The 266,529-nt window shown below is 40.0% G+C and overlaps 1 protein-coding gene across 4 annotated transcripts; it reads right to left on the bottom strand.

Annotated features, from left to right (window-relative positions):
• Positions 1–35,593: 35,593 nt before the first annotated feature.
• Positions 35,594–251,046, bottom strand: MPP7 (membrane palmitoylated protein 7). 4 transcript variants are annotated; one of them, XM_043479644.1, is made up of 21 exons: positions 250,838–251,046; positions 230,229–230,333; positions 195,955–196,110; positions 160,490–160,608; positions 115,437–115,514; positions 113,039–113,119; positions 101,368–101,499; positions 98,253–98,334; positions 97,268–97,353; positions 93,335–93,409; positions 92,945–93,141; positions 92,408–92,472; positions 85,477–85,497; positions 85,351–85,362; positions 84,335–84,376; positions 65,687–65,857; positions 49,242–49,322; positions 42,837–42,930; positions 41,093–41,201; positions 39,931–40,074; positions 35,594–38,474 (listed from the first exon to the last, which is right to left on the bottom strand). In XM_043479644.1, exons 3-21 carry the CDS (start codon positions 195,989–195,991, stop codon positions 38,295–38,297), a joined length of 1,806 nt encoding a protein of 601 aa, XP_043335579.1. In that variant the 5' UTR covers positions 195,992–196,110; positions 230,229–230,333; positions 250,838–251,046; the 3' UTR covers positions 35,594–38,294. The 4 variants fall into 4 exon arrangements, with proteins under 4 accessions (XP_043335579.1, XP_043335578.1, XP_043335580.1 ...); XM_043479643.1 differs by lacking the exon at positions 230,229–230,333; XM_043479645.1 differs by lacking the exon at positions 230,229–230,333 and having other exon boundaries at positions 84,335–84,373.
• Between the last annotated feature and the right edge of the window lie 15,483 nt (positions 251,047–266,529).

Raw genomic sequence — 266,529 nt, 5'->3', positions numbered from 1 at the left:
ATAGTGAAGGACAGGGAAGCCTAGTGTGCTGCAGTTAATGGGGTCACAAGGAGCCAGACACGATTTAGCAACTGAACAGACCAACAATTTATCCTTCAACTGTTTACTTTTTAGGAGATATCACTAAAAACTTGTATCTTTATATACATAACTTTACATGCTTGCATAATCATCTCTAATTTTTATATACATATAAAATATATATACCCTCTAATCATATACATTCATTATTCAATAACATATATTGAATGTATTCATTTACACATTCAAATATATGTAATACATACATTATGATATATACATATATACATCCAGAAAGTTGGACTGCTATGGCCACAGAAAATGTGTACTTCAAAAATGTTTAAAACATGCTACACATGACCTTCTAGAAAGATTCTGTCAATTTGCAGCCCACCAGTGTATACCCATGCCCTTGACAATGGTAGATATTATCAGTCTTTGAATTTTGCTGATCTGCTGAGAATATTATTATTTTAATCTGCTGATATCTCACTATTAATGAGGCTGAACATATTTGCTTACATATTTGACTGCTTTTCTCTTCTATATGATTGCTGTTTATTTATTTTGCCCTCTTTATAGTTTTTTCTGAATCAATTCTTATAGATAGTCCTTGAACCTTACAAATTTTAACATCTTTCTTTTAAACATTTGATCCAGAAATAGCTTTTACAATGTAAATATGAACTAGTATGAATTAGGATTGAAATGCTTTCATAATAGATACTGTTCTTGGACAAAGCTGTGCAGTGAATAATTGTAAATGGTGTATATGGTGATAGTCTGCTCCATCAGCTCTTTGGTAGTCTCTGGTTTTACACCATGAATATTATAGTGCTCTTTGTGACTACTTTTAGAATCTGTATTTTCTCATTTCCTGTTTCTGATCATTACCTAAAGTTGAGTGCTTTACTTGAATAAATGGATATTTGAATTGAGGCAAAAGAACCTACCAGTAGTGATTGTATATTTTATTGTTGAGAAAATTAAGCCTAATTGTTTCCTGAATCTTTGAAAAAGGTATTAGGCATTCATGTACTAATAGTCATACTTAGAGAGCTATTTCTGGTCAGATTTCTGATGGTTTACTAGAGATAAACTTATTTTCAGACACCTTAATTTTTTTTTAATTTTAAGTGTTTTAACATGTAGCCAGTTTTCACCAGATGTTTCCATCATCATTATTTATCTAAAGCAGTAATATTTATATTTAACAACTATTGTTGGGGGGAGATTAGGGCATTATTGTAATTTGAAGTTTTATTAATGCATATTTTACTGTTTTGGAAAATGTCTAGTATTTCTAATGACTGTTCAAATCTGCGTTTCTTATGAAATTCTTGCTTGGTTTCTATAGTGAATTCTTTTGAGCTATGAATTTTTTGTAAAGTTATTGGAAAAGCCATTTTCTGACAATTATAAGGCATTGGCTGTAGCCATTGATGATTTTTATAAGTGTTTCTAGTGTGAGAGAAATTTGACTTTGCATAGTGAAATAAACTGAAAATTATGGAAAGTTTCTTAATTTTTCCATAGGAGTGCATTCCTTAGTCATAGAATCATACAAAATGATATAATGCCAAAGATTTTTTTAAATTTCTTTGATTTCATAGCTTATATAGTTTCTATAACTAGGAGCATTTAGGACATCTTCAACTCAAATTGGATAAGGAATGTGTAAATTGTCTTAAAAATAAAATCTATATTTTAAGAAGTAAAATTGGTTAAGAATCATCAGGGCTTAGAAATTATATTTTTCAGAATTTTCCCAAGAAACTTACAAATAAGCATGCTAAACATACAAATTCATCTGATTCGAGACTGATCCAAAATTTAAAAAGATTACAAAGTCTTAGAAAATTTTGTATTTCACTGAATATCTGATTAAAACAGTTTAAACATTTTTGGCATTTAAATAAAGTCAGATATTCTTTCTTATTTATTATTTTCAGAACATATAATTTAAGGTTACAGAAGTTTAAATTATGTTTTTTTTAAATATCAGATCCATTTGACCATTTAAAATTATTAAAAGCAGACAGGATAGAAGGCTGATACTGAATTCATGATTCAGTATGAATTTGGCCTGAGAGAATGAATGACTACACATAACTGGCTTTCTCAAAAGAAGCTACTGAGAGATAAGAACTATAAACCTTGCACTTCATCAGTTAAATGAAAGCATTTTTATCTGCTATGTTGTAAGAGATGCTGGTCCTTATAAACACGATAATCAGATTATTTGGAACCTGATGCAGCCAAGTAAAAGTTACCTTGTCAAGTTATCAAGCAACTTCTGAAATTCTCTGGATTTAGGTATCAGCCAGGGCCAAAAGAGATCAAGACCGAAAGGGAGCCAACATAGCAAACAGAAGAAGAATTCAGAAATACTGGGGAAATGAAATCAAGTCAAAAGTAAGAACTTGAGCCTCTAGAGATACACCAGTACAACCAAGTTTACAGAGCAGGTGGGTAGGCAGAACTCAGTGGGTTACAGTTTTAACCCCAGTGTTAAAACCCAGTGGGGTTACACCCCCGCCCACTATCAGAGAGACACTATCACAGAAAAAAAAAAAAGAGTAAAGAAAGACTTACCTTGTAACCTTCCCCAAGGTAAAAACTTAAGCTACCCTAAGGAGTCTTCAAATATGTTCTAGTCTTAGTAAATCTGGAAAGTTAGCTTGTATAACTGACCCTAAACTTTGTAACAATAAATGTGTAAGTCACATTAAGTATTGTGTGTGTCATATGTAACTATTTACTATTATTTCAACAATCAGATAATTTTCTTTTTAAAATCTTTTCATCATCTATGCTAAATATTTATTAGTAGCAACTTCTATGACTATTTACAAACTAAATATTTAACACAATTCATGTATTACTTGGCAATGTGTAAGCAAAGAATCTAGTCAATGCTGTATTTTGCTTTGCAGAAGGGTTAATTAACTTACCTCTGTACTTATATCAGTACATACAAAGTTCAACAAGGCATGAAAATCAGTAAGTAAAACTACATGTGGGGAAAATACTTCCCTGGGGAGAAAATGTTGTAGTCTTCATTTTCAAGCTGGCAGACACCATTGACTTCATTAACTTTCAGCTGTCTATTAAAATTAATTCAATCTCATCAAAAACCAAAATACTAACAAAATGTTTATGTTTGTGAAAGTTTAAGTAGTAGGTGTTTCACTCAATACCATTTTCTATATTTAGAACCAGAAAGTGACATCAACAGCCCTCAACAACTTATTTATTGTCTTATTTTTGGTCTCCAAACACGTCCATACACCATGTGCTCTGAACTTTGAGTCCCAAAAAGAGAATCCCAAACATTCACTATATACATATGTCTGTGATTACTTCTGACCACAACAAAACTTTCAAATGAGAGTGGAAAATAAGAATGTATGAGTTTATTTCTCCATCTTGCAACTTTGTTATAAGTACACACAAACACATTAATATCAACTTCACCAAGCAGGATACAAAAATTATATGTAAATGATGATTATAACTATGTAAAAACTGTAAATGAAAAATAGATGGGAGGCTGGGAATCCACTAAAATTGTAACAGTGGTTATATTAGGGTTACAGAGCCAGGGGTCTCTTGCTTGCCTTTTTGTTGACTTTCCAGATGCCCTGCAGTGTGGGGATACTGAAGAGTCTGCTGCTCTCTTGTCTTCTTTACTGAACACCCCCAAAAGACTACTCGAAAAATACATAGTGATCAACATACAGTTTACTGGCAGTTTGGTAGGAGAGGATTTGCATCAGAATTTGCAAATCCCTACACAGGCTGTTGTCCAGCATCCCTTTTGTGCTTTAGTATCAGGAAAGCTCTTCTTCCTCCCCGTTGCCACCTTCTTGCAGCATCACCTTCTTGCAGCCTTACTGCTCTCGTCTTTAGCCTCCAAAATGCCATGTGTCTCCCATCAACTTTCTTCCTCTTAAAATTATCTAGGATGGTTTAACTATGCCTTACATTCTTCCTCTAAGTTTGCTTATCAAACCCATCCCATAAGGACACAAATGGATTTTGGAGTCACCAGTAGCCACCCTCATTATGTTTCTGAGTGTAAACTGGCCTGATATTCCAAGAAGAAAATACATCAGTCTCTCTCAGAATTTAAAATATACATACATTTTGGCCTAAAATCTCACAGTTAGAAATTCATCCTATGGAATTAGATCACCAAAGATCACCAAAGGAAAATGTACATGGATATTTATTGCAACAGCATTTGTCATAGCAAAAACTGGAAATGTATGAAGTATCCAGCAGTATGTGTGCACGTGGTCAGTCGTGTCAGACTCTTTGCAACCCCATGGACTGTAGCCCACCAGGCTCCTCTGTCCATGGGACTCTCCAGACAAGAATACTGGACTGGGTTGCCATTCCCTTCTCCAGGGGATGTTCCTGACCCAGGGATCAAACCCGAGTCTCTGCATCTCCTGTATTGACAGGTGGATTCTTTACTACTGCACCACTTGAGAAGCTTCATCCACCAATATAGCACTGGTTTAAACAGTGTATCAGTGGGAAGGACTATTACACAGCTGCTTGAAAAGAGTGAGTGAGAACATGCTAATCCAGAATGCGCTTGAGATATGTATATCTATGTATATATAATAAATAAATATCCATGTGTGTATATATATATATTAAAGTCAAGATATTAAACAATCTTTAAGGATTTTTTAGAGGGTGAAATGCAAACTAAACCAGAGGTCCCCAACCTCTGGGATCTAATGCCTGACAATCCAAGGTGGAGCTGATGAAATAATAATCAAAATAAAGTGTACAATAAACATAATACACTTGAATCATCCCAAAACCATCCCCCACCCCACCCCCAGGTCCATGGAAAAATTGTCTTCCACGAAACCAGTCCCTAGTGCCTAAAAGCTTGGGGACCTCTGCATTAAACCAGACCCTAAAAAGAAAAAGCAAGTCTGTAGAGGAGTACAGTGGGTCCTGCCATGAAGTCGCTGGGCCTTTATCAGCTGCAGACTGCAGTCGGGGAAGTGAGGCTAACCTTTCCCGCCCAACTACTGGGCCGGCCATGTGATCTTTGGGGAGATGCCTTAGCAGTGCAAGTAGCTGATGTGGCCAGCACAGCAGGTAGTCACAAAAGATAGGAGATCATTTCTGCACAGCTGCCCTCAGGTTGCCCTATTGTGACCCCCATGGGGCAGCACCGTGGCCAGGACGGGGGCAGGCTGAGACTTGCCACACGGAGAGGGTCTGGTGAGTTCTCGCACGCTGTGCACTTTTCATTGTTTTGGCCTTGTATGTTCCTGTTTCTTGGCGAGAAGCCAGATGGACCTGATTTGTCTGGTGAGTTACCGTCACACATGACCTGTGTTCTTTAGTTTCTTTCATTATATCGCTTTGAGATGCTGAAACATCACCCCTGCCCTTTAACAAATAGCACCTGGATGATCTCATCTTGTTTCTTTGTGAAGCAATCGCAAAACACTTTAGTAAAAAAAAGATTTATGACAGCTCTTCTATTTTTTTCCATTTTATATGTCTGCTAAATTCCATTTTTTAAAAACATTATAGAGAAAGCCACTGGTGGAATTGCAATGTCTAGAAACGTTAACGTCTCCGTAAAAATAAGGCCACTCGAATCTTGTTAAACTGATATTGTATTCGTTGTGCTTCTTAATGCCCACGTTCATTCCAAAGGACTTATAAAGTGAAATCATCAAAAAGTTCCCAGCTGCACAAGTCTTTTGAAACTTTTCTGTTGTAACAGAGTCTGCGTTACCCATTACAAAAACATGCAAGGGAGCTTAAAGATAGTTTAACAAAAAGACTAGAAACGGAGAATATCCAGGTGGCTTTTTAAGTGTGGAACATAATAAAACAGTGTTTGGAAAGTACGATGCCAAGATATAATAACTAGAAAACAAAAAAGCCCATTTATAAGCTGAAGTGTAACTTTCAATCATAAATAGAAGAAATGTCGAACATGCAAGGAGGGGAAATAACATGAGCACTTAATAAATATGTAACTAAAAGCCTTCAGATGTAGAAGAGCAGTAGGACAGTATGTGCTGGGCCCATCCTTCTGAAGCTCTGATCTAAGGCTTTGAGTTACACACTCTGTCAGTCAGGGCCTCCTCAAGGAAGAGAAGTCACTTGAATATTTAAAACAGAGGGCCTGATGCAGAAAACTGGTCACCCAGGGGAAAGCAGAGCTGAAATGCCCAATAGCAAGACAGGGAGGCAATCCAGAGGTTAACACACCATCCCTGGGCCAGACTGAAGATGCAAAAGGTGAAGGTAATCTCAGAGGAACCAGAAGTGTCCCACTGTTGATAAGATGTTCCCAGGGACAGAAAGGGAGCAGGAGAAATAGCCTGGCTTCTCCCTCCTTCCTCCCCCTATCTCCTGCTAATATCTGCCTGGCCACTCCCAGCTTGGGAACTGGTTCGCCAGGCTCACTGCTGCCACAGTACAGAGGAATACATCCCAGGACAGATGGATCCAGGACCAGCACAAATATTGCTGCATTAGCGGATGCACGCCCTTCCCCCCCGTATGTTCAGGGGAGAACTTCCCTTGAAGGGACATGTACCACACCAGGATGACCAGGGACTCTGTCCCGCCCATGATACTCCACTCAAAGCAAGTAGATTCGCCCTTGACTGCTCCCTGTGTCTTGACAGAGTTGCTCTGCTGTGTTACTTACAGTAATATTTCAGTTTGGTCATACACATTTCTAAAGGGCTCATTTGGCTTGTGGTCTGGATGTCCTGCTATAATTCATCCACTGGCCTTTGGGCAGAGCACACTTCGTGACACCAGGGCCAGGTGAAGTGGAAGCCCAGCTGGACAGTTATCCATGACACCAACCAACGAGAAATGCTAAGACATCAATGGGACGTTAAAACATCTCTGGAAATGTCACTAGCTGGGGAGAAAAAACAAACAAATCCTTGCATTCCCCCAAATCCCTCCAAAGGAGATAGAACTTACTTTATCTGGTTAAATGTTGGAACCCACTTTCAGACACTGCCTCATCCACAGCTTCAGCCTCAAACTGCTCTTGAGAACAATCAGGAAGCCAAATCCAAACAGTAAAGGAAATCTGTTGGCTCATATAATTTTTAAAAAGATGAGTCAAGGTGACCTTCAGGAAAGTCTTGATCTGCAGCCCAATGATATCCCCAGGCCCATGCCTTTCTCATTATTAGCTGATGGTTGTAGGAGGACTCACAGTGGCCTGTCCACGAGGTGAGAAAAGCCCTCTTCTCTCAACACGAGATCTTCAGGGTCACCAACAATTATTTGGCCAGGCTTGGGCTTCTTGGGAAATAACAGTTTCCTTAAAAATTAGTGTTTCCTCCCCATTCGTCTGGTCTCTAATGCATAACTTAAGGTGTTTGAAATGAAAACAGGGAGTGAGAGGACTCAGGACTAAGCTTACTCACATTTATGAGAAATTCCCACCTTCCTGCTTTCTCTGGCACCTACCTCAGCTTGTGAGGGAGAATTAGCTTTTCCAGCCTTGAGAGGCTTCAGATGTCTGGGCCCCCAGACACCATGGATGGCCGGTTCGCTTAAGTATCTCTTAGCAAAATCAAACAGTAGAAACCTCTTAAACATAGTGGTAAGGACTGCTTATAGCTCAATTTAAATTCAAAAGGAAACATAAAGAATAAAAATAGATTATAAACATTTTATTTTCACTCATCCATTCATCAGTGTTTTGGCATGAGGCCAAGGCCTTTTCTTCAAATGTGAGTCTTTTCTCACATTAAACCTTAGATGTAATGCATTGAGGCATAAGATATAGTTGCTTCTATTCTTGTTTTTTTTAATGTGTAGTGAGAATTTAAAGGAACATGTGATGTGAGGAGAGAGAAATCCTTTTAAATTTTTACAATTTCCTCCATTTTTTATAGTTTGAGAGCAATTTTTAAGCTCTTGACTTTTATCAAGTCTTTCCAAGCATTTAATCTAGCTTTCCTAGGGCGGAAAAAAAAAAAAATTCCCTCTGTTGTCATACTCATGGCTCATTGGTTTCTGTAATTCTTTATTTCTTACTAACTTATAAAATTAAAATAAACATAACTGGCATAAATATGTTTGGGAGAAGATACAAATAAATTGGGAGCTGTAAAACTCAGTGGTGGAAACAAGTGTGCTTCGTGGGGTAAGGGCAACACCTAAACCCATGAGCATTTGGAGGACTGTGGGCTTATGTTAAGATGTTTTACAGAAGAACAGAACATATTAAATGGCCAAGTATTCAGTTCAGCAGACATTGGTTGAGACAGCAACTACTGAATTTGTTCCCTTTCTGCTCTCAGAAAGACCACCTGCCCCCTAAGCTTGTATCACTCACCTAAGACCTACCTCAAGGTCACAATACATATTTAAAATCTCCAAAATCCTGATTTTTTATACCAGATGTCAGTGCCACCACCTTGTTAGAAATGTACTCCGAGTCTGAAAACACAATAGGAAATATTTTAACCCACTCTTTGCTGCAATATACAAAGGTGTCCAACTTGCCTGTTTGAGATCTGTGAGATCATCCTCTTACCCTCCAGCCCACCTTGTCAGCTCACACAGTTCCATGTTTTTTAATCTATTCTTTGTAACACCTCATTTTATGGTAACAAATTCTGCATGAGTTGTGAAAATAATAGAAAACATTTACACTGGCTTAATCAACAAAGGAAATATATTGGCTCATTTAAAAACTTCAGAGGAAGAGCAGGTTTCAGGCAATGTTCAGAGATCCAGTGTATAGTTGCACAGTCTATGCACTGCTCAAAGGTGCCTGGGCAAGGAAGCAAGTGGGAGCTGGATCCAGCTCACAGTCCACATGCCCGGGCATGGAGCTGGATCTGCCTGGAGGAAGGGGTGCTGTTTTATTCACACAAAGGAGCCTCTGTTAGCAAAGCCTTGCTCCTACAGACAGAGCTTTTCCAATTCATCCATCCAGAAGTCCTTTAAGTCCAAACAGTGGGAACCCTACAAACCCAGCAATATCAGCCAAAGGTCCATTTCTTTTGCCCTGTCTTTTCTACGTTTTCCTTATGTTAGCAACACCCATAGGTTGATTCTACCCGTGCTCACCAGGTAAAGACCAGCATTAACTTAGTCATCCTTTTTCTTTCCCAGTGGGAGACTGATTCCCTGATTACTGACTAGGCTAACTTTATATTGGGTCAACCTGGGTCCTGTATCCATTGCTAAACCAATCACTGCGGCAGGGGACTGAAATACACTAGTTGGCTAAGGTAGGATTTACGTCTGCCATTTTGCTATTTTTCTTTCATAAGTCTTTTCATTTCTCTGTTTCTCTAGCAGTACCTTCTCTTGTGTTAAACAAACATTCGCTAGTATATCATTTTAATTTCCTTCTTCTTTCTTTGAAAGTATTTTGTTTTTGTCTTTTTAGGGTATTTCTTTTAGTGGAATTGTTTGTTTATTCATTCACCTACTGAAAGATATCTCACTGTTACTTTAATTTCCATTCCCCTAATGACATATGGTGTTGAGCATCCTTTCATATAATTATTTGCCATCTGTAATCTTCTCTGGTGAGGTGTCCAGGTCTTTTGCCTATTTTTCAATGAGTTGATTCATCCTCTTACTAATTTTAGAGTTCTTTACATATGTTGGATAACAGTCCATTACCAGATGTCTTTTATATATATTTTCTCTTAGGCTATGGTTTGTCTTTTAATTCTCTTGACATTATCTTTTGCAGAGGAGAATTTTTTTAATGAATTCTTCCTAATGAATTGTCTTTTTCATAGATTGTACCTTTGGTGTTAAAGGTTGGTTTTTTACTGTAGGAGTTTGAAAATTCTTTATATATTCAAGACTACTCTTTTGTCATATATGTGGTTTGCAAATATCTTCTCCCACTTTGTAACTTAAAAAAATCTTAATATGGTCTTATATAGAGCAAAGACTTTACAAATTTTGATGGAGCTCAGTTTGTCCATTTTTTCTTTCAGAGATCAAGGTTTGGTTTCAAATTTAAGAACTCTTCAGGGATGCAAACGGTCATCTTTTTTTCTAAAAGTATTTGTAGTTCCATATTTTATATTAGAGACTATTTTAGTGATCTATTTTGAATCAGTTTTTGTTTTAGGTGTAAGACTTAGATTGAGATTTTTTTTTTTTCTCCTGATCTCCGGATGTCCTATTGCTCAAATAGCAGCTGTTGAAATGCTATCTCTCCTCAATGGAATTGCTTTTGCAACTTCTCCAAAAATCATTTGAGCATATCTTTTTTCTCTTTTTGGAAAGGACAATTCATTTTTTATAAGCTTTGATTTATAGCATTATCTAAGTTTCATGTGTATGATATTATATTTCTGTTTCTGTATGCCCTACAATTGGAGAAGGAAATGGCAACCCACTCCAGTACTCTTGCCTGGGAAATCCCATGGATGGAGAAGCCTGGTAGGCTACAATCCATGGGGTCGCAAAGAGTCGGACATGACCGAGCGACTTCACTTCACTCACTTTGTAATTTATCACTGGAGAAGGAAATGGCAACCCACTCCAGTATTCTTGCCTGGAGAATCCCACAGACAGGGCAGCCTGGCGGGCCATGGTCCATGGGGTCGCAGAGAGTCGGACATGACTGAAGTGACTGAGCAAGAGAGAGATACCCTACAATACAACATGCTCACCACCAAAAATTTAGTTTCCATCTATATGGAAACTGACCACACAGTTGATCCCCTTTATCTGTTTCACTCACCTCTTCATCTACACTGTTCTCTCTATCTACTGTATCTATGTCAAATTTCTTTTAATACATTAAACCCAACTGGTGCCATTGGCAGTATCAAGGGAGCATTTAAAATAATTATTTTGAAATTGCTCAGTTTAGATTGGAATCAGTTGAATCTGATGATAATATGTCACCCAAGAAGAAATGACCTATATGCAACTGGAATAATGGAATTAGGGCTCATTTGTGAAGTTGAATATCAAGCTTACTAATCTTACCACTTTTTAAAAGAGAATTTGCTTTCTTTCTTTTTGCTCATAGTGTTTTACCTAGATTGAGTGTAGTTTTATTATGGTGAAACAGAAATCAAAATTAATACCTGGCTTACTCCTCTCTAGGTTGTGTGTGCAATCATACATAGGAAGGAAAATTAATTTTCTCTGTACAGTTCAGAAAGTCCTTTTTATCCTGCTGTTACTTACTTAGGCTATGAATACAAGGATGGGTTTCAGAGAGAAGCCAAAGCTGAAATACTTTGTTTTTTCATTAAGGTATAGTTGATTTACAATGTTGTGTTGGTTTCAGGTGTCCAGCAGAATGATATACATGTTCTTTTTCAGATTCTTTTCCATATTACATTAAGTATAATTCCCTGTGCAATACAGTTGGGACTTGCTGTTTATCTGTGTTGTATTTAATAGCTTATATCTCTTAATCTCATATAGTAAGTCCCCTCCATACAGATGAGTCCATTCTGACAGTGCGTTCATAAGTCCAATTTATTCGTAAGTCTGACAAAGTTAACCTAGGTACCCAACTAACACAATCAGCTATATAGTAGTATACTGTAATATGTTTATAATACTTTTCACTCGAGTAACACATAAAAAAATATAACATTTAAAATCTTACAGCACCTTGACAAGTACAATGAAAAGTACAATAGTACAGGACAACAGCTGGCATCCAAGGGCTGATATTGAGTGAACAGGCAAGAAGAGTTACTGACCAGAAGAGGGAGAGGAAGTGGGAGATGGTAGAGCTGATGTATCAGAAGTGGTAGATGGAGGGCGAGCAGCAGTTTTGCTCACACCTGATGTTGGTGCCACAGGTTCTGGTTCCTTGCAGCATTCAACTACAGCTGCCCTCTTGAAAAAATGCTCCAGTGATGGCTGGGTTAAGTAGCTTTCTTTTTCTTACCATAGGTGACATGGTAGCACTGGATTCTATTCCGAACAGCTGCTACAACCTTTTGTACCACTTTACATTTGGGTTCTGTGCCTCAAAATTGAACAGTGCCTCCTCAAATAAAGACAATCCCTTCGCCATTTCCTGCTCATAGATCTGTTAGGTTCTTCGGTTACTGCTTCTTACTCTTGTCTTTCTCCATCCTTTGTCCGAGTCTTCAGTTCCTTAGGTCTTCATTAGTAAGTCCTCATGTTGCCCAGCAAAGAGTTCAGTGAAGTTGTCCTCTAGCAGATCTAGTCCCAGCTTCTTGCTGAGGGTTACTCAGTTGCTGAAGACCTCTTCGGACCCCTCATCCCCCTTCTCAAGTCCACGAAAATTGTAGATAAGCTGTGGGCAAAGATTATTCCAAGCCCCATTTCGTGGTGATGGCCATAACTTCACACCAAGCAAACTCAGTGTTTTTATGGACTTGTAGGTGTAGAGTCCTTCCAAAACTGTTGCAAGGTTGTTCCTGATTCATCAGTTGCCTTCACTGCCTGATGAAAAGTGTGACATGTATAATATATCTTGAAAGTCTCTGCAGTATAACTCCCTGGTCCATAGGTTGGATGAGCAACATAGTACTTGATAGCAGATGCACTACTTTGACATTGGGATGAAAGTCATCCCTGAATGGGGGTGGCCTGGATCATTGTCAAGCAGCAAAAGAATGTTAAATAGGATGTTCTACTCCAAGCAATATTTCTCTACCTGCGAGATTAAGTGGTGGAAAAACCAGTCCTGGAAAATGGCCTGTGTCACCCGGGATGTGGGGTTACTCTTCCACACAACAGGAAGAGAGCCCGTGGCTATATTTTTAAGAGCTCTTGGATTCTCTGAATGATGAACTAAGAGAGGCTTCAACTTCATTTTGCTGGAAGCATTGCCACCAAACAAGAGACTTTGACTGTCCTTTGCCACTTTATAACCTGGCATCAACTTTTCCTCCTTACTGATGTAACCTTGGTCTGGCATCCTATTCCAGTACAGTCCTGTCTCATCCACCTTAAAAACCTGCTTGGTTAAATACGCACCTTCATCAGTAATTTCTCAAAGGTTTTCAGGAAATTCTCGGGCAGCTACCATATCTGCACTCACTGGCTCGCCGCTTACTTTTACGTCATGAAGGTTGGCTCCTGCCTTGAACCATCTAAAACCAGCCATGGTTGGGCATTAGAAGATGAGCCTTCTGATTCTTTGCTGTGTTTCATCTTCAAGTCTTCATAAAGGCTTTTAGTTTCCTCTTGAATCAGCATTAAGCTGAGCAGGACTCGACATTGATGGTGATTCTGCCTCTGCACCCTGAGAAGTTTCTCCATCTCCTCCATCGCTGTTCCACACTTCTTCAATATAATTGTTGACATCATCAGCATAGCAGACTTCACGTGTTCCATGATCTCGCCCTTGACCTTTAGAATCGTGCTGATGGTTGAACAATCCATATTTTAAAAATGCGTGACTCCTCCTATCTTTTCCCCTTGCTCCACTCTCTCATTTTCACTTTTGTTTCCATTGTTACTGCTTTGCTTCAGGATGTGCTGGGCTTGGAAAAAAAGATACTGTACTACTGTACTTTATACGGTCTGTACAATAAAGTACACAAAAGCATAACCACTGTAGAGGACGCACTCACATGACGATGTATGTCAGACACATGAACTGATTTACGTGATTGGACATGGGAACACGCATTCACATCTTTGAAAGTTTACAACATAAAGGTTCAGATGTAGGGGACCACTGTGTTCCTAATGGATCCTTTCCTCCACTTTCCCCTTGGAAAACCATAAGTTTATTTTCTATGTCTGTGAGTCTGTTTTGTAAATAAGTTCATTAATATCATTGTTTTAGATTCTACATATAAGTGATATTATGTGATATTTGTTTTTCTTTGACTTTACTTAGTGTGATTAGGTCCATCCATGTTGCTGTAAATGACAGTATTTCATTCTTTTTTATGAAAGCAGTATTCCATTGTGCATGTGTATGTGTATATGTATTATGTGTGCATATTTTATGTGCTGTGCTTAGTCGCTCAGTTGTGTCGGGCTTGGACTGTAGCCCGCCACCCCGTGGACTGTAGCCTGCCATGCTTCTCTGTCCATGGGGATTCTCCAGGCAAGAGCACTGGAGTGGGTAACCTATCCCTTTTCAAGGGGATCTTCCCGACCCAGGAATCAGACCAGGGTCTCCTGCATTGCAGGTGGATTCTTTACCAGCTGAGCTACCAGAGAAGCCCCATATGTGTATGTATGTGTGTATATATATAGAGATATACATGCATAATCTTCTTTATCTATTTATATGTCACTGTACACTTATATTGTTTCCTTGTCTTGGCCATTGTAAATAGTGCTACTGTGAACTTTGGAGTGCATATCTATTTTTGAATTATAGTTTTTGTATTTTCCAGATATATGCCCAGGAGTTGGATTGCTGGATCATATAATAACACTTTTTAGTTTTTTAAGGAAACTCCATACTGTTCTCCATAGTGACTGCAACAGTTTATGTTCCCACCAACAGTGTAGGAGGATTCCCTTTTCTCCACACCCTCTCTAGCATTTATTATTTGTAGATTTTTTGATGACCATTCTGAGTTGTGTGAGATGATACTTGATTATAGTTTTGATTTGCATTTCTCTAATAATTAGCAATGTTGAGCATCTTTTCATGTACCTGTTGGCTGCCTGTATGTCTTCTTTGGAGAAATGTCTATGTTCTGCCCATTTCTTGATTGAATATTTTGTTTTTCTGACATTGAGTTGTATGAGCTATTTGTATATTTTGGAAATTAAGCCCTTGTCAGTCTCATCATTTGTAAATATTTTCTCCCATTCTGTATGTTGTCTTTTTTTTGTTTGTTTTTGGTTTCCTTGGCTGTGCAAAAAGCTTATAAGTTTGATTAGGTCCCATTTGTTTATTTTTGCTTATATTTCTTTTGCCTTGGGAGATTGACCTAAAAAAACATTGCTACAGTTTCCCAGTCAGGGAATGTTTTGCCTATGTTCTCATCTAGGAGTTTTATGGTGTCATGTCTTACACATGAGTCTTTAAGCCATTTTGAGTTTATTTTTGTATATAGTGTGAGGGAGTTTTCTGACTTCATTAATTTACATACAGCTGTCCAACTTACCCAACACCACTTGCTGAAGAGCCTGTCTTTTCTCCATTGTATATTCTTGCCTCCTTTGTTGACTGTAAGTGTGTGGGTTTATTTTTGGGCTTTCTGTTCTGTTCCATTGATCCATATGTCTGTTTTATTGTGTCGGTAGCATGACATTTTGATTATTGTAGCTTCATAGTATTTTCTGAAGTCTGGGAAGAGTTATGCCTAAAGCTTTGTTCTTTTCCCCTCAGAATTGCTTTGTCAACTCTGGGTCTTTTGTGGTTCCATATACATTTTAAGAGTATTTCTTTTATTAATTGTTCTGTGAAAAATGTCATGGGTAATTTGATAGGGATCACACTAAATATTTAGACTGCCTTTGGGTAGTATGACCATTTTTAACAACATCAATCCTTCTAAAACAGCGGTATGAGATATCTTTCCATTTCTTTGCATCATCTTCAGTTTCCTTTATCAATATTTTATAGTTCTCAGTGTATTAAGTCTTTTAGCTTCTTGGTCAGGTTTATTTCTTGATATATATATGTTTTTATTTTCAAAGCCCTTTTAAAGGGGATTTTTTTTTTAAACTTTCTCTTTCTGATACTTCATTGTTAGTGTAAAGAAATGCAACTGATTTCTGTATGTTAATCTTGTATCCTGCTACCTTGCTGAGTTTGTTTATCACTTCTAATAGTTTTTGTATGAAGTCTTTCGGGTTTTCTATATATAGTATCATGTCATCTGCATATAATGAAAATTTTACCTCTTCCCTTCCAATCTGAATACTTTTTATTTTTTCCTTCTCTGATTGTTGTGGCTAGGACTTCCAATATTATGCTGAATAAAAGTGGTGAGAGTGGGCATCCTTGTCTCTTTCCAGATTTTAGGGGAAAAGCTTTCAGCTTTTCACTGTTGAGTATTCTTGACTGTGGGTTTGTCATAAATAGCTTTTATTGTGCTGAGTTATGTTCCCTCTACACTCACTTTGGTGAGGTTTTTATCATGAATGAGTGTTGAATTTTATCAAATGATTTTTCTACATCTATTGAGATGATCATGTGGTTTTTTAGTTTTCTTTTGTTGATGTGGTATATCACATTGGTTGATTTGTGTATGTTGAACCATCTTTGTGACCCTGGGGGAAAACCAACTTGATCCTCTTTATGCCTTGTTGGATTTGGTTTACTAATGTTTTATTGAGGGTTTTTGCATCTATATCCATCAAAGATACTGGCCTGTAACTTATTTTTTTTTTTTGGTAGTATATTTGTCTGGTTTTAGTATCCGGGTGATGGTGGCTTCATAGAATGATTTTGGGATCGTTCCTTCCTCTTCAGTCTTTTGGAAGAGTTGAAAAGGATCAGTACAAGTTCTTTGTATGTTTGTTTGAATTCCTCCGTGAAGGCATCTGGTCCTGGGCTATTGTTTACAAGGTGTTTTTGTTTGTTTGTTTGTTTAGTTAGAGTCTGTTTCACTTCTAGTCATCAGTCTGTTCAAATTCTATATTTCTTCTCGATTCAGTTTTGGTGGGCTATATGTTTCTAGAATCATGTATGTATTCTGTATGCTTCTAGAATCAGTTGTTATTTCTCCTGTTTTATTTCTTCTTTTTTCTTCTTGGTGAGTCTGGCCAGAGGCTTGTTGATTTTATCCTTTTAAAACACGAGCTCTTGGTTCTACTGATTTTTTCCCCCTAATCTCTGCTTTACTTATTTCCTTCTTGATCTTTATTATTTCCTTCTTTCTACTGACTTTGGGTTTATAATTCTTTTGGATGGTAGGTTAAGTTGTTTATTTGAGTTTTTTTCTTGTTTTTTTGAGGAAAGTCTATACTGGTGTGAACTTCCCTTTTAGGACTGCTTTTCTCCATCTCGTAGATTTTATATGGTTTTGTTTTCATTGTCGTTTGTCTCAAGGTATTTTTAAATTTCCTCTCTGACTTCATCACTGACCCATTGGCTTTTTTAGTAGCATGTTGTTTAGTCTCCATATAATCTTTTTTTCCCTCTTGTTTCTGTTTGTGTGGTTGATGAGTTAAGCATGTTTTTTGTGAGTCTATTTCTGAGTTCTTCATTCTGTACCATGGATCTGTGTGTCAACTCTTCCATCAGTACTACACAATCTTGATTGCTATAGCAATAAAGTAAGTTTTGAAATCAAGTAGAATAATTCCTCATTCTTCTTTTTTTTTTTTAAAAAAAAAATAGTCATTTAATTTCCTTGACCTTCAATATAAATTTTGCAATAATTTTGTCTATACCTCAAAAAGTCTTGCTGGGATTTTGAAAGGAATTTCATTAAACCTACATATCAATTTGTGGATGACTGATGTCTTTACTGGGTTGAGTCTTGTAGTCAATGAACACAGTATGTTTTTCCATTTATTGAGGTCATCTTTGATTTCTTTCATCAGTATTGTGCAGTTTTTGGCATACAAGTGCTGCACTTGTTTTGACAGATTTACACACTAATATAAGTGATTATAACAGCATTAGATTTTAATTTTAGTGTTCATGTGTTTATTGCTGGTCTACAGAAATTATATTTAATCTTTCTCTTATAATCTGTGACTTTCTTGAATTTCCTTAGTTGTTCTAGTTCTTTTGTAGAATCTTTGCAATTTTCTATGTGGACAATCATTTCATCTGCACATAGGGACAGCTGTATGTCTTCATTTTCTATCTCTATGTCTTTTATTTCCTTTTCTTGCCTTATTGCTCTGAACAGAACTGCCAGCACTATGAGAGTTGTCAGAACAGACATCCTTACCTTGTTCCAGGTCTTAAAAGGAAAGCATATCATTTATCATTAACTAGGTCTTTTATCATTAACTAGGATGTTAACTGTAGTTTTTAATACATATTCTTTATCAAGTTGTGGAAATTTTCCGCTCTTCCTTTTTGTCTGAGAGATTTTTTTTAAAATCATGAATAGTTGTGGAATTTTATCAAATAATGTTTCTCTATTAGTTGATATGATCATTTGATTTTTCTACATTAGCCTATTAAAGTGCTGGCCCATTGATTGATTTTTGAAGATTCTACCAACCTTGTATCCCTGAAGTAAATCCCACTTGATTTTGTGTATATTCTTTTTAGGTTCCTAATATTTTGTTAAAGGCTTTTGTAACTATGTTTATTTTGTAACTATGTTTAACATACTTTTTGTAACTATGTTTATGTTGTAACTATGAAAGCTGTAGCTTCCAGTAGTCATGTATGGATGTGAGAGTTGGACCATAAAGAAAGCTGAGCACCGAAGAATTGATGCTTTTGAACTGTGGTGTTGGAGAAGACTCTTGAGAGTCCCTTGGACTGCAAGGAGATCCAACCAGTCCATCCTAAAGGAAATCAGTCCTGAATATTCATTGGAAGGACTGATGCTGAAGCTGAACCTCCAATACTTTGGCCACCTGATGCGAAGAACTGACACACTGGAAAAGACCCTGATGCTGGGAAAAATTGAAGGTGGGAGAAGAAGGGGGCGAGAGGGGATGAGATGGTTGGATGGTGTCACCAACTCAATGGACATGAGTTTGAGCGAGCTCCAGGAGTTGGTGATGGACAGGGAAGCCTGGAGTGCTGCAGTCCATGGGGTCACAAAGAGTCGGACATGACTGAATGACTGAACTGACAAGAGATATTGGTCTGAAGTTTTTAAAATTGCATTTCTCTGATTTTGGTGTCAAGGTAATAATAGCTTAATAAGATGAATTGACAGGTACTCTTCTCTCTTCTGTTTTTTGAATGAAATTGTGTAGAACTGGTGTCAGTGTTTTACAGCTTTTTCCAGTGAAATGATCTGAATCTGGAGATTTCTTCTTGCTCGTTTTAAATTTTTGAATTCCATTCTCTGTTATAGGAGGTGTATCAAAAAAGATCTTGCTGTGATTTATGTGAGAGAGTGTTCTGCCTGTGTTTTCCTCTGAGAGTTTTATAATACCTGGTCTTACATGTAAGTCTTTAATCCATCTTTTTGAGTTTTGGTGTTAGAGAATGTTCTAATTTCATTCTTTCACATGTAGCTGTCCAGTTTGGTTTATTAGGAAGTATGTTATTTAATTTCAAGTTTTTAAAGATGTTCTTTTTTTAAACATTTTGTTACTGATTTCTAGTTTGATTCTATTGTGGTTAGGGAGCATATTCTTATGATTTCCAATCTTTTAAAATTTGTTGAGGTTTCTTTGATAGCTCAGGATGGCATATGTTGCATGGATGCTTAAGAAGAGTATGTATTCTAACACTGTTGGGTAGGCAGATCTGTAGATATGGGTTATATCTTGTTGGTTGATAGAGTTTTCAGTTCTAGTCATTCTGTCAGTTTCTGAGGTAGGGATTTTGAAGTCTCCAGCTGTAACAAGGGAGTTATCTACTTGTACTTTCAGTTGTCTGTTTTAGTTTCACATAACTGGAATCCTGTTTTTTGGTTCAGGCACATTTTGGATTGCTAGATCTTGGTGGATCAATCCTTTTATCATTATATAATGCCCTCCTTTGTCTCTGGTAATTTTCTTTGCCCTGAGATCTATTTTATCTGTTATTAATTAACCCATCCTGCTGGTATTTAATTAATATTTACATATCTTTTTTCATGCTTTCAGTTTTACTCTGTCTATATCATTATATTTTCTTCTTGAGCCACAGTCCTTAAAAGCTATGATCCAATCATGTGATGCTTCTCCCATATTCCTACCCCTGCACCTTCAGCAGCCACCCCTCTGCTCTGGATAACTCTGCTGACTGTCTTCAAGTGTTGGCTAGGATGCCTTCTTCTAAGAACACTTCCCAACTCCACACGTCTAGATTATGTGCCTGTGTCATGTGCCATACTATTATGCAGGAGTATACCTAGTGAGAAATTGACCTCAGCCCACTCATGGAAGGCACTCTGACCATCATGGACTGGAGGGCTGGCTTATAGTCATTCATCCTCCACTGGTGATAACCCCACTTAAAGATGACCTTAACTTCACTTATATTTGAAGATTAGAAATTAACACTTGTTATTAAGATGGAAGAAAATCTATTTAAATATGAGTAAGAAACCTGGAATTTAAATTTTTATTAATTCACCTGAGGGGTGTGTGTGTGTGTGTGTGTGTGTGTGTGTGTGTGTGTGTGTGTAGGGGAGGGAGCTTGAAAATACACACAAATAAGACATTAGCTTCTGATATCTTATTTGTCTGTATTCCCCCAACCAGTACATTTTACTTTATGCTGTTAAATTAACTTGATGAAAATGTAAGTTTCGGTCAAATTGAGAGAGGGTTTTATTTGCTTTATTTTTTGCCTGCCCTGGGTCTTCATTGTGACGTGAAGGCTTTCTCTATTTGTGGTATGCAAGGGCTTCTCTGTCGTGGTGCATGGGCTTGGTTGCCCTGTGGCATGTGGGATCTTAGTTCCCTGAATAGGGATCAAACCTGCATCCCCTGCATTGGAAGTTGGATTTTTAACCACTGGACCACCAGGAAAGTCCCAAGAGTAGAGGGTATTATTTATAGGAGTGTCAAAATTCACTATCTAGACAGACTTTTTTTATTTGACTTAAGAGCAGAAATCCACACATCGGGAGTATAACGAAAAAAAAAAAATTTTTTTTTTCATTGTGCTCCTGGCAACAGCCTGGAATAATTCTGCAAAAACTCCAGCTGTAAAGACAGTCACTCCAACTACGTCACGTCATCTGAGCCCCTGCCACTGCTTTGTGCTTGGGCGTTTTTCACCCACCTGGTTCTGATTGCCTGAGCAGGGCTTCCATTCTATGTTGGAGAAGTGAGGCTTCCCTAGCCTCATTTTACAGGACACACCAGATGTATGGTAGATATAGGCTCTGGAGGGTAGAGAATGGGTGTGGCAAGCCCTTCCTCTTCTTGGGTAACTATGGCCCACCGTCCTATATGCAGATCAGTGCTTCTCTCGGTGTGGTCCCTGGACTGGCAGCATCAGCCTCACCCAGGCACGAGTGAGAAATGCAAATTCCCAGGCTCCCCCGCAGACCTCCTGAATCAGACATTCCAGTGCAGGGCCCAGAAATCCATGTTTTAACAGACTCTCTAGGTAATTCTGCTGCTACTACCATGGGGAATGGGGAGCCCCCCTCCTTCCCTAATCCCAGGCACCCCAGATCAGGAGTGGAACACAGGTCCTGTGCTTGCCTAGTTAAAGTAAATGTCAAGACTTCATCCGAGGCTCCCAGAAGACTCCTGTTCTTCCAACTGCCTTGGACTCAGTTCCTTGTACAGCTGGTTTGTAATCCCAAATGGAGAACCTGTCTGAGAATGAAGCCAGTGAGTGGAAGAAAGCCTCGTGAGCTGGGCCAAGCCCTGCGCCTTGGGCAGAGAGAACTAGCTCCTGATAATGCTGCTGGAGCCCGACATCCAGTACACTCAAGCCAGCTCTGCCGTGGGCTATCCAGATAGATACGCAGATTACCTTTTTACTGAAGCCAGTTTGGCCCGCATATCTTGACACTTAAGACTGAAGGAATTCTAAGGAATACAACATGCAAACACTATTCTAAGCCAGTCAGTGAAGATAAGTGTTTTTTTTAAAAAAAACAAACCACTAATGAGAACTCACTCATAGCAGAGAACCTTCTCTCCTGATTTATGGATAAAATTAAGGACACTTGGACACTCTTATCAAATTGGCCCGTTTCTTCCTCCTTTCCCAGATACAGTGATAACTCCTGGGGAGGGCTTCCTCACCCCCGTACCTATGACCCTCTGCCTTCCTACGCCTCCCAGGACCTTGCCTTTTTTTTTTTTTTTCTAGGACCTTGCTTCTTAGGTCACTCTTCTCCCTGTTGTATGCCCACCTCTCCATCTCTGAAGCCTCCTTGCCATAAATATACTCAGAATTCCCCTTCTTGGAGTATGGTCCAGCTTAACCACCACTTCTCACTCAAACCTTACAAGTAAAGTAGCATCAGTTTACTATTTTCATTGTCTCACTTCCTAATGTACTTTAGTTTGACTTCTCTCACCACCACTTACTTGAAAATGTTTCCATTAGGATTACCAGTGGAATCCTAACTAGTGGATTACCAGTGCCCAACCCATGCTGGATCTAGTGGATAATCTCTTAAGTTCTTGCTTGTATTTGACATCATTGGTCATTCCTTTCTTGATATCTTCTAATTCTTTGACTTCTATGATACCACTCTTCTAATTCTCTCCACAGTTTTGGCTTTTCCATCACTGCCTCCCTTATTACTCCCTCTTCCATGTACCTGGCAATAGTTTGCATTATCTAGGATTCTGTTTTTAGCACATTGTTCCTTTCCTCTTACATGTTCTCCATGGATGCTTTTATCCATTCTTCTCTCTCGACTAGTACTGTGTTCCATGGATTCTAGAATCTGGATACCTATCCCAGACTTCCCCCTAAGCTTCCACCTCTGATAGCTAACTGTCCACTTTTCTCACATTCAACAGGTCCAAAATGGACCCAGTAATACTCCCCCAGCCCCATCAGATCTTCCTTCTATTACACATTTTCTAGTTCAGTTGGCAACACACTACCACCCAGTCACTCAGGTTAGAAACCTGGACCCTCCCTCTTCTTGACCTCGCACTTCTAATCCAGCGTGCTTCCTACAGATTTTGCCTACCAAAGACTTCCAGAATGTTACTTACCTCCATCTTCACCACTTCTCCAACTTCACCGCTTCTCCACATCCAAGTCATAGTTTGGATTATTGTCATTTTCCTTGTGGAGTAGGTCTTTCTTTTTCTGTTCAAATTAAGCATCTTACAAGCCTCCAGAATGCTTAGTTTGGAAACATACCCCAGCAAAACTCCACTTCCTCCTAGCCTATGCAGTTTCCTTCATTGCCTCCTCATTGCCAACAGTGTTTCTCAGATTGTCAACCAGATAGTATCCTCATCAAGCTGACCTGAGCTGCTTATGACAGTGCTGACTCCTGAACCATAGAACAGTCCTGCCAAATCATACTCTCCAGCGGCTGCCTAGAAATTTTGAGTTTCCCCACATGTACCTTAGTGATGCACACACTATAATGTTGGAACCTTTGGCCCAATGATACACAGGACCCTCCTGATCCTGGCTCTTGCTTCTCCCATCTACTTCTTTCTCACTGTTCACTGACTTTAGCTCCACGTTTTTATGGTCCTAGATGCCCATATTTTGCTACACTGTGTCGCATTTGATGATTTTCTTCATGCCTCTACTGAAACACCCAGATCCTGCCCCTCACTCCACACCCGCCTTGCTTGGTTATCTCGTATTTAGTCACTGAGATTTTTAGCTCATGTCTCCTTTCTTGCAGCAAGCCTTAATGTCTTATCCTCCCAATCTTCTTCTCTCCCTCAGCTTTTCCCCTTCTGTTCAGCAGGCCAGATCTTCTTTTAAGCTTCCCTGTGTATATCTCCATTATTGCTCTTATGATGGTTCTCAAAATGCCCCTTTCACCCTCTACAATGTGAGCACCTTAAAGACAGGGGCTGTGTGCCATTCAACTCACTAGTCCTCACCCCAAGCACAGGCTGGTAGGCAGCAGGCACTCAAATGTTTCTTCCATAAACAAAGTGAGCATACTTGTTCTCCCTACCCTTGCTAGCTGTTTCTCTGCTACAGAAATGGGAAATTTGTTAATAGTATAAACAGACAGAGGGGCAGATGGTAAGAGAGCAACGAGGAGGTGGAAGGTGGGAGTAATAGTTACAGTGTTAAGAATGAACCAAAAGGGAAGATGCTCATGGAAAAAGGGACCATTAAGGCCATTGTAATGGTGAAGAAAGGAGATCATGAGCTTCTGAACACAGAAGGTAGCGGAGAAGGTAGAGGTAATTTTCCTCTTTTCCTAGTTTATTGAGAGTTTTTGTTATGAAAGGGTGTTGAATTTCATCAGGTACTTTATTTGCATTTATTGAGATGTCCATGTGATTTTTATCCTTCATTCTGTACTATGGTATATCACATTAATTTTCATATGTTAAACCATCCTTGTATTCCATTGATAAATCCCATGTGATTATGGTGTATGAGCTTCTTCACCTGCTGCTGAATTCATTTTGCTAATATCCTGTTGAGGCTTTTTATATCTATATTCATTAGGGATATTGGTCTGTAATTTTCTTGTAGCATCCTTGTCTGACATTGATATTGGAGTAATGCTGTTCTTACAAAATGAGTTTGGAAGTGTTTCCTCCTCTTCAGTTTTCTGGGAAGAGTTTGAGAAGGATTGGCATTAATTCTGCTCTAAATGTTTGGTGGAATTCACCAAGTTAAACCATCTGGTCTTGGGCTTTTCTCTGTTGGAAGACTTTTGATTATTGATTCAGTCACCTTGCTAGTTATACATCTGTTCACACTTTCTATTCTTTGTGATTCTGTCTTGGTAGGTTGCAAGTTTCTAGGAATATTTGCATTTCTTATAGGTTATGTAGTTTGTTGGTATATGTAAAGGCCATATAAGAAAAATCCATTGCTAATCTAATCAATGGTTAAAAAGGGAAAGTTTTTCCATTAAGATTAGAAACAGGATAAGGATGCCCACTCTCACCACTTATATTAAACCTAGCACTGGAAGTCCTAGCTGGAATATTTAGGCAACAAACAAACAAAAGCAGAAATACAAAGGTGTTAGCCTATTTCAGGCTGCTCTAACAAACTAGCACAGACTGGGGTGATTTATAAACAGCAGAAATGTTTTGCTCATAGTTCTAGGGCTGTAAGTCCAAGATCAGGGTGACAACATGATCAGCTAAGGGCCCTCTCTGGTGCTGTGGACTTCTCATTATTATTCCCACATGATGGAAGAGGCTAGGAAACTGTGGGATTTCTTTTGAAGAGCCCTAATACCACTCATGATTTTCCATCCATACTTAGGACCTAATCACCTCCCAAAGGGCCCACTTTGCGGGTTAGGATTTCATGTGAATTTTGAGGAGACCCAGACATTCAGACCATAGCAAAAAGGCATCCAAATTGAAATAAGTAAAATTGGCCCTGTATGTGGTGACATGAACTTATATATAGAAACCTAAAGACTCCACACAGAAAAACTGGGAGAGCTAGTAAATGAATTCAGTTAAGTTTCAGGATATAGTATCAATCTACAAAAATCAGTTGAATTTTTGTACACTAATAGCAAACTGAAACGGAAATTAGGAAAACAATTTCATTTACAGTAACATCAAAAAGAATTAAATAGTTAGAAATAAACTTAAGACATTGAAAGACTTGTACACTGTAAACTATAAAGCACTGATGGAAGAATTAATGACACAAACAAATGGAAAGAGATCTTGTGTTCATGGACTGAAAGACAATATTGTTAAAATGTTCATACTACACAAAGAAATCTATAGATGAAATGCAATTGCTATTAAAATCCCAATAGTATTTTTTACATAAAAAATTCTAAAATTCATATAGAACTGAAAAAGACCCAAAGAGGCAAAATGGTCTTAGAAGAACAAAGCTAGAGACATCACAACTCCTGATTTCAAAATGTATTACAAAATTTTAGTAATTAAAACAGCATAAATACTATATATATGTATATACACACACACACACACACACACACACATATATATATATATATATATATCAGTGGAACAGAATAGAGGGCCCAGAAATAAATCCACACACATATCTTGTTAACTGATCTTTAATACATGTGCCAAAAATACACAAAAGGTTAGTCGCTAAGTCATGTCCAACTCTTGCAACCCCATGGACTGTAGCCTTCCAAATTCCTCTGTCCATGGGATTCTCCAGGCAAGAATACTGGTATGCGTTGCCATTTCCTTCTCCAAAAAAATACACAATAGAGAAAGAATAATCCTTTCAACAAATGGTGTTGGGAAAACTGGATATCCACATGTAAAATAGTGATATTGGACCTTTATCTGACACCATACATAAAAATCAACTCAAAATGGATTAAAGGTTTAAGTGTAAAACCTGAAACAATAAAACTCCTAAAACAAAACATAGGGGGAAAGCTTCATGACATTGGTCTTTACAGTGATTTCTTAGATGACACCAAAAGCACAGATAAGTGGAACCACATCAAACTTCAAAGCAGAACAAAGGAAATCCAACAGAGTGAAAAGGCCACCAGTGTAATGGAGGAAAATATTTGCAAATCATATATCTGATAAGGGATTAGGTTCCAAAATATGTAAGGCACTCTTACAACTCAATAAAAAAAAATCTTGATTAAAAAATGGTCTCAGGACTTGCACAGACATTTCACCAAAGATTTACAAATGACCAAAAGTATATGAAAAGATATTCAGTGTCACTAATTATCAGGGAAATGCGAATCAGAACAAAAGAGATAAGAATTGTGGAGAATCAACTCTTGTACTCTGTTGCTGGGAATGCAAATGGTGCAAACCACTATGGAAAACAGTATAGAGATTCCTCAAAAAATTAAATGTAGAACTACTATGTGACTCAGCAATCCACTGCTAGCTACTTATCCAAAAGAATTGAAATCAGGATCTCAAAGAGATATCTTAATTTCCATGTTCATAGCAGCACTATTCACAATAGCTAAGATGAGAAACAAATGTCCACTGATGGAAGAATGGATTTTTAAAAATGTGATGTATACATAAAAGGCTTCCCTGATGGCTCAGATGGTAAAGAATCTGGCTGCAATGAAGGAGACCTGGGTTCAATCCCTGGGTTGGGAAGATCCCCTGGAGAAGGGAATGGCAACCCACTCCAGTATTCTTGCCTGGAGAAGTCCATGGACAGAAGAGCCAGGTGGGCTACAATCCACGGGGTTGCATAAAACAGCATGTTATTCAGCCTTGAAAAGAAAGAAATCCTGCAATATAAGATAACAAGGGTGAACTTTAAGGAAGCTATGCTAAGTTAAATAAGCTAGTCACAGAAGGATATATATTGCATGATTCCAATCCTTTGAGGTATCTAACATAATCAATCTCCTAGAAGCAAAGAATAGAACAGTGGTTGTCAGAGGTTGGGGAGAGGTGGAAATGGGGGATTACTAATCAACAAGTATATTTTAGTTTTACAAGATGAGTATTAATAATATTGGAGATCTGTTTATAACATTGTGCCTAGAGATGACAATAGTGTATTGTGAACTTTAAAATTTGTTCAGTTTAGTTGCAGTTGTGCCTGACTCTTTGCGACTCCATGGACTCCAGGCCTCCCAGTCCATCACCAACTCCTGGAGCTTGCTCAAACTCATGTCCATCGAGTTGGTGATGCCATCCAACCATCTCATCCTCTGTCATCCCTTTCTCCTCCTGCCTTCAATCATTCCAGCATCAGGGTGTTTTCCAATAAGTCAGTTCTTCGCGTCAGATGGCCAAAATATTGAAGCTTCAGCTTTAGCATCAGTCGGTAGGTTTTAAGTGTTCTTACCACAATAAAATAAGAGAAAAAGAGAGAGAATGTAGGATGGAGTTAAAGAGATTGCTGATAGGATTCAATGGCCGAACATCCTAGTTTTCTATTCCTCAGGAACACTACAAACTTAGTAGTTTAAAACAATACTCATTTTGAGCTCACAATTCTGTAGGTCAGAAGTCAACGCAGAGTCTCAAGTCTAAACTCAAGGCTTCAGCAGGATTCACTGCTCATCTCCCTTGGAGCTTAAGGTTCATTTCCAAGCTCAGTGGGTTGCAGGCAGCATTCAATTCTTAGTTTGAAGACTGAGGTGCTAGCTTTCTTGCTGTCAGCCAGGGGCTGCTCTCAGGTCTTAGAGACTAATTGAATTTACTGTCTTGTGGTCCTCCCCATTGTCAAAACCACTAACAGGGAATCTCCTTAAGTCAAATCCTTCTCACACTTCAAATCTTTCTTTGTTGTTCAGGAAAAGCCGAGTTACTTTTTAAGGGCATACTTGATTAGACCAGGGTAAATCCCCCCCCCCCTACTTTTTTTTCAAAGGCAACTGATTTGAAACCTTAATTGCATCTGCCACATGCCTTTCTAGGAGCGCCTAAATTAGGGTTTGGTTGGACAACTGAAAGTGTAGGTACACCAAAGGGTGGGGGTTCTGGGGGTCAGCTCCACATTTTGCCTAACACAGTGGAGAGGTGAGGGTAACTGGGAGAGTTCTGGCTGGAGACACTGGGGGGAGCCTACCCTAAAAGAAATGTTAAAGGTTCTAATGAACTCTCATAGTTTTTGCTTATCTGAGTTTGGTTTTTTTTAAAAAATCTCTCCTATTCTAAATGATTATCTTGTTCAGTAGATAATACTAGGTTGCAGATTTTTCCCTTTCAGCATTTTATGTCTGGCCACTCCCTTTTGGCCTGCAGTTTCTACAGAAAAAGCTAATAGTCTTATGGGGAGTCCCTTGTATGTAACTCATTTTCTCTTGGTGATTTCAGAATCTCTCTGTAACTTTTGCCATTTTAATTATGTCTTGGTGTGAATGAACTTGCATTCACCTTGTTTGGGACCCTCTGTGCTTCCTGTACCTGGATATCTGTTTCCTTCTTTGATGTTTTCAACCTAATTTCATCAAATACATTTTTGACCCCTTTCTCTCCTTCTGGGATCCCTATAATGTGAATGTTGGCATACCTGATAGTGTCCCAGAGGTCCCTTAAATTCTCTTTTTTTTTTAATTTGCTTTTCTTTTTGTTCTTCTGACTGGATTGTTTCCAGTCTTCCAGATCACTTACACATTCTTCACTGTCACCTTTTTGTTGCTGTTCAGTTGCTCAGTCCGACTCTTTGCGACCCCATGGACTATAGCACGCCAGGTTTCCACGTCCTTCACCATCTCCTGGAGCTTGCTCAAACTCATGTCTGTTGAGTCGGTGATGCCATCCAACCATTCCGTCCTTTATCGTCCCCTTCTCCTCCTGCCTTCAGTCTTTCCCAGCATCAGGGTCTTTTCACCTAGTCTACTGTCTATCAGGATCTCTATCACCTAGTCTACAATTAATTCCTTCTATTGTAGTCTTCCTGTATGACTGGTCCTTTTTTACATTTTCTAGTTCCTTGCTAAAGGTTTCACCATGTTCATCTATTCTTTTCCTTAATTGAGTTAGCCACCTTATTGCTGATGCTTTGAACTCTGTATCTGGTAAATTATGTATTTGTTTCATTAGGTTTTCCTTACTGTTTCAATTGAAACAAATCCTTCTGTCTTCTCATTTTGCTCATCTTTCTCTGTATGAATTGAAGTGAGATAGTTACCTCTTCCAGCCTTGAAGGGATGTGCCCATAGGGGAGTGTCCCCGTACAGTCCGCATGTGCCCTGTAGCTTTGGTGGGTGAGCTGGAAGAGGTGAGTACCATTCACGCTTCCTCCCGGGTGTGCTGGCACCTATTACCTTGGTAAGAGGTGGGACTTGACATGGATGGGCCAGAGCCATACTAGCCAGGCATTTGTGCCAGGGCTTCTCCTCTGGTCAGTGACCAACCTTGCCCACTGTGGAGTTGCTTAGGTCCTCAGTTGCTAGAATGGAAGTCCTGAGGGTCTGGTGAGAGATGACTCTGTTCCATCCAAGTGCATATCCTCCTGCCTCCTAGCATCAGCACCTTTGTCCCAGACGAGTAGTGCTGGAGCAAGCAGGGGCTGGAGTGAGCACTTGGTGTATGGACAGTGCCCGTCCTGGCCCCAGAGTCCTGGGCCTCTCTCTGAACACGAGTATTGGCTGTCCCTGCCCCATTCAGATGCAATCCCAGGCATTCAGATGCAACTCCAATTCTGATGCATCTCCCCTCCCTGAGCACCCCCTCAGCCATGCCAGCTCTCATGCTAGTGTGGAGCCGTGCCTCAGGGCAAATGGGGCCTGAATGGGCGCTTGGCTCAGGCTGGGGCATGCTGCGGGGTGGTTGGGGGAAACTGGCTAGAGTCCTGTGCAGTTGCAGTCTTTCTCCACTTTGTTTCAGTAGGCAAGTCTCTTCACAGGTGGCTTCTCTTCACAGGTGGACTCCAGGTTTCTTACAGCCCTCCTGTTAGTCCCACTGATTTTCAAGCCAGCTGAGGCGACTCGTCTTTCCAGTGTCAGACCTCAGGGCTGAGGTGCAGAATATGTGGCTCGAAGCCCTCATTTCAGGGAGACTCTCCACCCACGTAACCCCCATCTTCTGTGTCCCCTCCCAGGAACACAAAGTCTCAGTCTGATCACTTCCCTTCCTACCTAATTCCGTGTGGATTTTCTGACAGCCTTGGTTGTACAGGAGTGTTTCTGCCAGTCTCCAGTTAGTTTTCAGTGAGAAATGCTCCACATGTACATGTACTTTGGGGGTGTTCATGGGGGGAGGCGAGTCTGTCCTCCCACTCTGCCACCTTGATCTCCTTCTTTTTGGATTTACCTGCCATGTCTCAAGATTTTTCTGAATTTTCATCCTTGTGCTGTTAAAATCAGAGAAGGCAATGGCACCCCACTCCAGTACTCTGCCTGGAAAATCCCGTGGACGGAGGAGCCTGGTGGGCTGCAGCCCATGGGGTTGCTAGGAGTCAGACACAACCGAGCGACTTCACTTTCACTTTTCACTTTTTGCATTGGAGAAGGAAATGGCAACCCAGTCCAAGTGTTCTTGCTTGGAGAATCCCAGGGATGGGGGAGCCTGGTGGGCTGCCGTCTATGGGATCGCACAGAGTCAGACATGACTGAGGCAACTTAACAGTACCAGCATCAGCTGTTAAAATTGTGTTCTGGGAGAGTCTATGATCTTTTAGTATTTAGGTATGCAATAACGTCTCTTCTCTTAGTTAATTCCATTACCTAGTTTTGGAAAATATTTTAAACTGTAAAGCTATTTTCTTCTGCAGGAGCCTATTCGTAGCAACAGTATACTCAAGGATACTACTTGATGCTCAAAGTATGTGCGTGTATTTGTCCGTGCGCACTCAGTTGTGTCCGACTGTTTGAGACCCATGGACCATAGCCCTCCTCTATCCATGGGATTCTTCAGGCAAGAGTACTAGAGTGGGTTGCCATTTCCTCCTCCAGGGGATCTTCCTGACCCAGGAGAACCCACGTCTCCCAAGTCTTCTGCACTGCAGGCAGTCTTTACCACTGAGCCACCAGGGAAGCCAAGTGCAAATAATAGATACCTTCTAATATTGTAGCCAAATTTCAATGTAACTTGATGCTCAGTCATGTATTAATCATATCAAAACATAATATTTTTAAAATAGCATGAGCTATAAAGCTCAAAGTGTGCAACATAAATGGGATCTATGTGGTCATCTGTCTGAAGCAGCAGTAATCACTCCCTGTCATACTTAAGTGTTCCTTGTCTATAAGAGATTTTGTCCCAGGAACTTCCCTGGTGATCCAGTGGTTAAGAATCTCTGCTTCCACTGCAGGGGGCACGGGTTCAATCCCTGGTCAGGGAACTAAGACCCCACATGGCACATGGTGCAGTAAAATAATACAATGGAACCCCATTATAATAAAAGGGAGAAGGAAAAGGAAAGCAATGGAGAATAAAGTAGATCATATTATGAGATATAAATGCTCAAACAGCAGTCCTCCAAAGACAGCAGTGATCCATGCATAGGGTAGGTTCACACACTGGGTGTGTCCAGACATGCCGTGCAGGAGACTCTGACACCACGAGTGCTATTGCCATTAGTGACATGATGTTCCAAAATAGTGAAGAAAACTTGGTAAAGTTCTGAAAAACTGAAGTACAGTCTTCCTTTGATTTACATGGTAGCGCATTCCTGGAAAAGTCAGTGTATATTATAACCTAGCCAAAATACCACTCATGTTATTCTTTCCCGAGTTGCTTGAGCCAGTGTTTATTTTTTTCCCCTTGAAAAGCTTTTAAGGCAACAAGTTTTCCTGAGCTCATTTTTCAGTCCTAGTCCATAGATTCTGATAGTTATGTTGTTATTCTCTGAATAATCTACAATTTTATTTTTAATTCCTCCCATCATCAGGATGTTCTGTTTTCTTGTTTAATTTTGAATTTTCCTGAGAGGTCTGTTTAGGTGTCTACTGGTTATTTGCTTTTAGTTCTATTGGACTGTGGTCATTAGATGTGATCTGAAGTACTTAAATATTTTGAAATTTAATGAGGCCTTTCTTGCAGCTTGCTTTAGGATTGGGTTTTGTAAATTCTCAGTGTGGCTCTTGAACCAAAGGTGTAATCTGTTTGCAGGAAAAAGCATTCTTTCCATGGTTATGAGATCAGCTGAGGAGTTGTGATACATGGAATTTTTGCAGGGGACTGCACTGGGTTTTCATTGTGGCATGTGGGCCTAGTTGCCCTGTAGCATGTGGTATCTTAGTTCCCCAACAGGGATCAAACCCACATCCCCTGCATTGGAAGGTGGATTCTTAACCACTAGGCCACCAGGGAAGTCACTATATGCACCTTCTATAACCACTTCTTTTCGAGGTCTAAGAGAAGTATTTTAAAGATGATCAAATAATGTGGTCTTATTGACTGCACTCCTCAAGGTTTTACTCTATGTCTTTAACGCTCTCCCTTTTTTGGCTTATACCACTGATTACTAAAGAGTGACTTTTGGCCCCAGCTAATAAGCATTGACCTCAATTTTGATATTATTATCGTGTCTTCTGCTCTCCTTTTGTTTCCATCTGTCTTGCATTTGCATATTTTTGCCAATCCTCTTACTTTCAATCTTTCTCTTCTTAAAGAATATGGTTGATGTCCATTTTTGATGTAGTTGAAAAATGGTCTCTTACTACATGAGTTTATGCCATTTAAATCTGTAATAAGAGACCCATTTGACCTTTTTTTGTCTTCTCATTTAATAGAGTCTCTGATTCCTCTTTGCATTTACTTTCAATTCCACAAATAATTGCCTTCAAATACCTAAAATATTTTAACTAATATTTAAGCATGTTTGTTTTTGTCCTTCTTTCTTCCATCCTTAGCTGTTTTGGTATCATCTAGGTTCCTAAGAGCAATATATTTTACTCAGTTATTACTTTATGCTATATAGCTTTCATTAGCATGTACAGTAATTTTATTGTTTTGTAGCCATTATTATTTAAACATATTTCTATTTAGGTCTTTTATCTGTTTAAGTGGAGCTGATGATCACAAACAGGTCACCTACTACTAACAAGCAGAGTGCCTGGCACAGGGCAGGGGCCTGACAAATGGAACTTTCAGGTATTACTAGTGCCCAGGTCAAATTTAAAAGTCACAGAGATATCACTTTACCAAAATTGTAGACTCACAACCATGATCAATTTGTTGTTGGCAGAAGCCAACACAACATTATAAAGAAATTATCCTTCAATTAAAAATACATTTTAAAAAAAGAACATTGTTTAGAGAAAGAGGATTTTTCCAACAGCTCAGTGATGTTATGGATTTAGGATCTTTTCTTTTTTCTACTCACTCATCTAAGATTGGCCTTTATCATCCATTGATTTAGGGTTAGGACTCTGGCTGTCATCTTGTTAAGCACCACAATGTAATAGAAGCATCTCAAACAGGAGGAATGGGGGCAGGAGCATAGAGGATTTTCATCTCATGCAGCTGTCTGTTTAAACCAGGGAAACAACTCAACTCACAGCTCTTCTGACAGACATTACCTGGAATCGAGTGGCTGGACCAACTCAGATCAATCCTGGCAGAGATGAGATTATCACAACTGATTAGACAAATCATGCTCCATCATTAAGGACTAGGACTCAGACAAAACAGAAAAATTGCATATTATGCTAACTTTTTTGTATGCTTTTAATAATCATCATTGTTTGAAGTTCAGTTCAGTTGCCCAGTCATGTCTGACTCTTTGTGACCCCATGAACTGCAGCACACCAGGCTGTTTGAAGATTAGCCCACAATAGAGGCATAGAGAAATCAAGAGCTATCTGACTAAAGCAACAGTGTTCTGAGAAAACTCTTTGTAAATTGCCTATGCATAAAAAGGATGAATCATCACTCCTAATGACCAAATCTCACCTATTTCCAGAATTGGCTCAGGTTATAGCAACACTAGCAAGCACAGTGCAGTGAAAACATCCTGGTGTTGGAGGAGTTTGACCACAATTGAACTCTGATCCTTACTCATCACCCGTTACCTTGGGCAAGGCACATAAGCCCACACTTCTATATAAGGTACTATATTTCCATATAAGGTACTACTTCCATACAACGTAGTTATGAGGATTAAATGAATCTGTATACAAATCCTGCAGATGTCTGATGATTAATACGGCTATTTTATCTGGCAGTGTGTAGCCCATGTAGGTATATGTGAATAAGAGCTGTTACAAAAGTACAATATTCCTTGCCCTCTAGATAACTAAGTGCAAGTGAGCAAGCATCTGGAAAGGAGGTGTGGCAGCCTAGGAAAGGGCATGAATACAGCTAAGGGACACTTCTTTCAGTTGATATCAATTATATTCCCTATCAGTGGCTGAACATAAAACTTTGTTCACTTTCCTGTTGAGGACCACCTAATTAATTTTGGGTTTATCATTTGAAAGTAATGGAATTAAAAAAAAAAAAAAAAAACAAGAAAACTGGTCATAGAAATTATTTAGGAAGCTCCCTGTGAATTTACTAATATGAGGAACTATTTGTGGGGTAATTAAGAATATTTACACAGCTACTTTTAAGTTGTGTGATATGAGGCTGATCACTGTGTAAACAAGCTCATGATCAGTTAAGTACTCATAGCCCAGGCTTGTTCCAGCACATGGCATGGATCCGTTTGTTCATTTTATGCCCTTAACAGTCCTGTGTCAGTTCAGTCACTCGGTCGTGTCTGATCCTTTGTGACCCCATGGACTGCAGCATCCCAGGGTCAACAGCATTCAACAGGTCTATGAGGTAAGCACTATTATTACCGCTATGATTTTTTGATCAGAAAATGAGTGACTGGTAAGATTAAACGAGACCATAAAACTAATAATAGGCAAAGCCAAACTTAAAATCGCTCCAGATCCCATGGTCCTAACAGGTGATGTTCTCAGTGAAAGCAGGGCTGGGCTAATGGGCTCAACCACTGAAGCAAGGCCAAAGTTAATTAGTTTGTCTGTAAGAGGTGGCAGTTTGTCTTCAATAGGCTCAGATGATGGTAAAAAAAAAAAAAAAAAGTCTGCCTCCAATGTAGGAGACAACCGGCTCAACCCCTGGGTCAGGAAGATCCCTTGCAGGAGGAAATGGCAACCCATTCCAGTATTCTTGCCTGGAGAATCCCATGGACAGAGAAGCCTGGCAGGCTACAGTCCATGGGGTCACAAAAGTTGGACATGACTGAGTGACTAACACTTTCACTTCAACCTCCAACTCAGGCAGAGGACATGGGTAATGAATGCTCCATGGGGTGTTTCCACCGTGGACAGGCTGAGATCAACCATCCCATTTTTTCCTCCACAACTTTGAATGGCTGGACTGGGTAAGATTGAGGCTAGTGGATTTCATCTCTCCAACAACTTTGATGAAGCCAATTAAGGTCTGAAACAAATATGAAATTTTGTTTTTGACAGAGGCAGTTCAAATCACATGGTGTCAGTAAGAAAACTTGTTCTACCATCAGAAACAGTGAAGTATATACCAAGTGCAAGAGCAATCTTCAAGAAAGTATACATATAATTTGAAGAAACTTTATTATGCTCAAAAGTTTTCCATTCCTTTTATTTATAAACTCTTACTAGTCAAAAAGAAAATAAATAATAAAAATCTGTATCTTCAGGAAACGTTTAACAACATAGTTTTTCTTTATATGCTTGTCAATTTTAAATTATTACAATTTAGATACATTCAGTCATTACATGATACCAGGAAGGTCAGCCTTAAAGATATCAATAATGTCTATACTGGTAAGTAAAATAATGGTAAAAATGGTATTTCAATTTCACCTAAAAAAAAAAAACAAAACAGATTCCAGTTTGTTATTGATGGGAATACAGACTTATCTTCTTAATCTTGGATATTAAATATTTGGACTTAAAAAAATAAATATTCCTGTTCTCTCAAATAGTGTCTGACATTGTCTTGGGAGCAGGCTGCCTAAAGAACCAGTTTCTCCTCCCTCAAGAGGGAGCCAGGGGTACACCAATACAGGATCAAGGGCCCTTTGCAACATTTATCCCCAAGCCCATGGAGCTACTAGCCTTACTAAATTAGAGAGAACTGAATCTCTTTCTAAGCATCAAGGTGGCTATGTAGACGTCACTAGCAAGACCACATATGTGTACTATTGAGGAAAGATTGTTTAAATTGCTGAATTGCCCCTTTTCCATTATTTTAAAAAATACTTTTCAGCTCTAGTGTAAAAAGGGAGAGAGATTGGACAGTTATACTTTTATAACACCTCCATCACCATCCCCACCACCAAAAGGGACTCCATTTTTATCACACGATCTCTACCTCCACAGTAAAAAATTGAGGCAAAAAACAAAAACAAACCATGTTCTATTTCTGAACAAAGAATTCGGCCTACCTAAATTATAATTCATTTCCTAGAAAGTCAACTTACTGGAAATTTCAATCAGTGTTCAAAAAGAATATTACCCAAACCATCCAAGGAAGACTTGTACTTTTCTTAGACCAGCCACACAACCATGACGTATGGCTTCAGTATTAGACTTGGCAACCCCAAACCTCTTTTTAAGCTGAATTGGTTGCTGTTTACTTAATTAACTTAGAATTTGCTGTTTGGATTAGGCTGTCAGGTAACACTGGTTATCTAACTGTTTAGCTGCGAGTGTGTATCAGGCATGAAATCTCACATGTATGAAGAAAGCTGGTGAGCCATGCTATCAGATATGCACAGAGCACACATGTGGATCTGAGTACAAACAAAGGTCAAAATATTTACATGGAATGTTGACCCCGATTTAAAAAACTATTTTAAATTAATGACATCTTTACATACAATTTGTTTTATGAATAGCCTCATTTGATAATTAAAAAAATATGCCTTTCAAATATTTCATAAATATATAAAATTTCACTACACTATTTTTCTTTAAACAGGACATCTAAACTCTCTTTAGAAATCAACAAAAATATTTTTTTTTTTCTGTTTAAAAGTCACAGATACGATGATGCTCTGATGGGCAGGGTCTTACTGCAGGCAAGAATGGGACGCATATTCTTTTATACAACTATGCACATTTCTAGTATTTTGAGCTGTATAATTTACTCGCTGAAGATCAGTAGTATCAAAGAAAGATGAGAGATCCCATCTATATATTTACAATATGAGAGTCTTTCTTAAACTTCTTAAAAAACAGCAAGATTAGGATGGTATCTGGCCAATGTAAAGAAATATTTTGATGACAAAGAAATAAGTTAACATTACATGAACAGTTTTCTAAAATACAATTTATAGTGAAATTTAAATATAGTGATCAACTGCACATATTTGAGAAAATGGTCACATTTTCTTTAACTGTATCAGCAACATGTAAAACCTACATTTAGAATAGGATTCATTCTTGTAATCTACTGGGGAAATGCAAAGTCAGAAAACTGGCTCCAGAATTTATGGTGACTCCAGAAAGAAATGTCTGAGAATTTATAAATAAAATTGTCCTCTGTAATCAGTGCTTTTGGGTATGTAATCACCATTCTAACAAGGAAAGGTTTTTAGTTTCATATGTAATAATTTTCAAAGCCTACCTTCCCTTATTAAACATTCATTGAGTCACTGGTATGTACTCACAAAGCCTTCTCAAGCTAGAACACGAAGGCCACTGGTTGAGACAGATTTTCAGTAATTCCTCTAAAGAGAGATTCTTGAGAGTGCACACTGTGACTACATGTGTCTATGTAAGAGAAAATGTTGCACTTTTGGGATAGTGAGAGGACTCCACCTTACTGCCGGTCCAGGTGCATCTATGATGATCCACCCAAAGTACACCTAAGCTGTCTTGTCTGGAGCTGCTTAAGGCTGTTAACTTAGCATCTTCAATGGCTAACATGCAAATGGCAAAGGCAGTGACCACGTCTGAGACCAGCAGAAGCACTGGACGCCCATGTATATACTCTAGCTAAGACTTTCTATAAAAAGTTCAACCTCCTCTTGGAGGTAGAGCTTTGTATTCAGCCAGACAGCTCAAAGCTCTGCTCAGAATACAGTACTGTGCACATTTTAATTCTGGATCTTATACTCAAACATGTGTTTGAAATAAGACTATAAAAAGATACAAAACCAACATTCAATTTTAACCAAGATTGCACATCTCTAACAGTGATATAGATTAAAAAAAAAAACCCTACCACCAAAATGGTAACTGATTTAATCATGCACTCTACAAAAAAAAGATAAAAACTTCCCATAGTTATGAATGTAACCAGCTCACTGGAACCCAATGAGTATCTGTCTCTAATTTGTCAAAAGTTGTTTTCAGCTCATTGAAGGCCACAGCAAGATCATCATTTACTATAGTTTTGTCAAAAAGATGACCATACTGACTCTCCATTATCTGGGCAGATTTAATCATTTCTTGAAAGTCGTCTTCCTACAAAAGTATTAAATAGAACTGGTTAACCAGGCAGTTTCATCACATCAGTGCAGTTATTACACAACTGGTTTATCTAATGCTGTTCTGTGTTCACTATTTCACCTCAGCCATGAAAGAAAATTACACTCTTTAATTGTAAATTCTTCAGAAGCCGTAATTTCTAATACTCTCTATTTGCTTGTAACTAAAACTGCTCTGACAAGAGTCAAAACTCCCACCTTTCAGGATAATTAGTCACTTATCATTACAGGGATGTTCCAGTATTAAAGTAGAAGCGTTTATCCTGCTTTGCCTGCATTGTCCACATTTATTCATAGCAAGGAATGTATAAGAAAAACTACTTTTTCAGAGTTGGATACATTTATGAAAGGACACGTATACCATGTCTTTCTATGTTTCAGTGCAAGTGGATGAGTGTCCTTTATACATTTTTGAAACCAGGAAGAATTTTAGTTGGTTATATAGCAAGACCACATACATATATGTGAGTTAAATCTTTGGACGATGTTATCGTTTATTATCTTCATTGAGAAACCTTTACATTGTAAAAGACTGTAATAAATAATACAGTAATTCTTTATACTGTGACATCCTGAAGTCATTTCAGAGTCGATATCTCAAGGTCACAGAAGATTCTCACAACAGAGATTTTAATTTTAGTGTTAATCCAGAGCCCTGAGTAATTAACATCATGTAACAGTACCTATTTAGTATGGTTGTATACTGTCAGTAGTTTAGAAAAAAAAAGATATTTAAAAAATACTGGGAATAAAAAACATCATATGTATTTGATACCCACAATTAATAGTTTACAGATTATGGACTAAGGTTAAAGATGAGTTACTTAAAAGAGGGAGGGGAAAAATGCTTCTGCCATTCTCTTGATCCTAAAGTATGATACACTGTCTTAAGGTTAAAAACAAAAAACGATCAGAGACCCTGCCAGTCATTCTAATCATTAACCCACCACAGCTGTGATTTCTTTTTTAAACCTTTTATTTTGGAGTATAGCCCATCAACAATGTTGTGAAAGTTTCCGGTGCCATTTCTAACAGCAGTCAAAGGAAATACAAATTGAACAATACGAGTCTATTTGTCCTATACCCCAAATGATGCTTTTTCTTTTATTATGCTATATATGATGTTGGTACAAAAGGCAAATTATTAAATCTTCATCTAGACTATTAATGAGTAATAGTAACCAACCAGTATTTTCCCCTTTAAAAATAAGGCTAGTTGAAAACTCAGTGGTTTTTTTTACACGTGCCCTCAGAAATTTTATAAGTATGCATAAAATACCTGCATAAAATGCACAAAATAGTCTTTGAGTCAATGTAATATGTGTAAAATGCACAAAATAGTCTTTGAGTCAATGTAATATGAAGATTCATTCACAACATATATGACTTTAATTCCTGCTTATGTATTTTCAGTGAGGCATCTTCATACTCACCGTAAAGGGCTTTGCAGCACCTTGGTCGTCTCTGCTTGAGATAATCTTTGCATTTTTTCTTGTTTCCCTCAAACGCTCTATTGATGGAGGCTTTATAAATATCACAAACGGCTTAAATTCTAGTGTCCTTAAGTGCTTCACTGTCTGCAAGGAAGGAAATACATTTTCTTTCATTTCTTCATAATATCAGGAGTAAGTTTTGTAGTAAAACTGAATTTTCTAAGGAGGAAATTCCTTAAAATTATTTCCTAATTAAGGTTAGCAGGCCTTTCACTATATTATTGTTCAATCATTTGTTGACAATTAAATGTTACTAGATAGATACCTCTGGACAAATGGAGAATGCAACCTGTCTTTAAAATGCTTTGAAATATGCCATCATTCAATCTTGAGGAGAAGCAGCTAAAAATACCGGAAAGCTAGTTCTTAGATCTAATACCCCAAAGACGCTATCAGTTAATTTTCTTTACATGCAAGTCTTCCAGCCGTGCCATCTAAGCCTTCTGCTCTCAGAATGAGGTGTCCCTTCTCTTTCATCCTGCCTTCAAAGTCCCCTTCAGGGGCAAGTCTCCTGCTTTTAAGTCAGCACTGCTCCCGGGTAGTGAGGAGCATGGGGTGGGGGGCGGTGATGGAGGTGGTCTGTGGTGAGACAGCAAAGTGAGCTGCTTCACCCACCGTCTCTCAATCCACCTGTACCGAATCCCCAGGGTGCCAGGTGAGCTCTGCCCGGCAGCCGTACAACTCCTGTGAGCCGCCCACAGATCTTGCCAGGATTTTACATTTCTAGGCTAATTATAGATCCAAAATCCATGAAAGAGGATGGAGAACCAAAATGTCCATTGCCAACAATTATGAACACTTATAATGCATACAAGAGAATACATTTTACATACAATGTAATATATTTTTATTTATAAAATACATAGAATAAGTAAGTCATTATACTTGGCAAACACTGAATCTAACAAACACACATCTCCAGGCTTTCTTCTAACAACATTGGCTTTTATTTTTTTCAGCAGAGCCTTCTCAAATTACATTTAAATGCTTTTGTCACCTTAGGAAAGGCACCTAAATGCCAAATGTGAGTAGATTTCAGATTTACCCCATAATGAAATGCTCAGATGGGCTAGAAGTGTGTTGACTAGGTCACTTCACTTACATGAGGCTGAACATCCAACAAACAAACTTTGTTTTTAGCCAGGACAGACCGAACTGAGTCTATACTTGTGCCATAATAGTTGTTTTTATATTCACCATATTCAATAAACCTGTAGAAATTAGAATCATTTGTGAATTACATGTATATATACACATATATATAGCAGACATAATTCATATATATAAAAGATGTTTTGCTGAACATGTAATTTTCAAACTGTTTTTAATAAAATAACTAGGTCCAAGTACTTCAGAATGTCAATTTCTAAAAAAAATCTTCTATTTTACTTTTTCAAATCAGTAACACTTGCTTGTATTACACTTAAGCAGAAAGAAGTACTTTAGTCCAGCAGTACTCTAATGTTTTCCATCACCTCTTTTTCAGAGCTAATGCAATGCAATAAAACAGTGAATAAACCAAACAATAGAAACTACTGAAATTTCACTACACACGAAAGAATAACCAAGCTCAGCTTTAGCATAAGAGGAGGGACTGGCTGGTGGCTAATGGAACCAGGGCGGCTGATCACGTGCTATAAAAACTCAAAATCACTGTGCTGAACATGAAAAAAGCATTTTGATGTTTCAATAAAATCCCACAATCTTGCATTAATACACACACTGCTCTCTGATAGCCTAAAATATTATCCTTAAGCAAATGGAAAACCTGGGGGTAGGAGACTTAGGGCTTGCTAGAAGATATGGTACAAGCAAGATGATTAACATTATTTTTTATTTAACTTTTGAAAAGCCAGTGAGAGACAGAGGTATGTGGCAAATGCTGGAACTGAGGCAGGAGGTAGATGGGCCCTACCCACACTCCCCATCCCCCCCACCCCCCCCATCAGCATAAAGAGATTGGGAGATTCATTCCCTATTGACTGTAACTCCAGGAGGAGAATAGCAGGGCAATTAAGGGAGGAGTCTGGGCCCTGCCCAGGTGACATATTTCTCAAAGTCAGGAGACCTCCCTGACCATACACATGCAAAAAAGGCTCCTTGGAGGCCAAAGGGGAGTTATGTTAAAGGATGTTCTCTACCCATATGCCTTTGTGTAGGATCCATCTTGGCTAAGACATGCATGTGCACACATGGAAGGATCCTGAGATATACCAAATATGGACTGTGAACCAGGCAAATCTAAATGACTGGTCAAAGGAAACCCAGAAGAAAACCCCATAAAAGTAATTCAGACTGCCACGAGGGTGCAGCTCAGCGACTCATTCTCTCAGGCCACTCGTGTCTGTCCACACATCATACTATACTCTTTTTCCTCTTAATAAATACTTCAGTTGCTTCACTACTTTCTGTCTTTGTGGAAATTCTTTTCCTCAAAGTCGAAGGGCCAGGGCTCTTGTCACTGACCATTGGTCTAGTGGCTATAGATCGTATCTAGGGATCTATTACACAGTTACTAGTTTTTAAAATAAAGTTCTATCCAAATTCTACGTTAAGATTCAGTGAGTGGGGTGGGAAGACATGACAGGAATACACTAACAACATTCCCTTACTCTTCAAAATAATCCCTACACATTCAACTTAACCAGATACACAACAGCTCTAGGTTATTGAAAAGTTAAAGGCAAAGATTAGTAATAACCACTAATTGAATTATATTTTATCAGTTTCAAATATTATTATAAAAGTGAAAATTCACTTCAAATGGAATTGCTTATAACTGCATATATGGCCACATGCTTAAAAACAGTAGTTTCATGAAAATTCTTAAAAAAACTTCCACATACTTGTTATTTTGTACATCTGTCTCAAACAAATGCTTGGAAATGAAAATATATTCAACACCATCACTCTCCTGGCTTCTTCTTGGTCTGGTGGTATCTGTGATTTAATTAAAAAGAGTTCAGAAAAGTATCTACATCAGCCACCCTAAGAGAAATACTAAAAAAGAAATTATGTATTTGATTAAAGGATTTTTCTTAAATAAGATTTAAAACTTAAAAAAGCACATTAGCTAATAAAATATAGGAATCCCATTAATTCCGTTTTTCCACTGATACTAAAGTTATATTGACTTGAAGGTGGATTAAAAATTGAATTGCATTGTGTTTATGCCATTAATCATTCTGAAGGGGCATTAATATGTTAATTAAATAAAATGGTATTTAAACTCAAGGAAAAATTCCCTTTTTGCAAATAATACACTTATTATCATCTTTTATTGATTCTTTATTCATTGAAGCAAGTTTACTGCTCACTAGGTTGAAAGGTAAACTCTGAAATTATTTTATTTTGCACATGGTACATGGGGAATGCCATTAATGTTTGCTTTACTAATCAAAGAACTCTATTCATTTCTCCTTTGCAAAATTCTAAACATCTTCTTGAAATACAAGTGAACTTCTAAACTTTTTAGCGATTTTGCCTAATTATTTGCTACTGAATTATAATGGAGCAGAAAATACAGTATTAACTTTAAAAAACAAAAAGTAAAACCCTCAGGAATTGCAGTGCTGAGGTGGCAAGTATAAAACTGACTGCAGTCCATCCCTCCTGATTACAGCTAAAAACTCTGAACCCAAAACATCTACTTTTGTTTCAAACACTTTGAAAACAAATAAAGCAGGCAGACTGTGGAAGAGAGTCAGCCTCAGTAAGGGAGAGTTTAACTTTTATTTCCCTTTAGCTTTACCCTATGGGGGACTTCCCTGGTGGCTCAGATGGTAAAGCATCTGCATGCAATGAGGGAGACCAGGGTTCGATCCCTGGGTTGGGAAGATCCCCTGGAGAAGGAAATGGCAACCCACTCCAGTACTCTTCTCTGGAAAATTCCATGGATAGAGGACCCTGGTAGGCTACAGTCCATGGGGTTGCAAAGAGTTGGACACAACTGAGTGACTTCACTTTCTTTCCCTTTGCCCTATGGGTGGGCTCGTTCACAGAGTAGTATGGAGGAATGTGTGTCTAATTCCAACGAAGCCCTGACTTTCTGGTGAAAAGAACCAGGAAGAAAACTCCCCTGTGCATTGAAGAGTGTGCAAGGAATCCAGGAAGGGAGAAAGCTAGAGAAGGAAATACTCCAATTCTGTGAAGAAGTCAACACTAATCTAAGAATAACCCCTAAGCGGTGCACATGAAGCCCAGACTCCAACCAGCCAAGTTTCAAGACGTGAACTAAGATTAGAATGGCTTCCCAGGGGACTTGGTGATAGTGAATCTGCCCACCAACCAGGAGACCCAGGTTCGATCCCTGGTCAGGAAGATCCCCTGGAGGAGGAAATAGCAACTCATTCCAGCATTCTTGCCTGGGAAATCCCATAGACAGAGGAGCCTGGTGGGCTACCGTCCATGCAGTTGCAAAAGTCTGACACGACTTACCAACAAACAACAACAAAGATTAGAATACACAAGCTTCAGCCTAGCCCACAAGTAGTAGAAGCACAGAACATGCCCAAACCAATGTACAGAAGGCATAGAGAGTGGAGCTGAGACCTGCACTATTCACACAAATTGCAGACTGATCCCTTAACTGCACAAGACAGGGCAGACTCAAACCAACATAGCAAAGCTTAGAGAACTGAAGTGAGATTTAAACCATAATTTATAGAAAATGAGATAAAACTTATGGTCTAAACATAAACTAGTTGGTTACTTCCTTAATAGAAACATTACCACTTTTCAGAATATTATTGACCTGGAGTCAATACAACATAGCATTCATAATATCCAGAATGCAGTTTTCTATTATTCAGCATTCAAGAACTGAAAAAATATGGGCATTTATTTCTCAGAGGGAAAGATAATAGAAGGCAGCCCTAAATGACTGAGAAGTTAGAACTGTCAAAGACTTTAAAGCAACTATTGCAATTATGCTTCATAAGGTAAAGGAAAACACACCTGAAATGAATGAAAACATGAATTCTTAGCAAAGAAATAGAAACTATAAAGAAGAAAACAATGGAAATTTTAGAACTGAAATATATTTTACAAAAACCAACCACTAGATAGGCTCAATAGCAGAATGGAGATGACAGGGGAAATAGCCAGTGAACTTGAAGACAGATCAATAGGAATTATAAAATCTGGGCAACCAAGAGAAAGAAAATTGAAAAAAAAAAATAAATGGAGCCCTAGAGACCTGTATGAAAATGTTGACTGAAATGTCTAACAGATGTGTAGTGGAGATGCCAGAAAGACTGAAAAAGACTGAGGCTTAAAAAAGTATTTGAAGAAATAACAGTCCCAAACTGCTAACATCTGATTAAAGACATACATTTTGCAAATTTCAGAAATCAACAAATCCCAAACAGGAAAAATTCAATGACAATAATGCTTGGACATAGCACATCCAAACCAGTCAAAGTGAAAGAAAAGTAAAGACAAAATCTTGAAAGCATCTAGAAAACAACAACAAAAACAAAATCACAGTACATACACGGGAAATATATATGTGAGTTCAATGACTACAGATTTCTTATCATATGCATAAAACATCAATGAAATCATATCTTTAAGATACTAAAAGAAAAAAACCTTTGGCCAAAATACCTTTCAGGATTAAAGGCAAAATAAAGACTTTCTTGAATGAAGGAAAACTAGTAGAATTCATCAGCAGATCTGTGCTAAAGGAAATATTCAAGGAAGTTTTTCAGACTGAAAGGAAACGTTAAGAAGGAAGCATATCTTCAGAAATGAAGAAAGAACAGGAAGAATACATAGTTGAGTAAATACAGAAGTCTACTTTTTTCTGCTTAAGTTCTTTAAAATACATAAAACAGATTTAAAGAGAAAGTTATCTGTTGGAGTTTTCAATGTATGCAAATATAATAGATTTGACAACTACACAAAAAGAAGTGGAGGCATAGGGACTTACATAATTGCAAGGTTTCTATATTTTACGTGAAATGTCACAAAGTTACTTAAACTGTGAATGGTCAGATATATGCATAGAGAGCAACCAGCAAAAAAGCAATGCAAAGAGATATAAGCAGAGAGCCACTAGGTAAATTAAAATGGAATACTAAAGAACATTCAAATACCACCCTCACAAAGTAGACAAGGAATAAAGAAACAAAAGGAATAAACAGAAAACAATAAAAGTGTGGCTTAAATCATTTTGTCAATTCAAAAAATGTTAATTGTCCATATATTTCTCTTAAAAGGCAGAGAGCCATAGAATGGGTGAAAAAGCAAGATCCCAGTACATACTGTCTACAAGTCTACAGGGAAGACACATTAAATATAAAGACACGGATATGTTGAGAATAAACAGAAGATGATACACCATGTAAACAGTAAGCATAAGAAGGCTGATGTGGCTACTTAGATAAGATACCTCAAGGAAAAAAAGAATATTTTAAAATGATAAAAGATAAATGTATAACAGTTGTAAGTTTGTACATACATAGTAACAAAGCAAAATTGGACTGAGTTAAATGGAGAAGTGGACAATCTCACAATCAGAGTAAGAGATTTCAATGCCCCTCTTGCAACAGTTGATAGGACTAGACAAAATGTCAGCAAGACACAGGTGATCTGACCACCACTACCAACTTCCTGGGTCTGGTTAATGTCTACGTAGTATCACGTCCAGTAACAGCAGAATACACATTCTTTTCACATGTAAAATAGTAAAGAACAGAAACTAACAAAATATTTTTAGAAAACAATAAAGGAAAACAAAATTTAAAAGCCGAGTCACACTGAGAAAAAAAAAAAGAGAAAATCACCAATATTAAGGATGAAAAAGGGGTTGTGGGAATGGAGATTATGGAGCTAAAGATCAAACACAACACTGGTGGTATAATCAAAGCAATTTTTCTCCAAATAATCATAACTCTGCCTAATAAAGTCTTTTATGTGCTGCATGCTAAGTCGCTTCAGTTGTGTCCGACTCTCCGAGACTCCATGGACTGTAGCCCGCAAGGCTCCTTTGTCCATGGGATTTTCCAGGCAAGAATACTGGAGTGGGTTGCCATTTCCTCCTCCAGGGGAGCTTCCCAACCATCAGCTGGCAGATTGTTTACCACTAGTGCCACCAAGGGAGCCCAAACCTATCTAAAATTCTAAAACTGCTCTTAAAAATACCTTAATTAATTAAATCATCCACACTTGATACAATGGCTGTATTTCCCACACATGTCTAATACAGTGAATCACCTGGGATGCTGGCTGTGAACACAGATTTTCAGGAATTCTGTCAGATCTCCAAAACGAGAATCACTCTGGAACCTCAAGGGATTCTTATTATCAGGCAAGTATGAAAAATATTGTTCTGGGGATCTTTTGACATTAGACCTGTTTAAGAAGGATAATTACTCCTTTAGGGATTTCTTTGGGGAGTCTCATCCCTAGAACATTTCTGGATGATGTTCATTTTTGTAACAACTTTAGATGTAGATAATAATTTAATAGATGAATACACTGAGTCCAAGGTGCTGTGACCCAATGAACTGTAGCCCACCAGGCTCCTCTGGCCATGGAATACTCCAGGCAAGAATACTGGAGTGGGTTGCCATTTCCTTCTCCAGGGAATCTTCCCTACCCAGGGATTGAACCTGGGTCTCCTGCATTGCAGGCAGATTATTTACCATCTGAACCACCGGGAAAGTCCAAGGTGCCTTGAATAATACCAAAACTACTGGGGAGGGTTACATTTGACAGACACTCTTATTAAGATTTATCCTCTTCAAAATAAGTTAGTTTTTACTCCAGGTGGTGCTAGTGGTAAAGAACCCACCTGCTGATGCAGGAGACATAAGAAACGTGGGTTCAATCCCCGGGTCAGGAAGATCCCCTGGAGGAGGGCATGGCAACCCATTCTAGTGTTCTTGCCTGGAGAAGCCCATGGACAGAGGAGCCCGGCGGGCTACAGTTCACAGGGTGGCAAACAGTTGGACATGACTGAAGTGACTTAGCACACACACACTCTCATTGGGCTACAGTAAAGAGGATCTGGAGCTGGAAAGGCTTGTGCAGTGTTATGTGGGAGGAAGAACATGAAACCTGGTTTCAAATCAAGTGCAACTATTGCCTACAGAACTTCTGGGTAAGTCAAAGTATCCTTTTTATCTGTTTCCTCCTCTGTGAAATGGGGATATTGACCATCTTATACCACTGTTGGGAGGACAAAATAAGACAAAGGCAATGAAGAAACTAGTAAATTATTAAATTTGTTTTTTCCTTTGTAATCTGTTTTTCTCTAGGATTTATCTGTACTCACTCACCTGTAAGCTTATTAATTGCTTTTCAAGATTTTCTAATGACTTGCATATTACAATTCAGCTTTTGTGAGAGTAGTGCATAATTAAAGGGGAAAAAAAAAGAAACTGTTTAATTCCATATTTCCATTTTTCCTTTACTTTCATCTCTGTTGGTAGAAATCAGCAACCCTATAACTTATGGCTGAAAATGATTATAAACAATAACTTGGAAAAATGTAGTAATGAGGTAACTGAAAACTATAAAGTCAAACTCGTCCAAAACTGGAGAACACTGCTAAGGGCAATATACAAACAACTTTATTTTTTAACATTACTAAAAGCCAACATTTCAGTCTAGTCTTTTAGATGGCTCCCTAATATCAACAAATTATTAAGTAATTAAATGACATTTATTCTGAATATCAAAATGCTTCCAGGATCATGTTTGATTTGTAAGCATGCCTTGTGAAAACCAGGTTTATAAAAACAGACCTTATTCTCTATACTGAAAAGAAGCCTACCACATTCAGATTATATGGCCATGAAAAGCTCATTTTACTATTTGTCAATGACTACAATATGAAAAGTAATTAAGAAACACTTATTTACAAGAAGCCTCCTTTAGCTCTCTGTAGTTTGGTCCTTCTGGTCTTAAAGCTTGTTGAAAACTCTGGAAATTAAAGAAGTAGAATACACTTCTATTTAGAAGAAAACTTGTAAGTAAGAATTTAATGTCATACATGTACTAAAATTCACCATAAAAACTCAGTAGGGAAGCGGAAATCAACAAATACCTTGCCTGTGTACTCTGGGGCTTTCCCCTGAACTTTCAGGCCTCAGTTTCCTCCTCTGTAAAATGTGGATAAGGTCACTCTGTCCCCCCCAGGGCTGGGGTGGAGACCAGCTGTGAATGCTGGCAGTCAGCCCGCAGCACGCATGCTGTCTGAGTGCTGGGCCAGCACGCGTAGCAGCAAACAGAACAGAACTTACGGGGCACTGTGACGCCATAGTGCTGCGTGTCACTGATCAGCAGCTTTCGTTTCAGTTCATTCAAACCTACTCCAACAGGACCTGAAAGACAGGATAACAGAAATTCATCCCTCAACAAAACACCAGAGAAACATTCCTACAACGGACCTGAATCCATGAGATGGACTGAAAAATGTGTATCCAACTTCATATGCATCCCAAGTAGAGAGATTATCTCTAGTCAAGTCGTACATAAGAAAAAGCTAGGGAGTTACCTGTACATAAGAAAAAGCTAGGAGTTATCTGGTGGTTTTTCTACTTTTTATTTTTTAATTATTATTTTTTTGTATTTTGCCTTTCTACTTTTCAAATTTAAATTCCCACCTTGCCATTAAAAAGATCAGAAATCTTTGTTTTCAGTGAAACATACTCAAGAGTGTTTGAGTACATTAACAGGTAACAGTATCCAGAAGAGCTTAAAAATAGGTTCACCTTTAAAAAAGTGGAATTACACAGTCTGGATAGGGATCCCTTCAATTTTAAACATTTTTTGATCTTAATAAAAGAAAATCTCTGAACCTTGATTTTAGGTGCAAACCTAGTTATCCATTTTAAATTTGCACAACTGTCAGCACCACGTCAAGACCCCCTGCAACCCTGTATATTCTCAGTTGGTCCTTAAGTCTTTGAAAACTTGCATAGACCTTGTGCTGTGTGCTGAGTCGCTCAGTGGTGTCTGACTCTTTGCGACCCCGTGGACTGTAGCCCACCAAGTGGAGTGGGTTGCCATGTCCTCCTCCAGGGGATCTTCCCAACCCAGGGATCGTACGCAGGTCTCCCACATTGCGGGCGGATTCTTTACTGTCTGAGCCACCGGGGAAGCATAGACCTTACATATTCAAATCAGTGAGGACATACTGAACCACCTGCAGTGAACAAGGCATATGTAAAAGCTGTGAAGAATAAGAGATGACGCGTGAAGTCTGCCTTCAAAGAAAAATAACTAGGTTGGGAGAGTGACACGCAATGATTAGGAGACAGTGGCCAGAAAACAAAAAGCAGTTTCAAACACAAGTCTGAAATTGGAAGTCAGAAGGACACAAGCCCTGGACAGCGCTGCCATCCGGGTCTGTTTAGTGATGGTGTCACCCTTGAGCGGTGACACCTGCCTCCACTCTTCCCTTCAGCTGAAGCCCCAGGTGGCTTCCCCAGTGTCTCTGTGGGTGAGGAACTGGCCTGCAGTGCAGAAGCCCCAGGTGGTTCTGATGCGTCCTTCAGAGCTCTGCTCAAACAACCCTTTCTCAGGTCCTGCCCCCGTGTCTCATCCTTGAGTCATCAGAGTATCCCACATCTCCCTCATAATACTGAAAAATCGTAACAAACAACTAGAGGATGCCTTGCTTAATGGCCCATCTCTACCACCAAACAGAGGCACCGTGAGAGCAGGAGTCATATTCTGTTGTTTCCCTTCCCCATGAGGTCAGCCCTCCAGATTGTCACTGAATGAACCTAACCTCTAGGGCTCCCATCACCACCTCAGGCTCAGGAGACCTCAGCAACACGGAGAACAGAGATGCCCACACACGCATTCCTCAGAGTCCTCTCCGCAAACACGCACATCTAGATCTGGCCACACACCCCCCAACAGCCTTCTCTCCAGGCGCATGACCGACACCTTCTCTTAAGAACATCTCTTCTTGTGTCTTCACTGCTGTTGCTTTCTGTTTCAAGCTCCTTCCCAACAGTACTCAAAAAGCTAATATTGTCACATACCTTAGAACAATAAGAATGACCAGGAAAACTCAAAAACACCTCCCCCTAAGCTTGTATTTTCCTCCAAGTCACTGCACACTCCTGTCCCAGCATCTCTAGGCTTTAGTCACTTCCCACCAGCATCACCCATTCTTCCTCCACTGGGAAGAGAGTCAAATGCGAACCCTTTGACAGGTCTGCACAGATCGCATGTTGGGAGCCACGTGTTTCTCCATAACCTTCATTTTCGCCTCTCTCCGCACACTCCAGCTGCATGAGACCCCCCACGTCCTGGAATGTGGCGAATTCTCCTTTGTGCTGCTGGGTCCTCATCACATGCCTCTCACTTTTGCAGAAACAGTCCTGTCCTTCCCTGGCCTGCTAAGTCACACCTGTTGTTCGGGATTCAGCTTAGCTGCGGGGCTTTTCCCTAACACTTTAAATGTGGGTCGAACACCATGTTCTTGTGCACATCAATAGATCACACTCTGTCGCAGCTGTCTACTTGTCTTTATCCTCTAACAGACTCAGCGATGTCATCTGTTTGTTCACCAATTGCTTCCTTTGGCAAAATGTAGGCACTCATTGGTTTGCTTTATTTATTTCAGTTACATTCAGTAATTACTGAGCACCTAATGGCTCAGATGGTCAAGAATTTGCCCATTACATAATAGGCATATACAAGGGGTTTTACGATGCTTTGAGGATGATGCAAACCTGATTGTATATGCTCCAAAATAACCTGGGAGACCCAGGTTCGATCCCTGGGTCAGGAAGATCCCCTGGAGAAGGGGGTGACAACCCACTCCAGTATTCTTGCCTGGAGAATTCCATGGACAGTGGAACCTGGTGGGCTGCAGTCCATGGGGTTGCAAAGAGTTGCAAAGACTGAGCAATTAACCCTTCACTTTAGTCATTATGCTGTGACAGAAGTAAAACTATTTGCCAAATGAACCCAAGGCGTGGGAGTTAAAGGAAGAAGTGTTTGCACCTAGAATGTCTGGATGTGCTGGTTAGATAACGTGCTCAAAGTCTTAACAGAGGTTGGTGGAGCTCACATTTGAGCGTGGCTCCTGAATCTTAAGCAGAAGGGAGCGTGATGGATTTGCCTCTGCAACAGTGAGTTTGAGGGACAGAAATCCGTCCCCCTAAGTTCAGGAAAGGAGTACAGTGTGATAGGAGGTGCAGGGTGGGGGTCTCCCTGTGAGGGAAGCAGAAGGGAGAAAAAATGATGAGCACTGATCGATTGTCTCCAAAACCCAGGCACCATGCAGGAGCTGATGCATTTTATCTCCTCTGAAGGGACCAACAACATTTTGAGTAAATGCTCAAACTTCCTCCTTTAAATAAAAACAGAAAACAAACAAGAAAAGCAAGGGGTTTTATGATGCTTTGAAGGTGATGCAAACCTGATTGTATATGCTCCAAAAAAATAAAAAAGCAGCAAAGAAAACACTAAAACTTAACTAGTGGGTGGGCCCTGGCCTGCCTGCTGCCCACCAAGGCACCAAGAACTAAAGGAGGACATGAATTCACTGCTCCTTCAGCAGGTCTCAGTTCTGGAGTACTTCCCAGAGTGTGAGCTAATTTGCTGAGTGAAAGTCTAGCATTTTTTTCTTTTTTTTTCTTTCTTCTACCCATGCCAAAAAACCACAGTGATTTATTTTAACTCTGGAGGAAAAAACTAGGTATGTTTGAATTAGTGGGGGGAAAGTATGCTGCTTTTTAACGTGATACCCTTAAATTTGGACTACTTTCAATTCCAGCCCTTATAACCTAACTCTTACTAGGGACTTTGCTTTATTGCATACCCACAGACCATGCCAAGAATGTGCAGTGGCAAATAATTTAAAAAATTTCCCCTAGATTAGGTTATTTGAAGACATTATCTTCATGGTGGGATACTGTGTGGGATACTCTCACAAAATAACTAAAATAGGGACATAAGTTAAATCATTCTTACTACAAAATTGCCTGGCAGACCAATAAACAGCATTCTCCCTGCCACGTCCTTGAATCAATTCTGTTATCCATACTGGTGAAGTTCTAGATGTTTTCCTCCTTTAGACCCTGACCCTAAGATCACATCTTACATCTACACTCCTGTCCTGTTCTTCTGTTGTAGGGCATGTGCTCAGTCACATCCAACTCTTTGTAACCCTTGGACTGCAGCCCACTGGGCTCCTCTGTCCATGGGATGCTCCAGGCAGGAATACTGGAGTGGGCTGTCATTTCCTTCTCCAGGGATCGAAGGGCATACACTCACATTTTTAGCTGACTGGTTTGTATTTAGACTACTTACACCACAGCTGGCTTAGGGATGCACACAGAGTTAGGTTCATTCATAAGCCTGTAACGAGACACATTCATCTGCTTTTCCGTGTACAAACTTTTTATCACAATTGGTGAAATGCACTGACACATGTATACAAATAAGTTACTCTATAGAGTTTGTGTCCAGCTGTGGTGGTTCAGGGCTTCTCTTGTGGCTCAGCTGGTAAAGAATCCGCCTGCAATGTGGGAGACCTGGGTTTGATCCCTGGGTTGGGAAGATCTCCTGGAGAAGGGAATGGCTACCCACTCCAGTATTCTGGCCTGGAGAATTTCAGACTGTATAGCCCATGGGGTTGCAAAGAGTCAGACACGACTGAGCAAGTAGGCGTTCACGCTAAAGAGAAGCAGAGAAGACAGTCTAAATAGCGCATGTTTAAGTCACAGACAGCAGGCCTTGGAAAGGCAAAGATGAGACGATACAGTGTCAGGCTTGTGTCACGTGGTTCACATACACCATGACTAATCTTCAAAACATCCCTGCAAGAAAGGTATTACCCTTGCTTTACAGATGAGAAAACCGAGATGATGAAAGGGCAAGTAATTTTCCCAAGATCGCACATCTGGAGTGTGGCTTAGCTGGTATTCAGAAGCCTGTGTGTCTGCTTGAGAGCTCACATTCTTTCCACTCAATCCATCATCTTATCGAAAGAATGCTGACAGGACACAGGCTCAGGTAACGAGGTGCTCAGCTGTTTGTAGCTGTGACCCATAACTTCACAGAGTCTTTCACCCCATTCCAAGTTGCCTCGCACTTTAAACAGTGATGAAAAGTTATACTTGTGGAATACAAGACTCAGGCTACAAAAAATGGCAGAAGTCAAATCCAGTGAACTCAAAACTTACCCTGTGCAGAACTTCTGAAAATTCTAAACTAAGCTTAATGAAGATGACAAGCATACCGGGTCTGGACAACATACACAGGGCATGTCTATTCAGATTATTGATTCAGGACTAAGGAAAATCAAAAGGACTGATAATATCAAAGGAGAAGCCAAAAAAGTACATTAAAAAATAATTTTGGAGTTCACTAATTTGGAATGCATGCAGTAAATGTTATTCATACAGTGGATGGGCTTGCTAGCTTTAAAAACAAAGGAATGATTCTATTCAAAGCAGAAACGTAAATAAGTATGTTTTTTTTTTAATATAAGAATTTAGAAAATCATTTTGCATGAAAATTCTAGAAAGAATAAAGCCATGAGTCATCTGTATTAGTTGAAATTCTTGTAAAAAATACATCAAATGGAGAAGTAAGATAATTAGAAAGGTATATAACTTTTTCTTTTTTGGTTGTAGATTATGATTATGTATTTTCACCCAGAATACCACAGCAGTGATAATATGTCTTGTGTTCTTCAGAAAGGCATATTACTTTCAATACTTGAATGCATTTAATTAGTAACTCCTTTCTGAGAGTAGGCGAATGTGTTGTGTGTGGTTTTATATAAAGGCTCATTCATTTCAGCCACAGAAATACAGCCCATTTGGGGGTTAATAAAATCATGCTAGTAAAATTTCTATTTAAAGCTTTACATTTAGGAAAATATGCCCATTTACTAATGCAAAAATGCCTTTATTTTTATCTTATAAAGAAAGATTTTGGAGGGTGGGGTCAAGATGATGGAGTAGGAAGACTGAGCTCACCTCCCACCATGAGCACACCAACATAAACAAATATCTATAGAGCAACTATCAATGAGAACAACCTGAAGAAGGGCAGAAAAGATCTTACACAACTAAAGATATAACAAGTCCACAACAAGATGGCTAGGAGCGGTGGAGACAAGGTATAGTCAAGACCCACCCCCAGGTAGGTGACCCACTAACAGGAGGAAATTTACAATTGCAGAGGTTCTCCCCAAAGAGCAACGCATCCGGGTCCCACATCCAGCTCCCTAGCCTGGGGGTCCTACATAAGAAGATGAGTCCCCAGAACTTCTGGCTTTAAAGGCCAGAGAGGCTTACTTTCAGGAGAGCCAGAGAGCTGTGGGGGAATAGAGACCCCACTCTTAAAGGACAACTACAGAACCCTACACACTCTGAATCTCAGCATGGGGCAGAAATTTGAAAGGAAATCTGACGTCTTTCCCATTCTATTGTTTTCCTCTATTTCTTCGCATTGTTCATTTCAGAAGGCCTTGTTTATTTAGTTGTGTATATCTTTCCCTTTCTCCTTTGCTTTTTGCTTCTCTTCTTTCCTCAGGTTTTTGTAAAGTCTCCTCAGACAACCACTTTACCTTCTTGCATTTCTTTTTCTTGGGGATGGTTTTGGTCACTGTCTTCTGTACAATGTTACGAATCTCTATCCATAGTTCTTCAGGCACTTTGTCTACCAGATCTAATCCCCTGAATGTATGTGTCACTTCCACTGTTTAAAATCATAAGGTATTTGACTTAGGTCTTAGTTGAATGGCCTAGTGATTTTCCCCTACTTTCTTCAATTTAAGCCTGAATTTTGCAATAAGGAGCTGATGATCTGAGCCACAGTCAGCTCCAGGTCTTGTTTTTGCTGACTATATAGAGTTTCTCCATCTTGGGCTGTAAAGAATATAATAATAATAATAATAAAAAGGATATAATCAATCTGATTTCAGTATTGACCATCTGCTGATGTCCATGTGTAGAGTCATCTCTCGTGTTGTTGGATGAGGGTATTCTTACACTCTATGTAAGAAGCTATGATGTTTTTACATCAAAAAAATAAAAAAAGCCACGCTCTCTGACTGTACTGTGAAACTTCAACCATCTACTTATTTGTTATAAATATACCACAAAGCCTGAGTCACTGAATAATTATTTACTAGAACAATAATGTATTACTATTGTGAAAATCATGTTTACAGAGACCAATGAAACATGGTATTTTTTTCAAATGACACTCGTGTAGTCCTACAAAGAGTTAGCATAAAGTAATTTCTAATTTGTAAACATCCAGCACAGAATTTTAGTTGTAGTTTTTCTTAAGGCTGATGAATTTAATAATGTACGTCGGGATGGGTGGTACCTTACACATAAAAGGTCAATATGCTAAAAATCATAGCATTAATCTGTTAGGAAATAAACTTCTCAGAAAGAGATTCAGGTAGGTAGAGATGAGCCCAATTAGTCTTAACATACCGTATACTCATCTAAAAGCCACAGTGTATGAAGAAGATAATTTTTATTTACGTCTAACAGTAAATTGCATATTGGAAAGAAATCTGTTGCTCTGACCAAGTACTGTTCACGTCTGTTACTGATCTCTGAACAGGTTGGCACAACATGAAGGTGGTATATTATGTGGGAAGCAGCGGACACAGTGCAGCTTTTTCTGCGTGTTCACCTCCAGTGTACCTGTACTGCTCAACATGACAGTCCTTCTGCATTTTCTCCCAGCCGTGTTATGGTATTGGCCAGACTCGTCACTCTTACTATCCAATGAAACACCAGAATTACTGAAGACTGCAATAAATATCCGAACTGTTTTTTGTGACCTAAAAGAAGCCACACTTACTCATTTGATTTATTGCAAAACAAATCAAATGAAATCTCTAGGTATCCCTTGGATCAGATCCATATTATCAAAAGTCTACTTATCATATTGTAGCACTACTATATTTGCTGCTTAAGGCATAAAATGAAAACAATCAAGCTGTTTGACTCACAATCTTACAATGATCACAGTAGTGGGTGGCTGGATTTTTGTGTTGGGGAGTGACAGATCTGTTTATAAAACTCAATTTAAAGTTCCCTGGGAATCAAACTATATAGAAAACATAGCAACTTAGCAGTTCATAACGAGCCTTGAGAGAAATTGATTTTCTTTCCTCTGTTGCTTTCATAGTGAGAGAAAAATGCAATTAATGAAGCATCAATTTTTATGTTGCTGTCAGGAGGAGGAGGAGAAGAAAAAGAGGAGGGCAATGAAAAGAAAAAGGAAGTAGAAAGCTTGTTGAAACAGCATTATTTTTTCCAAAGCAGCTATTACACCAGACTTAGATAAGAATGACTTTTAAGTATTTGTCTCACCCTTGACTCAGGGTTATGACAAGAGTGCAATAAAACTAAAAGGCAAGATAAAACCATCCTTGAGTCTGCCTTAGCTGAGTAGGACAGAGCATGGATAATTTCTTTACTCAACAGTTTGTTTGAAAATGCAACTTTTTCAATGAGGCTACCATGATCTTTATTTAAAATGGCCAGTGTGCAAGTCCCCTGATTCTACTCTGCTTTTATGTTCTACATCATTTGTCAGCCTCTAAGTACAATATGATTGACTTTATTATTTATTAATAATTTATTATGAATATGTTTTGTCTATATGTCCTTCCCAGGGAAACAATGTTTGTGCTCTTCAGTGATGGACTCACGCATCTAGAACAGTGCCAGGCACCGTCTGTTCCTTCCCACACAAATCCACTGAACGAACATCAGTGTGATTTATGCCCAGAAAGGCTGCCAGAGTATAAACATATAAGACAGACCAACAGCATAAAAAGCCAACTGTGGTTCTAATAAAGATCATATTTACATCTTATATACAAGGATTATAATTTTAAATCCATCACACACTCATAGACTTCAATTATAACTTTGGCGTTTACAGTTGTCCATATAAAACCCTGCAGAACAGACTCTTAATTCCCACTAACATTCAATCAACCTTCAACAAAAGTTATAGGAATTCTGATAAACATATTAACATTTATAGTTAGTCTTGACTGCTTACTTTCCTCTCTGCTTTATGTGGAAGACTTTTTGTTCTGCCAGTTTTATGGGAAAATGGTGACAGTCTTATAAAGGTCAATTTATTCAAACTACTTCCCCAAGGCAGACTTTAGGCGACATACAAGACTCCGCAGAATGGAGAAGGAATAGTACTTCATGCTCAAGCTAGAAACGTGAAATATAAAGAAAGATTTATTGTCAGTTTCCTCCTATGTCTCATAACCAGACAGAACAAGTCACAAATTGTCTGACTATCCACAAGATGAATTTGTGCTCTTTACTGCCTTAAGCTGTGAAATGTTTTAGTAGCTTTTTAACACCAAAGCTTTCTCCCTGATCCCTTCTCCCTGCAAACACACACTTAGTATTTGGCTTTTTTACTTTACTCTTTAAAAAGTCAGGTTTTGCTAAAGATAACACTTATATAGAAAATGCACTAAATTTAGTATACTTAGTTTTAACATACTTTTGAAAAATACTTTTAAATGCAGAGGGGAATATAACAGAAACTGTCACAGAGATGTTTTTGTGGCTTGGAATAGCATCTTTTCAAAATGAAGAGAAAATTAAATACTTCTGATCAAGGTTCAAAGTCCCCTGTCATATTTTTGCCATGTGAACAACTTGGATAATTTTAACTTCCTGAACATTAAGTCCAAGAATTAAAATCACACAATATTATGGTAAAAAAAAATGTAGAGATTCTGAACAGCCTTTTAATGAGACAGTTTCAGGGCAAACACCATTATTCCCAGTGGCTCTGCAAATACTGGGAGGAAACAAATGAAGCTGGAGGAATATGCTTATATTCTTTCCATCTCTGTACATTATGGGCTTCCCAGGTGGCACCAGTGGTAAAGAATCCGCCTGCCAGTGCAGGAAACATAAGAGATGTGGGATCGATCACTGGGTCAGGAAGATCCCCTGGAGGAGGGCATGGCAACCCACTCCAGTATTCTTGTCTGGAGAATCCCATGGACAGAGGAACCAGGCTGGCTAGAGTCCATGGAGTCACAAAGAGTTGGACACAACTGAAAACTTTTTACAGCATCCGAGAACTATTTTTTAAATATAATTTTTACAATCAGGAAAGGCAAACAGTTAATGCAGGAATGAGAATTTCCAAAATTTTAATCCACTGCTGGACACTCTTTTAGATGATGATAAATGGCTAAATAATCTAATTTATTAAGTATTTTGAACACTGAGCTTTCAAATTAGCAGAGGCCTATTCATATTTGAACATTTCAATAGTATTTTTAGCTAAGATACAAGAACTCCATTTTATTGAAACATTAGTAGGGCCAGGTATTGGTCTAAACCCGTTGTAAATATTTCCTTTAGCTCTCAAACAAACTTAGGAAGCAGGTGATCTTGCTATTTTCATTTTTTAGATGAAGAAACTGCAGCCAGAGGAAATGTGAAATGTGCAGGTGTTGTGTCCCCATATACTGAATTACAGAACTGAACAGGGAACTGTCCTGCCCAGAAGTCTGCTTGTCACCGTCCACACTGTCCTGCACTATACCATCATGGGACCTAACAGGTGGAGATTTCTCGAGACAATAAATGGATACCTTCAACAGTACCATATGGGACAAGCTGGAAGATTTTCTAGTGGTGAGCACATAGAAGAAAGTGAATAATGGGAAATTCTTAGAAGCCCAGTCTATAGAGACCACAGCGCAGGAGAAGACAAAAGACACAGCTGAACCACTTCCACACCCCCACCTGTGCAAGCATTCCTGATTTTAAAAGGTTTTCAAACAAATCCTTCCTTTAGTAGAAACAAGAGAAGTAGTTTGTGTGAATTTAGTATTTTAACGTGATTTTCTTTCTCTATTTCACATAGAGATACAGGATATTCTATTTGCCTGGGTATAATATGTACTTTAACATCACAAAAAAATAAGACCAGTATTCTCCATTAAGTCTGTTCTGCTATAATATGGACTTTAAAAGTTCTGCATTATTAAAAACTATTTTTTACCAGCCCTTGTTCCCAAATAGAGAAATGAAGTGTAAGGAGCTAGAGTTTCATATAAACTTATTTTTCCAATAAAAATTTCAGAAGACTAAAAACAATAATAAACCAGTTGCTTTAAATAGATAAATATCACTGAGCAAATTCAGAATATATTAAGACAGTAGATTGTCTATTAAGACAAAATCAGTAGTTTTAAAACCATCATTATAAGATATGCATGACAAAGAACAAAATGGAAGTGTGATGCTAAGAAAAGTAGAAAATAAAAATACTGGGTTGGCCAAAAGGTTCGTTTAGGTTTTCTCATAAGATGTTATAGAAAAACTCAAATGAACTTTCTGGTCAACTCAATAAATTGCAGCCTGTTGGCAACAACCAACAAAGAACGCAATGGCAACTGAACCCAACCAAACAGAGCAAGGGGCTTTCCTAGGCTGTATGGGCCAAGCACTTCAGTGTCACAAGGAGCAACAGGTAAAAAGCAAAATGCAGAATCTCTGGACTCGCCTGGGACTCCCAGATCAGAATTTTAACAAGATTCACAAGTGACTCAAATGTCTTTTGAAGTTTGAGAAGCACTGGAGTCCAGGCTGGCTGAGTCAGGGTTGGTGGCCTCAGGGATAGTGGGGGTCTCTGTCTACACCATCATGACAGGACCAGGGGACTGAAGGCTGTAGACAAAGCAGATGGTAAAAGCAAGCCCAGGAATCCTCCCCGGTGGCCGAGAGGGCGGCGGGGTGGGGGGCCGCCGAATGTGTGAACAGATTGGAGGAGAGAGCAGGCAAACCTGCTAGGATGCTTTAGCGAACTGCTGGCAAACTCAAGGATCAGGAAAGTAGACCAGTCATGCCATGTGCAATATGGTGCCCCATGTGGCCAGCGCCGGGAAGGCAGAGCTGACCAGACCCTGGCCCACCCTGCCTCCAGAGAAAATGTGACAGGCTGGGGATCTGGTGCACAGAGAGGCTCTCAAGAGACTCGGAACTGACCTATCACAGAACGTTAAGGCGTCTGTTAGGAAAATGAATGGAGGGCCCCAAACCAAAGGAAAAAAGAGAAAAGTAGGGTATTCAGGACTGGCACACAGTGTCAACACAGCCCTGAATTTGCAGATCAGAAGCAGTATTCCACAGGGAGATGAGGAACAGGCTCTGGTCTTGAACTGTCTGGGACCGAATGGGCTCCACAGCTTAGAAGCTTGATCCAGGGCCAGTGACCGACTTCTCTCATCTGTGTGCTTGAGTTTCTTCTGTAAAACGGGGACATGAAAAGTATTTACCTAATAGTCACAGTGAGGGCTGATGAAATGATAACAGCATAGCCCTGAGCACAGTGCCTGGACTCAATACAGATCAGCCCCTGTTATGACACAGGGCTCAGGAAGGGCAGGACCTGCCTAAGAAACAAGTTAAAACTGAAAAAACAGTTGGGACAGTTGAAAGCAGTTGGGAGCAGCAGAGAGTAAGAAAACATTACAGTTAGATCTCAGTTTGTAATAGAGAAACCTAAGTCACAAAAAGGAGTGTTTTAGTTGATGATGAAGAAATGCAAAGAATTATTTACTCAAGGCCTGGAAAACTCCAGAGGAAGGACTCGTTTGTGGGGAGAAATGCATAGCAAAGGAAATAAGACTCTTCACTGACGACACCACTTTGAAGCATCAACACTGAACATCCCCAGTGTGGGAGTATCTTGGAGTTAATACCCCTTTGGGGAGATGAAAGGAAAATTTCCCCTGAGAATCAGGTCTCAGAAACCTAAGGAATTCCAAGAAGGGGACAGTTAAGAGCAGTCACTGCAGGCTGAGTGACGTCAGAGGCTGAACAACTAAAATTAAAGTGAAGAAAGCCCTAGGATCTTGCCTAGAGTATAAACATACAGTGACAAGAGCACACAGTATGTGGTTAGAAACTAAGGCACCTGGCTCACTAGACAGATCCACATTCAACTTAGAGGTCAGGTGCCAGGAAACCAAAGATCAAGGGACAAAGGGGATTTAGGGCAAGATAAGTGCCCACAATTAAATTAGCCTCAGGACTCCCCTCCAACGTGGGGGTTGCAGGTTTGATCCCTGGTCGGGGAACTAAGATCCCACATGCCGTGGAGTAACTACTACTGAGCTCACGTGCTGCACCTAAGACTCAACATAGCCAAATAAATTTTAAAAATAAAATTAACTTCTTCATTAAAGATTTTATCTAGATATATTTTAGTTCAATGGCCGTGGATCTAGACAATCAGTGCTCATGTAAAGCAGCATCCAAACACTGCAGACCACTGTGATTTGGAGCTGATAATGGAATGCTGTGATACAGATTTCTGGGAGCATTAATTTACCTGAAAAGGTAGTTGGGGTGATGCTGTGTTTTTATTCTGTCCCAACGCCCTTTGAAACTGGGTAGGAGATATGTCAGTGAGGGCTGTGTTGTCCAGTTCTGAGAAGGCTGATTGGGAATGCCTGTCTCCACAGAGGCAAGCTGTGTATGATGGGAGTTCCAGCTTCACGCTGGTGGGGGAAGCCTAACACAGTCTGTCTGACCCACTGATTACAATTGAAACCTCTGGACAGCACACAAAAAGCAATGATCTGGGGGTTCTGGAGAAGCAAACAAAAGCAGGCAGAGTGTAAAAGGAAGTCAGGTCCAGACAGAGAGGTGAGCCCCAAGGAGGTGTGGTGGTGGTTTAATCGCAAAGTCGTGTCCAACTCTTGCAACCCCATGGACTGTGGCCTGCCAGGCTCCTCTGTCCATGGAATTCTCCAGGCAAGAATACTGAAGTGGGTTGCCATTTCCTTCTCCAGGGGGATCTTCCCGACCCAGGGATTAAACCCGGGTCTCCTGCATTGCAGGCAAATTCTTAACCAACTAAGCTATGAAAGGAAGCCTCCAAGGGGTGAAGTTTCCCATTTTATTTTTCTTCTCTTTGTTGGCTTTGCCCAGAGGATGAGGCTCTGTCTCAGAGCTGCACCCTGGAGCAGCAGGCTGTGCAGCTGAGATCCCACAAAAGTTGTGATGACTGAGATGAACCCGAAGAAGCACAACAGAGGCTCTGAGAAACAAACTAAGATGTAAACCAATGTCTAAGTCTCTGTTGCCCCAAGGGTCATATGCATGGCACAGACCAAAAGCAGTGAAGAGCCTGGCCTAACCTGGGAGCCTAGCCAGGTTAATAGCCTGCTAAAAACAGCATAATCCAGAGGAATTTAGTAAGACCCAAATTCTATATGAAATAATGTTCAGAACATCCAAGATATGAAACAAATGATTTGACAAACAGAACAAGGTAAAGGTGAACAATTCTCAAGGAGAAATACAATCAACAGATGCCAACCCTAAGATAACCCTGATGCTGGAATCATCTGAGATGAGAGAGTGACTAAGCTTCAGGAGGTAAAAATAAACACACCTGAAATGACTGGAAACATACAGTTCTTACAAAATAAGCAAAAACTATGAAAAAGAACTAGTAATCTCCCAAATGAAGAAAATACCAGAAAGAAAAAAAATTGCTCAGTGGGCTAAACAGCAAAACAGATAATGAGGAAAAGAGTCAGAGATCTTGAGGAAAAAAAAAAACCAACAACAACAAGAAATCATCAAATTTGAACAACAGAGAAGCTCTGGGAAAAAAGTTGTAAGAACTTGTGAGACCACCTTAAAGGGTCTAACATATGTGCTACTGGAGTCTCAGTAGAGGGGAAGGAGGTTGGGTCAAAAAAAAAAAAAAACTTGGAAAAAAAAATGGCCAAAAGTTTGATGAATGTCATAAATTTTCAGATTTGAGAAGTCTGGGAAATGCAGTCAGGTTAAATTCAAAAGACACACAGTAATCAGTGCTAAAAATCAAAGATAAGGAAAAAACTTGAAAACAACTAGAGAATAATTACACATAGAGATAAAGCCAAAAAGTCATCAATATATTAATATCAAATAAGAAAAAAAATAGTCACATAACCCAAAAGAAGGCAGGAAAGGGGAACAAAGAAAAATTTTGAAAAGTACAAGAAGTCAAACAGAAAACAAGTCATAAAATATCAATAGTAGGCTTAAATCCAACCATATCAATAGTTAAATATAAATTTAATATGAACATACATGTGTGTGCTTAGTCGCTCAGTTGTGTCAGACTCTTTGCGACCCCATGGAATGTAGCCCGCCAGGCTCCTCTGTCCATGGGGATTCTCTAGACAAGAATTCTGGAGTGGATTGCCATGCCCTCATCCAGGGGATCTTCCCAACCCAGGGATCAAACCCAGGTCTCCTACATTGCAGGTGGAGTCTTTACTGTCTGAGCCACCACAGAAGCCCTATATTAAACTTTAAACATATCAGTAAAAGACACTGATTATTAAATTGGATAACTAAAACAAAACCCAATACTATCCTGTCTAAAAGACACAGATGGGTTAAAGTAAAAGAAAGTGATGTACCAGGCAAATAATAAGCAAAAGAAAGCTTGAGTGGCTATGTTATATATCACATAAAGTGACTTCAGGATAATGAATATTACCAGGGATAAACAAAGAACATTACACAATAAAAGTGACTTCACTAAGAAAACATAATACTCCTAAATGTGTATCCACCCAGCAACAGAGCTTCTAAATCTATTAAGTAAAGGTGGACTAATGTGAAAAGAGAAATAGACATATCTACAGTTAGAGAATTTAACAGTCTTCTCCCGACAATTAACAGAGCAAGTGGACAAATAATTAATAAAAATACAGAAGACCTGAATAATAATATCAACCTACTTGACTTACATAATATGTATAAAACACTCTATTCAACAACAACAGAACACATTCTTTTTAAGTACACACAGAACATTCAACAACACAGTCTGTATTCTGGGCTAAAAAAAAAAAACAAGTTCTGACAAACTTAAAAACATAATTGAAATAATACAAAGCATATTCTGTGACTATAATGGAATTAGACAAGAAATCAATAGCCAAAAGATACCTGGATAATCCCTAAGTATCTGAAAATTAAATAGCACATATGTAAACAACTCACTGATCAAAGAAGTTACAACAGAAATTAGAAAATATTCTGACCTTAATGATATGTTATAAAAACACAATAAATCAAAAGTTGTAGGATTCAGTGCTTAGAGGCAAATTTAAATTTATGCCCAGTTAATACTTAAACATTTTTAAAGGGGTTTTGGTTCAGTGATCAAAAATTCAACTTGATAAAACTGGAAAAAGAAAAAGAAATCCAAAGAAGGCAGAGCAAGGGGCTTCCCAAGTGGCGCTAGTGGTGAAGAACCCACTTACTGATGCAGGAGACACAAGAGACACAGGTTTGATTGCTGGGTCAGAAAGATTCCCTAGAGGAAGGCATGGCAACCCATTGCAGTATTCTTGCTTGGAGAATCCCATGGACAGAGGAGCCTGGTGGGCCACAGTCCATGGGGTCACAGAGAGTCGGACACGACTGAGCTTACTTAGTACGCGCACACTGCTACAGACAGAAGGCCCTTTAAAACGCCAATCCCATGACACAGGTATCTTGAAAGTCTCAATGTCATAAGTACAAAACGACTACAAAGATTTCATTTTAGAGGCCAAAACGTGTTTGAGATTTTTTTTTTTTTTCACGTGAAAACTTCCAGCATTGTGCCCTCTGAAGTTAAAGTCTCACTGTCTCACTTCCTCAGCATCACACACGCCATCACTTACCAACCAAGACAACGAGTCTGTACTTCTCATTCGTCTGCCGTCGGTAGGGTGTGACTTCCTCATACGTGGGCACATCGGCTGTGTCGTACTGGTCACTCCTCTTGCACTCATACATGGATTTATTTGTTTTCTTATCTTTTCTACTAAGACGGAAACTTCTTCTAAAACCAGCTGCAAATACAAAAAAACTATTTTTAGCAGTTAGAACTAAAAAAAGACACCCCCTCTAAAAAAAAAAATTAAAAAAAAAAAAACCCTTAAAGTTGGGCTGGATTTTATTTACCATAATATCATTACCAGTGCACTGAGTAATAAAAGGGAAATAGATCCTCCAAGATTTCATTAAAACAACTGATAAAAGAATCATCTAACATTTAATGATATAGTTATAATATTTTAAGTTTTATTTGCTTCTCAAACATAACAAGTTCTTTTCAAAAATCAGGAAACAAAATAAAGAGGTCAGATATCATAAAGAACATTTTTTCACAGACTGATGAACACAACTGTAAGAAAAAGTTAAAAGCACTGCAAAAACCTTTTAAATATAAATGATGAATTCTCCCATTCATAAATACTAGAATCTTTTACACTGTGTTCTAAGCACAGCCTAACAACATCCCTGTGGCACAGACAGCATCTACTGTTAAACAGAAAGAAAACTAAAGTTAGGGAGAGCAGTGTCCAAAAGGCCTCTGCCTGGGATCAGGCAGACAGAACCAGACTATCACTGACATCAAGTTACTTCACTGTTCTGAGACCCCAGTGGGTGGAGTAAATGACCAAGCCTCAGGTTCTTTTCTCCCATAGAAATTCTATGCTAATATTGAAGTGAATAGCCATTCCCTTCTCCAGGGCATCTTCCTAACTCAGGGATCGAACCTGGGCCTCCTGCATTGCAGGCAGATTCCTTACTATCTGAGTCATTAGGGAAGCCCTTTATGATGTGAAGCTGACTGAAATTTGAAAATAAGTTTCCGAGCCATGATTGTGTCCTCTTATTAATACTGTGTCATCTTTTACTAAAACACCTTTTCAAGTATGTAAGTAAGTTTCTTGTCTGCTTAAACAGCTCCCTCCAGCACACTGCTGTCATGTGAAATGTTGGCTTAGAAAAGCGAAGGCAAAAGTTCCTTGTCTCAGGCAAACCCTATTTCATTCCGCTTGTTCTTCACACAGTTATATCATTCTGGTTTAATATCTTTTCCTGAAGAGTGGTATTTACCATACACATCATTTAAGGATTCTTGGCCTAACCAACACTCTCAAAATCCAGACTTTAAAGGGAGGCAACAGTCTGCTTATTACAATATGGTAAATATTCTATTATCAGTTCCATAACATAAAACAAATGCAAGCATATTTTTAAATGTATAAAAACAGATTCTCTTTAAAAAGAATACTAATCGAATCTGGTAAACAGGAAAAAATCTTTAATAAAGGTATTTTATAATAAAATGCAATAATGTGAATTTTAGAGAACACAAAGAAAAATAAATATTACTATTGGATTTAAAAATTAATATTCAAAATAAAGGCAATATTAAATAATTAATGAATGTCCATGGAGTTCTATCACTCACCTTATAGATTCACAGTTTAATAAAAATCAAAATATTAAGAATGGAGTGATAAATGATAATACGTTCTGATAATATGTTCCTGGAACCCACTAAGAGTCGGTCTGATCTTGAGATACTTGGGATTCTTTGAAGGAGAAGATTTACAAAGAATTTGAAACAAGGAAGACAGCTGCTCTAATAATCTCTTATTAAAGACAAAAGGAAAAAGCAAACAGAATAAATGATGAAACATATCATCTTACAAAGAAAGGTGAGATTTCAGGAACAAAGAAGAGGAAATGTAACAACCTGGTCCTAGGATGAAGAAAAGATGGGTGAATTCTAAGAATCTCAGCTGCACAGAGAAGTCAAACTTCTATGGTGAGGGTCAGAGGACAAACTGTAATTATGTTTTGTAGTTTTGGGGGAAAGACTCATGAGATGTCCTGTAGGATTAGCAGGTAGAACTAAAAATTCCTTCACAATTATTCCTCATATGGAGGGAGGGGTTTCCTCAAGTCACTACAAACATCTGGCACAGAAATGGATCGAAGACATACATGCCTCATCCACCATGAATCCAAAAGTGAAAACTGGAAAAATTCCTAATCGACGAATCCCAGCTAAATCCTGAATTTCAGTGAAAATGCTTACCTAATGGAGTCTTTATGATTACCTGAAGTTTTCACCTGTGTCATAAACAATAAGAAGATAGTGGGGGAAAGAGAAAAGGGAACCAGATTTCTAACATGAGATCCCCATGGACATGCAGAGTGAGGAGCTGGGGGTGACGGGGATGTGAGCTATACAGCACTTGGTACAGAAAAGGTACTTAATTAAAGTAAAAGGTAAATCTCTGGTGGCTCAGTGGTAAAGAATCTGCCTGCCAACGCAGGAGATGCGGGTTCATTTCCTGGATCAGAAAGATCCCTTGGAGAAGGAAATGGCAACCCACTCCAGTACTCTTGCCTTGGAAATCCCATGGACAGAGGAGCCTGGCGGGCTATATATTATATAGTCCATGGGGTTGCAAAAGATTCGGACATGACCTAACAACTAAAACCACGACAACAGATTTTCTAAACAGGATTTTAAAAAGGCAACCCCTCAAATTCTACTATCGTTCCTGTTTCATTTCCTTAATGTAAATTTTGACAAAGAAAGCTGGACACATTTGGGATTTTCACAAAGGTAACCATACAAAGCCGACAAAAAGGACAAAGCACCGCGTCCAGGAAGGCTCAAGGCTGGAGCAGCCGGGGAGAGGAGAGCGTCAGGTTGCTGGGACCCCGCCTGGCCAGCGCATCAGGGACATTCCTGCCCTGGCCCACGCACCACGACACGGCCCTCACCTCGCTCACATGTTTTCCATGACCACGCATGCAGAATTCCCACAGGTTCTGAGGCCTGAGTGTCTTGGCCCAGCGCCTCGTTTAGAAAACAAAAGGGAAAAAGTCAGCCAGGTCCACTGGGATCCCATGGGTGCAGGGGCTCCTCGCTGAGTGTTAAAGGCTCAGACCTGGGTCACTGGCTTCCTTACCAACTTGGGTGACTTGCCAGTGTTTTAAAAACTTTCTGAAGCCTCATTTCTCAGCTTTAAAATGAGGATAATACTATTGACCTCTCACAGGATATTAAGGATTAAACAATTTATGTGAAGCATTTGCCCAGGACCTGGTGTATGGTAAACACTTTACACAGTTGACAGATACTAGCACTGGTGGAACTGGGTCCCACCTAACCTGAAAGTGTCTCCAAAGCAGGAACACACTGTGTTCCCTGTTATTCCCAGAGCACACGTCTAGCAGGACCGGGAAAAGCAAATGAAGGGGCTTCGTGTTTGAGTGATGTCATAAAAGACACAAAATATTAAATCCAGATTTAAATATGTTAACTTTTAAAAGTAGCAAGGCATTTTTAAAGAGAGAAAGATTCAGTGTATGTTACCTATCCTTTCATTTTTTTTAAGATACTCTTTGTAGGACTGTGCTATCTCTGCTATTACAGTTACATTTAGAGAGCATCTCTTTTTTTTTTGGTCCTTACTTATGGTCCCTCACTCCCTCAACACACACATGTATACATGTCACATATTTACACCACACAATAAATATATACACTCACATGCTCATACATATGGAAACACATATACATACATACAAATATATGTTGTTTTACCGTTTATGTCACTCATTCGTGTCTGACTCTTTGTGACCTCCGCCCATGGACTGTAGCCCTCCAGGCTCTTCTGCCCATGAAATTCTCCAGAGAAGAATACTGGAGTGAGCTGCCATTTCCTCCTCCAGGGGATCTTTCCAATCCAGGGATCGAACCCACATCTCCTGTGTCTCCCACATTGTAGGCGATTCTTTCCCCACTGAGCCATCGGGAAAGCCACACATGCATATGCACACGCACGCGTGCGCCCACACACACACACACACACACACACACACAAAAACAGAGTCAGAAAACAAGAAAAAACCCCAACTCAGAACAACTAATAAAACAGCCAGAACAGAGGATATAAAAAAGGTATGAAATCCAGAGTAGTTACTTGTTTCTCAGATAAGAACAAAGCCAAACCAGGTAACACAGAAGCCTGCCACTCAAGGCAGCACAGAGACCATCATTTTCAAATTCCAGTGACACAGTGCGGGCACATCAGCACAGCTTGGTTAAGTCTAAGCTTAAAGGAGAGTGAGCTCTACATCAGGAAAAGGGGTTAATCATTTCTGGCCTTTGGGTCTTAGGTGGTTCTCTTATTAAAAGGAAGCTCAAGAATGTGTACTTAAATTGAAAGCAAGCAGAAGGTTCTTTCCAGTAAATGGGAATAAATCACCTAGAACGTATTTCATTCTAGTTCGTTTTCGGTGCACAAGTCTTAGCAAGAGCTGGCTTTTAGACACCAGGAGCGGCAAAGCAGCACTAACAAGGAATTTGGAGTAAGGAAACGGTTTCATGCAAAATATATTTTTCCTTATATTTCACATTTTTGTAATTTATAATTGGCTCAACATTTTTATGGACAAGCTTTTTCCATGGCTCTTACCCACAGCTGCTAGAGATTTGTGTTTTTTTAAGAGAACAGCACGTCAGCTTTATTACAATAGGAAAGTGGCTTCACAGAGAAACCGCAGGTGCGGGTCAGCCCTTCATCACTCGGAGACACTTCTTATCTAATATTTTCCAGCAGGAATAATTTACGATAACTCGCTAACTTACTTAGTTGCGTGGTTCTGCTTAAAGTAAATTTTATTTTTTTATTATAAAAGATGACACAAGTTGCAATAAACATTCCTGTACATTCCTGTTACTCTCTGTCACTGATGACTTCATTAGGGCAAATTGCAAGAAGCTTGATGGATCCTGTCCAAATGCTTCTCAGATGGGTTAATAACAACATACATCTCCACTGGCAGCAAGCATAACTGCCTGTTTTACCATTCTCTCATCAAAGGACTTCTAATCATTTAAAAATCTTTAGTGATCTTACAAGTGAAAAATTGTATAGCATTTCATTTTAACTGTTAAGTTGAACCTGTTTTTCACATTTTTAACTCATTTGCATTTATTTCTTCTGTGAATTGTTGGTTAATACTTGTTGATCACTTTTTTTGGGGTCTACATAAATAGCATACACATACATGTATCTTTTAAGGTCATAACCCTTGGCCCTATTTATTGCAAAGACGTTAAGATTTTCAGTTTTCCTTTTCAGAGAAATTTTAAAGGTTTATTTATTTGAATCTGTGAATTTCTTTACTTTGTAATTTCTTCCACTATTTTTAGGACTTTCCTACCCTTAAGTCTGATAAACACCCAAATTTTCTTAAATTAAAAAAATAGGTTACATAGCTTTACACTTAATTTTTTAAATCTATCTGGAATTACTCAGGCATGATTATGAGATCAAGTTTGTGAGAGGAGGCTGTAACTTTATAGTTTTCTAAATAATTAGCCAATGTTCCCAGAAATCCTTACTGAACAACCCTTTTCCAACTTTATGTTGATACACACATTGTACTGAAACACCAGATAGTGGGTTATGATGTTTTGACCAAAAGGAAAAAAAAGGTGATTCTTGGTCTGAGTTTAGATCAGTCCCTTATTATTAATTTCAATATCAAAACAACAGAAGCAGTGGGGGTGGTGGTAGTGGGTGTTTGTTGAGAACTTACAGATGACAGACACCATCTGAAGCACTTACATGGATCGGTTCATTTAATTCTCACAACAACAAATGGGGCAGGCATAACAATCTAACAGGTTTAAGTCACTCTTCTCTTGGTGCCATAAAAAGAAAACAATCCTTGGTTCAAATATAAAACAATGAAAGTCCAGAAGAAAGCTTGAAATGTTATTCTACACACACAGACGTTTAAGAGAAAAACTGGTAAGCCTTCAGTGACTTTTATTACTAAACTTTTTATTTTGTACCTGAGTATGCCTATTAACAATGTTGTGATAGTTTCAGATGGGCAGCAGAGGGACTCAACCATACATATACATGTATCCATTCTCCCCCAAACTCCCCTCCCATCCAGACTGCCACATAACATTGAGCAGAGTTACCTATGATGTACAGTAGGACCATCAGTGGTTTTATGAAATAACTTACTAGGAAAAGTTTATCAAAGATAAGCAGCAGTTTAATTTAGGGAGTAAAAATCATAAGCTCTTTTTCTGTTAGAAGATATTTTCAAATATAATTAAATATATATATATATATATTTGATATTCCTCTGTATTTAAGATGATGTGTAAAATAGAAAAATATATGCAACAGTATCATTGCCCTCAAAGTACTCCTGATTTACTAGGGCAATAGAGATTATTCCAAATACTTGCAGTTTAAATGTTTTCACAACATAGGCTCAGGACAGAAACTAAAATTTTTTAGCATGTACTTCTAATCTGATTTGACTTGACATTTCTCTTAAGAAGAAAAAAAAATTAAACTCAGGCAGTTGTTATTTGGTTATTTTCAGAACTACTTCACTATATTTGATATAATAGTATTTATATAACATCACTGATATAACACCATGGATAGAGCACCATTCATCAAAAAGGGTATTAAATTTAATGCTTACATATGTAAATTAAGAATCATTTGGTATTAAAATTAACTTCAAATAATTATAGATAAGTATTATATCTATCCATCCTATAATTTCAGGCTGCCCTGTGGCTCAGCTGGTAAAGAATCCGCCCACAATGCAGGAGACCTGGGTTCGATTCCTGGTTTGGGAAGATCCCCTGGAGAAGAGAAAGGCTACCCACTCCAGTATTCTGGCCTGGAGAATTCCATGGAGTGTATAGTGCATGGGGTCGCAAAGAGCTGGACACGACTGAGCAACTTTCACATCCTATAATTTCAAATGTTAGTGATATTTTTAATAGTAAAAAAACAACTTGAAGCATTCAAAATATATAGAAGTATGGGAATGATTAACTATGAAACACCTTTTCAAAGAAAGGGGGCTTAAGACACTGCTATATTTAAAATACATAACCAACAAGGACCTATCATATAGCACAGGAAATGCTGCTCAATATTCTATAATAACCTAAGCGGGAAAAGAACTTGAAAAGGGATACATGTATATATATAACTGGATCACTTTGCTAGACACCTAAAACTAATACAACACTGCTAATCAACTATACTTCAATGTAAAATAAAAATTTAAAAAGAACTATACAACACCATTAAGAAATGCATTTGCTATAGCAATAAATGGAAAAAACTGGACATATATAATAGTCATAATTATACTGAGTTTTACTAATATAAAAAGTGGTATGAACACAGAAAAAAGTATAAAAGCAGACAATATACTAGGGGGAGAGGGCTATGGGCAACTATTTTCTCCTATTTTTAAAAGACTTTCCATAATGTTACATAATTTTACAATTTAAAAAATACACAAAAACACCAAACAAATGAAATCCAGTATTGGTGGATGTATCTGTGAGGTTACATCAATATATAACAGGAAATACATTTTGCCTGTGTCTCAGAGGCAGGTTCCAGTTTCCTGTATTTTGAAATGATTATGAAAATAGATCAAAGTTTTATATTCTTAAAGGCTAGGAATAGCCAATAGATTAAAACACTTAAATACTTAAAAAGCAATGAAAGCAAAAACAATGGCAAAAATTTTTTAGTGAGAATATAGTAAAAAACGAAAGATCAAAGATCAAGGAAGGTAAAGAGAGAACCAGCGGACTCACCTAAGAAGTGAAGAGGGTAAAAGAAAAGCAGCCTGGGTGTCGGAAACAGAACTAAACTAATAAAGCTGAATGTGATTTTTTAAAATCACAAATTGTTATCAGTTTCTTTGGCTCCCATAAATAAGTAGTTTCAGTGAAGATTTTTACAATGTAAATATTTATCATTTTAATGATCTTACTTTCATAAAATTTTGACATTTATGACATTTTGTTAAAAAAAAAAATACATGATCATTTTATGGGCAGTATCTGCAGTAACAAAAAAGGCCTTACCCTCCAACAGAGTCGTGGTAACTCACCACCAACACTAACAGCCTTAAAAATCACATGTGTGAACGAGAGTGTGACCTGCCTCTCTGTTAACCGTAAGAGAATACATACTAGTATGTGTCCACTTGGACTTTTCAAATGGTACAGGTTCCATCTTTGGTGATATTTCTGTAACCAGCCTGGTAATAACATTAGAAACTATGCATCCTCAGTGTTTCTAAGAATATAAGCTTTTAATATATTAAATGTTACAGATGCCTGCAGATTGGGAAAGAAGAGTTTCAGTGAAACCTGCTTGAATTAATAACAGAGCAATATCAGTCATAAGCATCTCAAAAATTAAGAGATTTATAGAAGTTCCTAATTTTTTGAAGAAACACATTTATTTTATGCAAACACAGTGAAGAAAAGGGCTTAGTTTCTTAAAATAAAAATAAGCATTTTAATTCTTTCTTCTCACCTTTAACATACTAAAATGTGCTACTTTTCAAAATTGGGAGAACAGCCAAAAACACTGTATGAAAGTTATTTGGTTAAAACAATGAATTAATTTGACCAAGCAAATATTTAATGAGTTCAGTAGGTACCTTAATTACAAGGAAAAGAAAATACTACGATGAATGAACTTTTTAAGACTATTAAAAAATTCATGTACACATTAATAAAAACTAAGTGGCTGGAAGTGATTATATAATGATAGGCTTCTGACAACAAAATGTTGAAAATTTCCATTAAAATAAACATTTTGAATATAATGCCAATCTTGTTATGATGATGTAAATCACAACAGACATGTAAAAACTATGTAGTAACATGATCCTACAACAAAGTTATTGTTGAAGTGATGCTCCCAGAGTATGCCAGCCGTAAAATTATCCCAAAGACAAAGAGGGATAATTAAGAATACCGTAAAACAACAAACAAGTAAAAATCTTGGGACGAAGTTTAAACTGAAAAGCAATGCCAGCAGAAAACTGTAAAAGTCACAGAGATCTGGAGATAGACTGAATTAGTCACCTTCTATATCCACCTTATAAAACAGGATCACGGAGGGGGAAAAAAAAGAAAACTGAACGTCATCATGGATTATATTAACTGGCCATACAATGCTAATTTTGTATAAAAAGGAAGAAAAGGCTTTTGAACAGGGAAAATTCACTTCTGGAATGTTACAAGTACAAAGTTGCTCTGAGTATAAAAGAAATGTTCAAATGCCATAAATACCCTTGAATTTTTCAGCTCATCTCCAGCTAAAAGTAAAAACAGAAACTCAAAGTATCTAATGAAATCATGGAAGCTAATATAAAATATCAACCTGCAATTTCCAAGAAAAAAAAAATCACCTAGGTCTTAAAAAGTTTTCCTGATACCATCAACAATTTTTTTTAAGTATAGCACAGCATTACCATTTAAGAAAAAGAAAAACCATATGAGAATTTAATCTTCTTCCAGCCAGCTAATAAAGAAATGAGTCTTACTTACTCTTTCAAAATTATAAGAAAATACAGTATGCACACATAAAAATGAATATAAAAATATAATTCTGAAAAGGGGAAAATTGGATTTGAAATTTTAATGTTATTTTTTTAAGTTGAGTCTATGCAACCTAAAATTCTCCAAGCAGGAATGGTTTCTGTCAGAGAGAATATTTCCAAGTAGTATTCCAGACATGTTGAGATTATGCAGAGTTCTTTCTTACTCAAGAAAGAACCTGTACCACGTTTGAAAGAATACTTCTAAATGTTCTCTTTGTATAAATTTTATTTTTTGGAAAAATATTAAAGCAGTATATTTTGACACAGCTGTACTTACCTACATAACATTCTTTAATAAAATGACTGAATATTGGAACAAATGGAATCTTATGCTAGATTTATAAAATAGGCAATGTAACTAGAGATTCACTGGTGCTTAAACATGAGACAAATAAGAAACAGGATTAGGAAGAAATACAGGATTAGAGATGGGTAAATAAGTTTTAAAAGAAATAACAAATGAATGGATTTGTTTTTATTGAATTTTATGGTAAACACTTTCGTTAAATAGAAAGAACAGTCTTAACTTACAGAAGTCCCAAAACTGATCTTGTTTTAAAAGAATGCATGAAGTGCTCCAGCAGGAGCAGAAATGGAGAAAAACTGATGATTTTTCAGGAGATCATTTGCAAGAAATTGTGTTGGAAGACAGATGCGTGATAAGCAGTGCTTTGTGAATTGTTTATAACACAATTTCTATAATGAATTAAACAGAGCGAAAACATTCTGTAATTCTTACCAGTTAAAGAAAAGGCCAGTTATTCTTCATAAGAACTATTTTGTATTGTAGTAGGAAAAAGGAGACAGAATCTTTAAAGCTTGCATTTCTACCACTGAGAAGCAATCACCCTTTGGAAGTCAGCATATGCACATGTACACACACACACCAAAGACACACTAACTCTAACACCAACCATCAAAACTAAAGGAAATTGTTTAGAGTTTATAGGAGGAAGTGAATTATTAATAATTCACGTATGTGTACATGTGTGTATACTTTAAGTATTTATATACACACACACACTTTCAAAGGTGTAATTTTCTACAATTCATGTTTATAGCATACTATCAATTTAACCTCAGTTTATTAATTTTATGCAAACAATGCACAACTTACACTGCCTAGTTAGCTTTTTCCTTCCCTCCATTAATAACAAAACATCTTTTATCGATAAATACAGTGACCTTTAAGAAATCCAGTATTACACATCAATAAGAATCCTACGACCCAGTGTACGTTCATATCAGTGATGGCTCACTAAATACGGTTTCAAGATATAATTCTCATACAAAGAGACATTCAATGCTTGGAGCATTACAGTGCTACTGCTTTCAAGAGTCAACTTAGCTCAATTTGACATGGAATGTATTTTTCAAAAATGTAACCAGTCATCAGGGAAAGGGTTACTTATACTGTTTTGTGCTTGACTTTATGCACATCAGAGAAAGTGAAAAATAATCGAATGTATTCACTAAATGATTATCGGCCTCACTTGGATCAGTAGCGACCCTGGGCATTTCCACTTGGGGTCCATGAATATTCTGTCTGCAGCGTAATCACTCTCGCTTTCCTTCTGCATCTGTGGACTCAGGAAATAACAGTGTGGAGGCAGATAAGGAGTGAGGGGAAGAAATTCTTCTAAGTAGTCCTTGGAAATGACCTCATGAGAAGGCAGAATTTCTAGGAACTCCCTTGGCCGTGTTCCAGAGGGGTCCTAGAGCTGGAGAAGGTGTCCTGTGCAAAGGCTGCTCTTTAGAACCAGGCATGTCTGAGAAAGCAGCGGTAGTGGCTGAGCTCTGGAGCCACCAGAGTACTATATGACTTGTAGTAATCGCCTGAAATGTCACAGACCCACTCCCTGTTGTTGACTTGGATGGTTTAAATTAATTCTTTTAGTGAGAGAAACATCTGATGTGCAAGACATATCAACTCTCCGAAGGGTAAATTTTTCCTCACCACAGTAATTACCATAGATATATTTAACATAGAGTAAGAGAATGGAGAATGTGATGCCTAATCTTACGTGTCAACTTGGCTGGGTCACGGTGCCCAGATGGTCAGACATTATTCTGGATGCCTCTGGTAAAGGTGTTTCTTGGATAAAGGCTAACATTCAGATCAGTAGACTTGGAATAAAGCAGGTTACTTTTTCTTTCTTTTCTTCTGTTTTATTTTTTTATTGGAGTATAATTGCTTTACAGTGTTGTGTTAGTTTCTGCTATATAACAGTGTAAATCAGCTATAAGTTTACATATATATCCCCTCCCACCATTCCCCATCTCAACCATCTAGGTCTTCACAGAGACCAAGCTGAGCTCCCTGTACTGGATACAGCAGCTTCCCACTAGCTATATTTCACATGTGGCAGTATATATATGTCAGTGCTACTCTCTCAATCCATCTCACCCTCTCAAAGCAGATTACTTTCTATAATGTGGGTGGGCCTCATCCAATCAGTCGAAGATCTTAATGGAAAAGAGACTAACCTCTCCCTGAGCAAGAAGGATTTCCAGCAGCAGACAGCCTTTGGCTCAAACTGCAGCTCTTCCCTGGTCTCCAGTCTGCTACCTAGCCTGTAGATTTTGACTTATTAAGCCTCCACAGTCACATGATCCAATTCCTTAAAATCTCTGAGTGTGCGTATAGGTATGAGTGAGTAATAGTCACTCAGTCGTGTCCAACTCTTTGCGATGTCATGGACTGTAGCCCACCAGGCTCTTCTGTCCATGGGATTCTCTCTAGGCAGGAATACTGGAGTGGGTTGCCATTCCCTTCTCCAGGGGATCTTGCCAACTCAGGGATCAAACCTGGGTCTCCTGCATTGCAGGCAGATTCTGTACTGACTGAGCCACCAGGGCCACCTCTACTAATGACATTTTGGATCCAGCTACAGTCACTTTTTGTTTGGATGACACACAGCTGCCCTCCTCTGCCCTGGCTCTCTTACAGCCCTTTCTCAGCAAATCAGCTAGAGTGACCCTGAAGCTCACAGCCAGGCAGGTCACTCTGCTCCAAACCCCTGCCTGACTTCCCATCCCACACAAGTAAGAGCCAAAGGGGTTGGCTCAGTGTCCCTCACACCAGCATCCTGTTATCCCACCAGCCTCAGAGCCTGTCGCTCTTTCCTTTGTTCATTCTGCTCCGGTCACACTGGTCTCCCTGCTCCGCAGATGCCCCAGGGCCTGTCTCAGGGCCTTTGCACATGATTGCCCCACTATTCCTTTCCACAAGGCCCCCTCAGGGGTTTTCTCCACCATGGCCTCAAGGAGGCCTTCAGTGACCACCCTGGGGAAAACTGAAGCTGTGTGTCCTTACCTCTCCCAGTGGCTATTCCAGCTTCACTTTTCTTCGTGGCATGTCTCACCACTGACTGTATTATGTAATTTATTTAGTGCAATTTATTTAGTTATGTCTTCACCCCATTCCCTTACTCTATGAAAGGGGGTCTGCTTTTGATCTCTGGAAATGCTGAGTGTCCAGAACATAACAGGTGCTCAATAAATATCAGGAAACCAATCCAGAAATACCATTACAAGAAAGTTATATTCTTCAAATATCATAAGAATCTGCTAATCAGAGCTAAAGTGGGGTCTTTTGAAGGAGGACATGACACCAAGGAGGAAGAGGGGAAATGGTTCCTGCTTTTGCCTGCAAGAACTTACAATGCCATTTCACTTTTCAAACAATTTACTAAATAGAGTTGTGTGAAACTGCTGACATCCTGATGACTTTTGACCTACAAAAAAAAAACCCACAACAATTTCGCATGTTTCAACCTAATATACACATTACTTTTAAAAGATATAAGTTAAAAATTTTGGTGTGGGGAATACAAAACTCTGAAAACAGAGGAAAGAATTCATAGATTTGACTATGTAAAAATTAAAATGTCTATATGATATTAAACTTGACATTTAAAAAAAAGGTAAAATGCAACCAAAGGACCAGAAGAAAATGCACACAGCAGAGACAGAACTAATGTGCATGACAAGGAAAGGGCTCATAACATTAACAGGAAACTGACAAAGAACCCTATAGAGGGGGAAAAAAAAAAAAAGGTAGCGACATGATTATTCAACAGGAGAAAAGAAGAAAAGCTAATAAAACATCACACTATTGCATTAAGTCACTATATTTAAAGTGAAAGTGAAAACTTAATTACTCAGTCATATCCAACTCTTTGTGACCCCATGGACTATATATATGGCCCACTAGGCTCCTCTGTCCATGGGATTCTCCAGGCAAGAATACTGGAGTGGGTAGGCATTCTCTTCTCCAGAGGATCTTCCTGACCCAGGGATCGAACCTGGGTCTCCTACACTGCAGGCAGATTCTTTATAATTAAAGGTGTTTACCAAATAATATTTATACCAAAAAATAGCTTTGCCATAAATGTTAGCCTGCTGCTTATGAGACTGCTTTTAAAAATGTATAAAAATCTGTAGTATTTTGAGGGTTAGGTTTTTGGTGGGAGCCAAAACAGCATGCCACCAAACAGTCCATTTGCTTAGTCTGTTTGTAACAAAGTAACTCTTTAATACTACTAAAACTAACCAGAGAAGTACCATCAAACTTGTGTATCCCGCAAAAAGACACAATTTCCACTCAGTAGTCATTCATTGAAGGGCTTCCTTAAAAGAAAAACCTTCTATCAGAAACACTAATAATTTCTGTATCCTACTATGTCATAGCCTTTATTTAAACACAACATTGTCTTACTGTACACTTCTCAGATACCTGACCCCACCTGCAGCTACATGAACCTCTAGGTGCCTCGAATCTGTGGCTCTCTTGCTGCTATTATATCAGAACAAGCATTTAGACCAGAAAGAAGAAAGATGTCATGACGCACATCTATGAAAACATGTCGACCTTGCTCTCCTGTTGGCCGGTCAGGTATGGAAAGGAAAGCTCGTCTCCATGACCAGGAGTTGAACGGAGTTGAGAGTTAGGCTCTGTAATCAGCGCTTGCAAAATCCAAAAGCCAACAGAAGCTAGACAGGCAGAAAAATCTTAAATTGCATTCTGTCAACACTAACACGATTTGTACAGTATTCACTCCTCGAAGAACTAGGTGGTCCCATTTTCCCTTAACTGCTCTTTGGTTACTTTTATTTCCCCACGTTTGAGAACTGGGACATAAAGAAAGACTTCACTGTTATATAGCACAAGCATCAACACGACTGTTAGAAGAGTGTCGCGGGATCCCGTCTCCGGGCTGGCTCAGCCACAGCACAGCGATGCTGGGCTGAACTGGAGAGCTTGTGTTCATTTAAGGGGCCACTTGTAACTCAGCCTCGGCTAATTCCTAACACTGGAAAATGAAGGCCTACTTTGGTCAAATCTGTTTTGTCAAAGGAGCCAGGAAACATGAAATTTCTCATGTTTGTGGGTCTAATAAAAATGCATCTGTTGCCTAAACACAGCCTGACAACTGTCTGTGAACCCCTTGATACAAGTTACTAAATGACTCATGATATTCCCCTTTCACCTGGATTGTGCCCTATTTTTATCCATAATTGGGGGTGGGGGGGCGGGTTGCAAAGCGGGCCTTCCCAGGTGGTGCTAGTGGTAAGGAACCTACCTGCCAATGCAAAAGACATGAGAGACATGGGTTTGATCCCCGGGTTGAGAAGATCCCCTGGAGAGGGGCATGGCACCCACTCCAGTATTCTTGTCTGGAGAATCCCATGGATAGAGGAGCCTGGCGGGCTACAGTCCATAGGGTCACAAAGAGTCGGACACAAGTGAAGCAAGTGGAACAACCACAGAGTGGTCTCTTGGAAGGACTAAGCCCTCTGCACTTTCTAAAAAATGTTTTCCTGGGACCTGTGGTATCTGCAGACTTCACTTGATCTAAGTGATGAAGATGCTGTGGTCTTAATTTCACCCAATCTCATCTGCTTTGGAATTTTGATCAGGGAACTACTTTCTATCTCAGAATTTAACCATCAATCCTTTTATCTCTGCCTATAGATATGAACCAATTATCCTCTCCCACTAAAATACTCCTATCCTCAGCTACACAAACCACCTTGACCTCAGCTGACCTCTCCCTTCACTGTCCACCCTCACTTGCAAGGCTCTGGCTTCCAGTAAAGTCATTTCTCAGGCGTCAGCAGTGATTCCGAGTTGCCAGATGCAGTGGCATTTTATCAGAACTCATGCCCTTTGAGCTCTTGAAAGCAACCGATTGTGCTGATCACCTTTGCTTTTGAGTTTCAAGTCATATCTACTAAATATTAACTTTATAAAACCCTACATTCTATCAGAGAGATGTAGAATAAAACCTGTATTTCATTCTTGGGATAAAATTTTATACAAAGAATTATGTGAGTCCAAAAACCAGGCAAAATGCTAAGAAAATGTGTAAGTTACTTGGCCTGCCATTGAAGACCTCACATCATCGAGCACTATGGTAAGTTTTCAGTGCTGCTGTCTACCTGTCACCTGTGCTCTGCAACAGTCACCTCTGTCCACACTGCTGCTCCTGCCCTCATCCTCTGGCACTAACTGTGACTCCGCCTAAACCACGGAGCCTGTTCCAGTGTCAGCTCTCACGGGACTGAGTCCCTCACTGCCCCAGACTCAGATGATCATCACGTCCTCTGAATTACCGTATTTTATGTGACGTGAAAGTGTTAGTCACTCAGTCGTGTCCGACTCTTTGTGACCCCACAGACTTGTAGCCCACTAGGCTCCTCTGTCTACAAGATTCTCCAGGCAAGAATACTGGAAAGGTTTGTCAGTCCCTTCTCCAGGGGATCTTCCCCACCTAGGGATGGAACGCAGGTCACCTGCATGGCAGGCAGATTCTTTACCATCTGAGCCACCAGGGAAGCCGACATTCATCCAATAATGCTTTATGCCATAGTTGTTCAGTTCAGTTAGTTCAGTCAGTTCAGTCACTCAGTCATGTTTGACTCTTTGTGACCCCATGGACTGCAGCACACCAGGCTTCCCTGTCCATGACCAACTCCCGTAGCTGACTCAAACTCATGTGCATCAAGTCAGTGATGCCATCCAACCATCTCATTTACTGAGCACGGCCCCGCCCATCAGAACAAGACCCAGTTTTCCCCTCAGTCAGTCTCTCCCATCAGGAAGCTTCCATAAGCTTCTTATCCTTCTCCATCAAAGGGCAGACAGGATGAAAACCACAATCACAGAAAATTAATCAAACTGATCACATGGACCACACCCTTGTCTAACTCAATGAAACTATGAGCCATGCAGTGTAGGGCCACCCAAGATGGATGGGTCATGGTGGAGAGTTCTGACAAAATGTGGTCCACTGGAGAAGCCAATGGCAAACCACCTCAGTATTCTTGCCTTGAGAACCCCTTGCACAGTATGCCACAGTTCTTCACTGGATAGATATACACAGACCAAGGATAGGTGCCCCTCTTTCTAGTTTGGAGACAGGCAGAAGTTTGCAGTCACGGCTTCTCCCTGTCCCCCAACTTCCAGGGCAGTCCACCCCCAACCCCCGACAGACTCTGGCATGGCCACAAGACTTATTCTGGCCAATGGGCCATCAGTGGATGTGATATAAGCAGAGGCTTCATCACACTTACATACCAGAGATGGTTCTCTCTGTGGCTCTGCAGAGCCCTGAGACCTCTACATGGTCAGCTTACTGGAGGGTGAAAAACTATGTGGGATAGTAACAAGTTTGCCCAACTGAACACTCCTGACCCCCAGACCAGACAGACCCCAGCCAAACAACCAGCCTGCAGCCATCTGCCAGGCTGACACAGACCAGAACTGCCCAGCTGACCACAGAATCAGGAGACTAATCAATGCTTCTGGTTTGAAGCCATTAAGGCTTCTACGATTATGAGAGAGAATCGATTATTATACAGAGTATCTGGCACATTGTATTGTTCTGAATGGAGTGAAGAATTGAGGAAATTTTAACCTCTCTCTGATCATTCAGTTCTCTCTCTGTAAATTATAATTTTCCCAGCATATAAATTAAAATACCCTATGTTCTGCAATTTTTGTTTGTTTTGTAGAAAGAAAAGCTAGAGGGCAGCATACTGTAAAAGACACAATAGGTATTATACCTACATAGCTGTGGATTTGAAACCAGGATGCAACATTTATTGTCTCTGGTAAATCCTGTAAGATTTCTGTGTCTCAGTTTCCTTTTTTTCTTTTTTAAAGTGGATAAAATACCACCAATCTCACCATATAAGAGATAAGAGTAAAAAAAAAAATTTAAAAAGGGAAGTAAGATATATGTTAAATAACAAATACAGTATCTGGCACCGTTCTTCAATAACCAAGAGATATTATCATCATGTACATAAATATTGCTAAATATTAATCTGAAAATAAGGAGGTTGAAAGAGTTCTCTCTCAAACTGAGTTTCCATAACCACTACCCATCACTACTGCAGGTGAAGAATTTGTCAGTGTTTCGACACACAGCAGAGTGAGGAAACGTCTGAATTGAGATGAAGATAACTCTGAAGGCTTTAACAATCTCTGGATATCCTGACTTTTGTTTACAACATCCCTTGGCATCTCCAAGTTGGAAAATTTTCCATCCAAAACAGAGGAGCAAGTTAATCATAAACTTTAATCGTACAGGGAGCTGATCAATGGGTATTTTGAGGGGGGTTATGGGAATAATAAATCATTAGAAAATGGAACCAAAGTTATTTAGGAAGATGCAAGTTATTTAGAAGTTTTGAATAATTTACAGCTAGCTAGATAATTTAGAGAAATCCAGATACAACTAATTCAGTAAACTTACTTAGCACAAATAGATGATTTGTCATCCTCTATCAAAAAATTACCATGGTTTTCAAAAATAGAGCATCTGGGAAGTTTCCTGAATAATAAACCAAAGCACATTTTTAATTCCTTTGTGTCCAACCAACTGAGCCAGTTTAAAATAAAGGTTCATGCTACCCCCCACTGATAACAGAGCATGCTAATGTAAATATGCTAATTTAAGACAAAAACAGTATAATGGCTTTGAAGAAAGCAACAGAAAGAAAGAACTCCTCTTCCATGACTAATTGCTCACCTAGATAGGTTCCACTGCTGATACCACCATATTCAGCATCTTCTGGATGGAGTGTAAGAGCAGACAGAACGAAAGCCAAGAAACAAAGCAGAACAGTTAGAAGCCCAGCCACAGATGCAAAAAAATAAATCACTTCAAACAATCATAAAGCACAGCAAAGAACAGCCCTCACAATGCTACTCTTAAACATAAAACATTCTGTTTTATATTTAAGTTTACAGTAACATTTTGAAACATCATGCAATTCTTTTTTCACGTTGCTTCGGAAGTGCCTTAACTGCAGTTCCAAGAACATTTTAACAGACTTGTCTGATACATTTATAGTTTGTCAATCAAGAAAATTATACCATTTGATTCCCAAAGTTAATTTATTTTTGTAAATCAGGCTCTTTGAGAATATGTAAAATATAGCACTTATTCTGGCTCACTGGAGTAGACAGAAAGGTTAAAATGAAGACACAGCCCTTATTTTGGTTTAAAAAAAAAATAAACAGATGAAAACATTTTAAAATAAACAATATGCTATTAATTATTTCCAAGAATTAAACAAATACTGGGTTATGCATATCTTAAATTTTTAATTTAAGTAGTGGGGTCTAATTATTTTAGGCTTTTCATCTTTATACAAATATACTTCTAAAACTAATAGCACAGACTGTGCAGAAATCAAATAGTTAAGAAGACGCTACCCACATCCTTAGTTAATAATGAGTCTGTCAGTAGATATGAATAGCACTGCTTTCTTCATTTATCTTTGAGACTACTGCAGATAAAAGTAATGTACTACATTAAATACTGTGTATACTGCTGCTTTATGAAGCAAAAAAAAAAAGAAGTGTACATTTCTTTCTAAAACAAAGTCCAACCATGACTGCGGGTACTATAATGTCAAGATGAAAGATAGGATGTACAATGATCTTTTAAATATAAACTGCTTACTATGATCAATTTAATCCTCTACATATGTGCACTAAACAAAATTACTAGACTATGCAGGGAAACTTGTATACATGTACCTTTAATTTCCTCTGAGAAGCACAAAAAAAGAAAGAGGAAATGATTAAATGTGCAGAAAATACAATTAAAGTAGGAAGATGCTGCACCCAAGGGAGAAAAAGAAAAAAAAAAAAAAATCCACCTACCACTCTCAACTGTCTCCTCATCTTAGAAAAGCCAAAGGGAAAAAACAAATGTATTTTAAATATTTCAAAATAATTAGTCAATGAATAAATAGAATCTGAAAAACTAAATTTTAGACTATACTGTAGTTATGGTCTAAAAATAATGTATACACTTAAGCAGTAAAAACACAAAAGTCTTCATATAGTTTATTATGGGTACACAAGGGGAAATAACCAGAAAAAAAAATCGGCATTTCTTAAAAATAATACCTTCTATAAGGGGATTATATTAATTTTCATGGCACAGTTCTGTTTCTAAACTATTTAGAACTGAGGATATTTCATGATGAAAATAGTAAAAAGAAGTAAACATTTTAGAAGCAACAAATTTTGCCCTTAAAGTGTCTATATATCCTGTAAATGTAACAATATCCTGACAACTGTCATCAACTTATTATACATATGAAATGAGTCAGACAGAACCCTTTATTTTTATGCTGTCTATGTTACATGATGAAAAGTATTTTAAGAAGTAATCTGAAATAATTCTTAAGTTACTAATAAGAAGGCATTATGAGTTAGGTTTGACCTAGGAGACTCCTCTTCAGTTAACGGAGGAGAGAGAAAACTGGATATTTAACAGAAGAACATTGTAACTACAAGTCAAGGCAGGAGATGTTTTGCTACCTGACCTTACTGAGTGAACAGGACCAATCAGAATAGCTCTCTGCTCACTTCTCTCTTCACAGGACAGCACAGAAGCCAAAGAAAACACTTAGGAGAAAGTGTGCACAACATCTTATTTTTACTTTTCAAATACCCATGGGCCTTCAAACTGCATTAGTTTTATTGGGACAGTCATTTGCCAAGATGACAAGCAAATTATTACTATTCAGGTTTATAGTATGAGTCACTCAAGTTGTGAGTTTATTTATCCTCATTTCTTAGGAGCTCTGAAATGCCACGTGCATCTAAAACAAATGATTAGAAAACAAACAATGAAGGGATGTGACACAGGAGAGCCAAGCCCAACATCTAAGTAGACATAAAAACAGGTCATGTTAAAGATTGATCAACCTGTGATCTCAGACATTTCTGCTGTAAAGCGTAACAGACTGTTAAACAGAGTGTGCTTTTGTGATAATACACAATAAGATAGACTGAATATTGCACTCTTGATTAAAGACTCCACATCACATAAATTAGATGATAAAAAGCCACGTCTCTCTCTCACACACACACAAATTAAAACACCAAAGTCCATCCACATAAAAATAAAATCTGTAACTTAAAATATATGCAGCATATGTACATTTCATATTCTAATAAGAGGTCCTAAATATGCTGCATAAATTCTCAAAAGAACATTTCCTCCATGCAGTTCTAAAGTAGGAAGAGATGGTATTTTTAGCATGACACAACATACACATAAATATCCAATAGCATGTATCATGCTTAACAGAACCCAGTAGAAAAAGCAAAGAGGAAAAATATATAAAAGGTGGATCTCAGAAGAGAGCTGGGGTAAGCTGCAGGACTCTTGCTTCAGTTAGGCACTGCGGAATGCACGTCAAACGCATAAAGTTACATAATTTTCCAACAACCCTATGAGGCTGGAAGTATTATCCCCATTTTACAGATGGGAAATCAGACGTAGAGAGGGATAAGGCACTCCTAAGTGGCACAGCTGGGATGTGGACCCACGCAGTCCAGTTCCAGAGTCTGAGTTTTGAATTACCATGCAATCACACCGAAAGTCACTTTTTAAAACCTGGAGCTTCGAATTAGGAAACATAAGTCAAGGGAAAGGTCCCTGGAAATAACAGATTTCTGTCGTTTCCTGACTACCTCTCTCCACCCTCCATGGCTACAGCCTCCTGCCCGCCCAGAATCCTCAGCCTCTTAGGTGTTTCCCTGCCAGGGGAGCCAGGGAAGGGCGGTCTCCTCTCCCAGCCGCAGCAAGAGTCCACTCTACATCACTGAGCACCAACATGCAGGATGCAACAATTATAAAAAGCCCAGAGGAGAGACAGACCAAGGTCACAATGAGAGAGAGCAACGTTGTCCTCAGAGGAAGGAAAAGCACTGCATCCCCGGCAGGATGGACTTGTTGCTGGAGGTTACCAGAGTGGGACCCACCAGATGCTCCCGACAAGTGGAGAAACTGTGTCTGTATTGGTGGGATATTCTCTGGGGCAGAGTTAGGCCTCCACTCTAGAAACTACTTTCTCAGACCACTCACCCCTCACTGCAATCTCCCCTAAAGGCTGCAGTGATCCATGACCACAGACCAGACCTCTAACCGCTGGTCACCTCTCTTACCTGTATGAACCAGGGTCCCAGGACGAAAGGCAGGAGATAGTATGGCTGAGAATCTCTCACGTGGAAAAGCTAAACACATACACCCTGACAGTCTTATCTTTATGTGTGTAAGGAGATCACAATTTATTGAGATGAAAACTAAGCAACAAGAAAGGTCTTCACCTCAACCATCTCATGATCAGGTGTGCAATTTACAACTTAATTCATCTACACCTCTTTCTACACAAACTGATCTTTGATATCTCCCAAAAGGTGTCGGGGCAAAAAAGTATTTCACATATTTTTAAAACCTCATATGTTGCTCTTACACACAATCCCACCAATATTCAGAAAATGTGTGACAAAGTATTAGACACACAAACTTAATTTAAGAACATAATCTATTTGTTAATTTCTGAATTAAATGTATGTGTGAAAACAGTAAATAAACATTATCTAAGATGCCAGGAAGAAGGGGCTTACTCAACTTGGAAAGTACTGTTACAACAACCTGTAGAGTAATGATATATACATATATATCTTATTCTCAAATGTTTGGCCTTCCAGAACACTGGTACCATGTGAATGAATTCACTCTTTTCCTCAATGTTTAAATTTTATTGCTAGTAGACTGTGATCTTCAGTTCACAAAATATTTGTCTTTGAATGAACCTGGTGACACTCTAAATGGACACCCTTTGACTGCAGTTAAATGTTTTCTTTTTTACCCACATGATAACAATCAAAATTGGTTAAAACAAATTCTAAAATATTTTGTGTCTCTACCTTATAATTTTTAAAAAGTCAGTAAGTTGTACAATTTTGTTTTTTTATAACCAGAGTTCTATTAGAGCTATTTTGTAAAAGAAAATATTTTCGTTAATATTCAATCATCATTATTAGAAATATTCAGGTATTTATATTTTGATAACTAAAAACAGGAAATTAAGCACTGTAAATAAATATCATACTTGAACATTCTGCAGTAAAATAGACTCCATGAATAAGAGTCTTTTCCGAATCCCACACAGACTCGATTTAAATATAAATTACATTGAATTGAAGTTAAAGTTTATGCTACTAAGAAGCTAATTCCTAACTTATATACTTATGTTTCAATAGAGAGGGAACAAACAATATTTCAAGTAATCAAAGAAATTCATATTTCTTCTTAGAAGTTAGGTGACATCATATGGCTTTACATACGCAACTGAACTATAAAAATCAGCTTTGACAGAAGAAACATAGTTCCTTTAAATTATATCGACACAAGTATCACAAGCTGCCAAGTTGTCTGTCAGGGTATCTATCCCTATGTACCACTTGAGACATAAAATGTGCTCGTACTCAGCCCCAAACACCCTGTGTCCTTCTGGTAACTATCTAAACCCTCATCACAGCAAAGAACACCTGTCAGCTTCCCAGCCCTGCTGTCCTGTCTGTTATTAACATTCATTATGTGACAGCCTAGCATTAGATGAGCAGGGAAGGCAGGCAGATGAAATTCTGTATAAACGTCTTTGTTGGAAAGACCTACTATACAGCTCAGGGAACTCTGCTCAATGTTACGCGGCAGCCTGGATGGCAGGGGAGTCTGGGGGGAGAATGGATACATGTAGTGTATGGATGGCTGAATCCCTCTGCTCTCCACCTGAAACTATCACAACATTGTTAATCAGCTACATTCCAATATAAAATAAAAAGTTAAAAAAATGGCTTTGCTGGATAGGAGGAGGAGGAATAAGAAGAGGATGAGATGAGTTGCTACATCAAGCTTCTAAGATTCAGGAATGTTTTAGTTTTAAGAGTTCATGTTTTAGTTTTTAAGAATGTGTAAGAAGCAAATTATTTTGTTTGAGGAGCCCATTTTTCTGGATATGTATTAGATATACATGGATTCTTAAGGAGAGGAGCTATAACTAAGCATCAAGATTGAATACCACACACACTCAGAATTTTGCATATAAGGATGGCAGTTGTAAAGCCTGAGGAAGTCTTCCGATTGTATTCAGAATAAAATTGATTTACTTTATTCTGGGTCTAATGGAGCCAGGACCCAGAGTTCTAGCACAAACACAAAGGCAGAGATAACACAGCCCTGGGATGCTCCAACCCTTCTTGACTTCTACATTCACCCTAACTGAACCCCTATAGTACCAGGGCCATTACCCACGAAGTTTTCCTCCAAGCAGACTTCAGTTATAAAGTTTATTCTTTATTTAAAATAAAGAGTAAAACACTAGTAATGCAAAAGCAATCACTTTATGAAAAAGTTAACTGGCTAATTTGACATTTTCAGATTAGTCATTTTTCTAAATTCCATGTCTTACCCATTATCTTCCTAGGTTTTAAGTGCCCTTGTGAAATTTAGTGAAGAAAATTTTTATAAACATGAGTTTTTTCCATAAATTTATAAACACCAAGGTGGATTATTCTTATTTTAGAAATTTTGTTAAATCAGAAACTTTAAAATCTATTATATGTTACTCAATGTAATTAAATGGAATGATTATAAAATATATATAGACTTTTTCAATAAAATGAAATATAAAAATAAAAGACTTTATATTAGCATTCTGCTTTTCTTCATAGTATTATTCTACAATTCAGCAAAGAGCATGAAAACATGAATGTCCTACTCCAACAATCTAAGTACCAAAAGTTAAAGTCCAGGAAGTGTTGAGTCAGACGGCTTTTATGAGATTCAGTTACATTAAAAAAAAAAATCATTTTCAAATACACAGGCTACAAAACAAAGTGCTTTTAAATGCTTTAAAAAATGTTCAGATCCAGTGCAATGATTTTTGCATAACTTTTGAGTTCAGGGGTTTATGAGACAACATTCAAAGAAATTTCAAATGGAATTTCAATTCTTTTTGAGAATAAAGACACTGGCTTTCTATTTAATTTTCACAGAAATATATAATGCTTCTCTGAACAAGGCTGTATTTACTATATGCTAGTGATTTACTTCAGCTAATATTGACCAGATTTATTTTTATTTAAAAATAAGAAACACCTAAATATGAGAACAATGCATCTATCAGTGAATCAAAATCTAGGTTAAAAATAAAGAGAGAGAGAAAGAAAAGGAAATAAGGGTGAAAGGACCTTCACATTCCATAAAGACAAGTCCTCGGGCTCAGATACTAGAGTATTAACAAAGAAAAGAAATTATGTACATTCAAAGACAAAAAGTCTCCATTATAATTAGTGCTTCTATACACACACCCGCACACAAACACACACACCCCCTCACATTCACAAACATTTATACTGAAACCAGTGGAGAGAGCTATTAAAAAGACAACCTCTCTACTTCGTACAGTTTAAAAACAAAAATCTATCAAAAATTTTACATAAGTGAACATTCATAATTATAACCAATGGTACATGTCTACATTGTCTAAAACTCAAGCCAATTTGAGTATGCATTCAGATTTGAGTAGAATCACATCTACTTTTCAGGTTACACATATTTTGTCCCACATATATAAGAAGTGTGCAGGCCCTCAAATTCAAAAGTCCCTGAGAGAGCAAGTTGGGTAGGGGCCTCAAAGCCCCTTTCCTCTGGATGTGCTCCCAGTGAAAGTTCATCGCATTGAGCAACGCAACACTCTGGTTAAACGTGAAGCCTCAGTGTCACAGTCCATGTGGCAGTCTACGATAAGGGTTTCTTCCTCCGGCCCAGACTGAACAGAGCAAGAACAAGCAGGCTTTCGCATCAGCGCTCTGCTTGAAGCCTGCTGGTGAGATTTATACGCGACTGCAGTTTGGCTCCCTTCTAATGTGATTCCTGGGCTCTATGCTCCTACTAACTGACAGAAATAACAGGAGATGTGAAAAACGCAGCGATACCAAAAACAGATGTTGGTGTATAATTCCAGGACCGTTTATTTGCTCATTTCACCTTTTAATGTACAATTTCTATGCTGAAAACAAAGGGCTTTTTTAAAACTCTTAAAATACCTAGAACCATGAAACAAAGAAGATAAAGGAGGACATTTAAAGATAAGCTGGGGACTTATAAGAGGTGGGAGGTGGGAAGTCAAGAGTGGCTGAGAGAAGGGTAGGTTGAAAGAAAAACCACACTATTTCTTCCAGCAATCCTACATCCTTGTTTTTCTTACTCTTATTTTCTTTTAATCTAGTCTGGTAATAACTCTGAACAGACAGGGTGAAGGTCAGAGCTACTATGATGTCCAAACAAATAAGGAACAAAATAGAACAAGAACAACTGTTTTAGGCACAATTGCTTTTGTGCCCAAGAAAATGATGGATTTTTTTTTCCCCTCTAATCTTTACCAAGAATCATCTTAACCAAACCTCTTAGCTTTAGAGAAATAAGGGATGCGTTTTATGTTACAATATAAAATACCTCAATTCAAAAAACAAAAAGAGTAGCAATCTTTTTTTTTTCCCTTAAAGAGTGAGTCATGGGTTTATTATAAACAACCCCAAAGACCCCTTTCTTCAAAAGATTCACTTTGCCATTCCCACTATGAATTTCTTACTTGTTGGTTCTTATGAAAAGATGATCCAAAAGTTACCACACGTAATAGGACCTCTTATTCTACCACAAACACCTGCTATAATAGTCAAAAATAAACAGCGAGGTTTAGGTTTTCTGCATTCTTATTAACAAACTTACATGATTTCCTACTGGAAACTTTCAGGGGCTGGACTAATATTTCTGGTCGTCTCAGAGCCAGTCTCCTGGGGAAAAGAAGGTCAATATGCCTATCAATTTTCAGGACAGATCCAAGACTAATATATCACTAAAATACTAAAAGTCTTAAGAAAAAATGGAAAGTTGGAGGAAAAAATGAATACAATGCAATCTACTCAAATTAAGAAATAAATCCTCTAACTTCCAAATTTTTATAAATTCTCCTGACTCTGAAATCACTTTTTTTTTCTTCTAGCTTTCACATCAATGCAGTTTCAGATATTAATGTGCTTTTTTCCATTTGCTTCATAACAAAAAGTGAATATGACCTGAGACTGTCATGTTATTTTTGGTCATTATTCATACTTCATTAGACAAAACAGAAATCCAAACCTGAGGGATAAAGGCTTCGAAGGCAAGGTTTCAGGGCTTATTTTATCACAACTATGCTGAAATGGTATTTTGCAGGGAACAAAAGGTCAGCTGCAGACAGGCCATGATTCTGCGCCAGGAACTCACCTTTCCTGGAAATGCTTAGAGGGAATCAGTCCTGCTCTGGGGTTGGCATCTCCTTCATGCTTTGCTTGCCACCACGTTGCATCATCTTGGCTCATAATCTGAAGAATATCTCCCTTTTTGAAAGAAAGCCCGGCTTCCTTACATGGAATTGCTTTATCCTCATTAGGGTCATAGTCAAAGAGGGCTTTGATAAACATCTAGAAGAGAGTTCCATTTACGATGAATAAATATAAAGAGTAAATGTGAAATGGCCAGTATTCTTCTAACTCTGATTTATTTAAAAAACAGAATATTAAGGTCAGCTTGCTGAGACAAAGAAGATATGTATTAAATGGAAAAACATTAGTTCCTCCTAGGGGGAAATAAAAAGGATTTTTAAGGAATGATTACCTTGCCCTCCTTCGACGGTGTCTCTTCTTTGATGCTGGGTATAATCTTAAACGTTATTGCACCCTGAGACTGAGCCTATTATCAGAGGAAAGAAAGTGTTATAAGAAAACCTTGGGAACCAAAGAGAAAGGAACTAAAATAGGTAGAAAATGAAATGATTCTGAAAATTTACAAGCTTGGGATTTTCTACTCTTAGATAAAACAAACCAAGGAAACTATTTTTGTAGAAATTCCTGTAACGGGAGAAAGTGCTAAAGTTTGTCAAATAAGTTAAAAAACATTAACCACTAAATCCACTTTTACCTCCTGTGCACTTTAAAAACACCAGTGAATATATTACCATCCATGTTACTTCAAAACAGACACAGAGAATATGCACAGTGCCTTACAGAGACAGGATTAAATGCAAAGAACAGACTGTGTGTGAGGCTCAGACCTTCACATCCAAGGATCTCATTTTCAGGGACAAAATACCTACAACTGTCAGTAACGTGGTTATAAATACATGACTCAAGCAGTTACAGGGTTCATCAGAAAAATAATGAAGAACACTCATCTCTCTAGATTCTCGTTAGTAAGTAAAGTACCAAATGATGTAGATTAATTAAAAAATGAAAAGATTATCTAATTTAGTGAAAACAAGCAACAATACCCACAATTCTTTGCTGACTACCTCACACAACAGTAGGTAACAAGGACCTACTGTCTAACAAGGGTCTACTGTCAGAGTTGCTACAGGGAACTCTGCTCAATGTTCTGTAATAACCTAAACAGAAAAGAATCTGAAAAAGAGTATGTGTGTGTGCTACTGAATCACTTTGCTGTACATCTGTAACTAGCATGGCATTGTAAATCAACTATACTTCAGAAAAAAAACTTAAGAGTAGGTCTTCCTTTAACACACTCTTATACTATTCTTTCTCTTCTTTTAGCATTTGTCATAACCCGATCTATATAATTACTTATACAATTATTTCTTAATGTCTGTTGAAGAAATCACTTCCTATACAATTATTTCTTCATGTCTGTTGAAGAAATCGCTTCCAAGTTTTACTGATCGAACTAGTTCTGTTTCGAGTGAACATGAAAGGTACTGGAAGCGTTAGTCACTCAGTCGTGTCCAACTCTTCTCGACCCCAGGCTCCTCTGTCTATGGAACTCTTCAGGCAAGAATACTGGACAGAGTTGCCATTCCCTTCTCCAGGGGATCAAACCTGGGTCTCCTGCATTGTAGGTGGATTCATTACCTTCTGAGTCATCAGGAAAGCCCTAATGTCTGTTACCCCCACTAAATTGTAAGCTCTGTGAAAGCTCTAAATATCTGGTACATATTTAAGAGGAATGAAGGATGGAAGAAAAGAGGAAAAGGTGGAGACAGCAAGGGAGGGAGAGAAGGAGAAGGTGAAGCTCACCATCAGCAAGTGCTGGAACCAGGACACCCGTTTGGTTACAAAGGCCCCGACTGCTACTATCTGTCAATTTCCATGGTGTGAATACTCCCACCAGAGCCAATTTTAATGTATCAGCATAAAGTCACTGAAAGCCAAGATGGGGAAAGCTGCATAGAGTCAGCCTTTTTTTACTTTCTAAAATTTTTATTAGAGTATAGGTGATTTACAATATTGTCAGTTTCTGCTGTATGGCAAAGCGAATCAGTTATACATGTACCTGTTCTGTTTTTAGATTCTTTCCCCATATAGGTCATTGCAGAGTATTGAGTAGAGTTTCCCATGCTCTACGGGAGGCCCTTATTAGTTATCTATTTCATACATAGCAGTGTGTATATATGCCAATCTCAACCTCCCAATTTATCCCTCCCCCCATCGCCCCCTGGGAACCATAAATCTGTTTTTCACATCTGTGACTCTGTTTCTGTTTTGTAAAGAAGTTCATTTTTTTAGAGCGTAGAATCAGTTTTTGTCAGCATATGGAAGCAACTCTAGTGCAGCACAGACACTCACGTAAAATGGGAGTTTAACAGCATAAATATCAGAATTTCACAAAGGAGCGATTTCAAAATGATAATATTGTTGCTACTGCTTATGATAAAAGTAACTCACTAATCTTACTAAGAATATTGAAAGAAAGTAGAAAGCAAGTCTTCTCAATAATCCCTTCCCATTCTTCTAGTTTGTGCATGTGTTTTAATTTATGTACAGCCCTTACTACAGTATCACTAAAGGCTAAATCAGTGTAAGCACTCACTAGTACTAATGTTATTACTAAATCACAAGGTCTATAAGCCAGTGTGACCATTTCACAATAATCCATCACTTGGATGAACAATTGTTCAATCAGTGCAACCTTCTTAATAGTTTCTAGATAATTTTAAACTATCTTATTTATACACACTTGCCAAATTATTTCCTTGAGGGTTAATTTGCAACAGTTGAATTTCTTATAAATACTTTTCTGTTTGTGTGTGTGTATGTATGTGAGAGCGTGCTGCATGGCATGTGGGATCTTTGTTTCCTGACCATGGATTGAACGCATGCTCCCTGCAGTGGAAGTGCAGGGTCTTAATCACTGAACTGCCAGGGAAGTCAATAGTTGAATTTCTTATTAAAGAGTACACAAATTTAGAGTGGATAGTTTCAGATAGCCATCTCAAAAGATTCTATTAGTTTATTCTACCAACAAAAGCATATAAACATTATTTCCTTATAAACTGGCTAACTCTAGGCATTATCAAGCTTTTAAATAACCACCAGTCCAATATTTTTCAGACATCATGTTTTTTGGTCATTTTTGTCTGTGCATATGCTTTGCTGTTCTATAACTGCTTTTTTCTTAATGATTGTTAAGAACTCTCATATACATTAAAATATGAGCCTTCAATCACATAAATTGAAAATATTTTGCCTATAACTTCATCTGTCTTTTGAATTTTATGTACAGTATCTTTTCCTGTAGAAAAAGTTTTCAGTTCTAGTCATTACATATATTTGAATTTCACATCAAGGTTAGAAATTCTTTCTTGGCCTTTTAAGATCAAGTGTAGTATGGGGGCTTCTCAGGTGGCAGAGTGGTAAAAAAAAAAAAAAAATAGTAAAGAACCTGCCTGCCAATACAGGAAACACAAGATGCAGGTTCAATCCCTGGGTTGGGAAGATTCCCCTGGAGTAGAGGGCAACCTGTTCCAGTATTCTTGCCTGAAAAATTCCATGGACAGAGGAGCCTGGTGGGCTATAGGTCATGGGGTCACAAAGAGTCAGACATGATGGAGCACAATGATTTTTTTAAAAACTTAATTTGGGGGAATTTAGTTTTGTGTGAGTTGTACAATAAGGACTACTTTTCTAACTGAATCACTTAATCCAATACCATTTATGAAACAATCTCACTGCTTTCACACTCATTTAAAATGCTATCTTAATCACTTACTAAATTTTCATATATACTGAGGTCCGTTTTGAGATACCAAGACTCTTCACAGGTTAATAATATGTTTTTATATGTAACAGGGACAATCTCTCTTTATTTTGTCCTTATAAATAAACAAATGAATTTGAGAATTTATATTGCCAAGGCCTATAGTAGTTTGATTCCATTTTAGACTTAAGACATCTAAGTTAGTTTCACTACTTTATATACCTGGAAGATATAGGCCCCAGAGATAAATGTATCACTGGCAATGTGTATTAAGGACCTAATTTGGGACAGGCCCTGTCAAACTCCTGACCTACAGGAGCTTGTTGAATCTTCGAACGCTCCAGTGAGAGATTTACCACTTCTTATTCTCATTTTGTAGATGAATACAGGGAAGCAATAAAAAGATGAAGGTATTTTCCAAGGACATACAGGGATTAAGTTAATAGAGTCAGGATCCAAATCCTGGATTGCTGAATCCAAATCCTGTGTTCATTACCAAGTCTGAAACACAGCGATTCAGTTTCCTTTTCATGGCAATTTTAAAATAAATTTTCAGCTTACCAAGATCTGGATTATTTCCTCAGGCCTTTTATCCTCAACCGGTATCCCATTCACTTCCCTAAGTTCATCGCCAACATGAATAAGACCTGAGAAAAAGCAAATTCAGAAAACCAGCAGCATTACCTACAAAAGAAACCATGGTTTGTGACTGTGTCCACACTGAACGCTCCGTGTGGTCCCCCAGTGCCTGTGAGGGCAACATACCTCATGCCTCTCAGGTTTCGGAGGCTGAGCCCCCTGAGAACGACTCCAAGACCACAACCTCACTACACTGCCAAAGGAACAGCAGCAGCATCTCAGTCTTTTTCTAAAAATGCACATTACTTTCATCTTCAAAATAGTATTTGTAAAGGCTGCACACTTTTAGCAGTACTTTTGAAATCAGAAACATTGAAGTAAGTCTTATAACCTTGGAAGCCCATATACGCGAAGACTATAAAGCAATATGAGATTTATCATTTATTTAAATAGGTTCATTTGAACTATGATGCTGGAGAAGACTCTTGAGAGTCCCCTGGACAACAAGGAGGTCAAGCTAGTTAATCCTAAAGGAAATCAACCCTGAATACTCATCAGAAGAACCAATGCTGAAGCTGAAGTTCCAATAATTTGGCCACCAGATGCGAAGAGATGACTCACTGAAAGAGACCCTGACGCTGGGAAAGATTGAAGGCAGGAGGAGAAGGGGGCAACAGAGGATGAGATAGTTGGATGGCATCACTGACTCAATGGACATCAGTTTGAACAAGCTCCAGGAGTTGGTGATGGACAGGGAAGCCTGGATGCTGTAGTCCATGCGGTCGCAAATAATCAAGACATGACTTAGCAACTGAACAATAACCACATTTGAACATAGAGAAAAATACCTTATTACTGTTTTGTTGTACTGTCTAAATCCTGCTATCCTCTCAGTTATATACTGGAAATGTGACACATAAAACCCACATGACTTGTCCACACCTGCCAAACATGTGTACACTCTCACCACTTCTGTCTGCAGCTCCTCCTCTCATGATCCTGGCCACCACGATGGCCCCAGTCTGCTCATCCTTTTTAATAGTGGCTCCCTTTAAAGAAAAAAAAAAATAGTATTTGTGGGTAAATGCACATACCGGGTGGTAAGAAAGAGGGCAGAAATAAGGACCTTATCTGGAAAATGTAAAAACAGCTACAAAAAAATTAAAAGGAGGCAGAAGGAACAGATATCATGTCAGGCATCTCACAAATACTCATCACTAACACACAGTCTTCTACAGCATATACCATCTAAGGTTTTCAGCACAGTCCAAAAATTTTTGAATCTTTATTCCCTTCAATACTATGGAGTATACAAATATCTTCTTTCCATTATGAACCTTACATTTGAATACTATTTGTTTTTACACTTTGACAGTATTTCCTCATTTCACTTTATCTTTATCCCAAGCCCCGTAAGAAGGTCATGTACATAGAGAAGGTGAAGTGAATAGAAAATAAACTAGAAAACTAAAACCCAGACCACCTGACCTTTAGTTCAGCAACCCTTCTACCACAGTATTACAGTAAACAAATTCAGGGATGATAATAAACAAAGTGGAAAGAAAAAAAAAAAAGATCTGTTACTCCTAGTTTTTATGTACTAGGATTATACTTAGCACAAATGGAACTAACATTCTGGCAGGAGATTAGGAAATAATTTCAAAAAGAATCCAGAAAGTCCTCATTTATGGGTGTTTAGAAGAAAATCAACTGAACACTTTTTGTCAGCATAGCAAGCACAAACAGTTACTTTGAATGCCTCCTCATGACTTTCTTCCAAGAAACTGGCAGTGGTTGAGACAAACCATCTATGTCACGTTACACAGCTGGAAAGACGCAGGTGCGGGGGCAAGGTTCACCCCCCAAAAAGAAGTTTGATAGTGAACACATTTATTTACAGCATTACAAAATAGATATTATAAAAGGATTCCTAGTTTTGTTTTCATAAGCGTTTTATATATGACATTTTATATGTGATAGCTATCAAATACATACCTAATAACAGCAAAAAATTAAATAATTCCATGCTAGGATGACTTTGTGGCATTTTTAATCACCTACACATGCCCTCAAGGCTGAAGACTTGAATGAGTACCTCTCCATGGTTATAAACCTTAGGCCCTCCAATTCCTGGTATTTTCTGCAGGTAGCTTATAGCCAAGATGACTGGAAATGTAATATTCTTACTACAACTAACTAGTGTAGTTAGATCAACTTTTACTTTCTTTAAGAATGTGTCTCAAACTGACTAAAGTATGCCCAATGATCAGAAGGGTCTAGTGATCTAAAATTGTTTATTGTTGTTCAGTTGCTAAGTCGTGTACGACTCTTTGCGACCCCATGGGCTGCAGCATGCCAGGCTTCTTCGTCCTCCACCATCTCCCAGAGTTTAAGTTTAATTTAAGACTACTTATCTATCTTTTATAGATGAGAAACTGTATGACAAATGGTTATGACTTGTCTAAAATCAGACAACTAGTATGTAGCAAAGTCAGAACTCATCTAAGGCAAACTGATCAGAATTGCTGTTTCTAACCTTATCATTCAAGACTAATAATCTTCTGAATCCTTCTGTAACCCTGTATTCATAAGGTTATAAATATATTACTTTTGCAGATGCAGATTATCAGTTCTTCCTTCTTTGACTGTGCCTGCCAGGTCCCTACATCGAGTGGTGAATAGATCCCAGGGCATCTAAGGCTGTGGGAAGACTTGCAGCTGGGTCCCTTGAGACACAGTATCTGTGGGATGTCAGATGCTATGCCTTTTGGCTGAGTAACTGGAAAGATGAGACTGTCCACTGGGGAACCACAGAGTGGAACAGATTCGGGGACAAAGATCGGCTGACTTTTGGACATGTGAAGACTGAGATGCCTACCAGACATTCAAATGGAGATACTGGGCAGAATGACGGACATACAAACTTGAAGATTAGAAGAAAGATCTGTAAGAGAAATGTGACCTGGGAGTCACCAGCACATAAGTGGTCTTTAAAGTCACAGCTGGAGGGATCACTTCCAGAATGTGCAGAGATTGGAAAGCACTCAGCACTTAAAGGACTTGTTAAAGGCCCTGAAATATATTTATACATCAAGATAGATACTGGAATGGAAATGCTGGCTATCTGCTGATTCTCCTGATCCTTGGAGGGAAAACATGGACCTGAGAAATGGTGTCTCACTTTCTACATGATACTATTAATAGCACAACACAATCTTCGTTTTGATCCCTACATTCCTGAAGATTTTCTGTTTCCATATTGCTTTCCAAACCCTTATTAGCACACTTCCTTGAAGTATTCTTAGTGCAATGTACTTGCATGAAAATAAGATCAAAACCCAATAAAACAAGAGCACATTCCATGTGATATTGTACAAAAGCACCCCTTGGCTCCTGGTCTCATCACTTCAGCCCTTGCTTCATCATCACATCTGTTTTTGTAACGCTAACCCTTCTGCCTCCTTCTTTCACCTTAATAAGAACCCTTATGTTTACCTTGGTCCCACCTGATAATCCAAGAGACGGTCCCCACGTCAAGATCTTTATCTAATTCCAAAAAGTTCCTTTTGCCTTTTGAGGCTCTGAAGATAGGACTCGACACAACTGGGGGTGGGTGGGAGGCACTGTCCCACTACCACAGGCCCTGGACATGACACAGAGCTGCCTAAATCCCGGTGCTAAAACAAATAGCTACATCTACATTTTGAACTATCAGATTCCTGGTTAATTTCTCATTACTTTAAAATCAATCCGCTTTCGAGAAAAGCCATAAGCAATTATTTTCAGTTGCACTTTTTAATCTCAATCAGCTGCAGCTGGTGCATGTCACGTCATCTTTTATAGATGCCAACCAGTAACACTTTAAAAATGATTGCCATTCATAACCAAAAGAATGCCAGTTTCTTTGGCTCTGTTTTAATTTTTCTCCATCATCTCCTTTAGATGTGAATGCTCCATTTATTTCTGAGTTTGAAGACACAGAGGAAGCATATTTTAAAGATAGGAAAAATATGCACCCATCAGATTGGTCTTTATCATGGTATCCACTCATAGCTGAGCATAAAAGATGGACCAAAACTCACCAGCGGTTCTCTATTTTTGACCAGGCGGATGATTTTCACTGAGTCTTCCTCATCGTCAATGTCATCAGGCATAGGAGGCAACACAGGATCATAATTCTTCTGAGCCACAGTGTCATGCACAGAGAGCAGAGCCTATCAAAGTCAAAGGTGAAAAGTGTTCAGTATAAAACCCTAAACACACCCAACTATGAGGAAAATGAAACCAATGTTCTAATTGTGGCACAACAACGATAATAATGCAACTACTTGGAAAGGAACCTCTTACAAATTGGGCAAGGGGGTGCAGAACAGCAGAGGCAGCCCTCCATGGTCACTAATGGACAACAAGAATCAGCATAAGGCACCTTCTAAGCTGTGTATTCTCTGGTTCATTCCAGAAAGGTGGCAGCTGGGGGAGTGGGGAGGGGGTGTGTGTGTCGGGGGTGGGTGGTTACTTTTGAAGGGAGGGAGAAAATGAAGCTATAAATACATGATCAATGGGCCAGCAGGAGACTGGGGAAACTACGCATGCATTTTTTTTTCCTTTCCTTCTATTAGCAGAAAACACAAAAAGAACTGATCATACAACTGAATTTTCATTCTTCTGTGGTATTTTCACTTTTTCATGTTTAGTATAATAGGTGACTAATGTGTATTAAAAAAAAAAAGTATTTCTAGTCATGACTGTTACGGTGGTAAAAGTTCTCAAAACAACTGCATTGTCACTAGAGACCAAAGATTAGAAAAACATGACACATCAGTATATTTGGGGTGACTGGGTCTAGACTTTTAACTGATTTGTTTCCCAATCAGTATGATCCATCAGTTATTCCAGCCAGAAGCTTAGAAATCCTTGAAACCTCTCTGCTCAGCTACATTCCCGACATCCAGCCCATATTCTGTTAAATCTGCTTCTAACATGTATGCTAACACTTGTTATCTTCTCTCTAGTCCAGGGCAGAGGTTGGCCGATTATGCCACCTATTTTGTAAATGAAGCTTTGTTGGCACACAGCCACACTCATTCATTGATGTATGGTTTATGTTGGCTGTCATGTTACAATGGTGAAACTGAATAGAAGCCACACACACATTTTACAGAAAAAGTTGGCATATCCTTGGTCTAGATCATTGATGCCATCATTTTTATCTGGGGCATTGTTACCTGGAGCCCCAACTGGTCCAGCTGCATTCACCTTTGGCTCATTTTCAAATCCATGACTCACAGTGTAGCCAGAGTGACTGTTTTGAAACTTAAGAGTAAATCATGTAACTGGTCTACTAGTAACTCCTGTAAATCTACACTGGTTTTGGGATGAAGAATGAATGAATGAAAGTCGCTCAGTCGTGTCTGACTCTGTGACCCCATTGACTATACAGTCCATGAATGAAGAGCATGGGATGAAAAGCAAACTCAAACTCTGAAGCACCTTCTAGTCTTGTATTTGTCTTCAACCTCACCTTACCTCCCCTGTCCTCACTCACCTTACATAACTGGCCTCTTTCTCTAGAGGAGTGACTAAAACATCTGATGTAAAAGCAGACCCCCAGGTTACTTGATCTCATAGCACCATCTCCTTTGTTTTAATACATGCTCATAACTTTGAACCACATTTATGTTTTTATGTCGGAGAAGGCGATGGCGCCCCACTCCAGTACTCTTGCCTGGAAAATCCCATGGACGGAGGAGCCTGGTAGGCTGCAGTCCATGGGGTCACCAAGAGTCAGACATGACTGAGCATCTTCACTTTCACTTTCATGCATTGGAGGAGGAAATGGCAACCCACTCCAGTGTTCTTGCCTGGAGAATCCCAGGGACCGGGGAGCCTCGTGGGCTGCCACCTATGGGGTCGCACAGAGTCGGACACGACTGAAACAACTTAGTAGTAGTGGTATGTCTTTATGTATATATTTGCTATCTGCTGAAACAGAAGCTCTTAAGAAGGCAAAGAAGTGGTTTCTTTATTGACTATAAGCTTTCTTATTGACTATAATAATTCATAAGCATACTGTAATGTGAATCTTCAAAAATGTCTGTGTCCCTGTAAATATCACCCAAGCAAGAAACACAACATTAACAGAGCTCCAGGGGGCCCTAAGCGTGCTCCTTCCCAGTCACCATGACCTCTATTTAAATACTGCATAAATGCAATCATAAGCAGATGGTTCTTTTTCCTGCTAGTAAGTGAGATTCATCCATGCTGTTACTGGTAGTCATTCTGTTTTCATTGTTGTGCAGCACTCCAACATGTATATATTTCATAATTTCTTTACCCATTATGTCTCTGAGGGACACTGAGGTTGTTTTCACTCTTGGCTATTAAAGCAATTCTATTATGCACATATCTGTTGATGCACAGATACACAAATTTGGGTTAAGTGCATTTAAGGGTATAATGTCTGGGTCATTAAACACAAGCAGATAAGACAAACAGGTTGCTCCAGCGACACTCCCACCAGCAGCTATGTGAGTTCTAGCTGTGTCTCAGGATCCAGCAGTTTACAGTATTAGTTTAAATCTGACCATTCTGAGTATACAGTGATAAAGTTCATCTTTCTCATAACTCATGATATCTTTTATGAAATGCTTGTTCAAGATCCTTGCACATTTTCCCATTCCATCTATCTTTCTCTTCTTGATTTGTAAGAGTCCTTTATAATATGCTGGATCCAAGGCTTTGTGCCATAAATACATTCTCTCATTCTCCCATTTGGTAACTAGTCCTTTCACTTTCTTATTAGCATTTTTTTATTTAAAAAAAGAGTCCAAATTAATGAGCCAAAGAATACTTTTGCCTTTATGGTTTGTGGTACCCAACAAAATTTTCAAAGGGATAGAATGAACAGCATCAAGATGACAAAATATCTGAAGAGATAATAGCTGCAGATTTCTGGCAGTTGATGGGAAACACAATCTGAAGATTCAGGAAGCAGGAAGAGTAAAAATTAACCCATGCTTACATTCATCATAGTGAAAAGACAGAATGCCAGAAACAGAAAGTAGTTCTTAAAAATATCAGAGAGAAAAACACAGATCATGAGAAAGAAAAACAAAATGAGAACTGAGTGATCAAGCAGCAATATAACTAGAAGATAAAAACACATTAAAAAATTATAGTCAGCTCAGAATTGTGTAGCTAGCAAAAGTACTGTTCAAGAATGAGGATGGAAACCAAGGTGAAGTTACCAGGTACCTATTAGAGAAAATTTTCAGAAAAAGATAATGAAGCAATGATTTTTTAAGACATTGGACATGAAATAAGAGAAGGACAGTGACCACTGAGAGACAGGAAATAACTGTGGGCCCTAAGACTGCCCAGCTTACTGTCTAGAGCAAGGTTCCTGGCTGTGTTGGGGGAGAAGGAACCCAGACAGAATGCAGCAGTCTTCCTTAGTGGAGACAAGAGAGCTGGGAATCAAGGGAGGTCAAGGGGTTAAAGTTCTCAGCGAAGGGATGAGAGCAGAGTGATCAACACAGACACAGAGTTTCTTGAGTCCTTAGCCAAGGTTTGTGTATGGACAGCTGCCAGAAAGGATTAGAAGAGTGGCTGGGAACTGAGGGCTGTCTGGGGACATCTTTGGTTTGTCATGATTCAAGGGATGCCATTGCCATCTGGCTTCCCAGGTGGCTCAGTGGTAAAGAATCTGCCTGCCAATGCAGTGGATGCAAGAGATGTCGGTTTTATCCCTGGGTCAGGAAGATCCCTTGGAGGAAGAAACAGCAACCCACTTCAGTATTCTTGCTTGGAAAAATCCCGTGGACAGAGGAATCTGGTGGGCTACAGTCTATGGGGGTGCAAAGAGTCAGACACGACTGAGCACACACGCATACACTGCCATCTAGTGCACAGAGGCCAGAGATGCTCCCAGGCAACCGATACCGTACTGAACAATCCCCACCCCGCCCCCAGATAGTTATCTAGTCCTCAAACTTAAACAGTTCTGGGGCTGAGAAACCCTGCATGAGAGGAAATGATCCCTGAAGCTTGCACAGGGCAGGAATAGCTCCTGTTCCCACGAGTTACAAGGAAAATTCTCACGATGTGCAGGGCACTGAGGAGAATTAGTAGAGGGGTACCATCTTCATAGTGGGAAATAATTAGCCAAAGATTACACAGTGCTAAGATCTCACCTAACATAGCTTAAAGCAAGCCTCTGAAGGATCAAAATGTTTCCAGGTTACTTAACTGCATGATGTGAACTCAAGAATATTATCTGTAAATATACAAAAATATCCAGCATCAAAGGAAGTAAAACTCACAATGACTGTCGGTCAAAAATTACCAGGCATGTAAAGAAAGCAGAAACTACACAATGATGAAAAATATAAAGCTATTAACTAAACCCTGAAAAATCACACAGATGTTAAGATTACACAGAACTAAATCTTGAAATTACAGACAGATCACTGAAAAGAAAATTAACAGTTATAATTGCACTCTAAATGTTCAAAAAGCTAGAATGGCTGAACATGAGACTTGGGATATACAAAAAATATTCAAATCAAGCTTCTATAGATTAAAAGGTACAGTGAATGAATGAAAAAAAGTACACTGAATGAGATTAACACTTGTAGGCAAAGCAATAAAACTGTAAAATGAAACACAAAGAAAATATAATGAAAAATCATGAAGACATGATTATTGAGCTGGTGGGACTTCAGTGGTATTATATGTACCTAATTGGCATCTCCAAAGACAGGAGAGGTTCTTTAAAAAATCTGAAGAAATATGACAGAAAATACTCCAAATTTGATGGAAATAAAAAAGCCCAAATGTTTCAAAGCACAATAAACAGAAAAGAAATAACATCAAATTGCATAAAACTAGTGAAAAAGGAAATCTTAAAATCAGTCAAAGAAAAAAACACATTACATACAAAAGAAAAAAGATTAAAATGTCCCCTCACTTCTCATCAGGAACAATGTGAGCAACATCTTTAAAATACTCAAAGAAAACTACGGTCAACCTAAAATTCTATACCTAGCAAAAACACCTTTTCAAAGCAAGGAATATTGTGAACTTCTTAAAGACACACAGAAGCTGAAGGAATTCATCACCAGCAGACTTGCATTACCAAAAATGTTCTAAGAAGTCTTTCAGACAGGAGGAGTAATCGCAGATGGGAACACAGATCTAATAAGTGCACTAGAACTGTTAACTATCTGTGTACTTATGGTAACTTATCTTGCACATAGTAAAAATAATCATGAATGCTAATTGAACATATTTTAAAGTAGATATGATGGCTGGGGCTTCTGTGATGGCTCAGACAGTAAAGAATCTGCTGGCAGTGCAGGAGACCCAGGCTCGATCCCTGTGTTGGGAAAATCCCCTGGAGAAAGGAATGGCTACCCATTCCAATATTCTTGCCTGGAGAATTCCATGGACAGAGGAGCCTGCTGGGCTACAGTCCATGGGTCACAAAGAGTCAGACACGATGAGCAACTAACAGATTCATGATGGTTGAAAGGCAATGATAAAACACCAGCCATGTATTTTTCCTCCTTAGCATTGTATTTTCATATCTGGATTCCAAAAATAAAAAACTTTTAAGATTTACAGATACCAAGTTCATAATTTTTAACAGCTTTGCTGCATAAGTAGTTTTGGTTAGCAACATTTTTATTTTGGACAAGTAAAAGTAACTTTGTTTTCCACTCTTCTGTTTTAACTAACTTATTCTTCGCTATACAGATTTTCCTTTCAAAAGGCAATACCTAAATGAAATTGTGTTTCCATATGCCATAGCCACCAATCACAACTGATGGGTTTACCTGTTGCTTAGAAGACTCTGCAGGAAATGGAACACTGGGCTTTGTAACTCATCAGGCTTCTGAGCTCTTGCTGCCTTGGACCCCCTGGAGTCAATTCTACCTTCTAAGTATCTGTCAGGTCCTTAGAATTAAGTGTCTAACTCATAAGGATGAGTAACCTTGATTTATTCCTCCAGAAGGAAGCTTAACTTTTCCCTTCAGTATGCTTTAATGAAGTCTCGTCCATTCTGCATGCCCGGGCAATGAGTAATTTCTGGTAAGTGAATGTTTTGGAAAGCTAAAAAATTACAACAAATCTTTTTATTTTATTGCCTTTTTAAGAATCTACCAAATTTTCCCTGACTTCCTAAATTATAAAACCATGTTCTAGAGATGATGTCACCTCACTTTTATCAAAAAAGAGCCACTGAAGGACAACTCAAAGAGGCTGATTTGCCTTTAATGTGGCAACATGATGCCTAGGAAGTGCTTTTATTTACTGATGATTCTGCTTTCCCTGGAAACAAAGGCTCCCTCCTTCAGTGCTCCTATTTGGGTCCTTGCCCCTCCCCCACTGCAGTATGCTTTAGAGTCTGCTCTATCTACGTGGCCTTTTGTGACACTACCATCACTGTTTCCTCACCATGTGGCTTCCTTTATACTTTACTTTTCCTGGGCTTTAAGATTTGGACAAGAAGACTGGATTTTGTAGACACGACTATTAACAACTATTAGTTGTCTTTTGTATATGGCAACTGATCAGTTCAAAACTTTAAAGACTGAGTGCAATCCAGTACAGGAAGTAGTACATCCTATTACCCTATTTATAATGTTGGGAAATGTATATGTAATATTTTTGTATACAAAAAGGAATGAAAGGTAACGCAGTCAGTTAAGATGAACTACCACTAAAAGTACATGAACACATGATTTACAGAAGAAATAAAAAGTCATTAAGCGTATGAATGGTCTTCACTAGGAAAGCAACAGATAGAGATTTCTATTTTCTAATTTTAATTCAAATCACAGTTATGTATTATCCAAAATTGCTTTCTGTTTATTTCTTAAAGTTTTCTCAAGTCACTTTGTTAAAGGTAAAACTAAAGTCAAAGTAGTAAACTATTGAAAAGACTGTTGCTGAAGCTCCAATACTTTGGCCACCTGAAGCAAAGAGCCAACTCACTAGAAAAAGACCCTAGTGCTGGGAAAGGCTGAAGGCAAAAGGAGAAGGGAGCAGCAGAGGATGCGATGGTTAGACAGCATCACCAAATCAGTGGACACCAATCTGAGCAAACTCTGGGAGCCAGTGGAGGACAGAGGAGCCTGGCATGCTGCAGTCCATGGGGTCGCAAAGAGTTGGAAATGACTTAGCAACTGAACAACAACAAATAAACTAGCGTTATCTTACTAAAGGCAATATCATCAATCATTTATAAAGATGCTATTCCTTCCAACCTCATGTATGAATTTTTTTTAAACTTTGTGTGTGTGTGTGTGTCCAACTGTCCCTGAAGCTGCAAATGCTCTTTTTCTATCCCATGATGATGGTTCAATTTTTACACTTCCATCTTTAATACATTTGGATATCATTTTAGTAGGCCTCTTTCTTATTTTTCCCAAATGATAATAAATAATAATAATAAATAATAAATAAAAATAATAAATAATAATAAATAAGCAGCTGTCCCAACACCTCGTATTGAAGCTACATCCAATTCCACCCATCCCCCACTCCCTTGCCTCCACCCTTCACATTCTTTGTTAGGACCACAATCACGTATCACCCTAATTATTTCTACAGGCTCCCACCTTGGCTTCCTCCATTCGGGACCCATTCCTCTCAGCCTGCCACCACCCCTCCACCCCAGGGAACTGCTGTGCATACTACACTCAAGACTGATGGAGTCACTTATTCAAACCCTTCCAATGACTTTCCACTGCTCCTAGAATGAAATTCAAACTTTTGAATAAGCCCATAATTAGAAAGTCCATAGAATATATCATCTAAATAAGGAAACAAGTAAAATTAAAAGGTAGGCTATTAATAACACTGGAACCAGTCTGGCAAAAACCAGACTGTCCTGGGCAAACCAGGATGTCCAGCCCTGACTCACAGGCACTGCTGTCCAGCTCCTGCCCTTCCCTTTTTTATAAGCTGTTGATCAGCCACACAAAGTCTGCTTTATACCCTCAAACTTGACAAATTATTTTCTTTGTGGGACTTCACATATTAGTCACTGTACTGAAACCTTTCTTCGCCTCCCACTCCTGACTGATTCCTGACTCTTCGTCACCTCACACTCAATCTCCGGCTGTCACCTTGTATGGACCACATCCTCTGCAAGGTATTCTTCAACCCTGTCTCCATTCCTATGTGCTCCACACTATTTCTGGGTGTGCCCTCTTTTTACCCACTATTTCTCCTACCACCTTCACTATTCTTCATATGCGTTCATGTATCTTCCTCAAGGTGTATTTATGGGGACTGCACAGAGTGGGCACTGAATTTATGTAAGAATAAATGAACAAAGATCCAACTCTGCTGACATTTACAAATTACTGAAGAAAGTTTTAATGCTTTTCAAAAATGAATTGGCAGATCTATAGAATCACGTATTATCATTTTATCGTGGGCTGCTTGTATACTTGGTTGTATATATGAATGCATGTTTTTAAAAAATCATTATTACTTCAGAGGTGCACTTCAGGTTTCCTTTCAGTATTGTGAATTAAATATTTTAACTGGAAGAGCAATCTTCAAAGAGTAAATAATTAGCTCCCCTGTCTCCCCTAATTAGAGAAGGAAATGGCAACCTATTTCTGTATTCTTACCTGAAGAATTCCATGGACAGAGAAGCCTGGTGGGCTATAGTCCATGGGATCTCAAAGAGTCAGACCCAACTTTCACTCACTATTCATGTATACATGTTATATTCTACTGCGCCTCGCTTCGCTCTTAGAAAGAAGAAAAAAAGCAAATATTTTCATTTGTTCCCAAGACAAAAAGTATTTGATTGTATTTTGAAATAGCTTAAAACTTATTTGGGAACTATACCTCTTAAAGTAATTACCTTCAAAAGAGAGATTCAGCATGATGGTGGCTAGTAGAAATGATTTCAAGGAAAGTAATGTTAAATGTTAGGGCAAACTGCAAAGAAAAATATTTTCTTCTCAAGACTGGTAAACTAGAAACTGTCACTGTCGACTGTACCATCATGGGTCTGCAACACTTCCCGTTTTCTACATGTTATTTTCCTACATGAAAGGTGAATACACACCTTTCATGCTGACTTCTCACCCATTCCTTAGCCACTCTGTTATATAAATGTGAACATAGACAAAATCATTCATCTGAGCTATTTTTGCCATAACAAAGTTTAAGCACTCGATTATAAAGTTTCATCCAAAGGTGTTGCATGATACCATCATGAAGGGAAGAAAACCCACATTTCTCTTCCTTCTGAAGTTTGTTTCCTTTCCTCCTATATGCCTCCCTTTTTGCTCACACAAAGCAAAACTCTCATTACCAAATGTGTGTGGGGTTTTCTTGACACCACGCGTTTTCCATGATGCCAACGGGGGTCCTACAATTCAACCCAGTTCTGAGTTCATCTTCTGGGAGAGAGCACCAGGTCACCACTTCAGGTGGCCACCTGTGCTTCTGGGTCAACCGACTGTAGATCCGAGGTTCCAATAACCCCCTCCATGGGTTTGAACAACTTGTTCCGGCAGGTCACAGGATTCAGGGAAGCACTTACATTTACCAGTTTATTAAAGGCTACAATAAAAAGACATAGATGAACAGCCAGATGAAGAGATACACAGGGGAGGGTAGGAGTTTCTGCCCCATGGCATTGCGTGCATCCCCCTCCTGGTACATGGATGTGCCCTGAGCCTGGAAGTTCGCTGGACATTACACTTTGGGGCTTTTGTGGGACTTTCTTATGTAGGCATAATCAATTCGTCTATTACGATGCTTCCATGTTTGTAACACGAAGTCAAACTGGGGAGTGGGATCATCATCACTTAGAACTCATGTGAAAATGAAAGCTTTGTTCCCCCGCCAAATAACCATTCACTTTATAAAATCTTTTAATTTCTAAAACATAATTGGTGAGAGAGTAAGGGTGAAAATTCTAAGCTTCTAATCCTGGTGTGGTGTTGCTGGTGACCAGCCTCCAGGTAGGAGCCGACCCAGAGTCACCTCATTAGAACAAGAAATGTTCCTATTGCCCTTATCACTTAGAAAGTTACAAGGTTAAAAAAAAAAAGAAAGAAAGAAAGAAAGTTACAAGGTTTTCAGGAGACCTGTTCCAGGGACTGGGTCAGAGACATATGTAAGTACAACAGACGCTCCTAGTGCTCTCATCACTCAGGAAACTATCTAGGAACCTGGGGCAGACACTAATACACACACACCTTCTATTACCTCAAAATCAACTGAGATCCAACACCCCTCTCTCCAGCCAAACGCCAGTTTTCATCCAGTGAAGTGAAGTGAAGTCGCTCAGTCGTGTCTGACTCTTTGCGACCCCATGGACAGTAGCCTGCACCAGGCTCCTACGTCCATGGGATTCTCCAGGCAAGAGTACTGGAGTGGGTTGCCATTTCCTTCTCCAGTTCCACCCAGTATACCCTCCTAATTACTAGTTATTCCATTTCAAACACTCTTGAATGGAATACCAAAAACACATTTTGTTTGCTGGGGGTCAGAAACATTCCTCTTTAGTTTCTAAAATTCAAACCAAGATAATACTCTCAAAAAGGAGCTTACCAAGCACCTCAAGGCTATTCTCCCTATGTTCTGATTAATATCAACTTTCCATGTACGGAACATGGAAGGGCCCAGTGAAGAACTTTTCAAAGCATTCATGAATCTCCCCTAAGCTCTTCACTTTCTGTGTACTCTGTCTTCAATATCAGGCAACCATTCTACAGTAATAGGATCTTTCTTCTTCTAGAAATAAATGCTTCTCTGCACCAGCCAATTCATCTCACATCACTGATCATAGTTCATTTAACCTTTACAGATATACATTCTTATGCTTTATATTTGCTTATATGGTTGAGAAATCATAGGCCATACATGTTCTCATTTTATGTTTTATTTAATACTTTCTTTGTCTGAATATCAGCTTGAGACCATATATAGCACTGCTGCAAAGGAGACTTTTCAAAAAAGGTAGAAATCATAAGTTTTTGCATTTGGGCGGACATTTTCATTCAACTGTCTAGAAATGCTTAACAGAAATATGAGATACCTGATCACTTTAATTACGTAATTACCTATCTATATGTTATTCTGACCCCTGAACAATATTTCACATACATTAGTTATCAAGTCCAAAATGTATAGGTTATGTTGACCAATCACAGCTGGAGGAAAAATAAGTGATAAACTTGCACAAAAAATGGTGGGGAGAATTAAGATGGATCTACCAATATTTTACTGGAAAACTGCTTTGCTCTGTAAAATAGCAGGATGCATTAAAACACAAACTGGTAGAGGAGGGGGCAGGAAATGGAGAGGAAGCTGGAGGAGGAAGAAGAATGCTGACAAGGTCCCATAGAGAAATAGATATTGTTGTCAAACACACTGGCACACCATTAACTAGCCAAGTAAAACAAACCTACACAAAATCACTTAATAGGTTCTGTATCCTGTACTCTAAACTTCATTTAAAAGAAAAATGACCTTGAAGCTCCATTCTGTTTTCCAAATCATATGAGCCTCCCAATTTAAGTATTTTATAGATTGTCACAACATCATTATCAAAAACTCAACTCTTCTTCCTTAATGGGATTAAAGTGATTAAAATACTGTGCACTATTCAAAAACACATTTACTTGAAAATTGAGGGTTGAAACAAAATTCATCTGAAGTCCCAGAAAGTGGCCCTTTTTGGAGATATTTATTATGGGTGTCACACGTCCTCACCTTCACGTTGGGTTTTGACAGTAGCTTCAACAGCTCTCTGATCTCACTGTTTAATGGCTTGTTCTGAAGCTCCTCCGCCAGCTGCATGGGAGATCACATCAACATGAAGAACAGTTAGTGAGAACAGGGTGTGATCCACCTGTGACAACTGAGAGGCTATCTTGCTACTTTCCAGTGATTAAGCTCAAGTCAGCAAGAAAGAAAACAGACTATCAATCACTGCTCTTCTTTTGAGGCTGTTAGTAGCCCTGCTTTCAGAGCCGGCTCTCACTGAGTACAACTCAAGAAATCCTATCAGCCAGATCCCTTTCTGATTTATTGCAATGAGGGCAAACCCCAGCACTTCATCTGCAAAATGGTCCTTTGCATGCAGACAAAGGACCACTTGTAAAAAGGACTGGATCAAGCGTTGACACCGTAAAGAGAAAAAAAGGAAAAAAAAACAGAGAAAAGAACTTCTGAATGAGGTGGTGAAATCTACAGGGTTTCCAAAAACCCACAGTAGCTTGCTGTTTAGAGCTGGGGTAAAAAGAATGAGAATGCCCCTAAAAGAGCAAATGATCTGAAACTTTTATTATGTTTACCTACACAGTCTGTTACATATAAAATAGGTTAATCATAAAATGACTTATAATAGCTTGACAACTATGCTGGTCCCACAAATCCTGACTGTTCTCTGACCAAGATTATAAATTCCCATTGGCCGCTTCCAGCTAGAGAAAGGAGCAGAGCTTGGACCCTAGCTGGTATTCTTCATTAAGAGGGCCTTTTTAATCAAAATATCTATGCAATCTTAGGCTCTAAGAAGGATCATAACATTTTCATAAGAAGAAAAGCAAGATTCAAATAGGAAAAAAAAAAATTCAAAATACGAAAAATGCAGCACAGAATGCAAAATATGTACATATATTTTCATTTAAAAACCCTTCTCAAAACACTGCATCAAATTTCCATTTGTCCCTATAGTTTCCAGCAAGCTAAAAATAATTGTTCTTATCTCTGGAAAGGACTTTCCTCTAAATGAGGGGTGTAATAATAAATTATACACAGAAAATAAAACCAGATAAAATTGATATATTCACTGAATATATTTCAAAAGGTACTTTTCCTTTCTCAAGGTAATAATTTTACAAACTTTTTAATTTACAAAAAGACACAAAGGGCTTTTTGCACTTTTAAACATTTAAATACACTTCTGAATTACAAAATGCTAAGATTGTATTTACACAAAAATCTCTATTTTAAAAATAGTGCAATATGTTGTAACATGATTGGGCCTCAATTACATTGTTTTATAATAAATATTTCCCCAAACCCTCAACAGTAAATGTTTTAAAACCGGTTTTCAAGGTTTTCCCAAGTATCATGTGTTTAGGTTCTGCAACACAGAGGTAAGCTTCTTCACAAAACATGTATATTGCAACATCTTTGTAATTTGTAATCTTTGTAGCTACAAATGGAAGAAAAAAATGTTTGGGAACTAAACAGAAAATATACAACTTGAAGATTCACTATACAAGCTTTATTTTCTAAACTAGAATACACGGTACTAACAAAGAAAATCAACCTCTGAAGATGGTTAGTTTTTGTGTTTTTAATTATTATACTTATAGCTCTAATCTCTTACTAAACCAAACTATAGTTTATCATAGTCACTTAAAACATTAAAAAACAGCAGGCTGAAGGGTGTCACTAAAACCAGCTTCCACACCACATGTGCTTCTTGTCCAGCTTAAGTGTCCCCTTCAGTTTATCCAGGTCTGTGCTCAATTCATCTGAGTCCGAAAGTTAACAGTAAGAAACAGCAAGTTAGTTCCCTGTCCCACATTTAAAATAAAATTATAGCTACAGGAAATTAACTACTCCATCAATGCCAACTGCAGCTCAAATTTATTTTTTGGTTATGAAGGTAATTTGGAAAGGTCTCACATCCATAAATCATTACCATGCTTTATAATCCATTTTAAAAACAACCCTGTCTTTTTATGTATTTCATCCGCCTCATTCCTATGCTAGCATCTGTCGTTTTCAGGACTGTCAGCAATAGAGCCATCTCATTTGTCTCTATTTCTCCAAAGCATTTCTCTTGCCTGGGACGTTCTCAGACAGTGACAGCTGATAGCATCTCTCTCCACAGAGGCACAGCCTAAAATTTCTATTCTGTAGTTACCAAGGCAGGACCAGAGGGCAGCGCCATGCAAAATCTTTAAGATAGGAAAGTGAAGGAAAACCAGCCTAGTGTCAGTGCAAACTCAGTGGTAAACTCAGGCCTTGTAGAGACATCTGCATCTTCTTTCAGTTTTCAGTCCCAGAGCACACGCATCTCTCTGCACTAGGATGAGTCCTGCCCCGGGGGCCGCGGAGGACCAGTCCCCCTGAGCTGGGGAGGGACACTTACATCATCGGCCAAGGCTGCCGCGCCCTGGAGAATGGGCACGGGGTTCTGCTTCTCGTAGTAGTGAAGTTTCTCATGAATCTGGAAGAAAGGCACACGAATATAAGTTCACCTCCTAGCGAACCACCTGAGACATTTACACATTCTGATCATTTCAATAGAAACTGGTCTACTGAACATTCGAGACAAACATGTTTCTATAAATCCACAGTGACAATAGGTGTGCATAATTCATCTAGTACGACGCTTCCATGTTTGTAACATGAAGTCAAACTGGGGGGTCAGATCATCGTGACACAGAACTCATGCGAAAATGAAATCTTTGTTCCCCCCAAATAGCCATTAGTTTTATAAAATCTTTAATTTCTAAAACATAATTGCTTCAATACTTCGAGCAGTGGTCGTAGGTTATATTCCTGCTAAAAACATAAATTATGATAAAAAGCAAAGCAAGAAACTGGCAGCCACATCCTGACAGTTGGTGTGTAATAACGGCCCAGAACGAAGACCCAGGCGACATGCAGACTAAGGGCCAGCCCTCCAGGAGGACATCTCACCCAGCACAATGCTCCTTCACTCCTCATTTTTTTTCCCTGCACCCATTCAAACTTCTACAAAACAAAGGGATTTCTCATAACTAGAGACATCTCTCATAACTATTCAGCTTCAGTTTTTCATTTTGGAAAACCAGTAAAATTCTCTTAAAACAGGATAATTTTATTCTTCATTTCCCATCACCATTACCCCAGGAACATAAAAGAATATATTTTCATGCGTTATAAGACAAACTGAGTTCCTTTAAAAAAAAATCTAGAATGATAGTTAATAAAAAATAAATTAAAAAACACAAGCAGAAAGATGTTAAGAAACGAAAGGTGCTTTGAAAAATGTATAACTCTCGGCACCTAAGTGTAATCTATTTCAGATCTTACATGGGTGCCTTTACATTTTTATGCTTGAAAATATACTTTAGCCTCTTTGTATTTACATTTGAGATGATTGCTCCCCCACTTATATATGAAAAACGGTTGTATCTCATGATTTCCTGTTTTTAATAGGTATCAAGTAAAATACTCTCTTAATTATGCTTGAAACTAAGCAAACTCTCGTAAAAAGTCTGGAAGACAGATTTTATTTTGATTAGCCAGATGCTATTTCTAAGAGAGGATTCTCTTACCTTGTTGGCAACCGCAATGCAGAGCATCAGGGAAAGAGTTTTGACACTTATGATATTACCAGAATGATCAAGGTAACGTTCTTATTTAACATCTTGGAAACTTGCAACTTTTATCATATTATGAAAATAAACAAATTTTAGAGAATACAAGCTATGAAACAAGTAATAGTTCATTTGAAGAAACTATTAAAGTATACTCTAAAATAAAAACCAACCATCCTAAAAGTTAAACTAATTTTGCTTAAATAATTATCAAGAATTAGGTCACTTAAACAGATACTATCATAGAATCCTAAATTTCCTTGCTCACAAAACTCATCTAACTGTATTGCAGTTACCTGTTCAAGCATCCTGCCTTCCAGCAACAATAAACCCCCAAGGCTTATCCAAATCAGGCTTTCACCGTATGCCTGTACTACCTCAGACTAGTCGTTAGTACTCTTAATAATACGGGCTTCAATGAGTTTAGATTTTAATTCCATGACCCTCACAAGAACATTGAAAGGTAGACAGCACCGTCTTACAGATAAACAGATACACAGTTAAATGACTGGCTGTGGTCCCACAAATAGTAAATGGAGGAGCTGGGATTTAAAACTCAGGCCATCTGGCTCAGCATCAGAGCACTTAATCACTCCACTAGTCTGTCTCAGACTAACATCTCATCTGCATTCTCCACTGACCTCATTCACAGCTGAGTGAATATGACAGAAAGGAGGCTGGATAGAGAGGTGACAAATCACAATGGCTATTGCCAATGACAACAGGATGACTGACAGTTCCCATCCACCCCTCCCCCTTGGTTTTTCCTTTCTTCTGGTTGCTCATTTTTCTAAATTTATCAAACTACTATAACTAAAACCTAAAATTACATGCCCCAAATAAATGCTTTATTTCTCCATTTAATTTGCTTCTTCTGAGTGTCTTTAAAAACAGCTTCCTCTTCTCATGTCATCCTCTCTAGATCCTCACCCAAGGGTGTAAGAGTCCATCCTTCCCTGCCCATCCCTGGACTCCGTACTATACCAACAATATTTTAAATGTCCTCCTAGAATTTCCAGATATTGGAAACTCTCTGTTCAAAGGTATGCTACTTCAATACATAATTTTAAAAATTAAGTTGGTTAGCAAAGTAAAAATTACTCTAAATAATTTTGAACTGTTCACTGTCTCCAAACATATTGAAATTCTGTTTTTTTACTAGTATTTATAATTGCTGTTATTCAGTAGCTCAGTCGTGGTCACTCTTTGCAACCCCTTGGATTGAAGCCTGCCAGGCTTCTCTGTCCATGGGATTTCCCAAATAAGAATACTGGAGTGGGTTGCCATTTTCTACTCCAGGGGATCTTCCTAAGCCAGGGATCAAACCAACATCTCCTCCGTTGCAGGCAGATTCTTTACCACTGAGCCACTAGGGAAGCCCAGTATACTAGAACAAAACTTTAAAACCAAACTGATGTAAAAACTCTAATACACAAACAGGTAATATGTACAGACGTGACCCCAAGGTTCACAAGGAAACATTCTGAGGCTGGACCTGCCCTGCCTGCCCAGTAGCTGAGTCACTAGCCATGGGGTTCCTGGACTGAGCACGGCCTATGGACCCGAGGAGCTGAACTTTCAATTTTCATTTAAAAATTCCTGTGACCAGTGGCTTTTATATTAGATAACATAGCATCATTTTATATTATTCACTCTGTAATGCCCCAGAAAAAGTTCACGCTGATATATAGTTTGGCACGTTCCCCTGAGGGGTAACATTCTGGAATCCAAAAGACAGATAAATAATCCAAGATGTCTTTTAGCAATAAGACAAACAGCATCCCTTACTAAATACAATAGGTCACCAAATCTGCAAAATCTCATTTATTTTAATTAAACATTTCCTTTTGCAGATTCAACTGCATAATAAAAGTGTACTTCGTTTTTCTCCCTTGAAGAATAAGAGAGCAAAAATGGAGGAAACTGAAGATAGAAAGAAGCTAGGGGTTAAAAAAACTGTCTGGAGAGAAGAGGAAACTCTGGTTCCATTAATTTCATACAATAAAAATATATGCAATTATTTTTTAAAAAATCCTAAAAAGGAGTGGCATGTGTTAAAATGTTTACAATACACTATTAAGAAAAAAGGACAATTCAAAACATATATACATTTATGCTCCATTAAATAGTGCTCATAAGGGCTTGTTTTCTATAATTATGTTTCTAAACAGAAGAGAAGTCATTTAAAATAAAAATCATTTCTAGATGTAACTAAGTCTTATAGGAAAGCTCTAAGTACCTTTATTTACATTCACATCTTGAAAATAAATGTTCAACGTTTATAAGGAAATCTGGTGCCAATATTCTCACTTTGGTACATGTACAGTAGAAACTTCCTTAAATAAGCTTCAGTAAATAAAGCCTGACTAGTCTCGATGCAATCATTTGTTTTAAATAACGTCTCAATGACATGTAGAGGTAAACTGCCATACACAACCGAGGTTATCTGAATGATAGTAAATAAATCAAAGCTGTAAAATCCTTTCCTTGCCTTCTATTATGAGTATTTAAAAGCACCGAAAAGAACTACACGGTAGTTTGAATCTGCTGTGTTCAATCATAGTACTCATCCGAAAGTGGCACGTGTTTGCACACAGACACTACTTGCATGCACGTGTGTGCACACCCACCCCTATCCCCCTCCTTTATTCAAAACACAGAGAGGAGGGAATTCGGTATTAAAAGAAGACCCACTGGTCACAATGACAGCCAAGAATTACACATAATATTGTGCAAACATTTTTTAAAATGAAAGTATGCTAATGGCTGAGACCCTCTTTTAAAACTAATAATTTAACCTTTCTCCAAAAGGAAAAAAAAAAAAAACTTTAGCTCAAGAGAAAAAAAGGGATGAGAAAGAGAAGTTGTGAATTTAAAACTAAGAAAACAAGAAAACAACAAAGAGCAGAGGTGGTGCTAACTGCACGTCCTCCTCTGAATCTCACATGCCTTGTCTCCCTCTTAGGGCTGATTTTCTTGGCTGACACCTCCAGATTAAAAAAAAAAAAAAAAGTTATAAAACTGATGAGAGTTGAATGCTTGTTTTATTCTTGCTTTTAAGGTGATAAACTTTGGCTTTCCAGTGCCATAGACACTATCTTGTGAAATCAGTATCTACACGCTCTACATTTTTAAGTATTTTTAGAGAATGAATGCTCAAATCCACAAAATGTTTTATAGTATATACATACTGTTTTTCCTATCTGACCAATTAATCTGCGTTCTCATTAGAGGTTTCCAAACACCAACCCATCCCTGTATTCCCACCATGAACTTCATGTGTTACAACATATTGTTCTTTCAATCAGTGGAGAATTCCACTGACCAATACTTTATTTAGAATTTCTGCACCAATATTCATAACTAATACTGGTACTTCTGTTGGTCCCTACTGGGTCTTTGATATCAATGCTACACGTTTTTGATTATTTTGAAACTATGGAAGCTTTCTCCCTTTATGTGCTCTGGAAACATCTAAATACCAGCGGAGTGATATCTTTCTTAAATATTTGATGGTGCTCCCCTGAGAAACCAGCTGACTCTGGTATTTTGATATGTTATTTCCTCTGCTTTGTTAATCGTTAATATTTCTCCAATTAGATGTTTCTATGTGTCCTAGTAGGTACAGAAAATACTATTCCCTAGAAAGTTACCCATTTTTGTCTGGCTTTAAAAAAAATTATCTGAAGTCACTCACACAAAATAGTCTCTTAGAAGTCTTTGAATTTACTCCATAGTTTTACTCTTGTTACCATTTCTTATTTGGTGTTTGTACTTTTGATCCACACTCTCAATATTTAGTAAGACCAAACTTCTTAGCCCTTTATTCCTATACAAAGCTTTTTGGAGCCTATAATCAAAGAAGAACCAAGTAGGTATGTCTTAATTTCATTCTCTCTCTGCATCCTGGGAGTTTTCCTGTGATCTAACTTCCCTTTTACTTTGCTCCCTTAAGCCTTGTCTAATCTCTGATGAACCTAGACACAGAGGTTTTTGGGTGATTTTTTTTTTTAATGACTATACTTTTTATTTCTATAGTTCAAAGAATTTGACAGATCTTTCTGTTCTCTTTTCCTACCACAAGTTATTATGATCGAGGCCTTCTTTTGTGACTAATATCACTTTAAATGTACTTATTTTATAGGCTACACGACATTGATTATATAGAGTGCTTAGGTTTTAATCTTGCTGTTGGTGGTGTCTGCTGACTAGATGCTGAAGATAAACTGTATTCTCAAATGCTCTGTAATTGAGGGTTGTTAGAAGTCTTCAGTTGGGTGTTATACAAAAAAGCCCTAGGTAAAAGGTATACCTTTACAGAAATATTTTTTATTTGCTTCCGATAGGTGACGTAGAACCATCACTAGCCCCTCTGCTTAACTTCACAGTCCAGGGCTCTTGGATTTTGTAGGTAAAAAACTCAAACCCCAAGCCATGGACCAACCAACTCATGGTTATAATTCTTAAATTAGACTTTCTTCTGTTCCTACCTAATCCCAAGAAGAGTCAGATCAGATTCCGCACCCTCTCCCTAGAAAGGGACTCGGAATTTTCCTCCCCTGCCCATTCACTAACAGAGTAACCATTTTCTCTGTTTCTCAATATTTCCTGCAGCCCCAAAGTCAAGACAGTGGCCCCCGACCCCACCTCTGGCCATTCCCCTCATCACAGACACAACTGAAGCTCAACAGCCAGTTACCTGTAGAGCATTCAGTTTCCACCTCATTTCTAAAACAAGTGATTTTCCTTTCTTTCTTACAAGCTCAGTAATATATTTTTCAAAAGCTTGCAATTCTTACCCAGAACTTCGAAGAACTTCTTGTAAGAATTACAAGACTGGGTCAGTAATATAAATTAATTCTGGCATCTAATAAGGTAGCATCCGGTACCCCTGTGCAATATTATTAGAAAAGTGAGGGGGAAAAATCACTTTTTGCTTCCAGGAGGAGATTCTAGGTACCTTTATATTTGAACTTTCATGAGTAATTAGGTTCATTTGGCCAGTGAGATCCATTTTGGTCAGTGTTTCTACCTGATCTTAATGGTTTGGTTTTTTTTTTTTTAAGTTGAAAAGAATAGTTCATTTAATTTGAATTAACTTTTTGATGGTTGAAGAAGAGATCCTTATGTTTGTCTTCAGACTGTTGTTCTCTGTGACATGAGTTTATGAGTATGCTTGTGCTTATAAGCACAGCTAAAAAGCAGAACTTTAAGCCTGTAACCATTCCTGGGACACAGACAGAAGAGGGAGAGGGGAGCCCCTGCTACTTTGCCTGCAATTCAGGCCAGGATGCTGGCAACATTGCTACAAAGATTCTTATAAGGGACATGGGATAAAGTGGTTGTAAATACCAAAAAAAGTTTTTAGGCTTAAGATAAATTATAAAAAGCAACAAACTTGATTTTGGTTGACTATGTAGTGCTTCTATTTGAAATTACTTCCCAGAACTTTCTCGGCAGATCGGATTCCTTTAGTTCCCAGAACAATATTCTAGAGGGAGTAGCCAGGGCATTAAAGTGTCTTTGGAATGTGTTAGTGATTCAACAAAAACTGAACTTGAGTTATTCATTCCAGAAGTATATAAACCATCCAATATTTGTACATACCTCGTTCATTCTTCCCCTCATAGTGAAATGATCAGATTTGCCATTAAAAAAAGATCTGTTATTTCAATAATAATTGAAAAGCCAGGAACTGCTAAATGTTCATCAGAGAGATGGAAGATGGTATCACGAATGGCAGATGGGGTAATGTAAGGTCATGGAACTGGGACAGGTCTCAGTGTACAAGTAGCAATAATTATGTTCTAGGCTTACTTGGAGTTTACATGTTAACATGAAAGCACTGTCATTACAGCTCTAAAAGAAAGTCTTCATGTTTCATATGTTGCCACTTATTCCCCTAATGTGATGTTACCAGGAGGTGGGCCTATAGGGGGTGATCAGGTCAGCAGAGCAGAGATCCCCTGAAACAGGTTAGTGCTCTAATAAAAGAGACCCCAGAGGGTCCCTTCCCCTCCTTCCCCAGTCCACAGGGGAGGACACAGAACAAAATGAGGGATGTTTACGATCCAGGAAGCAGGCCCTCACCAGACCTCAAATCTGCTGCAGCACTGATCCTGGACTTCCAGCCTTCAGAACACATAATAATAGTACCTGTAGCACCTACTATTGTTGTTGCTTAGTGGCAAAGTTGTGTCCAACTCTTTGTGACCCCACGGACTGCAGCCCACCAGGCTCCTCTGTCCATGGGATTTCCCCAGGCAAGAAAACTGGAGTGGCTTGCCATTTCCTTCTCCAGGGGATCTTCCCAGTCCAGGGATCCAACCTGGGTTTCCTGCATTGCAGGTGGATTAGTTACCGCTGAGCAACTTGGGAAGCCCTAAAACCTATGACATAGGGGTATTGTGAAAAGTAAAGTAACCATTAAAAGAGCTTCATGCTGTCTCTAGAAAATAGGAAATACCCCCCAAAATGATAGTGTATGCCCTGATTTTCCCTCAGACCCTCCATTAACATTCCAAGGAGAGGACACACTAGTTTCTCCTTGACAATATCACATCACACACACATAAGATACAGTTAATGCTTAAAGATAAAACATCGAAGCAAAATTACCACCTCGGTGCAAGCAGAAAATACACGTTTCTGATTAAATGCCATCCCCTATCCCAACATGTCTTCAAAAACAAAGTAAAAGAATAAATGGACTTGAATGAAGGCAGTGGCCACAGGGTTAAGAAAGCCTGGGTGAACACAGAAAAGGCAGACGTTAAATTTGACCACAGCAAGTAGCAAATGGTGGAGAGAGCACAAGAGCCATGGGATTTCCTGGCAGAATGTGGTCTGGGATGAAAAATGTAGATAGGCACATTTGTCCCCATGTGAAAAAAGGACCCGTGTAAAGCAAGCATCACCCTAGATGCCCTATTCCCAAAAGACAAAGTCCTGTCTTTGGGAAGAAGAAAGGACAAACTCTTCACACAGAAAAGAGTTTAAGTGCTAGATGGAAGGGTTCTTGGAAGAGGACAGTCGCCACCAGAATTACTTCAGAGACCACACCAAACTAGCCATCATGATTGACTCTCATCTCCCTCTGGGAGTTTAAAGACCCTTTGCCCACAACCCCAAGTTCTGTTGAAGTTGATGAGGAAACACATAGTTTTGAGATGAGCTAGGATCTGGTAAAGAGAGGGCAGTACATTCCAACGTGACTATATGGAAAGCGAGTGTTAGAATCCAGACTTCACTCACAGTAGAAACACCCAGCAATCATAAATTAGTTGTCACTTCCTCACCCAGATCTGTCTATGCTTTGACACTGCACTTGAGATTAAGTGTAGGCTGCCAATGCACCTTGAAATTCAAGGTAGCTGGGCTCCTGCATGGTCCAGCCCCTACCTGCTTCCAGCTGGAGCTGTGCCCTCAACAAGTGCCAACCACAGGGACTTAAGCCAGTTCCTCACCCCCCGGGCCGCCTCCTCCATCAGGGCATTCACTCTGCCAGCAATGCTGCTGAGCTATGCGGGTGCCCACACACAGCTTTGGGTCTCAGCTCAAATCTCACTTATACAAAAACACAGTCCCTGACGGTCCCACCCACTCAAGTTAGCACCCCCCATTATCTGTCCTGAGAGTCCCCCCTTTTTTGATCATCACCCTTACCAGATTTCAGATTCGCTGACAGTTTCTCTATCGGCTCGCACCTGTCCCCATGAGATAATGAAATCCATAAACTAAGGGCAATGTCCCTAGAGTTCCTACTATATCCTTCACTCCTAGTCCAATACCTCTCATAAAACAGAAGCTCTAAAGTTGTTATTATTCATGATAAAGGGATCTATGAATCTTGAAATCCCAGCTAGCCAGTAACATTCTAAGATCATAGTTTAAAGGGATGATGTGATTTTTTTTCCTTCTTGCTTCCAAACTGATGTCTAGTGCCCAGAGCTGAAGAAAAAGTGTTAAGTCCACATGCATGCTGTCACTTCAGCCATGTCCGACTCTTTGCAGTCTTATGGATTGTAGCCTGACAGGGTTCTCTGTCCATGGGATTCTCCAGGCAAGAATACTGGAGTGAGTTGCCATGCCCTTCTCCAGGAGATCTTCCCAACCTAGGGATCAAACCCCCATCTCTTATGTCTCCTGCAATGGCAGGTGTGTCCTTACCACTAACTGTTGGAAGCCACCTGGGAAGCCAGTTAAGTCCACAGTCTAAGAAAATATCCAACGATTAGAAATGTATCTGTCGAGAGCTGTAGAGGCGGTTGAAATATAAGCATCGACCATGGTTACTGTCCCATCTGTCCCTTCCCTGTGTGTGCATGTAGAGAGTATGTGTGTGTATGTAATTCTATACAAAAGAAGACAAAAGAAAGAAAAATCATCTCATCAAGACAGGAAAAGAGAAAACTAGGAATAAGGAGTCTTCAGCCTAGCGAAGCAATCCTCTAAGAGAATTCCTCACGGAGAATGAAGTACAGATAACAACAGATACTGGAAAGATACTCTCCACCTCAGGTGGCCAACTAGTTGGTTTAGTCTTTGTGTCGATCCAACCAGAGGATGGAGAGCAATGAGAAGAGATGGCAGAATAAATCTAGAGAGTGGTGGGCGCACTCTCGCTTGGTCTGCAATGACATTTGGGTTTCCTGGGTGGGTAAGGGGCCCCCATTGAAGGTAGTAGCTTGAGCTGCCTTGCTGGGAACCCAGCCAACGGCACAGCAAAGGCCGCCATCACACCAACTGTGCCCCAGAAGAGATGTAACTTCTGTGCACTTAACACAAAGAGATACACATACCAGGGAGTGTGTCAGTCTGAAAAGCAGCCACAGTGTGGACAATTAAGCAAAAAATAGTGTCCCATCCCCACCTCTTTTTTTTTACTCCCAAACTTGATCTCCTCCCAAGGGTAAACCAGGCCATCTCCCAAGGGGAGACAGAGAGAGAGAGAGAGACAGATGAGGGTGATGGGGCAGAAGAGGGAGGGAAGTTTTGTGTGTGTGTGTGTGTGTATGTGTGTGTGCGTGTGCGTGTGCGCGCGCGTGCATAGAGGGCTGAGGGGATGAAACGACATACTGCCCACCCCACCCCATCAGCTTGGCTACCCCTGGCTGGCCCTAGGGAAGGAAGGAGGAGAGATATAAATCTGATATGACAAGGGAGCCTTAAACTGGTCCTTTAATAGCCGAAAAGGTCTTGGAAGTTATAGACTTTGAAAGAAACTGTGTTTGAGAGATAGGAAAGCTAGTCTCAATGTGACACGGCTTGGTACAGGGACTGGAGAAAAATTGAAGCTGCCTTTTGTTTGCACTGAGCTGTTCAGTGTGCTGCTTACAGTGGTTCCAACCAACTGCCATCTTACACTTTCCGTATCAGATCCCCTTCGTCCTCTTAAAATTCACTGAGGGCCTCAAAGAGTTCTTTCAAGTGAAAGTGAACGTGTTACTTGCTCAGTCGTGTCCCAACTCTTTGAGATCCCATGAGCTGTAGCCTGCCAGGCTCCTTTGTCCACAGAATGCTCCAGGAAAGAATACTAGAGTGGGTTGCATACCCTCCTCCAGGGGATCTTCCCCACCCAGGGATCAAACCCGGGTCTCCTGCATCGCAGGCAGATTCTTTACCATCAGATTCTTATATGAAGCAGACTCTTATGTGGGTCTTTTTCATTGATATTTGCAGCAGTGAAATTAAAACTAAGAATTTTTAAATTTTTAGTTATTTAGAATAACCACTATGTTAACATTTTTCATGAAATGCAAACATTTTCAGAGTAAAAATTTTAGAAAGAAGTTATACTATTTTATAAATTTATCAATATCTTTTCACTCTGGCTGAAGCAGCTGAATTCTCCAGTGTGCCTCTGCATTCAGTGTGTTGGGACAGGTCACTTTGGTTGAAATACAAGAAGAGTATCAGGCCTCACACAAGCTGGGAGGAGGAAGTTGTATTATTTCCACTGATTGTGGAGAGTCTTGGGACTCAATGCCAGAGAGATGGTTACAGGTGGTAGGGGTTTAGGGGTGAGCTGCAACATGAACTCTGAGGCGCTATCCATGAGCCTCCCAGATTCCATCACAATTATGGACCTCCTCTGCCCTCCACATGGCCCTCTGTCCACGTATAATTTTGTGATTTCAGGCATTGTTCATGTGGAAAACAGTGCTTCAATGAGTTACACAAGTTTTCCAAATGTTTACACATTTCATGGCACAACAACAGAATCATATTCACTAATATAACCACCAATCTCATGGTGTTGGCCAACACAGGTCTTCAGAATTCTAGCAACTGCTTGAAAGCTTGAATTTTATCATTGGCAACACTATGGTGAATTGCCGTCCCTGAAGTGATAGGCTGACTTCAATTATTTGAGAAAATGTTTTCCAAACACCGCCTCATCTGAATAAATGTAGTTTCTGTATTGGTCATTCTGAGAGGTGCAAATGGTATCCTATGAAAAAGGTAGCTGGCTTAGTTCTCAATCCTACAACTGCTCTGATCCAAAGGTCTTCTGAGTACATCTCCTATCTTTCGTGTTACAAGAACTTGAGGGTAGAAAGACACATCCTCCATAGTTGTAATTTAACGCAATTAATCTTTTTTTGCTTGACCAAGCGCATTCTTAATTAAAACTGACATTTGTTTCTTACTGTGTGTGTGCAGTAGTAAGAACGTGATGACGACCAGTTGGCACCATGTGGGACCACTGCCCTGACTTCTGGGACACACCGGTACTCTTACCCACCAATGCAAATGTCAACCCAGTGACAAAAAGTAAATAACATCATAATATTATTACAAAAACAACTTTGACCCTGCAGACCCCTGAAAGTCTCTAGGACCCTCAGGGTTCCGCAGACCACACTTTGAGAATCAAATCGCCACTATATAAAATTCTGCGTGCCTGTAGTAAATGAAAGCAGAAGCTAACATTTCTTTGTGGCTGTCCCACCCACAGTGAACTGTTCGACTCTAGAAAAAGAATGTTAATATTTTCTACCTTACTCACACTTTCTTTGGGATCCAGCATTTGACCGGAAACCACAGGTCCGGGGTTCCTGATACCTATTACTCTCAGAACGAGGTGGTGCACGCGTGCATGCAAAGTCACTTGAGTGATGTCTGACTCTTCGCGACCCCAGGAGCCTAGTCCACCAGGCTTCTCTGTCCATGGGAATTCTCTAGGCAAGAATACTGGAGTGGGAGGTCATGCCCTTCTCCAGGGGATCGTCTCAATCTAGGACTGAACACGTGTCTCCAGCACCTCCTGCACTGTCAGGCGAGTTGGTTCCTAATACCTATTACTCTCATAACCAGGTGGTACTTTTGTATAAAGCCATGTGTTCCAGGTCTGAAAAGCGGCGATGAGAAGCTTTAAGTGAAAGACTGGTGGTGGTTTAGTTGCTAAGTCGTGTCTGATTCTTGCGGCCCCATGGACTGTAGCCTGCCAGGCTCCTCTGTCCATGGGATTTCCCAGACAAGAATACTGGAGCGAGTTGCCATTCCCTTCTCCTGGGGACCTTCCTGACCCAGGGATTGACCCGGCATCTCCTGCATTGCCGGTGGATTCTTTACCAATTGAGTCACCAGGGAAACCAAGTAAAAGACTAAGTATACTTTAAAGAGTTAAGCAGAGAGACACAACAGGTTTCAGCATTCCATGAAATTTAAGTTTGCTCCATCCCTTAATGTCTCATTATTCACATTTTTGTCAGAGTCCTGACTTTTGATGTCTTTCACTCTGGCCTGTTGCTGCAAATGTTAGTACATTTAAACCTAGGCAATTTATAACAGTGTCCCAGACCAAGTGCCTCTGGCATCAGCCCAAGACTGCTCTTATCTTCTTCTTTTATTTATTGCACTGTTTCAAAACTGTTCTTTCTCTCACACATAAGTTTTTCAATTTATATTTTTTCTTTTTACACATTTTTCTGTTCTAAAATGCTCTTCTATTTTTCTGCTTTCTTTAATAACATAAAAAGCCATTAGCTTGTTCTACTGCCATCACAGCCAGAATATTTTAATGCCCTTAAATAATTATATTTGCAATTGTAGCAAATCAAAGGCAAGTGTACCACATCTACAAAAAAAGGCATTATTTTCTTCCTCCTCTAAGTTTTATATAAAACACAGCTAACCACTCCTCTCTTATTCTTGGCAGAGTTAACTAAAATGTTTGTCTTTCTATGAAAAAGCATTTTTAAGCAGAAAACACAAAGCTGCTAATATACATGAGGCTTTGCAGGCATGAATAATCAAATATACCTCTTGGTCAATAAGAAACAAAAACTTAAAATGACTTTGCTTATAGGGAGACGGTCTCTGGGTGTGCTGGAGAAATTCAGACCAAAATTACCATTTTAATCTTGTTCCAAAACAAAATTTTCCAACCACCTCAAAGCTAAATGTCCTAGACTTTTGAAGTGTAAGTTTAAGTATCTGTAATTTATTTCTAATAAAAAAAAAAGAACCCTCAATTTTCTAAGATTATTTTTCCAAATTTTCACCCTATTAAGTCCTTAGAACTGAAAGGGTATATATGAAAACATCTTTATAGAAATGAAGCTATAAACCTTTTATGCCTTTCTACTAGCTTTAAAACTATCTCAGATACCAAATGGTATATAAATATAAAATCTAATTATTTTTAAACAGTAGAGGTTAAAATAGAATTACTGGTTTAGTTTAGGCCTCCAAATTCCAAGTCACAATTCAAAATACAATCCAATTCAATCTTCAGAGCTGAATCTGTCAAATCTTACCTCTGAACTTTAAAAGATGGAGCTGAGCTTCCCCTCAAATCAATTAAAAGAAAGCATTGTTTAATACTGAAACCTGAATGAAGCAAGATCTCAAGAGACGCAAAGGTAACTCTCTGCAAAAGCAAAAGAATCATTTTCCCATCAACTTAATATTTCACATGGAAACATCAACAATCCCAACTCCAGGACAGAAGAGCTTCCATTTTAGAGATGGTGAATTGTGTCCACTAATTCATCACCCCTCTTACTCAAGATCCCACTGAAATGCCCAAACAAGCCACAGGGAAGCCCTAAGTTACAGATACTGAAAGAGAACATTAACCTGGATCATTCACGTGGGCCCAGGGTAATCACAGGGTGCATACAATTGGGACGCAGAAATGTTAGACAGAAGGCCATGTGATGATGGAAGCAAAGAGGAAAAAAGCCATGTGATACATGCCCCAGGGAAGAGGACGGCACCTAAAAGCTGGAAAAGGTGATGGGATTCTCTCCTCGAGGGTCCAGAAGAAACCACCCCGTGGACACCTTAATCTTAGCTCAGTGAGGCTTCTGGCCTCCAGACTGTGAAAGAATAAATTTGTGTTCCTTTAAGCCCATGAGATTGTTGTAATTTGTTGCAGCAGCAATAAGAAACTAATGCAGGGTACAGGTTTAGGAGGCTTAGGAACTGCATCAGTGCAGTGGACCACAGCATTTGCTCAGAATATTTACTTAGTACAGACAGCAAAGCATCCTAGGTCTTAAAAAAATCCCCCAGTACCAAAAGTTGGGAGATCTCTTCAGGCCCATTCATCCTATGAAGCCAGCAACCACCACGCTTAGAAGGGGAACTTGGCCAAACCAACCATCTCCACTTGTCAGACTGGACTCACATATTTATAAATGAAGACGCACCAAATTCATGATGAAAATCACAGAAGGGCAGTCACTGAAGACATGGTTCCAGTGGGTTACACTAAACATGAGCCCTGCCCGACAGTATAAGGACAGGATGACTGTGGTCACCAAGATTTTAAAGGCGGCCAAAGTGCATCACCTCAAAAACAAAAGAACCTGGGCATGACATCTTCCAAACATCATTCTGCTAAGCACTGACCCTGTGACAGACCAATCAAAATAAATCAGAACTGGAATGCAGTTTCCCACATGGTCCTGAAGATCCTTATCTTCCAACAAACCAGCAAAATTTTCTCTCTTAAATAAACAAAAAAACTCCTTGTAACTTGCATGCGAATGTTTCACAAATACAGTGTTCATGTTCAGTTTTGCTTGTTTGTGAACCTCACAAAATAATATCAGATTATAAGTAACTTTCTGGGACTTTCCATCCACACCCAACATTATGTTTTGAAAATTCACCCGTTTTGTTGTACATCTAGATTTTTTTTTTTTTTGCTGCTGCATAATACTTCATTGTACAAAGAAAGCCAAAATTATTATCCATTTTCTTTTAATGGGTTTCTGAGTTATTTCAAGTTCTGCTGCTGCTAAGAATGCTGCAAACATTTCCTGGTACACAGAACTGCTGGGTCACAGAGTATAATTATTTTTAACTTGATGAGTTTATGTCAAATTGCTTTCTAAAATGGTGGTATTTAGTTACACCCCCACTAGCAAAATGTTCATCCACATATTCAACCAATACTTCCTTTTAACAGACGTCTTTTTTTGCCAGTCTCATGGGGTAAACAAACAGCTACCTCACTGTGCTATGAATCTGCAAGCCATGCTTACTGATAATTACATTTACTATGTCTCCTGGTCCAGTGGATTTCTGTTGCTTTTACCATTTTCTACTGAATTGTTTTTATTCCTCTTACAGGTAGTTCTTTAGATTTTTAGGAAGTGAAACCTTTGCCAATTTTAGGTATTATATACCTATGGCTGATTCATGTTGATATATGGCAGAAACCAACACAGTTCTATAAAGCAATTATCCTCCAATCAAAAGTAAATACATTTTTTAAAAAGTATTATAACTCTCAATTTATGGCTTGTCTTTTCACTTATTCATGGGCTGCTCTGACAAACCGAATTTCTTAGTTTTAATGTAGTCAAAATTTTCACATTATTTTTATGACAAATAGAATGATACTCTCCCATCTCCCCCAAATTGTCAAGTTTTACTTCTCACTTTTGGATCTATAATCCACTGAACACTGGTTTTCATTATGAAGTGAGTTAGAGATCCAAATCCACTCTTTTTTAATGTGGATAAACCAGGGTGACCCTGCACTTGAAGGTCTGTACCAGGAATTCCTGTGTCCTTGGTTCTACCCTATGCCTGTACCAACACCAGGCCATTTTCACAATGGAGATTTCATGACAAACCTTGATCCCTGGTAGAAAAGGTACCACCACCCCACCACCCCCCGCCCTTATCTGCATCAGGAGATGCTGGCTCTCATTGGCACTTTGCTGGTCTATATAAACTAAAGCTATAAGATCCTGGGGAGACAAATGGCAACTTGACAATTGTGAGTCTTCCCACAGGAACGGGGCATCGCTCTCTACCTGCTGTATCTTCTCTAAAATGGTTCAGTAAAGGCTCGTAATGTCTTGTGTGTAAGTCCAACATTTCTGTTGCATTTCTTCTTTGGTAACACGGCTTTTGCTGCAATTATCAACAGGGTAAAAAAAAAAAAAACCCTCTATTTCATTTTCAGTTGGTTGCTGGAGACTATAACCAGCTGATTTTTGTGTGCACCTTGCAGTCAGACCCCAGCACTACCCTCTCTACTAACAGTCTGTAGAGGAGTTGGCTCTGTGGGGACAATCACATCCTTGTGAAGGATGACAGCTTTGTATCTTTTCCCCACTCCTTCATCCCCTTCTCTTATAACTTTGATTAGGATCTCCATTACAAAAGCAATTTAAGTGATCACAGAAAATACTTTTCATTTATTTCTGATTTTAAAAGGAATAGTTCTAATTTTTCTCCTGAAGAATATGAATTTCTTATAAACTTTGGTAGATATCTACAAGAAAAAGTTTCCTCCCGTTCCTCCATACAATCATTCCTCAGTATGGGGATTGAATACAGTTCCAGACACTGAAGATAACAAAACCTTCAGATGCTCAAGTCCTTAATATAAAATGGCAGAGTATTGCATATAACTGACACACCTCCTCCCATATACTTTAAATCATCTCTAGCTGACTTACAGCTTCCCTGGAGGCTCAGTGGTAAAGAATCTGTCTGCCAATTCAGGAGATGTGGGTTTGATCACTGGGTTGAGACAATCTGCTGGAGGAGGAAATGGCAACACACTCCAGTAATTCTTGCCTGGAAAATCCCATGGACAGAGGAGGCTGACAGGCTATAGTCCAAGGGGTCACAAAGAGTCAGACATGACTTAGCAACTAACTTACTCACATATGATCAACTTATATTATGCATCCTATGTGTTGAAATCCTATTGTAATGAACCTGTTGAATTATCTCTCCTTAATAAATTTTTGCTTATTCATTTTGAGGCAGTTTTGTTGCACATACACAAGTTTCGAAGTGATAATGACCTTCTCCATCTCTAATACTATAATGGCATTTATTTCAACGTCTACTTTGCTTGACAGTATAATAACTTTCTCCACTTTGGTTCAGTATTTGCCCTAGTAACCATTTTCCACCTTTTTACTTTAAACTTTATGTTTTAGGCATGTTTCCTACAAATAGTATATGACTAAATTATATTGTTAACAGTCTGTGGGTTTTTCTAACTACTTTTCTTTTTCTTGCATTTACTTTTGTATCTACTGCCTCATTTTCTTGTGTTGCTCTTTTTTTTTTTTTTCCTTGTTTTTCTTCTTTTTCCCCCCTCTCTGAATGGTTGGAAACTTATGATCTCTATTATGTGTAGGGTCACCTTACATTTTTCCATGCACATTTAACATAAAGGGAAACACCGTCTTAATTACCACCAGAACACTACGTGGACTTTTAAAATCCTTTAAATTCTATCATTTCCCTCTCAACTCAAATACTACTGGACCCAAACACGAGGCTCACAGTACTCTAGCTTTGTCTTTATTTTAGACAACCAGTCTGACCTTTCAGAAGTCATTTTACATAAACTATGTAGTTTAGAGGGACACATATGATGGCATTTTTATTTGATCATCACACCTTGCATCATCTCAAGTCATCCACTTCCATCTAGAATTCCATCTCCCCCTAAATCCATCCCTTAGCTGTTCCTTCAGTGTAAGACTCAGGTCAGCAAGCTCACTCAGTGTCCCTTATACTGGTGACCCTTGAAAAACGAAGGAGTTAATCCAAATATAACTTAAACTGTGCCCTCAGCATCCTTGGAGCCAACCAACCGTGGACCTTGTAGGACTGCAGCATTTATTACTGAAAAATAATAAATATAAGTGGACCCAGGCAGTTCAAACCCACACTGTTCAGGTGTCAACTGTATGGCATTTTTATTCACTTCATTTCTAGAAAATAATTCTGCAGCAGTATGTCTAGGTTAACAGCACTTTTCTTTCAGCACTTGGAAGGTTATTACTATCTTCTGGGTTATATTTTTTGATTTTGAGAAGTCTGCTAATGGTTGAATTGTCATTCTTAGTCCTTTCTCTGTGGATCCTTTTACATTCTTCCTTTCTTGCTCTGTGGTTTCACAACAATGAACCTAGACATGGAGATACTTTAAAATGTCTTATATATATATGTATATATTTTGAATACACTGTGCTCCCTGAAGCTGTGAAATCATGGTTTCCTTCAGTTCTGGAAAACTTAGAGCCACTTACTCTCAAGTCTCTCCTCGTTCTTCAGATCTGCTTTAAAGTTCACTAATTCTCTAGTTGTATCTAATTCACAATCTAAGCTATTAATTCAAGCCACTTAGGCTTTTAATTCAACAGTTACATTTTTAGAAGTTTCATTTTCTACCCAAGTCTGCTTGTTAACCATTAATCTCTCACTGTAGCTCATTTCTGGGACAGCATCCTTTATATCTTTGTTTTCTCCCTTTTAGTTTCCCGCTCAGGTAATAGGCTCGTGTTCTCTGACATAACTGCTGTTGTTGTTCAGCCACTAAGTCGTGTCCACCTCTTTGCAACCCCATGGACCGTAGCACACCAGGTTTCCCTGTCCTCCACTATCTCCCAGAGTTTGCTCAAGTTCATGTCCATTGAGTCGGTGATGCTGTCTAACCATCTTATCTACTGCCACCCTCTTCTCCTTTTGCCTCCAATCTTTCCCAGCATCAGGGTCTTTTCCAGTGAATCAGCTCTTCGCATCGGGTGGCAAAGTACTGGAGCTTTAGCTTTAGCATCAGTCCTTCCAATGAGTATTCAGAGTTGATTTCCTTTAGGATTGATTGGCTTGATCTGACATCATTATGTAACAGTTATGTAATAAAACCTAATCACTCTGAACTGATTTAAACAACTTCAGCATTCCACAATGGTTGCAAAAGATAAACTGTTATAAAAATTCTAAGAACGTCACATTATATGCAACAATACAAATAAATAAGTATCTACTAGGTGTCAAGTAATGTGGGCTTCCCTGGTGGTTCAGATGATAAAGAATCTGCCTGCAATGCATGAGACCTGGGTTTGACCCCTGGGTGGGGAAGATTCCCTGGAGGAGGGCATGGCCACCCACTCCAGTATTCTTGCCCGGAGAATCCCCATGGACGGAGAAGCCTGGCGGGCTACAGACCACGGGATACAAAGAGTCGGACATGACTGAATGACTAAGCACAACGGGACACATCAAGACCAAGGATATTCAGGGGTAAAAGATAAACGTAATTCTTCCTTGAAATTTATAGTACGCCAGTTGAAGGGAATGGCAAGCCACTCACTACCTACAATTAATTACAGTTGCTTAGACCCAGAGGAATCGGGTGGAGAGGGAGGTGGGAGGGGGGATCGGGATTGGGAATACATGTAAATCCATGGCTGATTCATATCAATGTATGACAAAACCCACTGGAAAAAAAAAAAAAAAAAAAATAATAATAATAATAAATAAATAAATAAATTGCTTTTCAATCAATTTTCTCCAAAAAGAAAATGAACAGATGTGAACAAAAGAAAATAGAAATTGATGAAAACCAGAAGCAGGAAAGGCAGGGAAATTTTTGTGCCTCCTACCTCTAACTTGTCTTCTTTTTATTTTTAACCTCAGAATCCTAAGCTGTGGGAAAAGTCTATTTTCCTTATGGTTTTATATTTTAATAGCTGAAGAAAAACAAGTTCTGGGTAGGCTTGGTGGCAATAAGCGAAGGAAGCCAAACTTTGGAGTCAAGAACACTTCAGATGAGGCCAGAGATTTTTAAAAGTACAAAATATGCCATCTCAATGGAAAGAGCAACTAAAATGTAGCTGGGTCTTCCCTACAAGTATACTGAAGTTTTCGAACAGGTTGTGGTTAAAAGAGTATGCTTAGGACCAAACTTTTTCAGCATACCATATTTTCAACTTGGCAGGTGAAGTAAGAATTTTATAGAACCCTCAGACAAACAATGGAGAAGGAAATGGCAACCCACTCCAGTATTCTTGCCTGGAGAATCCCATGGACAGGGGAGCCTGGCAGGCTATAGTTCATGGGGTTGCAAAGAGTCAGACACGACTGAGCGACTAAGCACACAGACAAACAACTCATCAGTAATGCTTGCACATGGTCTATGTAAGTCTCAATTATGATATCCTACACTTGCACTACATTTCTACACTTTTGTTCAGGCTTTCTCCAGAGCACACTTTCGGTAGTTTTGTAATGTCTTTCCTTTCTGGCCCATCTTATGTCTTGCTCATGTCCTGTTCCAGAGAGGGTCTCATGAGAAACAAGAGGGAGAGCAGCTGGCCTCCCCATCTCATGCAGTTCGTCAAGCACCAAACTCCTTTCCACCCCAGTGGCTCCACCGTCCCCGAGATCATTGCAGTCCTTCCCTGGACACGCTCAGTAGCTTTGCCAAGGCCAAGTCATCACTGTCCGGCAGCACGGGGGAGCATGTGCTAACATCTCTGCAGACTCCACAGACTGCCAGACCCAGATGATGCAATGGACTTTCACTGGCCCACAGAGAGAATGATGTCACAGACCTTGGCAGCATAGCTTCCCTAAGTTGCAAGATACCAAATCAAACTGTCCTAATGAATTTCAAGAGCATATTTTAGCAATGTGTAAGTTAGGGACTTCAACACACCATGGATAATTTTAATATAGTAGAAATAAATGTATCACCAGGTAAAATGTGTGATTTTGAAATACTCAAAAAAAAAAAAAAAGGAATACTCTTGGAACTGTATGAAAAACTGTAAAAAAAAAGGCTAGACATTATTCAATCCTCTCCCACTTCTGATTTATATAGGAAGATTAAAAACCTCTGGATAGCACATGTACAAATCTTATTTCATTCTAGACTCCTGCTCTGTTTTCTACTTCTGCCAAAGCAGCTACTGTTCAGGTATCAAGAGTCTGTGATACCAACTCAGATAATGTGGGTATATAACAAAATACTTGCCAACGAGAGGTAGCAGAGAATTGCTTTTCCAGCTGAGATGAAATAATGCTTTTCATCAGGTTCCAAACGAGAAAAATAAACCTAATAAAATATTAAGGAATGCAATATTCCCCCAAAAAGCGCTTTCTGAGTTATAGAAATTATACCAATTATACTGATTGCTCCTTGTATATCTAATAACACATGTTTGCCAAAAAATGAGTCAGACTAGTAATAAACTAGTCCTATTCTCTACATTTTTCTTTGAATCACTACCAACTTTAACACTGTATTCAAGTAGTTATTTACTTTGTTGAATGTATGAATATGGGCATTTACTAATTATTACTAATAACTGTAAGACCAACCAACACTGCGTGCTTACTGCAACCTGGTACTGTTGTTGACAATTCATGGGGATCGGTTCCTCTAATGTTTTCAATAATCATATCAGCATTATGATTTCTCACATTATAGACTGTCTGTATGTCACTGGATTTGGTTGAAAGGACATAAAATTTTTCAATGACTTTTTAAAAAAATAAATATAAGCCAAGTGGAGGCAAGATGGCAGCACAAGTTCCCTCGCAAAAAGAGAGACCGTGAGACAGAGATGCGGGAAACAAAAGCAGTGTAAGCAAGACAGAAGCCTGGAGGAACAGGGCAGAGAGAGCTGAGTCAGGGCAGGAGGGACCAGAGAGGGCAGATTCTACAAGGAATAAAATGGGACCTGCACGGAGAAAAACCTTTTTGATCATTATTCACATTTCACAGCAACAGACAAAGCAGCAACAGGAGGCACAAATCTAGAAAAATTACTCTCGAATTATCACCCCTCACACAGCTGACCTCCCTCCACCCTCTAAAGGTACAGAGAAACTCATTTCACTCAAACATGGAGAGAGATGAGAAAGACAGAAAGAATGAATAACATACCGAGACACAACGAAGGCACGGCAGAAAAATATGACCAAAAAGCAAATGAAAATCCTAGCCTAACATTTCAAACTGAGTTAATGGAAATGAAGAAAAGACTGGAAGCTATTAGAAAATAGCATGATCAGAATTAGAAAAGGCTCAGAAAAGAGATGATTAGAAAGCAGGATGATATGAAGAGAACTGGAACACGGGAGACACATATTTTTCAGTCATGAAGACTAAATGAGAAGCAACCCAAGAGACATGGAAAATTACAGTTAAGGGAAATAATACAAAGAAGAAACAAATTTTAGATCAAGTAGTAATGAAGAAAGGTGGAAAAGAGAATTCATGGGGAAAGACTCATTATTATAATGTCCACTTAACAACGCTACAAGAGGTCCTGGAATGAAAAGCATGAGGTAAATACACAGAAAAATAAATGACTGATAGATGGAGAGATAATATACGGAGGATAATGGAAAAAATAAAACTGCCACTATTAACAACAAAACTACAGTAAATTAATCAAATTTCTAAGTGAATTAAGCAAACTGCAGGGTACAAGGACACTATACTGCATCAATACACTTCTATGTACCAGCAGCAAACAATTAAAAATAGTATTTTAAATACCTAGAAAAAAACTAATGATGGATAGTGAAGTAAAGTTGCTTCAGTCGTGTCTGACTCTTCGCAACCCCATGGACTGTAGCCTGCCAGGCTCCTCCATCCATGGGATTTTTCAAGCAAGAATACTACAGCAGGTTGCCATTTCCTTCTCCAAATGAAGGATATGCAAGATGTAAATTAAAACTGTACAGTGCTACTGAGAGAAATTAAAAACCTAAATAAATGAAAAGATAGACCATATGTGTGAATTATAAGATCCAGTACTATAAAGGTATCTATTCTACCCAAATTGAACTAGGAATCCAATGCAAGAACAGTCAAAACCCTAACATGTTTTCCTGCACTTAAGACAGCATGACACGGACATAGGACAGAAAGACAGAAAAGAGATAGCCCAGGAACAGACCACGCATGTCTATCTGGACATAAGATTCATGAAGGAAGTTAGTGCTGCAGAGCTGTGGGGAGAGGCGAGCCTTTCCTCAAATGGATTCCTGTCTCACCCCACACCCCAAAACCAACTCAAGAGAAATGGCAGATCTAAATGTGGAAGGGAAGATAATAAAGCATCTACAAGTGATGCAGGAAGTATCTCCAGGATCTTCAAGTACCCATGGCTTTCCTAAGGAGGATCCAAAAAGCACTAACCACCAAGGGAAAGATGAATAAACTCTGCTATGTTACACCTGGGAGACTTCAGTCCACCAAGACCCTATTTAGAAGAAAAACCACGGAGGGTAGGAGGTATTTGTAACACACAAAACCAGAGAAAACTGGGCAGAAGACCTAACGATCTTAACTGATCCTAACTTCATCAGAAAGGATGCCCACATGGCCAACAAACCCCTGAAAAAATCACTGGGAATCCAAATTTAAAACTCATTGAAATACCACTGGTAGTTTAAAAACGAAATAAAACGAAACAGAACCCCTTCCGACACCAATGGCTGGTCAGGACGTGTGTGGAGCAGCAGCAACTGCCCTGCATGTGGTCAGAACAGGAACAAACACTTTGAACAAGACCCTGTTGCCTGTTGCCACCGTTATTAAACATATACACCCAAGAAATGTGTGTGTGTGTGTGCATGCATGTGCGCATGTGTACGCCTCACTACACACACCCAACACATCCAGGAGTAAACCAAAGACGTGTATGGCAGCTTTATCCACACAGTCTAAATCAGAAACAGTCAAAATGTCCATCAACAGCTTCATAAACTGCAATGTACTTACAGAACAGAATATCCTTCAGCAACAAAAGCAAATGAACTATCTACTCATAACATAAGTGAACCACATAAACATCATTCGAGTAAAAGACAGTCAGGCACAGAGATACAATTACATACCGTGCAGCCCCATTAAGGCTTCTAAGAACAGTCAAGTGTGTGCGTGCTCAGTCGTGTTCAATTCTTTGTAAACCCATGGACTGTAGCCTGCCAGGCTCCTCTGTCCATGGGTTTTCCCAGGCAAGACTCCTGGAGTGGGTTGCCATGCCTTCCTCCAGAGAATCTTCCCGGCCCAGGGATTGAACCCATGTCTCTTGTGTCCCCTGCACTACGGGCAGATTCTTTACCACTTGAGCTATTGGCATATATTCTGGTTTCTCTTCAGATTGTATAAATCTTTCGCCTTTCACTTGAGCCATAGGGGAAGCCCAAAATGAACACTAAAGTTTAAAGTCAGAATAGTATTTTGCCCTTAGGAAGTAGAGATGAGAAGGGGTGTATTTTGGGGGGATGAAAAAACTACCATGAAATAAAAGCATGTGATAAAAAGGGCAAGTGACTACTTGGGAAAACTACCAGCCAACACTGAGAACGATTCTTTAAGAATTTAAAAATAAAAAGGAAAATATCCTTTAATCATCAAGACAAAAACAGATATAAAGGAAAGAAGTTATGTTGGCATCAGACTCAGGCAGGAACACTGTATGCCAGGAGTTGAAGAGGGAACATACTTAAGATACCCAAGATTTCCATTTCAGACAAGCTGACCCTCAAATATTAATACAAAGACCACAAGCACTTTTAGGAAAACTGTTCCCATGAGCCCTGCCCACGAGAAAGCTACTAGGGAATGAATTGCTAAAAAAAATTACAGAAGCTTCAGGATAAAGACTGTTGGTCACCAAAGAATCCAATGCTAGACTAATGGTGGGTCTAAGGGTGAAAAAGCAGATCTGGAATGTGGGTCAAATACAAGCACCAAAAACTAGAAAGAGATGGGAGAGAATACATGGAAAATAAATAAACTCACTGATCACCTAATAGGCATTAAAGGAAATAAGTGTTAGCTGCTCAGTGGTGTCCGACTCTGAGATCCCATGGACTGTAGGCTGTCAGACTCTTCTGTCCATGGGATTCTCCAGGCAGGATACTGGAGTGGGGTGCCATTCCCTTCTCCAGGGATCTTCCTGACTCAGGGATCGAACCCAGGTCTCCCTCATTGCAGGCAGATTCTTTACCATCTGAGTCACCAGGGAAGCCAATAGGCATTAACTGGAAGTAAAAAATAGAATAAAGCAAATGAGAAGCTGCGAACAGCAGCGTAAAGGAGTTTCTATTGGCCACTGTCAGGAACTGACAGTATCTGAAAAAGACGACGTCCCATTTCTGGGAATCTCCCTTAAAATACATAGGGCAAAAAAATGTGTCTTTTAAGCCTGAGACACCCTCTCAGGCTGAAAAACAAGGGAGCACAGTCCAACGGTGCTCCAAAAACCACAAGAGCCAAACTGAAGGGGTTCCCATGGGCCAAAGATGGGGTGACTGGAGCTTCAAAAGGAATGACTACAATGAATTGACACCTACCAAATACTTTTTTAAAAATCCTTAAGTTCATAATGAAACTTTAAAAGAAAAAAAAAAAGATTACTGACTAACGTTAGCGAATGTTAAGGTACCAAAACAATATTCTGAATTTTTTTTTAATTTTTTAAAGGTTTTTTTGATGTGGACCATTTTTTTTAAGTCTTCATTAAATCTGTTACAATACTGTTTCTGTTTGTTATGTTTTGGTTTTTTGGCCACGATGCATGTGGGATCTTAACGCCCCAAGCAGGGATCAAACCCACAGCGCCTGCACTGGAAGACGAAGTCTTAACCACTGGACCGCCAGGGAAGTAATTTTTAAGATAAAGGAAAGACTCTAGCACATGGCCCCAATATAAGCTGCATTTCGAAGTAACCTAGGACTTGATAGGAAAAACTTCTAAGAAAATGAATAAATTTTGGTATAAGTAGCTGATGGATTGCAGTATTAATAATAAGGTCTGTGACATTTATGGTTACTAAGTTTAGTGATTTACACCAGACAGGAATTTCTTCTCCAACCTCAGATGCACTAAAATGATGTTTTTAAGAAAAAAAAAATGAAAAACAGTGGTTATGTGGCAGTCAGAAGACTAGACAATGAATTTCTATTAATAGAAAAGGGAAGCCACAACACAGAATCAGAACAGACCGGGAGCAGTACAGGAAGAAGCCAATCTGGTCCAGGGATACTGTGATGCTCAGAGTCACCAGGCGTGGGGGGTGACGAAAGCCAGACCCTGATGGGGGTCTTCTCCCTTCCCCTCCCTAGAGTGCCACGCAGCCAGCCACATTGAGTCCCAGGCAGCAGACCTCAGGTTTCCATGAGAGCACTGGAAACAGGAGGGAGAAAGGCCTCTACATTATGCAGTATGCAACCTTCCACAACCAACAGCAGCTAATTTTTCTTCCCTTCACTCCAAAGCTGGGTTTCTCCACCTTGACACTGCTCATGTGTTAGGCTGGATATGATACTTTGTGATGGGAGCCTGTCCTGGGCATCTTAGCAGCACCCCTGGCCTCTATCCACTAATGCCTGCAGCGCTCTCCCTTCAAGCCCTGACGATCAAAAATGTCTTCAAATATTGCAAAATCTCCCCTTCTCCTCGGTTCTCTCCAACTCCCCTCCCAATCTGAAAAACCACTGTTCCAAGTCCACCAGTTCCAGACCAACAGCCTCTTAACACCTCACTATTAAATACAGGCAGATAACCAAGAATGAACAGACATCTGACAGAAGCCTTCAACAGGACAAACACCACGCAGACCAACAGAAATAAAGTCCCAGAGTAAAGAAGGATCTATTAACAAAACAATAGAGAATTGAAAATAAAATCAAAACCATTCCACAGAGTATCCATAAACCAGCAGAATCGCTTGATTTTTTAAAATTGAACTATAGTTGATTTATAATATTGTGTTAGTTTCAGGCGTACAGCAAAGTGATTCAGTTTTATATGTGTGTGTGTGTATTCTTTAAGATTATTTTCCATTATAGGCTATTATAAAATGTTGAATATAGCTCCCTGTGCTATACAGAAGGTCCTTGTTATTTACTTAACTTTATATATAGTAGTGTGTCTCTGTTAACTTCAAACACTATATTTATTCCTCCCCTAGGCACTTACCCTGTTTGTTTTCTACGTTTGTGAGTCTGTTTCTGATGTGTAAACAAGTTTATTTGTGTCATATTTTAGATTCCACATATAAGTGATATCACATGTTATTTGTCTTTCTCTTTCTGACTTACTGAACTTACAATAATCTTGAGGTCCATCCATGTTACTGCAAATGGCAATGTTTTATTTTTTTTTTTAAGGCTCAATAATATTCTATATCTTCTTAATCCATTTATCTGTCAATGGACATTCAGGTTGCTTCCATGTCTAGCCTGCTGTAAATAGTGATGCTATGAACAAATAGGGCACAAATATCTTCTCATATTAGAGTTTTTGTCTTTTTCAGATATATGCCCAGCAGTGGGATTGCTGGATCATAGGGTAGCTCTATTTTTCATTTTTAAAGGAACCTCCATACTATTCTGCCTAGTAGTGGCAGAAATTTACATTACCACCAACAGTGTAGAAGGGTTTCACTTTCTCCAAACCGTCTCCAGCATTTATTATCTGTAGACTTTTTGAAGACGGCCATTCTGACTAGTGTGAGGTGATACTTCGTGGTTTCAGTCTGCATTTCTCCAATAATTAGTGATATTGAGCATCTCTGCATGTGTAATTGGCCATCTATATGTCTTCTTTGGAGAAATGTCTATTTAAGTCTGCAGAATAGCTAGATGTTAAATTCACAGAACCAACCCGGGTTCCAGACCAGACCCACCACTTAACTGCTTGTGTAACCTCAAAGCAGTATATTGTTCTAATCTTTACAATAGGGATAAAGACTAGTCAGTACACATCTCTCAGAGTTACTCAAAGAACTAAACAAGATATGTAAAACTTTGAAAAGCATGTGGCACATAATAAGCTATCAATACATAAGAGGTGGGGTGTTTTGTTTTAATTATTCTTAATTCTACAGTGCACCCATGGTATAAGATTAGGATGTTATGAAAAAGGAACAGCTACACAGACACACACACAAACATATTTGGAATTACAATTTTAACAGCATATTTTTTACAAATTAAACAGAAAGATGGAAAGTAAAAGTTGATATCTTTCAGAAAGCAAGAGCAGAAGGGGAAAAAATCAGACTGTTAATCGAGAAAGACCAGTACATAGCTAAAATTACTTCCAGAAAGATGCAAAAGAACTGAGGAAAGGAAATTATTAAAGGCATGAGAACTGAAGAACAAAGTCTCCAAACTGAAAAGGCCTATTGGATCCAATCTCTACAACACTGGGGTACAGACAGAGAACCCCCAACACAGTGATGCTCCTCGTGAAATTCCTGCCTCAATCCACTCTTACCCGGTTAGTTCTTAAGCATCCCTTAGACATCTTTAACTAGCTCAATAATCACTTCTCCAGCAAAACCTTCCCAAACATGAGCAAACACTCCTACCACCCCCATTACACACTCTAAGTACCAAAAACCTCTCTGTATATGGCTATAAAATTTACCCTTATTTAGGTGATTATTTGAGTATTTATTTCAAGAGTCACATAGAATACAGACCACCACGTTTATTTTTTGCCATCATATCCCAACCACCTAACACCAGGTATGAGAAACGTTTAAGTACTTTTTATACGAAGTACCTATATAATAAAATCACTGATTCCTTGGAAGTATATTACTAATAATAACGACCTCTATCACAAAGTTTTATGGCTCTTTACAAGACATAAGGAAATTTCACAAGTTTTTCATACTGCTTTGGCCTGCATTTGCTCCTTTTTATTCATAATCCTTCATTAACATAACCGGCAAGTTCCTTGAACGCTCGGGTTTTCCTAAAGGAGCAAGCGCCACCTAGTGGAAGAACAGAAGATCAAACAGAACAGCGAGGCAATGATCTGAATCTTGATAGGCACACAATAGTGACCACACGAATGTTTACTCAAACTGGAAACCAAAGATGGAAGTCAACTTTATCACGTAGTGAAAATCAAATTTTTATCACCTGCATAATCTAAAACATACCAACTTAAACAAATGAAATTTATAAATACAGTGTATTTTTAAAGTTGACAATTAACACTGTTCCATTTGGCTTCTAACTGAACTAAACACATAAATGAAAAGAAGGAAAAAAAGCACTTATAGCTGCTATTCTACCAAGGTATAAAAGAAAAGGAAGGCATTATTGAAACACTAATTGCATGCAAAATACATGACTGGATATATTAAAGGCCATTTTTTAATTAGGCAAGGTCTTTATCAGAAGGTATGTATGTACACACACATTTTATATTTTGATCTTGAAAGTCCTCTTGTTAACGTTAAAACAACCTCATGCAATTTAGTAAGAAAAAAAGGAACTGTGAGAATAACATAGATGTAGTTGTCATGATGAGAAAGAATATGAAGTTAGAGATGGATGACCCAGGCCAGCATACCCTGCTGCACTGGAAACCTCCAAAAAACCAGTGAGGCTGTACAATGCACGTCTCCTTTCCTCAAGCCTTGCCATAGCAGTTAGGAGGGAGATGCATGCATATCAAGAAAGAAAATATTACTACGTTTTGACAAGAAAAAAAAACGCTAACTTTTTTATGCATCTTCTTTACTGTGGTAACACACACATAATATTTACCCTTTTAACCATTTTCTCTTTGCATTTCCATATAAAAATTTTTATTGGAGTACAATGGCTTTACAATGTTGTGTTAGTTTCCACCGTACAACAAAGTGAATCAGCTATACATATTTATATATCCCCCTCCCTCCCGAGCCTCCCTCCCACCAACTCATCCCCCCCCACCCCCCAATTATCACAGAGCACCGGGCCGAGCCCCCTGTGCTATATAGCAGCTCTCCACTAGCTGTTTTCCATATGGTAGTGTATATACATGTCATTGCCAATCTCCCAATTCATCCCACCATGCCCCACGTCCACACATCTGTTCTCTATGTCTGTGTCTCTATCTCTGCCCTGCAAACACTAACTTTTTATAGTGCGACTATCAGATCAATAGCAACCACTTAACGGAACAAACTTCAAGCAAAGCCTGCACTGTGAACATGCATTTATCTTCACCTCTGCATCACCCAGCTGAACGTGAAAAATAGAGAACCACCACACAGCAAAGGCCCCTGTTGGGTCTGAGTGGGGTAACCTGTGGTGATAACCACCCCCTGAGTCTTAGCGGCTTCTAAGTGAGGCCTGTGGTCCCGTTGACACTGCAAGTCCTGGGGACTCTGGTCACATGCCCACCTGCCAGGCCAGGTGGAGGGCGCCCCAGTATCTCATACCCCCGATAATGGCCAGAGATGAGGCAACCATGGCCCGGCTCCTCGGGGCTCCTGCCTGCAGTCACATTTCACATCCACTCACATTTTATTGACTCCACAAGTCTTTCGCCCACATCAAGGGACACAGCCAACGTGACCTCACATGTGCCTGCAAATAGTATTAACCAGCGGAGAGATGGCAGGATGGATGTTTCTGTGACTCAGTGTGAAATCGTTTAAAATTAATTCATTGCATTTTATATACAAAAAAGCCTATGATTTCACTTTGAGGGTTTTTTAAATAATAAAATTGCATTAAAGTCTTGGTTTTAAAAATCCCAATAGAGCATTTTACATAACATTTTGAAACCTTTGAAAGTACTTCATTTGCAAATGTTAAAGATTTTCTAAATATTTTATATGAAGATGGAAACAAAAATAAAATCATCCGTACACAATATCCAAATCATGACCCCCAAAGAACACCTCTCATTCCTACTATCTGTACTGACATATAAAAAACATTAACAGTTATCTTTCATTTTAAAACAGGTGGATTAAAATCTTTACTGTCATCTACCTGTAATAAAGATGACACAACTTATACAATTTGAATTCTAACTGAAAGTGCTTTAAAAAACAAACTACATTATCAGTTATTTATGAAGGACCACAGTATTGCAATAAACAAACTCAATGGGGTGTGAGCAAAAGTCACTATGCCCTCAGCAGGCACTCGAGTATTTGTAAAATAAATGGAAACCAAACTGGGCAAGATGAAGCCTGGAAGGGAAGGTGTCCAGTCCCTCTCAACAGCAACCCCCCCCCCCACCCCGCAACCAACACCTACATCACCTGTAAACCATGTGGAATAAAAAAGGATGGATTATACACAGCTCCTGCCAGAAAGGACTGGCTTCAACGAACACCATACCCATTACTACAGTAGGTGCCAAAATATGTCACATAGATGCTTACAATGTTAGATCAGTGCAAAAAGCCACAGAATCAGCATTTTAAAATATCTTAGACCTCAGTCTTGGGCGAAGGTTACATATACCTCACACCCCACTACATGTTCTCTTAAGACCCACAAGCTAAGGGTTTTGTACTGGATGGTGGGTCTGTCCAAGATGCTTCCGTCTTCTGCATTTAAGACAAATAGAATCTGTACAAATATATGCTCTGATGCAATAAACTATCATAAAACGTGAACGGAACACAGACCAGAAGATACAACACATACAAACAGAGATCCAATATCAGATATATAGAGTAGTACCCACAAATCAACCAGATGAAGACACATAACAAAAGATAAACAGCAGGCAAAAGATATATAAAGGCATAAAAAGGAAACTAGAATAGCTCAGTCTCTAGTATTCAGATAAGTAGAAACTAATATAAGCAGACAATATTTCAAATTGACCCTCTTGGCAAAAATTAATTCCAAGCGTTAACACAGACATAAAGCAATGGAGACTCTCCTTCTGCTGGTGTGAGTTAACAGGAAATAAGCTTAGCAGAGTAACCTGGTGATACCTAAAAAAGTGTGAGATGCCCCCCCGCCCCCAGAGCAGCAGCTCATGTGTGCACCAGAGGACTCTCTGTTGTTCAGTCGCCCACTCGTGTCTGGCTCTTTGCAACCCCATGGACTGCAGCAGGCCTGGCCTTCCTGTCCCTCATCCTCTCCTGCCGTTTGCCCAAGTTCACTGTTTGCTCAGAGGGACATGGTGATAACACTGGTTTCCAAGTGAAGGCATCTTGAATGTGAAGGACACCTTTCAATGTGAACAGCCATCACCAGGAAAATAAAACAATTTGTAGTTAAGTCAAAGAATGCCATACAGCCATGGAAATTACTGAATCAAAGTTATCTGTATCACCATAAATACATCTCAAAATATATAGCAAAATGTTTAAAAAAAAAAAACCAGAAAGTTGTTGAATATCATTCTAATTATAAAAAGTTTTCGAACATAAAAAGTAATATTTCGTATTTTTCTGGAACAGAAATTCAAGATAAGGTGACCTCTGGCAGGCGAGGGAAAAAACAGAAATAAGAAGGGACACTCGGGCTTCAACCGAATCAGCAGTGTTTTCTTTCTTAAGCTGTGTGGTGAATATGTGGGTATTCAAGCTGGGGTTCTGCCTTTTCTCATGCCCCAAATATTCTATGACATTTTTAAAGTGAAGGAAAAGTTAGAAAACACATTTAGCCAACTCAAGAACTTTTTCAAGAATCTCAAATCATAGACTATATTAATTTCCACTGCAATTTCACAGTGAGAGCAAGGAAGTAAAAAGGCAGGAACAAAAGTTTATTAAGGCAAGAAAACATCATCATGAAAAAAGCAGAACTGTAGCCAAAGGGATGATGAAAAGAAAATAGTGTAAATTCGGGGATAAGCACTGAACATAGCCAATAGAGAGAAATGCAGGAGGTTTAAGATAACAACCACAGCGACTTCGGTACCAGACCATTTAAAGCATGTTTTATATATTCATTCATTCAGTCCTCATAACTACTACTGTCTCCACTTAATACATAAGGAAAAGGAGACACTGAAGTAAAACACTATGACTGCTACTGTCGTCTTACTGTTGGGACATGTTCTTGGCACAGCCAGGATCTGAGACCCAGCAATGTGGCTCCAGGGTCCCAGCTCTGAGCCACTACTGCAGACGTGTGTCCACACGAAGGCCAAGAGTGGACATGGAACACTCCTCAGTATCCCCAAAAGTCCATGATTCATGCGCTGCTTGCAAGGCAGCTTGACCAACACAAGGAGAACGAAATGACTGCAAGAGTGAGAGAAAAAAGAAAAAAGAGGCAGACAAAAGTCCAAAGGTAATCTGAATAATCAAAGTTGTCCCAGAGCTTCCAAGAGTCCTCCCTCTAGCAATTACCTGTTCAGCCACATAGGGAACCCACTCATTCACTTAATGATTATGAGCCGAGTACCTGATGCACCAAACTAAACTCCAGGGAATATTATTCAATCCCTCCCTCCAGATCAAATGGAGTTTACACCAAAAGTTTACTTCTGCTTCTAACTTTTTTTTTTTAAGATTTGGAAAAAAATAAAAATTTAAAAAATTAAAAAAAAAAAAAGATTTGGGAGACACATGCTAGAAACTACAAAAATCTAGGACTCATTGGAAAAGTCCCTGATGCTGGGAAAGATTGACGACAGAAGGAGAAGAGGGCGTCAGAGGACGAGATGGCTGGATAGCATCACTGGTGCAATGGATATGAACTTGGGCAAACTTCGGGAGACGGTGACGGGCAGAGAGGCTTGTGTGCTGAAGTCCATGGGGTCGCAAAGACAATTCTAGAAACACTGTTTAAAATGGCAGCTAGGTCTCCAAGCCCGCCCACAAAAGCATGTTTAAATCTGTTATGTGAAATTCCAGCTCAACCTTGAGTCTTCTGCAAACAGCATGTGTATTCCTGCCCACCTCCCAACACAGCCCAGAGAGGCGGGAACCCAGCTCTATGGGACCCCGCCACTTCATAGTCCATCGGGGCCCCGAGGAACGGCCCCTCTCTTTTCCCCTCTGGGTCCACAACCATCTACAGTCAATGTACTTTGAGAACCAATTCAGATCATGAAGACCACACTCATGGCCCAACAGCACCCTAGTAACAGGACACACACAACTGCCCGCCCTCGCCTTAAGGTGAAGCCTCCAAAAACACCACAGTCCAGGGACTGGGATGAAAACGAGAGATGATCCAGGCACCAGAACGGCAAACACACAACTCCTTGGGCCAATCATTCCCTTACCGGATATGTCCAACCACACCTACACAACTCATCAGAACCTAATGAAGGGAGATGCACAACTTTGCCCAGAGACCCCACTGCTAGGTATAAAATCCAGAGAAGTTCCATGTTTTCCTACTGAAATTCCAGTTCTCTGGAATTGGAGAATAGCAGGAGTCACCTCCACAAGGGAAGTGAGAGGATTACTGGTTTCCTGCCTCTACCCATTCTAAGGAATACATTGTTCTTTTCTTTTTACTATTTTATTGGAATATAATTGCTTTACACAGTTATACTAGTTTCTGAGTTTCTGCTGTATAGCAAAGTGAATCAACTGTGTGTGTGTGTCATATATATATGTATAAATATATATATATATATCCCCTCCCTCCTAAGCCTCCCTCCCACGCCCTCTCGATCATACCCCTCTAGGTCATCACAGAGCATCCAGCTGAGTCCCCTGTGTTATATAGCAGCTTCCCAGTGGCTATCTATTTTACACAATGTATGTATTTCAATGCTACTCTCTCAATTCATCCCACCCTCTCCTTCCCCCGCTATGTCCATAAGTTCGTTCTCTATGTCTGTGTCTCTATGTCTACCCTGCAAATAGGTTCATCGGTACCATTTTTCTAGATTCCATATGTATGTGTTAACATACAATATTTATTTTTCTCTTTGTGACTTACTTCACCCTGTATGAGTCTCTAAGTCCATCTAGATCTCTACAAATGACCCAATTTCATTCCATTCTATGGCTGAGTAATAGGGAATGAACTGCTCTTTAAATCAGGTAGGATACCCCACACGTGTGTGTGGAGTGAACAGACTCCCTGTTAGTCAATTATGAATATATGCAAATTAAGATGACTGCTCTAAAGCGAAGCATATTCAAATGAATATCTCAATCTCACAGCAACTTTCAAAAGGTGCTGTTCCATGACGTGAAACACACACCCGGCAGGAGGACGCAACCCCATCAAGTACCCACAGTCCTGGCCCCCTAGTCCCCCCATCCCCAGTCCCGAGCAAATCTCTAAGAAGGGTTACATATGGCCTCTGTTTTGAGAGTGTGAATTACAAAGGCAACAATTTACTCAGGGTCTCAGGAATTCATATCTTCAGCAGACTTTACATGTTTCTGTGCCTGAAAAAATGTAAACTATAACGTAAGAAATAACTTCGTCTGGCTCCTTCAACAGAGCTGGCCAAACAATTACCTTTGATTGGCCGAGGAGCGTTACCAGCTGCTGACACCCAGCTCTCCCCTCCGTCAGCCCAGGTGGCCAGGGATCATTCGCAGTGTCTGACTGCCTTTTTCTTTTCCTCCCACCAAGGCAAATGGGATTGCAGAGGCAAGTAACATAACCTCCCCAGCGGGCTTTCTCTCTGAACCTCACACCCCCCTCTCCCCTCCAAAACAGCACAATTTGTTTCTAGAGAGTTGGGACCAGCAAGCTTCTTGTAAAACAGCCTTTCAGCCTTGAAGCTGATTTACTACCGTGTAAATATCACCTTCCCCCACCCCCTAATACGATGCTTTCCATTGCTTCTAGATGAAAAGAAGAGAAGAACGTGGAGTGCCTGCATGATTATAAAACCACTACCCAATAAAATTATCTGTCTCTCTTCTTTATGGCTTGACTATATCAATTATCCTGGAAATAACTACTTTCCAGGCAAGTCTCATGGTGCTAATGATTAAGAAAACTGGAATTATTGGAAGATTAAGATCAAGCATTACCTTCAAGCTGGTTTTTCATTTCCTGAAGTTTCCAGGTTGGAGATATAAAATTTTTAAAGTACATTCTCATTCACAGGTTGCTTTCTGAGCATCTGCTCAAGACTTATTTTCAGACTCAAGAGTAAGGTTTTCACTTTTAAAATCCTACCTAACTTCACAAGCATTAAAGACTTCAAGAATTCACATTCATACGGAGATGGAAAATAAACCGCTGCTAAGTTATCCCTCATATCTTGCTTCCACGTGTCAACTAACCTGCCCATGACATCATGTGTTTCATTAAAAATAAAACTGCAGGACATCTTTAAGAAGAGAACTTAAATATTTTCAATTATAATTTGGTAAGAAGCAATTATCCAAAATAAAGAACTCCTGCAAATCAATAATAAAATCACAGCCAAATTAAAAAGAGGGCAAGGGAAGATGGCTGGTTTCAGCTCAGACATGTGAAGAGAAAGGAACTTACAGGATAAACTGTCACATGAAATCGGGAGGGAAAATCGTGGCTGAAATCAGCTTAGCAGGGGTAGAAACTGCTGGAGCCAGAAACTTGCAGGAACGCTTAACTGGTCATTTTGACAAATTAATGCTGGGCAAAGGTAACTAGTCTGAGGGACTCAGTCTTGGAGGAGAAACGTGCACTTTCCTCAAAGAGCTCTACCCCACCCCACCCCACCTCCCCCCAAAAAAAAGCCCTACCAAGTTCTCACGGTGAAAACAGGAGAAAAATCCCCTAATGTTTCAAGCAGGGGAAGGAGAAAAGTAACCATCTTGCAATACAAAGTCCAAGAGCTCTCTCCCCTCCAGGCATGCACACATGCTAAGTCGCTTCAGTCGCTTTGCGACCCTATGGACTGTAACCACCATGCTCCTCTGTCCACAGGATTCTCCAGGCAAGAATACTGGAGTGGGTTGCTATGCTCTCCTCCAGGGGATATTCCCGACCCAGGAATTGAACCTGTGTCTCTTCATCTCCTGCACTGGCCGGTGGGTTCTTTACCTCTAGCACCACCTGGGAAGCCCCTTCCCTCCGAGTGAAAGTGAAAGTCGCCCAGTCGTGTCCAACTCTGCAACCCCATGGACTGTACAGTCCATGGAATTCTCCAGGCCAGAACACTGGAGTAGGTAGCCCTTCCCTTCTCCATGGGATCTTCCCAACCCAGGGATTGAACCAGGGTCTCCTGCATTGCAGGCGGATTCTTTACCAACTGAGCTATCCCTCCAAGAGGGTGGCTTTATTTATCAGAGCTGTATTTGACCAGGGAAAAGGGCAGTAAGATAACTTAACCACATCCCCACCTCCCGGCCTTCCTATCTCAGATAAGGGGAAAAAGGAAAGAAAACAAAGAGGCTAAGAAATGCTTTTGAAGGTCCTCATATCCCAGGGACTGACATTTAACCAGAATATTATATAACAATTCCTCTCTCCAAGAACTCACCACCATCAACAGGGCTCCAGTAAAATAACAGTGGGTTATAACTGAGACAGCCAAAGTCACAGACTCCAAGAGCATTCTTAAGGAAAGACTAAGCGAATAGGGGAGGGGGAGACACTAAGGAAACTGGAGTCTCGGGTACTGAGAGCTTCAGCAAATATTAAACACAGCCAGGTCAATGCCAAAACTCACAAGCAAAGCCTAATCACCTCAGTACCTATTACCCAATACATCATGTCCAACTTTCAATAGAAAATCACAAAGCATAATAAAAGGCAATAAAAGCACGGTCTGAAGAGATAAAGCAAGGATCCGAAAAAGACTCAACTCTGACACAGAAGTTGGAACTATGAAATAGGGAATTTAAAATACGCATGATTAATAGGCTAATAGCTCTAATGGAAAAAGTGGACAACATGCAAGAACAGATGGAAAATGTAAGCAGAGAGATGGAAACTAAGACAGAATCAAAATGAATGCTAGAAACAAGGAACACCGTAACAGAAATGAAGAATGCTTTTGATGTGCTCATCAGTAGACTGGACATGGCCAAGGAAAGAATCAGTAAGATTGAAAATATGTTAATGGAAATTCCCCAAACTGAAACACAAAGAGAAATGGGATGAAATTTTTTAAAAGGAACAGCATATCCAAGAACTATGGGACATGTTCCATACATCTTTTGTAACAAAGAGAGAAAGAAGAAATACTCAAAGTAATAATAATTAAGGATTCTCCAAAATTAATGACAAAACACCAAACCACAGATCCAGGAAGCTCAGAAAATATCCAACAGAATGCCCAATAATCTACCCTTTGGTACACCATATTCAAATTGCAAGATCCAAAAATAAAGAGAAAATATTGAAATAATTCCAAGTGAAAAAACACCTTCCCTATAGAAGACAAAGACAAGAATAACATCAGACACCTCATCAGAAACTATGTAAGCAAGGAGAAATGGAGTGAAATATTTCAAGTATTGAAAGGAAAAAACATCACTCTAGAATTATGTATCCAATGAAACTGTACTTTGAAAGTAAAAGAGAAATACACACACAAACTTTGAAAGAAATCTGCTGTCAGTAGACCTGCCTTGGAACAAGTGTTAAAAGAAATTCTTTAAGAGACAAGGAAAGTGTAGGTCAGGTGCTAGAAATACATCAAGAAAGGAAGAGCATCAGAGAAGGAGTAAATAAATGTAAAACAAAATCTTGTATTTTTCCTACTCTTAATTGATCTGACAACTCTTTGTTCAAATAATAACAGCAATGCACTGGGTGACGATAGTATATGGATAAGGGACATGAATGACAGCAATGCTATAAAGGATGTAGAAAAAGGAATTAAGAATATTCTTTATAAGATACCTGCAACTACCTGTGACAAGGTACAGTGTTACTTCAGAATAGACCTAGATGAGTTGTCAATGTATGTAGCAAACTAAATGGCAAGCACTAAAAAAACTTTGATACGTTAGGAAGGAATCAATGGAATCATATAAAATGTTCACCTAAAAGCAGAGTAGGAAGAGAGAGGGCGATAAAAATTTAAAAAAGAACAAGTGCTATGAACAGAAATCAGTGGCAGACATGGCAAATATAACCAGTTATATCAACAAACACTGTAAACACGAATGGTCTAAATATACCAATTGAAAGACAAAGACTATGAAAGTAGATTGAAAAAGGAAGAAACTATTGTCTATAATAACCCAGCTCTCCTGGGTGTGACAAATATATCTATAAATATAGATTGATTAAAAGAAAGAAATGGAGAAAGATAGACCACGCTAACACTAACCAAGAGAAAGCTGAAGTACCCACATCAGTTTCAGACAAAGTGGACAGCAGAACAAGGAAAACTGTAAGGGATAAAGGAGGGTATTATGTGGTGAAGAGAGTCAACCCTCTGAAAAAAACATAATAATCCTCAATGTGTATGCATCTAACAAGACAGTGTCAAAACACATGACACAAAACTGGTAAGATTGCAAGAAGAAATGAAGAAAGCCACTTTTGTACTAGAAAACTTCAACACTCTTTTCTCAGTGATTGACAGATCCAGCAGGCAGAAACAGCATTTTGCACCATCAACCAACTCAATCATCCAACAACAGAAGATAACACATTCTTCTCAAGCTCACATAGAACAAGACAGACCACATTCTGAACCATAAGACACCTTAACAAAATGGAAATCATATAGCATATGCTCTCAGGTCACATGGAGTTAAAATAGAAATCAATAACAGAAAGACAGCAGTAAAATCTCCACATGTTTGGGAACTAACCAACAATTCTAAAGTACACATGGGCCAAGGGAGAAGTTTCAAGATAAATTTTTTTAAACATTTTGCAATAAATGAAAATATGGTTTAACAAAATTTGTGGAATGATGCAAAAGTAGTGGTTAGAGGGAAAGCATGGCATTGAAGGTAAAAAAAAAAAAAAAACTAACTAAAATCAATTTTCTAAGCTTCTACCTTAGGAAACTAGAGGAAAAAGAGCAAGGAGAAAAAAAAAAAGAAAATAAAATACAAGCAAAAAGCAACAGAATTGAAACAGGAAACAGGAAAGCAGGAAAAAAAAGAAAAATCAATGAAACCAAAAGCTGGTTCTTTGAAAAGATTAACTGATGAAACTATAGCCAGGCTAACAAAGAAGAAAATAAAGCACAAACTCCTAATAATATAAAAAAATGAAAGAAGAGTCATCCTGATGGATCCCACAGACATTAAAAAGATAATAAAAGATTATAAACAATTCCATGCCCTCCAATTTGATAACTTACATGATTCCACCAATTCCTTGAAAGATACAAATGACAAAAACTCTCACAAAAAATTAAACAGAGATCTAAATAGGCTTATATCTACTAAAGAAATCAATAGTTAACAACCTTCCCAAACAGCTAGCACTAGGCCCAGATGGTTTCAATGGTGAATTTATGGGAAAAATCCTACCAATATTCCACAAACTCTTCCAGAAAAAAATAGAAGCTGAGAGTGCACTTCCTAACTATATGCCAAGCATTACCCTACTACCAAAACCAGATAAAGACATTACAAGAAAGGAAAACTACAGACTAGTATCTCTTATGAACAGAGATGTAAAAATCCTCAATCAAACATTAGCAAATCAAATCCAACCAAGTATAACATGAAGTATATACCAAAATCAAGTGGGATTTTTCCCAGGAATGCAAAGTCTGGTTCAATATTCAGAAGGAATAAAGTAATCCATCATAGCAACAGGATAAAGAAAAGTCTATATGATCAAAATAGTAGATGTGAAAGAATCATTTGAAAAAAAAAAATCCAACATCCATTTATGATAAAAAAAAAAAAAAAACAAAAACACCCAACAACCTCGGAATGGAGATTTCTTCAACATGTAGTTTTAGCTCAAAATACCAGTTCCTCTCCAGCCCCTCTCTTTGGCCAGCATTGAGGGATGCACCGTCTGCATATCAAAAAGAGCTGAGACCTTGGGCCATCGTCAATGTTGTAACTGCTCATCACCATGTCTACTGGCCCTCCGGGGGGTTGAAGACCCTATAAAACAAGGGGCTAAACCTGCTCTATTGGAAAGCTTATCCCTGGTATCCTACATAGTCTCTGGCACAGAGAGAGACCTCAACAAAGAGAGCACGAACAAAACAGTCAAGCATCAGATATTAAAACTACGTAACTAAATGTTATCAGGGTCTGGTCGAGTTTTATCACGACTCCTTTAAGACTGAAATCACACAAATACACACAACAATGCAATCATAACAGGAAATTTTCCTGGGAAATAACAGTTGTGTTCTGTTGAAATACTTCAGAATCTCCAAAAGAATAAAATTCAGATTGCTACCTTTTCTTCTCCTGCCCCATACAAATATGCAACTATTTGAAAAGGCAGGGGCAAAAAACATAGACAGCTATTTAAAAGGTACTAAAAGTTTTATATTCTTATCCTAGAAATCCAACACAATTGTGAAATAAGAACAAAATTTTCTTGAAGAAAGAGAACTACCAACCTTCTTTAAAAGTAATAGTTAAGTAAGTCTTTAAGCCACATCTTGTTGGCTTAAAATGAACTTAATCAAGATTATAAAAATACACACAATGTAACTGAATAAAATAAAATTTAAAGTAAGTAAAGGAATTTCAAAAGGAAAAAACACCAGGACAGGAGATAAGATTTGGAAATGAGATTCAAGCACAAACAACATGCTTCATGGGTCTATAAATGTGCAAAAACCTGGATCCAAAATGTGGCTCTGTGCATACATCACCTTCATTAGATAATGTGGAGACTGATGTCCTTGTCTGGTCTCACATTAGATGGGATATTTCTATTCTTATATATAATATTTCCAAGGTCTTCAATAGGTACCATCTTTCTTCTTTATTTATTTTTTATTTTTTGGCCACACCACGCAGTATGTTGGATCTCAGGTCCCTGACCAGGGATTGAACCCGTGCCCCTGGCATTGAAAGCACAGAGTCTAAACCACTGGACTGCCAGGGAAGTCCCAATATCAACTTTCTTCTGATTTAACCTTAACCCTTTTTTTTTGACTCTCATATTCATGGTTTTTATTATTCAACTTCTCTATTTAGAAATTTTTCTTTTAAAAAAAACTTTCAGTTACAGTACAGGATCATCATGGTTCTTTTCCAATGATAACTCACAACCTACAGAATTCCCCTGAGTGGAGCTCAAAATCTTAAGGTGGCATGCCACACCTGCTGCAGACCCCAGCACCAAACCTGCCTCTTCTTAAGTATATTTTACATCAGATCAGCAAGTTGTCTGTATTTAAAACTGCGAGGCAATTTAGCAATCACTTTCTTTTTTTACCCGAAAGATAAGAACTGTGAAGACTGGGGGCTAGAATAAAATCAAGTTTTCCGTTCACCCAGCTCTAAATCATGTACCAACAGCGTCAACTGCAGGCAAAAGAGCATAACATCAAAGCACACAAAATGAATCTTTTCAAACAAATTCCTTTTGCTCTACCGAGATTTATGTACAGAAGCCGGAGCCTTCTCTCCTTCACCCTGCAGTAGAGGCTCTTGGAAGGCGGGTAAGTAGATTGTTCCAGCTGTTTAAACTACACTCCTGATCCCATGAGACCTGCCTTCTGGAGGCGTCCTAGGTTTTCCTACTTGAAAACTAACATAATGGGTCAGTCAAAGGACACCTTGAGTCTGTGCATCAGAAAAGGTGGGGGGGCGGGACTCGCGTCTAGTAAGAAACTGAGAACATACAAGAATTACATAATAAAACTAATTTTTAAAATACATTTTTAGCAATTACTGAAAAACATTTGGAATAGAGCACATATTATGCTATTTAAAATACTAGCAACATCCATTTATTTGCTACACTGTTTTTATAAACCAGATATTAGTAACAGTATGCTTCCTAGCCTCTTAATTATGGACACATACTTTGAATAACAACTTGTGCTGAAAACTCAACAGCTAGTGTAACTAAGAATTTTTTATGCTTTAGTTTTATTCTTTTAATATTAAAAATAACAACCATCTCTGCCAATTCTTTTTGGTCCTTCACATGCTATGATAATTAAAGTTCTTCTTAATAATTTATTCACCTAACCTATATAACTACCAAAAGAACTAAGATCTTCACTATTTTGTTTGAAACTCTGTCAACAAACAACCTTGTCAAACAGATACAGACTCATAGACTTCGAGAACAAAGTTACGGTTGCAGGGGGCAGGAGGATGAGGGAAAGGGATAGTTAAGGAGTTTGGGATGGACATGTACACACTGCTATATTTTAAATGGATAATCAACAAGGTCCTACTGTGTAGCAGACGGAACTCTGTCAATATCATACGGCAGCCTGGCGGGAGGGGAGTTTGGGGGAGAATGGATACATGCATATATATGGCTGGGTCCCTTTGCTGTCCACCTGAAACTATCAAAACATTGTTAATCAGCTATTCTCCAACACAAACTAAAAAGTTTAATTAAAAAAATCTTGTCAATAGGTAATATATTTCCATTTTATAGGCAAGGAAACTGAGATAGTAGCCACAGTATAAATAAATACAAACATACACATCCATTGTTTGGGGGGAATATTTGTTTACTGATTAAGAAGTGATGGTGCCATTTGAAATGTATTTTATTCCTTCTATCAAGAGATCAAATCAGTCTAAACAATCCATAACTATCCAACTTTCAAACATTTAATACAGGGGTATTTTCATGATTGCTTCACTAAGTCATAAACTTCATCAATTATTAGCCCAAGACCATTTCTAATACACCCCAAGAGAGCAACTAAACTACCTAAAATTATTTAGAATACAAAGATATCTTGGCAATAATACAAAAACTAAAAAAAAAAAGAAAAAGTTAAAAAAAAACAACACACACAATAAAGCACTCTTCAAATGTAAAGCTAGGAAAATGCCAGAGATCAGCTTTTAATTTCTTGAGAACTGCTACTGCCTAAAGCACACAAAGTTCAGCAAATTTGGCAAAAAAAAAACGAGCAGTAAGAATTGTCCTGTCCTGTGAAACAATGGTGCTTCATTTCCAAATACTATACATCAGTCAAAAAGCCTCTTATCACAACAGACAACCATAACAGATGGAGCTGAATTAAGTATAGGATCAGATACTGTTGAAGCCTAAGTTTCTATCTCCTGCAGACTCTGTAAGACTTTAAATTCCTTTCAGCTTGAGTTAAATGGGAGAAAATGCAATTCATATTTCCAGAAGCAAGAGTGGCATATTTTCCAGTAAGTTCCTTGTTCTCGTTTTACTATTTTAAGACTTCTGATCACTCCCAGCACTGCTGTGTGGCAAGATCTGATTTCTGGTGGTTGATCATTTCCAGGGTATGACGCTTGGCGAAACCGGTCTCCAAACACTGTTTTTTATTCCTATTTAGCGTCAGTGTATTTATACACAAAATACCATGTCAGTGGCGCTGGGCCAAGAAGAGAAACAGCTTGCTAGAATTTCATTTGACTTTGTTAGAGGAAATTATTTTAAATTAATGTGGCTACTGAACAGCTGCCATCCTTAACCTCAGAAAATATATTCCTTCTAATTTTTGCTGCGAACATTTATTTATTTAAGTTAAACTCCAGCTCATGAATGTTGACCATGAGGAGTCTAAACCTTCTTGCGACTATTTCGCATTCTTTTTCTAAACAAGGGCAGGCGCAGGCTTGCTCCATTAGTATGCACAGCCAGGTCGCCACCATTAAGTGAAATCATCTATGTATTTTTGGTAGAATCTTTTTTAACAACTTCCATGCCTGTCAGTGAAATGGAACAAGGCTGTTTTGTTTTTGGAGGGCAATAATTTGATCTCTGGTTTACTGGATGGCGCTCAAAATATTTTTCCATATGTTTTTCCGCAAAGAAAAATCTGACATCAGCATGGTTTACCTTGACTAGTGAATGCAGGCTTTTTTCACCAAACACATCCCAGAGGAAGGTCAGGTCTTCCTGGCTGTCCACATGTGGCTGCAGCTGGGCTGGCAGAGCCACCAACAGCTCATACAGACCTATAAAACGAAAATAAAACACAAAGTGTAATCTCAGAGTGATCTCATTAATTTCGCTTAAGGTGTGTGTAATTGACGGCTGGAACATGTCGTTTTTACTGGATCTGTGTTCTGGGCCATCAAGCAAAACTCTTCTCCAAAGAAACAAAGGAAGCTTTTGGCTTTTTAAATTCTAAAGATGTATATATAGAAGGCCTGTTTTTACCTTCTGCGGGGGTCAACATTTTACAGTCCTCCAAGTTTACATAACCCGAAACAAAAAAATATGTACAAGCTTTCAAAAAAAAAAAGAAGAAGAAGAAAACGCATACATTCCTTCCCTTAATCGTTATTACATTTCCCTCGATGTTAGCCAAAGAGTGAAGTGAGTCATGAATAGGAAAAACTTCTTTAGAAGAGCAGAAAATTGATAGCGTGGTCCATTAAAAAGGTTTTGTGGTTTCCAAACAGTTCCTAATAATATATAGCTTCAAAAACATTTGCATTATCAAACGTCCAAAGTCAAGTTCTAAAAAGTAAGCCAGAAGAAACCGTACTTGGTGTGGCATTCTTTGTAGTCACCCTCCTTTTAACAACAACAAACTCTGCAGCACTTCGCCTAAATGCAACTCTGATTTGAGGGTATGTGATGCCCTTGGGAATAGTCAAGGCAACAGATGCAGGTCACGCATCTTCTCGCTGGAAGCTCCCTCGAGCAGACAGTAGCACAGTGTCCCAGGCGTGGGCTGTGCAGACCATCCATCGCATTCAGGGGCCGGCAGACTCCTGTCCAAGAAATGTTGCAACAGTGCTTGCCTGGACTCTTCAGGGAGGTGACCTGGCAGAAGTCAGTATCAACTCAGAGCACATGTTTCATTTTCCAGCAGGATTACATGAGGTAAAAAGGACAAAATTCCTTTTATTTCTGTCTGCTGTCTACAAAAACACCGAGACCTCCTGGGATTTACTAGCGCATGGGACTGCTGTTATTTCTGGTCTGAATAAGTGCTGCTGTTCATCAGAGAGACAGCTTTACAAGATATTCCACTAGCAAAGACTTGTAAATTATGGCCTTCTGATCAGTGTAGCTGTTATCTTCCTAAAGCGTTATAATATTCTGATAACGTGATTAACTCACAACCAAATGCATTCGGTACCACTTTGGAAGTGAGAGATGTAACTTGAGATTCGATTAAACTGAAACATTCCTGGGGCTGTATTTGGCCACAAAGATCTAAAATACTCTAGGGAAAAGTAAATAAATAAAACCTTCTCCCAATTACATTCTTAAGTATTGGTGGTTTATATTTGTTCCCATAAAAACCTGGCACCCTTCCTAAACTAGCACTTATTTACAATTCAGTAAAAATATTTTTAAGGTATCTCAACCTAAGTCGATGTACAGGTCTCACTTTATACAAATACATACGCCCACACACAACCACCAAGATCAGAGGTTAAGGTCAGAGGTTCAAACTATGAAATTATGTAAAAATAAGGTAGAATTTCACCATTCTATTACCGATTTCAGGAGTAGTAAAAATGATTACCTATTCCTTAGTAATATGATTAGAGCTGAATGATACAAATTCAACTGTGATATAATTTATATGGTACAGTTCTTGGGGGGATTAAATGAGTTCATACACTTTAACAGTCCTGGCACGTGGTAAATACTTGATGTTTCATATGTAATGCAAGTTTCAGCCATTGTATTACTGATTACGACTGTTATCCATCATTATTATTACTAAAAAAGCAAAAATCTGGATCGAACAGTCCTAGATGCAAACCCCAGGTCTCCACTTCAAGCATTTCACATAACTTATATGACCTTGTTTCCCTCACGTGTTGAAAAAGAAATGATAATCTACACATGTGGTAAAACTGCATAGAACTAAATAAAAACACACATACACACATGCATAAGCACATGTAAAACCAGGGAAATCTGACAAAGGTCAGCTACTGGTGTGGATGATGCTCTCCCAGCTGTGACACATTACCACAGTCAGGAATGACATTACCACAGGGGAACCGGTGAAAGTATACAGGATTTCTTTGTGTTAGTTCCTGCAACATGTGACTCTATAATTATCTCAAAATAAAGCTGAAACAAAAGAAAAAATTGTGGTAAATACAGTTGCTGTAAGGATTCAGCGAACAATTCCCAATTCGCAGGCACTGATTAAAGATAACACTATCCATCTTTCCTCCGTTTGTCTCCTAACAAGGAACATCTCAGTGCAACGCTTCTAAGTAGACTCCCAGCTTAGCGATAGGTGCCAACCGGACACAACATCATACTCAGAAATGAAACCACTCTGGGCTTCTATGTATGGAAATTGTTCACCTTACCTACATACTCCTTAGCTTTTTGTGGGAATAATCCATGTTAGGCTCAATTTTTAAAATAATAATAACTTCTTTGCTAGTCAAAGCACAGGAGCCTCTGTGCCTCTCTAGCTCTATGCCATCGTAACTTGCATGGTCCACTAGAGTGCAACAACACTCACTCCTCTTCACCTCCCCTATCTTCTGTGCTGTGCTGAGTCACTCAGCCATGTCTGACTCCTTGCAACCTTATGGACTGTAGCCCAACAGGCACCTCTGTCCATGGGGATTCTCCAGGCAAGAACACTAGAGTGGGTTGCTATGCCCTCCTCCAGGGGATCTTCCCAACCCAGGGATCGAACCCAGGTCTCCCACACTGCAAGCAGATCCTTTACTATCTGAGCCATCAGGGAAGCCCAAGAATACTGGAGTAAGTATCCTACCCCTTCTCCAGGGGATCTTCCCGACCCAGGGATCGAACCAGGATCTCCTGCATTGCAGATGGATTCTTTACCAGCTGAGCTACCAGGGAAGCCCCTGGTACCCATACCTTGTACCACAGACCAAAGCCAGAGAGACAGGACCATGCCAGTCAGAAATTCAAAAGATGGTAAAAAGAGCTGCTAGGTGCAAAGAACATTACTAGCTGCATGCAGTGTCAATGCAGGCAACAAGGACAAGCACTTCCACTCAAATCAGTGACCTAGCCCCAGCAAACACCTCAAGTCCATGTCTAAAACTCGGCCTGTGTACTTACATGTGCTTTAAAGGAGTCCTATACTCAGTTCCTTGAGTCCCAATCAAGAAGAATACCATGAAATACAAATTGTTTTGGTCCTTGAAATTCAGAGAGCCAGAACAAGAGTTGAGAAAGCAATGTGTGTCTTTAAAACTTTTTCCTAAATCCACCTATTCCCCGAACAAGAACTGGGGCCATGAAAGTCAACCTGTGCCCCTCTGTAGTCATCCAAGTTCATTTCCATAAACATCTACGCACCCGTGAACCCAGAACATCCACAGCTCTTAAAGTCTAAGACAAACTGGATGTGATTTCTGTCCACAGGCATCTACAACAAAGTTATGTGCAGGACCGGGTTAGACTGCGGGGCAGAGGCAGAGGAAGTGGTCAGTTCCTCCATGGGAAGGAAGACAACATCAAGAAACCTTTTGGCGGGAAGAACACCTGAGTTGGGGCCATGAAGGCTCCATTCCCAAGAATCAGCATGTTATGAGCTCTCAGAGTCAGAGCCCCGGGCACAGAACTAAGTACATAATGTAACATTATTTCTCCCCAGAGGTCTCACAACCTTGGATGACACAGAATACAGTCTATATATGAGCAAGCATCTTTCAATCCTAAATATAATGATCTCCTATTTGCCCAAGTGAAGATCCGAAACATTTTTTCTTCTAAGCAAAATAAATAAATGTTCAGGCAGCTGATGACACAAACAAATGTCAATGATGTTACTAAGATGTTCATGATTGCCTCTAACATTTAAATTGCAATTTAGTTAGAAACACTTACTGTGAATTACCTATGAAGTAAAATATATTAATGTAGATAGTGTTTTTGCCCCATTTGCACATTTCATACCACCATTTGAATTCTTCAGAGTGAGATTCTTCCTCATCACAAGTGCCACCACTTGAGAATTAGAATAGATTGTTTTCACTTCCAGGTCAGTTGACGTGCAGCACTGTTTTGAATATATGAGATGCCATCACTGAGAATCTGGGTAAAGCTGATTCAACAAACCTACTTACCTACTCTTTAAAATTCTACCAATTGCAAATATGAGGTTTTTAACCCTTCTCCAAGGAATAATTAAATCTAATCTAAACTTTGTCTCCTTAAGAAAAAAAAAATTCTGTCAAAGAAACTCACGATAATTCCTAAAATTATGAATTTCGTTATATGTGAATACTTTCACTTTCCCCATTCCACACTTTTGTGCACGTGAATAAAGAGAGAAAGTTCTCTGTAAGAGATTTTGTATGGACCTGACTATAAACCAGCTCTCTCTTCTCTAAGAGATCATTTTATGGAGGGAAAAAACTCACCTTATATTTGGGCATATACAATACAAGACACTGTCCAGGATATCTGTGAAGGGTTTCAATAAACTTATTTCACAAAAATGTTCCAACAGAAAAAAGATACTTTAAAATTAGTGCATTTTATATGCTGAGAAAAAGAAATCAATAACAGCACAACTAAAATAGGTTGAGGGTCACCTGATTAATATATATATAATAACTACTACAGCAATTTTAAGCAGAGAGCCATCAGTGGGGTCAGAATGAAGCTGGCAGACCATGCGCTGGGACCTGAAAGGAAGAAAAGCCCAAGAGGGTGAGCCTAATTGAGGGGGTAAGGAAGGTGTTCACAGTAATAGGAGCCAATTGCAGAGAGACACAAAGATGCTTGTAAGATCTCTGAGTTGGTACTGAAGCCTGCTATCTACGAACTCAGTAGTAACCTCTTCTCCCCTTTCCAGAGGAAGGTGAGATGACAAATGCTGGCCATCTGACGTCATGAAGAATAACATCCTACGGAGAATGCTTTCCGTACAGTATAAACTGCCCATTCCACCAGGCAGTTCATAAGCCAGCACACGTGTGGACCACCACGTTACTGACTTAGGTACCTGACTGGAGCTACATGTGCTGACTTCTCTAAGCTTTGCTGCACTGCAGGGTGAAATACTTGTTATTTTCTTTAAAGATGAATTAAAAAAAAAAAACAAAAAACACAGTCATCCTTTGGTATCCAGGGGACCCACAGAAGATCAAGCACCACAGCTGCCCTTTACATCTGCCGTCCACAAGAGCAGATTCAACCTCATGCTGACTGCGCAGTAATGTATTCCTTGAAAAACTCTGCATATAAGTGGGCCTGCACGGTTCCGGTCCATGTTGTTCAAGGGTCAACTGTACAAGCTTGTTCTCTCTTAACTATCTATGCTCAGAGTATGATCTTGATGCTTTCTGAAGCCTGGTAAAACAAATGACAGAGGGTCTGCAGTAGTGTTTTTGCGGCCCCATGGACTGTAGCCTGCTGTGCTCCTCTGCCCATCGAATTTTCCAGGCAACAATACTGCAGTGGGGTGTCATTTCCTACTCCAGGGCATCTTCCCAACCCAGGGATCAAATCCATGTCACTTGCATTTTCTGCATCAGCAGGCAGATTCTTTGCCACTAGCACCATCTGGAAAGGCCCACTATTTTACATACAGATATAAAAACTTTGGATTCTTAACCACTGGTTTCTCAGGTGGCACAGTGGTAAAGAATCTGCCTGCCAATGCAGCAGACACAAGAGACAGGAGTCCGATCCCTGGGTCAGGAAGATGTCCCAGAGGAGCAAATGGCAATCCACTCCAGCACTGTTGCCTGGAAAACACCATGGATAGAGGAGCCTGGTAGGTTATAGTCCATGGAGTCACAAAGAGTTGGATAGAACTGAGCACTCAGGCATAAATACTTGGTGCTTTATCAACTTCAAGTGAGTTGTCTTTCAATTTTTTTTTTTGCAATATTTAGATAAGAGTAGTACTGTAAAGCTTCTATCAGGATCTTGTATGTAAGTCAGAAGCAGGAGATTTGATCAAGGATTGTGGAAGGCAGATAAAACTGACCCAATCATGCTGAATAAACAATTCACCAGAAGTTATAATACATTAACCAGAAGAAAATTATAAAGTGTCATCCTTACATTAAAATTTCATTACTTTGTAAGATTTACCAATTTACTAAAATATATGATAGTAATTCTAACTGTGCATAAAGTTTGCTATAATCATAGTCAGACCCTGAGTGATTCTCACCCTGCCTAAAACTGTGCTATGCTGTGCTTAGTCATGTCTGACTCTTCGCAACCCCATGGACTGTAGCCCACCAGGCTCCTCTGTTCGTGGGGATTCTCCAGGCAAGAATACTGGAGTGGGTTGCCATGCCCTCCGCCAGAGGATCTTCCCACGCAGGGATTGAACCCAGGTCTCCTACATTGCAGGCCAATTCTTTACCAGCTGAGCCATGTGGGAAGCCCACCTAATAAAATTAGCTGCTAAAAATTACATCTATTTCTTTTGTCTCCCCCTCCTTAATCAATCCTTCCTACCACCAATCCCTAAAGCTTCCCAAAATAATACTTAGTAAAAATTATTACCAGAAGCAGTTCCTAGTGGTATTAACCATACCTAAGACGGTGGTATGAGCTATGGTGAAGTGCTTTACAGGTCACCTCACTTAACGCTCTCCATCAGCAGGTCCTATTCCTGTCTCCATTTTACAGGAGGACGTACACTTAGCCAGTAAGTGGCAGTCAGGACTTAAACTATGTCTCCCAGAATAACCCATCACGTAAACCTTCTACTCAAAAACCTTCAAGAGATCCCTCAAAAGAAAAGTTAAATGTCTAACTGGACACCCAAATTACAAATGGATCAAATATTTCAAATATAAACTAGAGGACAATCTCAAAGAGTATTTTTATTATCTTGGAGTTAAATGTTTGTCTTAGAAAATAAAGAACGTAGAAATCACAAAACAATTACAGTAGCATTTGTGACAAAATTTTCATGCATCAAAAAAACCAAGGAAGTTTACAGAGAAATGGCCAAAAATTATCTCCAACAAGCAGGTGATTGATGTTAAGAATAATAAAAGATGAGTAAAAGAGAAAGCAAAAGAAAAAATGGGCAACAGCACATGAACAGTCAAATGGTGGCAGAAGAAATAGATGCCCTCCCCCCAAAATCAGCATATAAAGTAATGTTCAATCTAAGAAATAATATAAAATGATTCTTATAAGTCAAAGCAGGATTTCACTGGTAGTCCATTGGTTAAGAATCCACCTGCCAACGCAGGGGACACGGGTTCAATCCCTGGTCTGGGAGGTTTCCACATGTCGTGGAGTAACTAAGCCAATGTCCCACAACTACTGAAGCTTGTGTACCTAAAGCCTGTGCTCTGCAACGAGAGAAGCCACGTGCAGTGAGAGGGCCCCACTTGCTGCAACTAGAGAAAAGCCTACACGCAGCAATGAAGACCCAGTACAGCCAATACACAAATTTTTTTAAGTTAAAGCATATCATTTTTCTTTTAGCAATTTAGGAGATAATTAAGTTCACAAATATCCATTCTTAGGGCATGAGAGTGGCTTACCTGGGGGCTCAGACAGTCAAGAATCCACCTGCAATGCTGGAGACCTGGATTCCATCCCTGGGTTGGGAGGATCTCCTAGAGGAGGGCAGGGCAACCCACTCCAGTGTTCTTGCCTGGAGAATCCCATGGACAGAGGTGCCTAGTGGACTACGGTCCATGGGGTCAGAGAGTCAGACACGACTGAGTGACTAACCACAGGGCATGAGCAGACGCCCAGCAGTCACTTGGTGGGATGTACACTCGTTCATTCAATCAGCATTCACTGACCACTGTACATTCTCCGTGCTAGATGCTATTCAAGGTGTCTGGGTAGACCAGCAAAGAGCCCTAGATAACATTTTGTGTGTGTGATAGTCACTCAGTCGTGTCCAACTCTTTGCGACCCCATGAACTGTAGCACCCCAGGCTCCTCTGTCCATGGAATTCTCCAGGCAAGGATACTGGAGAGGGTTGCCATTTCCCACTCCAGGAGAACCTCCCGACCCAGGGATCAAACTGGCATCTCTTGAGTCTCCTGCACTGGCAGGCGGATTCTTTACCACTGTGCCACCTGGGAAGCCCAGATAACATTCTAGGGGGAAGACAAATAATAAACAAAAGTAAGTAAATTATACAGTATGTAAGAAGGGAACAGATATTGATAGAAAGAGAGAAACCTGAGCTGCGTACGCAGATTCAGGGCCGGGCTACTTGCATGGACAGGGACAGAGGAGGTGGCCAGGGAACACCCTCTGCTGGTCGGAGACAGGAAGAAGATGACAGAGTTGGTGGGCATCTGAGGGACAAGCACTCAGGGAGAGGGACCAGACGACACAGAAAACCCAGCCTCTAAGCCTGGAGCATCTGAGGAGAGCAAGGCGCCCAGTGTGACAGGCAGAGGGAGAGAAGGGGGAGACAGCTGATGTCAGAGAGGAAATGGGACCAGGTCACGTAGGGCCTTGTAGGACAGACACTGCAAAGAACTTAACTTTTATTTCATAGAGACACTGCCATTGCTGGGTTTTTGAGCAAAGGAGTAACATGATTTGAGTGACATTTTAAGAGCATTGCTCCAGCTGCTACATTGAGAAGAGGGGGCAGGGGAGCGAGCACAGAGGCGGAGAACGAGTCAGAGGGTCAGAGAGTGACCCAGACGAAAGCGGACCGGCACCCAGGCAGTAGCCAGAGGGAGGTATGAGGAGCATTGAGATTCTGGACAGATTGTGAAGCAAGAGCCAACGATGAATTTCTGACTGACTGAAGGCGGGCCATGAGGAGAAAAAAACACAAACGTGATTGCCAACACTGAAGCTGCTGCCAAGGGAGACGAGAAGCTCAGTTTCAGACCCAGTGAGCTGAAGACGTGGACTGGATGTCCTGGGGGAGATGCAGTGGGCGGCTGGAGGGAGAGGCCTGAGCTGAAGACATACACGTAGGAGTCCTGGGCAGGGGGTTGGTATTTAAACTCAAGGGCCTGGATGAGACCCCAAGGATGTGAGTGTGGACACAGAAGAAAGAGGAGCCAAGGACTGAGCCCTGGGGTCTCCACTGTCTGACCTCAGAGTCTCACAGACAGGTTTAAGATAACACACTTGACATGAGGAGGAGGAACACAGACATGTGCTGTTCTGGTGGCCCAGTGTGGCGGGGAAGGACGACCGACCTGAGGCAGGAGAGGCCACAGTCAGGGCAGGGAGAACAAGGCCCGAGAACCGCCCGTGAGGTCCAGCCGTGTGGGCTGGCAATGACTGAAGAGCATTAACAATAACAGGTGACACAGTGGAAAGAGCAAATATTGACTACTCTTAGGAGGAGGGTTGGTACAAAAGAGAATCAATGTCTGCTAAGGGTGGGGAGATAAAGAAGATTTTTTAAGATGAAAAAAAAAAAAATAGACCATATGTGCACTAAGGGCTTTGATCTACTACAGGGGAAATGCTGACGACAGGGACATTGCTGGTGGCCCCCTCTCAAGAGGTGAGAGGAACAGGGTCAGTGCACATGTGGACAGGGTACTCAGGGCTCCCAGGAGGGAGGCAGATATTGGGGCAGGGTGGAGCAGGGCGGTGGGGGGGGCGCCACCTGGAATGACTCCCTCAGGATGGATCGTGGCAGTATTTTCAGTAAACTATGAAATGCGGTTGCCCATGGGGAGTGAGGACACAGAATCAAAAGTCTGCACGAGAAAGAAAAGGTTGGAAAGAGTCACCTGGGAGAATGGAAAGATGAATAAAGCAGGGAAATCATAAATTGGTGGTTTACTGGCAATACGAGGATTTTAAGCCTACGTGCATTCCCTTTGATCCGGCTCGTTCATTCCCTCATTCATCCCACTTCCAGGGAGCCTAAATCTATATCCAACTCTACCAGCATTTAATCCAGGAAGAGAAACTAAAAGGAACAGGAAATAATTACTTTCATTTTACTATATGTGTGTATATTTCATATTTGCTGTGCATATATATATATACACACACACATATTTTTGCATTGTTTGATTTTTTGACAAAACAGACATTATTTTTACAATTTTAAAAGTTTCATGCCTCACCCCCCAATTCTGTTCCAGCCACAGTGGACTGCTACTGGCTATCCCCTGAAAGTGTAACTGTTTCCAGATATCTTACACCAACTCACTAAATAATTAACTTCCTGGAGATCGCAACTGCTGTCATAGTCCCCTCCCGCAGGACCCGAGATTATCTGGAAGACAAAACAAGCATGGTAACTGTCTGACCTCAGAGTTTCAGGAACAGGCTTAACGTAACAAATGGACAACGTCTTGAATGTGTGAAGGGAGCTGGCAAGCTCCTGAATCCCTCTGTATTTCAGAATTCCTCCAGGTCCTTTCCAGCCTTCATTCTGCAAATACGGAGTGCTCACCATGGACCAGAGTGTTTAGGGCTGGGGATACAGGGGGAGGGAGAGAAAGGGAAGAAAAGACAGTCAAGCCGCAGTGGGCATCAAACATTGTGAATACACACGTGAAGCTATTACTGGGAACTGCTACAAGGGAGGGGTTGTAGACCATGACAGTGTAAGAGTGGGACGTGAACAAGCTCAGGGAAATGAAGCTTGTGCTGAGATGGTCAAAGAACAGACATCAACTGGGGATGATGAAGTAGGAGGCAGAAAAACCCTATAGGGAAAAGAAAAGCACAAAGGCCCTGGGGTAGATGCTTAGACTCTGCAGCCAAGCAACATAAATACAAGTCCCAACACTGCAGCTGTTAATTGGTTCACATCTCTGTGCATCCAGTTTTTAAACTGTGTAAAGGTACAGTTATACTAGCCTGACTAGGGTCGTAATAATGATTAAATGAGCTATTCGTAAAGCTCAGAATGATGCCTCATTTCACTGTATAGCCTCATAAGCATGTTTAAAATAAATTCCAAATTAAATGTTAAAATGTATGTATATGCCAAGGCATCACAGAGACAGAGGAGAAAATGTGAGTTTATACTGCTGGACAGCTTTCCACAACAGGCAATAAAGACAGGCAGTGATGGACCCCACATACTGGGTGAAGTGTGAACTAGAGAGAAGAGAAATGAAAAAAGCGATCTGATCCCCGACTTGGGTCAGTCTAGACACTTATACCGTAAGGAAAGTGAAGAAGAAAAATGCCAAACAGTCCAAGCTTTAAAATAGCTTAAAACTTTCACACTAAGCATCATGCAACAATCACTTGCAAGAAGTGGCAATAACTATAATTTTGATTATATCAATGTCATGTAATCACTGACAAAGTTCTCATGACAATGGCTTATGTATGTATGTCAACTTACAGGCTTAATTCAAAATCCAGACTGAAGCTCCTGGGAGCCCATCATTCATCATTCACCCTAAACAGGCTGAATAATTGGACTCATCTTAACACGCTTCATGTGATTACAGAAGAATACTAGTAATCCCTTCACTGAGATAATTATATATACTCCTTACTTTGTCCACCCTGCCAAGGTCAGACATAACAAGGAAACATTCTGGAGATGAAGAGCCGCGCCACGCCGGAGCGGCCTCACAAAAATAAATGACTCAGAGCAGACCTGACAACAGATGTTCATTCAAATTATTCAATCACTCTGGATCTTGGGGTCGTTGCCTCTTGAGAGGACAGTGGAAAATGGCTCATCAGATACTGGATCAGCTTTGTCATAAAATCACTCATATCTTCCTCCTTTTGGCGAAACTAAGCCTCAGGGAACCCGGCTGCATGCAGAGATAGAGGCAAAACCAGCCAGCAACATAATCCATCTCAAGAGATAGTAGTTGATCTTTTTTAAAAAAAACAGATCTTGTCTTTGAGTCTTTTAACAATGGGTCTCTCAGAAATTTTCCCATGAGTTCTTGAAATAATTAACATTTTCATAAGAAAAAAGCCAAGAACATAGCAGAAACTAATACAACATTATGAAGCAATTATACTCCAATCAAAAAACAAGAGGGAAAAAAAGCCAAGAATTCCTCTTTTAGGATTCCTGTTTACAGTTTAAGTGCTGAAACATCTCTGACTTCTGTCTTCCATTCCAAAATGACACAGTTCTGTCAAAATACAAAAGATTCTGGAATTTGAAACTTAACACAGAGGTCCTTCACACAGAATACGGCATCTTCAGAAGTCAAGAAAACTGCATCAGTCAAGAACTTATACAAAAAAGTCAGAGACTTCACCATTTGGTACAAACCACTTCACAAAACTGATCTTTCTTGTGAAAATTTTCTTCTGAATCATTAAAATAGGGTGGTGGATGGGGAACAGGAATAGTGGATAAAAAAAGAAATCAAGCAACATGTTTATTTCCGGCACAGATGAGAAAAAGGCCTAATGCTTTGTAACAGAGGAAAGTGACCAGAGTTATCACGTTTGTCAACCAACAGAGGAGTGTCTTTTATCAAGGAGACTGTGAAGTGTTAGACGCACCATCTGGACCACATCAAAAGTAATCCAAGGGCAAAGCAAAAAACAGAAGCCCCTAACCTACCCTAGTGCAGGGGTTCAGAAAGTCTGAAGAGAAGTGGGCAAAGGGCAGGGGGCTATGATTTTACTACTCATTAGAGGGAAGATGGTTCATGGCTGCTGTTGCAGACTTGACGTCTAAATGAAAATAACAAATTCTACCCCAACTTAAAGTCCCTCAGGGGCCAGATCAAAGTGATGAGTAGATAACCATTCAAAGCAGCAACAAGGACTAACTTCACAGCAGTGGTGACGGGATGTCCACAGTCTGATGGCAAAGTGGCCGCGGGTCCCCTGAGGCAGTGATGGAGTGGGAGCATTGCCCGGCAGCAGGAGGGGTGGGCAGAATATCGAGCATCGTGATTTAGTGGAGGAAGAAGGAATCTTCAGAGTCAAGTACAGATAAGACACTAAGACTATTATTTACCCACCCAGAAACCCATGCTCCCAGACACTTGAGTCACAGAACGGCGTGTGGCAGGAAGGACCCCACCGGCCTCGTGTTCCATCTGAGCTGATGATGGACAGCAGGTGAGGCAGATGCCCACAGCCTAAACACTGCTAAACTGCGAAGCAGAAGAACATTTTATCTAAGTGAACAAACTACTGAGCTGTATACCCACAGTAGGCATCCACAGTGCATGAAGACACCAGTAAGATCTAATAGGAAGCAGTCCTATCAAAGATGCTGGCTGGCTCAGGTCTTAGGCAATGATACCTACCTGCCCTGCCGTAACAATCAAGCCCAGCTTCAGCAACGCTACATCCAAACACAAGGACAATAAAGTATCAAGACTCAGGAGAGTCTCATTCAGAGTCATAAACTTACTAAACAGGGTAAAAGGTTTTACTGACTTTAAACACATACTTACATACATACATACACACACACACACGAATTTAAAAAAGAAAACAGAAGGAGAAATTTCTACCAACTTAAACTTATTGTAAACGCCCAGCATGATCCAAGGCTAATCAGAAACTTGACTCCCAATTTGAGAAAGGTTTTCACCAAAACTTAACAGAGAATTTCGCACATTCCTTCCTTCCCTCTCCAGAGCAAACATTTCAAGAATTACATCTATGCCATAATATAGGTAGAAAGTATCACAATACATATTGTAGATATTCTGAAAATTGAAGAAAATAGATGACAAAGTATAGATCATAGATTTACCTGTATAAACCAGAAAGAAATCTTTGTTTAAGACAGTTTATTTTCTATTGCTTTTTCAAAACTATATTTGGACAAATATAAATGATTAATTAATGTAAATATAAAAATAAATTAATAATATAAACTAAATCAATGGAAATTAATGACAAGATGTGACACTAATTCTCAAAATAACATCTCAAAAATACAGAATACATGAAGAAGTGAAGATATTTCCCCAGTTCCAGAAAAGTGCCTCTGTAAAAATATAATATTCTGTACAGGACAGTAGTTCCTAAGAGAATAAATGGCTCAGAATTTGATGACAGTCTTCCCGCCGTGAACAATTCGCTCTTCTCACAGATTCCAGATGCTCAAGATTCCTGCCATCAGGATGGAAAAATTTACTGTGAGTCTAGAGAAATTTAAAACCACCATTCTTGTCATTTCCCTCATAGCTTCATTATTAGAACAAGTCTGGGGAAGCTATTAACCTACGTTAAATGATAAAAAAGATGTTCTCTGTGTCCAATCATATTAGATGCCATACACAACCAAAATATTTAGAAATCATATAGAAAAAGACTTGGGGAAGAGAAAGAGTAGAGATTCAATTTTTTCCCCTTCATTTTAATATTTGCATTCTGTACAGAATAGCCAGGCATAGAACTAAAACGTTTTACTATAACCATGGGCTAATAAACACTAAAGAACATATATCGACGCCCAGAACAACACTATAAAACTTTATTATATTAATAAAATGGGATACACCAAGCTTTAAATTTTCCACTTTGTCAAAGGTAAAATAATCAGCACTGCTCGGTGCCATTCATAACAGGCCTCAATTTTTCTCATTTAAACTCGGTTTTATTTCCAAAAGTACCTATACTACTAAAATATTTTAATTCAACCCTGAACAGAGGCATTCTCTTTTTCACACACTCTCTACCTCTCAACTGCAAATAATTTATTAAAGCATTCAGCAGGCTGGGTTTTTAACTATGCAAAATATTAATAATTTAAATAATTATAAAGTGGGAGATTGCTTAGTAACAGTTTATAGGATTACAAGCCTACCTCGGAGACACTACACTTCGATTCCAGACCACCATAAGACAGCAAATATCGCTATTAAGTGAGTCACACAGATTTTTTGGTTTCACAGTGCATATAAGAATTATGATTCACTATACTGTGGGACACGACTGAGCGACTGAACTGAAGTGAACTGATACTGTGGCCTATCAAGTATACAACAGCATTATGTCCAAAAGCCCAATGTGCATGCCTTAACTGACAAATACTTTATTGTTAAAAAATGCTAACCATCATCTGACAATGCAAGGTTGCCACAAACCTTTAATTTGTAAAATCAGTATCTAAGAAGTGCAATAAAACAAGGTATCCTGTACCAGAAAGTCTAGCAATCAGGGTGAATCAGCAGAGGTAAGTGCACACACTTGTACATAGCTTCCATTTTTACACACCATCTCTAAGTTCAGGTCGAGTCCAATTTGTAACTAACTATGCACTGGCAGCCCATGGTCTTGTACCACTGTCCTCCACCCTGGCCAATGTGACAGAACTTTGATTCCAAAAAATGAAGATGAAGCCACAGCAAAAGGAAAATTATTTGTAAAACTCTTATAAAGTACAGCCTAAAGCTGTTTTCTAGAAAACTGGATGCATTTATACTGTATTTAACCAGTTACAGGGCCTCCTGGCCTAGAACTGTTGGCCATAAAAGCTAAAGCACTGTATTGTAGTTAATAGTACAATAGGATTTATTTCCATTTATTTCACTATTTGTAATATATTTAAAATTTAGCAATAACATGTAGTGAGACCAAGTCAAACAGCATATCTGGATTTTAACTTACACTGCAGGACGGCAACCTAGTCTTAACTCTAATCTTACTCCTGTAGCTTCAGTGTATTAAATGGTAAATAATGAACAGACCAGAAGGTACCAGCGTTCATCAGGAAGAGAAACCGAGTAAGCAGAAGGTTGTTCCCTGATTGCACAGAAACACAGGTAAGCATTTTTCTCAGGACAACTGCAACAATCGCAGAGATAAAGAAAGAGCTCGGCACCTAACTTACACCTCCCTGTCTACAATGGAATGAAAGAAAGAAATACACCTGGACCACCCTTAGTAGCTAAACAGGTAACTGCCACCAACCTTTTTATCATTTCCTCTCAGCAGTTTGTTAGCTGAATTAATAAGCAATTAAGTGAAAGGAAAGCCCCAAACCGAGTTCAAGAGACAGAATCACCTTCAATGGCTTTCTTTCCAAGGATTCTTCCGCAAAACCCTTCACAACATCCCCAAGAACAATCTGCTTCACAATCATGCAATAGCTGTACTTCAAAAAAAACCTAGGTTAGCAAAAACATTTAAAAACTCTCTTTCCATGGGGAAAAGATGTGGTAGGTTAGACAGTTTCTAAATGAGGACAAAGCACTTCCAAAAATGAATTTTAGTAATAAATGGAATGATCTATAGTGTAACTACATTTTATTTTAAGCTGAAAATAAACTGGTGGTTTGAAACTGATAACCACTGACCTAAACGCTTCCCGCCCTTCCAGTCTACACAAATTTCTTTAAACTGGTTGAAATTTTGTCTGCAACAGAAATCATATTCTCCAGGGGTAAACCCCACCCTCAAAACTCCAAGAGGGGCCAGTTAAAGCTGCTGAAATGTAAAAGAACATCCAGAAAGAGACCTAGTGCACAAAAAGAATTGAGTATAAGATAAAGACAGCCTTGCAAACCAGGTGAGTAGTGAGAAATCATTCTGAGTGCTACATCACTGAATTACCTTTCCAGGAAAAAATGAAATCAAATACTACACTAGATCCCTATATAATGAAGGCAATCCTAAATAACATCTTTGCATTCAAACTATGTCATAAAAAGTCAGTCTAAGAAATATCAGCTATCACAAAAATCCTTTCACAATATTTACAAGAGTGGTTTTTCCCCCACAGTCCTCACTTGTCAAAAAGCAGCTAAATATATAGCCTTGAATTAGTCTATCCTGTATCTTAAAACATGTTCACCTATACTTACTGAAGAGTATTTAAAATTTTAGGAGGTTCAAGTATGCTATATCAGAAAGAGAAGTTTAACATATAATGTGAGTTTGGGCAAATAAAATGTTTTTAAAATTGTACTGATTTCAATAGCCTTATAATTACTGTTCAATCACATCTTAACAGCATAAAACCATCTTCCTGGATTTGTTACCAAGGTGGTTGTTGCAGAATCATAGTCCTGCTCCTCCTAGAAGGGACACCAATTGCTCTTATCTAAGCTTCAGGATGAAGCCGCAAACAGAAAAACAAGAACTGGTTGGAACCAGCTAAACCCAAAATGGTGAAGATTTGCCTTCCAGTGACCTTGGGCCTCATGCCACAGTTACTATAATGCATTAGCTAAATGACACACCCATCAGCCCAAGACAGTTGACAGTTGCCATGACAATGACCAGAAAAGCCAGTACAAGGATTGAAAAGGAGTCCAAACCACACCCTGTTCTCGAGTAATTCATGAATATTCCTCCCTCTCTTCCCAAGTCCCTCCCTTTTACCTCAAGCCCCTGCCCCCATATATGTGGTGTCTTAATTTCATTTGGCTTGAGAAATTGATATTCAAACTAGGTTCCCATTTCTCTATCCTTTGACCATTTAATAAAGCTATTAAATGGCAGCAGTATCAGCTTTGGTATCAGTATTGGTTTCATTATTGGCTGCACGAATCCAATCAGGAAAAGAGCTTCCCTGGCTAGGACAGGGCATTAACCAATTTGGTGACAGTTTGGTTTTGTAACTGCTCACTGTGTGTCCCTCAAGTTTTCTTCTAAAAGGAAAAACCAGTCACATCTCTTGCATGCCAAGTTCCCAGGGCAATATAAACCCACTAAATAAAGTTCCAACTACCAAAGAGAAAAGAATATTTTATAATGAACCATTTCATGCAACAGGGATTTAAAATCTACCAAGGTCACTCAAACTGCCAATAACCCCCTTTTAAAACTAAACCCTAAGATTATATTAAGAGTATCTTTTTAGGCAAAATTTCTTTTGTGATAAGGAAAAATATTGCAAAACAAAGTCTAGGGATTTGGCTAATTTTAGTTAGCACATATTTGTTATCATTGTTTAGGTGCTAAGCAGTATCTGACTCTTTTGTGACCCACGGATTGTAGCCCACCAGGTTCCTTGGTCTGTGGGATTCTCCAGGCAAGAATACTGGAGTGGGTTGCCATTTCCTTCTCCAGGGGATCTTCCTGATCCAGGGATCGAACCCATGTCTCCTGCATTGGCAGGCGGATTCTTTACCGTCTGAGCCACCAGGGAAGCCCTAGCACATACATGCCATACACACAAGTATATACGAAATTTGGGCTGTAAAAAGAGATTCGTGATATAACTATTCTCATCTATTTCATAGAAAGAACACTAAAAAATGCCCCCTTTAATTTAAATGTCACTTAGCACAGTATGTTCTACCAATCAAGAGATTGCTGGGGGAGCAAGGAAGGCACTTTTCCAAGTTTGGAACTGGGTTTAAAGTCTCTCACGAAATAATACAAGAGAGCGGATTAATCCTACTTATTATGATTACTGAAATAAAATTGATACAACATATGTAACACAGCATTAGTTTTAGGTGTACAGCATAACGAAAGAGCAGATCAATTCTTTCTTAAGGTGCCTCCTGCTGAACATTACAGGGTCCAACGGTCCCTTAGTCTGCAGGCGTTTTTCCCACTGGGAATTTAGCACTGTCCAAGGGGGGAAAAAAATCAAAATTATGTTGACCCGTGTTCAAATTTTCAACAAAGTGATGCTTTTTTTTTTTTTTTTGCAGAAATTTAGTGCTATCATTGTTACAAAAGCCGTACAGGTGATGCAGAGGTTATGCCAGTCAGAACTCTTGTTCCTTCTCATCAACTTCCATGGTATCTCCTTATCACTACTTATGTTTGGAAAATTAACACTTTACACAATGACAATTATATCAAGTCAGATGTTCAGACTCACTCACAGAAGCATAAAACAGTGACGGAAAATCGTAATACAAACATAGAGGTTCCTGATCTTCTGAGTATTTATGATCTGAGTACCAAATGTTCAAGGTTACAAAGGCAAGCAAACATAATACTCACTAATAAACTTAGAGCCTACAATATTAACCCTCATTCAATATCCTTTCCTACCAAATACAAGTCTGCTACACTAACATTATTGGTTTTTATCTTTGATGACACAGTTAAAGGTGAAAACGACAAGAAATGAAGGTGATGTATGAGCTCCTGAAAGAGGTCTTTCCTAACAAGCAAGGAAGAAAAAACAGGCCTGACACTGCATCGCACTTCAAGATGGAACAATCTGAATGCCAAACTTTAAAAAAAAAAAAAAATCACTTCAGTAGAAACTGAAGACTCCCAAATATTTTTGTTAAAGTGCCCTTTTTATAATCCTTCTGGAAAAGTTAAAGTGTCATTATAAAGTGCTGTCAGCCATATCATGCCAACAAAAAATTTCAGGATGCTCCATTCTTTGTTCATGCTGAGACTAGCACAGAGTTGCAATTATACCCTAGAACACTGTTAATTAAATTAAAATGTGGTCACAGCGGGGCTCATACCCATGAGACCCACTGGACTGTGGGAAACTGAGAAACAGCCCTTAAAGGGCCCCCACACAGATTCGCCCACCTCAGGACAGGCACAGAAGGAGCCTTGGAAAAATCACCCAGACTTTAAGTGAAAAAGATTTGCTAACTTTAAAGTGTTGGTCTGGGGGACAGGGGGCTCCTAGGAGTCTCTTCAAAGGACAGAAGCTGGTGGGGACCATCTCTCTACTCTCCTTCTGCCTCGTGTGGACAAAGTCCTCCATGAATATCAGTAAACAAAGAATGATGCAGCCATCAAGCCATCAGCCACAGCAGCTGTTCCCCACCCCCGGCAAACTCCACCCTGAGGGAGATTCAGGATGGAGAAAGCAGGATAGATGGCCCTAGATAGTTAAGGTTCATATCAAAGGAATGATTTCAGTGAGTCCAAATCTTCACATCCTCCCATACACAGAAAACTGGTAATTTCATTAACATGAGATGTCTGGTTTCCTTTAATTATCAGTAATCTTTTGATGTTCCCACTACCTGATTTTTGTTCCAAACTCCTATATATCCTGGCTCCTCCCTTACCTCTTCAGAACAGTCTTTCAAAGTGGTCTGAGAGGCTGCCTCTTGGGCTTAAGTGCTCAGAAAGTTTGCCAAACAGAATATAATTCTCAACTTTCAGGCTGTGCACTTTTTTCAGTAGACACTTGCTAAAGCCAGCAGGTGCTTTTTTTTCTTTCCTTTCTGGTGGGTGTCATCTTCCATACTCTCCCTCTGCCTTGCTAAGACCAGTGAGCACCATTTTATTTTTCTCACTTTTTTTTTTTTCTTTTTTCAGTAGATGCCAACTATGTCCATCTCCTCTCATTACAGCCAGAGTGCAACATCTTCATGCTCTCCAGGGCACCAGCATCTCCAAGAGGGAAGCTTTTACACACATCTAATGACCCAGTTTTTGTGGCTACCAGCCAGGGGACACCTCCAGCTCATCTGGTCTATAGACAGCAGGGCTTACACTCACAAGATGTGATATATAGCTGCATTCTTTAAAAGCTACTGCTTGAGGGTCTGGCCTCCAATCAGACCCTGAACCTAGGTGCTGACCAAGATCCTCCCCATGGGGACAATGCCTAGTCTTGGCACACCCTCAACTGGAAGCTCCTAAAAATAAAATAGGATGGTTGGAAAATCACAAAGGTTTCAGAGACAACAGCTAGGGCAGGGTTGAAAAATAAGATTCATCTCCTACACTAGGCCAATCCTTCATGACTTGGAAAGGGAGCTATTTCATCTAATACATAGAAACCAACAGAGTCAAGCAAATGAAGATACAGAGAAATACATCCCAAGTGAAAGAATAAGGTAAAAACCTAAGGAAAAAACCTTAAAGAACAGTGATATGTCACTTACCTCATAAGAAGGAAAATATAATGGTGATAAAGACGCTCCCTTGACTCAGGAGGAGAATGGATAAACACAGTGAGAAGTACAACTAAGGAACAGAAAATATAAAAGTACCAAAGAGAAGTAACAGTACTGAAAAATAAAATAACGGAACTAAAACTACATTAAAGGAGTTCAACAATAGACTACATGAATGAGAAAAAGAGGATCAGTGACGTCAAAGACACAGAAGAGGAAATTAGAGGAGAAGGAAATTTTTTAAAAGGCGGGGGAGGAGTAAAAAGACAGCCAAGGAACTTATGGGACAATATTAAGCAAACTAACATTCAAAATATAGGGGTCCCAGAAGAAGAGAGAGAAAAATGGCAGAAAACTTATTTGAAGAAATACTAACTAAAAACTTCCCTAATGTGGGAAAGGAAACAACACCCAGATCCCGGAAGCCCAGAGAACTCCAAATACAATGAACTCAAAAAGAACCACAGCAAGACACATTACAATTAAAACATCAAAAGTTAAAGACAAGGAGAGAATCTTATAAGCAGCAAGAGACAAACAACTTCTTAAGTAAAAGAGAGCCCCCATAATATTATGAGTAGGTTCTCAACAGAAACTGCAGCCCAGAGGAAGTGGCATGATATAGCCAAACTGCTAAAGAATAAAATTTTCGACCATGAATATTCTACCAGGCAAAATTACCACTCAGAATTAAGAAAAGAGTTTTTCCAGACAAGTAAGAGCAAAAGTAGTTCATCACCACTAAACAGGCCTTAAATGTTAAAGGGACTTTTTTAAGCTGAAAAGAAATGATGCTCCTTAATAATAGGAAAATCTGTAAAAGTAGCAATCTCATTGGTAAAGGTAAATACATAGAAAAGGTAGTGGATAAATGACTTAAAAAGTCAATGTGAAGTTTAAAAGGCAAAAGCTGTAAGCATGATTGTAACCACAGTAACTAGATAAGGGATACAAGATAAAAAGATGTAAAACGTAACACCAAAATATGTGGACATTAAATAATATGCTACTGAACAACTAATGGGTCAACTTAGAAATCAAAAGAGAATTCAAAAAATACCTTTAAACAAATAAAAATGGAAATACAACATACCAAAACTTAGGTAATGCAGCAAAAGCAGAGGGAACTTCATAGATATGAATACCCACCTCAAGAAACAAGAAAAATCTCAAATAAACAAACTTTACAACTCAAGGACCATAAAAAGAACAAAGAAAAAAAAACGATCAATAAAACCAAGAGCTGGTTCTTTGAAAAGAAACAAAACTGACTAACTTACCAAGAAAGAAAAAAAGGACTCAAATAAATAAATCAAGAATGAAAGAGTAGCTGTTACAACTGATACTACAAAAACGAAAGGATCATTAACAGACTACTACAAACAATATACACCAACAAATTGGACAACCTAGAAGAAATGGGTAAATTCCTTAGAAACATACAATCTACAAAGAGTGGATCATAAACAGAAAATGTGAACAGACGTTACTAGTAAGGAGATTGAATTAGTAATCAAAAACCTCTCAACAAGCAAAAGTCCAGGACCAGATGGCTGCACCAGTGAATTATACCAAACATTCAAAGAATCAACACCAATCCTTCTCAAACTCTTCCAAAAAATAGAAGGACCACTTCCAAACTCATTTTACAAGGCCTGCATTACCCTAATAGCAAAACCAGGCAAGGACAAAACAAGAAAAGAAAATCACAAGCCAATATCCCTGATGAACATAGCTGTAAAAATCCTCGACAAAATATTAGCAAACCAAATTCAACATTACATTAAAAAGCTGATGCACCATAAGAAAGTGGGATTTATTCCAGGTATGCAAGGATGGTTCAGCATCTGCAAATCAATTTGTGATATACAACATTAACAGAATGAATAATAAAAATCATATGATCATCTCAATAGACGCAGAAAAAGCATGTGACTAGATTCAACACACCTTCATGATAAAAACTCTCAACAAAGTGGGTACGGTGGGAACACATCTCAATAAAATAAAGGCCATCTATGACAAATGCACAGCTAATACATAGTCAGAGGTGAAAAGCTGAAAGCATTTCTTCTAAGATGAGGAGCAGAACAAGGATGCTCCCTCTCACCACTTTTATTCAACAAAGTATTACAAGTCCTAGTCAGACAAGGAAGGCAATCAGACAAGGAAGAAAAATCAAAAAGGAAGAAGTAAAACTGTAACTCTTTACAGATGACAAGATATTATATACAGAAAACCCTAACAACTCCACCAAGGAAAGTTAGAATAAATAAATGAATTCACAAAAGTTGCAGGACACAAAACCATGGACAGAAATCTACTGTGTTTCCATAAACTATCAGAGAAATTAAGAAAGCAATCCTATTTATAATTGCATCAAAAAGAATAAAATACTTAGAAATAATTTTTACCAACAAAGTGAAAGACTGTTCACTGAAAACTATGTCACTGATGAAGGAAACTGAGGAACACAAATAAATGGAAATATATTCCACATTTAAGGATTGGAACAATTAATATTGTTCAAATGTCCCTACTACCCAAAGAAATCTACAAATTCAGTGCAATCACTATGAAAATTTCAATGGCATTTTTCACAGAAATAGAACAAACAATCATGAAATTTGTATGGAAGCATAAAAGACCCCAATAGCTAAGGGAAGCTTAAGGAAGAAGAAGGTGGAGGCATAATGCTCCCTGATTTCAAACTATATCACAAAGCTATAGTAAGCAAAATAGTATGGTAAGATGATAAAAAAGACACATAGTTCAACTGAACAGAATAGAGAGCCCAGAAACAGGCATCTACGGTCATTCAATTTATGACAAAGGAGCTAAGAATCTATATAAAGGAGAGTCTCTTCAGTAACTGGTGTTGGACAGCTAAGACGGAAAAAAAAAAAACATGAAACTAGATCATTATCTTACACCTTACACAAAAGATTAATTCAAAATGGATTAAAGATATGACTATAAGATCTGAAAGCATTAAACTTCTAGAAGAAAACACAGGCTGGAAGCCTCTTTGACACTGGTCTTAGCAATGATTATTGGGATTTAAGACTAGAAACAAAAGAAGCAAAAGCAAAAACAAACATGAAGACTATGTAAAGTTAAAAAGCTTTTGCACGGCAAAGGAAACTGTCAACAAAATCAAAAGGCAACCTGCAAAATAATAATATTTGCAATTCATATATCTCATAAGGGGTTAAAAAGAAGGCAGATTATCCAAATAGACATTTTCCCAAAGAAGACATACAGTGGGCCAACAGGTACACGAAAAGATGTTCAACACTGCTAATTATAAGAGAAATGCAAATCAAAACCACAGTGAGAATACACCTCACACCTATTAGAATGGTTAGTATTAAAAAGGTAAGAAATAAGTTCTGATAAGGATGTGGAAAAAAGGGAATCCTAGTACACTGTTGGGGGATTGTAAATTGGTGCAGCCACTATGGAGAACAGTATGGAGTTCTTCAAAAAAAATTTAAAAGTAGACCTACCATATGATCCAGCATATCCACTTCTGGGTATTTACCCAAGGCAAATAAAAACACTAACGCAAAAAGATACATGTTCCTTACAGTGTTACTTACCATAGCCAAGATATGGAAATAACCTAAATGTTCACTGACAGATACAGAAAATATTTCACACACACACACACAGAGGCATATTATTCAGCCTTTAAAAAAGCAAATGAAAGCTTGCCATCTGTAACAACATGGCTGGACCTTGAAAGTATTATGCTAAGTGAAATAAGATAGAGAAAGACAAATACCATATGATCTCACTTATATGTGGAATCTAAAAACAACAACAAGCAGCTCACAGATAATAAGAACAGACTGGTGACCGCCAAAGGCAAGGGTGGGAGCTGGACAAAATGAGTGAAAGGAGTAAAAGGGTACAAAATTCCAGTTATAACAAAAATAAGACATGGGGAATGTAATATACAAAAGCATACAATGTAGGAAAAACTGACCTGTGTCATTCAAGGGTCAGCTGTACAAACGGCCAACAAGCACACGAAACAAAGCTCGAAATCATTAGTCACTTGTTGGTTAGTCGCTAAATCGTGTCCAACTCTGAGACTCCATGGACTGCAGTATGCCAGGCTTGCCCATCTTTCACCGTCTCTCAGAGCTTGCTCAAACTCAAGTCCATTGAGTTACTGATGCCATCCAACCATTTCATCCTCTTTTGTATCCTTCTCCTCCTGCCTTCAATCTTAACCAGCATTAGTCATTAGGAAAATGCAAACAAAAACCACAATGAGCTATCACTTCACACCTACTAGGATGACTGTAACTCTTAACATACATAAAATAACAAGTATGGATGAGGATATAAGCTCTCATACTTTGCTGGTGGAAATATAAAATGGTGCAGACTGCAGAAAACAGTCTGGTGTTTCCTCAGAAAGCTAAATTCAGAATCTGACCAGGAAATTCTGTCCTGAGGAAATTCAGTTCCCCTAAAAGAACTGAAATCAGAGATTTAAACAGATACTTGAACTGCAATGTACATTACAGCATTACTCACAATAGCCAAAAAACACAAAAATCTCGTGTCCATCAACAGAAAAATGGATAAACAAAATTCTGCATACAGAAGAATATATACATATATACATACAGAAGAATATTCTTTAACCATAAAAGTGAATGAAGTTCTGATACACAGATCATAATGTGTATATATCTTGTAAAAATTATATTAAGTGGTATAAGTCAGTCACAAAAGGACAAATATTATATAACTCCAATTACAGGAAATATCTAAAACAGGCAAAACAGAAAGTAGAATGGTGACTGCCAAGACACTAGTGGTGGGGGGCAAGTGAAGTTATTGTGAAGCAGATAGAAAGTTTCTGTTTGGGGTGATGAAAATGTTTTGGAAATAGTGGTGATGTTTGTACAACATTTTGAATATAATGAATGCTACTAAATTGTACACTTAAAATGGTTAATGTATCAAATTTTATATACATTTTACAATTTTTTAAAACTTAAAAGTAAAAAAAAAAATCTACACAGACATCACTAAATACTGCACTCCTTATAGCTAAGTAAGGAGTATAGTTAAAACAGGTCACACTACAGCCATAAAGATTGCAGAAATAAGCCTCAGAATGAAAGACAAATATTATGCAATGAATGAAAATTACTGGCAAAATTATTGGCTGAGATGGTTCTGCTGGACTCTACAATAGTGAAAGTATGCATGATGAAGAGTAATTGCTATCACACAGCCATGCTGGCAGATGCTGACCATACCTTTGCGAGAAACTATGGGCAGGACAGAAGCTGAGACCCAGAGTCCACTTGTGAGCCACTGGGAGAAAATGCCACATGGGATTTTTCTATTTTCCACTGAAAAACCCACACTGCTTGGAGAGAACTTCTTCATTTAGCTCATAAACACTGTGTGAGCAGAGACAAGGATGAATATAAGTGCACTGCTTCAGTTTAAAAGGAGCACAAGCACTTATGTAGACTATTACAGAAAAAAAACAGACCCAAACGTGGTTCACACGCTGCTTTCTGTTCACAGAGAACAGCTACCAGCTAACCACATGTCAAATGAGCTCGACTTGCTACGGAAAGGAACTGTGAACACATAGAGCCTAACAACTCATTTCTAGACAGCAACTTTTAAGAGATCATGTGTTCACCTTCTGGCTCTTAGTGCACTGAAAAAATAATAACACTAACCTAGAATTCTAAGCTTTGTAAGAATACCTTTCAAAATGAAGGCAATGAAAGCGTGTCAGACATGATCACACAGAGACTTGGACATCAGTAGACCTTCACTGATCAATAGATAAATGAAGTAGACCCTCAATGGTGGAAGTTCTAAAGATTTTTACATTAGAAAAGTTAGTTTGGATTAAAATACCAAATTGTAAGAGGCTCTAAAGATGAAATAAAAGACTCTTCATTGCTTGGGTTTTTGTAACAGAGAATTAAAATACAGGACACAATAGCATGTAAGTTCGGAGGGAAGTACAAAGGGTAAAAGTGTTCTAAGGTTGGACAGTCCACGTGCGCTTAGTCACTCAGTCATGTCCAACTCTTTGAGACCTTATGGATTGTAGCCCACCCATGGGATTTTCTAGGCAAGAATATAGGATAACAATAAAGGCACAGATTAAGAGGAGATTTTATAATAAAGGGTGCATGTTGTAATTTCTGAGATAGCTACTAAAAAAAAAAGAAAGAGAAAGTATAACTTCAAAATAATTAGCAGGGAAATGTAAAATGATAAAAGGATTCAAATGAACCCCCTCCCCCTAAAAAAGAAACAGAAGAGAATGGTAGTAAAGATTCCTTCCAACACACTGCACAACTGTGAAAATCTGAGATAATAAGAAAGGAAAATTATAGGCTAAACTCACTCACAAACATAGATATTAAAGTTGGACATAAAATGTGAGCAAATCAAATTCAGCAGGCTATATGAAAAGGATGATAAATTGTGAGCAAATTGGATTTATCCCTAAAATGCCAGTTGGTTTGACATTCAAAACTCAGTAAGATTAGTCAGTTTGTTCAACAAATGGTGCTGGGAAAACTGGACAACATGTTAAAAAAAAAAAAAAAAAAAGAAAAGAATGAAATTAGACCATTCTTTAACACCAAATACATAAATAAGCTCAAAATGGATTAAAGACACTACCAAACTCCTAGAGGAAAACATAGCCAGAATACTCTGACATAAATCACAACAGTATCTTTTTCAATCCATCTCCCAGAAAAATGGAAATTAAAAACAAAAACAAATGGGACCGACTCAAAAGCTTTTGCACAGCAAACAATAAACTAAATGAAAAGACAACCCACAGATTGGGAGATCGCATTTGTAAATGATGTGACCAACAAGGGATTAGTCTTCAAAATTTACAAACAGCTCATGGCACCCCACTCCAGTACTCTTGCCTGGAAAATCCCATGGACAGAGGAGCCTGGTAGGCTGCAGTCCATGGGGTCGCTAAGAGTCAGACACGACTGAAGGACTTCACTTTCACTTTTCACTTTCATGCATTGTAAGAGGAAATGGCAACCCACTCCAGTGTTCTTGCCTGGAGAATCCCAGGGACGGGGGAGCCTGGTGGGCTGCCATCTATGGGGTCGCACAGAGTCGGACACAACTGAAGTGACTTAGCAGCAGCAGCAGCATGATACGTAACAGAATTAAAACAAGCAATCCACTCAAAAAATAGGCAGGAGACCCAAATAGACATTTCTCCAAAGAGGACATACAGATGGCCAAGAGACACATGAAAAGAGGTTCAACATCACTATTAGAGAAATGCAAATCAAAACTACAATAAGATATCACCTAACATCAGTCAGATTGGTTATCATCAAAAAATCCACAAATATAAATGCTGGCGAGGGTATGGAGAGAAGCAAAGCCTCCTGCGCTGTTGATGGGAACGTAAATTGATGCAGCCACTGTGAAGAACAGTAGGGAGGCTCCTTAAAAAAAAAAAAAAACTAAAAATAGAACCACCACATGACCCTGCAATCCCACTCTTGGGACAGATCTAGAGAAAAACATGATCCAAAAGGATACAAGCACCCCAGTGTTTGCTGCAGCACTGTTTACAACAGCCAAGACGTGGAAGCAACATAAATGTCCATTGAGAGAGGACTGGATAAAGAAGATGTGGTATGTATATACAATGGAATATTACTCAGCCATTAAAAAAGAATGAAATAATGCCATTTGCAGCAACATGGATGGACCCAGAGATCGTCATACTGAGGGAAGTAAGACAGAAAGAGGAGGAGAATTATCATATGACATCCCTTATACATAAACTCTAAAAAGAAATGATGCAAATGAACTTACAAAACAGAAAGAGACTCACAGACTGGATGCCGGGGGAGGAATGGGAGGATAGAGAGTTTGGGATGGACATGCACACACTACTATACTTAGATGGAAAACCAACCAGGACCATTGTATAGCATATGGAACTCTGCTCAATGTTATGTGGCAGCCTGAATGTGAGGGGAGTTTGCGGGAGAATGGATACATGTACGTGTATGGCTAGGTTCCTTGGCTATTCACCTGAAAGTATCATAACACTGCTAATCAGCTATACCCCAATAAAAAATAAAGTTTTTTTTTTTAAATCAGTGAGATTTGCTATATTGAGATTTACATGTAACAAATCACATGATTATAATGAATAAATAGAAAGTATTTGACAAAATTCAATGGCTAATCATTAAAAAAAAAGAATAAAAGGAAACTTCCTTAATCTAATAAAAGGCATACATGAACAAAACCTTGAGCAAATATGACAAAGAAGAAAGACGAAACACTGAAGTAATTCCTTTTGAGACCTAGAACTAAAAATGAGGATGGTACAAGTCACACTGACATCAACACTGTAATCAGGGTACCAGCGGGCAGCTGTGTGAGCAGGGAGAGAAGGTGGTCTTCACAGCCTCACGGTGGGACAACTGGACATCCTGGAGCCCAACTCACACCTTATATGAAAATCTGCTCTGGAACATTAAAATCAAAATGTAAAAGAAAAAAGGAGCAACTTCCTGACTGTAAGCTAAGGAAATATTTCATAAATAAAATATAGACATCACCAACCATAAAGTCCGTGATAATGAGCTACACTGAAATGTGTACCTTCCACGTGTGGACCAGGGAAGGAAGCATGAAGGAGAAGATAGCCCCAGGTCGAGAAAGGACAGTATCACACAGGTAACCAGCAAAGCTTATGAAGCATAGAATCCATAACATAAAAAATATGTCCTACACAGAAGACCAGGCACTTGAAAAATGAGCAGAAGATTTAAATTGGTACTTCAGGAAAGGGGAAATCTAAGTCACCAATGTGAACATGTGTCCAACCTTATCAATAACCAAGAAATGAAAATTAAAACTATTCAATACCATGAGCTATCACTACACATGGACTACAGTGAGCAACAGATACAAGAGATGAAGAGACAGGATCACTCCCACATTCTGGAGGAGAAGGAAAAGGACTGAAGGAGGAGTTAATCATGGGTCATGCTTACATGGTGAAGCCACCATAAAAACCCTAGTACTCTGGGTCTACAAGTTTCTACACACCAGGAGGTTGATGGACCCCAACTCCCTGGGATAGAATCTGCTGATCTCTGGACCCTTCCATACCTCACCCTAGGTATCTCCACACCTGCATCCTTCACCATGTCCTTTATTATGTAGCAACCTGACAAAGAGCTCCCCTGGTGGTTCAGATGGTAAAGATTCCACCTGCCAATGCAGGAGACGCCAGTTCAATCCCTGGGTTGGGAAGATTCCCTGGAGGAGAAAAGAGCAACCCACTCCAGTATTCTTGCCTGAGGAATCCTATGGACAGAGGAGCCTGATGGGCTACAGTCCATGGGGGTCTCAAAAGAGTCAGACACGACTTAGCAACTAAACAACAACCTGACAAAGAAAAGTTAAATGCTTCCCTTAGTTCTTTGAGCTGTTCTAGCACATGACTGAATGCAAGGATGCAGTTATGGGAACCTCTGATTTGCAGCCGAGCTAAATAGAAACTGGGGTAACCTGAGGACCTATTGCTTGTAATCAGTATCCGAAATGGTGGGAAGTCTCAGGGAGCTGCACCCATGACCTATGAGGTGGGCGCAACCTCCAATGTGTGTCAGAACTGAACTATAAGACACCTGGCTGGAGTTGCAGAGAAAAAAACCACAGAACGGGTGTCAGAACCACTGTATGTCAGAAGTACTGTCTACACAAGTAACCTGAGCTTCCCCTTTACAGACTAGATGGTCTTAAAGTCAATATTACAAGATGATTGTCACAGGCAGAGATAATCAAAAAGTAGGTAGTCAAAAAATAAAGAAGAAAAACAAGTACAGAGGTATGTCAAGCAGTTAAAATATTTTGCTTTTCCTCTGGATCTTGTAATATTTATTTTATGTAACCACTTTAAAATTTTTATAATTTGTTATTTTTTTTCACATTCTACATAGTCAACTAAAAAAAAAAAATTCATACACTGTTAATTCCATTTATAAAGCTCAACGACAGGCAAAATTAAACCAAAGTGCCTAGGGATGTTTAAAACATATCTTTTGTGCACAGTGTGAGGTAGGAATCTTTTCCTTTTCTGTCCATCTCTAAAGAAGTTGTGTGTATGTGTGAGTTGTTCAGTCATGTCCAACTCTTTGCGACCCCATGGACTATAGCCCACCAGGCTCCTCTGTCTGTGGAAATTTCCCAGGCAAGGATCCTGCAGTGGGTTGCCATTTCTTTCTCCAAGGGATTTTCCTGACCCAGGGATTGAACCTGGGTCTTCTGTGTTGCAAGCAGATTCTTCACAGTCTGAGCCACCAAGAAAGAGGAGGTGCTGAATGGGAAGAAGTGCTTGGATTGCTCTCAGAGTGTTCAATTTCTTTACTCAGGTGGTGGTCACTAGGATGTTGGCCTTATAATCACTTTTAAAACTGTATTATAAAAAGTTTTATATGCATTTCTGTATATATATTACATTTCACATTACATGATATTTGTAAAATTCAGACCTAATGAATTTATAAAACTAAAACTAACATTTAAGCACTATGCAGGGAAAGAATGATCCCATAAAATTCAGAACAGAATGGTACTATCACAGGAACAAAACAAGATCAGCTCTCTGGTTGATAAAAGCTGTTTTTCAAAGAGGAACAGGTAACAATTCAGACACTACTACACACGTACACTGTGTAAATAAATAATTAGGTAGCAGGATGGTGGATATATGGCAGCCAATGGGATTTACAGACAAGAGAAGGAGGCTAAAATGACTTATTTCCTATGGATTAGAGCTGGAGACATCAGTAAGTACTCACAAAAACCATTAATGTCATCAAACACAAGGAAAGTCTAAGGAAACCTCCGGGACATGCTCATATTTAGCTTAATATACTTACAGATGATTGCATGTAGAAATGTTCATATATGTACAACAACAGTATGCAAAGCTATGATCCCAATCTTGGCTTCTACTCCATTCCCTGATAACAACAACCAGCGGTCCTTCGAAAAATGGCTGATTCTAAATGGGGCATGGCAAGATCAACCCAGAGCACCTCATCACGCCCAAAGTAAGGAAGCATTAAAAACAAACCCTCCATGGATGGGGATATGTCAAAGAAATGAACTGAAAAAGCTCCTGTGCCCAAAGCTGGGGCAATCTGAACAACCAAATAAGTGAAGTAGAACTGGGCGATGTCCCAAAGTATAAACAAATGTCCAAGATTCCACACTGACACAGACTGAATAAATTGTTGGGAGAGAAGAGACAAATTATTCCACATAACTTACATGGATACTTCACCCAGGGAAAGGGGGCAGGACACACTCTCCTCCAGGGTAGGCGGCACACAGAGACTGCCAGTTCTTCAACAGGGAAATATGTTAAGATTTGATTAGACCCCTGTCTCCTTCCATGTGCAAACTAGCGGGACTGAAATTCCAAGTAATGTAAATACAATTTTTTTAATTATTAAAATAAAATTTTGAAATCCTCCTGGAAAGGTCTTCTTAAGCAGAAGGAAAAAAGCATTCACCATTCAGAATATACCTGCCCATATGAACATTTTCAACTTCCATTTAACAATCGTACTATTTAAGGAAGAAAAAAAGGGCAAATGACTGGTGAGAAAAAATGGTGTTCAACCTAAAATGACCCAGAGGATTAATATCCAAAATACAAATAAAGAGATACTGCAAATAAATAAGAAAGTGATAAACCAATAGAATGATGGGAAAGGGATATGAACAAACAAACCAGAGGAATAAATGACCATTAAACAAGTGAAAATGTGCTCGATGTCAGGAGTGATGCACACTTCACACTTAAGACACCCTGTTTTCCCCCATCAGATTGGTAAAAATTATAAGAACATAATACTGAATATTGGCAAGAATGCAGGGGAAATGATTTTGAATGCAATGTCCACATACTGTTAAGTGGTCCAACCCCTCTGCAGAACAATCTGGCAACATCTATTAAATGCATACATCTTTTCTCCTAAAATACAAAAGTAACAAAACCAAGGCTTTCATTAAGAGTAGTCTGGTTCATTAAACTGTGACACAATAGAAAACTATGCATTCACTTACAAGAAATTGGAGGATATACATATATCTATATATACAGCATATACATACACACACACCTCATAGAAAAACTTCTTTGAGATATATTGGTGTATTCTTCTACTTGGTGTAGAAGAAAAACTATGGAACAATCCACAGAGTATGATAAAATCTGTGATTAAAACATAAAGAAAAAAGACAAAACAATGTTATTTATATACATATGTACACTTTTATGTACATATGCGTGTGTTTAATGTATAGAAAATTACATATGCATGCATGTAAGTGTTTAATGTACAGAAAATTCTTGCAGGACACTCATCAAACAGAAAGGAAAGGAGATGGAGGGTGAGGGAGAAAAGTGGTTGAAAAGATTTCTTTCCTTTTTTATCTATGTATCTTTGACGGCAGGAATGTTCTTCTGCGTTACTTGTATAACTAACTGTTTGCTGTTAGAGAAAGACGAAGTGGTAGAAGTGTACACAGAAGTATTTCCCCACATGAGCACTGGGGTCGCTGTGAGTCGTCCCCTCTTCTTGTTTGAGGTCTGCCTTCAGCTTTGCTAACTCTGTTCCCTGGAAGACCTGAGAGAACAGCAACCTCCTTGCTAAGCAGTCTGCTAACAGTCACAAGGACCCCTGCCTGGCCAAGGGCATGTGGCCTACACGAAGGACAGGGAACCTGAGCACCTCACAGGTGCCCACACCCTGGGGCTCCCCTGACCGCAGTGACCCTTGGAACAGTCTCCTTTGCCCAACTTCAACCTTGTTGGGACATGCTGGGCAAAAAAATACCGCAAGGCCAGGTGTGTCACAGCAGCATTTCAGGTTTGCACCAAGCAGGCCTGGGAGTATCCTTTCTCCATTCTAAACAGCCTACGCTATTTTTTACATTGACATCTAAACTATAAATACTCCATTTTAATCATTCCCCATGTTAGGTGTAATCAACAAAAATATTTTGCATTCAATTAAACGAAGGCATTTTTTTTGGTGAACGGCAAAGCATAAAACTTATTCATTACATAAACTGTAGTAAATTTATGGTTCAAATAAATTTTATCTATAATTTCCCAAACCACTATGGAAACTTAAATCATTCATTTTATATAGTTGAACACAATGTGGGACTATATAAAAATTGAAAAGAAAAAAAAAATTTTTTTTTTTCCAAAGGAGCTGCTTTCAAGTTCATGTCTTGAGAAAAAAAGATTTTCATGCAATTTAAAAATCAAAATCACTTCCTAAGTAAAACGAATGCTCAGCATAAATCACAGTAGAAAAACATCACTCTTGATGGATAAAGAGACAAAATTTGCCAAAGTGAATAAGTGTGTCTCGGCTTGAAATAGCAAAGAATGACCTGGGCACACAGTGCAAATGAGAAGGCTAGGGTAACAACACAAAATCACATCTGTGATTCTGCTCTTTTGAAACTATGGTGCCCGGACCCGTCCAAGTTGAGACAGGTCTCAGTTGGTTGCAGAAGGCTGTTGGGACCAATTCAGCGTGGTCAGTGCCACAAAGAACATCCCTCCTCATCACATTCTATGCCACCCCTGCTTTTGAATGGTCTTAAAAACACAAGCTGGACTTCCCTGGTGATGCAATGGGCAACAATCCGCCTGCCAACGCAGAGAACAATGCATTCGATCCCTGATCCAGGAGGAGCCCACATTCCAGGAATCAAGTAAGTAAGCCACAACTACTGAGTCTGTGCTCTGCCCCGAGAGAAGAGCCCCCACATTGAGAAGCCCACTTTCTGCAACAGACAGCAGCCCCCACTCACTCTCAATAATAACAAACAGACAACTTAAAAAAAAAAACGCAAGCGACAGCTCCCCAACCCCAGCTACATTCTGTTTTAATAATTCTAAGGAGGGTCCAGGAATTCATATATTTTTTCAAAGTGCTAACTCTGGGGAATTCCAGAAAAGGGGCACTGACCACCCCCACCCCACCTCCTGAATCAGAGCAGAAAGAGGGCATTTCACACACACCTACATGCATGAGGTTTTTTCCCTTTCTTGGAAATCTTTATTCTAAGTTTCACTAATTCTTACAACTGATAACAAGGTGAAGTGTTTAACTGAGTCCTTTAATGACATATATCAACTGCAGAACAGTTTTTATCTCTGGATAGGAAGAAAGAAAATGGAAAAAAAGGAGAGGAGGGGGCGGGGGGATGGGGAAAAAAGTGAGAGGTCTGAGCAAATATGACCCAAGAAATTCATAGTTATGAATGATTAACTTGGAGTGGAGGGTAATGTGAGTAGCATGAAACTGTCCACACATCTGTATCTTTAAAGAACTCCATTTAAAAAAAAAAAGTCAATGTACGACATTATTCCAAGATGCAGGAGAGGACAAGAGCATCAGCAGGAGCCGTCATTACCCAGAGAAAGCCACTTCAGCCCACGCCCTGAGGTCACGTTCATCCTGGAAAGCCAAGGTGATGGCCCTGGCGTTGGTTACAGAACAAGCATGACCTGTCTGCACTGGCTTAAAGCAATGCCGGTTTTCAGCGTGAAAAGGAAGTTTGTGAGGATGGGAGGGAAAGCGCCCCCATGGGCTCTGTACCTGTGTCGCTCCCCGAGCCTGTGGACAGCGCGGGCATGATGCTGAGGCCGGCCCGGTGCTGCCAACTCACTCCCCTGGAAGGCGGCCGAGATGCCAACCCCTGCGGCCACTCCCAGGCCGACTACCGAGATCTGTGTGTCCCCGTGCAGGCCGTTTCTACAAAGAAAAGGAACACATTAAAAAATAGAAGAGGCAGGATGACTACATTGCAACTTGCTGTAACTAATTCAAAATGCTGATCCCAACACATTATGGGTGAGATCACAAGCTTCACCATTTCGTCTAGAGAGCACAGGCAAATAGGAAGTGGCAGAGTTTTTGATTTTGACGTGGGACTTCTAATTAAAAGCACAAAAGTTCTTCATGCATGTGTCAAGCCTTCTGTAAAGATTTTTCCAGTTGCTTTGAGAATCGCTGACGGCACAGATGGAGGACTTAAAGAAGCTTTTGTAAGCCAGTGTCATTCTACAACTCTTCCCCTTCATTAGAATTCTAAACTGTATTTCTAAATGTAGAAAAGAGTCTGTAAGTTGTCAACAACTTATAACTAATTTAAGTAGATCATCCTAATACGACAACTGCAAATTCGCTAACTGAAGATCACAAACGACCTTGAAGGAATACTAGGATTAAAGCAAGATGTCATTTTAGATTTACAGAACTGCTGATAATCTAAACTAAACCTAACAATCCAAGCTAATATATGAAAATAAATTGGTGTAGTAAAAACTAAGCTTTGCTGGATCTTGAAAAATATTGATTCTTTAAATAACTGTTTTCAGTAATGTTTATCCCCAAATAAGCAGTAAAGGCTCTATTGTGTAATAACTAAAAGCAAGGGCTCTCGTGTTTGGCTCAGTCTCTAATCCTGCTAGCCCTGTGATCTAGTTGTTTAACCTCATTAAGCCTTAATTTCCTTATGTGCAAATGAAGATAATAGCAATTTAGAACTGCTTGACCTTCCAATAAGCCAGGATACAAAACAGCATCCTGCAAACAATGACTATGATGACTGGGTTTTTTAAATTCAGGTAATGAGATTATAAAATGAAAACATAAAAGTAGCAAGATTAAAATTTACATTGGCCTAACACCTAGAAGGAGGCCATGTGGTTTAAATTTGGACCACAGCTGCCTAATAACGGAAAATATACCGCATTTACATTTTTCAGAAATCAGAAGAACCACACAATGTGTTTAAACTCACTTTTTGAGCATTTCCCCCCTACCCCGTTCTCTATAAAGCAAGATCAGTGATTTAAAAGCATATTTTAACATATATTAACATGAAAAACAGATACTGTAAACATTTGAAACACTGGCTCACTTCAATTCTTAAAAGCGTTTAAATTGCTGATTCACATTACAGAATAAAGAAAATGAGCTTGCCAAATTCTTCGTGAAGAAACCCAGACTATAAAATTCTATTAAAGCTTTCTAAATTAGCTTTTTAATTATCAAAGTAAATATTAGTATAAAAATATTCACCATCAAAAAGACTATCTTGGACCAAGTAATGGGGTGCAGTGTCTTAAATTCTGTTTTATGTTACAAAGATTGACGGTGAAAATATGCATACAAATCCATACAGAGATCCTCTCTGTGTTAATTAAAAATGCGATGGCAGTTATTTTAAATACCAAGTGAAAATACAAATCACTAAGCTAAAAATAAGACTTTTAAAAAGGGAAAATCAAGGTTTCATTAACACCCATCTCTGAAGCTATTTTCCCTAATAACTTTAAAAGGTAACACTGCTTTGTTTTCATAAGCTATCCTAACAATCCAGATTCAGATTCAACTACATAAAAGTTTTCCTTGATTCAAACACAAAGAAAATAAAAAACAGACCATACATAATTTAAAAAATGCATTCAATTAGTAAACTTTTGTTCTGCTGCTGAGAAAAAAAGGAAAAATGGTTATAATTTGCAAAGTGTATGCACACATATTTCTACCATTAGGACAAAATGTATGTATGCAGGTATTTATTATAGTGTGTATGTATGTAATTTAAGTTCTTTATGCCATAAATCACAATTTGTATGGTACAGATTACCTAACTAAAGAAATACACATACTACATAATCTATACCATGCAAACTACAACTTTCTTCAAGCCTTAAAGAATTTACAATGTTTCAATTTCATAAACCACATACAGCATATAATAAATCGATTTATGCTTATAACAAACATCCTATTAAAACTAAAAACCACCTTACATTTCACATCAAAACATCCTTCTGAGTTGATGCTGCAGCCTTCCACGTATGCCATAGATAGACGACTTTATCGTAGCATTTCTCACCTTTTATTTCACAGTAAACACTCAAGGTAATTTTTTCCAAAAATGTATTATTTAAGAAATATATGCTACAAGGTAATTATCTTCTCAGAACATATACAAGTATATCAATAAAAAAAAAAGTGGCTTGATAAAATCTCAACGGGGAAAATGGTTAATATTCTGTGGAACGAAGTGGAGTTGCTGGGTTTAACTTTCAAACTGAGTTAAATTTCTGTAGTAATCATGATATTTTCTTTGGCTAAACTTACTGAAAATGCTTTGGAATTTGTCAGAACCCAGTTGTGATTATTACTGACTGTTGTATGGAATCGATTTACTACAACACAAAAATACCAGCTGTTACAGTATGTCCTGAGAGGGATTACCGAATATTCTTAAATTGAAGTTCAATCCATCTTTCCATAAAAAAAAAAAGGGAGAGAGACCCGAACGCCAGGAACGAAACTGCGGTGTCAAGTGCACCTGAAACATTTACAATCCCCAACAGAACTATTACAACCCTCCTTTAAAAGGGCTTATTTTTGAAATTTCATTATTCCAGTCATACCTTGCTTCTATATATCACACTGTATCAGGTTCTGCTGGCATCAATCGTGTGGAAACAGTGAAATATGTGACGGTCTAGAGCCTACAATGTTCAATTTCTACCCGCCCTGGGCAACCCCTTTGGGGCTCCCGGGGCTCTTGTGACATCTAGTGGTCAAACGCAGAAGTGCAAGTATCTGTAGCAGAAAGCTTTCTGAGATTTCCATTAAAAAAAAAATTGTCTTAATTGCATCCAGTGAAATAATTATCTGAAAAATTTTTGTTAATGTGCACACACACTCCTGTGTGTCTCCTCTACTGTCAACACTTCACTACAACACTACTTCACTTCTGACACCACGTGTGGTTTTCTACACATCAAGCAATCCTGTGACCCAGCTGGGTGTCCTTCCGTCTAACTCAGTTCTGACACCATCTATCTGGAGACAGCGTCAGACCCCACAGGGTGAGGGCTCAGTCCTAGAAGATGAGCCCCCTTCTGATGTCGATATCAAATCCAGGTTGTCACCCGTGCTTCTGACAAATCAGAGGTTCCCACAACCCCCTCAGGTTCCGAACTCAGGGGAACGTTTGCTTATTAGATTGAGGGTGGGTGCTCAGTCATGTCCGACTCTTTGTAGCCCCACGAACTGTAGCCCGCCAGGCTCCTCTGTCCGTGAGATTCTCCAGGCAAGAATACTGAAGCGGGTTGCCATGCCCTCCTCCAGGGAATCTTGCCAACCCAGGGTTCGAGCCCTAATCTCTTGTGTCTCCTGCATTAGCAGGCGGGTTCTTTACCACTTAACGCCACCTGGGAAGCCCACTTATTACATTACTGGTTAGTTATAAAAGGAAAGAATAAGGAACAGAGAGGAGAGACACACAGGGTAAGGTGTGTGGGGCGGGGAGCGGAGTTCCCACGCCCTCCCCGGGAGCAACGTCCTTCCAGATCTCCACGCGTGTCCCAACCTGGAAGCTCTCCAGACCCTACACTTTTGGGGTGTTATGGAGGCTTCATTACACAGGCATGGTTGATTTAATCCCTTTGGTGACTGAACTCACTCTCCAGCCCCTCTCTATTCCCAGGAGGTCATCTGGTGGGACTGAAAGTTGTAACCCTCCAATCAAGGCTGGTTCCCCAGCAACCAGCTCCATCCACAAGGGCTTACCAAAAGTCACCCCATTAACACAAAGGTATGACTGAAAGTAGTTAGTAAAAACAAAAGGCACTTTTATCACTCTTATCACTTAGGAAATCTCAAGGGTTTCAGAAGCAGAAAGGGTTACATAGACACAGGTTTATTATAAATCACAGTATTTCACACACACACGGTTATTAACACAGATGAACAGGAAATCCAGTGCCAGACCTAATTTTCCAAACTCATGTCCTCTCCATTTGGAGGAGTATTAAAGAACATGAAAATGTTTAATTAACTGTCATCATAAATAAACTAATAATCATAACAATATCTCATAGTTTCAAGAGACAATGATTGTGCCCGGTAATCCATCTGTAAATTACTTCATGATCACAAGTACTTTCAAGTTACACTTTCAAAACCTAATAACAGTGAAAAAGGAGTAAACTTTCTTTTTCTTTTTTTAACAAATCTGACATTAAAAAAAAAGATGTATGAGTTGCATTAGCCAATGCAAGAGGCACACTGCTATCTGTTACATGATTCAAACTTTCATAAATTATAATTGTTAGAAAATAAAGGAAGCAATACAGATAAGTGGCATTAATCTGCTTACAGAAAATGGCATTCAAACCTTTTATGCCATCAGTTCTCACAGTGTGGTCTGCAGACCCCAGTGGTCTCTCAGACCCTTTCAGAGGCGTTCTTTGAAATCAAACTACACTCATAAAATTATCAAGATGTTATTTGCCTTTGGCACTGTATGGACATTTGCACAAATGATGAAAAGCACTGGTGGATAAAACCACTGGTACTTCAGCACAAACCAAGATAACAGAACCAAACAGAAACTACTCATCCTAGTTATTAAGAGTGTTCTTCCCTGCCAAGCACTTTCATTACAAAAAAAAAAAGAAGCCAACAAAAAGGCTGACTTTAGAATGCCCTTCATGAAATAGTAAAAGTAATAACTGACCCTTGCTACTGCTAAGTCACTTCAGTAGTGTCCGACTCTGTGTGACCCCATCCCTGGGATTCTCCAGGCAAGAACACTGGAGTGGGTTGCCATCTCCTTCTCCAGTGCATAAAAGTGAAAGTGAAGTCCTCAGTCATATCTGACTCTTCACGACCCCATGGACTGCAGCCTACCAGGCTCCTCCGTCCATGGGATTTTCCAGGCAAGAGTACTGGAGTGGGGTGCCATTGCCTTCTCTGAACTGACCCTTGAGGCATTGCTAATGATAAAGTATAAACATTCAAGCATAAAAATACTGGGTTGGCCAAAATGTTCACTCAATTTTTTCCATAAGATGTTTCAGAGAAACCCAAATGAACGATTTGGCCAACTCAGTAGAATTTTATAAAACTTGTGTCCACTATAGGTTGTCATCACCTTGCAAGGCACTGTGTTAACCAAAATCCTGGAACTTGTTCCTACTCTGTACAGGTACATCAGTATCTGCAAACCTCCAGGCTCTTCTGAGAAGATCAGTGGAGATAAGAGTGAAAGTGATTTTTTTTTTTTGTATTGTGTTTCAACATTTGGATAGTGAACCAGTATATTTTTAAAATTTTCAATGCATAATATTTTTTAAATGTGTGAATAAAAGATCCATTCAGGGACTTCCCTGATGGTAAAGTGGTTAAGAATACACCTTGTGAAGGAAATGAAGTAATTAAACTTGAATTTTAAAAAGTTAATCTGTTTCTCTAAAAAGATAATCTACTTAAACTATTCTAAGACATTTTGATAAAAGCAAGATGAAGTATTAAAAAAAAAAAAATCCACCTTGCAAGGCAGGGGACACAAGTTCAGTTCCTGGTTCAGGAACTTAGATTCCACACGCTGCGGGGCAACTACACCTTCGTACTGCAACTACTGAGCCCTCAGAGGCAACTAGAGAGTCTGTGAACCGCAGTGAAAGATCTGACATGCCGCAACTTAGACCCGACACAGCCAAATAAATAAATTTTAAAAAATAATTCAGTTCAGTTCAGTCACTCAGTCGTGTCCAACTCTTTGCAACCCCATGGATTGCAGCATGTCCATCACCAACTCCCAGAGTTCACTCAAATTCATGTCCATCGAGTCGGTGATGCCAGCCAACCATCTCATCCTCTGTCATCCCCTTCTCCTCCTGCTCCCAATCCCTCCCAGCATCAAAGTCTTTTCAAATGAGTCAGGGCTTCACATGAGGTGGCCAAAGTATTGGAGTTTCAGCTTCAACATCAGTCCTTCTAGTGAACACCCAGGACTGATCTCCTTTAGGATGGACTGGTTGGATCTCCTTGCAGTCCAAGGAACTCTCAAGAGTCTTCTCCAACACCACATTTCAAAAGCATCAATTCTTCAGTGCTCAGCGTTCTTTATAGTCCAACTCTCACATCCATACATGACCGCTGGAAAAACCATAGCCTTGACTAGACGGACCTTTGTTGGCAAAGTAATGTCTCTGCTTTTTAATATGCTGTCTAGGTTGGTCATAACTTTCCTTCCAAGGAGTAAGCATCTTTTAATTTCATGGCTGCAATCACCATCTGCAGTGATTTTGGAGCCCAGAAAAATAAAGTCAGCCACTGTTATATTATTTAATATAATTAAAATAATTATATTGTTTAAAAAAAAAGGATCCATTCAAAATGCAGGATATACCATCAGATTGGAAAATCCCAGTAGGATACATCTGTTTATATATTTTCAGATTCCATACTGCAACACTGAAACTACCACAGGTCAAGCTGTGATGCACAGTTGACCTTGAACAACGAGGGGTTTGATCTGCACGGTGCCACTGGCACAGATTTAAAAGGACCACAAGATCTACAGTTGGTTGAATCCATGGAGACAGAAGGCCAACTACAAGTTATAAGTGGATTTTCAACTTCATGGATTGCTATTGTCCCTAAACCTCACACTGCTCAAGGATCAACTGTAGTAACAAAGAATAGCTAAATTAACTGAACAGCTTATTAAAATACACAAATCTATGGCTGGGAAAGGGAGGAGAAAGGTTGGTTTGTCTTCATCCTTCAACCAAAACAAAGAGCAAAAATGGAAAGTAGACGCAGATCTAAGAACGTAACTGTCTCCAGTTAGGCCACGCACTAGAAGAATCTTCAATTCACTCATGTTTCGTTTTTGGAAAAATAGTTATTTTTTATAAAAACATAACATGTTAACATGCGGCAAGTTTAATACTGTTCTTTTTAAGTGAATTGAAACCATGTTTTTAAATTTGTTTTAATTTCCAATATGGTAAATATCAATATACTAGACATAAACAAAATTCCTTGGGGTCTTCAATAATTTTTAAGAGTGTAAAAAAGGTCCAGAGACCCCAAAGTTTGCGAACTGCTCCACATGGCCCAGGCAGGCAAAAATGTTCCACAAAAGGCAGACAGTAAACAAACACTTTAGACTCTGTGGTCTCGGGCTCAACACAGACAATATGCAAATGATGGGTGGGACCCTGCTCCCAAGTATAAATTTATTTCCAAGAGAGCAGAGGGTCAGATTTGCTGGCAGTATCCTACACATTACACCCTATGTGTCAGTGACTTTAGGGGCCAAGAGTAGCATGATTTCTGGCAACAATATTATTGGTTATTCTTTAAGTATTCAAAGAAAGTCAGTTCAAATTTTTGTCAATTTTTTACTACGCAGAAATGTATCCAAAATAAAAGATATGAAATTTTAGACTACACAGTTCCTAATCAGAAACCCAAATCACATTTCAATTTTGTCTATTCCAAGAATCTTAGATTTTGTCAGTACACATAGACAATAAAAAAAATATGCTTACCACTGACAATGCATTTGGTGCCATATGTATGAAACTATGCTCAATATAACCAAAAGCAGAAAGCAAAAAATAGGGGGAACACTTAAAAAAAATTAAAACATCCTCACATTTTACCAAGTCACCAGGGTTCAATCAGCATGCAATGCAAAACTTAACATATCACAAATGGAAAGGAAAATGCAAAAGCCACAGAAAAGAGGGCTTCCATTGAAAGCATCCTATAAACCTCTGTAGGCAAAGGTTTGGTTTGACTATACGGACCTTTGAAAGCTAGGGTTTTTCCAGTAGTCATGTACGGATGTGAGAGCCGGACAATAAAAAAAGCTGAGCACCAAAGAATTGATGCCTTCAAACTGTGGTGCTGGGAAAGACTGAAGGCAGGAGGAGAAGGGGATGACAGAGGATGAGATGGTTGGATGGCATCACTGATTCAATGGACATGAGTTTGGGCAAACTCCAGGAGATTGTCAAAGACAGGGAAGCCTGGCGTGCTGCAGTCCATAGGGTCACAAAGAGTCGGACACGAATGAGCAACTGAACAACAACATACACCTTTGACAACTCAGAAGAGGAAATGTAAGAAACACTGCTTTCTAACCCCTAGGTGAGGACACCCAGGTTTCAAGGCTGTCAGGAAAATCACAGAAGCCCCAGGTCACCTGCTGGAAGGGGCATCATGGGAGGGCTCTCATCACTGCCTATCACTCACCCATCTGCCCCAGGTATAAGGAATGAACTGCGCTCACCAGTGGTGACCTCACTCCAGATGACCCAAACCATCCACCATAACCAGTGCCCCACGACCCATGTTTATTCTCAGATGGTCCTCAAGGAAAACCAGCAGCCTTTCCAGCTGTGCACGGTCCCAGCCCCACGGTAAAACCTCTCTTTTGATGATGACCTTTTTTCATTATATTTATCTTCTACCACCCTGACTCAGATGGTAAAGAATCTGCCTGCAAGACAGGAGACCTGGGTTCGAGCCCTGGGTCAGGAATATCCCCTGGAGAGAATGGCTACCCACTATAGTATTCTTGCCTGGAGCATTCCATAGACAGAGAACCCTGGCGGACTACAGTCCATGGGGTCACAAAAGGGCGGGACATGACTGAGCGACTACTACACACACACACACAACTAAGAAGTCTTGGACAGTCTTCAAGATTACATCATCAACCAAGAACAAACCACTTTTGTTGTATTTAACTCTTTCCTCTAACTCGTGGGGGCAGGAAAGAATTGATAATTTCTGACTTGCATTTTCCTTGCATGTGTGTGCATGTGTGCTTAGTCGCTTAATCGTGTCCAACTCTTTGTGACCATTTTCCTTGACTAATTCTCAATTCCAGACCCTTCCCAAAATTCCACCAGCATTCCCTGAAGTCCTCTCTACTGGAGAAACCAGCCATTTTGGACCATTAAGACACATCAGTTGGGCTTATGTCCCCCACTAGACTTCTTTGAGGCTGGAGCCTGTATCACCATACCTCCCTCAGAACTGCAAATAGCCCCCATCAGAAGTGCTTCTCTGTGTGACCAGCTCCAACCTGCTAAGGGCTCAAGAGCTTCCAGAACTCTGACCTGATGCTTCAAGGTCAGTGTAATGTCATGATTTTATGTACAGGGAGACGGCACAGACTAAAGATGAGGGGGCAGATTGGACACAAGACAGACCTCAGATCAGAGTCCAGCCCTGCCTGCCTTCCAGGTGGACTCCAAAATCTTGGCCAGGCTACTTAATGAAATGAGATTAAATGCAATGACAGAAGTAGAACACCTAACCATAGGAGCCAATCAACACATGACAGCTTTTATGTATACTTTTCAACCACACTTTCATCACTCTCTACTTCTCATTTCCTCTAATCTAGCCAATATTTAAGGCCCTATAGTGAAAAGAAGACAGACTTTTGTGGGAGACAGTCCAGTCCCCTGTTTCTACCCGTTCCTACATGCATAACTTACAAGGTATGAGACCTTGAGAAATCAAATAAAACCAAAGGAAAAAATTCACACACACACACACACACACACACACACATATATATATAAATGTGAGTGACAGACACCATTGAATGTACTCAATTTCTCAAACATTAGGTTAAATGCTCAACATGTCTCATTTAATTTTCACAATAATTTCATAACATGCACTGTTATTGGTATCTTACAGATGAAATGATTCTAAGCCACTTGCTCTAAGCCACAGCTTGAGGGGATTCTAACGTCAGTGTGTGAGACTCCAAAGGGCAGGTTGGTAACCACACTACACAAGCCATCTCTTCACTCTTAGTTAATCCAGTCCATTCAGTCCCCTCAAGTGGCAGAGAGAAATCATTTCTAGGACTCATTATGTCTTGTGATGACTAAATAAAAATATCTGAAGCACTGGGAACATTGCAGATGCTCAAATATTAGCTTCTCCACTCCCTCAGTCTTCCCCTTGATATCCCTTTATTTTATCCTCTTTATTTACAAGTAAGAAAGCTGTCCTTCTCAGATCCACACCCTCACTTGCTCTTGAGTCACCTGACAACATGACTTCTCGGACGGACCCTGACGCCTTGACCTGTAGTAACATGGAGGCAACAGGCTGGTTACTTCCAGGAAAATGCATATTAAGAGCCTCCATGAGATTTGACACCTCATCTTTCACAAGCTTTCAACGCTCCAGACACCAGCATCTCCATCAGCCCACTTGCCTAGCAGAGGACAGCACGGAACAGCACCCCCACCAACACATGATGGACAGATATCAGAAGCAAGAGATGGACATGCTACTGGACTGTTTGCTACTGAAGCACAACCGAGCCACTCCTGATGGATAAACTCATCATGTGCAGAAATCAATGGCATAAATTCTAAATAACATAAATCACGTAAGTACTTACACTGCTATTTACGAGGTACTAATTAATATTTTGTGGTTTAAAACAATAGTGCCTTAAAATGTAGTCTGCTAAGAACATCTGAAATGAATCTGGACATTTATAAACATGATTTCATAGGTTTATTGATAACAGAAATCACTCAGATTGTATACTGCTATCAGTTTCTCAGGCCTGCAAAAGAGACATCAAAAAAATAAACTTTCCAAAAGTCAATTCTTATGTGCAAGATATTAATTATGTCATAACACCAATGCTAACTGTAATTTTCTAAGTAAGGACAGGACCAAAGAGTTAAACTAAACACACAAGGGTTAATGCACATTTATATGTGCATTTTTAAAGCCACGATAGTGATAAAATAAAACATCTAACTCAAAAACCCTCTTCATTTATAACACAAACAACTTTGTACTAAATTTTCCTCCACACTCTTAAAAGAAACCCTCACGTTATTGCACATGAGCTTTTGTTCACGTTTCTTTTAGCATTCTCATCTACTTTGCTGTTGTTCAGTCACTCCATTGCGTCCAACTTTTTGTGACCCCATGAACTGCAGCACACCAGGCCTCCCTGTCCCTTACCATCTCCTGAAGTTTGCCTATGTTCATGTCCATTGCATCAGTAATGCCATCCAGCCATCTTATCCTCTGATGCCCTCTCTCCTTCTGCCCTCAATCTTTTTCAGCATCAGTGACTTTTCCAATAAGTCAGTTGTTCACATCAGATGACCAAATTACTGAAGCATCAACATCAGTCCTTCCAAGCAGTATTCAGGGTTGATCTCCCTCATGGGATTGACCGGTTTGATCTCCTTGCAGTCCAAGGGGCTTTCTGGAGCCCTCTCCAGCACCACAGTTCAAAGGCATCAATTCTTTGGCACTCTTGCCTTCTTTACGGTCCAGCTCTCACAACCATACATGACCACTGGGAAGACTACAGCCTTGAATATATGGACCTTGACTATCCAGACCTCATCTACTTTAATGATACACAAAAAGCTGAAAACAAAGAGAACAACCCCCTTAAGAATAAGTCAAAACCCTAATGTTATATTGTACAGAAAAAGTGAAACCTACTATTGATGAAAAGAGTACCTGTTCTGGACTGGCCCTTCAAGTATTAAAGAGCAGAGAATCTCACACCTGGAGTCAGTGATACCTCAGGGTAATGAACTGAGCATTTCTTTGTTCACATACCGTTTAATGTTATTTTCTTCAACTACTTCAACATTTAAACCATTAATATTAGTTGCAGGAATCTACTGACTATATTTTGTAAATTTTTAACCTGCATCTCACAACTCTGAAAAGAACTATTTTCCTTTCCAGAGTGAAATGAATGAACAGAAAAGGGGGGGAAAGCTAACATTTCCAAAGTTTCATGTGAGGATGGAACAAAAATTAAGTTGCTAAGGGAAGTAACATGACAGTCATTGTTCAAAAACCGCGGTTTACACAAAAGAACATTCCAGAGAGCTCTGCAAAGCCTTTGAGTGGACTTGCAGACACACTGTCTTATACTAACACACTCTGGAAGATACAATGTGATAAGGAGAAACTCACTTTATGATTCATTTATGTCAGGAAATCTTAGGGTTAGAGGGTGAATATGACTGGAAAAAAAAAAAAAAAACAGCCCATGCAGAGATAGAAAAAAAATTTTAAAGGCCACGGGGAGACCGGCTGTAAGACACTTCCTACATGTGCGTTTCTCAGGGGAGACAGGTCCAGGTAGGAACAGCAAATGACACAGACTCTGAGCACATGGGCACAGCTATTGGGCTGCGTGGGTCTCTCCCCAAAGGGTATCTCAGTAGACTCCCTCGGCCACTCTTTCCAGAATCTCCACGCATACACCTCCCCTCACTTAATGTTTCTTCTCTGTGCTCATCACCATGTAATCACTGTATTTATCTAGTCTACTGTCTTTCCCACTAGAATATCAGCTACAAGAATTCCCAGTTGGAGAAGGAAATGGCAACCCACTCCAGTATTCTTGCCTGGGAAATACCATGGACAGAGGAGCCTGGCAGGCTATAGTCCATGGGGTTGCAAAAGAGTTGGACACAACTTAGCGACGAAACAACAAGAAGAGACAGAGGTAGAACTTGATCCCAATTAAAGTTCTATGTCTTTTTTATCAAAAAAAAAAAAAAAAAAGAATTCCCAGCGTCTTAGAATAGTGTTTGCCAGTATACAATAATAGGTGGCTCCCTAATATTTGTTGAATGAAAGAATGAATGAGTCAAGAATGGATCCACTGTCAATTCCTGCTTCGATGATATTTTGTTTTGCTTTTTATTTTTAGTCTATTTTATTTTCTTATTGGAGTATAGCTGATTTATAATGTTGTGTTAGTTTCAGGTACAGCAAAGTGATTCAGTTACACACAGATAAATATTCACTCTTTTTTTATATTCTTTTCCCTCTGGGCCATTACAGAATATTGAGTAGACTTCTCTGTGCTGTATAGCAGGTCCTTATTAATTATCTATTTTATAGATAGCAGGGTGGATATCATATGCCTCTGCCCACCCGCTTCCTAGTTTTCCTGCCCAAAGGGAGAGTTGCTAGTCCCACTGATCATGATGTGAAAGTTACTAGACCAGAGTCGGCCAATTTCCTGTCTTCAAAGGTCAGCAGTGACGCCCAGTGTCCACTGGCACTTCCGGCTCCCCACGCTACAGCACCCCGATGCAAGCAGACGGTGCCAGTGCCAGGGGCCTGGTGTGCGCGCACTGCCCCCTCACGGGTGGGTCAGATGACGCTCGCACCAGCGGCACATCGCCTTCTCACGCCAACTTCCACCCATCTGGGCCTTCAGCACCATCCAAGGGCCTGGCCCTTCTTCCTCCTCGAGGGGAAGGCTGGCCCCCTCCTCTGCAATGACCTCTCTCCCCCTCCCTGGGAGAAGCGGCCTGGGCCATGGCCTCAGCCAAGAACACTGGCCTCTTTAACCACTGAGCATGCTTGACATTTTTTCTGATAAGAAAATAAAAAACTTTTGAAAGTTTCTATTTAAAATGTTAAGTGTTCACCATATATCCATCTCCCAGTGTCTCAAAAGGAAAAGCAGAAAATGCCAAGGAACCACAAATTAACCATTAAACCAAGCCTTTGGGCCCTCTTGCCACCTCTTACAGGATATAACAGAACCTGTCATCTTTACCCCCAAATCCTAAACTTTCCAGATTTTATCTCCCTGGACATCTCTCCCCTGAAGCCATTCTGGAGAGATACTTGCTGATGTACAGAGAGCGTCCAGTAAAGACATCTGCAACTTACTCTCAAATACTCCAGGAGAGAGAACGAGGGGAAGTGAGAGGAGAGAGAGAAGGAGGACCACATAAGGCAGACATGTGGGTATCCACTGTACTGTTCTTTCTACCTTCCTGTATGCTTGAAGTTTTGTGATGAAGTTTCTTTATAAACAAACAAACCAAGTACGTTACTCAGCTCCTCAGAGCTCGCTCTGTCTGTCTGTCTGTCTGTCTGTCTGGTCTCTCTCTCTCTCTGGGACCCTACTTAGCAAATGCCTGACCCTCCAACTACCCTGTCCCCACCTCCACCCCTCCTGCCCGCTGCTGCCAGCATCTTCCTTCTAAGATACTTACATAATCGGGTTACTGCTGGGGGGAAAAAAAAAAAAAAAAACAACTATCCAAGGACTCAACTCCACATTCATGATAAAGTTTAATTCCAAAAAGGATACCAGCCCTCTGTTCTTACCAATTTCTTTCATTGCAAAGCACCACACGGACACACTCTAATTTTCTGCACACCCCATTATTTCCTGCCTCTGTGGACTTGCTCACCCCAGATCTGCCCACTTCAAACTATGGGTTTAATATATACAATGGAACATTACTCAGCCATTAAAAAGAATAAAATAACGCCATTTGTAGCAACACAGGTGTAGAGATTGTCATACTGAGTGAAGTCAGAGAAAGAGAAATATCATGACACCCCTTCTATGTGGAATCTAAAAAGAAATGATACAAATGAACTTATTTACAAAACAGACTCACAGACTTAGAGCACAAACTTACAGCTGCCATTGGGGAAGAACGGTGGGAAGAGATAAGTAGGGAGTTTGAGAGGGACATGTACACACTGCCATATTTAAAGTGGATAACCAACAAGAACCTACTGTGTATCACAGGGAACTCTGCTCAATGTTATGTGGCAGCCTGGATGGGAAGGGAGTTTGGGGGAGAATGGATACATGCGTACGTACAGCTGAGTCTCTTTTCTGCTCACCTGAAACTATCACAAAATTGTTAATTGGTTAAGCTCCAATATAAAACAGAAGTTTAAACAATAAATTTTTAAAAATGCTCCTAACAGTCAAAAAATATGGGTTTAATCAAATATCCATCATCACACTGCCTAATAATGACCAGTAACAAAAATTATTGTACAAGGGACAAGAAAGTCTAAAGTGCACTTTTATTCATTTTTTTAACCAAACTTGCATATTACCATTCAGCAGTTCCTTTCAAATTCAGCAGAGGGTGCCATAATTTCACTTTTTTAAAGGAGAATTTAAGTCATATTAACAAAAGCAGCTTTCATAACTTCAGCTCTGTAGCAAGCCCTAAAAATTATATTTCTAATAAATTAGAAATCTGAAAATGAAAATAAACATCCAATATTTATGTAATGTGAACAAATGCCTTTTTTTCCCCCATTTAAGAAAGAAACCACATGATAATATACCAAAATTCTAAATGTGTCTATACCCTCTGAACCAACAACTTGACTTATTTGTAGGAATTTATCTGAGGGAATAAACAAGTAGGCAACAATGGATCAATCAATTTACACTGAAGTACGCTGGGGAAGAGGTCCGAGTTTTCAAGGACAGTATCTTCACTGCAGTTGCTACTCCACTCACAGCATCACCGTGGACCAGACTTAACACAGAGTGTCCTGACCTGACTCCAGTGTATTTGCACCAACACAGGCAGCCCCCGCTCCCGTCTACCTCTTCATTCAAACCTTGGCAGTTTGTTTCGCTTTGGGTCTTCTGGTCTATAGATTCCTAAACCAGTTAGTTCCTAATCCATTCTCAGTTCTGGTTTTGCAATTCCAGAATTTTTCCAACAGTTACACAAAGCAGACCAAGCGATTGTGTCCACACAACTGTTTGAGACATCACTTCCCAGCTGCTAAAAAGAGAGACCTGTGCTATGTCCAGCCCCGTGTCTGGGTTGTCTTCAACTGCACTATGATCTCTTTGGATGAAGAAACTGTGACAATGTCTCTGAAAGATTCTTTTTACTCTGCCCTCAACCACTTGAGAATGTTTCTAAAACCATTAATTTCACAAAGGAGCCAAGATTTCTAACAGAAAAATTAGAGGTGTACAGATTCTGAAAATCTTGCTAAACGTGTCTGGCGGTTCAAGGGCTGTCTTTCTTGCTCGTCTTGTGGTTCAGGGGCTGTGTTTCTTTGCCCTAATCTCTGAGGATTAAATTGCTACAGACAGGAAAGAGGGAAAGAACAGGCCCAATAAAATAAAAAGTGACCATCTGGAAAGGAGGAGAAGGGGACACCAGAGGATGAGATGGTTGGATGGCATCACCAACTCCATGGACATGAGTTTGAGCAAGCTCTGGGAGTTGGTCATGGACAGGGAAGCCTGGTGTGCTGCAGTCCACGGGGTCACAAAGGGTCAGACACAACTGAGCGACTGAACTGCTCTGGAAAGCAATGACATAGTCGTAAAAGATGTCTCAGGGAGGGAGGGATTACCTAAAAGCATTGGGCATATGTCCTTAAGTACTAATTTTGCAAAGCTATTCCCAGGTGGCGCTAGTGGTAAAGAACCTGACTGCCAACACAGGAGATATAAGAGATGTGGGTTCAGTCCCTGGGTCTGTAAGATCCCCTGGAGGAGGGCAGGGCAACCCACTCCAGTATCCTTGCCTTGAGAATCCCATGGACAGAGGAACCTGGCGGGCTATAGACCATAGGGTGGCACAGAGTCAGACATGACTGAAGTGACTTAGCACTCATGCACAGCAAACACAACTAATACATACATCAGTGTGAATTATCCTGAGTGAATATCTGATCTTATCCTTTTAAATATTAAGGGTTCCTAGATTATATCTGAACTAGCAAATAAAAAGTGAGACTAGAGATAATTACTTAAAACCTACTCAACGGAATTATCCTGGGTGGAGATAATGTGTATTATGCAAAGAACCACAAAAAAGATTTATCTCAGACTGAAGTCTGGGGCGGAATGCATCTGACTGAGTCATTCTGCTGCCTCTTCCTTCACTGGGTCTCCAGCCACAAGCACAGGAATGCCAAGGAAAAGCAAGGTCAAACTTGCTGTCCTACTCATCGACGGTGCGTTTAGGCTGGGGACCCATGTCCCACCCCAGCGCATGCACTCAGCCCAGGGAGACCTCGGGGAGCCAGCCCATGGAGTGTGTACACAGGGGAGCCTATACAAAAGTCAGGGGTCCACACTCAAAGCCTCCACAAATCGCTATGTACCGCGGGTTTGAAAACCACTGAAAAAGGGCGGGAGACCTGGGGTGGGGTCGCGGGGGAGAGGGGAGGATTCCAGCAGGAATCTGCAACCAAACAACAAACATGAACTTGTTGCAACATGGAAACTGAAGAATCTTGAATTTTTAGCACTCCCCCCTTTTATCTGCAAATTATGGGGCTCATTCAAACTCAGTGCAGAGATTGTGGGGGAAAAAAATGTATAGGAAAGAGGCAGGAACTCATTTTTTCTTAATTCTACAAATGTGTTGTTGAAATGCTCGTTTCTGGTAGATTTTAACCAGCTAACAAAATTCTGATCCCAGAGCATCCCAACCCAGAGAGATAATACCAGCATGCTGTCATATCTGTGGGTTAAACAACCAGAAACGTTTCTGGGCATAACTAAGATGTATCCCAGAAAGTCTATAGAGAAGCACTGGGAGGAGGAGAGGAGAGGGAACAGACAGTAAACAGGATGTTCCTGCCCAGGAATGTCACTTCTTTTAGGATGAGCGAAACGTCACTCTGTACATAATTTGGCACTGATGGAAGACCACAGCCATCAGAACTGAGCCTGACCAAGGTCCATGGGGTATGAGGACTGGGAACAGTGTGGGGAAAAGTGAGCAACTGAACGACAATGTCTAGACAAGGGACAAGAGGGCAGGAGTGGCTCCTGGGGCAGGAGGAGGTGGCAAGGGTCTGAGGGGGCAGCTGAAGATGAACTGGGGACAGACATGGACAACCCAAGGACAACCTGCAACTCCTACAGACCTCTGCAGTACTGTGGTCCTCCAGAAGACTTCTACAACTAACATGCCCACAGAGTCCTGAGTTCTTAGTTACCTTTTAAAGAAAAGTCTACTAATTCTAAGGATTCTAAGTACTTATTCAACCAGTCCATCCTAAAGGAAATCAGTCCTAAATATTCAAAGGAAGGACTGATGCTGAAGCTGAAACTCCAATACTTTGGCCACCTGATGCGAAGAACTAACTGATTTGAAAAGACCCTGAGGCTGGGAAAGATTGAAGGCAGGAGGAGAAGGGGACAACAGAGGATGAGATGGTTGGATGGCATCACCAACTCAATGGACATGTATTTGAGTAAACTCTGGGAGTTGGCAATGGACAAGGAGGCCTGGCATGCTGCAGTCCATGGGGTCACAAAGAGTCGGACACAACTGAGCAACTGAACTAAAGTACTTATTCAATTCTTATATAATTAAAAACAAAAGGTTTAACACTACAGCCATCTTTCAAAACTTCACAATTTCATCATCAGTTTCAAGGCCTATTTAATCAATCCTTTAACACATTTATGTAAGTATCTGATTTTCCTCTCCAAGAAATCAAAGATTTCTTAAGAAATATAAATTCTATTCCACAATGCCTGGCACAGAGAAACTCATTAAATGTATGCTGATGGCTAAGACTCCATGCTTCCAATGTAGGGGACCCAGGTTTGATCCCTGGTCAGGGAACTAGATCCCTCATGGCGCAACTGAAGATCCCACGTGCTGCAACGAACGTCAAAGGTCAAAGATCGACCTGAGTGCTGTAACTAAGACCCGGTACAGCCAAATAAATAAATATTTTTTTTAATATATGCTGAATGAATAAATGAGCAAGTGCACACATGCCCAAAGGTTTCCGGGTGACCACACCTGGTTAAGGTGAGGACTGGAGTTTTCTGAGGCATGTCAGCCTGACCAACTGCAAGGATACAGATGGTTCTCAAGAAACTGTATACATTTCAAAATGCTCCACAATCCCATAGAAGGTTCTAGGCTCCACAGATGGACTCTAGCCCAAGAACACCCACAGCAGAGTTAAGAACTAAGTGACTCCCCTGGAAGTCACCTCCACAGTGTTAAAAAAGCAGCAAATGCAGTTCAATGTTTCATGTCACGGCACAGATAGGAAATATTTTTCTGGGGCCCGGATGCCTGGTTTTGGGGAAACAAATCAACTATGCTTTCCTTATATCCTATAATTATGATCAGGAAACTGAAATACAAAGTATTAAGGAAGATATTACATAAAGAATTCATACAAAACACCCAAAGAAAATCTGCTCAGATTTTTTAATAAGCTTGTTTCTGTAAACAAACTTTCTTACACTGGGTTCTGAGCTTGTTGATGAAGCACAGATGAGTTCTTCATATTTTGGATACAGCCCCAACAATAATAAACTTTGTTCACACAAGGTAATAAAACATTTAAAATCAAATCCACAAAGTGAGAACCATTTACACACAGAAAAATTAATTCTTCTTATACTCAAACTCTTGACAAAACCTTTCTTTGGGTCTACTGACACTGACGTATGAAACAGTGAAATTGGCATACTGATTCCATTTCTTTATATAAAGACAAGAAAAGGGGATGGGGAAAGATGGAGGGCCAGAATTAAACTTTAAGAGAGCTAGAATGTTGTTAGATTCACTATTTTTAACAATATCACTTAATAAAGAATTCAGACTTATAGAAAACTTTTATATAAAAGCTTCTCTGTGGGTAAAAAAATAACTTGACTCAAAGTTTTTTTAAAAACAACTTTATACTTTTGATCAATGCCACTATACTATCAGCGAACAAACTTGTGAATGTTTCTACAGCATCTTATATGCTTTGACTTCTTCACTGATCACTAAGAATATTTCAAGCCCTGCAGTGTGCTGGTAGTATGTACAAATAATGTTCTTTCAACCGTGTGTCTCCAAGAGTTCTATGGAGTTCTACTAGTAAATCTTCATTCACAACTTGTGTTGATTCATCTTGAAATTTCTTGTGATTTCATACTCTTCTATATAAATGTTGTCTCCATAAGTCTACTAAAAATATTACCCAGAAGTAAAATGTTTTACATTTTCTTTTCTTCCCTAGTTCCTGACACAGTGTTCAAAGTTTCCTTGACATGCTAGCAAATTAAGCAATTCAGAGTTCTATAATAATAATAATGGATTTCAGTCTCCGTAACTAATTGTGTAATTAGCTTCATAATTCAACCTAAGGGTTATACTGAGCTCAAAAAAGAATTCTGCTTATTTTGCCTTTCCAAATGTTTGAAAAATTACTAATCTAGGAAGCATAGGATAGACGCTGTGTTTTAAGGTACCAGAGCAGTCTGCCTAGTACCACTGCTTCATGCAATAACCTTCCATACAAAGTGTTATTTAGGTTGAGAAAGAGAAGGATTACCAAGGTATGCATGCAAGGTCAAATGTGAGATGATCTTTTATTATGCTATTTAATTAATGCCAAAGTTTTAATTTTAGCCTTCTATATTTATCTTGTTTATTTCAGGCATTAATTCAAAAGTTTTTCATAAGGATGGGAAAACAAATATCCTAAATATAAATCATTTACAATATGAGTACTTACAGGGATTTTCAGTATTTACAGTTTCCAAATGTCAATTTTTCAAAGTATTTTTAGCTTATCTTCAATCTAAGAATTTTAAAATAGTCTCACAGTAAGCAAAATACAAAGAGATAAAATTTTTATTAAAATTCTCAGAAAGCAGTAAATTATAAAATTACATTCATATGTAAACAAGACTGAGAAAATTACTTTCATAAAGCTTGAAAGCTAAGGGTCCCTTTAATGAAATTCAATTAGGTTCCATTATCTGTTTTGAGAAATAAACATTTTCTTTCTTTTAAAAAAAAAAGTCATAAAATTCCATCAAAATCAGTCTTTGGCTAATTGTCAACTTCAAAAGTCAAGCACAAATGTAACAATTACAAAAACTAACAAAAACCAGTTTATGCTCTACCTAACAACTAATTCTAAACAATGATAACAAGAAAAAAACCTAGAAAACATGGGTAAACATTTTTTTAATCTATCTGAAAGCTAAAAAGAAAACAAACACACCTTGCAAAGTGGGAAGTCCCACTTTGGCCAAGATCCTGGAGAAAAAGGATCTTGAGATGTACCCTTAAAGAGTACATAAACTGAGATATACCCAACACTGCTTTCTCCCAATTCGTTAAGGAGTGGAGATAAAGAGGTTAAGAACATAAGGAGAAGATAATTGGATTAAAAAAAAAAAAAAAGAATTAGGACTTCCTTGGCGGTCCAGTGGTTAAGACTCTGTACTTTCAATGCAGAGGGTGCAGGTTTGATCCCTGGTCAGGACTAAGATCCCACAGGCTGCATAGTGGGGGCTTAAAAAGTAAGTTAAAAAAGTAATAACAACCTATTAAAAAAAAACAAACAAAAAAACAGAGTTAAAAAGAGCCTCAGTCAGTGTGACTGGGCTGGGAAGACAAAAACTGAACTTCAAGAACCAGTAGGGCAACTAGAACTTGAGGGGCCAGAATTCCAGTGAGAAGAAAAGCACCAAGAAATGAATCCAGCAGTCTGAGCTGCCCTTCTTCGCAAAGCACTCACTGGTTCATTAGCAAACCAAGCCACAGGGATGAGAAGTTAATAGAATTCAGCAACTGAGGGACTGAGAAGCTGAGCAGAAACAGTCTATCTCATCTGGCTGGAAAGATAAAAACTGGAGTTTGGGGCCCCGCCAGGCAGAGGAGAATTACTAAATACCACCAGCTTTCAGCTGGGACCCAAAAAGACCACAACACTGCAATTTTCTATGATGTCCAATATTCAACCAAAAATAACCAGACATATCAAGAGACAGGGCCAACAGAAAAAAAACAGAAATAAATTGATAATTCAGACATCAGAGAACATTATTAATCACAGACATGAACATTATAATCACAGTTTATACTGAAGAAAATGTAAGCCATGAAACAGAATTTCACCAGCACCAATAAGGTTCCCCAGTGAATCAGCAGTACAGCCAGGGCAAACAATCACTGGGCTTTTGAGTCATTCAAACTGGACTCAAATCCAAGCTCTGCCACCTACCAGCATTCTTTTCCCCCTAAACAGAAATAACATCTTCCTCAAAGTGTGAAATGTAACTAAATGCCATTCACAGTACCTGACATATAATAGTCAGCAAACATTAAGTCATGTATCATGGTCAATAAATGGTCCATCAGAATTACCTGTAAGCTCCAAGTAGGCTTCTTGCACACTTGCCTCTCAAGGTCACAGAAAATAGGACACCACTATCAACTTCTAACAAAAGTATCTTTCAAAGATGAAAAGAATTATGTTTTATTTTTGTTTTGTTTTAAATCACCAATAAGATATTCTAGAACTACCAATGTTCTTCAGGGGGAAAAAATACATATATATATATACACACACACACACACACACACACACACACACACACATATATATATATATATAAATAGTTAAAAGAAGTATTTATGAATTCATACTGACTCTTTCCCCCCAAAGATCTGAGGTACCTTACAGAGATGCAATAAACAGGCAGGCAGGCTTTTGTTTGCAGATAGGGGCTTTGTTTTCGTTTTTCAATGAGAAAAGGGTAGATGGGTTATGTTGGGGGGAGGGGTGGATACAAAAGTCTCCAGGTAAGGCACTTATAATCATGTGCTGACACTTACGGAGCCGAGTTCAGGTGGCTCCCTGGTAAAGAATCCGCCTGCCAATGCAGGAGACACAGGTTCAATCCCTGGGTCAGCAAGATCCCCTGGAGGAGAAAATGCCAACGCACTCCAGTATCCTTGCCTGGAAGAATCCCATGGACAAAGGAGCCTGGTGGGCTACAGTTCATGGCGTTTATTCCAGTTCCTGAATATTCATTGGAAGGACTGATGCTGAAGCTGAAACTTCTATACTTTGGCCACCAGATGGGAAGAACTGACTCACTGGCAAAGACCCTGATGCTGGGAAGGACTGAAGGCAGGAGGGGAAGGGGATGGCAGAGGATGAGATGGCTGGATGGCATCAGCGACTAGATGGACATGAGTCTGAGCAAGCTCTAGGAGTTGCTGATGGACAGGGAGGCCTGGCGTGCTGTAGTCCATGATGTCGCAAAAAGTCAGACACAACTAAACGACTGAACTGAACTGGACACGACTGAGCACACACTTAGACTTAGGCTGACACTTAGAGTAGGAAATAAAAACACACTCCTGCAGATCCTAGCAATGCTGAATACACAGCTGTGATTTCATGTGACCCACAGCCCTCTGAGGCAGGTTACACCTCACTTCACCCTTCCTGTCCCAGATCCACACAACAGGATGCGGACAGACCCCGGTCTAGAACTTCGTGTTCCTTCCACTCCATCAGGCAAGCAGAGCCAGAGACAGTGATGGTGTAGTCCCCACTCTGAGGGCAGGCTGTGTATTAGGGGAGAGAGTTCTATGTGAAGCAGAAAAGTAAAACAGAGGCTGTGGAAATACCAGGTTACTGCTGCAATGAACAGCTAAGGGGGGGGAAGAAAGGGCCTACATCAGACAAAGAAAACGCTCAGGGCTCAACCTTGCAGGGGAAACTGCTCCTCAAACGGAACACCCTGTCCTAGCCTCCAGTTTACTCTTACTCTTTAAAATATATCAACTCAAAAGTGTTCAATTCCACTGAACTCTGTTCTTTAACACCAGGAACCAGTGAAAAGTCACAGTCCTCATTCAAGGTCAACACCACCTCCATTCTTCCTCTGACCTTCCTCCTCCACAGCACAGCTTTCCCCATCAGGTGACCCTTGAGCGTGAGCCATGGGCCTAAGAAGCCAGTGACTGACATGGAACATCTTCCAACTGGCGAGGTGGTAACATCTGCTCATGTGATAACCACAAGCTGCCAGATTCCTACAGACTAGTTCTCTCTCTCTCTCTCTCTCTATATATATATACACACACACATATTTATAATTTTCGACTGAACTAGTGAATTAGGGTGAAACAGCACAGCTCAATAAAAGGCACAATGCAATACACTAGGTGTCCACCATCACAAGTCCTAAATTAGGCACATTTAAAAACTGCCACCCATGTTTTATGTTACCATTTCAGTTCCATAAATAATACTGAGTACAATGGCCTTTGGCATTTCAGAATCCAATGATATTTTTGGATCCGGTGAAAACCACCGACCTTCACAGAAAGCTGCACCTAATCCAGGCAGATCGTGGAGCCAGAAGACTCTGTCCATGTACCCAGGTCAAGAACTCCTGCTCCAGAACCTTGACAAGCCTAACACACCCCAGTCTCACACATGAGAAGAAGTGCCTTCAGGCTGCTGCTCATCTGTGTGTCTAAGTACCTGATCACATTCCAGCCGGATGCAATTTATAATATAAAACACTGTTAAGGAAAACTGAAATTCCTTAGTGGTGGCGTAATCAAATCGCCTTGTACCTAAACACACTAAAAAGGCCACCAGGGGCTCTCGAAATTTAAGGAATTAGGGATTTGATGTGATGGCAGGACGGGGGGTTACAGGTACTGAGGCTGTGCTTTGCATAGCTCTCCAAATAAGTATTAAGAAAACAGCAATTGTTCATATCAAACAATGGCAGCGGGGGGGGGGCGGGGGGGGTGGTGTGACAGCACACTTCACCACTGTCAGCGGGATCTTGAAGTACTCCGATGTACGTTTCTCCATCAATGTTTATGACTATGAAAAACTGCATTAGCTCATGAGACACACACGGAAGGCCTTTAAAATCAACACTGCAGTATTTCTGAAGCAGGACGCTGGTAGTCAGGAGAGGGATCCTGGAGCTGACCCTGCTGCAGGCAAGAGGGGAGTGGGCAACAGGGAGAGAAGGCAGAGAGAGAAGACCACCAGCTTAGACTTCCAGGAGCTGCAGCTGAGAGCACAACGAAGCTCCTGTCATTGACCAAGCACCCTCAGGATCCCCTGAAATCCTTCACAATCCAGGCCTGACTCCAGGGCTTCCTGCATCGCCCAATTTCAGCAAGAATCCTTTTCAGCCAGTTGAACCAGAACCTCCCACCCTCGGTATCCGGTCAAGCCCAGCTCCCTCCAACCCCCAGGTAAGGCCCATCACCCTGGCCTGCCTTCAGCAGGAATCCTCTTAGGTCGGTTTGGACAGAATCCTCAGATAGTCCCTCCCCTGGCTCTCCCCTTTCAGTAAATCTCCACGCAAGGATGTCCAGCCTGACCTTCGACTTTGGCTATAAACTCCTACTCGCTCAAGCTGTCTGTGTACTCGAGTCCAATCTCCCCACCCCACCTCAGAGGTCCCTCCACTCATCGCAATGGCCTCTACTGAATAAAGTCAGCCTTACTTTCGCAGGTGTCGTAAGTAATTTTTTAACAGTTCAAACAGGAGCAAGGTAAAATATGAATGTGGGAAACTTCATCATGACTCAGGGGCTGGAATTATCAGGAGAGTGTAGGTATGTGACACTTACCTACCTAGGTATGTGACTTATAATTAACATATATTTGATCTTCCTCCCCTACCTGGCACAGAGCTCCTAAAACCTCTGATATTTCTTAACTGATAAGAGCAATAATAGTGTTTTTGTTACTGACAACAAACTCCTTTCAGCCACACCTGAGCTTGTGTGAATAAGGTGACTCTGGGGAAGCCCATGGACAGAGGAGCCTGGTGGGCTACAGTCTCTGGGTCACAAAGAGTGACACAAGGAAGCGATTAACACATACACACAGAAGGATGGGGTGGTGGCCAAGCGACCAACCTCGACTGGAGGGTTGGAACATTGGGTCCCACCCTGACCTCCAGGCTTTTCCTGGTGGCTCAACTGGTAAAGAATCCACCTGCAAATGTGGGAGACCTAGATTTGACCCCTGGGTTAGAAAGGCCCCCTGGAGAGGGAACAGCTACCCACTCCAGTATTCTGACCTGGAGAATTCCATGGACTGTATAGTCCATGGGGTCACAAAGATCAGACACAAATTAGTGGCTTTCACTTTCTTCCTCTGACCCCCAGAGAAGGGGGAGGGGCTGGAGACTGAGTTCCAACACCAACGGCCAGTGAAATTAATCAACCATGTCTGTAACAAGGCCTCTACAGAACTCCAGAAGGACTGAGTTCAGAGGGCTTCTCTGGTAGCTCAGATAATAAAGAATCTGCTTGCAATGCAAGAGACCTGGGTTCGATCCCTGAGATCCCCTGGAGAAGGAAATGGCAACCCACTTCAGTATTCTTGCCTGGAGAATTCCATGGATAGAGGAGCCTAGCAGGCTACAGTCCACAGGGTCGCAAAGAGTCGGACACGACTGAACAACTCACACACACACACTGGGTTCAGAGAACTAGTGGGCTGCTGAACGGGTGCTGGTGCGGGGCACACGGCACCTGGAGAAGGAATGCAAGCTCTGCCCATTCCCCCATGCCCTCCCGCTGCATCTCTCCCACCTGGCTAGTCCCAGACTGCATCTTTTTCTAATAAACAGGTGATCTAGTGAGCCACTCTAGCAAAGTAACTGAACCCAAGAAGGGGGTCGTGGGGCCCTCCAATGTACTGCTGGGGAGTCAGAAGCACAGGTTCAGCCTGGATTTGTGGTTGGCGTGGGGGAAAAGGGGGACAGTCTTGCGAGATTGATCTGGCACTGCCTCCGGAAGACAGTGTCCAAAGTTAATTAAAACACCAGACACCCAGCTGGCGCTACAGAACAGACCATATTATCGGGTGACGTGGTGTTGTAGTGAGACACTGGGAGGAGAGGACGGACAACAGGCAGCAGCTCTTCCTCTGCTAGGTAACTGTCCCCAGTCCCTCGGGTGTTCTAACGCACCTGGGCATCAGGTGGGGAGGCGTGTGGTTTGCCCTCCAGGAAGGCAGTTCCACGGAGCCCTGAGCCCCACACTCTCTCCACTCCAGAGGCTTCCATCCCCAGAAAAGGAGGATTGAGTGAAGAAGCCCCAGCCTAACAGAGACCGGGACTCAGAGCAGCAACTGAGCCGGAGGACCCTGGATCCCAGTCTGGTCAGTAACAAAGTACATCCATGCAGGAAACCTCCGCTCAGCTCTGAACCCAACCACTAGAGCCTAAGGACGGCCCCGAGGGCAGACGAGCAGCTCAGCATTTAATTCCACCTTCCCGGTGTCTGCCTGGACCACCAAGTTAGAGTGGAGACAAGCGAGACAGACACCAATCCTGGCCTCCGAGAATTTCTGAGTATTGCAGAAATGCCAGCAGAGTCTGCGGAGCCCCGGCACGAATCCCCACGGGCTCCGACAGCTTGAGCAAACATATGGGAGTGGGAAGCAGGAGACACGCTAAGGAAACTGTTTATTACAGTTGGGAGAAAATACAAGGTAAGTGTTGGAATGGAAGTGGGAGCTACGATCAGCAAAGAAGGATCCTGAATGCCAGGCCAAGGAGTTCATGGGGGGGAATTTATGGGGGGAGGGGTTGAAGGATGGCAAGGATGTGCTCAGAGCTGAGTCTAAAGGGCGAACTCACTGGCACCATCGCAGATGCAAAGGGGAGGGAGTTTCAGGAAGAAAGCATCAATCAGCTCCAAAGGCTATCCATACTCAGAGAAAGAAAAACACTGCTTAGAAGACACCCGCCATCATCCCAGTTTTATTAGACAGAGGGTGGAGGTAGGAAGGCAGGTTTCAAGGGCAGAACCCGGCAAAGATACATCTGCAAATAGTGATGCTCAGAAAGGAAGAAATGAGTACCGTCTGTGCACCATGAACACGCCCTGAGGAAACAGCAGTGCTCAACACACACAGCCCTTTGAGAAGTCAGGTGTGAAGAGGAGAGTTCCCCAAGTTCCCACAGAGGCACTGGGTCTCTACACAGGCAGACCTGCGCCAAGAGATTCAAGATGCAAAAAGTAACCCTGGGTAAGTGATAAAACATGGGAGAGCCAAAAGGGACAGGAGTGCGAGCCCAAGTCACATCAAGATGCCTTTACACCTAAAAAGATTAACTCTAATATTTTTCTAATAGTTTCACAGCGTAAAATTCCTCTAAGTTTCTCAGTGTGTTGAGAAACTTGTTTCTCAACCTATTCCACTGTTCAACCACCAAGAAATAGATTCCATAGCTTTAACCTGATCAAGTCAATTAATACATTTTAACACAAATTGTGCTTTTTTTTTAATGAAAGGTTATGAGCATAGTAAGTGAAGTAGGAAGGAGACATGGGTTTTCAAATTTTCCAGACCTATGTTTCCAATGTATTTTTAGCCTTCAACACAAGTACCTCATGGCCTGAAAATTTCCAAGTATGAGTGCTTCTGTGTTAACTGATTTGCAAGGCACATCTGATCTTCACAACAAGCCTCTGAGTTTTACGGGTCAACAACTGGCCCAGGTTGAAAGGAAGAGGTTGGACAGGACCTGAATCTGAGTCTGACTCTAAGATAACCCTTCATTAACCCAAACCACAAGGCCCATCTCTGTCCCCTGATCCCCTGAGCTTCAGTCCTTGTAATATCTTCTCCAAAGCTTTGCTCTGAAGCAAAGCAGGTGCCCCACGGACAGCGCTCAGCACACACATCCAGCCCATCATCCCACAGCTCTGACATTCCCGAGACCCACATGTGTCCCCCTCACAGCCCTGAGGACTGCCTGGGTCATTGTGTCTCACATGTCTGCTTCTCCTAGTCAGGAAGCCAGTCTCTGTGTCCTAGTTTCTAGGGTGTCCAGCACATAGCCAGAGCTCAAGAAATGGTTCTTGTTTCAGTTAATTCTGACCAACATGCAACCCAAGTGCTCTCTGCGCTCAGGCTGCCTTCTGGGTAAAACATGCATCAGAGGGAACCTAACCAGATATGCTATCATGCTACACCATCTGTAGGAGCCAGCAGACTACAGCAAGCTGGCCACTTCTACACATCAAGGTTCACTGGTACAGAATCCCCTTCATTCACCCAGTGTCCACCCCACGCAGGGGTTAAGACAGCAGAGCTGAGAAGTTGTCAGTAGAGTCACAGGGCCTGCAAAGCATCAAACAATTCTAGCTGGCCCTCCAGGAAATCTTTGCTGAGCTCTGCATGGGCTCAATCACTCAGTGAGTCAACGAATGTGAGGAGATTTCCTACAAGGCAGTCCCTGCCTTTCAGGGCTGAGTATACCATGGGGCATGGAAGACGTGGCCCGTGTATTCATGGAGCTGCTAGTCTGAGGCAGGAGACAGCTGGGCTCTGGGTTAGAAATGTACAACTGGCCTCCTGTTTCCATTTCCTGAGACAAGAGATAGGTGGGCTCCAGGGAAGGGATTTGCAATCAGCCTCCTGTTTGTCCTCCAGAAACGGAAGTACAACAGAAACGGGGTAAAGAGCCAGGCCTTGTCTCTTGTGAACACCTTTGGATAATAGTCATGGCAGAAACAGAGAGGGGCAAAACCCTATTTGAGCAAAGGATTAAGGGATCTCTGCCCACCCCCCTTTATGGGACGAGAGACACTACACACACAAAAAGGCTCCTTGGGGATCAAAAGTCCAGGGGCAACACCAGGCCAGGGGAGTCTTGCTCCTCCCAGAAGCCTTCACTTCGAGATCCATCTTGGCTGAGGGGTGCATGAGCACCCAGAGGAGGGTCCTGAGACAAATTAGCCGGAGAAGGGAGGGCAAAGCAATATGACTGGCCTGCTGCTGCTACTGCTAAGTCACTTCAGTCGTGTCCGACTCTGTGCGACCCCACAGACGGCAGCCCACCAGGCTCCCCCATCCCTGGGATTCTCCAGGCAAGAATACTGGAGTGGGTTGCCATTTCCTTCTCCAACACATGAAAGTGAAAAATGAAAGTCGCTCAGTTGTGTCCGACTTTTAGCGACCCCATGGATTGCAGCCTACCAGGATCCTCTGTCCATGGGATTTTCCAGGCAAGAGTACTGGAGTGGGGTGCCATTGCCTTCTCCGATGACTGGCCTAAGAGATGACAAAGACCCAGAAAACAGCCACCTCATAAAGGATTTAAACTCCCAAAGATGCAACTCTGAGTTCTGCTGTACTTTTCAATAAACTTTTTTTTTACTATTCTCTTTACCTTCTGCCTGCTCAACGGAATTCCTTCTGTAAAAGCAGGCAAGGACTAGGGGCCCAGGACCCAGCCGCTGAGGTCCAGTGGTTAAGACTTCCGGTCTGGGAACTAAGGTCTTGCTCCCCGCTAGTGTTCACCGAAAGCTGCCACTCACTGCTGCGTGCATCCAAAATCAAGTCTAGCAAGCAAAAAAGACAAACCACACAAACGGAGCCAAATACACACAGGAGCAACAAATAAACTACTCAGTGCCGGTCAAAACTCAGTTTCCAGGGCTCTGCACAACATGAATATCCTCCAGCCTATTTTTTTTTTTTTTAAGATTTACTTAATTTTTTCTTAATATTGGGGGGGTATAGTTGCTTTACAATCTTGTATTCGTTTCTACTGTATAGCAAAGTGAATCAGCTATACATATATCCCCTCTTTTTTGGACTTCCTTCCCATTTAGGTTACCACAGAGCACTGAGTAAAGTTCCCTGCGTTATCTATTTTATATCTAGTATCAGTGGTGTATATATGTCAATTGGAATCCAATCTTCCAATTCATCCCACCACCACCTCCCCGCATCCTATTTTCTTACCTGTTCAGTAGGAAATGAAAGTTTATTGTAAAAGATGTATGCAAGTACCAAATGATCACAAGTTAAGCAGGGCTCTCAGGAAGCAGCTGGAGTGGAATTTATTAGATACGAGCAGCTGTACTGCTTGGGCTGCTGGTTTTGAGGAGGAGAGAGCTGTTTCGAAGATGAAAGTTCTTTGAAATAAGCAGGTGTTACTTTTCCTTGAATGACACAAACAAACAGCAAGGATGGGACCGCCTCCAACCACCTGCTTTTGGATGTTTCAGTACAACAGCAGGCAAAACAGCTGGCAGGCTCCAGAGAAGCAGATTCACAATCATTAAAGGTAGGGTTGCTCTGCTTTGTCGTGGATGGCAACTGGGGCGCTTTAATTAAAATATTAATCAATAGCCAATATTTTGTAACAACTGTAAATGAAAAGTAGCCTTTAAGCATTATATAAGATTTAATTTTTAAAAACATTATGTTGAGCAGAAGCAGCCAGTCTCAAAAAGACTATATATTGTATTGTATTATCTACATGAAACTAGAAAAGATACATCTAGTATAAAGAGACAGAAAGCAGTTGAGTAGCTGCCAGAGCTGGGGTTGGGGGAACTCACTGGGAAAGGGCTTTGTAGAGTGATGAAATGTCCTATGTCTTGACTGGTAGTATAAATTTGTCAGAATTCACACAGAGATTCACTTGAAATCTGCATTTTATGATAGATAAATAACAGAAATAAAAAATGGTATCTCAATGAAGTTGATTTAGGAAAAAAGCTCCTGTTGAGGGGGGAAGTGATGAACACTCATTATAAACAGTGTAAACAATAAGGAAAAGTACAAAAGGGGAGAAATAACTTCATCCTAAATACAGGATGCTACTGGGCTTCCCTGGTGGTCCAGTCGCCAAGACTGCGTTCTCAACACAGGGGGCCCTGGTTTGATCTCTGGTCAGGGAACTAGACCCCATGTGCCACAACTAAGAGTTAGCATGCCACAGCCTAAAAGATGCCACATGCCACAATGAAGATTGAGGATCCCATGTGCTGCAACTAAGACCCAGTGCAATCAAATAAGAATATAAAAATAAATATTAAAAAATAACAATGTTTCAAAAATTAAAGAAGGATGCCATTAATGCACAAGTAAAAACATGAAACACTAGAAAAAAAAAATTCAGAGAAGGAAATGGCAATCCATTCCAGTATTCTTGCCTGGAACATCCCATGGACAGAGGAGCCTGGCAGGCTACAGTCCATGGGGTAGCAAAGAATGGGACATGACTGAGCTCACTAAAAAAAAATATATTAATCAAAATGTTTCACAAAAAGGATTATAAACCTCAATGTAAAATGCAAAATCTGGCAACTCCTAAAAGATAACAGAGAAGAAAACTGAGATGATCTTGGGCGTAGCAACAACCTTTAGATACAACACCAAAGGCACAGTCCAAGAAAGAAATAATTGACAAGCTGCACTTCATTAAAAACTTCTGTTGTACAAAAGACAACATCAAGAGAATGAGAAGACAAGCTATAGACAAACCAGAGACACATATGTGTCATCAAGGAAATACAATTAACAATGAGGCACTACTACACACTTCTCAGAAGGTCCAAAACCTGGAGAACAAGGGGGTAAAGAGGAAATTTCTGTACTTCCCCTCAGTTTTACTGTAAAACTAAAAGTGACCTTAAAAAATTTGGTTTGAGGAACAAAACTAATTTTTTTTCATATACCCAATTCAGAAAGGTGGGCTTCCCTGGTAGCTCAGTAGCAAAGAATCCACCTGCCCATGCAGGAGACATGAGTCCAATCCCTGGGTCAGAAGATCCCCGGGAAAAGGAAATGGCAACCCACTCCAGTATTCTTGCCTGGGAAATCCACTGGACAGAGGAGCCTAGTGGGCTGCAGTCCACGGGGTTGCAAAAGAGTCAGACGCAACTTATCGACTAAACAATTCAGAAAGGCACAAAAGTGCTCACATTTCTAAGCAGGGTGGATTCAAGCAGAGCTGCCAGGTGCTCCCTGCCCACTGCAGCCTGTCCTGCTGGGAGGAGCAGAGACAGCTGTGGACAGACAGTGGTCACAGACTCTGAAACCCATCTGCTTTGTCTGAGAAGGGAAACTAATTTCAGGCTTCCCTGGTATCTCAGCTGGTAAAGAACCCACCTGCAATGCAGGAGACCCCAGTTCTATTCCATGGTTGGAAAGATTCCCTGGAGAAGGGATACGCTACCCACTCCAGTATTCTTGGGCTTATCTGGTGGCTCAGACAGTAAAGAATCCACCTGCAATGCAGGAGACCTGGGTTCAATCCCTGGGTTGGGAAGAACCCCTGGAGGAGGGCATGGCAACCCACTCCAGTATTCTTGCCTGGAGAATCCCCATAGACAAAGGAGCCTAACGGGCTACAGTCCATGGTGTCGCAAAGAGTTGGACAAGACTGAGCGACTAAGCACAGCATAAACTAATTTCCTGACAACACTCGTCAACATCACACCAACTAACAGTTCAGTAAAATTCAGTCTGTCCATAAAACTTGACATAACAATGCGTGATCATGCTATTGGCTTGATCCAGGAGTGTATTTTAAAATAGCTACTATAATGTGTGTGTGTATACACACACACACACACATGCATATATATATATACACACACACACATGGGTATATACATACATGAGTTTAAATACTGCTTCATTCAAACAAGTGTTTAACAAGACTTTTGTGAGACATACACAAATCCAACTTCCTTGACAGAAGTCTAAGGGCAGGGCTGAAATCCTCCCATAGAGCTTGGGAGCAATAATGATGCACTTGGGCAGCTGAAAGAGGCAAGGCTAAGAATCATCTCTGACACTGAGACTAGTGGATGATCAAGACTCTAGCCTACGTACCTTGACCTTTAGCATTTAAGTCAGAAAGATACCCAAGATGTGAACAATCAGACATCTTCGGCCAAACTGCAAGGCACCTCTAGATTCATGCCTTAGATCAATGTTTCTTCCTGTTACATGAACCTAAGGTAATTACTTGTAAAGTATGCAAATACATATGCTGTTTACACAGGTGTGTCCAACTTGTAAAAAAGCCATCATGTTATACTGCGACATGGGTACTTTATGTACTTGTAAAAGATTTATATCTGTACATGTATTAAATACATATGATATAAATTCAAATACATCAATGTGTACATATATAAAATAATTAACAGAGGTAATGTCAGGTATTGATAGAGACTCAAATAATGAAAAGCGGTGACATTCTGTGGAATTGCTATTTGCAACCACCTAACAGCAGCAACAGCTGAAAACAGTTCTACAAAATAATTTCGTTCCAGTAGCAACTGCTGATGAATCATCAAATACAGCTAAAGGCCTCCCTCAACTAGATTCATTAACTGAACACTCATAAAAATCTGCTGGGATTTTAATGTTGTACATACTTTCACTTTTAAAAACACATAAAAAGGAAGGAAGAAAAAGCACTGGAAGGTGTAAGGCTATCCAGAAACGGATGGCTGGAGCAGTTTCTGGTGTTTCATACACTAGTTATTAAACCTTACTACCTCTTACCACCTCCCGCGAAAAATAATGACTTCATCACCAACCAAGTGAAACCATCCACGATATCATTTTATGATCAAAACTACCTGGTGTAAAGGTTCAAATGTTACCTGGAGCAGACTGAGACTGGTATGTCAGTGCATCTGAATTAACCATAAGTCTTTTCTGTATCATTTGGCACATCACAAAAGACTTCTATCAAGTGAAAGACCAGCCTAAAAAAGAGTAAAAGCGCTTGGATCAATGTATTTGTCCAGATTTCTTAGGTGACCTCTTTACTGGTACAGTTACCAGGTAACTGGAAATATCTGTAAGCAGTTGTTCAGCACAGCAGGAAGAGTAACCTGAGTGAAATATGAAAACGCACCCACACCCACCTTAACACCTAAGGGATCATCATTAAGAACTTAGGAAAGCAAAGAGTCTAAAAGTCTTCTGTCTACTTTAAAGCAAATGGCCTCAAGAAGGCCATCACAAGATGCAAGTGCCTCTCTCCCAGTAGTCACTCTTTACATTAACAGCTCAAAGCTCTGCATTTGTTAGACTCCCCACCCCGAGACAAACAGTCTAAGTGAAGCCTGGGTGGTACTAGCGGTACAGAACCCGCTGCCAATGTAGGAGCCCTGGGTTCGATCCCTGGGTCGGGAAGATCCCCTGGAGGAGGCATGGCAACCCACTCCAGTTTTCTTGCCTGGAGAATCCCAGGGACAGAGGAGCCTGGTGGACTACAGTCCATAGGGTCGCAAAGAGTCGGACACTATTGAAGCAACTTAGTATGCATGCATGCAGAGATACATATCTCAGAATGTTGACTAGAAAGTACTACATTTAGAGTCACTAAGGCTCTCTAAACTGTGCCCCATATTCTTCAACCATCAATAGTATTTCACACAACATTAACACCATGGAAACAAGATAATACAGGTTCATAAAATATGCTTAATTTCTAATAGCTTTTTAATAGACTAGAACTCTGACGCCCTATAACCAGTAGTAAAACCCATCTACAGAACAATCATAGCCATGCACCCAATGCTCACGCTGGGCCCACACCACACAGACTCGAGTGTCGCCCTGCTCAGACCACAGATCCTGGAGGCTGCCTGGACAACCTCCTCCCTGCTTCCTGCCACTGAAAGTGAAAGAAACCTAACTCCCTCCCTCCCCATGCCCTCCTGGGTTTCTGCATGGCTTTAAAGTCTGCACCATAAATAATCAGCAAACAGCGACCATCGTTGTTTACCTTTCTAATCATGTTTCATTCTGCCTTGTTCAATGTTTAGGTAGTTTATCTTTAAATGCTAAGGTCCCAAGAGGAAAACTAGATAATATCCCTCTTTGTGTCTGCCCAGAGCCTAACACTGTGCCTTTTAAATAACAGTATTGGACAGACTTTTGGGAAATAGTCAGCTAAAATTGTTATGTTCCATACCTGAAAGGTACTGTTGAACCTGAAAATGTTGCTACTAAAGAACAGCAAATGTAGCTACAAGCATCACCTGTAAGCAGAAGCTGTAGTTCTACCCCTTCCCGGCCAAGATCCAGCCTGTGACCAACAGCATGCTCACTCCATGTGCAGACACTCCTCAGATGCAACACGTTTAGAAATGAAGGTCTTCCTGCTACTTCCCAGACCTGCCCCCGGACGCCCACATCAGAACTCTCAGGGTCCCTGTGGAGGCCGATCCCTCCTTTCCTCCTACATTCAACCATTCACCATGTCCTGTCGTCCTCCTCATGTTCCTGAAATTAGCCCACTTCCCCCCTCTGCACGCCACCTCTCACCTCACCAGCCTCCCAATCATCCTTACTATGGACTTACAACTGTCTGCCTCCACATGACTAAAGAGCAATTGTTTAAAAAAGTTGTGTGTGTGTGTGTGTGTGTGTATACATTCACGCATGTCTATCTTGTATTAGCTCACTTCCTAATGTATTAGCTGACCTAATATATTAGCTCACTTCCAACCTGAAAACTTGCTCTTAGAATCTAATCTAAAAATCTAGAATATGGCTTAAGAAGACCTTAGACAATATAACCCCTCCTCCCCTCACCAGTTCATCTGGGATCACATTCCCCTTCACATTCAGAGCCCCAGTCTCAGATAAACAACAAGGTCCCATTGTACAACTCGGGGAATTACATTCAATACTGTGAAAACCATAGGGGAAAAGAATATTTAATAAATCACTTGGATGTACAGCGGAAATTAACACAACATTGTAAATCAACTATACTTCAATTAAAAATGTATAAAGAAAAAAACCCAGAGAGCTCCAGTCTTAAATACCTGCTGTCTACACCACAACAAGCTTTGTCTCAGCTCCCAGTTTCCACGGACCCTGTTCCCTCGGCCTGAAACACTGTTCCAGGCCCCGTGCTGTCGGCCATGCTCAGGTTCTGTTTAACCACCGCTTCCTCAGGGTGAGCCTGGACTAGATGGGCTCCCTCTGCTCCAGGTAAGACCTGTGCCTCCCATGCCCTACTGGGCACACTCTCCTCCCAGCTTTGACAGCAGCCTTCCCTTCAAACACAAGCGGAAATCCTGTCCATCTTACACCCCACCATCAAATTCCTGCTGTACCAGCTCTTGCTGAGTCCACAAGTACCAATATTCGTTCATGTGTAAAGTAGTCCTGGCCAAAAAGACTTTAACCCCAGAGCATGAATGTTACCAAGTAGCAAGCTTCTGTCAAGATGTTAAGTACTTGGCATTGGCCAGGCTAGAACAGTAGTTGAAAACAGGAGTCCAATCCAGAAGGACTTACAAGTGAGATAAGGAAATAGCTTCCACATAAAGGTACTAAACTGGGACTTCCCTGGTGGTCCAGTGGTTAAGATTCTGCCTTCAGCATGACAGCCCTTATATGCAGAATCTAAAAACAAATGATACATATGAACTTATCTGCAAAACAGAAACAGACTCAGAGAGAACAACTTATGGTTACCAGTGCAGAACAACAGGGGGAAAGGGCAGTCAGGGAATTTGGAATGGGCATGTACACATTGCTATAATTAAAACAGATAACCAACAAGGACCTGCTGTATGGCACAGGAACTCTGCTCAATGTTACGTGACAGTCTGGATGGGAGGGGAGTCTGAGGAGGATGGACATGTTTACATGTATGACTGAGTCCCTCTGCTGTCCACTGAAACTATCACAACATTGTTAACTGGCTATACTCCAATATAAAATAAAAAAATTTTAAGAAAGACTCTGCCTTACAATGCAGGGGGCACAAGCTTGAGGCCTGATCAGGGAACTAAGGTCCCATTTGCCTCTAGGTATGGCCCAAAATGTTTAAAAAATTAAAAATAAAAGTACTAAACAACAAGGTATTATTTAAAGGTCAACAAAATAATCCATGGTTGTATAGTGTTGAAAGAGCACAACAGAAAAGACAATCTTTGAGTGGGATCGTTAAAGGATGGGCAGAATGTAAATATAAAGGAAGACACCACAGGGAGAAAATGCTGAAGCAGCCAGTCCTGCAGGTGTACATATTTCCAGGAGTCCAGGTTTACATACAAGCAAAGGTCGGACTGGAAGGGAAGGGAATAAAAGGTCAATGACACTGAACTGATTACAGATCAAGTTTATAGTTTTTAAAGGTTAAAGCTGAATACTTAGAGAGTAGCACAATATGAAAAACAATGGAAGCTGGGTGAAGGGAGAAAGACTCCATCTGATTAGGACTAACAGCCTGAACAGTGGACTATGCCAGCGAGTGTACTTCAAGTGTGTTCTCTGACTTCAAGCCCTTGACAGCCCTATAACCTGAAAGCTATTATTAGTGCTCAGTTAACACATGAGAAAACCGAGTCTCAGATTATTTATAACCTGTTGTTGTTGTTTAGTCACTCAGCTGTGTCCGTCTCTTTGCGACCCCATGGACTGCAGCACATCAGTCTTCCCTGTCCTTCACCATCTCCCGGAGCTTGCTCAAACTCATGTCTGTTGAGTTTGTGATGCCATCCAACCATCTCATCCTGCGTCGTCCCCTTCTCCTACCTTCAATCTTTCCCAGCATCAGGGTCTTTTCCAATGAGTCTTGGAGCTTCAGCTATCTACAACATATTCAAGGTTTAATATAGTTGGTAAGTCTAAAACTGGGGCTTGATTACAGCAACTTCAGAGCCCTGAAGGGTCCACAGGGGAGAAGTCCTCTTTGAAAATAGTGCAAAGCAAGCAGTGTTTTTAAACCTAACAGGGAAGAGCCAACTCATTGGAAGGACTCAAAAGCAGCATATTCAGTGAAGCAGCAGATAGAGCAGCAGCAGCGAGGTCAGAGGTTGAGCAAACTCAGACCAAGACAGAAATGCCGTTACCAAGAAATCAGTGCAATAGGCTGTCAAGGGGAGAAAGCAGATCTAAAAATGAAAAACAGATGTTGGAATTCAAAGATGACTCCACAGCTGCTAATCTCAGATAGGAAACAAGATAGTCATGCCATAAACAGGAATTGGGGACATATAAAAGTGGACCTGTTTTTCCGCATTAGGTCCTTGCATGAGGTCAACATGAGCAATCCAGTTGCAATGTCCACCAGACAGTGTGGACAATGATAATGGAAGCTTGCTGAGAAGAACAGGTGAGATTAATATTATCAGTACTAATATTATGCTTAAGAAAGGTATACTTCTTAAACCAAAGGAGACATTGTTTTAATAATAATTTTTAAAAAAACTAATAAATGTTAGCCAAGAAAAGGAGGAAAAACATCTAATAACACTCCCCCACAATCCCATCTTCCCTAAGCAGTCCTAGCAACAGTGCTTCTGCATATGTCAGCTTACGACAGAAACTCCCAGCCACCCACCCACTCGTCCCCTGCAAAGGATTCCACACCCATTGCAATATCTTTGCGGCATCTTTTTGGAGCAGAAAATATTGAGACTAGCCTGCCGAAGTACATGTAGAAATCTCAGCCACAAGCTAGGCTTTCATCCTACAGTAGCAATTTTTAAACTTCTAACCAGTTTAAGGCATTACAAACAAAAAGACTTCTATTAAATGTCAGGAAACCAACGATGGATTTCCATTAGCAACAAGGTACAAAAAGACATCTGCAGACAATATAAAAAATTAGAATTGAAAATGTCATCTGATCTCCTTATCTCCATGACTAGCCTATCAAAACAATTTTTCAAAAGCAAGTAACAGAACAAAGCATGCAATGTATCTTTTCTGCTGATGATCATTTTAACACTGTATATGCCCTTATGATTACAGAAACATCCATATGTTAAAGCACATTTAGAAAAAGATGGAAGGATGCAAATTCCTATCCACAACTGCTTGTGAGGAAGAAAAGGCAAGAGAACTGGGAGGGGCGACAAATTATGCTTCAACTTTAACTACCACGTTTCCTTTCTTTCATTAAAAAAAAAAAATCTGAAATAAATGGGCCAAAATGTTAACATCTGTTAATCTGGAGTGAAGGTCATACGATGTTTACTCTGGTCTCTTTGTCATTCAAATGTTTCTGAAATTTTACCCCAACTATTCAAAAGGAAAAAAGGAGCCAAGGCTCTCAACCTAATGAAAATATCACCCAGAATATATCTGATCCATCTTGCTGCCTGAATGACCCCAGCTCCACTGGGTGAAGCTCTTGTCTTTGCCATGCAGCCAACTTCTATTTTGGACGTATTCCAGAAGAACCTAATTAGCAGATCTGAACTGATATTCCCCTATGGGGTGGGCCTTAATTATGGGTCAGTCCTCAGTGGCAACAACTAGGAAAGCATCCATGTCTCTCAGGGGAGCTGAAAGATTCCAGAAGGAAGAAGCTGCTACATAAACCCATCACCTCCCTCCCATCTCCATCCCCTCCTGGTTCCCTGTCCTGCCCCCCGCATCTCCCAGGGCCAGTCCTCCATGGGGAAGCCCAAAGGCTCCTCTCCTCCAGGAGAAACCCAGCACCAGTCTCCTGGGCTCCTCCTCGGCTCACCATGGAGACGCACAACAGCTTCTAGAAGAAGCCAGTTACTCTCTTAACCATCCCTGAAAACAGATGGGCAGGAGGACATAAGCATAAGGGCAATGCCCCCTCCAAGGACACGTCTGTTCATCTATTCACGCTGCCTCCTCTGTTTCTTTAAGTGTCCCTAATACCAAACCAGAGGAAATCAAATCTTAACTCTAGCTAAATGGTCCCGTAGGATTATTATGACACAGGATGACCATGGGTGCCCAGGAAAGAAGAACATTCAATGGAGGTCAGGCCTTTTGAATGGGACAAAGGCCTGGGCACCTGGGGCTTCACCACTGTACCCAGAGCACAACAGGCGACCCGACACAGCTGCACCCAGGGCTTCCAGAGGACAAGGAACACGTGAGCTCTTGCATCTTGTATCCTCCTCACTTTTTTTTTTTTTAATCAACAAGGGATTCATTTTAGCAACTGCCAAGATCCTTTAAACTAAGAGGACAAAAGCACATAAAAGGCAACACTACTGCGCATGCACTCAGCACTTTCAAGTTTTAGGAAGAGTAAGATATAAAGAAGCAACACAAAGATCTGCAGTTCACACCGCCGATAACAAAATGCCGTTGAAGAGGGTTTCGGCATAAAAAAGACGGTGCAATTTCTAGTGCTCTAGACTCCAGTTTAATAATAGAGCAATGAAACTTCTTAGACTCCAGACCTCTAACATAAGGCCAGGGCCCAGCCAAGAGAGGGCATGAGGAACGAGGCTTGAGCATCTCCAACCCGGGAACCTCCATACAACAAGATCTCCACACAGCCGTCCAGGGTCAGAAGGCGGGCACATGCCTGTGACTCAGCCCAGGATGTTGGCTCAGACCACATGGAAGGCGATGCATGCCCCAGAATACACTCAACTTATGACCCGAGTAGAAGGTCGGTAAGAAAGAGTAATGGAAAATAACCACAAGTGGGTCTAAATAGGACAGGCTTTGAAAGTCACAGGGTTAGAGCTGGAGGGCCAAAGCGTTGATGACCGCTTCCAAAAAGGATGACCACATCTGCACTGCCACAGGGTCAAGAAGGGATGGTAAAGGGCAGGGACGCGCTGGCCAAGCCACCTGGACGACAGACAAGCAGACGTGGTGTCCGAGGAGCAGCAGCCACGAAGCAGCACAAAGGAAGACACAAGAGCATCTGCTTACTGACAACCGCAAACACGAGGACATCAGCCTCCAGGCCCTCTGTGCTGCGCTGAGGCGCTCAGTCGTGTCTGGCTCTTTGGGACGCCATGGACTGTAGCCCTCCAGGCTCCTCGGTCCATGGGATTCTCCAGGCAAGGATACTGGAGTGGGTTGCCGTACCCTTCTCCAGGGGACCCTCCCAACTCAGGGATCAAACCCAGGTCTTCTGCCCTGTAGGCAGATTCTCCACCACCTGAGCCAGGGCAGGAAGAAACTCTTGGAGGTGATGAATAGGCTCCTGGCAGAGTGTAGTGATGGTCTCCAGACATACATTAATCTTGAAACCAAATAAATCGCAGACATCAAGTACATTCAGCCTTTTGTATGTCAATCATACATACATGAGGGTTTGCAAAAATAATTTTTGTCTTACAGTTTACATTCTTTTTTTTATGTAGAGTTTTTTTAATTTATTTTCCATTTATTTTTATTAGTTGGAGGCTAATTACTCTACAATATTGTAGTAGTTTTTGCCATACATTGACATGAATCAGCCATGGATCTACATGTACAGTTTACATTCTTAACCGTTAAGATATAAGGCCTTATGATTTTCAGTGACCAGGGCAATAAACATCAATTAAACTAGGAAGCAAGCTGGAGAAACAGTCTCTAGGACATAGGAGACTGGAGAGTGAGTCACCGTTCAGAACTCAGCCTGGGCACCCCACGAGGTGGGAGGGAGATGGGTTAGCTGCAAAGCTCAGAGGACCTGCTGTCCATGCACATTGCCTTAAAGGAAGCACGTGGTCCATTCCTGCAGACCTCCTGGGAACACAACACAAGCCCTGACGTTCTCGCAGGTAGGTGCCCAGGGAACCACGGGCCAGAGAAAGGGATCCACCTGGTGCTGCCTCGGATCCACCCTCCAGGAGCCCTGTCCCTTCGGCTGATAAGACAGGGATCTGAGTGGGATGCATGGTGGACTCCCAGACGTTCTCTTCCAGCCCAACCACAGACGGCCTAAAGAGGTCACCGTTGGTTTTAGACGAAAGAGCAATTGAAATCCATGCTCGCAGACACTCCAACATCCAGGTGATGCCACAAAGCGAATGCACACGTGCTTCCACAAATGAGGCTCAGGTGGGCTCAGTGGACCGGAGCTCGCTGGCACTGCGGCAGTTCAGAGTCGCTCACACAGAAAGGATGGCCAGAACTGAGAAAACAGGAAGTGGCATGCGGTGGGTAGGATGCCTGAAGATGGGCCAAGGACATCCATACACACATCCATGGAGCCACTCCCACAACTGCGGCACAGGAGCAAGGAGAAAAGCCAGGGGCAGAAACAGCCGAGCAGAAGCTACGCCGTCTGAGAAGTAGGAGAACGAAGCTCCCCAATCTGGCATGAAATCAATTCCATCATTCGGCCCAAATCCGCATCCGACCCACCCCTGCCACAGCGCCCCCACCAAGTCACCCCCTCGCCAGTGTCCCTCTGCCCTCCTTCCCCATCCGACCCCTGCTACTCCCACAGGGTGAATTATCTAAACCCCACCTGTGACCAGGATATCGCCGCAAAGTCCGACAAACTTGTTTCTCCAACTGAGGTCTCTTGTGGAGGATGAAGGGTGGGCGTGAAAACGACACATCATTCTGGAACGTTGGGGCTTCCCTGCTGGCTCAGTAGGTAAAGAATCTGCCTGCAAAGCTGGAGACCTGGGTTTGATCCCTGGGTTGGGAAGATCCCTGGAGAAGGGAATGGCAACCCACTTCAGTATTCTTGCCTGGAGAATTCCATGGACAGAGGAGCCTGGCGGGTTACAGTCCATGGGGTCACAAAGAGTCAGACATGACCAAGGGACTAACACTTTTACACTTTTTCACTTTTCTGGAATGTCAATGTTACACAACGGCAAATGATGTTGAATCTGTCGAATCAAACAAAAACTTCAGAACAACTTTATGCTCGAAGTGGGCTACTCTTTGAAGAGCCTCAGCCTTCTCCGAGGCAAATCTCTGTAATTGAGGGGTGCACTGTGGTGAAAAATTTTAGTACACTGGCCAAAGTCAGTCAGACTCGTGTTTCTCCAGATTAAGATAAGAAACCAAAGAAAAAAGACTGAAGACGTATAAAAGAGAAAAAGTCCAATATGAATTTAAATCATATGGTAGTCTCTAACTTTCTGGACTCTAATGTTTTAGAAGAACAGGTGACCTGGCTTTGAGTCCAAGCTTTATCACTTCCTAGTTATATGACTCAGGGCAAATTATTTAACTTTTCCGTGACTTTTTTTTTTCCCATCTGTAAAATAAAAATGACAATAACTCAAAGGGTTGCTCTAAGAATTAAGCACAAATATCTAAAGAGAGCTAGCTTAGCACAGGGCTTGGTTGACAGCAGGAGACTGGCTATTATTTGTAAATTCCAAGTCTGCCCCAGTCTGTTAAAGTGTTCTGAGGCTTTTGTAAGTCCACAATTAGGCTCAGACAGGAAAATGTCTATTCTGATAAGCAGTCCCGCCATACCAGTCAGTCTGCCCCTGAGGGATATTTTAGGCTCCATACACAACAGAGTATGTTGTCAAGAGTCCTCTGGAGATCAGACACACGGAGAACACCAGAAGCCAATCCAACGGCACTCTTTGTCATTTACAAAGTTCAAGACACTGAGCCAAAAACAAGTTAACAAATCTCAGTGCTTGATCTATGTACACTTTTCCAAGGACACCAACCTGAAATACACAGAAGAGGAAGGTGTGAAGAATCCCACTGCTGACAGCTCTTACTAATCAGTGGCCACGCGGGGTTTCACAAACGTACACAAATATTGATATCATCTTTTGTCAACTAGGTACTAAGTAAGTATCGCTCAAGTGATGAGATGGAATGTGGGAAGGGAGGGGTAGCTCAAAACCAGCATGACCTGAAGCCGAAGGACCTGCTCCACTCATGGCTGGCACCAGCAGGAAGCAGGGTGAAAGTCTGCCCTGAGAGACTGGAAGCACCGCCCTCTTTTTCTCTCACCCGAATTCCAACAGACTGTCTGGTTCCATCTGACTTGTAGCCCAGATAATGTGTCACCTACGGCTTTCGGTTTCTCCTAAGAAACTCTTTATTTCCTAGCATCTGTTTCTCAATATTATAAATTTTTAAGAGGGGGAAATACTGTAACAAATAAAACCCACAGAGCCCAAGCACTGCAACTAGAGAGCAGCCCCGACTTGCCACATCTATAGAAAAGCCCGAGCAGCAACGAAGACCTGATGCAGCCAAAACTAGTCATAAATAAATAAATAAATAAATAATTTTTTAAAGGTCAACTTTTCACCTATTTTATTGCACTATCAACACTTTCAAGGCAGGATGCCTTTTACACTTTCAAACCTGGTCTCGGAACACAACGTAAGATACATGAACGGATAGTCACATGTAATAAATACATCACTGTAGAGGCAAGAAAAGTCTTGGTTTAACTCAAAAAAAATATCCAATTCCCTTAACAGCACCAAGAAGTGTCTACCATTATTTTTTTTAATTCAAATAAGTTAAGCTACTTTAAGAATACAACAAAAGGACTTTTCTATTCATAGTTTGCTTTGGATTTACTTCTGCAAACCAACACAATTTAGCTTGCTGTTTCAAAGAAAAATGATGAACCCATTTCTTCATCCTGAACATGCTTGTCTTATAATCTTATAATGTTGAAAACTAATTTTTTTTAAACCGAATATTTAACCTGCCTTTCTATACTAACTATATCTCAAATAATTCCTCTTTATAAAGATATCTAATAAATTAGAAAGGGAGACAGAATTTAAATATTGCCATTTTGCAAACCCCTAATAAAAAAGGGGGGTTTCCCAGGCAGAGCAGTGATTAAGAAGGCAGGGGACGAAAGAGACACGAGTTTGATCCCCGGATCAGGAAGATCCCCTGAGAAGGAAATGGCAATCTGCTCCAGTACTCTTGCCTGGAAAATTCCATGGACAGGGGAGCCTGGAGCGCTACAGTCCATGGAGTCACAAAAAGTTGGACACAACTCAGTGACTGAGAAATAAAATAATAGATCTAGAGAATGATTATTAATGACCGTGAATACTACAAAGAGACAACCAACATTGCCTGAATCCAGCTACAAGTACACACACCACACCACTGTGAAGCAATATTGTCCCAAAAAATAGACAGAGTCAAATCAAGATCAGGTTACCATTTACAGGAAATAAAAGAACAGAAGAACAGGTTAAACCACACATTAAATTGAAAGCATCACAACAGGTTACTACCTGTTAGAACTCTTCTTAATTATGATGATGTCACCAAGCAAATATTTTTTGATACACACACACAGGACATTTCTTGCAGGTTTCTTTGTGATTATCTCCATCTTAAAAGAAAAGGAAAATCAGCCAAGTAATAGCGTGCTTACAGATGCGCTTACAGTGTTAAGAGAGAAAAATGGGCCCCTTCGTACAGGTCTGGAATTGCCAATCTCAGAAATATTTGCTTTCCTAGTGTTACTAAGCTTTCTATCGCTGGGAAAAAATACAGCCCGGCTGAGTCAAGATGTAGCAAGTCCCTGCTTCTAAGAAGATCACTTTGGGAGGAAGAGAAGAGGCTGGATCTGGTTCAGCACCCCAAGGAGACAGAGTAGAATGAGGGGCTGGCGCTCAGCTATGCTGGAGGTATCAGGAGCCAGCTCTTTGCTCTCAAGATCCAGGAACTCTGGGGCGCCTCAAGAACCTTTCAGGACATCCATGACATTAAAAATATGTGACAACGTTAAGAGGCTGTGCCTTTAAATACAATAAATAAAATTTCCTGTTTGAAATTGCAAACCAGTAAATACTAATAGATACAACCCATGCAAACAAAAACATCCTTAGTAATTTTTAAGAGTGTGAAGCATACTGTGACCAAAGGTCTGAAAACTGCAGCTACGAGAACTGAAGCTGAGGTCAAGGCCATGCATCTTCAAAGGAGCTCTCAGAGATGACTTTGCTTTTTCCTTCAAACGAAGCACCAAAAGTTGGCAGCCCAGCAGGAGCAAGGGGACAGAGCACTTTTAACTCCACGTGGTTATAAGTCAAGATAGTGAAAATGAGCAGGAGACTGGCATCCAGGGTTCTGGTAATGTTCTGTGTCTTCACTCAAGGGCTGGTTAACAAAGTGTGTCTGCTTTGTGAAAATTCAGTGAGCTGCACACTTAGGACAGTCGCATTATATATTTCTAGGTATCTGGTGTATGCATTTCTCTAGGTATATCTTATACTTGAATAAGTTTTTTAAAATTCACAGTTTAAGATGCAGAACAACTTCCGGTTTGTACTAAGAGGAGTCATTATATACAACTTACTTTGGAAGAGCCTGATGAAACTAATCAAATAATTAACTTTAAAAATTTAATTTTAATTTAAAAGCCTCAATACAGACAACCATAACTTTTATGGGTTAAGAGCTACATACCATCTAGGTTGGCTTCCTTGCCAAGATCAGGAAGAGAAATCTGGGCTTACCTCTCACGTTTTTTAAACCGCAAAAATGAAGTCACAATTTCTTAATGAAATCAAATACAACTGTAAAAAACAAAATCTCCCAATTAAAGGCAAAACTAAGGCCGGATTCCCTCTAGGGTATTAAAGCGATCAAGTGGCCTCTATCTCTGCTAATCTTCACTCATCACCACAAATCTAGACAAATGCAGTGAGGAGACCAAACACAGAGAGCGAGGTGGTGAGAAGTGGAAGGAAAAGATACACAGCCATTATGTAAAGATGAAATAATCACCTTCATAGAACACCTGAAAGAAAAAGTAGCCATTAAAATACAACAGACTCAGCACAATCGCTATCCCCACAATAAAGGTTAAATATAGACAGGTTAGCTAACTGACTTACATCAATATATATAGACAAATCTGTATCAATAGGATTCCCTCCACTAGGGAGAAAAACAGGGAGAATAGGAGTAAAAAGTCTCATTCACACAGAAACGAAAACTGAAATACCTAGGAATTAATCCAACAAAGAAGACATTGAACCATGGAGAAACTAAAACTGTATTGAAAAACCATAAATATATTTTCCTTTTTTCTCTTTAATTGGAGTACAGCTGCTTTACAATGTGGTGGTTTCTGCCGTACAACGTGAATCAGCCATAAGTACACATGTGTACCCTCCCTGCTGAGCCTCCTTCCACCCCATCCCACCCCTCTAGGTTGTCACAGAGCACCAGGCTGAGCTCCCTGTTTTACGCAACAGTTTCCCACTAGCCACCTAATTTACACATGTACTGTACATATGTCAATGCTACTCTCTCGATTCCATTCTCCATGTGTCTCTATTACCGCACTGCAAATAGGTATCTTTGATACATGGCTTCAACCGTGGCTCTATGTCAGTATCACCAGAGGCCCTTTTTAAAAATTCAACTGCGCGCTCCACTCCCTAGAGAGTCAGTAGATCTGGGGTAAACAGGCATGTCTTTTTTTAAAAAACTATCCAGTTAATTCTAACATAAAGCCAGAGCTGAAAACCACCAGCTTAAATAATTTTGAAGATGCACAGATGGGACTCGCTTCTACATAGCAAAATATGTAAATAAGTTGCAGCAACAAAAATAAAAACAAAAACCAGTGTGAAACTGGAACAAACTAGAAACCCACCTTTGTTAACTAAGAATGGGGAAGTATTTCCTAAACAAGACCTGGAAGGTGGAATAAATGGATGAATCAAATTGTAATAAAAATTAAAAGATTCTGTTCAATAAAAAATCTTGACACGCAAAAAAAAAAACTAAGAAAATATTTGCATTGTTTAAAATCTAATAAGAGATTAACATCGAGAATATACAAAAAAAAAAACCTGTAAATTAAGGCTGAAACATGCAAAGATTAAGAAACCCAATAGAACAAGAGGCAAAGAACATGTCAATGCCAATTTGCACAAGGCGAAACCCACACACCTAAGAAGCATCTGACAGGATACTTAACTGTACTAGTAAACAGAATTGCCAATAAGAACAGTAACATATGTGCCCAAGATTGCTCCATCTGTGGCATCAGATTGGAAAAAATTATAAGGTCAGAAATGATCAAATGCTAGCAAGAACACGGGGAGTAGGAGCAAGCCACAGCCAGCCCAGGTAATAACGTGGCAGAACTCAATGAAATTACATTTATGCCCAAGAGAGAGGGCTGATGTGGGGAGGAGGGAAAACACAATAAAATAACATGAGTGGCTCTGCCTGGACCGGTATTGATAGAGGGCCAGTTAACTCCTGTCTGCACCCTGAGCTGAGGAGGGTCCCAGTTCCGACCACCTCATACACCCCATCACAGTATGTAGCAAATCCCCACACACTAGCCACTGCGCCCCACGTTGAGGACACAGCAGTGAAGACCAGGTCCCTACCCTCAGAGCTGACATCCAATGAAGGAAACGTAAAGAGGAAACAGATAAAATTACAGTAAGCTTGTGACAACTGTTACAACGGAAATAAATGTGTGACTGTGCCAGGAAGTGATGGTATGTGGGGCTGGGGGGTGGCGGGGGGCAGGGGGGACATCTGCCAGAGAGAAGTGGGCTCTTGGGGATGGGGTGGTGGGGGAGGGAACCAGGTGTCCAACAGCTGGGGTGGGACCTCCAGGAATGTCTCCAGGGCATCAAGGGCAGTCACCCCTCCCCAGGGGAGCCTGCAGGTATTCAAAAGATGACTTCCCTCCTGCAATGAACGCCCAAGAGCCACCTTTAAGACTCCTGCTCTATTAAGTGTGGACTACGATGATTGTAGCTAAACTCCAGTATATTTTGATCAAAGAGTTCAATCTTTTAAGGCGGGGGAAAAAGACATACTACCAATGTGAATATTCTACGTCCCTAAAAAAGGTTTCTTGAAACTTACTAAGATCCGCAAACATCTCCATTCATTAAACAGAAGTCAAGCACTCATATATCTCTCCTACAGCACACTGCAGGGAAATGAGGATAAATGTAAATGTTTCTGTCCTTAAGGAACATACTTCAACTTTACAAGATTCAGGATCCTATGTATTTCATTCGCTAATAGATTTGTATGACTAAAAGCCAGCAATTACAGCATGCTTATAACCCTCCAGGCACTGTCCTATGAGTTTTTACATACATTCAAGGTCATGTGATACTCCCAACATCATAATACTACATTATTTCCATTTTAGAAATGAAAACCAGAGGTCAGAAATTTGCCTGTTGTCAAAGAAAGTACTAAGTAGCAGAGCAGGGATTCAAAGCCAGATCTTTCAAACGTCAAAGTCTGGGTTCTTCACCAGTACATTTATATTCCCCCTGGAATCATGTCAGTGGATTCCGAAGTGTGGTCCTGGACCAGAAGCCTCACCAGCCATCACCCTGGAAGTTATTAGCGATGCGTATTCACCGGGCCTATTCCCAGACCTAAGAACTTAGAAACTGTGAGAATGAAGTAGCCGCTGGAATTTTAACAATCCCTTCCCACAGTGATTCTGAGACATGGTAAAGTTTGAAAACCTCAACTTAAAAGTTTTTATACTCAACTCTGTATATGTTAAAGATGAAATGATATCGTTTTGAAAATTCCAAAATAAGAAATTTTGATCCTATTTAAAAAGACTCTAAACAGATCAAAATGATATTAATTCCTCTCCTCACTGCCCACAGCCCAGCATCTCCTCCCCCTAAACATTACACCCTGATGAAATCGTCTGAAAAACAGTCAACTCTGATGGGCCTTACTGGGAACTAAATTCAAAACATGGAAAGAGCACAGAGGTCGAAAAAGAATCTTTTCAAGTCAAATCACAAGCCATATTAGGAAGAGGCGAAAAAATGGTTTCTATATCAGCTGTAGAAACTTCCTAAGTCTTGGTCCATGGCTCCATAAACGATTTTATCTTTGGCTCAACTCCAAATTTTTACAACATCATTTCCACAAACTTCCAAGTGCCAGAAAAAGAAGTTACAACCCTCAGACGTATTTGATTCTCAAGATTCAAACTGCTTTAAGTACACATACAGAGGCATTGTCTTGCAAACAGCAAGTCTTTAATCCTGAGTAAAGCTGATCAGAGGCTTTTGCCATATGTACACATACACGTGTACCTGCTCAGTCGTATTTGACTCTTTGTGACCCTATGGACTGCAGCCCACCAAGCTCTTCTCTCCATGGAATTTTCCAAGCAAGAATACTGGAGCAGGTTGCCATTTCCTCCTCCAGGGGCTCTTCCTGACCCAGGGATCAAACCTGCATCTCCTGTGTCTCCTTCATTGGCAGGCAACTCTTTACCACTAAGCCACTTGGGAAGCCCCTTTTCCCGTATACACATACAAACTACAGCAAAAGTGCTATGCTGCTGCTGCTAAGCCGCTTCAGTTGTGTCTGACTCTGTGAGACCCCATAGGCGGCAGCCCACCAGGCTCTACCGTCCCTGGGATTCTCCAGGCAAGAACACTGGAGTGGGTTGCCATTTCCTTCTCCAATGCATGAAAGTGAAAAGTGAAAGTGAAGTTTCTCAGTCGTGTCCAACTCTTAGTGACCCCATGGACTGCAGCCTACCAGGCTCCTCTGTCCATGGGATTTTCCAGGCAAGAGTACTGGAGTGGGGTGCCATTGCCTTCTCCATATTCAAGGCTACCTATTTCTAATAAAGCCTGTTTCCAGAGGGAGTAGAAGAACAGTATCAAAAGTAAGTATATTGAAGGAGGGAGGAGAAGGGGATGACAGAGGATGAGATGGTTGGATGGCATCACCGACTCAATGGACACAAGTGTGAGTAAACTCCAGGAACTGAGGATGGACAGGAAGGCCTGGTGTGCCGCAGTCCATGGGGTCGCACAGAGTCGGACACAACTGAGCAACTGAACTGAACCATTATTTTAGAACCTAACATATGCCAAATAACTCTTTTAAGCTGTTCACTTGCATACAAAAGTCATTCACTTTAACAACTTCAGGATTCTGCTTATTTTACATAAATTTGAAGACGGAAGCATTAAGTGGCCCAAGCCTGGCCCTGGGACCGCTATAAACACGACTGAGAATGCTCACTGACTTGATTCTCTGGGCTCAGGTGCAGAGAACTCCAGGAAGCCCACACTCTCTCATCTCCCCAGTTGCTTACAACCACCCACCCTCCATGCCCCAGCCCACACTCTCCCAAGAGCTGGCAGCTCTGCCAGGAGCTTCCCTCCTAGAAGGAGTGTCACCAACTTATTTCCCCTTCCCAAAGTGCCATCAAATCCCCCGAGAATGAGAACTACTTCCAAGAAATTATACCAAATTACCAAAGCTCTCCTGCCCACGCAAAGTCAGTGGAACTGAATTATACAGACACACACCACCCACCAAAGACCTTCCCACTGGAGTGCTCATCTTGCCTTTTAAAAGTCCAGTGTTTTCTGCAACACCTTACAAAATGCAATCACCCTAACTAGTCCTTCTCCACTGCCACTTCTACATCTGGTGCAGCATTATCAAAGCAGCATCTGTGTTTTCTCATCTCCCTCCTGTAACAATTAATAAGCAGCAATTAACCAGTAACTAGCAAGCCAACAGCTCCTGCCTTCCAGGGGAGAAAGCTCCTCTCTCTTTCCTACTTGAAGCTGATAATCATGCTTTTCTAAAAGAATAGAAAGATTTATTACATGAGAATTCAAGGAAAAAGCAAAATAACAGTTTTACACGCCTGGAAAAAAAATGTTTACGTGTTTGTTCATAGGAGGCATAAAACCACACTCAAATAGCTCATCACGGTTCACATAAGATTTAAACAAAACACAAACCATTAAAAACAAACAGGTTCAAGTGTACAGAAATAAAAACCAATAAAATGACACTGTTCCAGGTACCTGTCTACAGCAAGAACCAGTTTTCTCACAGGTTATTTCTAAAATTACTAACAGCTTCCTTTACTTAAAATTCAGCTGCCATGTCCTTCCAATTAATCTCATTTAATAAAGCTGACTTAAATCACTCATTGCAATTGTCTGAACTTCAATGATGACAGCTGGTGTACGTTTGTATCTTTGTCAGTGAAATGCTTATTAAAAAAAAAAAAACCTGAAATCTGCAGTAAACAGCACCCGGTGCACCATCTAGTGGAAGTACTGTAATGTTGTAATTAAATCTTTTTTGAAGGGTAGAAACCCTTAACATCACAGGGGGGCTATGACCCCTAGGTAAGAATACAGGTAAATACTCTACTAAGGCTTCCCTGGTGGCTTGGCAGTAAAGAATCCGCCTGCAATGCAGGACAGCTGGGTTCAATCCCTGGGTTGGGAAGATTCCCCGGAGAAGGAAATGGCAACCCAACCCAGTATTCTTGAATGGAAAATCCCATGGACAGAGGAACCTGGCAGGCTACAGTTCATGGGATCACAGAGTCGGACACGACTTAGCGACTAAACCACCACCACTCTGCAAACAGAATAAATCTCTTTCCAACTTCCCACATCACAATGCAAGAGATGCTCATCAAAAGAAAGCTCACTTTCTGTACAAATCAGCAGATGATAAAGGTTTCTTTAGGAAATGTTGTGCTTGGGTGCTAGAAATTTTAATTTGACCAGAAGAGTAAAAATTAAGTAAAGACATTGAGTGCAAAAAAAACCCAAATGAGTAAACAGAATCAGAACTGGACTGACAAGGCCTGTGTGAGGATACTTTACTTAACAAATACGTTATTTCAAAATGTACATGTTCCACCCAGCAGAGCACCTGCCATGAAAACAAGGGGTAACTTTATGATCAAATAGTTCCATTCAGTAATAAATAAGGCATTTCCATGTTCCTGATGACTAATAAATTTAACATAACCTAACAACTCCCTAGGAGTCCCCACGCCTTGGCATTATTCAAGGAGTCCCTCCCATCCATCCAACTAAACCTACTTGCCATTAATCCTCGAACTCCCCGAACTCCCCTGCGTTACTCTCATCAAAGGATGGAGGATTTTACATGTTTGACACTTCTAAATTTATAGCAAAAACTCCCTGCAAAAAAAAAAAAAATCATAACCAAAATGTATTACCCTTCTTTTTTTATTTTATTTATTCTTTTATCATTATTTTTTATTTGCCTTATGAATATTAACTAATTCAACTGAATTCAGAAAACACTACTCAAGCCCAATGCTAAGCCAAAGATGCAAACAAAGAAAAGACTTTCTAATGTGGAAAACGTCCCAAAACTTAAAATAGAGATTTTTCACTAGGTTAAAAGAGAGATGGCACCACTAGGCTTTCTTGCCTGTGTGAAAAATGACCTTTCTGGTGAAATTCAAACTATCTTAGCAACCTAGGAGAAAAAAAAGCCTAAGAGAATATTTCATTTGGAAATAACCATCTCCACCCCTGACTGGTGAGCATGTGAATCAAATCGACAGGCAGAAGCTTGACTGACAGAGGAATCTTCCTGGATCCTGCATTAAACCCCTTAACAGGTGTACAAGAGCAGAAGTCAAGTGACTTGGGGCAGAATTCCCTTCATCTCTAGGGCCTTGAGTTTATGTACCTGCAAAATGGGCATGGGGCGCACTACCTGCTTCTAGAGCGTTAAGAGGATGCTAATATTGATGGAGTGCGGTGAGCTGCTCAATTAAAAGACCTAAATGCAGTGCACCTGGAAAGGAGGACCTCTGCGAGAGTCCTCACTGTGCCATTTCTATTCAAACTCGTGACCTTCATTTCACTTGTGAACAAATGGAAAGTGAGAAAAGGCTTTTAAGCACGTCAGAGGAAAGGTAACATCAATCAAGGTGCTTCATCAGAGGTGAATCATCATTCAGTCATTGCAATCAACTGCCTAGGATTTGTCTGCAGAGTACTACTGCCTGGGTAGCAGGTGCAGCCCCCTAAAATCTAAAGCCCAGAGTCTATGTTTAGAAAGGCTTTATTATTATTATTATTCGAATGCTAACGTTTAAACAAATAAGAATCGCAATGCTACACCCACCCAAGGAGAGAGGCAGAAACAAAATCCCACCCCCACCATCTTCCACAACAGCTCGGCATCCTCGCCTCACCCCAACCGCCCGGCCCCCACTGCAGCCCAGACAAAGGTGAGTCACACTGCTGGGTCTGCTTGTCACGGAAGAAAAAGCCCCAAGTAAGTTCACGTTAGAGGCTGCTTTGAAATTCAAAATAATAAATAAGAAGTAAATCGTGTGCCTGGGTAAACGCAGTGTGCAAAGCGCCGTTTCCAGGAATGTGTAACTCACACCACCTAAGTGCAGATACCTCTCTCGCTTAAAAAAATAAAAAGCCGCCGGGCTGCTCACCGCTTATCAGCAGGTCCTTCTCCTCGGAGCCCGGCTGGCTCAACTCCGCGTTTCCCTCCACCTGCACATCCCCCGCCCCGCCAGCCCGGCCGCCGCCCCGAGTCCCGCCGCGTCCGGGACTCCGGGGGTCCCGCCCCCACCGCCTGCCAGGTGCAGCGGCCGCGGATCCCGGCGGAGGCGCCCGAGGCGGGCGGGAGGCTTCGGGAGACGCGGCCCGACCGGCCGGTGGCTGCGGCGGGAGAGCAGGGAGCTGGCCCGCCGCCCGCCCCGCGCTCGGGCTCGGACACGCGCTGCAGCCCTGGCGCCCCTTACCTGCTCCGGGCGGCCGTAGCCGCGGGAGGAGCGCTCTCTCAGGCGTCGGCAGCCCGGGGCCGAAGTACGGAGGCTGCGGCCGTGGCCGCGGCTAAGGACAATTAGCAGCCTGCGGGTTTCGCCACCGCGGCGGCAGGCGCAGGACTCACGAGCGGAGAACCCGGCCCCCCCAACCCCGGGCTCCAGCCGCGAGTCACCGCCTTGGCCCCCGCCCGCGGAGGGGCGGAGCCTCGGCCGGAGGGGCGGAGGGGGAAAGCTCCGCCCACGGGGCGAGAGCACGGCGAGTGCCGTATAAGAGGCGCCTGGTGACTGGTCGCGATAGGAGTGGGTGTCTCCGATTTGGAGACAGGCTCACCATCAGCGCTTCTCTCATTGGTCAGTACAAGAAAACAAAGCCGAGTCCTGATTGGTGGCAGCCCTGTAACTCCTCTCCCTCGATGCCAATCATGGAAGCTCCGCCTCCTCCCGCTCGGCTCCGCTCGGCTCCCAGGTGGCTGCGGAACTCGCGGTCTTCTGGAAGAGGTGCCTCCTTGAAGGGAACCCGGGGTACCCAGGTTCCTTTGCTGGAAGCGAGCTTCCTTGTTCCACCGAGAGTCTTTGATTTCCTTATGAACTTGGTGAATAACAGCTAATCTTCAGCATCGCCTGGATTTAGAGCGATCTCGGGTATTTTTTCTTAATGCTGCATAAGATTTAGAAGGAAATTGACATGCAAAGAAAAGTCGTGCAGGGTTTTCACCCTTAGCAAGATTATGCTGGAGTGTTTTTTTAATTACCTTTTCCTGTTCCATATTAACGTGTAATTACTTTTATAATTAGAAAAAATTGATAGAAAATGAATAAGGTGCAGAGAATGGTAAAGGCAAACTTTGACGGCATCCGGGGGCTAATACTTCCACAACAGAAGAAAATAAACGCAACACCTGATGGCCATCAAAAATGTATAATACGATCTGGTATCGGCCCCCTTCAGTTGTCTTACAGAACTTTATAAATACCCTTTCCATATAACTACTATTTACCCGACACACAGTGTACAATGAAATACACTGTAAACAGATTTAGAGCAAGAACTGAGAATCCAAAGTACAAAATAAAGCTTTAATCCAAAAAAGTAGGCTACAGAAAGAAATTTAGAAGATAAATTGGAAAAGTCAGCTAATGGAGGGAATTTAAGAGAGAGGAATGACAGCTCTCAGAGATGAGAGAACTTTGGAGATTGAAGGTAGAGTGAGGTGGAGGGAGTGGAGATGAAGACCAGTGACCTGACATTAGAGTCATCTGAGCCCTCAGACCGCATCAGCCCCTGCAGAAAGGCAGTGAAGCGGATCTCACTGGAGACCACAGTTGCTTCACACTCTAGCCACTTTCCTCTTCTATTTGTCATTCCCACGAGGTTCTGAAATAGGCTATTTGAAGTAAAGCACTTCATCCAAAGGGCTTCCCAGGTAACTCAGTGGTAAAGAATCTGCCTGCCGATGCAGGAGACATGAGATGGATAGCTAATGGCAAGCCACTCCATTATTCTTGCCTGGGAAATCCCATGGACAGAGGAGCATGGCCCGCTTCAGTCCATAGGGTCGTAAAGAGGGGGACACCACTGAGCACACACCCACACTTCATCCAGCAACTCTGTGAATTTTATAGTGTTGAGAAGAAATGGAGTCCGACAACAGTCAAACATAAGGAAGAAATGTTAGGATAAACATGAACTGAAAGAGACATTAGGACAGGAGTCCTAATACAAAGAATGAGACCAACCTGTTTTGCTGTCATGTCTAGAGAATAAAGCTCTTTGGAGGACACAGTAACCTCATTACCTACAAAGATGTTTCTTTACAAAACTCATATAATAAAAGGAATTCTAAATGATAGTCTGAAAATGTGTCCCAGAGTATTCTGAGAAACTAACTTACTGTTGAGATCTAGTTATGTTTAAAAGAAGAAGGAGGGTGGGCAGAGAAGAAGGGCTTAGCATTGCTTGGTATGAACAAATTGGGAGGAAAACTTTCCAAAAAGTGTATTCCACAATGACACCTAAGATTCTGTCACTAAAATTCTTTCTTTGGGATTAAATAATTTATATCAAAGATTATTCTTGTATTCACTAACTCACCAAACATGTAATCCATATGAATTACCAAGTATTAGTTCCTGCCATGGACTGGCACTCTGCTTAGTCTTGAACAAGACAGTATGGAAGCTATTCATCCGCCAGGGAAAACAGACAACAAACCACTGAACAGATGAAGTTACAGAAAGGGATCAGAGCAAAGAAGAAAACAGAGACTTGAGAGGTGAAGGAGTGACTTTAATTTGGGAAAGGAGAGAGAAATGCTCTACAAGAAATGCTAACATTTGTGTTGCCACCTAAATAAGAAACCCCATCTCTGCAAAGTTCTAAGACTATGGCCTTCCTGGTGGGGGAAACAGCAGGGCAGAGGCCCTAAGTGAGGAAGAGAAGTGACATGCTGGAGGAACAGAAAGAAGGCCAGGTGGCTAGGCTGGTGCAGGAAGGGTGGAGGTACCCGGCAGGGCAGAGAGTGCAGCATGGTCTGAGAGGCAATGATTAGAAGTCTTTATTCTGTTGCATGGATTCCTGATATTTTTTTCTTTCTCTCTCTCTCTTTTTTTTTTTTTTTTGTCATTGTTTTTGTTTTTTTGGATTCCTGATATTTGGATCAATACTTCAAGCATTCATTGAAAGGCAGGCCTTCTGTCCACTTCCCCAAGTGGGCCATGTTCTTTCAGAGAGGGGCAAAGGAGACTTCTTTCTATTTAGTTGCTAATGTTGGAATAAAATCGTTAAGTGTTTAAATGGGCATTCATTCACTAAGTCAGTCTATCAGACAGATTTATGAAGAACATACTGTTTTGCCAAGACAGGCTGGGCATAAGACAAAGACCCTGGTGGACCCATCAGCAAACAAGTTCTGTACCGGTGATAAGGAGACCAAGGGAGCTGTGGGAACAGAATCCTGAAGGTTCTGAGCACATGATCATGAAGGAAATGAGGAGTCACTGAATCAGGAGCCATCCCAGTGAAGAGGGACGAGGTTCTAGATCCAGGGAACAACAGTCAGGAAGAAGGGACTCTAATGTGAAGCCTTAGGGACCATTGCGTAAAAAATTAGCTCTCTGCACATCACAAGTTGGCCTTGCATGGATGGCCCCAGAGGTGGAAAGAAAAGTCCAATGAGTAAAAAGCTTCAGAAGGCAAGGGAGCTGACAGGGTATGAGAATTAATAGACTGATCACTGTTTCACGTCATCTCCTTCATTTCTTCAACAAAAGTCATTAAAGATCGTGGACACCCACTTGTCACTCTGATGTTCTTTTTTGGGATAGTAATGGGTTAAGAGTGCTAATCCTATTTGACCAGAATTAGGACGGAGCTGAAGCCCTTGGGGTAGAGATCTGTGCTTCTAGTTGCAGCCATTCCCTGAGCTGGTTGGCATGCTTTCTCCTTATCAATTCAAGTTACAATAAGCAGATATCCATAAAGGAAGAGACCTAGCCCATGCCACAGGGAGCCAGTGAGAGGAAAGACTGGGGAACGGCATAGATTCTCAGTACCGCTGGTTGATGGTGTGACAAAAGATGAAGTAACTAAGAAATAAAAAATGCAGTCTTTACAATGTCTAACATAGTGCTTCAAAGTCACTGAAAAAGTAATCCCTGTACCCTAATAATAGAGTTCAAAATTAATTATAAAGATAGGAGGTGTGCCTTATACAATCCAAATATAGGCAAAACTAATCCAGTCTCCAAGAGCCTGGGGGCTTCCCAGCTGGCACTAGTGATAAAGAACATGCCTGCTAATGCAGGAGACATAAGAGACACAGGTTTGATCCCTGGGTTGGGAATATCCCCTAGAAAAGGGCATGGCAACCCTCTCCAGTATTCTTGCCTGGACAATCCCATGGACAGAGGAGCCTGGTGGCTACACAAAAAGTCAGATACAACTGAAGGAACTTAGCACGCAAGCATGCCAAGAGCCCGGGATCCAGAAACTAAAAAGTCATGAGGAAGTCACCTGAAGTTCTCTGTCCTCAGACCTGCCTCTGTCTACGTTTCTGCTCTGTTCTTCTGGAAAAATTGTCTTCCACAAAACCAGTCCCTGGTGCCAAAAAAAGTTGGGGTCTGCTGGTAATATCTTCTTAGGAAGAGGGGTGAAAAACGTCATCATGATATGTGGGTGAAGGAAACTTGATTACCAATGACCCCCTGAACACCTCTGTACATACCTGTATGTGGGCCTCAGCATGGTATGTCACCATTGTTACAGTTAAGGACCTCTGGGATGGTGAGACCTGTTAATTGCTTAAATGTTAGTGTGCTCACTTAAGAAGCCTCAGACTTTATGTGGTCTCAGATGTGCCTGTAATACACGTCTGTCTGACTGACATACACATACACACACACTTAACATTTCTCATACCCAATCAAATATGCCTCTATCCTCCCAAGTTTACTCTTCAATCCATGGCATTTGAAGCTAGGATAAGAAAATCATTCTTTAATTTCATTTGGCATTTTTGAGAAAGACCAGAGTTCTTTCTGCCATGATTATAAAGCGAGAACAATGATAAAATACCCCCAAATGAGTCTTCTTACTATTTAGCCATAGTCACTGTGCAAGAACAGCCCCAAGGAACAGTGATTACCTTCATTTTGTAATATTTGCTTATGACTGGAGTAAGCGTTTACATTGAGAAAGGAAACCATTGATAGGAAAGTTGAAAAAAGTAGAGAGTGAAGTGAGTTACTCAGAAGTTATATTTAATTATCAGTCATCTTTGTACTTACCTCGCTGAGTTCACAAGGGAAAATCACCTGCTGAATCACTGTTGCTCTACTTAACATCCCCTGGAGACTACGATCCACCATCCTTCATTAACTCGTGCTGATCTGGAAAGCAGATGCTTCCTTATAAAGCCACTTGGAAACTGACTCCTTCTTATATATAGAAGATTTAGAAATGTGTAAGGAGAAGCCATAGCAGAACTGTTATTTAGTCATTAACTCTTTTTTTTTTGTTTGTCTTGTTTTTTCTTTTTCTTTTTTTTTCCCGTTTATTTTTATTAGTTGGAGGCTAATTACTTTACAATATTGTAGTGGTTTTTGTCATACATTGACATGAATCAGCCATGGATTTACATGTATTCCCCTAAGGAGCCCATGGACCGTAGCCCAACAGGCTCCTCTGTCCATGGTTTCCCAAGCAAGAATACTGGAGTGGGTTGCCACTTCCTTCTCCACGGCATCTTCCCGACCCAGGGATTGAACCTGTGTCTCCTGCACTAGCAGGAGCCACCAGGGAAGCCCCCACAGCAGAATAGAAAGCCATGAAAGCTGCCGGAGAAGAAACAACTTGCGACTGTGCACACACGCACAGAGGGTTCGCCCAGGACTCGAGAGCACCACCCACAAAGATGGTGCCTTAGGGGATTCTCCTAAACTTAGGATTCTTGCTCCACTGCCTCTGTTTTCTTAACTCACGCAGTTTTCTAATGACTCTTCCCTTATCCCTGAATTTCCTCTCCCTGGTACAGAGCAGGCCACAAAGGAACTTAATAGATAAGTCTCTGATGTGTAAGCTTAAATTCTAAGGTTAAAAAAAGAAACCATGTAAGCAAAAGAGTTTATAAAGACACCCTAAGTAATAATAAATTTGAGATGACAGACCTGACTGATAGCATCTTAGCCAGGTGATCAAGGCCAACATCAACAGTGATAAGTCATGTTGACAGTGTGTGTGGTCTTTCTTCCCAGAACCCTGAATCCCAGTCTGATCAAGGGAAAAATATCAGACAAATCCCAGCATGGGACATTCCACAAAATAGTTAACTAGTGTAATCCTCAAAACTGTCAAGATCATGAAAAATAAGGCAAGTCTGAGACAGTCACAGCCAAGAGAAGGTTAATGAGACATAACAAGTAGATGTCATATGGTAGATGTCAAATGGACTCCTGGAAGAGAAAAAGGACACCATGTAAAACAAAGGAGGTCTGAATAAAATACAGATTTTGGTTAATCACAATGTATCAATATTAGTTCATTAATTGTGATAAATGTGCTATATTCCTAAAAGGGAAAACTAGGTACAGGGTATATACGGGAACTCTCTGTACCATCTGTGGAATTTTTTAATATGGCTAAAACTGCTTTAAAAATGTTTACTGATGAGGACCCACTATAGAGCACAAGGAACTCTACTCATTGCTCTGTGGTGACCCAAAATGGGAAGGAAATCCAAAAAAGAGGGGATATAGTTGATTCTCTTTGCTGTACTGCAGAAACAAATACAACCATTGTAAAGCAACTATACTCCAATAAAAATTAATTTTAAAAAGCAAAGTTTTATTTTTGAGAGATTATATTTATGTATATGTGCATGCTCAGTTGTGTCTGACTCTGCAACCCCATGGACTGTAGCCCACCAGGTTCCTCTGTCCATGGGATTCTCCAGGCAAGAATATTGGAGTTGGTTGCCATTTCCTCCTCCGGGGATATTCCCATCCCAGAGATTGAACCTGTGTCTCCTGTGTCTCCTGTATTGGCAGGATGATTCTTTACCACTGACCCGCCTGAGAAGCCAATACATGTATATATATTCTGTATATTAGCTAATAAAGTCAATATCCTAAAACTTCAAGGCTAGACATTCCAAAACAAAGCAGCAGCATCCTTGCTGTTTGCATTTGCCATTTGACATGCTAGCAAAACTCTTCTGTTGATTACAAAACTTTATGAAATCAAGATTCATAAAAACTGACTTCTGAAAAAAAATATGTTGTCCCCCAGCACTCAAGACTTCTAAATACAATTCCTTAACTTAAAAAAAAAAACTATTTTAAGAAAGCCTACAAGGGCTCATGGTGATGGAAACCATGGAAGTGTTGCCACATTGATACAGAGGCAGGGAGATCAGGGTGATGCAGACCCCCAAGGAGAGGCTTGGGATCATCAACGATTGAAGGAAGGAAGAGCTGTCATGCCTGCCTCTGCCAACCCATTGGCACCTTGGTAGGGATTAGGAAAAGACATCCCTCCTTGAGATCCTTCATTTCCATTTGCTGGAAATTTGCTGCAATATGCTGCTTTTGGTAGGACAAGACACTTCAGTGCCACCTGCCAAAAATAACAAAAGTTACAAATGTGTTATACCCACATTTGCTTGTGTGCTGCCCAAGCCACACGACCATAGGCTGTCACTCTGAGTGCCTCTATTATGACAATGTGTCATCTACTTAGAGCCGTGGCAAGCTTGCATTCACCTTCATGCCTCCTTGTAAATAATTCTCCCAACGGAGTGGGCATTCTGTCACAGGTAATCGTCATTTTGTTTACCTTGGATTGAAATAAAGAATCCAACTCTTGCACTGAGCCTATAATTGCAATGCCTTTAACCATAACAATGGGGATAACAACATTCGTGGTGCCGAGGTATTAGGATCTTTAAGTGGGAAAACACATCAAAGCACTGTGTGCGGGACCTCACTGATCTTGAGTCTCTCCCGGGATACCCAGTTCCTTCTTCCCTACATGGCTCACCTACCAAGTTGGGATTCTCTATTGAAAGGTCACAGGATGTTCACGTGAAGGTGCTTTTAGATACAAAGTCCTCGGACTTCCCTGGTGGTCCAGTGGTTGGGAATCTGCCTTCCGGTACAGGGGACATGGGTTCAGCAGGAAGACTCCACATGCCCCAGGTTGACTAGGCCCGTGAGCTGCAGCTGCTGAGCACGCATGCCCTAGAGCCCACGCTCTGCAACGAGAGAAGCCCCCACAGTGAGAAGTCTGTGCACCGCAACTAGAGAGTAGCCCCTGCTAGACGCATTGCACACAGCATCGAAGACCCAGCACAGCCACAATAAAAATGAAATAATAAATAAAATTTTTTAAAGATACACAGTCCTCCATCTCTGTGTGCAGGGACATGAGACGGTGTCTTTTTCTCAAGTGTCTTTTTTTCACTTCCCTGCTTAAGTGACACCAAATCCAGATAAACACCATCTGTAGACAATGTGTTTGTAAAACTGTATTTCATGAAGCAGGTTATGACTTATAAATTTATAAATAAATAGATAAATTTATTTATAAAATTAATTAATTAAAATAAATTTACTTAAAAATTTATTTTAAAAGTTATAAACTTATAACTAAAGAACCAGTTTCTAAATATAACATGATGAAGCTTTAGAAATCCCTATCAAAGACATTTTTCCTTGAAAAAGTTTTGCTGGCTTTATTTATTTACTCAGAGTGAGATTGTGTGTTCTAAATTAGCTGCGTTATGAATTATATTTGGTTACACTGAAGTAACCTGGTGGCTCAGTTGGTAAAGAATCCGCCGACAATACGGAAGACCTGGGTTAGATCCATGGGTTGGGAAGATCCCCTGGAGAAGGGAAAGGCTACTCACTCCAGTATTCTGGCCTGGAGAATTCCATGGACTGTATAGTCCATGCGGTGGCAAAGATTCGGACACGACTGCGCAACTTGCACTCACTTCACTCACACGGAAGTAATTAAGGACTGAATTCAGAGAGGGTATTTAAATATCTGAAAATTGAAGATGCCATTCATAAAACTTCACATTTATCCACCCAAATTAACCTCATGGTGCCCTTCTTTACCTCAGGAAAGGACAATGCTCTGTTGAAGGTTCTGTGGGGATCCAGTGTTTGCTTCTTCCAGTCACACCTGGGACAGGTCTACTAAGGTGTCACTTAGAGTCTCTGGAGGAGGAAAGTATGAGAGATCAGCACACATTGGAGGAAAATAAATTAATTGAGGGAGAGGTGGGCAGAGGGGCTTGGTGGAGGGACTTCCTTTAGAATTTCCCATGGTTAAGGTGTTCAAGGCAGGAGTACGAATCTAAGTTTGGAGAAAAATGAGGATTCCAGCTGGAGCAGAAAATTTTGGTCTGGAAGAGTTGGACAACCATGGAATAACCCAGATTGCCAGGCTGAGAAATTTGGATCAGTTTTGAAAGCCAAAAGAAATTGCTAAAGCTTTTTCACATGTGAGGAAAATGGTATTTTAGGAAAATTAATCTGGTAGAGGAAAAAAGACTATTTCAAAGTAAAATCATTGAAATTACTTTTATTTTTTACAAGACTAGTAAGAAAGAGGAACCTTACAGTAAGCCTACTTAAAAAATGAATACGAAGTTACCAAGTGCTTACAGTTAGAGGAGCTGGTCATGTTGAAATTATTGCAAATTCGTTTCTTACCCTTTTCCCCTTACGTGCTCTTAGTATACAGGGTGGGGTCCAAGTCTTTGCTTCACAGTTGTGGATGTATAGTTGTATTTTATTCAGTAATTGAAAATAATTATTTAATTTCCATTAACTTCTATTTCAGATCATCTGTTTCCACATGTTTAAATTCTAATGTGTCTTTTGGGATGTGTGTGTGTGTGTGTATTTATGTTCTACAGTGGTTCCTTTCAAAGGAAGGACCTGGGAATGGCCCTACGTACAGCTCATTCCCTTCCCTGTAACCAGATGTGATTCTGGGAACAGAGAGGTCCCTGAGCATCCTGAATCCCAGAAGGGAGAGGCTGGCCCTGGGATCCCCTCAGAGCCAGTGCCCATCCTGAAACACTCTGCTCAGAGAAGCTTCCTTCCCACGGAGGACCCAGGAAGTTCACCACTCTCAGACCTATACCCATCCTAAACTTGAATCTGGAAGGTTTCAAACCATAATGATGCTGATCAAAGTCAGAAAAAAGAGCTGATGTTTCAAATATGTAAGCAATTTTCTATCCCACAAAAGAGAGAGACCAGAATATATCTTTGGGGCAGACTGTTTTGGAAAACCAGTAAAAGGTTAATTACAGGTCTGAAAATAGATACCAAATGAGAAAGATCTTTTCATGCTAGTGCTTTGTACATCTAAATTGCTCCATGTTAAATAAAAGTAACAGTGAATACCTTTTATATACCTTACCTAGATTCTGGCATTCAGTCCTCACAGTAAACACATGGGATATATATTATTGTCTCTATTTTTTAGATAAGAAAACGGAGGCTAGTTTGATTATGTTAATTACCCCCATTATTATTATTATTATTTTGGCCACACCACATGGCTTGTGGAATCTTAGCTCCCTGACCAAGGATTGAACCCACACCCTCGGCAGTGAAAGCTCGGAGTCCTAACCATTGGACCACCTGGGAATTCTCAATTGCCCAAATTTAGATAATTGATAATTGACACAGCTGGCAACTAAACCTGTCTGCCATGTGTCAAAGTCAAAACCCTCAACTGTCACTCTTAACCTTCAGATTAAGTTTTCTCTATAAAATTGTTTTTTAAAGAATTTGTTTAGACTGCACTATGTCTGCAAGCCGTGACTAGCAAAACTGGGATCTGGACGTTTGTTAAACAGATACCTGTTGACTGTCTACTATGTGCCAGATACCCATTAGGTTCTGGGGATACACAATGAACAAAACAGAAAGACAATCCCTGCCTTCATAAGCATATGTTCCAGCAGATGATAATGGCCATATTTACCTCTTAGCGGTTATTTTGAGAATTAAATGAGATAATAATATTGAACAAATATATCATGATTATTATGTGCCAGGAATGACTGTAAGTACTCAGCACATGTATTAATTCAAGGAGTCTTTGCTTTTTCTTGGCCGTCTAGTGGAGCCTATCAGGGATGGGACCCAAGAGAAACAGAATCTGCCTGCCAATGCAGGGGACACAGGTTTGATCCCTGATCTGGGAAGATCCCACATGCCTCGCAGCAGCTAAGCCCGTGAGCCACAACCACTGAAGCCTGAGTGTCCTACAGCCCGTGCTCCACAACAAGAGAAGCCACTGCAATGAGAAGCCCATGCCCCACACCTAAAGGGCAGCCTCCCACTCCCACAACTAGGGAAAAGCCTGAGTAGCAATGAAAACCCAGCACAGCCAAAAATAAATAATTTTTTAAAAGAGAGAAAATATACTGAGACTGTTGCTGACACAATAAAAATTATATGATAATCAAAGTGTTGTTTTTTTTCTTAACACATTAAATAATAAGATCCAGTGACATGCTTAATGATACCAAAATTGTGAAAAAACTAATGGGCCAGATGTAACTAATTACCCCATTCAAGTTCACCGGCATTCACTGGTCTATAGACCCCAGGATTAATTTAATCCTCATCATAACCCTGTGAAGTAGGTATTATCATTTTTATTCCTTCTTATAGATGAGAGAGTTGAGGCTCAAGGAGGTTACATGACTTGTCCACGGCTCCTAAGTGATGGAGCTGACATCACAGCCTGTGTTCTTAACAACCGCATAGAGCGGTTTTAGGTGAAGGTTTGCCTCATGGACAGGGTCAATTTCATTGGCTGGTAGTTGAAAGAAGTCATTGAATAAGTAGTAGAAAGCAATTAGTAAGAAAATATGTCCAGGGGGTGAGGAATAGTTCAGACTAATATTAAGAAAATCCTTAAAGGGAAAAATCTGCTGTGTATCGATGAAGTCCACATAGGACACAGCCGACCTTGACCCTCTAAGTCTCGGAGGCTTGTCCTAACCCAGTGCTGTCTGGCTGTGAGCATCCATTCTAGAGCTGGACACCAAAGACTTTGGGGGATGTGATGATGCAGAAAAATGTTCTTGGGTCGGTGAAAATCTATTATTTTCATTTGTATAATCCCATATTAATTACTGGGATTTTTTTGCACTTCTAGTAGGTACTGTCACCAAAACACCCTAGGACCTAAAGCAGTCTGGCAGAATGAAAAGAACTCTGTTTATCTTGCAGAGAAGGGGGGCGGCTTTCCTCCGCGCTGGTCCTGTCGTCTGGAAACGTGAGAGGTCAGAGGTGCAGAGACTGGGTAGGTCCTCCAGGCACCTTATAAATAGTCATTGAATTGAAAGGTGTTGAAAGGTAAAGAAACTTACACTTCTCCAAATGGTGACAGGCCACACTTCAGTTGCAATTTTTTAAACGAAAAAGACCAACAAAAGAGTCCAGATCATTAGCAAGGCTTTCGTGGGGTGTGGGGTGACAGCCACCGCAGCTCCCAAGAATGCTCGCTCCTAGAGAAGCGTGACAGCGCCCTGCCTGAGGCTGTTGGAGCAGAATGAGACAAGTTCTTCTTCCCCATAAGTCTGCTCTGGATATTTTTCTAATGTCTGTCCACAGCATATTTTTACTGTGACAAGGCACTCGGTTCCCTAACATTCATCTGGCGCACTGATCCCAGAAACAAGGCAGAAAATGTGATGGGGCGGGAGAGGGTGGGGGGTGCCTTATCCCACCATGATGGTAAATGGCTGGTGATTTACCAGGCACTTTGTAAACCCCAGTTCCAGCTCTGCCTACAAACGTCAGCACTGACTACAAACGGGAGTTAAGTGCTGGTTGGTAGCCACTAAGCCCAGCGTTCAGCCCTGAGGACCATGAGTATCAGCTAATAGCAGAGGACCAACGAGGCTGGAGATGCTAGAGTGTCTCACACATTCCTCTCCAGGTCACCAGCCTGGACTTGGGGAAAGAGGACATGTGACTGGCTGCTCTGAAAAATACCGTCGTGAACCTTCACAGAGAAAACCAGATGGCTCCAAGCCGGCAGTAAAAATAGCTCATCGTGCAGCACAGCCCAAACTAGGAGCAAGGCAGCGCCTTAGGGCCACTCAGGTTTTGATTTCAACTTGCCAAAAAGGTTAAAAAATGATTTAATTCAAATGGGAGAAAATGCCTTGGAAAGACACCTTAAAAATACAAGTGTTCTACATTCTACCTGGCTTATTTCATATCCATTTGACTGTCGTCAGCAGAAGAATGAAAAATATCTGCAGCTAGAAAAAAAAATATTTGTCTTTCTTGTTTGACCATAATAAGGAAATCTGGCAGATCAGCGTAGTAACTCAGTAAAAAATTTCTCTAATCCTATGAGAAGGGTGGGATAAAGAGAATTAAAAACTTGTGTTTTATATTTCATGATTTTTAAAGACTCAGATTTACAGATTCATTGGAGCCTTAATTTGTTTATTTCGTTCTTTATTTGACAGAAGCAGTTTAACCCATTTCCCATTGTTCCAGTGAGGGTTCTATTTTTACCAATGGGGGTGAATCACACTTGACTATTTAGGGACACGTTTCAGAACATGGTTTTTCAAGTCAAGACCCAAGTGAAACTTTGATTCCCAGACCAGAGCCTAGAAGCTCAGCACAGGGCAGCCATTGTGCCCTGGCCTGGCCTTGGCTGATAGTGTTGCACAGAATAGAGGTGATTGGAAGAGCTCCATGGACCAAAAATAGCTCAGATAATAACTCCTTATAAGATAAGAGGAAATAAATGGCACTTGGCTTGGGGTTCCCTCTGTCCCCCTGACCTGGTGAACAAGAAAATGCCTTTGTATCTTTCAGTTGTTGACATTGACGTGGTCTCTGTCCACATTCAATGACAGTAAAGACGTGCTTGTCCTCACACACACTGTTGTTCTGTCCTGGGAACCATGAATGCTTTTCTTATTTGTCTTAAACTTCTAGGGCCTCATTATTAATAGAATAGACTCTTGATGCCTGCTTAATAAAAAATGTCATCTCTGTTGGATCTACTTTTGAATTTTTTAAATAAGAGATAAAAATAAGTGAAACTGATTAGAACTTTCACTTACATGCAATAAAGAGGTTCAGTGTTCAAATTCACATCTTCAGAAGTACAGAATAATTGTTCTTGAAGGCCTGCTTCCTTAAAACTGGACATTATTCCTAGTGTTCCTTTTTTCCCAGTCAGGCAGAATTTTAATGTGACAAGGATGAAGTCTACACGTTTATAAAGTCCTGGTAGGAGTCTCAGGTTTTTCTCTTTGAGTGTCAGAAGTTTACTCACAGTCATTCCTGAAAAAAATAAAATAAAAATAAAAATGCTTCCACCTTGAGATTTTTCCTTAACTGCATTTTGATTAAAAGTTGATTTCTATTCCAAATAGAGAAACTCATAGTTCTGATCTTATTTTTCTACTGAAAAGAAGTAAGGTTTATATGCTTTTCTCCTCCATTGGAAGACTTCCATAATTATAAACATTTTGCCCCATTTTTTTTTAATACCTCATAGTTCTATTTTTAGCTTTTACATTTTCTATAGAGCTGGAATTTATTTTGGTACAAAGAATAAAGTATAAACCCAGTTCTGTATAATGGTTTTCCATTTGTCCAAATACAATGTAGCACTGATTTGAAATATTTTTTTATACTAAACTTTTATGTATACTGGACTCTGTGTTCTTTTCCATTACTGTATTTATTTTAATTACCACAGTTTTAACCAGTGTATTTTTTTATGTTACCACACCATTTTAACCACTGTAGTGTATCATATTTTACATTTATTATACCATATGTTAAAATGTATTATGAAGGGATACTGTTCATTTTTTTTGTTCTTTTCCAAAATGACCCTGGCTGCTCCTTGAACCTCTTAATAATCTGTAGCCTAACCTAAGTCATCTGGCCTGCTCCATCTCCTCCAATTGATTGGGATATCTATCAATTTAGATAATATTCAGCCTTGAATACTGCCTTGAGCTGAATCACAAAGCAATTCAGTATTCCTTGAATACTTCCTCCTTAAGTTTATTCCTAAGTGCTTCACATTTTTGGTTTGTTGTTGTGACTGGGTGAACACTGTCTCTCTTATTGATATTTTCATCTTCTTTTCTGAGTTTAGGAAAGTTTTTTATTTTGTGTATTACTTTTAAAACCAACCAGTTTGCTATATTCTTTTACTATTTCTAATTGTTTTTCAGTTGCAAAACTCTTTAATAGACAATGCAAAATTGAATCACATTTGTACTTTAAATCACCAAAAAGTAGCATCTGAAACAATGAAGTTTTGCTGTAACTGAGGGCATGCACACGTCTATACAACTTTTTTGCTTTCACAGCTGTACTGATTTGAACCTTGACCAACAAGAACAAAATAAATGTGAAGGTTTACAGCCCACTCGCAATCCATTGGCTAAAATACTCTGATCATAAGCACTTTCTTCCCTTCTCTTTATTAGGGGTTTTGCTTTTGTACAATGAGAAGAGTGATAACTCCTCTTTTCTCCCTACTTTGAAGTGATATGAGGATGAACGAGACAAGAAGCCAGGTGCTGTGAATAGCTTCCCAACAGATACCACATTGTATCCGCCAAACACATCTGCTAGTACTCACCAACGAGAATACTCTCTGTGGGTTTTAGTGTTGATAGAGTGGAGTAGCTTGTACTGTACTGGCCTTACTTTTGATAAAGCAATTATAAACTCTGAAATAATTTTTTAATGATTTGAAGGCACTGGGGAGAGGTCAGGTGAAAGCTTCAGGCAGTATAAAGGTGGCTGGGAGTCAAGAAGAAAGCTGTGGACTTACTGGACTGAGGGACAGAAGGAGAGTGGCATGGCTGAGTGGTTGGATTTTGATGGTGGAAATCCTGGGACAAAGGGAGCCACGAAGGAGGAAGCCCCAGAGTCTGAATATAAACCCTCCCAAACCCTCTAACGGCTCAAACTGTGCATACATTGGGTGGACTGCAAAATGTCTTCAGAAAACAAAAGACACAAGGCAGAAAGTTGAACAGAGATTCTAGCCATTCCCACCAAAAATCAAACAAAGTCCAGAATTTTGAAACCTACTGAATTAGAGGAGTTTGGTAGACATCTCAGGGTTTTTT

This window comes from Cervus canadensis, chromosome 10, assembly GCF_019320065.1.
Source record: "Cervus canadensis isolate Bull #8, Minnesota chromosome 10, ASM1932006v1, whole genome shotgun sequence".
In the NCBI taxonomy this organism is placed as follows: Eukaryota; Metazoa; Chordata; class Mammalia; order Artiodactyla; family Cervidae; genus Cervus; species Cervus canadensis.
Note: the sequence above shows the minus strand (reverse complement) of the source record. Positions and strands in the feature narration are given on the sequence as shown.

What these genes read in the sequence shown, in the direction of transcription:
- MPP7 (XM_043479644.1), bottom strand. Translation starts at nt 195,991, where the DNA reads ATGCCCGCGCTGTCCACAGGCTCGGGGAGCGACACAG. An exon ending in AGGAAATAATCCAGATCTTG is followed by an intron (nt 93,410 to 97,267) that starts GTAAGCTGAAAA and finishes CTCTGATAATAG; the next exon opens with GCTCAGTCTCAGGGTGCAAT. An exon ending in TCTAAGCATTTCCAGGAAAG is followed by an intron (nt 92,473 to 92,944) that starts GTGAGTTCCTGG and finishes TCTTTTCCCCAG; the next exon opens with GAGACTGGCTCTGAGACGAC.